The following is a 254,695-nucleotide window of genomic DNA, read 5'->3' on the forward strand; positions in this document are numbered from 1 at the left end:
AATATTAGGTAACAAGGCAGCACAGAGATAGATAAAGATTAAACTGATAGCAAAGAATATTTAAAGCATTAATTAGACACACTAGAGCTTAATGCCCCTTACAAGAGTTTTTAAAAGAAGGCTATATCTTAAAGTTTCATATTCCATTACAGAATCACATCAATCAAATAGCTCATGATAAATGTGATACTGAAAACTATTTTCTTTTAAAAGAATTATAATTTGTTAAACTAAAGTATATACTGCTGTTTGGATTCTGCAAGAGCATGTAATGACTTTTCTTTCCTCCTCTGAAGGTAATGTTGTACTCTCCTGAGGAAAGTTACTCACGTGCCTAAGTAAATAAGTGCCTATATCTATGGCGAAGTAAATGACATCTTCAAATCAGGATTCCAAGGCGGTGCTGTCGCAACATAGTATGAGACCTGCTAATGTAAAAGACCTGAGCAACCAAAAAGGCAAATGACTGCATTTTCTTGTTCAGAAGCACTTGGAATCAGGTATCCATTTTGTTTTTAAGATACACATTTATAGATTAATATATATATGGTATGTCTGTTCCTTGTCATGGCAACTAATTTATTCCTTATTTCAAAGGTTAACAGGAGGGTGTCAGAATAGAAACATATCACAAGACTTAAACCCACAAAACAAACAAACAAAAAATTAAAACCCACAGCAGAGCAAACTATCTCTGTTTGTGGAAGCCAATTAGGTTTTTCCAAACCAGCAGGAACATAGAAAGCATCTATAAAGTGCACACTGTAGAAACTGGGACTAGATTTAAAAAGAGGGAGAAGAGGTAATGGAGTACTCGAGGCTAAGATCTCCAAAGTTTAAAATGTTTCCTAAAATACAGTGGGACAGGTTGACCCTAGGCCTTCATTAAGGCTCTGATTTAGCTTTGACAATGTCAGGCAGCCAATAATTCTAGCCAAAGATAAATCAAAGGTGTATAAAATGTTCTCAATCCAGGGCAAATATAAAAAGGTATTTCTCTGTGCCAGCACATCAGTAAACATACCACTAATTATTCCTCTCAGTTGTGTTATCTAGTGCTCTTCAGTGGAGATGCAGTTTGAAGGACAGAGGACCCTTTGTCACAAGCAAAAATCGCAAGTCAGCATTTCGTCTGGTTTTCTATTAGTTTGTCACGGAAACCGTATAAAACTTTCCTAAGACATGCCTTGAACTAGCAGACTAGGTGCATTAAGTGCTATATTTCACCATACCGAGACAGTAAACAATTGTTCCCTAACCTACACCCACTAACCTCACTTGACAGAGCATTCATTTATCTTTTGGACATACAGAGAAAGAAAAACCTGAGCAAAAAGCACTACATATTCATTCTTTCTCAGAGAGGACTGAAAAGTGATTTATATGGAGTAGAAGTCTGTTAACATGAGCAATAACATTTGTGTGGAAATGAAATAGGCAGTAAGAAAGCTTTCTTATGGCAGTACAGAAAGCCTGAGCTCAAATTTGCTTTTCTGTGTTCCTGAATAGTAGATTATGGTTAGATTATGCTCATTTGGATTAAAGCTTGTCAAAATTTGAATTTTCTTTCTGGTACCAAGTCTCAAAATACAATGCGTGATTTAATTCCTGAACCAGATGGAAAGTAAGGGAATCTGACACTTTCTGAAAAAAAACCCAACAACAAAACAACAAACCAAACCAAACCAAAAAACAATGTGAAGTATTACTTAATTTGTTTCAAAAAATGTTATTATGAAGGGTTTTCAGCATTTCTCAGACTTATTTTCGGAGTATTGGTTCAGACAGTGTACTGGAGATTTGTACTTCTGTTTGTGTCTACAAAAATAGACTTCAGTGATGAAACAGAGGGGAGCTTCCTAGGATAAATGAAATGCCAGCAAAAGGACAAGGAAAGACACATGATAACTGGTGAAATTCACAGTCCCTTGTCAGTTCATAGCATTAAATTCCTGCCACAACTGTCAGCAAGATCATTCTAGGACTGAGTGTGGTAACTCCATGCAGTACCTGTTTCTGAAGGACTTACAGTGATATCCTGGTCACATAAAGACACGTACATGCTCACGGAAGTGCATACACAGTGGTAGGGCAGCCCCTGACCTAGAGTTCAGTTCAGATGCTAGGCTGGGGTTTCACTCCTCACAGTAGTGCTGCAAACCCAAAAAAGTGCTGCAAGATGATCTGCATGTGGTATTCAAGAGCTTAAATTTTCCTTCTGGTGCTGATTTTTAATCCTTTGCCCCTGTGCACAGTACTGCAGGTTTTCCCCTGATGACTGCTGCTGCCCAAGTCTAGTTTTTACCGAGACTGATGGCATCACACACAACCTTGAGTACCCTGAACAGGTTGGATCTCAGTTTGGAAATTTCCTCTCTTATTCTGTGTTACGATCAGATAAGAAACCTTTTAAGAAGTTAGGCCAGATGTTCTGTCAGCATGGTCAGGGAGAGAGGTGGCCAAAGCACAGCAGGGAAGTCTTACTGACGGCGAGTGTGGACAATGCAACTGAAACAGTTCAGAGGATGAAGCAACATTTCCATATTTTATGTGGTTATAACAGTACAGTAACACTGTACACTGGGAGGACCAAAAGTTTTCCCTCCGGTGCACTCATACTTCTGAGTCAGTCTATAGTTTTTGTTCCTGTTTGAGTTGCTTAAAGTGTTTGGAAGACACACAAGAGAGGACTTAGGTCTATGCTGTTCTGAAGTCTCTTGATCTTCATGTCAGTCTAGAACAGCATCAGCTCCTGCTTACCTGAGAAACCAGCATCCAGGGGATGATGGCGCAGACCTGAAGACACAGCCTTGCAGCCAGCCATGAATTAATTGCAACACAGTTTTGCATGGAGAGGTGACCATGGCTGCACTCCCCAGTCCCTTTGTTCCCAATGAGATCACCACAGCCACCTGCAGTGGACACTGGAGTGCCACTATCCCTCCTGGAGGTCACTGCCCTACTACACAGCAAGCCAGGCAGTGCCTGGCCAGTCAAATGCACACCACAGGGAATAACTCTTCCTGTCAGCTTATTCCATATACAGCTTGTGTTACCACACCTCATGCACAGGGTAATAGCCAGGAAAAGAAAGTGCTGGTTTCAGACTTCTTGGATGGGACACATACTTTAGCAGAAACTGTGACAAAACTCTCAAACAGTAACGGACCTAAAAGCTGGGCAGAAAGTGAATGCCTCTGCCTGCTCAGCCAGGGACATCTCAGCCTCTTTAAACTGGAAAGTAAACACACTAGAGATTCAGTTGCTGTGTTTACAAGAACAGGGGGAAAAAACCCTAAACCCTGAAGAACCTGGGAAAGAAAAGAGCTCTTTGGTGGGAACTGGATTCCACAGGAGTTATTTTGAATTTCCCCAGCCAGCTGGAGCCAGGGGGAAAGCCGATTTTCCACTGCCCTGCACCTTGTAGAATCATTTACACTCCTCGAGTGGATGTAAAAACCTTACAGACACTAACAGCACTATTTAACACCCACTTTGCAGAGGTGTTAATGTCTAAACAAAGTATAAGGTCATAGAGAGGAGACCCAGAGACATTCAATTAAGAGTGATTGCTGAGGAAGTGCAGGCTCCTCTCCCTCAGCTTCCCACTGCCCCCCCCAAAGAGAAGCCTTCTCAGGGGGGCACACTGGTTACCACAACACTCCTCAGAGATTACCTTCCAGTGGGTGTCGTGTGCTGCAGAGCCATGTCCCCATGGTGTCCCCTTGAGATGATCTGCAGCTCTCTGCCTGATGCCACCCTGGCCAGCCGTGGGGCACCGCCATGTTGCTGTGCTCCTCTGAACTGAGAGCATGGGATGGAGGTCACAGCAGGTGTGAGTGACCCAACATGGAGCCTGGAAGCTCGAAGGTTCACCTGAGCAAGAGGTGGCACTGGAGCAGCATGCAGAGCTCAGCCAGTGCCAAGCACTGGACTGGCCAGGCTGTGACCTGGTGAAGTGCTCATCTCACCAGCTGGGGACCAGAGATCTGCTGCCTCACCTCAGTGAGCTCTGCCACTTTCTGCCCACCTCCGCCATGCCAGGATGCTCTCCAAAGGAATGGCGGAACAATGAGGGGGGCTGCCTGTGATGGCTGGGCAGCACAGCCACGACATGCTGGATACAGCTCCCTCAGGTAGAGCCAAGATACTGAGGGAGGAGCCGACTGCAAAAGTGGGGTGAAAGCCCAAGAGTGAGGAGGGGCCAGCACAGCCAAGCTGCTGCCATGCCTTGACTGGGACATGGACCCCTCCTGGAGAACACAGACACCACCTAGCTCACTGCAGGGCAGCGCAGCGTGGCCTCGCTGCCTCAGGGGCTCCCTTGTACCAAAGACCAAAGCCTGGCATTCACTGACAAACTCCTTGTCGCATGTCATTTCTTTGTTCTGAATCTCTCCATGAAACCTGCGCATACACCGAGAACAGCACTGATAAATGCTACCAGTTAAAATTAAATCCATGGTGGTACCTGCTCTCTTTGGTGAGGGTGAGAGCCAGCTGAGAACAGGATAGGGAGAGCACAACATTAACAGGAACAAAAGAGAACAGGAAAACTCTCATTGTACCAACAAACATATTTTCCCAAAACACAGCATGAAAGAAAGGATTGAGACAGAAAGAGAAAAGGGGGAAAGGGAAATTGAAAATGTGCCACAGGTGGGGAGAATGCTAAAACCACCACCCGCCCCGGTGCCAGAAATCTCAATTAAAAGGTGACAGGTGTGTAATTTTGTTTTAAAGGCAAAACCGCACCATAAAAGACATGTTGGCAGGGTGTGGAAATAAATCCCAAATGTGCTCGGCCTTGCTTTCGAGCAGTGTTTCTTTTCGGTTGTTTTTTGTCTCTGTAAATTTTATATGGTTTCCTGCAGTTCCCTTGCCAGCTCTGTCAGCACTGGCCATAGATCTGAGGGATGCTGGCCCATCTCTCCTCTAATGGCTGCTCGACCTCTCCGCTTTGCTCAGGGCTGGTTACTTGTTCCCAAGCAAGACAGGCCCTTGTGTGCTTTAATTGCTCTGCAGCCACTCTGGCACCAGCTAAGGTCACTCTGAGTGACTTCGGCAGAGAACCAGCAGTAACTCCAGCCAGCGTTATTGTGATGGCTTTTAAAATGCAAAAGGAGCAGAGACCCAAGAAAGAGCACTGCAGGCACCTTTCCACTTTCAAATAAAGTTAGAGCAAACACAAGTGTAAAACTCGGCCATTGCTTTTTATGGTCTTGTCTTCTTTTAATTTAAACCTCTTCTGGAATGGAACAATGGAACTTAGTGTTTCTGCAGTGGCAAAGAAAGCAAATACACATTTCAAATAGGGAAAAATCCAAACTTACCCCAAATTTATGCTCCCTGCTGCATTTGGCAATCCTCCCTTTCATTCCTTCTCTGGTTCAGGTGCTGTTGTCTCCAGCAGCAGTTAGGCATGGCATGGGGAGTGAGTGACATGGATGCTGGAAGTCATCCTGGAAATGTGCTAGGACACAGGACTTCATGAACTGTCCCACAGAAGAGTACAGGCAACACTCTGACTCTTAATCTGACAGCTTCTCTTTTCCTCTTTAAGGTCTGGAGAAATCCCTGTAAAACCTTGTTCAGTTAATCTGTAGTCATCCCCACAGGATTTTCCTGTGGAACATGGAGCCTTGGAGGAAAGGGAGGAGTCTGCCTTGAAGGACAAGTCACTCTGAACATCCATACCAGGGGCTGGGAGGAAGAAGAGGCATAAAGAGGTGGTGAAGCTTTTCAGCTGTTACATGCGACCTGGCTGAGGAGAGAGAAACTGTGCCTTGAGGAAAGCACAGGGGTAGGGAAGCACTTGGAAAGCACTTTTTGTGTCATCCGCAGCCTGATTCAGACTACCTCCTCCTGAAGAAGACAACCAAAAGATTCCCAGTGGTTCACTTCTGCACACAGATCTATACAAACATGGGTAGTACCATTTTGCTTGTTAGAGGCAGCTTTTTCCACGAAGGGAGAGAAATTTGGTTTCGGTGCTATAGCAAGAACATGTCTGTTTCATACTGGGTTCTTTATTATCTACTTGCTTACCTGCTCTTGGAAACCTTTCTAAGGTACAAAATGTCTTCTTCAAAAAATCAGAGGGAGGATCTCAATCACAGAGCCCGGGCTACAGAACTTCAACAAAAAGCACAACGTGTTTAAAAATTGAGCATGGGAAGATCAGTATCATTTGTAAGGTTGTCCACTTCCTTTTCTTCCCCAACAGCCCCTGTCTTGTCCCCTCGTCCTAGTGTGGAATTCCTATGCAAGGACTGGGTCTGACATCCCAATGGGAGTAGAGCTTCCACCAGGAAACAGGAGGATTATGCTGACTTTCAAGCAATGGTTTTTTAGAGCTTTTTTCCGAGCATGATGGGTCCCTTTCCTGTTTGTGGATGTTCTGCAAACAGAGGTCTCTGCAGGGAGGTCTTCAAAGCGACCACCTTTCATCCCAAACTGTGAAAGGTACTTACAGAAAAATTTCTGTCTGCTCTTTAGAGAAATCTTATCCTAAGGATTTAGTTGAGGATGGCACTCGTGGCATGAGATACAACCAGCCATGACTTGCAAATACTAACCTACCAAAGGAATTAATTCATTTCCTCTCACAAATGATGCGATTAAAAATGTGCCTAGGGAACGTTATAAATATACATCTATGACTCGACTTTTCTTCCCAGAAATCTCTGGCTAATCCCTAGTGAGTAACCTGGCTCTAAACCGAAACCATTAAATGAAAAGGAACAGTCAAATATTTTAAACTATTGCTTTTTATTAGAATTACACTGGAGCACAAATAAATAAGCACTAAATTATTGTAAAATATTGTCAATGCACTAAAGAAAGCAGAATTGATCTTCAAACAACATCTTATTACTTCAGAAGTATCAAAGTACATTTAATTACATCTTACCTAAAAAAATCAAGTACAAAAATGAAAAGAAAATTAATATGTATTTATACTGTGTATATAGAAACGGCTAATAATATATGATTACAGTTAGCCTCTATCTACTCCTTACTCCTACACAATCTCAGGCACATACCTGACAATTTCTAATGAAATATGAAAAAAAGCAACATGACATTCAATTTCAAGATATTGGTAAATGTATTACATTGGAATGAACACAGAATGATTTCATTTTATTTAAAAACCCTGTCATTTAAAAACATAGTGCCATTGTCCACTTAAAAATAAACAACCCAAACCAAAAAACCCCATACCATTTTATACCATTTGCTTTAATTTGTCAAAAGGAGCAATAAAGTAGACATACATTGGCTAATATACGTAAACACATTTTTAGTGCAAGAATAACAAGACCTGTGACTTTACTGTGCTTTCTTGAAATCACAGTGCACTTTACACAAATTGCTACACTATAATGTTTAACTTCAGGAGTTTAAAGCAAAATAAGTGCATACCAAACAATTTCATATATACAGTCTTCGTAAGTGTGTGTATATATGTGATCTGTATGTACATACAGATTGCATATTTATACAGACTACAGCTTTAATGACCGTAACTAAGCACTGTCATTCACCCTGTGACACAGAAACTGCTGAGACAATAGGTGATGTAGAAAACGTTTAACAGCGTTTTGATGGCATGCTCTCGGCAGTTGGATGCACCTTTTACTCGAGCAATGGGGTGGGCCAGCAGTCAGGGGACAGGAGGGTGGCATGGATCTTTCCCTGACCTGTGGAAACTACTCCACCTGAGCCTCACTTCCCTCCTCTGTAAAATGATTCTCGCAAGCGTGAAGTTTAGTTCACATTTCTAAAGTGCTTTGAAGGTAAGTGCTGAGTTTTATTTTTTTCATGTACTGTCACACTTTAAAACAAAAAGCCATTGTTTCCATGGGATACAATGGAGGTCTGGAAGCACACGGGCAGTTATTTAGGAAGGACTACATAAACAGTTTTGAGCACTAAAAGCAAAACAAGGAGTGGTTTTATGGTGGGCAAGGTGTACAAGCAAGTCTGCTTAGGACAAGAATGCTTCAATTCCCTGATCATTATTCCTATTATGTATCGTTATGGGAAGGACACAATATGAACAAACACTAAACCATGTAACGGTTCACACTAACCTTTGCCTTCCCCTGCAGAACCCATGTGTATCCACGGGTCTGGACTGCAAAATCGATGCTTCGGTAGTAGGGTTTCTAAAGTAACTGCTCCAGGAAGAGACCAGTGCAGAGAAGGAGCATCGAGACTGACCGAACACTGGCTTTCATTTTGTCACCAGAGACTTAGTGCAGTTGGGGGAAAGGGTTGAGCTAAGTACTTCACACACAGTTATGAAAAATTCTTCTCTTGCCACATAACAAGGAAGACAAAAGCATAAACACTTTCTGAATAATAAACCTGTTATCTCAAGAGATTTCTCACGACCAACAAGTCGTCTTCTTTCCAGTAGATTCTGGAACTTTGCGAGATCTCTGGAGTTTTTCTTCTGCCATTTTCTTTCTTTAAGGAAAAAAGAGAATAAGCAGAATGTACAGTTGGTGTCTTTTGGATGTAACATGTATTCAAAGATTCCTTCACAGCCTCTGGGTTTTTCATGTCTTCTGTCATTCTGGCTGTGAAGGGCCCTTTAAATCTGCATTTCAATTGCGTACCCATTCCAGCCACTGTATATTCATAACACACACCAATATTTAATGTATGTGGGTATATACGTATGCACACGTCTATGAGTATATATAGAGAGATACATGCATATATATATGTGTGTACACATATGCATATATACATATACAATAATGCTAATATACATACACACATATAAACACACACTTTATCTTTTACAGGAATCTCAGTTTGGACATCAAAATATACATTAGTTAATCACTTATAAAATATTTAAAAAATTTATTTCAGAGGCTGAAAAGAAACTACTACTGATAACGCATTACTCAAACTCAAACTTTAGCAATATAGATTACAAAAACCTTCTAAAATTTGTTATTTTTGGTTTTTTTGATCAGCCATTACAGCTGTGGCAATGCTGTCAATATAATTTCAAAGAAAAGCCAATATAACAAGAAGTTTCAAACAACACACCATTTCTTCTCGGCAAATATAGTACTAATATGATTGTTTTAAAGAGGGACTTTTGTGCTACCGAACTTCAGACACATAGATAAAAATTTAAATATACAAAATATATGACATAGATCTGTTTTCTCCTACTCCACAGAAGTTCAAGTTTTCCTCATTCTCAACAGATCCTTTTGGAAGATATTTCACCACATGGATTTCACCCTCATAATCAGTATAAGCCATCTCTTTCTCCCGTTAAAACCAGGAGGTCATAATTCTTTGGTCATGACATAATATTCTGTTAAAATGGGTATAACATAATACAGGATTGCGAGCCAATTACAGAAGCAGCCAGGAAGAAGAAATGGCATAACCGGGAGAACGTGTTACATGGGCCTCTGCTTCAAAACCACATGAAATCAAGAGGGATTTCCCTACTGGCTTTCAAGGGGTCTGAATTCCAGCCTTTATAAATAACATACGGAAATCTGACACAGCTTAAAGTAAGGATGTGTTGCTGGATTTGAAAATAATACATATGTAAACAGATATTGTCGCCTTTATTTTCTGGACCAAAGACAAATGTGCACAGGAACCGTGGCTGCAGTGCCACTGCCTTAACCTGCCAAGCGACTGGGTCTCTCCGTCACGGGCTGTACGATGCTTAGTCACAGTGAACCATGGTCTCTGCTAGTCAGCTGAATACAACGAAGGAAGAGTTTACGTTGCAGGCTTTTCTGCAGAAAATTTCATTTCTTGGCCAAATAATTTTAGCAACTGATTCACATAAAGCCAAGGGCAATTTATCAGATTAACTTTATGGGAAAACAGATGCAGTATAATTAGCATTTTAAATGCAACTTGGGCATCCACATTAAGCACTTTTATTTGCATTGCTTGCAGTTTTGCTGTTTCCCACCAAAACTCTCTCCTTTGTCCAGCCCTCCCCCCCTAAAGCTAAGGACATCTAACAAGTACGACTCTAGGTAACTTCTACAGCCCTAGCACCGAGTTGTTTTGTACATTGTCCTGTTCAACAAAACGCGCAACCACATGCTTTTGTACAGAGGCCAAATCTAGGCAGGCAAGAGAAATAAAATGGTGGTGGCGGGAGGTGGGAGGACATTAGAATACCACATAGAAAATAGGTAATAAAACAGTATAACAGTAACATTATATAGTAAAATTCTTCATAAATTTTTGAATTTATATATATATATTTAAACAGTGTATCAGTTTGGGTGGCTTCAATATACTGGTGAAATATTTACATTTTGATATCATCTGGATCCAAAAAAATCCCGGATAAATATGTATGCCTTAATCCAGTTGGAAACTTAAATCTCTCTCTTGATTGACAGGTGAGCACTGTATCGGTGCTTTTCCTAGGAAGTTCACCACCTGCAGGTAAGTCTTAGGTTAGAGCCTCTGCCTTATTAAGAAAGCAGGCTACCTGTGCATGGTGCAACACAGTGGAGCGCACATCCTCCACACGCCTGTCAAATTGCAGTGTCCCAGAAAACAGTTTGTTGTTTGGAATAAGGAGGTGGGCTGTATTTCTTGGTCCCAGTATTCTTTTTCCAACTCGGCAAAATAGGCATGCTGTCCTGTTTGCAGAGTCCTTTTTCTGATTTCTGCCGAGCTTTAATTTCTTTGCAGAGGCAACGTTTTTTCTCAATCATATCCAGCATTGTATGGTCCCCTTGCAACCACTGCATACACGTCACCTACAGGGTGGGAGGGAAGGAGTGAGAAAGAAAATAAGGGGGAATAAAAGAAGAAAGAAAGCATACAAATAACTATTTTGGTCATAAACTGAGTATGTTGCTTTTTTGCAAAGTTAACATTACTCTCATTTAAAACACTAATTTGTTTGATGAACAAAAACATCTTTATGCCAACGACAGAAACAAAGTCAGTCTTCATTTCTAACTTCTACTTTATGAAAAAAATGGGTAATAAAAGGTCCCCTTTTTAACTTCTCCAGGGCACTGAAAGCTAACTAGCACTGGGTGGATGTTAAATGATGGAATAGATTTTAAAAAGGCACATGGATCTTAACAACGTCCTTAAGTTGTGGAAATAAAAAATTCTATATGCTGAGACCTGTGTTTTTTATTGCCTTCCAAATCCAATCTGTCACATTAAAAGCATGGTGTTAACACTTCTGAGTATCAAGCTAAATATAACTCTGTGTTTAATTTTTTTAATGATTTAATGAACTCCATGCAAATTATATGGATTAGTCTATCCTATCTTGTGGTAATATTTCATTAACTAGAAGTCACCAAGAGTTTAGAAACACCCTGTTTTCTTGCATCTAGAATACCTGAAAACATGATCCTGATCCAAAAAGAGGAGGTTAGAATACCTTTAGTTGTAAGTACACGTAAGTATTTACATGTAAATACATGTCACAGCCCTGCTGAAGCCTAAGAATGTGGCTTCATTTGAGTTCATTGGGGTGCTCACACGACTGAAAATGTGCGTGCCTTCAAAGGCTTTTGATTGGAACCAAAATTGCTAACACTAAACTATCCTGAAAGGGCTCTTTGTGTTTGGATCCCACACTGTGTACCTGCAAATCAGAAAACTTCCTTTCAACACTTACTTTGCAAATCTGAAGTGATGTCTTGAGTCTCCCAACATTTATTTTCCACATTAGTCATAAATTAAGGATTTATGGGTAAGTAAACGCATGCCATACATTCGCAGGGGCTGTCCAAGTACATCACTGATCTTGTCACGAAAATGCGCATGTAATACTTTGGCAGCATTTTGTGATTCAGGAAGGAAATGTATGTTTATTAAAAGTGTTTGAGTACATTTAATAATTCATATGCCTTTCATTCACAAATCTTAGAATACCAAGCATGGACACACACCAGGTTCCTAGAACTGGGGGCTGGTTTTCTTAGAAGCCAGTATAGAATCTTTCATTGATTTTGGTAGGTTTTGTGGCCAGCTTGAAGCTTATTTAGAATTTATTGATAAATAGAGGACATGTTCAGATTTATAGCAGGAAGCAAAGCAAACGGAATAAACGTGAGCAAGCCCACCAGAAAAAGTGACAATAAATTATGTACTCAAACAGAAAAATAAACAGAATACAGACATAGGCATATTTTTTCAAATACCTCTGTTAAAAACATTTTAAGGGGTGACACAGGATAAATGAATTTCAGATAGAATTACTTTCTTTATACTGAAGCAAAAAAATCTTACCTTATACATGAGTACTTTGAGTAAAACAAGTTTAAATCACAATATGAATTTTGTTCCTGAACACTCTTAGGAATTTAATGGGCTTTAAGCAACCTGCTCTAGTGGAAGGTGTCCCTGCCTATGGCAGTAGGGTTGGAACTAGATGATCTTCAAGGTCCCTTCCAACCCCAGCCATTCTGTGATTCTATGATTCTGTGATTCTGTAATTCTGTGATTTAGAAATACACAGGTAATCTATTGGTAACATGCCCTCATGAAGGCCTGAGCTAAAAGTCTTCTGGAAGCCTGCTGTGCCTGCTCTTCCTAATCACATTTCAGGAGCTATCCAACTTTTACTGTGGTGCAGGCAGGTACGAGGCATGTCATCTGCCATGGCTGTGAGACTTTCTCTCCTTGGGTGCCCAGGCCTGGTCCAAAACTCACCGACTGAACCAGAGATACTCCTCCCCACCCCTGGCTTGACTTCACAGGTCTTAAGACGAGGCTCTGCCTGAAGCAGATTCTCTGCCACTCTACTCATAAGTGACAGGTTAGTACTTACGCAGCAGTGTCTTCATTTTGGCTGGGTCCTCCTATGTGGGGCAGGACAGGGACACAGTCCGCACACGATTCATTACACAAAACATTCACAACACACAGCTGCACACCAGCTTCTGGGCTGGAATTGATGACAATGGTGCTTGAGTAAGGGTTTCTCTTCTAGGCATTGGGAAACACCTTCTCTTTCATAACTCATCATGTAAGTAAACAGACTATGTGCTAATAGCAAATCCTTACAGCACACTTTGTGCTCGTCACCATGCATCACTAGCACCACGCAGCACGTACTACAGTCACCCTGAGGGTGTTACATCCACATCACCCCACTCTTGCTGCTGTACTACACTCAGTGCCATTGCCAACACAGTGTCTTCTGGTAGCTAATCTCCTTAATGGGATTTTGACATGCTAAACTCTAAATACCAGTTGCAAGGTCCCAAAGATAGAAATAGTGTTGCAGAATGTATCAGTTATGCAGACACTCCGCCATCCCCTGCAAAACAGACCCTAAAATAAACCCAAGTGTAGGCAGCTCCAGAAGCCTTATTTTATACTAGCCACCACATTGTGTTGCAGTTAGTGATTCAAGTATTATGGAAAGTTTGAGGGTTTCCACTTTCCCAGGCAATGATTTTCAAGACCACCTGTTATTTTTTTAATGTTATTTTTGGTTTTGGTTAACTCTTTCATATCAGCATCTTCTTAGATGTACTGTCCGCATGGTAACATTCCTCTGCTGTAACTGCATTCAGGTAATGGCATGTGCAGCATGAACGTGCAGAACTGGTACGTGCAAAGTCATTTGCTAAAATAGACTAAGTGAACACACATGATGTTGAAAGGCTTGGGGAAAATTTGCTGAAAAGTGAGAACAAACGTTGAAGGATTTTACTGGATGGTTTTGCCCAGATCCAGTGTTACTGTGCAACAAAATAAAAATACACTGAACAAGGGTGCACGTGTCTTGAAGGTGCAAGACAGGCATAAGAGGAAATCACCAGCTTGTAGATGAACGAACTACAGAGATGACAATAACCATGTTGCTAATACAAAATCCCAAAAAGTGTTAACTAAATTTTCAGTGTGTCCTAGAGAAATTACAGGTGCTAAGGCTCATGAGGCAGCAGTCAACCAGCTGTTTAATCACATCAGTAACCCTCAATGACTTCATTAGTAGGGCTACTGAGGTGTTTAAAGCTAACATGTTTAACACTGTGGATTTAGGCCTAATCCTTCTTGTGACTAAACTGATGGTGCTCACAGTTAATTTCATTGCTATTTTTTTTCATATTCCCTCTCCTTTCTGGCTTCAGCCTGTTCCTCTGGACATGCACGTGGTTGTTAATATCCCTGCTATATCATAACAAGGGATTTGTTCAGTGTGAGAGGCACAAAAAATGATGACTTAATTTACGGAAAAAAAGTAGAGCATTCATAACATTATACAGCTATATAGCTCTTCTGTTCCCGAAAGAAATTCTCACAGAACGTGTGGAACAGTACTGCAGCATTTCAGAGGTTGGCTGCAGATGTGGATGGTAGGCAGACAGGCACAGAATGCACCAGCGCTGGAGGTAACAGCCGAGGAGACACAGTGCAGGAGAAGCAAAGCTGGTTTTGACCAAAGAGTCTTGGCTCAAAGCCTGTTCTTTCTGAAAAGGGAAGAAAGACCCAGCAGCTAATGTTAGGATGGTATGGAGGGATGGCCCGGAGATTCCAGGATGTGTATCAGGTACTGCGTCACATAATCTCCTCTGAATTATAAAAATTGCTGATTGTACATCAATTTTTGTTTTGATGGAATTTTTACTCATTAAATTATCTGGGGCATGAGGAAAATTTTGTTTGGTTTTCCTTCAAAATCAGGCAGAGCAAGCAAGTGAAGGAAAACACCAGACAAAGGCCCGGAAGTTTGGACGTTCACTACGAGGTGCTGGAGGTAAGCTCAAACCTTTGCTCCTAAGCAGGCAGCAAAAGCTATGTGATAACTTGGTGCGTAGAAACCGTACAGGAACGTAGAGTGGTTGGATAAATTCTCTCACCTGAACGGTACTGACCACAAATGTAAATGAGGATGTCTTACGAGGTCCTGGTAAACACATAAACCCTTTGGTTATTCATTATGTTCTAGGGATTGTTTGGGGTTTTTTAAATCTTCTTTAAAGCAAATGCTTGACCCAAACTTAGGAGGTAAGAAACTTCTTCCACTATGCAAAACTGAATTCCCCTATACAGTTTTAATCACCATTCTTGAAGGCCTTAGAAGAAACCAATCTATGTTGCCACCTTATTTTTATTATCTGCCCTTATTTTTCTAGTACTTTTATTCCAAAAACATCAAAAGTGAATTTTCTTAAGATCTGTTACATACTCTCAGGTTCTGTGTTTGCAGTGCTGTGGAACAAGGAGTAATATTACAAAACCATCTTAGAACTAAGAAAAAACAACAACTTCACACTTCCTCAAAACAGTGGAAAACGTTTTGTCTAAGAAAACCTTTCTAAGTAAAGAAAGATCACTTCTGGTGAGTACTTTAATGAATGTGAAGATCTGAGCAACAAACTAGACAAACTATCTCCCTTCTCTGGAAAGTGCAACCAGTATATTTTTGTGTGTAGGTGACTCCAGTAGCTGTGGGCCTGCCTTAATTTCTTCTTACCTAACACAACTTGAGTTATTCCAGAAAGATAAGCAGCAGTCCTGACGGTTTACAAATAGATAACAGGTAGATAATGCCTCTAAGCCAGACCACAGAATTCTCTTGGAGCAGAGGTCTGACAGACAGAACATCTACAGTTCAACTGTTTTTAGAGGTCAGGACATGGATCCAGAGGTCAGTACACACTGTATCCATCTGAATTTACTGGAAAAAAGCTCAGAATCCCAAGGAAAACTCAAAACAGGCTTTGGGGAACAGTCAATGACTCATGCTGCCAGAAACTCCCTGGTGTCAAAGCAGATTACTTCTGTCTTCTCTACAGGCTCTGCCCTGGCCCTGGGCACCCTCAGCACTGGCCGTGGAACAATGCCTGCGCAGCTCCAATCAGCACTGGAGCCATGGCATTCTGCACCAGCTAATTCACATAAGTGCTCAAAATATGGGTGTTTAAAGGAAGCAAAAGGAATGTAAATTAACATAGTTCTTTCCCTGTTCTTCACTAAGCAAGATAGTTTGGTCTGGCAGAGAGTAATAGTTACAGATGGAAAAAGAGACACAAAAATACTCTCCAGTAATACCATTAAGCAGCTACTGACAGATAGAGTTACTCTACACCTGCTAGCTGTGCTCACCAGGGGTAGGAAACAGTATTTTGGGTGGTGAATATTCACAATATGAGGCAAACTTCCTGGCCCTTCAGAAAATGGACTTTCATGATAGCAGCACCAGGCAAAGTGCATCACTAGAGTGCATAAGCAGGTCTGTGTACTGAACACATGTATGCTACTGAAAAACATACGCCAATACCTGTAAGTAATATACAAACCAAATGATCCCACATAGTACAGTCTTTACAAATGAAAAACATGAGGGGTGTGAAAAGAAAAATCTGGGGGCTGGACTGAAAGTGCAGAGTGAAAAATCCTCAGTGCTGGCCTGGGACTCTCTTAGGTGTGCTAAGTTTTACCTGTTTATGTGTGACATAAATATCTACACAAATACATAGATAAATCTCTAGCCTAGATCACATAACTCTCTTGGAGCAGAGGTTTGACAGGCAGAACATCTACAGTTCAATTGTTCTTAAAGGACAGGACATGAGGTCAGATGTATGTGCCACATAAGTCTCACATCCCCTGGTCTCAAACTGAGCCCTGCGAAACCTCAATCATGAGCCCCATGCAGTGGGCAGGCAGGTGCCCCGAGCTTGTGTTTGTGCTGGGATGAGAGAAACACAAATTCTAGGAGTGATTCTGCTCCTCCAAAGTCAGGCCACGAGGGTGAAGCCTAGGTAGGGCAAAGTCATGCTAATTCCCAGTGCTGAGGGGCATTTCAGAAAGCCGATCATTGAAAGGTGCACTGTAATTTTTCACACAAGTGCATGTGAAAATATGTGGGGATAAAAATGCTGTGAAGGAGAACTATTTGAAATATTGTAGGCAGTCCTATTACTAGTCACAAAGCTAAAAAATGCTGCTTATTTTCATTAATTTTTCAGGAAGCTTTTCTAACATTTAAATTGACCACGTGGTGTTTCATTCTCTGGACAATTCTGTGAGGGGGGTTTGTTTGTGCTATATAAACCCTTAATGCCATAAAACAGTATTTTCCACTAAGATTTACATAAGGGCTTCAGACAACACCATAGCCCGTTCACATCTTTCTCCTCATGACATCTCGGCTGGGAAGTTCTTGGTTTGCCTATTTTCAATGCTGCTGATTTGTTTGGGGTGAAATTGGAAGCTCTGGGCAGTAAGAGAGCCCCACAAATCAGTGCTGCTTCCTAATAATATTTTCCTAGTACTATAGGCTCCCACTTACTGTGCTGAAATTGCAGAGGTTATGGCCTGAGGAAAAGGATGTTCTCTTCTGGCCCTTGTGAGCATCTCCCTCTCTTGCTGGATGGGCAGAGGGTCTGACTCTTCATTTACAGGAAAGACAAGGAAAATCACATCACACATATGTGATTGGGGATGTCATCTACAAATACCCTTTTCTTTGTGATAGAATAAAATAGAATGAAAGTCTAACAGGTGATGTGAGGCTATAACAAAGTGATTTGAAATCAACACAAAATACAGTGAAATAAAAAATATCAGCAACATTTGGAGGAAATAATTAGAAATGTCTCCTGGATCTGTAAAGAAAGCGATCTCTAACAGTGCAATCTGTGTGCAGTGCTACACATCATTCAGCAGAGCCAAGCATGCTGGTTTGTTTTGGCAGGCTACAGCGAGTGAAGAAGAAAGGCTTTCTGAAAGCCACTTACCATCCTCTGGGAGGAAAAGGTACTCCCTCCCTCTTGCCTGTTCTCACACAGAAGTTTTCAAACTCTCTTTCTCACTGAAACTCGCGACGGCACTTTTTCTGATGCAGATGGGGTCCCAGCCATCCGGCTGGGTAATTCCACTCAGGAGGGTGGGAAATCCCACTCCTAGAAGGCGGTCATGTGCCAGGGGTGCTAGTGGAGGGCTATGTTAAGTAGCAACAGTTACTTCACGATCTGCTATCTGATACTCTTAGCTTGACGTGGAGGTCCTCCTTAGCACACGTTCCCAAAATGGGAGTTGTCCAAGGCTGGAGTTGAGCCAGAATGAGGTTTCACAAAATCTGAGCAGTGAGATCCTCACCCGTTTGAAGCCAACAGGAACATACCGGCTGACTTCATGGGTCCAGGAATTCGACTACAGTTTGTTCAAACAAACAGTAAAAAAAATATCTCAAATGAATTAAAAACCCATCAGAAGAGCACTTGGAAAATTATGCTGGACAACATTTCTTTTGCTAACGGTCAGCTATAACCATTGCACTGCAGTTGAATGTTGTTACCTTAATGGCTGCAAAAGTCGGTGACGGTAGAACTACAGGCTAAATCTGCAGTCGTTTCTTGCTCTGTGACAGAGGTACTCTGGAATAATATTGACATGAAAGAGCGCAATTTGGCTCACGACAAATGTGACAGTCATTCATGTTGCTTTGTACTGCTAACCCGTTTTCCTGTTACTGGTAAATTCAAAACAACAATTGATTATTAATACAAAAGTGATTAACAGGAACTGTGTGTTCAGGAACACGCGGGATGTGCAACGTGAGCTGTGAAAGCAGACACCGTCTGTGCAATTCGCAGTGCATGGTAATGCTCCCTGGGGACACTGGATAACGCAACTGCAAATTATTCCCTAGAAGTGCCTGAGGTGCTCTCTAGAAGGTGTCCCATGGTGCCAGCAACCGCATTAGAATGATCTTGTGCATTCACATACTTGCATCACAAGCACACGCAAGGTGCTAAGCGCTCACAAACTACCCTTTCTGGCCTTTCACAAATTCTTCATTGCAAAGGACAAGAGTGACATCTCGTTTTCCCTTTAAGCACTCAGGAGAGAATTCCTCCAGCACATTGTTCATAATTTTGACAAAATAGCTGAGTGGGAAGGAGCAATTTATAATCTTATCCTGTATGTTTAACATTAAAAAAATTCACTGACACCTGCTATTCCAACTTCTGAACCTGTATATGCATTGCATTTTAGGGCTATTGTGACGTCTGAAATGCTGTGTTTAATGTTTCAATTTACATTATTCTAAATTTCTAAACTTCTGGAAATATGTTTTCTTACATACTATAGGAAAAAATGAAAAAGAGTCCCTGTAAAAGCTGCTCTACCACTTAACGTAGTAACATGATGCAGCACTGTAAGAAAACTCTGGACACCTTTTTCAAACACAGGCCTCACTAGAGGACTTACTACATTGTCTTGTGCTCTATGGCCTGACTAATCCACCGCTTACAAACAGCTGACAGGAATCTTTGCAGTTCCAGGAATTCTTGAAGATTCAAGATTATGAGCAATTAATACTTCTCCTAAAATTATATTAGCAAATTGTTAGTAAACCTTCAGCACCTCTGATTCCAGACCTGTAGTTTCATGATTCATTGCTTCCAATTACTAAATGTCACAGTTACTTTACACAGAACCAACCCTGTACGTGCTCCTATGCCTGAGTTTTCCAGTAACCCCTGGACTATTGCTGGTGCTATCAATAATGCAAACTTTATATGATAAATTCACCATCCCAATTTCCACTTTCACACTGGCAATCAGTCTAGCTATAGATCTTCCTGACCTTGCATTATTATCTTCTTTGGAAACATATATTTTTCTCATCTAAGTGTTTCTTTTTTTAACACCAACTTGTCTGAAATGTACCGCTTGATCTACTGTTAGTTAACACGTCCTGTAAGTGCTAGCACACTTGAAATAAGAGCCTGTAAAGTAACTCATATTAGGAACATGGTGTAAAGTTGCCTCATGCATCTCATTTACACAGTGGATCATCACAAAGTGCATTCCTCGTGAGATCACTCATGAAAAATCAAAGCTTAATCTATGCCTTTGCTAAGCAATAAATGCAGAACTCAGGCAACCCGCCATGATACATCCTGTCATTTACTGTAAAATAGAATGGAAAATTCAATATTACATTAGGTCAATCACAGGAGGGACAAAGGACAGAATACTCTGCTGGAGTTCAGTGACGCAGAGATCTCCTGCAAACTGTATTTTGCAGTACAGCACCTGCAGGGCAATGCTCTAATGTCCTAGATTTCCTTGAGAGGTTACTAACCCTTTCTCTCCACCTCTTCTGCTTGCTGGAGGTTCTGCTCTGTTGCTTGTGCGCCTTAACCGCTCATGAACCAGGTTTAAAACAGCAGGACAGTTTGTGGCAGTGACCTCAATGACCACTACAGCTGGCCCTGCCTATGACAGAGTAACCACATTCACAGTACAACACACCTGTGATTAGTGCTTTTTACTCCAAATCATGGTAGGTTTGAAAACCTGCCAGATCTCAAATCCTATACTGAGATGAACAGCCTGTCCCCCTTTAAGTTAAGAGATGCATGGAACACTAAGAGCTGCTGGTGGGCAAGATCCTTTCCTCCTCTGAATCCAGCCCCTGCAGACTGCAAAAGCTCACATGTACAAGGCAGCTGAGGGCAGCAGGATGCATGGTCTTGATATTGCTTGTGGTCACCCACCAGAGGCCAGGAAGGACCCAGAAAGTGAATATACAAGAATGAAAATGAGTGGAACCAAGGCCAAGACTTTGGAAGAACTAAGAACTGTGAGAAAGTGGGCATTGAGGCCAATCCTAAAATCACAAAAATGTGATATGGGGACACCACAAATTCCATGTTTTCCGATTTTATTGGACCTCATTTTTCCCAAGCTAAACACACACGCATGAGCTTCAGCACCCTTTCTATTGAAGTTAGTATTAGAACTCAAGATTTAACTAACCTTTATTGCTGGGATGGCTGAAGAACCTCACCACACTAGTTTGCCACCAAAGCCCCTGAGTCTGTATTTCTCTAGCATTTTCAATAAAACGGTCACAAAAATAATTTTAAAATTAAAAAAAGATAAAATGATCAACTTCATCACTGAAACGACCAATGCCTGCATTTCCACTTGTTTTCTGTTAGGTGATCTAAATACATAAATATCACCGGTACAGACTGTGAAGTTGCTTTGAGAAATTTTGAAATATATTCTTACATTTCTCCTTTTCTGATGGTAAAATTCAGTCAATGAGAACTTGCTTAGATTTAATTAATTATTCTATTGATTATGTGGGGGGACATTTAGCAAAACACGACTGAAAACAACACTGAATGTACAGAGATGATCATATTATTGTAGGTGGTCACAACTTTCTTTTTAAGGATGCATAAACCCACGACTGACAGAGATCTCCATTTATGATTAATATCTAACTCCAAATTAAAATGCCGCTTAATGAACAGTTACTAGAGGTAGAAACTGCACTGAGAGTTTTTACATAATCCAAACCTGTAAGATCCTGCCTTAGTATGAGATACCACATCTGCTCTACCCTCACAGCAACATCACGCAATTTCATTTATATCAGGAATTGCTAAACAATATAGTATCCAAATCTAACAGAGACACTGAATTTCCTGACATGCTGAATAGCTGAGATACGGGAATGAAACTGACACTGGCATCTGCATGTTTGGGAAAATGGCATTCACTGGGTGCAGCGGCTCCCTGCACCTTGTTTCTGCTTTTTTGATTAGAAGGCAACTCCAAAATGATGGCATTGGTTGATACAGTCTGTGACGCTGAATTGGCATTAACCCATTGAGAAGACTGCAACACACTAAACCACAAGCACAGGTCTGCTGAAACAGCGCTTCGCTTGAAGGCTCCCCCACAGGGAGTGAGTAGGCAAACTCGACTTAGATCTCTAGAGCAAGGAGGAAATTTAACTACCCATATTAAAAGGAACAGCTAATGACAATACATAGTGAACAAAGTGTTAAGCTCTGTGCTAACCTATATACACACATCACCTTAATGTAAGCAAATTGTCAACCAGCAAAAGGGCGCTGTTTGATTACATTTGTGTTTTAACATTTGGCACAAAAATCAGGCAAGAGCCATGATCTGACCAATATTAAATTAAAAAATGCATATTGCTGTGTCTTTTCTCATTTTTATTCTCTCCCACTGTGAATTACACAATTGTGATTATAAACCTCAGATAGTACATGTGTTTTTGCAGACTTTAAAAAAAGAGATGGGCCAACAAAACCCAAGTGTCCACTCATTGCCACTGACTTGCAAAGGCTTGAGATCAGGCCCATAAACACTGAGGTGCATTAGTGGAATGTGTCCTTTCCCCATCCTATGTTTTGTTGAGGAAAAGCATTCCTTGGACATTCCAGTTATAGCTTATGTGTGAACTGGGAATTTGCCGTTGACGGGAGTGAGGTTAGAATTTAACCCTGTATCTTTAAGTTAAACACTGAAGAGGATTTTCTATTATGTGATTTTAGCTGGGGTGAAGGCTCTTCCTAGCAGCAGGTCTGTCATCCTACAAGTTCCTTAGTGTTTCCTGCATGAAGAGCTGTCTTCTGAGATTTTCCTGAGTAGCTGCTGCCACTCTGCTGCAGTAACTTACTACACACTGACACCGATCCAGCTGGACAAGTTAGCACGATGATAATACTAACTGTAAAGGAAGCAAATTTGTCACTCACAGGTCTCATAGAGAAATACACATGATTATTATCGAAGCTCCAACCCACTGAATAACAAACGTGCTCAACTGAAAAAATCAGTCATCCCCTTGATTTACAGGGATATTTTGCTATTTAAGATAAGCCAGTGCTTTGCTGCCTCAAGGCCTACATACAAGTTGCGTGCTGATTAAGAATAATTTTACAGAGGACTAATAAATGACTGTTTTAATAAATGCCAAACCAATTGGCAATTATATGTTCCTGTGGAATGCAAAGCATAAGAGTTCTGACAAACAGTGTCCACAGTGTTCCCATAAAATTGACGTACGAAATATGATATTTCCACCCTTTCCTAAGGCTCACCTGCACTGGAGAAACTTTTCTTTCCAGCCTAAGGCCCTTCTAATTCCAGTATTTATACACACAAGACATTATAGACATATCTCACCCTTGATTTATTGCAAGTCCCACATGTGAACAGTCAGGATTTGCAGCATGGGAGTCCAGCTGGTTAAGGGTGTTTCTACACCTAGGAGCTTGACCAGCATAAGACATAGAACCAAAACTATGGACTGAGGGCTGCTCCCAAACATTTTTCAACCTTTCAACCACAGAAAACTGCCGCGAGAAACACGAGAATCTTTGCAATTTTGGATCTGTTCAAATCATCATTCTGAAGAACTGGAAACCTTAACATTAGTAAAAATAATAACCTTTTAAAGTTCTCATTTAAAATACATGACATTTTTATTTTCATTGTTTAACAAGACAAAATGGGAATAAAAGTAGGTTATCAAAAGTGGGTGCTGGCATTCATACCTTTTTATAATTGGCATACACATAATGTTTATGAATAGCCACACATTTCTAGTGAGAGACTATGAACAAACACACGTACATATACAGAGATATATAAACATACTATACATACATACATGGGTGAATATACATATTTATGTGCATACAGTATACAGACAAGATACTATACAGGTACAGTAAGTGCAATATACTGTATAAGGCTATACAAACACCGAAACAGTCTGGTGGAATGGTGACAACCATGAGAACAAAGCTTGAATGGTTTGTAACATAATGCAGATGGTGGGGAAAACCTTGCTGTTCCGTGCCATGTTTTATGCATCAGGCACACACAGTTCCAACAGAAACCTGGTACGATACATTCAGTTCATATACAAAAGAGGTAAGACAAGTGGGGGCACATGGAGGGGACAGAAATGCATATGAGCAGACTAGAAAGGTTGTTCTACCTAGAGTACAGAATGTTTGGTTCATTTACAGAGAATGCCTATATATAAACCCATGCTTCCATGAATTCATGCCATTTTTATTTCTATTTTTTTCCTTTAAATATTATAAAATTCTTGCCCTGAGTTAAACATAAATACACACAGAAGGGGGGGGAGGGAGGGGGAAGGAGGAAATTGCATGCTTGTGGGTTACGTTTTTTTAAGGATTTTTTTAACAAAGGCACAATGTCTTCAATAGTGGTTGCAAGACCATTTGAAATAAACTTAGCAATCGCTGTTGTTCTGGTACTGCATCCTTCTTAACATGACTAAACTAACCGCACACAATAGTCTCAGAACAAGTTTTGAAGTGAATTTACAAGTTTTGGAAGAGAATAAGTAAATTTATGACAAACACCTTAAAGAGAGATTCCCTGAAGAGGAAGGAATGCTACCAAATCAAATTCCTCTGTAGGCAACTTACTGATGTTTGGAATTAAACCTTCTCGCATAAATTACACTATATGTTTGTTTATTATTACTGCAAGTTGTTACTTATTTTTAGTATAAACATGGTCAATGCTGTAAGAGCAGCTAATAATGAGTTGAAGAACATCCATATCATTTTTAGTTTCTTGTTGTAGGCAGGACAGGACAGTGATCTCACTGATTCAGTGTTTTATGAGCTGCAAGAGTTACAGCTTAGGAACACTTGTTCAGTGATGCCGTAAGACTTCCAAGGCATGTACCTTCCCGTCTCATCAACTTGCAAAAATTTTTCACTGGAAATATTAGTTATTAGTCTCTGTGTATGCCCTGTTACATCCTACATACCTGTGCGTGACTCTCAAAAGAAAGGTCTGGTCAAAGGCCAAGTTTGGCTGCTGCCGCATATCTGAACCCTTGGGCTCCAGAGGCACACAGTTCTCACCGTCTTCTGAACAACTTCCAGGGCTGTGGGGGCACCTCACCTTCCAGGGAGCAACCACCTGCATTGTGCTGCATCAGCTATGGCACCTTTCCCCATAAACTTCTCTTTTGAGGTAAGACTGCTTTCTCAGTACTTTGTCCCAACACTATCCAAACCAGGTACAACATAACAACAGCCTGCAACCGCAGACCCCGCAGATGAGATCTTCTCATGCCTGTCCTATGCCTTCTAAAGAAATTGTCACTCACAATCTGAGAAACAACTAGGTAAAGACAGTAAAAAAAATGTTGAGTGGCAAGTAAAACCCCTCATAAATGATGCACTTCAGTCTTTATCTAAATATTGCTGCATTTGAAAGGTTTCAACATCTTCTCTGAGGAAACTGGTCTCTTTCTGTACTCTGCTGGCCAGCTTACAAAGCCCATGCAAGAACAAGAAGAGATCAGAGTAAGGTAATGGAATATTCTTCCTCCCACTCTGTTCCAGCACAGCTGAAATAGTGGCAGCCAGCCCAGCACTTGAGGGTGAGGAAAGGTATGAGGACAGACTCTAGATCTGGTGCTCAGAGACAGGTCACTCTGTTCCTATGTCTGATACCCTCTCTGTAGCATTACTTTTCCTGCGGCTCACCTGCTTTCACCTGTCACTGCTTCTCCCTGACATGTCTTTTTTGTGCCTAAACACCATGCTATTGAGCAGTATGGAGAAAGAAAGTCACCAGAGCCATGCTTGGGACTTGGGACCTACCGCAATAGTAGCGCATGCTCAGATCCACCTCTGCATAGCTTCCCCATGTGATGGATCAGAGGCCACTTTGGTGGTGTGAGGGCTGCCAAGCATGCACTCTCTCATGCTCTTAAATCAGAGTGCTGGCAGTGTGGGACTCAGCAATGCAGTGACCTGCTTCTGCTGCATGACCAGCCCAGCTGAATGATGAAGAAAAGATGTTGGGACAGCAACAGAAGGGCTGTCTGCCAACAGAAGACAGCTTTGACACATTTGCTTCTCATGCCGATCAGTCAGGCGTGCCTTGGAGGTGAGGGATGACGGATGTAGCAATTCCATCCACTTCAAGGTTTGCATTTCCTTTTCTTCCTTTCTTTTTTAAGGAGCAATCTCTATTTGCAGCTTGCGTATCTAGAAACAATTTGCACTGCTCTGGACCCATGCACTGATTATGTAAGACCAGATACAAGCTGAAACTCAACACAGTGCAGTGTGGAGCCTTCCCTAAAGCATTAAAATTCTTGCTGTTGCTCTCATCCAAATTGTTGACAGCATATTTAGCTGGGCTGACGACAGCAGAATTTTGCCTTCGCGTGTGCAAGAGATTTGTCCTTGCTGGATAAAAAACAACCCTGTGTAAAGTAATCCAACCACTCCCTCTCGTGGGCATGGGGCTCTGCTGCACTTCATAAAGGCACAAAAGCGTACTTTGAAATCCATCTCAGATCTTCAGCACTGCAAACTCCCCAGGAGGTTGTGCGGCACCTCAGGGCACAGGTCGCACCCCAGCACCTCCTTCTCGGTGGTGGCAGTCAGTGCGATGACTCACCCGTGACTTTCGTGAGCATTCAGCCTGAACAAGAAGGCAAAATCCTATGGCTTTTCAAATGCACTCGGGCCACATGCTCATCATGTGGCCCAGACATCATCTCAAGGTAAATGCTGGCCCATGTCTCATCACTGAAGTGATTGTGCTGGGGGTTTCTCTCTGTACCCCATAGCCTTTCCTTCCAGGTAGGACTCAGAGGAGTTTCCTCCTCCCAGCTGTTTGCAAAACCACAAAATCCAGTCTATGTCTACATTCACTTGTTTTTACCTACACAGACACTAAAGCCTTCTCCACATGAGAGCTGTCTGTGAGAGACATCACTTGTAAAATGCTCCTAGTAAAATTTCCCTGGCTTTCCTGTTTTAGACATTCAAATACATTTCACTGTAGTAGTGGCATATAAACCTGATTAAAATCCCTGTCAAAGATACAGTAGATTGCACCCCAAATAGTTTCTGCCCTTTCTAATTTCACACAAACCGAAGCCTAAGCAATATCTGACAGTCACATACTTACCAATCTACTCCCATCTGTGACTGCTTACTTTCTCATCTATTACACTGAGCTTACAAATCCTTGGGGTAAGGACAGTCTTTGGACACACATTGTCTACCAATACAGGACCTTATACATGACTCCAACTCTTAGACTCCATCACAAACATTATTGCAGTAGATCCTAGTGGCCAACATCAAGAAGGTTTTGTATCCAGTGACCATCCCAGGCCTTATTAAAGGTGATGGTTAAACATAAGGAGTAATTAAGTCCTTTTAAGTGAATAGCTTCACAGGCAAAAATAGAAGCCACTAAGAGGGGGTGGCATGGCACTGTTCCCCCACTGTGGACATACATTTTGAATGAAGAAAAAGATCAAGTATCAAAAAGGAACAACCATAATCTTGGCTCCAGGAGCACAGAAATCTCAGAGGCACTGCAGCTGAAGGAGAACACTTGGCATTTACACACAGAGAAAAGAAAATGATTGCCATCGAGCCATGAATTGTTTCATATGTTTTGCTATTCTACATTAAAAATACACAATAGACTTCCAAAACTTTTTAGAGGAAAAAAGAGGGACAGAGAAAGCCATACCCGAGTGTCATTAGCTATGCCTCTTGAATAGGAATTTGTAACTGCATCCCCCCTGAGGTTTTTAACCAGCAGCACAGGGGGATCTTTTCTTGCCTTTGGCCCATAGGGCAAGTATGACAGAGATTGTTTTTTTTCATTGCAAATCCTTCTGCATTACTAGAACCACAAAAGCACAGCCACTGAAGTTTGATGCTAGTTTCCAGCTGTGATTTGTCAAGCAGAGCATCTGGCAAAGATTAACAGTACTGAGTGATGACACAGGTTTATGCCATGTAGCAGATACGGACTCTCTTAGTAGCACCCTTTTTTTGTCGTTGTTACCATTTCCCTCGTATTCCAACAGGATGAAAGAGTACATCAGTCTACAGAATTCTCCATCTACCTGCAATGACTGTGTTTCTTCCACATAACGGATATTTGAAAGAGGCTGCTGTGATCAGGTATGGAACATTAAATGCAGCCACCAGGAGCCCAGCCCTGCTATGATGCCCAGCAACTGCAGGGTGTTTACTGGCTGCTTTGAACTCTGGTACACTACTGCTGGGGAGAACGGCAACTTTAAGCTGAAAAGAACAGAAGAGCACAAATGCTTTGTTTATGCTCACAGAACAGCATAGTGCCCATACGCTTCTGGAGGCACATTTGCCAATTAAAGCATGAAGATGCCAGTTCATTGGGGTAGTACTTTGTCTATGTGCCTTCAAAAATAATTATAGCCACAATAGTAACAATGTACCCTTCTTGCATTCAGTAATTACAGAGCAAACACAATGCTTATAAGGACTATAATATTCTCTGTATACACACGTAAGGCCAGAGGCACCAAGAGCCAGACTTAGGATATTTAGTTGACCCAGAACAGAGTTATTTGTGAACTTAGGCATGAGACAAATACTCAGCTGCGTTGCTGCAGAGTACTCAGTACTAGTCAAAATTCAAGTCTAAATTATTCCTCTGAAGTGTTATAAGTTCCCCAATGCACTTAAACTACACGGTATTGCCCTAGGAATGCATGTGGAGAGCGGCTAAATATAGCTCAGCTTTTTCTTTGTTGTATTTCCCTTCCATCATTCTTTTGTTTCAAAATAGAACAATTGGAATGTGTTCAGGATTTTTCAGCTGGAGCACAAAATTAAATAACAGCTGCCCTGAAGATAAGGTCTCACATCAGTTTTAATTCTAGATTCTTTTTTTTTCCCCACGATAAAACGTGTGTTTTAACTGCATATCAGCACCTAAACATCGAGTCTTAAACAAAACATTCTCTAAGCTGTTCTGTGGAAGGATTTGGGAGTTAGCAGGTAGGGCTGGTGCAGGGCTCCTCCTTCCCTCCCTCCTGATGTCAAGTGCCAGGCTGTACTGCGTGTGGGGCTGGAGTGGCAGCATGCGAGTACCAGCTTCCAACGATTCCTGCACACTTATTTGATGCAACAGTTAAGATTCCAGCCATCAGGGAAAGGAAAAAAATAAACAGCACAGGCAGGGGGGTCGGAAATAGATGATTTTGAGGTCTTTTCTGAGCCATTCTATGAGTATGCGATCCTGAAAATGAATAAATTACCTTCTAGAAAAATCGGGTGCAGTTCCTACGGGGTCTGAAGGGGCTTAGCCCTTCCCTTTGTCACTGCCAGTGCAAAGCCGGGCAGGGAGCCAGCGCCCTCTCTGTGGAAACCCTCCCGCTCCGCTCGGCGGGGGCCGCTTCCCCACCAGCGGATGGCGCAGTGCGGGATGAGGCCGCCAGGCGGCGCCGTGGGCTCGCAGAACGGAGCGGAGCGGGGCGGAGCGGGATCTCTCCAACCCAGGGCTGCAGCCGGCCGCCCGGAGCAGCGAGGTGGGGCGCACCGCACGCAGAACCGAGCTGCCCGAGGCGCCCCACCGCTTCCCCGCCTCCGCTGCCCCGGGCGGGCACCCTGCCTCGAGTTCCGAGCGCTGAGGAAAATAAAGCTCTTCTGTCCAGGACTTCTCCGGCACAGACCCAAACGATGAAGAGGGCATTTTCTCATGTTTCTGCAGAACACAATCCAGTGCACATTACACCTATCTCAGATCAACTGGAAATAAATACAGTGACAAAACCCCTTGCAGCTGCATATTTAAAGTAGAAAGCGTGTCTTCTACTTCTTTACCTATGTTAATACATGCTGGAAAAATCCTGGTGTTCTGCTTTCAGGACTGCAACCTGGTCTAGTGGAAGGTGTCCCCACCTGTGGCAGGGAGGTGGAACCAGATGATCCTTAAGGTCCCTCCCAACCCAAACCAATTGATGATCCTATGATTCTGTGACTCTGCAAAGCCTGGATTTCCATTCCCCTAAACCAGCTCCCTTACTGTGGTCAAACAGCAAACACAAGCACCAGCCCATCCACCCCAGCACCACTTCAGGTGCCTGCTCTCCCCTGGGCACTGCTCACAAGTCAGACTACAAAGCCTGGAATGAAGATGCCAAAAGCAAGTCATTTCAAAGACTAACTGCCAGGAGGACCCAGCCGTGCCATCGGTATAGCTGCTTCCTACCAGCGCTCCCGCTCAGCGCTCGTGGATGAAGTCTGAAAAGCTATAAATGTCTATCCCTAGCAATAGAAATTTTAACGACTGTTATCTGTTCAGTGGTAAATGTCCAGGAGCCTCTAGCACGCACAGAGCAGGAATGATCCCTGCTAGCTTCCCACGACTGACAGAGCTGGTTAAATTAGGAGGATAAATTACCAGGTTATCTGAGGTAACAGACAGGCAGCAGCTGTATGTGGAAGCTGAGGGCTCAGCTCAGTGAATCCCCTCTGCAAGCACCTCTCTTCATACAACCCACAGAGAACCTGTATTATACCCGTGATTTAGACATCTCAGAGGTAGGTAGGATAGATCTCTGCTGAAAAATACAGTTGCTCCTTCTATGACTCCATTCCATTATTTTGCTACCTAAACACAAACTTAAAGAGCCAGCTTGTATCTATAATTCTTGCCTATCAAGGTACATACTCAAATGCATTCAAATGCATTCGCTTCATCTGGTACAAGAAAACAAGCACATGGTCAAATCCATTGCTGAATGGGAGGCCTTTCCCCTTTGCTATATTATATTCAGATAAATCATAAGGTAAATGAAAGCTCTCCTCAATTTTGGAAGGTAATAGTTCATCCACAATTGGGCCTTCTGTGTCGTTCACTGATGGGGTTGGATGGGAGCATTCAAATGCCATCTCAGCTTGCTGGGGTCTCACCAGGCAAGTAACGAACTAAAAAACTAAGCCACAAAACCAATCGGTGCCGATTCTGATGTATTTTCTAGCTGCTTCTTAATTTCTTCAGTGCAAGTTGAAAATCCTTATTTCATAGCTGTACATGTATCTTCATTACCTTCTTTGAGTTATTCCTTCTAATCTCAGCATGGCTTCTGGATTTCACTTTGATCATCACTGTAAAGTTGAAATCTTCTTTCCTTACTAAAATCAGACCTAGATATTCCTGCCTGGTCCTCCCCGTAAGAAGACACCAGACCTTAAGAGGCATGCAACCTTCAGAATTAAGATAGCATACCTTAAGGAGAAGTGAAGGACAGTGCTGTCTTCCCACTGAAAAGGCAGTAACTAACAGGCAGCATGAAGAGAGGCTGCACATTTGCAGATAAAGTACTCAGTTTCGTGGAAATCTGATTGAAAATAGTCTCTGCTTTGCAGAAAAGCTTAAATATCACACTGTAACTATCAGGAGGTTTGTTTCCAAAGCATGTATTTCCTGTCAGATCGTGGATCTTCATTATAAACATGCACTGCTGCGCTGCTATGCAGCTTAATACACGTTTTTCCAGCAGCTACCTGCTTCTTCATGAAAACAAAGTTCACTTTGCAAAATTCATTTGCAGCAAAAAATCTGTAGTTATATTGGCTCCTTTATGTTAAAATGGAAACCTGGCAAACCCAGGACAAGGCTGTTTTGGAGAAGCCTGGCAGTGACCTAGGGGTGATGTCATGTACCTTAAAACCACGGATGTGAGATGCTCTGCTCTCCAGCAGTGGTACTTCCACCGTGCAGGCTGCTTGATAAGTTTTCTTCTTTTGTGACAGACATGCTCAGTGCCCACGTACCCTTTATGCGACAGGGGGTTTTGAGTCCACTGATAGAGCATAATCCTTACCCTGAGGTGAAGACGTGGAGAATGCCAGGGTGCAGGTAAAGATCACTGGATCACAGTCGTACCTGTGACTTCAGATCCTGCTTGCTTTACGTAAGTGAACAATCTTGCTCTCTGTCGCCTGTTACGACTGAGCCTTGGCCACTGCAGGGTGGAACACCTGACAATGCCTGCTGCAGAAGCCTCAGGTGCCAGCACAGTGGCCCCAGAAGCATGGGTGACGAGATATTTATTGGGCCATCCTTGGACCATATTTAGTCTACTTTATAAACCTCCTATGGTGGTTAATTTCTACTGTTCTCTGTCCACCTGGATGCCTACAAATGACCGGTACTTGTTTTTATTTCCATATAAGACTGCACTTTCACTATTTCTAATGTTATTCACACATTTCTTACCTCTAACTTTCTAGAACATTTTTCCATTCCCTGCAAGCTCTCTGCTAATACTGGAGAATGTTTACAGAATCACAGAACCATAGACTCATTTAGATTGGAAAAGACCCTTAAGATCATCAAGTCCAACCTAGCACTGCCAACTCCACTACTAAACTATGTCAAGCACCACACTGACAGGGGAATACCACTTGTGACTGGCCACCAACTGGATTTAACTGCATTCCCCATCACTCTTTGGGCTCAGCCATCCAGCCAGTTTTTTTACCCAGTGTGTTCCCATCCAAGCCATGACAGCAGCCAGTTTCTCCAGGAAAATGCTGTAGGAAACGTGTAAAAGGCTTCACTAAATCTAGGTAGACAACATCCACAGCCTTCCCCTCATCCACTAAGCAGGTCTCCTTGTCATAGAAGGATATCAGGTTAGTCAAGCAGTGCCTGCCTTTCATAAATCCATGCTGACTGGGCCTGATCACCTGGTTGTCCTGTATGTGACACGTGACAGCACTCCAGATGATCTGCTCCATAACATTCCCCAGCACTAAGGTCTGTAGCTCCCTAGATCCTTCTGCTGGCCCTTCCTGTAGATGGGTATCACATTTCCTAACTTCCAATCAACTGGGATCTCTCCGGTTAGCCAGAACTGCCAGTAAATGATGGAAAGTGGCTCAGTGAGCACTTCCACCAGGTCCCTCAGTATCTTTGGGTGGATCTCATCCAGCCTCATAGACTTGTGTGTGCCCAAGTGATGCAGCAGGCCACTGACCATTTCCCTTTGGATTACAGGTGCTTCAATCTGCCCCCATCATCCAGCTCAGGGGGCTAGGTACCCAGAGAATAACTGCTCGTACCATTAAAGACTGAGGTAAAGAAAACTTTTTCCTCATCCTGTGTCACTGTGTTCCCCCCCACATCCAATACAGGATGGAGATTCTCCTTAACCCCCCCTTTAGTTGCTAATGTATTTATAGAAACATTTTTTATTCTCCTTTACAGCAGTAGCTGGATTACTTTCTAATTGGGCTTTAGTCCTAATTTTCTCCCTGCATAAGATCATGACATCCTTGTAGTCCTCCTGAGCTGCCTGCCCCTTCTTCCAAAGGTCATAAACTCTCCTTTCCCCTGAGTTCCAGCCAAAGCTGTCTCTGTTTAGCCAGGCCTGTCTTCCCTGCTTGCTCATCTTTTGGCACATAGGGATAGCCTGCTCCTTACCTTTTAAAGTTTCTTTTTTTTCCTTCTTCCTTCCTGTCTTTACAAGGCATTTCATTCTGTGATACCTTAAAAACTTCTCTGCTACTTACACTCCTCTCTTTAGGACATTTGTATTAAGATACGTATTTAGGGAATACTTCTGTAGCTCAAACATATCCTATGCATCTGCTGTATCACATTTCCAAGCTCCACACTTGACTTCCTCTGCTAGTTTCTTCATTTCTTAAACTTTGTACTTACACAATCAATAACTTCAGTTCCAAGATAAACTTCTGTTTACCTTTCAGTTTAAATTGAGTCAATTCACAGCTTTATCCAAGGTCACTTCCTGCAACCAGCTCTTTCAAAATACTCTCACCATTTACCAGAACTAAGCACAGATTGGCACGCTCTCTGTCTGGCTCAGCCTCTTGGTAACTGCTGGCTGCTGCTACACTTCAGAACTTTAAAGTGTTCTCTATCAGAGACCAGACACATAACTAACCTCTGCTTGTAAGCTCTTTCTTCTTATTTATAGGTGACCACTATAAAGCTTACCATCAACACACCACTAGCATGTTCTGTGAGTATTAACCCGTTAATCCTCACAATTCCTACACCAATAAACAAACAAGAAAATAAGGCATAGAGGAGTTAAATGTCAATAGATACATAATTAGCTGATATTTGATTGGAATTACAATATACATTTCCTTAGATCAGACCTATTTTTAAATGCCAAGCATCCTCACCACTTCCTTGAATGATTCTGTACCAAAAAACAATGGGCCTTGAGAGCTCAGTTGTAAATATGATTTCTTTTCCACCAGTTAAACATTTTGAAAAACATCAGTTTGGGATCCATGAGGATTTGAGAAACTGATTAACAGTAATTTGCCTTTTCCCAGCTCTTGTATCCCTGTATGAATGTTAGCTGTGCCCAGCTCATAATCAAACAGGAAGACAACAGGATGTGTCCTCTCAATCTTTTGCAAAGTCTAACTGCTGATTATGATGTGGTTAAGGAAACCAGTATCAATACAATCAATAGCCACAGCATGTGGAAATAAATACCCTGTATGCCCCAGTCTGTCAGATTCAGACTGGCTAACAACCTAGCCATTTCCAAACACATTTCACCTGTCATAGATTATTTGCACGTTAGGACAGAAGAGGTGTAAAAAGAACATTTTCAAAGTAATGTTTGTATCTGCCATGGAGATAATAAGATTTTTGCCATTTCACTGGAATTGGGGTCAAATCCACACCTTTAAAAATTATGCTATCATAATAAATGACAACTAAATAGATGGACAGTAAGAGATTGACAGCTTGAAGGGAAGACTTACAGGGAGAAAAAGCTTTTACCAGTTTTTCTTGTTTTTCATGAAGCCATGTCCATACCATACATTATTCAATTAACAAGATCACCCTCTACAGTCACTTGAAAATTCCTCTTATCTTTGTTCCTTTCTTCTGTATGAAGTGAGGTGGATTTTTTTCCTCCACAGTTTCAGTGAACCCTGGCTGCAGCTTCTAAAAGCCTCATTATCTCTTCTATCACATCAGCTTCTGCTTTCAAGGCTTATTGTTTAGTTCTTAATATGAACTGAGGGACTGAAATCCCTTCAAAACACCCTACGTGCCTTTGCCACTAAGTAACCAGCAAAGCATCATGTCTGCTGTAAGACCCATTTAATCAAAAATCATATACCACATGAATACTGGGATACTCAAAACCTTTGCCAAGTACAATTACCCGAATTTCTTCCTTAAAAGGAACACCTGACATGGTGTTTAAATAGGCTGTCATTGTGAATCTCCGTGATGGATTTGATTTTCTTCTGTAAAATATGCTTTAAAAACATGCAAGGTTCTGTTAGGCATTGTGTCCAGCAGGGCTCAGAAGTAATACAATAGCATCAGTTTTGCAGGTGAAAGAATTTTAATGTGTATGGACTAGGCTACCCTCGGTTGCCCAGGGAGGTTGTGAGTGCTCCATCCCTGGCGGTGTTCAAGGCCAGGTTGGATGAAGCCTTGTGTGGGATGGTTTAGTGTGAGGTGTCCCTGCCCATGGCAGGGGGGTTGGAACTAGATGATCTTGAGGTCCTTTCCAACCCTAACTATTCTATGATTCTATATAACCTTCCTAACAGTAGTTGGCTGTCTGGGTTGAGTAAATCAGCCTTACTCTTCTGGTCTCCACTTTGGTCAAGACCTCCTAGAAGCAACTCACCAAGCTACAAACAACTTAAGTATGTGATTATTGCAAAGCAAGCCTCAAGAAGTTTTACACTCAAATCTCACTGAAATTCAATAGGATTTTAGGATCTAATTTCCTGAAAGCCAATCGAAAATTTTCCATCTAAATAAGGGTGTTTGTGTGTATGCAATGCATACATATATGTATGCATACATATATACATATATGTCTGTCTCTGTGCATACACATACACAGTGATGTGTAGGCCCGTACTTGTACATGTACACAGAAGTGACACAATACTGGAGTGCTTTGAGCTTGACAGAAGGCATTCACATTATGTTCAAGTGAAACCTCTTCTCTCAATTGCTACTCTCAGCAGTTAGTTCTGTCAAACTAATAATACAGGTCTGTGCAGCAAAATGATACAATATCAGTATTAGCATATAAAATAAAGGTAAGTATAGGTTTCCCATGTCTTTATTTCTTTTCCATTTTCTCACTATTGGAGAAATTTGCCAAACCCAAACACTTTCATTTCTTTCCCAAAGGGTCTCTGTGGCATTTTTGGTTTTGATGAGGGAAAAAAAAGTACCTCTGTTTAAGATAAAAGGAGACATTACTCCTTTGATTTGGTTTTTGATTCCTAACAATACACAATAAATATAACTACAGTGGACTATTTAATAGTCCTATAAAAGCATTACATGGCCTATAGATGGAGGGAGTCTAGCTGCCATAACTAAACAAAATAACTTGCTGTAAGAGCAGTTTTCAGGACAGTGATAAATCACAGTGTAATACAATTCATGCATTAAGCTCAAAACAAATGTGAGACTGGCACAAATATTAAAGTACAACTGGGCAGAAGTCAGGTATGTACAAGTCATTGACAAACATTGGTGCAAGTGCTTTAGACATTTAAAAGAAATTTACATAAAATCAGATTAAATTTATCAAAGTTTGATAAATTTTAAAGACGGTAAAAAAGTACAGAAAACATGAAAAAATTAAAACCCCAGCCAGTTCATACAGTACAGTTTTACTATAATTATATTACAGAATGAAGACAGAAAAGGATACAGAGAATTAAGAGCAAAGAAACTTCGACTGGCTGTGGCCAGTGGAATTTCATTGCCAATGAGAGATGCGCACACACAGATGCACGCACACGCACAGAAAACAAAGACAAAACCTCAAAAAAAATCATTTACTGTAACAAATGACAAACACAGAGGTGAGAAACATTTGGCATGTTGCAGCACATGAAGTCATTCACGATTGGCTAACGATGGTACCTGGCTCTGCTGAAGATCACTGGATTGCCTGAGCGGAGTAACGGATGGAGGAGGTACACCTGATGTGGATGCAGATCGACCTAATCTGCAACTTGCTTTCGGCTCTGCGAAGGAAGAGAGAAGAAAATACACCGGTGAACAGGAGGTGGGTTACTGCTGCAGTAAACTGAAACAGGGTGGGCCCAGGCTCCCCTTGGAACAGAGACTCCAGGTTTGGCTTCTAGTTAAAGTCTTGGTTATTCGGCTGAATCATGAACAGTTTTTGAGATCAGAAAGAAGAGGGTTAAGACAAACCCATTCCATGTCCTGGCCTCTTTTTCTCTCTTCTACTATCTCTGAAGCTTAAATAAAGCACCAGACAGAGAGGGAGAATGTAAAGGAGTCTTCTTGTTGCTTTCCCCCCACTCCTCCTTTTTCTAGTCCTCATAAAATAAAGCAGTGATTAAAGGAATTACAGCAACTTTTGGTCTCATCTCCCCATCCCAGAGCTGAGGGAGATGGTAGCCTGAAGACTGATTATGCTGAGGGAAAGCATGAAATGCCAGAAGATGAAGGAGGGAATGTATAAAAGTGGTGAGGATACCGTTGCACTTGGGGGTTTGGAAAGACTCAAATAATACTTGGAAATCTAATGGTAATGGCAGTGAATTGAAAGACATAAAGTAGGGAGAAAGGAGAGAAATAAGAACATCAACAGCGGCAAATTCTGAAGTCAGTTCCTCAGAATCAAGGTGATTACAAAAGTGGAGGTTGTCTTGAGAGAAAGCTCCATTCCAGAGAGAAATTACATAGTTATTTCATTTTCCTTCTGCCATTGTACATGGACCCACTTCTCAGAAGGCTCTCAGGGCAGGTTCCTGCTGTTAAGGTGATCATACAGCTCGGGAGTCCCGGATGAAGGTTTTTGTATCTGGCTCATGCTGACACCAGTGTGCTACTCCACTGTTCAACACCCCACATCTAGTCTAGAAGAAACTGTTTCCCCCTGAGAAATAGGTTTGCCTGTTTCTGCTCGAGAAAAAGATCTGTCCCCACATTTCGTGTTAGTGGCCAAGGGAACATGTCTCAACCCGTGACTTCTGGCTCAGATGAATGTGTTCATTCTCCACGTGTTTTATAAGCCTCCCAACCCTGCCTGTCTTTTCTATTTAGTGGGCAAACACCGAGAACAAGGACATTTGCACTCAGCAGACATAATTTGTATAATAATAATAGGCTCTCAATTTTATCACTGATAGTACTGCCTTACCATGAAGAACAAGTAAATATAATAATACCATGCCTCCTTGCAGTGGGTTTAAAGAATTCCTCCTACGCAATCTTATGTTTTCAAGACACGAGGAAGGACCTATGCCTTGTGCAATCTTGATTCAGTAAGTTTGCTTTTGAAGCACGTTTTCTCACATAATTTTTGCTCGTGTCTCCAAAATGTGTTTTTTGCATGACCCAATTACACTGCTGCTTAGTCTGTGTTTGTTTTATACTAATATCTGTATTTCCTACGTGGCTTTCTAGTATCATCATTAGCCACTGGTTGGGCCATTGTTTGAAAGGAATAAGATGTCCATCACTAACACGTACTTAAGGTCATTTGGCACATCTTGGAAACCTGAGGGCAGCTGGCACGTTACACCACCTACCAGCAACATGCTGAAATATATTCTTCCAATCTCACTGATCTTTTTTCATTGTCACTTTATATGTTTGTTTTCCCAGGGTGTTTCAGAACTCAATAGGACATGGAGAAGAGCTATCCACTTAAGCTGGAGCGCTTAGACCAATGAAAGCATCTGTATGGGTGAATATTCATCAACTAAATATTAATAGGTTGGTTAACATCCAGCTGGCTGAGCAGCAAAAATATTTATGCTGTTTGACGAATGCATTATTCAATTCACTCATTCCTAGTCAGTCTGTAAACACACCATGAGTCAACACGGCAATAAGCAGGCAGAAAGGAGCAGACTGATCTCCCCCATAACCTTGCATTTTGTACATAATCTGTTGCTTTGCTTTTTTTTTTTTTGGACTTGGGCAGTTATTCTGAAGGTTTGATTAGACTTGGTTTTGTTCTGATTTTACGCTGTCTGTGTGCCAGATCTCTGACTGTTTCTTTCAGTAATATAGATATAATACTGGACCTCATGTCTGTTCCTTCCTGGAATTTTGCTGGAGTTGTAGAGAGGATAAGAATTTGGGTTTTTTTTCGTTGTTTTTCCCTACTGCTAAATAGAGACTCTGTTATTGCTGTGACAAGCAAACTATGACACCAAGCATGTAAAATACTCCAAGACAGTGTCTGCCATTGCTTCTGAATTGTTTTCTTTGCTTTGGGAAAGCAGAGAGAAGTGTCATAATTTCCAATTTGGATATATGTGCAACAACAAGAGATTACCATTTCCTTGCCAAAGAGACTCTTTTCATCAGGCATCAAAGAAATAGAACCTATCACACACAGAAGAAGTATTAGTTCCTTTATCTCCCTGTAATATATGTTACAGTATTAAGCAAACTATTGTGATTTCCATGGTGATCCTCACCAAAAGAGGCTCTAGAGACAGCTCCATGCAGCTTTTTTCAAGTTTAGGTGGGTTATGCAGTGAAAGGGAGATATGTGGGTTTTTTTTTTTTTTTTTTTTTTTAATAGCCATTCCATTAATCCCAGTGGGAATAATTTTAGACCAAATAAATACTCTGTTCTACTGTAACTAATGCTTTGAGTAACACATTCATGCTGCATACTACTGTGGGGAAAAAAATACACATAAATAGTCTGCTGCATAAGTGATGCCCAGCTTACTGCTGTGCATTCTGCAGCATGTTATTTTTCAGCTGTGGACATCTTACTCACTGTACTGAGGCTAACTGGATTTTGATCACTTCAAAATAATAATGCTCACTGCAAATAATAACTTCTGCTTTGGGCTATCTAAAAAGTAGTAAGAGGTCTTTTGTGTCCACCAACCAGTCATTTTCAGTATCTTTATCTCTGGATTTTCATGCTTTAAATGGTCATTTCAGCTTGTCTGCAAGGCCTGCATATTGACATCAGTTCTGCTTCTGGAATGAAAATGGGTTTTCCTATTTACCACTGAGAATCTTGGAGAAACAACAACTGCCAGTGAATCTCAGGGATGGTTTCTAGTGTTTAATTCACGTTTATCTCATGTGGATGACATTGAGACAGCTCAGTCTTAACATCTGAAATGAGTAGTCTTGAGACTTCTTGCTAAGTTCCATTTGTGACAGTAATACATGGTATGGAGCTGTGTTTTATCAGCCAGCTTCATAAGCACATAGGGGAGGCTCTGTAGAATCTGTCCTCTGAGGAGGACCCATCAGCTCAGAGCCCATGACAGTGCAAGCTAAAATACATCTAGCTGCATACTGACAGTTAGCACAGCAACCCATCATTTCACTGTGCAGGTGGATCCTCTGGTTCTAAATCAAACCTGCATAAAAAGGGTTCCAGAGACTCCACTCCAAACAGAGGCCCTGCCTGCATCCACAGCTAGGGGCCTTTTGACACTGCCATAAGCCACTCAAAGGCTGACAAGGGCTAACAGCCTGCTGCCAAGCGAGGGAACTCATAGGCATATGTCTAAGTGCTTTACTGGACTGGGGCCAGGGGATGCAGTGCACTTGAGTAGCCATTAGAGATGCCTGTTGCAATCAATGGACAGCATGAGGTTTAAATTCAGCAGATTGTTCAGGGTAGCTAGAAAGCTGCATAACATATTTAGTTCTGTTCTGCACAAAAATGTTCATAAGATTCAGTGGCTGTATCTAACTGATGAAACTTCTGGGGTATTATTTTGCACAGCTTCAAATGACTCATCCCTCACCAAGTGCTCAAACCACCTACAGGAGCCAGGTGCAGATGCAGTGTAATGTTAGTAGGGGATAGCAGTTATATCACCCACCACAGCCACAACACTCCCAACAATGCTAGTGCTTGGGGCCACAGCCACCTCAGTATGAAGTAAACCCACATATGTGGTCACCTGCAATGGGACCAGCTATACTAGACTCCCAGGTTCAAGCTGAGTCCTAACAATGCCGGCAGGATTACGCACAGACATAAGCAAGCAAACAGCCTTGAAGGAAAGCATTAGGGATGAGAATTTTAGGAGAGACTATCAAACACAGAAATACAGGCTTTCCAATCACAAATAGGATTGCCTTAAAATTGTGTACTTAATTATGTATTTAAGAACTCACATAAATGACCCTGTCTTCTCAAAGTGCAAGTGCTGTCATTGTAACTAAGGATGTACAGGCTTGGCTGGTCGTGTTTGGGGCAGGGGTATTGTTGGATTTTCCTCAATAAAGCACAGTGCTGAAACGCAACAAGATTTTATGGAAATATTTCTGATCAGTTTTATATCAATGTGTTATGGGTTTCTATATTCTCCGGAAATACAACAGCTCTGCATGATTTTTATTTTTGGATCTTAACAGGAAGAGTTCTTTTATTCATCCAAGGAAGCCTTCATTCTGCCTATCCTAATCTTAATTCAAAAAAATACTCTGGCTGTCACTTACATTGGAGAAGCTTCTTATCCTGTCACAGTCTCTTCTTTGCACATGAAAAGAGAAATGTTGCTTATTTGCTACAGCTGCCAAGAAGCACATTTTGAATTAAACAAGGCAATGTGACAGGCTGAGAGTAATCACATGCAAAAAGAAAGGAAAAACAAAAAGAAGAAAAAGAAAACATGCATACTGGGAAAAAATAATCACACTTATTCTCAGCATGCTGGCCTAGCCATGCTGGTTTCCTAAAGAGAGATGAGTAAGCTGAAATGTAACTTGGAATTCTGAAACCTTAAGGTGGAATAAACTACATAGTAGCCAGTCTCTTAAAAGTATTTAGGACTTCACCTGCAGAAGCCATGGAGCATGACATAGCACAGGAGCATGTCAAACAGAACTGTTTCCACAAAGGGAGTACTGAACCTGTAGAACTCTATATTGACAGATATCCATAGGTCAAAAGCTAGCAGGTCTCAAAGCCAAGTCAGTTAGTGATAAAAAATCACTTCCGTATTAGATGGGGTATGTTTTAAATTAAGATTTGATGTGAATTGTCATATCTCAGGTCTATGTCAATGACTGAGGCAATGAGGTAAGGAATAACAATGTCCTACTGGCAGTGTTTTTTCCTTAAAATTTATTGCTATTTTTCTCTGAAGGTTCTGGCATGGACTACTATCAGTCTCGGCGCTCTGGATCAATAGGACAATTGTGTATTATTCCAATTAGCTGTAATGCCACTGCTGCAGAGAGCAGTGTGCACTTCTATAGTCAGGCTCTGTGACTGTGTGATCCTACACCCTGGAGATCATACACTTGGCTAACACTGCACTGGCTTGATGCCCTTAGTGTACAGCTCCCAGTACTACTCGGTTTATGTTAGGTGACAGGAGCTGCTTGTGTGCAGAGAACATGAGTGACCAACACAGGCAAGGTCTGGAAGCATTGCATCCTGGGATGGACCTTGTGGGGCAGGCTGCCCAGGAACATGTACGTTCAAGCATTAAGTTGCCTTCACTTGGAGAATCCTTGAAGATTCAGTAGCACAGTGATACTCTGATATTGCCTGTGAGGAGAAAATTTAGGGGTTCATAGGAGTACTCAGTCCTCTTCAAGTGAAGCAGCCCTAGTTAGCAAGAACTAGTGCTTCAATGCTACTCCCTTTTTGTACCAATGTATGCCTCCTGCAGCTTGGGCTTTGCATTGCTCCATTCCCAAAGAGCTTGAACTTAACTATCCATTACTTTTGCAAATCCATAATGCCACCCAGTAATTCCAGTGTAGGGTGAGCATTTACTCCCTTCCTGATTATGTACAATGTTTTCAGCTAGAATACTAATGGGCTGGCTGAGTGACAAGCTGATGGTGACTCAAAAGCAGGACGCAAGAGTAGAGATTTAAAAGGCAGCGCAGTGCTCGTCTCTAGCAGCAGGTGGCAATGCAAAATGCTTCATGGCTGCGGTTAGCAAAAAAAGCAGCAACATTCCAGAAAATACTCTTCGAAGCTCCTGGAGCGAAGTTATCGCAGCCTTCTGTTTCACAGATCTCGTCTGCCTGTTTTCTGCATTTGCACTGACTTTCCTAAATGCCAGAATGCCCCCAAACCACTTACACTGCTTTCCATAAGAAGTGATAGTATGCCAGGAAACAGAAAGTGACCTTGGCAAATTATATGACAGATGAGAGAACAATCAGGCACTAGTGATACCCATGTGCACCTGACAGGCCAGGCTCATATGAACAAAATAACCAGAGAGCTCAAGATTCTGTTTGGAGATGGCTCATTTCCCATCTGATCTTACCAGCAGGTGCAGAGCCCACAAAAAGATCAGTAATCTCAGTCAGGTATTCACTCAGACCATTCCACTTCCTAGTTAATCTGTGCTGCAGAAGAGCTGCCTGTTGTGCACACATGAGAAGTCATTCCACATCCCTTCAGTTTTACAGCACAGCAATTTAACCCTATTTTCTTTAAATTACTCCAACACTGCCCTAATAAATGCCTGTACCAGCGTGAACTAGGAGGTAGGCAGCAAACTGCTGTTTCAAGGCATGACCACACAAGAAATGTGGCTTTTTTTTCTCTTATCTATGATGTTAGAAAGAGCAACAGCAATGACAACTGTACTGGGGATTGCCCTGATTTTATTTAGTCCTGTGGTAAACCTAAGTTCTAAATTCCTAGCATAGAATTACTTCATCCCCTTGACTCCAGAAAGCATTTGTATCCATACAGATGTATTAAATTTCTTTTCTTGCATTCTGTTACAGTTCTAATTTAATTGAGAAGAATGAACTGTTGCAGTTCATGTACAAGTTCGTTGAGAGGAACTGTGTACAGAATTTTGAACGCAGCATCCCACTGATTAAAGGTAAAACGTTGCTCAGGCAACAGCTAGAGACATAGGGGGACAAATATTCATGACAGATGAGATGCAACATTCATCAAATGAAATGTCATCAAAACTGTGGGGAAAGAGAAATCAAAATCAGCTTTCAGATTTTAATCATAAAAAGGAGTCAAAATTCAGCCAATAAAATATTTCCATGATTTTTCTTTGACAGTCCTAGCTATGTAAGACAAAGTCACAGTTAACTAAATCAAGGCATGCTTCAACAACTATTACAGTCTGCTGATGCCAAATGAAGACTGAGGCCAACATGCTTTGTCTGCTTTTGGAGATCAACCAACTCTTTGAAATAAAACTGATGCAGGAAGGTTGGACAGAAGTACTACATTTTGCTAAGAACTTACTCTTTAATTTTCATTCTCTTCTACTCTGTTCCATACTGTCATTTTGCAGAACTGAAAACACCGGTACACACCTTTGGTCTAATTATCAGACGTCTCGGTACTTTGATGTGGTACCTTTAAACCCGCCCTTTTATCTGCATTAGCACAGACGATGCTCTAATACACTGGGAACAGATTTTTTTAACAAAGCTATGAGTTAATCTGGAAAATTCCTACCTACTAGGACGCTTTGTGAGAACAGAGAGGCAAGTGAAAGGCAGTAATACCCAAATAATTTGTGCTAGAGTCGAGATCTGCAGAAAAGTAACTTCTGCTGCCCCAGGAAGAACTGTCTGGGGGATTTGGAGCAAGAATAACTGGACTATCCAATTACTGCAAATGATACATCACACCAGCAATGAGTTTCAGGTGTCATTCCCAGCAATGCAGAGAAAATATGAGTCCCACTGTCATACAGGAAAGCATTTTCCTGCATGAGGGGCGAGCATGTCTGATAGCTCAGCACTGTGAAGACTCATCTCTGCTGCTGACTGCCCAGCAGACCTCTCGTGCAGGAATAATTTCTTGTTTGAGTGGCTCATTCATGGTCTTATGCTTACTGAACATTGACCATAATAAGGCTTCAGTACAATGTATGCCAACTGTTTCTAAAATGGCTATTTTTCAGAATCTAAACAATAAACAATGAAGTTACTTCTTTAAGAGAACTGTCAAATCTCAAAAAGCCCCAATGCAATACTTATGCTAGAGCTATGCGTATCTGATCTGTATCATTCATGTATGTGTTTGTCTTAGTCTATTTATAAACAAGGCTGCACTATTTTTCCGGGTTTACAGCAATTCATGATTTTATATATATAAAATTTGATTAATAAAATGGATGAATTCATATGATTTCTGAAGGTATGGATTTGAGACTTCTGAAATCCATAGTCACTTTTCTAGAAATTGTTTACAAACATAAAGGAAAGGTTGCCTGTATCCACTCACTGCAAATATCAGTAAGACAGCCTTGTTTCTGCAGTGTGGTTTTCTTACTGGATGTGATATCTGAATTTATGAACTTCCAAGATGCCATCCTGGGGGTGTCTTTGCCATAGAGCCCCTTTTCAATGTCAACTGGAATTCCTTACTTCTTTTAAAGCGATGAGCGGCAAGTTAACAAGCTTGTATTACCTGCCACCATCCCAATCTTGTTCCAGTCAGAGCAGAAGCAAACAGCACAATACTTATTAGTGCAGCAGACAATTGGCAGGGCAGATTCTGGAATATTCTTGGAAGTCTAAGGAATTTGCATGCTTACTTACTTCAGTGTATATCTAGAGACTCTTCAGCTCACAAGTAGATTCATGAGATCTTCCCTGCTCTGCTACTTGACGTACCTGAGCTGTTGCTTCCAGCCAACATGGTTGGGCTGACAGAGGATCTCCCAAGCCTGCTGGACACTACAGGCGGGCCTGGCGTTCCATCCCATTCCTGAGCTTTCCCTGGCTCCCTAGAGGAAGCTGTCCCATGATGGCCTCCCCTCTCTTTGTTTTCCAGCTTTGGTAGTGGTTCAGTGCTGTGACTTCTGATCTTCAGCTCATCTAGCGGTTCTACAAAATACACAAGTGCACATTTGGTTATAGAGTGTCTGTTAATTACACCATGTAACTATCTTTTGCTCAATATTCCATATATACCAATTACAAATCTTTTAAAGGCAATTTATAACACAATTTCACTGCCTAGGTGTAAACCCTATAGTTTATGTTGGTTTTAAGATACTTTTTAGTTATCAAAAACATAATGCAGCAAATGGCTAAAACAGTATTTTTCTGTTACAACTTCTATATGTCAGGAAAACACTTTAAAAAATGGTATCCTACCAAAATATGCTTATATTAACAATTTATGGAAACTACTGACTTCTTTTCAGCTGTCATTTTACTGGGAACAAGTTCTTCTTCAGGAGCTTTTTAAGGAAGCTCTCTCCTAAAGCAGTACTGTGCAAGCAACATAGCTGTATTCCTCATAAGCTCTAATAAGAAGCACACAATCCACAGAACTGTCCAGTGTTAATATTTTGGGTGTGCCCAGCACCATAACCTGCAGAATAAAATTTCATTTGGTTGGAAAATCCTCGGAGTCAGAAAATGACTTTCTGCTTGCAACACCATGTGCCAATATAAGAAGGAGAAATTGAAACCACAATTGAATGATTTTTCAAGTGAAGTAGTGATGGCTGCTTTCTTCATGGCTGGTGATCTGTTCTTGAGACCCTAGTTTCTCTTCTTGCAGGTTGAGCAATGCATGGAGAAACAATTCATTCCTGATCTTTTCCTTCTGTAGCTCTTAAAAATTCACATGAAAAACTAGATACAGAAGAAACATTAGATTGCTTTCAGTTGTAACAGCTAATTACTGTGCTAGTCAGTTATGCAAAGCTTGTCAAACTGTCTGCCTCCTTTTAGCAAAAAAAGCCCCAAAAGTCCCTCTGAGTTTGGAATTTTAGGTCTCCTATTTAAGCCCAAAGACACCCTTAGGTAATACTCTCAGTTCCCTCCATTCAAGTTTATAAATCAACCCCCTGATGTACTTAATTTCTGTATGTCTCTACAGTCCTGGAATTCACTTGATAGAAATGGACAATCTTCCCTTGGGACCTATCTTTTTGTGGCTACAGAGGTGACTAGAAGATTTGAGAGATCCAAGCAAAGGAAAATCACCAGAAGCAGGAGATGTCAAACACTTCCCAGGGAACTTACGTAGAACGGCAGTGGCCTGGCTCTGTAGGACTGCCGGAGATGGAATACAAAACTTGCCCTAGCAGCCGCTTCCTTTCCCAGTTATCCCCATGGCCAGGAACTGGGACTATTGGTTGCTCCTCAGATGATACAGTCCCAGAAAAAGAATCACATTTAAACCACTTTAATTTGTCTGTGGCTCAAAACCCCCCACACTGTTCACCCTTCCTACAGCAGAGGAAGACACCATATTAGGTGTTTATCTACATGGTAGGGTAGAGATCCCACCTGTGCCCAACTGTAACAAAATCTCATGTTGTTTTGAGTTCTTCGACATTCCAGTTTGCAGATGAGCTTCATGAGCAACAGCACAGGCAGCTTGAAGTTTCCTTAATGAAACATCATACAGGAAACATGTAAAAATATCCAACTGGATATGCAGTGCAGTATGTAACCATTAGTGTATTTCATGAACTGCTATCAACTAATAGTAAAAATTAATGTTGAGAATATCATACCTGTCAGGATTTATTTTTTTAATAGACATAGTAGTATCACTCAACAGAAAACAGTGAAACAACCCCAGTTTAGCATGTCTCGTAAACAGGATTCAGTGACACTTTTTGTGACACAGGCCTTCAAAAATCAAACCTCTTCCTTCAGCTTCTAGGTCACTTACCTACTGTAATGTGTGCAAAAAGACACTGCAATGAAAATCCAAACTGTCTTTTCTAGTTGGTAACCCCAGCAGGGTCCAAGGTTGAGTTAACAGTCTGTGCCCATATAACGCATGTAAAGAGATGTAGAGCCCAAATTATAACCACATTTGAATTGTTTTAGTTATCAACAAAAAATCTCTTACATTTTTTCTTAGCACTGATCTATCAAAAATAATAATGTACTTTTTCCCGTAACAGCTACATACAAATATATCTGTTTTTGCTTTACACCAGTAACATTCACTTCTTTAAGATAATACTTATCTGGGAAAGGGAAAGATATGAACAAAGTTTCAAAATTCTTTGGAAATGCACACAATCCTCTTTCTCACCAATACAGGATGCTGTCTAGATCACAGCTTTTCCCCTCTGGCAAAACAAGAGAAAGCCAAAATAATAGAACATGCTTTAAACCAGTCAGAATCGGGCCCTGTAAGTGACCCACCAACTTAATGCATCATTCAATAGATTTAATTTGCTCTGTCATTCAGATGCTACTGGAAACACTGTGATTACCTCAGTGAAACCCTTCTCTGTGTGAGCCTCATTGACACTACTTGAACACCACCCCTTGAAATTTCACACACTCATGCAGCCAGCCCTTCGCTGCAGTGGAAACACTCTGCTTGAGTATGGAGTTAAAGATTTATCCACTTCAGTTTACTTAACAGAGAAGCATTTGTACTTGTTGCCTGATAAAAATGATTTGTGCATCCTTAGTTCTATTATCAGCTGAATCGAAGTACAGCAGTTCTCTGCAACCAGCTGGAAACTATGGAAATATTCAGACTAAATAAAGATTTGGCTTATAGTCTACTTCTTTATAAGGTGTAGAAAATCAGTTTTCAGCTGGATGTCTAGACTTCGTAAATTTACATTCCACTATCCTTTCTTGGGGGATTTTCAGTTCTCAGTTTATCTGAAAAGTAATATATCTTAAAAATGAAAAGCAGATTGGATCAGATTACAATGTCATGCAACCATCACAGAGCCTGAATCATTATTATTTGGTGATCACTATCAGCAACATTGATACACAGTCAGAAAAACAACATGTTAGTGTTCTGGATAGTTTTCTGTCATTACTTTCCTGGTCACTTGTGAATACATAAAAAAGGAAAACCAAAAAAGCCTCACTTTTTTGGGGGGAAGACTTTAGAAGAATTTCAGTTTCCTCAATAAATGACAATGGGAATCATACTTGAATTTAATTAAAAATAATAAATCACTGTGCTAGTTGTTGCTTGACTGAAAAAGTAGCTCAGTTCTAAGGTGTCCATGACACCTCCAGAAATTCAGAATGCTCCTTTCCCAGGTCACAGCACATTACTGGGACCTTTTGCTGACCATCCCAGTCACTTGCATATTTTCATACTGTCAACTACTCCCCGCAGCAAACGCAGCTCCAAGGAACAAGCTCAGTGGCACCAATTATTGTGTCTCGTCAAAGCACGTTCATTGCTCCAGATTTTTGCTCCTGCAGTCAGGCACGAAGCGTTGGCAGAAAGCAGAACATGCTTTCTGTATCTGCCAGCTATGGTTACCTATGGGGTGGTGACCGCCTCATTGACTGAAAATCAAACCACTATATTTTAAACAGGGTAACCTTTTCTACAAGCTGCAGGAGGATTTAAATGGCCGCTTTACCCACACTGATCCCATACTGATACATGCACTCTAACCAGCCATATATTTATTCTGCTGAAAGGTAGCAGTAGCTGCTGCACAGCTTTTTTATTTATTTTTTATTTGAGAAGTGTAGAAACACAGATGGCATCTAAGTTACCTCATGCTGTTCAAAACCTTAATTTGGAGTTAGGAGATACTGAAGCTCAGTGTTATGCTGGGAGCAGCCTCAATCATATGATGGCCACAGGCAAATCTTTTCCCAGTCAAGTGCTGTATTTTGAAAGCTGAAATTATTATGGAAAACATCTTTATTGTTCAATACTCTGTAAGCCAAAACAGTACATAAAAATGTAAATTTCAAGAAATAATTCACTGCTTTAAATATTTATGGATACAGATGATTGAACTGCCATAAAAGCGTTCAAATGTTTCAAGCACTTCCAGGTGTCATTGTATTTCAATATTCAAAGATACGCATTTTTCTTATTTATTTCACCTGAACCTCAGGTTTTCCATTTCAAGAATGAGGTGGTGGTTAAATTCTCTTAGACTGAACATATTTTACAAATAATTGACATGTACAATTTCCCCTCTATGGAAGGTTCCCCTAATAGCTGCATACTGGGCAAGGCTGGCACGTGAGTTGTGGTAGGGGAAAAATCATACATACTAAAGAAAGTGGGAAGCAGACTGAGTCTGCAGCTATAACTTGGACCAAAGCAAACTGAAAAATACAGCTATGGAAAACGTTGTACCTAAAAAGCTATGGTCTGCCACTCCGCTCTTAAGCACAAATGAATTTCAGGTCCTGGTGGCTTCTTAGTGTAATGCTAAAGTGATGAACAGCAGAACCTTTGTTACAGCTTGAGGTTTTTGGGGGCAGAAAGGAAAGCAATTGTCTTAGGGAACTTAAAATGAGGGTCGCTCTCTGCCATCTCTCTCAGCTGTGAGCCGAAATGTATAAGCTAATCATCCATGCATTATTCATTTACTCTTTTTTCTCTGTGTTTGTAATAAACCTAAATAAATAATACATCACTCTAGCAGAACTTGCATACTGTGGGAATTAAATGGTTCTACTCACAGGGTCTAAAATTCAGCATATGCATACAGGTGTAAAGCAAAGTAATTCACTTGGGACGGGGTACAGGTGGGAATCAGGACTCCTGATCTCCTCCAGTCCTGACATGTCAGACCTCACCTTGTATGGCTGCAAGGGGCCACGGACCTGGCTGAAGAAGCAGGAGCATAGAGCATCCCCAATGGCACACTTGGCCATCAGGAAGGGTGGAGACATGGGATTAGACTGCAGCCAGCATGTGTGTGTGTGAAGATCACAGCTACCAGAGGCAGCCTTCACCTCCTAGTCTCTTACATGGGGGAGACTGCCGGGCTGGCAGCAGCTCTGCCCAGTGAGCTAGGTCAAAACCTGGTCTAATCGTGGGCCAGGCACAGTTCCATCAGTTTCCCCTATAATACTGCCAGCATGACAGCAGCATGTGCCCATCTGCTGCAGACTGACCACTTCCATGGCCATTGGATGTAGAGCAACACTAAGCTCTTGAGGGAATCCCACAGTTTCTTCTTTCTGCACATCCGGGCTTTTTATTTACCTTTATTACACATTTAAATATCAGAGTTGCCTTTTAATGGTTTTCTTGTTGTATGGTGGTTTGTCTGATCAGCACAGCTGTAAATTTATCCCAAGCTCTCCCAAACAAAACTACTAGTCATTAATACTACATGCCAGAAACATGGATAACGCTCAGTACTTATCCCATTTTTCCCAGAAAATAGAAGTTTATTTTACTGCCGGTGTAAGCTGTTTCCTCATCTTTATTAACTATGGTGGTTTGTCTATTCTGAGTTCATCTGCTTGCTAATTAAGCAGAAGTTTGCTTTGCATATCAATTTTTAATACCCCTTTTTTACAGTTAAGTGAGAGTTGCAGCAGCCAGCTTGTTCAATTAAGAGCAGCTCTGACCTAGTTCCATGCAAAATCAATAGAAAACCCGAAAGAATCTCACAAACCATCTAACATTTAAGGAGACATGGCTGAAATGCTTCTCAGTGTTCACTGAGCACATGTTTCAGTGTGCAGTGTAGGGTTTGTTTTGCTTTACATGGTGAAATTCAGTGGAGATCACATCTGTCTGCTACAGACAGCAAAGGGAGGGAAAAGAGGGACTGCTGAAGAAATGCGTTTGGTTGGTTTCCTGTGACTATCCCAAAGCTGCTAAGGCAGCAATCCTGATTAGGAAAACAAGATAGGAAAAGAAAAAGTTCACAATGCAACCAATTGAAGACTAACAAAAGAAGGTATAGATTTTTACCAGAAGATCATCCAGAGCTTTAGAATGAAGATATTTGATTAAAATTATGAGTGCTATAATCTGGTTGGAAGAAAAAAGACTAGTCTAGACTAAAGCAGACTTCTTTAAGTTTCAGTAAACTTCAGCTGGCATTATCAGTCACTTAAAAGATGAAGATTTAAAAATTCTGCATGGTAAGATGCAGTTAACATTGTTTGATGTCCTAGAGTAAGAGGAAAAATTCTCTTGTATATTGACATAAACAAAGGAAAACCTAGTTTTAGTCTTACATAAGGAGATCCATTTGATCCAAGAAAATTATATTTTGGCATATATTATAGAAGGGATGACAATATAATACATCCTGTTTCCAACAGGGCCATCATTACTTCTTAATGATTTTTTCCAGTCCTGTGCTTGATCTTTCAAGTGTGCCTATTCTGCTGCAGATCACCTCACAGCCCAATCCTTTGACTGAAAAGGCCAAATCTGAAAGATACACATTGTACAGATGTACTACCAAAGCAAATAAAAAGCAATGTCCTGGGACTCTTACCATCAAATCAAACAGCATTCTTGGAAGGGATGTTCTTTTGGCACTCTATTAATAGGTGTGCTATTTACCTCCGACCAGTCACAACTACATAATTAAGCAGAACGCTTTATTCTCTGATATTCACTGCATATTTTTCTTTTCCTTTCAGAGCTGGCAATGTTGCAAATTGGTGATTTCTGCTTAGGAGAACCTCAGTAGAAGCCGTCTGTGTTCCCTCTGTGCACCACTGATTTGAAGAGATGATGGTGCCCACTCTTATTTAGCTGCTTTCTTTCCCAACCCTGTTCATTTCACTGGACGCTCATTCTGTTATTAGGGTTCTTAAATATACAGCCTTCATGTCTGCATGAGGAAACGATGGTTTTAAGGGGCACTGTGCTTGTCCTAGCACAGTATGGCAAGAAATCAGAAGGCAAGGGTGAGCCAAAAAAGCTAAAATATACAGACACTTTCAGAAAAATGTTTTTGTAGAAAGTTCATGATCTTAAGTTTCAAAGCTTCACTTCAAAAACACCAATCTTTCATACAAGTGCTGACTACATTAAACTTGTCAACATTTTTTTTGGTCAAAAAACCCCAACCCAGCCTTTGAACTATATCAGCAGTTTGAGTGCAGCGGTTTTCCATTGTTTTACCATTTTCATTTCTTCTAAAGCGTGTGCCTTCATCCAGATTCAGTGGTAGATGAGAATCTGTGGCTACTCAGAAAAATGCAGAGACATAAGGGACACTGGTTGTGAAAACTGGGGAGAGAAACCCTCACTTTCCTATTTTCGTATTAAAAAATCAATTAGAAAGTTGGAGTGAAATTAAATTGTTTACTACTTTAACTACCTTTATGAAAAACATTTCAACTAATGCTTTTCTCTTTACTGACTCCATTAATAAATGAGAAAATGCGCCCTTCATTATTAGAACAAGTGTTCCATCTGTACAGCTGTCCTTCTACCACAATACCTTACCAGTAAAAGGGAATCCTGAAGTCTTCTTAACATTGGCCCTACCTCAATTTTGTTCTCAGTGTTACAAAGCCAGGCACAAGCCTACAGGCCTTTCTATGCAGCCTCTGTGCCAAGCTGGGACAAGTTAATGTTTAAGGTTTCTCCCGATTACAGAGTGAAACCTGGTTGTCAAACTGTCTTCCTATGCCTTTTAGCAGAGTCAATCATTTTAGGCCTTCCCCACTTTCTTATTACAGGTTTCATTTTGTGAACTGGTTTTCCTCGTGATAGCTAAGCAACTGTTAAGCCATGACAGCACAGACTTCAGATCCAGAGGAAATAAGTAGAATTGCAGATGGCCTCATACAGCTCTGGCCAAGGCCTGTGCCTGTAAGACATTAGTCTGCTTTCAAAAGCATGCAGAGCAGCTAGCATGGCTGGCACAAGTGTCTCTGTATGTGTTACAGCACATATAAATTAAACATATATTACGCAAACATTGCCCAAGCAGTAAAATAGCTATATATTTCCTGGAAGAAGGCACTTTTTGAGTTATGAATTGAAGTCACACACAAAAATACTGTAATTTCCATCTCCAGCAAAATTAAACTCACAGCTTCTCTTTTTTAGGTGAGTAGTTAGAACAATAGTTCCCCTTACTCATTCTTAAATGCCAGATAAAGTACTAATTGCATGTTACTGTTTTAACAATAAAATAGTTATTAGGGATGGATAATTCTGTTCAGAGGAGTAAAAGTAACCTGAACCTTCACATCAAATTGAATGTAAATGAACCTGATTTTTTAATATGCATTATTACCCTGACAATTATTTCCTCAATGTTCCTGTACTTCTCACCTTACCTATACCTGGATGTTTGTTCACCCCTACAATTGGATGGTTCAATATTTGAAACAATATTGCATATATAACAGAAATACAGCTACTTCTTACTCTGATTTCTCTTGTTACTGATAGACTTCTGAAAGGTCCAGAGAAAACTTAAGGAGCCGCATATCTACCTTTTCCGAGTTGAGAGTCCAAACCTTTTTGTCAGAATATAATGGAGAGGTTAGATAACACAATGACAGAAGTGTATAGTATATTATACATCCATCCATTACTTTTTCCTAGTCTTCATATTATTCACAGCTACATTCTGGATACATAAGTGCCTTGGTTTGCAGAGCTGTTTTGCAAGGAACAGCAACCTAAGACAAGAAGACCCCTCTTGCCAACATTTATAGTGCAATCCTCTGAACTATACCTTATCTTATACTTCAAGGACCTTTGGATTGGGCCTTTAATGACAGGGTTTAAGAACTGAGTTCACTCTGCCAGGAATCAAGTCAGACATGCCAAAAAACATATATTTCTTAAAAATGGATATATAAACCACTCAGCCCAAAAAATTGTCAGTCATTTTTTACACAGATCAGTAAGGTAAAGGTATTTTAAGAAATATTAAGAGTAGAAACAGAAGTTTGAAGTATTGCAGGATTTTAGAACTGAAGGAAGAAACCTTGCTCTTTCCTTTATTTCCCCCCAAATTGCCACCATCTTCTCTTAAAATCACACAGCTTCTACAGCTAGAGCTGTGTCACTGTAAGTACAGATAAGGTATTTAATAAAACTCCATCTTCTGTTAAGATGCAATAACAGCAACTCGAAAGATCGTAAAACCAGGTTTCAGATCATAAGCTGGCATGCAAAAGACTTGAGCAGCTCCTCTGGCTGTGATGTAGATATTCCAGTTTCTGGGGGAAAAAATAGCAGATTTTTGTTTGCAAAACTGTTTTTTCACTCATCACAAATTTCAGGCAAACTGTTACGTTCTGCTCTCTTTGAAACATGCACAGTATTTTACCTTCCTAAAGTGCACAGTCCTTGTCTTGGTTGTGGTGGTGCAGTCTCAAGGACTTTGGTTATTCTTTCTAAGCAACAGTGTGATCTCCTTCCTTGTGATTTACTTTAAGCAAATAGACTTAAGTATATTCCTACTTGTGGAACATATCAGATCTGGTTCAAAGTGCTTTATGAACATCGTGCTCCTTAAAAACAAACAACACATGTAGGCATTGCCACTAATGGTCTTCAGTTTTACTTTTAGGATTTAACAAAAAATGCACTTGAATCCTAATGCAAAGGAAATCTGAATTCTTCATTTTGAAAAAATGCAATTCACGGTCCAGTCTTTGGTTATCAAAACAAGTTCTGAAAGATCTAACAGCTGCCTTGAAAAAGGAGCCCTGTTCAAAAGCCAAAGGCAGGGGAATAACCTGGTCCCACCCTGAAAGTCATTGCTTCAGGCAGCTAGCCAATGAGACTCACCAAAAGATGCACCCCAGCCACAGGTTTGATCTGAACTCTCATGAGCATGCTTCCTTTCATAAAGCTAACATGCATGGGTATCTTTCATATCTGAAATGCAATTCCTGCTTAAAACTGCTAACTCTCCAATTGTTGCAGCACGATACGATTTCAGAAAATACTCTACAAAAGTCCTGTAAACCAAAGGTGATGCCTCACATTTCCTCCAGGAAGAGGCTCTATATTACTTCCAAATAATGAAAATTATGAAATCATTATTGAAATAATGAAAATAATGCTCCAACTTTCTGCGTAGAGGCTACATAAATAAAATTGCACCATTCCTTTAAGTCAAAGTAGTTTGATTCCTTTCCTCTATCTTTTTTTTTTTCCTTAGTTCTTTCACGAAAGGAGGACCCTGATGCCCTACACTGATATCACCTTCCCTGAGAGTTAGAAATTGTATTTACCAGTTTCGTGGAAGGTAATATATACTTATGGAAAACGTCACCACATTAAGTATTTCTTACCATTATTACTGAGCACCCATAAATTGGTCATAAATTGTGTGGTCCTGTTTGAAACAAAAAGACAATAAACTCTCTGATTTACCATCCTGATGTATGACTACACCATTTTGAATACAAGCTGTTCTAGTCACAAAGGACACATTTATTTTCTTGAAGCCAGAGACACAGATGGTGTAAACTGGAGTAGCTCTCCCGCTTTCAAATAAAAAGCAGTGATTTATAAGTACTGAGGATTTGGCCTAAAGGTCAAGATATTTCTCTGGCTTAGAAAGCTTTTTTGGGGGTAGGAAAAAAAATCAATGCCACTTAAAACTCAGAACCTATTATCATTATCCAAGTCCTTAAGTGCAGCACGTGTTACATATTCACGACACACTGAAATAGGTAAATCAATCTAAGGCATTTTTTTCCTATTAGTTTTAACAACTTTCAGTCAACTCACATCTTCCTGTACATTAAACCTAAAGAGAAAAATGTTTTTTTAATCCTTTACCTGAAACAGTCTTATACTTGAAATCTAACAAAAAGCAAATACTTTTTGTTTCTATTAATTTCTCTTTTTTACCCATTATAAGTTTATTTTTTCTTCAAAAGAGAAACATTTATTAAATTGCTAACCAGAAATTCTATCAAGCAGTCAAGTAATATAAACAGAAGGCATAAATAAATCCATATACATCAATCTGAAACAGCAGCTGTTTCCAGAAAAACCTGAGCAATTATTTATGAAATTATGTCTTCTTCAATGCTTCTGTATACAGTCACAGTCCCAGGAGGAACTGATTTTCTGATGAGCTTAAATTGCCAAATTAGAAGAGGAGACAATGTCATGGTACCAATTAGCAAAACCACTGCAAATCATCTCAATATGCATGTTTTCTATTTTAATAGAAACGTAACAAAGGCATTTCTTCATCTTAAAAATGGCGGGAACATCCCACCCATTAGTAACTTGAACAACTAAATGCCCTTAAAATAGGCATATTTGCTTTTGTGTGAAAGCAGCAAGACAACAAATGACATAGCGTGTGTTTCAATAAGGAACAAGTACCTACTGATTTACCCATTCGAAACAAGTTCTCAAACCTGGCATTATCTCTGGTGCTGAGAAAGAACTGTATTACTGGCACGCAATGCAAAATGGGGCAGCGATGGCTTAGCTACAGCAGGGGATTAGCACCCAGGGATGTGCAAGCTGCCATTGAGCTGCTGTGCGTGCTTTCACACATTTCTTCTTTGTATCTTTGCTTCTCAGCTCACTCCTTCCCACTTGGAGGTGAAACGCTGGTTTCCTGCCTTTCGTGTGCTTAGCTGTATGACCTTACTGTCACATTATGACTTTTCTTTCCAGTTATTTGCTGTGATTGTTAATTGTGGAGCACAATTTGTGGATTGTTAATTGTGGAGCCTCATCTTAAGAAAGAGGCTCCATCTGGCCAGACTAGCTGCTCTGGATCAAAATACTTAGCCCAGTGCCCACCTCTTTTCACCAGGGGGTCTAAGGATTACTGGTGAAGGACAACAGGTATGGCTGAAACAGCTCTCAAGATCACTCAGCTGCAAAATGAATCTTGTTTTCTCCCAAAAGCTTGGTTCCTTAAGGATGCTGACCACATCTGGTCATCCCCATGTTTACACTTCAGTCATTTTCAGTTCTGTCTCTCAACATCACACACTCACCCCAACAGGCACACCCCTTAGTGAAGGGCAGAGTTTGAGAGCCCTAACTGACACCAGCAGACCAGACAGCCCATGACCTTTGTGCATGCAGGTGTACTCAGCTCTTGCCCTGAATATGCACTCACAAGTGAACACTTGAAGAAAGTGCTCCTGATGCTGCAACTCCTCAGCTTGCTTCTATCTCGACAGATAGCAATTGACAGGCAAATGCAGAGTCTTCAGGCTTTAACGAAATGCAGTGAACTGTGGTAAGACCATATCCTCCCAGTAACGAACAAGTGTAATTATTTTCAAAGCTGGTGTTCTCTTACCCTCTATGATTCCATGATTCTATGCCTTTTGCTCTGGCACTTCCCCCTGCTCCCTCCTCTAAGTCTTTCCTTTCAGATCTACTTTCAGGTCTGTCAAACAAGATGTGACTGCTGTGATCGCCTCGTCTGATCTCATACATATCATGGGTCATCAGACTAGAAAAGCTAACTTCTAGTGAAACAGCTGCTTCACCTGTGGCAAAGAAGCCAATACACCTCTGGCTCAAAGGTTCAGGAGTAACTTCAGTAAGGGAGTACTGTTTCTGTAACACTGTAACTGTCTCATTAGACTGAACGTAGCAGTGATACTGCACACAATCAATTGCTACACTGGAGAAAAGGGATGGAAAATTAGAAGCTGACATTGCTTTATATAAAAATACAGAAAATATACTTACCTAGATGTTAGAAATTACATAGGCTTTCAGATTTCAGTCTCTGATACTGACTCACAGCTATGCAGTAGTTGAGCAATGGTACGTAGAGAGTAGCCGTAATACTTTCTATGGCTGGCCTAGTCTTGCCAAGAAACCCTTTCTCTTCAGAATACCAAAGACTGAGCAGGTATCCAAAGGAGGAGGTATGCACAGTTCAACGGCATACCAAGTCCACCTTCCTTAGGCCAGCATGTTTTATCCTAACTCCATGAGAAATACATACACTGAAACCCTGCCCTATGTCCCTCATTCTGCATTTAATGCACAGAGGTGGAGGTTAAACAACTGAACAGACCTATGTGGGGTGAATGTGCATTTGACTCATTTCTCAAACTCTCTTTTCCAACATACAGTCCTATCTAACGGGGAATGCAAAGCTGCCTTCTAGCTCCCTGGAAAGCAACAGCATTATAAAAAAGGGTAAAAATTTCCACTCTTAACTCCACAATTTCTTCATAGGAGGGTCTCAGCTGCCTGAAATCAGCAAGAGCTCCTTTTTAACAAGTTGAGCCACTTATGCACTCCTCCCAACACTACATGACAGCTTATAATAACATATTTTAAATTCCTAATGCAGTGGGTGCCAGCCAGGAACAGGAAATGTTAATAATTATCCCAATTTCCAATCACTTTAACTGAATTTTCACAGTAGCACGTTCACAAATTTCCTCCCTACGTGTGAAGAGCGAAACTCTCTTTGGCAAAAGCCAATGCAGCTATGAAGCCCTGCAGAGCAGCCAAGGAAAAGAGCAATGAGCTGCTGTGCGTAGCGTGTTGTGATCTCACACCTCATGCACAGAGTTAGAGCACATAGCACAGGTAACTACTATATGCGGAGTTCATTACTATTTGCAGTACTTGCTCACAACAGGCATGAAATTCCTAGGAAATTATAGGGAAACTGAAGCCTTAACAAATGGAAATAACCAGTACACAAACAGAAAGGGCTGGTCCTGGCAAGGGTTTGCAGGACCATTTCACTCATTAAAAATGTCCTGCCTTCAAGTGAGTGCGGTTCAGATGCACACCAGCAGCTTCTGTTTTGCTTTTTAGGATGTGGGTATGCCCACTGGCACATGACTACAGTTCTGTATTTTCATAGAGTACAACAAGTTTCTATGGTGCAGAAAAGACAGGGAGCAAATTCAGCTCCAGAAAATCTGAAGACCATTTCCTCTCTTCCTCCCTCCATAATTCCCTCTCTAGTGAAGAACATGGGGAACACAGACACTCAGTGCATATGCTAAAAGCAAAGGGAATGTGTCATTCAGCACAGCTGCATTGAGTGGTCATACTTAAACACCTTCCAACTGTGTAAGAAAAGGACACACTGCAGCAGCCCAAGGACACCAGACAGTGTTGGTACCTTTACACAGTTATCCTCTACCCTCTGAGGACTGATGTTGCATTTCACAGGAGCCTACCAGCTGTTAGGGAACACTACCATGTTATCCAACACAAAAGCAGGAAGGGTTAAAGAACAGGCAATGACAATTAAAAACATCTATCTTTCATGTTCTTTTACATTTTTCATGCTCTACATCTTTCTTCAGTTTTCCGTAAGTTTCCCCATCTTTCTCTGTGCTCATTTTCTACCATTATTTTAATTTCTGGTTTGGCCTTGCAATTTATTTTTCTTTGTTCTTTTCTCCCCACCTTCATAATTGTGCTATACTCCATATTTAAGATGCTAACAGCACACAAGAGGATTTTTAGAAGAACCCAGCACAGTGAGATGTTTATAAAATCCAGATACGCACATCACAGCTGCAGCCACAGGATGCTGAGTGCATTCAGCAACATGTCTGGGGCTTCAGCAGAACTCATATCCTCAGAAAATGTGGCCCTGAGGTGACAGTCTCTTTAGTATCACTGATATGTCCCAATTTCCCACTCATGTAATTCCAGTGAACTCTATAGGAATAAAATGGAGGAGGTTTTTTTTTTTAAAAAGGGCGTAAGAATTAAAAAACCAATAAAGGCAGGCTACAAAGGATGGCTTTGCTTGTTGCCTGGAAATCAGGTTTGTGCAGTCCCTCTACTCAAAAAGAAACCTATTCAAATATGCCACAAATTAAAAGACAGCAAATGCATTCTGAGTATGGACTCGGATGCCAAATTTTCACAAAGTCTGTTCAGTAATAACAATAAAGACGAGAGAGGGTTTTTTCTGTAACTGCTGCAATATTTTCTAAATACACTCAGCTGAATATAAAATGCAGTATTGCGCTATTATCTTTCTTTTACTAGCATATGGCAGTGAGAGCTTCAGACAAGTCACAGAGGGCTGCGGCTTGGAGGATTCAATGAGAAAGTTGCTTGAGATGTGCTCAGAATGATTTTATATTTTAGAAGCCAATATTCTTAATTTCCCAGCGTGATTTTGCAAGAGTCATATAACTTTTTTTTTTCTTTTTTTCTTTTATGTTTATTATCCTCTAGATTCTGGAAATCTTTCTGTATGCTGAGAGCAAATTACCCTGAAGTGACAACTATAAAACCATGGCAGTCCCAGTTGGTCCTGTACTAAGCATTTGCTCTCCCATAGCTTAAAAAAAAATAATCAAGAACTGTATGAGTGCCTTAGGCTTCCCACATGATTTGCAGGAGGAAGATTTCTTTAACAGATTGTATGATTATGTCCAGTCTACACTATCTACCACTATGTATTATCAGAGCATGTAAATCTGACAGTCTGGTCAGATTCTACATTCAAATCCCACAATTCAGATGCTTTATGGTGGATCGTTTTAATGTAGAATTGCAAGACATAAAAAGCTAGACCTATGTTTTCTGTAATCTTAGTGTCTTCTTCCCCTGTAATATCTGAACACAAACCTGGTTCTTGCTCTGTGCAGTAGTCCCACAGGATTAAGTCATACTGTAAATACCAGGCAAATTACAATCGGATTAGATGGGTAGTCTGTTCATTTACACAACACAGCTGCACTCCAGAGTCTTTTCACCACTGGGGTCTATTTATAACATGAATGTTTTGTCCTTAAAGTAAATTAATGCAGTTTCTATTTCATATCTCTTATTTTATCATTTGTGACCAATAAGGAGCACATTTCTAATTCCTAAGGAGCCAGCAGAATGCTCCTCGAGAGGCCAAGCAGAAAGCTGTTCTTGGTATGGATCTGCAGGGCAAGATTTATTTTAACTTTATCAGTGAAAAGTCCCTTGGAAGGTCTGCATTCAATTTTAGTCAAGTGGAATACAGAGAATATTTTTCTGGAGGTAGGTATGAGACAGCTGCAGAATCTGATGAAATTTCACAGGACTCGCCACATTCGCTTCAGGAATTTCTGTAAATTCCAAACTTAGTACTTCTGCCTACACTGGTGAGCATAAAACAGTCCCATTTATGAAGCTCACGAGGTAGATCTGGTGTAACATGGGGTTTACAAGACAGCTCTGCTCACTTATAAGAAGTATGTTTAATAATGTTCAATAAGTTTGCACTTTGCCAAAATCTCCCCCTGCCACTTCACTGCAATTATTTATAAATGTCACATCATATCCCTCATAACTGTTCGAATTACAAGAATCATCTTGCCTTTTAGGTACAAACTTGATTCCATCCAGCACACAAATCTGGCATTATTGCATTTGTATTACTGTAAAAGCCCCCACAGGTGTGCCCCAAAGTGATGTGACCACACTGCAATGAGCAGTATAATAGAGCAGAACAAACACAATCAGAAATGCAGTGCAGAATTCACTTCCGTGCTGTAGCAATACAGTAGCCTGGAAACCAGAAAGTCTTCCTTTATCAGGTATAAACCAGTGTAGTTTATCACCTTGTACTTAACATGTTACAGCTGCCAAATAGGTATAATATAGCACTTACACTAATGTAAGTTCAGCTGTTCTCCAAAGAGAGCTTTTCCATTACACAGGTGTCAAGAATTCAAAGTCATAAACTGACTTTACTGAAGTTGGAGACAAAGTGTCCTGAGCCCACTTTGCACTCCGACAAAAGGTGTTACAGCTGGCTTCCACTGCAAGACTTGTCTTTGGCACCACCAAATGGGAAGGTTTTCGCAACAGAAATACTGGTGCCAGGTTCTGCTTTCACTCACACCTGTGACTCCTGTCGATTTCATTAGGAGTTTCCACAGTTCACTAGCTCAGAAATAGGTGTACGTTGTGTAAACCTGAATGCAAGTGAGACAATGGTTTTATGATACAGCATATGAAAAGTCAATATTGGCTTACGGATTTCCTGCACAACTTCCTGCCGTGCTTTTCTCTGAGTGTGTGTAATGTGTTATAGGTCATGTTGGTTTTCAGATCAATTCAGAGTATGGCCTTCCAAGGAGTCACTCTATCACAGCTGGAAGCAATACTCTATTACACAGTATGGAAGGAGGCAGTGGGAAAGAGAGAAATGGTTTAAGCTGGTACCTCTAGTTGCCATCATACACACTGTGATCACTGGCCAAGTTAAGAGCAATCAATGGATTTTTGCCAAAATCCAACTACTGTTTGGTTATTTTGCTATAAGCTGCTTGGACAATTACTGTGTCTTAGCATCCATCTGGAAAGGAAGGACCTGTGACATGGCTGGAAGATCCCAACTCACATAGGACCCTTAAAACTGTGGAAAAGGTAATGAAAACTGACTCTTTGTGTAAGACCAAGCCATCAATTATACTTCCGTAGTGCAGTATGCACACTCAAAAGTCTTAAAAATATAACAATGTAAAACTAACACAGTTTTATCAATAATCACTTTTCTTCCTGTTACAAGAAATTTATACAAGGAGTTCAGACTTCCAAGGTATTTTATTTTTGCAAGGGTTTGATTTAGTAAAATATTGTGAAAGTGATTATTATACAAGGAAGAAAAAGGAAAAATTCCATCAAGAACTTACTTTCTGCAGGTTCCTTAGATCTTCTGCCACTGGACGATTTCCTCAGGAGACTTCGTCCTGAGGTAAAGAGGCTGGTTAGTTCCTCCAGAGGACTGGTGGGTGTCCGAGAACGAGAACCACTCTGAGATGATGACCCGTAGGTACTGACCGAGGCATTTACCATCTTTCCCCCTTCTTGCAATGTGTTTCTGGCTGTAGAATGAGGCACTGATGGAGAGCTTCTTGAGAGACTTCCTGAATGTACAGAGTCATAAGGTGGAGGTCTTTTGAGGCTTAAGGGGGTAAGAGATCTACCCATGCTGACAGGAGAAGGTGAGGCAGAGTGACTTTTAGGATAACCATGTGGAGACTGTGTTCTGTATAAGGTAGAAGGATGTGGAGGTGAGGAGGAGTGCCCAGGGGTGCTAGTTCCATGAGATACTGTCTGGTCTTTCTCCAGTTTTTGATGGCCTGCTGTATGAGATGGCAGTGAAGACGGAGAAGCTCCAGCTTGTTGTTTGATGTAAGACACATTTTCTAAAACAGGAAGCTTTGTGACCTCTAGTGGAGTTAGAGGAGACTCGTCAGAATTTGGGGAACACTGCACTGGTGCTGGTGGGAACACCAGCAGTGGAGGTCTGTGAGAAAGCAGATTTGGAAATGGTGGGGGTATATCACAAAGCAAGCCCTTGGGAGTGGATGGCACTGAAGACTTGGTGAAATCTAGGTCAGGCACTGTGGGAGTAGCACACTGAGAAGAACAAGTGTGATGATCATATTCACATTGACATTTTGAATCTTGGCCTACATCATCAAATATAGGGTATTTCATTTCCTCATAGACTGCTTCGCTTTGGTCGTCCTCGTCTTTTTTGAAGTCTCTGAGAATATTCCCAACCATTTCAATATAAACAGGCTCTTCTTCCTCAGTGTCTGGGGCAGGACTGCTGACCTGTGACAAAGAGGCATCCCTAGTAAGTGTCTTCATAGGGCCATGCTTTTTGATATACGTTTCATCAAAAGATGTGCTTAACTGAGTATTTGGATTTCGTTTCGGCTTAGGAGGTGGAATCTTCTTTGTGTATTCATCACTGTGAGGTCTTGGTTTGGCTGATACTGAAAACAGAGCACAATACAAATTTTTCAGAAGTATGTAACACGCTTTGTCAACCACAGGATCTTTATTACAGTGTCATAATTCTAGGGCAGATTTCCCGGGACCAGCCCGTTGCCAGTTTCCTCTGGTATGATACCAACAGAACACTATAAAAATAACACCCTATTCAAAACGCTCCCCATCTTCCCCCAGAGTGCTCTGATGCTCCAGTAGTAAGTAGCTAGTGAGCACTTCCCTTCTTCAGAGACATCTGTTCTCTCCCAATCTCTTTGGACAAGGGAATTTTCATGTTTAAACATTAGGCTTTTCAAATATCACTGTGGGATTTTGAAGTCCCATACTGTTGCCAAAGACATAAAACTAAGTATTTAAATGAACTCCTTATGGCTGCAAGGGAACAGTTAAGATCCTGGACATTCATACTGGAATCACGCTGCAGTGACACAGTGATGAATCAAGACTTTTTTATTTATAGTAACTTCTAGCATAAAGCACAATTCTCTCAGCACTGGCTGAGAAGGAACACATACAAATATTGCAGAATTTGCTGCTGGGGTAATTCTGCTCATTTATCTGGACTCTATCCTATGAATTAATGAGACTTCAGTGAAGTCAAGGCGGAACATAGTATCTCACAGATTCAGATCCTTCCCAAGCAGGTTACTTCCAGAAGCAATAGACCATTTTGTCTTTGAAATTATAAATCAAAACACTGTGCTGAAATTCATTCGAAATGAGAGGTCAAAGGTTTCTTATAAATTATGCCCCAATGAAAAATGCCTCATTAAATGTTTGGGTAAAGTCAGTTTTTATTCTAAGCAGACTCAACAAACTTAGAAACAGAATTTACCACGTACACTAAACCTAATTTATATTCCTATAGGGTAAACAGTCCTTGCGTTGAAACCCCTGATACCTCATTGGTGAGTTTTCTGATTTAAAAAAATAATCCATAACTAGAATGTCAGCTTTCCTGTCCTTCAAAACATTGCTGCTCCTTGCAATTCACTGCTACAGATCTGTCACTGCAAACTCAGTGCTCAGAAAAATTTCCAGACACCTTCTGCTGACCCATCAGAAAACAGCAGCAAATTTCTAATGTTAAGCCAAGCAGGCAGTGCTCGTGGAGTTAAAACCTCTCTTCTCGAGACAGGCTCAAACATATTACTAAAGCCAGCAGCTCTGCCAGCTGAAAGACACTCTTTTGACAGTCTGCAAGGACGCTGGCTCAGGGCTGTAAGATGCCTGCATTACAGCATCTTACTAATGTGATTTGGTCAGTATCAGAGGAGGATTCAAACCCAGCGTTATCACTTTGTCATACTTCTGCTTTGATTTGCTAAACAACCTCTCTTCAGTTCTTACAAGGAACAGCAGTAAAGGCAGATGTTAAACAAGATTCCAGTTTTGTTTAGGAATAAGGCACTGTGAATGTATGCACGTACATGAAGTAATGAGACCACTCTTTGTCAACAGCATTTAAGCTTAACATACAACTAAGGTACAACAAAGCAAAATGAAAAAGAAACCTTGTCAGATTTCAAAACAAAACCCAACCTCAAAAAATGATATTAGGCTTTCACAGTGGTTCCAATTAATGTGTTCCACTTTGCAGCAGGCTAGGGACATGCAAAAGCTACCACAGATAAGAGTGTTTGGTAGCTTGATAGTTTTTCTCTATGTGGATATATCCTAATGCACTTTAAATTTGTCTTTTTAATTAACCCAAATTAATTTTCTTGAATGCATTAGGATAGACTTTTGGGAATGAGATGTAGGCTACCAGAATCATTTGGGCTTTGCAAAAAATATTACTCCTGATGTATTTCAAAATACTAGCAGATTTTTCCTGCCAAGCTTCCAGCTAAATCACTATTTTCTTTCTGTTTAGTCTGTTATTCATATATTATGTTCATATATGTTCTACTGACATAAACTTGATCTCAATCCTCTCTCCACACCTCTGTTTATCTGATTTACAACCCTGGCAAAAGCAATCTTCTTCAGATTGGTGTCATTAAAATGAAGAGACAGTCAATGAGACTGGCACAAACTGCTTGATCATTTCTGAACATGTTTCCCAGGACCTGAACTCTACTTTACACCGGTTAAAGGATTACAGACTCTGCTGCATTTCAAAATTGTGTACTTTGTACGCAGATGGTTCTCACAGTCTTCAGTTCCCTGTGCACCTTAATGGTCACCTGAGATACAAATGTTTCCTGCTCCTCAGCCATCCTCAGAAGCCTGTTTCTTACACTGTCTTCTACATCTCTGTGCTACATTTGTCACATTGAAAATATGCTCTGTCTCACAGCCATATCCCCATTCTTACATCTGGAGAGATGTTAGTGACGGACAAAGTAAACCAAAAGATGCTCTTGCGCTGGAGGTCATCCAAGGCTAGTGTTAACTGATATTTTTTATCTAAAAATAGCTAGAAGTGGTTAAGAGCATTGTGTTTTCAAACAAATACCTGAAATTCATCATATGTTCTTCTTCCCTCCTTCCATTTTCACAGTTTTTATCCAACTAATGAGGTTCTGCCACATGGTCTAGATCCGTCCTTAGGTGGACGGATCCCGCCCTTGGGGTTTGCATACACAGCATTCACAAGTTACTACATACAGAAAAGGAAATGAGAAATGTAATAGAAAAATGATTGACATTCTGTCATCTAGTTTTGTATAGTATTTTTGCATGGGTTGAAATTGAGTACTGTGGTGACACATGCAGCATTCTCATCTGCCACTGCATGATCTGCAGCATTAGCCTAAAATATCTTGGTGACATTATCAACAAAAAGGTCAAATGACCCAGTCTAGCTGTATGATACATTGGTAAAACATGACAAGGTGAAAGACTTACTTTCCATTTTCTATTAAAAGCATTTTTTCCTCTGCCACAGTTTATTTTATTAAAGCATTTATTTCCAGGCGGTGGAACATTACTGAGATCTTTCTTCATCCTTGACAAACCGGACTATTGAGACTAAAATTAAAAAGTAAATGTTTTAAATATTTTAAAAACCTTTAAAAGGTATAGAGGTACCTTTATATGCTACACAGAGCAAGAATATTTCATCCTGTAAGACTTCCTAGAGAAAATACACAGGTAAATAGATAGGGTAAATAACAAAGGGATCTTTTTATTGTGACTGGGAACAGAGGAATTGCTCAACACCTACTGGGACATCCACTCAGCTCCAGTGGGGCATTGAGGAGGCAAACTGAATTGGCTTTAAGAAGGCTATGATGCAAGGCACTGATCATGTTTATTTAACACAGATTTCTACTCTGTAACACAGCTCCATAGCAAGGGCTGAACTCTATGGCACACCTGATAATGGAATATGGACCATGAACTACTGCTTCAGCCCTGAATAAAAGAGAAAAAAATCCCAGGAATCCTGCAAACAGACAGAGCTGTGCAAAGCTAATGAAAGGAGCAGGGAGTATTTGTACAGTTCCTGTGTTACCAACATTTGGCAGGAATAAATGTGCATGAATGCAGAAGCTCTGGCAAGATCCCATAGCCAATGAAAGGAGATTATTTGGCAATCTCCAGAGAGGAACAGGCAAGCTTGCTTTAAGCACTTGACATTTATAAGGCAGAAAAAGCAATTGGTGCCTGCTGGGAACATAAACTCCTATGAAAAGCAAACCATGCTGACATATTGGTGATACACATACTGCCGTACTGTCTGCCCTAAACGTGGAGTAATTAAGCACTTTTCATCACGGATTACTATGTCCTTGCTGCAACTGTCACCAGTAACTTGCCCTAAGACTATGCCACTCATCAGAGCACATGGGGCCTCATCCAAAGCTGAAGTGAAGAAATCAAAGCGAGGACTATTTCTCTCCCTGCCAGATGGAAGTTCCCTTTAGCAGCCATGTTAAAATGCACCACAAAGCTTTGTGAGTGCTTCTATTACAGACACACACAAACGCAAGAGACTGCCAGGTCTCTGAGGAGCTTGAGCAGACTGGAGGTGACCAGAGGAAGACAGCTCAGCAACTGCCACATATGCCCCTGCCCTCACAGGGGCTGCCAGAGGTTGGGGTGTTATGCTAGTGGCTCCTTTTTTGCATAAGAACCTAACAAACAACTACAGCTGATAAACTGGAGGCACGATGATCCTTGCAAACAAAACTGAACTTCATGGAGTTTACGCTGGAACTCTCCATGTTTAATAGCATCTAATAAACTGTAAGTGAAACAAAACATGAAGGCTGCAATAACTTCAGTTCTCATCTAGAAGCAAGAAGCACAGTGCTTAAAATAGCCTTATGAAAGCCCAACTGAACAAGCAGAAGATGACATTTTTGAAATAAGATATTTGTAGCGCAAAGGTTATGCATAGCTTTCAGACATGCCCAGATAATCCGCCTTTCATAGTTAATTTTGGAAGTACAGAAAGCTTCTGGTCATCTTATCCTTTTGAAGTATTTTCTTGCTCTTTGAGGAGAGATGGAAATACGGAAATGTGTTATCAGATTGGTTTTTATTATTTCACTCTATAAGGAACGAGTGAAAACGTCTAAAACCTAAAATTAATTTCATCATTTTCTATTGTCCTCTGGGTGTTTACCAGCTTTTGCAGCTCAGAGACCAAGCCGATTTCTTATGCTGTTCGCTGTAACAAACAGAATAAAAGCACACGTAACAGGAAAATTCCTCCCTTTCAATTTCTACAAGAGGCTATGCACACCATTGCTTTCTAAATGATGAACTGATTTGGGGCCTAAAAATTGTTGAAATTCTACTTTAAATGCAGAAGGAATTAATCTTGCTGTATTTTGAGGGATACCTCTATCAAAAAGAGCCTCCAGGAGTGAAAGGAAATAGAATTTCTTTAATTAAACTGTGAACATGCTGGATACTGAATCAAATACGCACAGATTCTGATTTACATCACATAATTCAACAGAGAAAATCCAGTTGTTGTAGGGTAGCACAGAACCTATATGTGTATGTGTAAGTTCAAGACTATGAGTAATCCCACTAGCTTTAATGAAATTAACTGCTTGTTCCAAGTTACACATGATTTTAAGTGCATTTGTGCACTAGTGCTTATATTGGGTTGGATTTCATTATCTCTGTGGATGAAGTTTGCAAATTCCTACTGAAACTGAATTTAAAAAGGCACAGTCCTCTGAACTGTGCAAAAGATCATCACTCGGGAGACCTGAGTTTAATTCATCTCTTTGTTACAGGCCACAGGGCCTCACCTGTCATTTCACCCCTTAATGCCACTTTTCACCATCTACCTTTTGTCATTTTAGGCTCTAATGTATTTTCTGCAAGGCTTTATTTTAATTTATTTGTTTCTATCAATCCGTACACAGTGGTTCCCATCCCTGGAAAGCAACAGTAGAAAAAGCAGATTTAAATGTATCTTTTGGATACATGCAATGTTGAACGTGCATCGCTTCTCCCCTAAGGAATTTTTTTGAAGGGAAATGTTCCTACTCTGTGAACAGCCACAAAATACACAGACGCACACAAAGATACATCTTGGCAAATGACTACAGAAATATCACCACTATGTTGAAGTAACATCAGAGAACTCTGATGTTACATCTCTGTCACAGAAAAAAAATGGGTTCCAAAATAGCATTATCCTCACAGACACAAGTCCCTTCTCTGCAAGTTACCTCTTCCTTTTCTGAAAGATGCTAGTAGAAAAAAAAACAGAGGGAAAGAACATGGAAGGTATAAAAGAACCATCTGATTCATTCAAAGAGCTTTGCAAGCAATAGGTGGTTTCAGCACAATGATTTCATGCAGTACATATTTCTTCCCCCTCCTGGATTTATTAGGTTTTATTGGAAATTATTTAGACATTTAAAGAGGACAAAACTATACTGAAAATGAAAGGACTAAAAGACAGTGTCATACAATAATACTGCTGTGTTACTTGGATGTCTCAAGGCTATGATTAAGGAGACTTCTTCAAAAGTATTCAGGTCCCTTTATTTTGGCTTACAACTTCTTTCAGCTTTTAAAATGACTGATTTCTGATTTAATTCAAAGTGGTGGAAACCTAGTGGTTTCAGTAGTGATATTCCAGATTTAAACACCAGCATAACAGAGAGCAGAACTGGGCCCTGCAGTTCAGTTCTGTGTAGGGCTGTGTATATAGGCCACAACACCGAATTCTCAGCCACAACACCATGGCTCCTTACACGATGCATATGCCAAGGAAGCCATACCTGCCTGGGACTCACAAAAGCCAGCTTACTGCACTGACTGCCCTGCTGCCAGAGGCCCACTCCAGTATGGCAAGAGATGCGGGTCCTTTTACCTGCATTAGCAGGATGAGGGCAGACCCAGAGATTCCAGGGCATTTCAAACACTTTGAAGTATCAGCATGCTGGAGAGAGTCCCTCCCCACACTTCCACACTCCAGAGCAGACTGACTTCCAGCTTTTCTCTTCCACAGCCCTCCACTTCCCTGTGCATCCACCTGACACACTGAGCTCTGCTTATTATCCTTTCCCGCAGTGAAAAGGTCTCCAGAAGCTTCCAGAAAATTACAAAGTGACTGAGTGTCCTTCCAAATGCCCAGCTTCATGCTTTCATGTAGCTTAAATTTCGCATCCTAGTTCTTTTGAAGAATGAGTAATTGATGTCCCTGATTTTTCCAGATAAAATTGAATAGGCAAGAAAAAGACTGTTTGAGAAATAATTACAAATTATTTGCAATCAAGCCTTTCTGTACTATTCACTGAAGCTAAAAGTTATTGTCAATTGGCAATTGGCAGAGCCCTGGAAAGGCAGAAAAAGCAAGATTTTGGATAAGTAACAAAAGAAAAATCAATTTGAATCATCCTCCTTTTACTGGAAAACTGATGAACTGGGTGCAAATGGAGGCAAACAAAAAAACCTCGCAGTAACTTCTTTTAGGTTTCAATGGTTTCTGAGTATCCATTTTGAAAAACATCTTTGAACTAATATTCCTATATGCAAGGGGCCAGGCTCTATGGTATTACATGGGTGTAAGTCACAGCAGTTCCAGTGGAGGGAGGCTCTGAGGAGGAAGAAGTGGGAGGATGACAGGGGAAGTGGGAATCTGAGTAAAGGATCCTCACACTGCCCACTCATGCAACCAGTATTGCTGAAGTACTGGTTTGTTCTGTTTCAGATGGCCTGCAGTCTGCATACGTACAACAGATTTTGCAGCCAGTGCAATAGCAGCAATAAAAAATTCTGTAACTGTAGCTAATCTGAAGGAATTCTAGAAATAGAAAGGCAATTGGCACAGGAATTTATCAACTGCAAGCATCATTAGATGAATTACATGAAGAGTGTGCAAATCAAACTACTGAATCATGATTGTAAAGAAATTAACTTGCAAAGCGTATGTGCTTGTTTGTTGGTGGCTCTAGTGGAGAACCTATACAGAATCGAAGCACGGAAGAGTTAAACATGGGCACAACAGAGTACAGAAAAACAGCCACAGATCAGCACCGTGAGTAAAGCCCTTCAGTTTGAAAGCAACATTTATGGCATCTTGTTTCTCACCCTGGAGATGAAACCTGACCAGATTTCACTGTTTTACTGTAAATTAACTGTTACTGCTCTATTCTTTCAGCTGCCCATGAACTGACTGCATTTCACACTGAGAACGATGGACAACATCAGCCCCCGCCACCCCCCATCTTGGCTGTGATACAGCTACTATAGCTCAGTTCTCCTATAGCTGTCATCCTGTGCTATCTGACCCCTCTCTGTGGCTACCCAAACATCATGCAGAAGATGGTGAGGCTCTGCATTTTGTCTGACAGTTTCTACAGGCTGTGCCACATGACGACCGCAAGTGCAGCAGCATTTTTGTTGACCTGCAGAAAGAAAAGACCTCTTTTCTGCTCAGAAAGAGATGCTTCTAGGCATGTGTGAAGAGCTAAGTCCCACTGACACACACCTTAGACATCTAGGCCATATGAGCTTGGTATGTAGTGGACACCACTGTGGTACCAACAAGCCTTTGAGGGCTGAGCCGCTTACTCATATATTATCTGCTGCCCAAAGGACACTGACGACCTCTGTAGTATGCTTTGGCAATACTCACATAAACAAAGGCATACTCCAGTTTGAATGCAATTCCTGTCTTCGCAGGAGCAACATTACAACTGATTACTAGCTATCATGGCTGAGGGAGATGATGAGGGAAATAATTAGCTGGATTTCCATAAACTTCCTGCAGAAGGTATGGTAAAGAGACTTCCTGACCCAGTGCTCACAGAGACAGTGAATGAAACTGATCTCTGCAAGAGTTCCTGACTCTGGGTGATTTCTAAGTCCAGTATCTGCACCCAGATTGTGGAGTCTGAAATGATTTACAGGGAAAATGGAAACAAAGGAAATAAAGGTAGACAAAGAGCAAATGCTTAACAAAACCGTAACTTTAGCTCACCTACTTCACTTGTCTAGAAAAATAGTCCGTATTTGCTCACTTGATTTAATTGTTGCTTTGGTTCATGAATATCTTGTCCAAAACACTAGGAATGACTATATGCAAAGACTTGAATAATTTGTCCAAAGATATGAGACTCTTCATTTTTCAGCTCCAGAGTAACGCCTATCATCTACTTACAAAAAGTAGGTCAAATCCATTCTTTGCTTACATAAATAGCTATTTGTTTGCCAAGCTTCTAAAATAATTGCAGCCCATTAAATCACGCTGGCAGACCTACTGAGGTGGTATTGTGCAGAATACTGACTGTCTGGTGACTCCAACATGGAATGTAGTGTCCAAGTATCCCACAAGCACAGCAGCCCCACAAATGCTGCTGCACTTCCTCAGCATCTCCCACTAGTGACAAGGAACCAACTCACTAACATCCTCTCCCCCAGAAGTTCTGTGGGCTTTGTGTAATTCTTTTCCTTGAGGCTGTATAAAAAGCCTCTTGCTGCATCTGAATGACACATGGTCCTTCCACCATGGAGCTCACATTTCAAAACAAAGCACAAGCTTGATGGAAGGGGTCAAATGAGTCACCACAGTAGGAGCATCGAGAAAGCAAATGAGCTCAATGAACAAGAGTTCATCTAAAGGGGCAGTCTTGCCTCTACAGTAAGGACACAAGGTGACCCTGGCAGAAGCAGCTCCTGATGGTTATCACTGAGCTTCTTTTCAGTGATTATGATGACAGCAAAAGTAGACAGCATTGTCAGAGCAGCTCGCACACAGGCAGCAGTGCCGGGAGATGTAACAGCTCTGTGGTCAGAGGCTGAGCTTTACCAAAACACTCAGTGCAACTGGCTGTAAGAAGAGAGCCTCACGGCTAGTCATTTTACTACCATCTCTATAGGGGTGACTCCTCCCTATAACTCAACTCTAAATAAAATGTTGACAAAATTTCAGACAAGCCACACTTCATCAGCGGCCTCCCACTCAGAGCTTCTCTGTGCGCCTAGCATCTATCATTGCATCTTGCATTTGTTTGCAGAGTGGTCTAGTGAAACTAGTAGAGACTGTAATGGTGTTGATCTACAAGGGTCCTGCAGCTATGCCTAATCAGCATGAATTCACCTGGCACAGCTGCAGTGTACAGTACCACTTTGAAAGTGCTGTACGTAGGTCCAGAAAAGCTTCAGGAGGGCCCTCTCCTGTTTCAAATTCCAGGCTTAACCTCGTTGCGCCACCTGAGAGATGAGATGGAGAATGAAAAGACAAAGATAGGGCACAGAAATGAACACAGACATTGCTGCCAGAAGCTGTTCCTACCTCACCCATGACTGCAGAACCTGTTCAGTTCAACTTATAGGTAGAACTAGTGGGAACAACAAAGAGAACTAATCAAAAATTAGCACACTGTAAAAAAGGGAAAAAGAAGACCAGGAAGCAGAAGACAGAAGATGGAGCAATGACAAGATGTGGAGCTCTCTAGCAAAAATGTTTGGAAAGCTGAGGTAAATGAAAGGCAATTAAAGCAAAAACAGTATCACAGGCTAAAAGATCTTAGCAAATATCTAACAGAAGAAGCAGGCATCAAACACCTGAGTATGAGCGGAGAAAGAGGCAAGACCACCATTTGCTTCCAAAAGCTCTTTACATGCATGAACTTTGTTATTATTTCTCCCTGTGTCTCTCCCACTGTGTTTGCAGTGAGCACACACACAGCACTCCTCTTCCCCCTATTCTCCTTCCCATCTACTTATAATTTGGACCCATCCAACCTTACAGCACAGCCCCTAAACCAGCCTTAATGGTTCAGCTAAGTGCAGAATGGAATGGCATGGGTGTAGGGACAAGCCAGTGCTGGTTTTGCCACTGAAAAGACAGTGATTGCTGAAAATGTTATCCCAGTTAGCTTTGTCAGATAACGTATCTTATCAATTCCTTGGCCAAGCAACTTTTCACTGCAAGAAATGTTCCTTTTTATCCTGTCTTGCAGCTGTTGAAGTTTCCCATAATGACTGAACTAGCATCTACTCCTACTGTCACTAGGGCATATGGATGCACTCATGCTTTGACCAGTTGCACAACCATACGAAACCAGAAGCTATTGCTATAACCCAGTGTTTATAGCTTGCTTCATTCTGCTGTTTCTCAGAAGCAAAGCTCTTTGCAGGAATTCATAATACTGAGGCATAGCCTCTGGCAGAGGACAGCACAGAACAGACTAAGCTCTGATGGGTGGTTGTTACCTACCACCTCCTGGGACAGTCTGTGCTGTAAACCGATGGCATTCAGCATTTCGTAGAGCCGGACCATAACCATAGTCTAGATTCTGCCACCCTTATTTGTGTACTGCAGCATTAGTGATACCAACAGGAGGCTGAGAAAAGAAAACTGACCAGTTCCTATGTTAAGAAGCTGTTCGATGTCCTCGTTTTTACAGTGACTGCCCTGAGTTCACAAATGAAACACTGCCAGATGTGTGGAATTTCACATTAAGCAAGGACAGTCTTTCATGTATTCTCTTCTCTGCTCAAAAGCCTCTTTCTATAGCACTGTTCACGAAAGTGCTCACATGTGTCCCATCAGCCCAAGTTTTCACTGTGAGCAGAAATACTCTGATCACAAGTTGGCTGCAAACTGCGTCACAAAACAAAGCCTTTGTCACTATCTCTATTTTACAGATGAGGAATCTGGGACTCCAAGAACCAGGTGAAATACTCAAGGCCATTCAAGCCAGTGGCAGAGCTGTGAAGAGCCTTGTTCCTCCATTTACACCACACAAGTCTCCTCCATTTGGCATAACATTTACTGACATGCAAGCACGTGTTTGCATATAGTCGCTACAGATATTTATCCACGACAGCTGTAAAAATTATCTCATCCTTAACAGAAAATACCAAATAATTCAGAACCACAGAAAACCTGGAGCTTCCATGCTTTTGTTTGCAAAATCTCACGCGTAAGAAACAAGCTAGACATATTATCAAGGTTTTTAACCCACAGCAGTGGTAAAACTTCAAATTCGTGCTTGGTGCACATTCGTATGTTTGCTTTCTTCGGGTTTGTTGCATTTGTTTGTTTGATCAAAGGGCTACTTACTGTCTCATTCAGCAAAGTGCAAGTAGTAACAGACTTCCATTGTCATAAGCAGAAACACACCCCCATTAAAACTTTTCCCAGTTGAGGAGACATTTTGGCACCACCACATTGATCCTAAGGCAAGATTTCTAGCTACCCACTGGTATTCTACCAAAAGAAAACGGGAGACAGCTCCCCTTGCAGTCATGCATGGAGAGGAAAATGCCAGGAATCTTCTTCATTCCAGGAAGTGCCGCCAACCCAAAGGTTATACTGTTCCCTCTGTGCTCAGAGAGGGCTGTACTTGTGCTACCACTTTTTTTTACTACTAAGCATAAGAGAAGCTAGAGTTATTCAACTTTTACGTACAAGCTGGTTGTGAACTTGAAGGCAGAGTATTCATTTTTATCTTGGAGAAATGATGGAACCGCTGGCAAATATTATACCACTGCACTGGGAATGGATAGTAAGCTATGCCTCTTGATGATGTCAAGTACACCAAGCTTCAGCTTTTTACTTCCCACTGCAAAGCCTCCCACTGAACCAGCAGTCAGCTGCAAACCAGTCTGGACTATGGGGGATGTGCTTCTTGTTTGACATGCCAGCAGTTCAAAGTTATGGCCGCTAAAATTAGCACAAAAAATTGCATGTGCTTGGTTTTTCTTTTCCCTTGTGCATCTATGAAGAGCCCGGGCTGGTACACCGTGACCTCCAGGCAAGCTGACGGTGTTGCAAAAAGGAAGTTGTGCTCTGTTGAGCTGTCACTGCTGCGCACGTTATCCTAACACAGCACTGTTTGAACACGTACGGATTGGAAAGCGTGAAGTGCCAAACACAATTGCAGCATGTCAGGCATATGTTGCTTGATGTCATCCAGCATTAAGCCAAGTGGAAGAGATGCAAGCAGCAAACCAGTGCACCAACTAAGACCACTATATTCAAACAGTCATCAGAAAGAAACTACCAATGAAACAGAGGATAGCCATGACAGCATCTCAGCTGGAGCTAGACTTAAATCTCTTCGGACATGATTCTGCTAAGCACCATGCGTTCCCAGTAAAGCCAATGTGAGTGCAGGGTGATTCCCCTCCCACCCTCCCAGTATCAATGCTTGGCAGGAAATGCTTTCAGAGCTCAGTTGTGCTTCCCTCCATAAGGATTTGGCTCATTTGGCTGTTTAAGTGAGAACGAAATTAGGACATCAGTTAAAAATAAGGTAAGATAAAGAGGTGGAAATCCAATGTATTTGTTGTAGAATTAAAAGTGCAGCTGTTTTGTGGGTTTTTTTTTTCTTTAATTCCAAATTAGTTTTGCCAGACATCTCTATTATCATATACTAGCTCTGAGAATAAACAGCGACTTTAGGATTCCTGTCTGATCCCTCAAGGCCTTGCTCATTTGTCTGCAATGTCTTCAACAGACAATGACAAAGACAGTATGGAAAATAGAAGTGTAGTACAAGTGTTCTAAAACTGATATTTTTTCAGTTTCATGGGCATTTCTTTTACTTAACAGGTTCTGAAGGGCTGTCAAAATGAGGCAAGTGAATTACCCAGATTTCTCCTCCCCTCTTCTCCTGGCCCTGATTTCAGAGCCATTCAGCAATGCAAAGTAATGCAAGAATCTAGTGTTTCATAGTATTTCAGCTCACAGGTGGAAATGCTGAGAAGGCCGCGTATTATGGTTCCCTGAGGTATAAACAAAATAAAAAATGAAATAGTCACAAATACGATGACTTACAGACTTTTTCTCGCAGTATTCCAGGCTTAACATAGAGTGATTTGATGATAATGGGTGGATTTATTAACACTATAACCTTCCAGTTACAAAGGGGTTGTCTACTGAGGCTGCAAATTAACCATGCAGTGGACAAAAGCACTCACATGATAGCTTTCTTCAGAAACTCACTTTTCATTGTGGTCATTCTGGTAAAGATTATGGATTCAGGCACCTCAAGAGCACAGCTGAAGTACTTCCAGGGCTGGGTTGGTTATAAAAACATCCTCGTGATTTTCATACAATGTGAAACCTTTGCTAATACCCTGTCCTAGATCCCAGTTGACTGCATGAGTAAGTGGCTCGCCTTTCCTTGCCTTGTTGGTGTTTCCAGAGATTACAGTGACTCTGCACAGTCAGCAGACCTCAGGGTGGCAACAGCCTGGGGAATGACTCCCATTCAGCATGTCTGCATTATACCCAACACTGTTCTGACCTCCTAGGTGGTTTGCTAATTCCAGGGCAGAATGGTGTGAATTCACAAGCACAGTCTGGGCCTGCAGTTGGAACCATGCTTGTAAATTCTCCTGAGCCCTAGAACACCAAGGTACCCAGTGCAGAAAAGCCCACACACTCGGCAGGAATCAAGCGTTTAGCAGGGTTTACTAGCCTTAGTTTAGGGTGGGCAGCCTCCTCCTGGACTGGATGTATTTGCAGTCAATCTGGTAAATTGGCACAACACTCCCTGAACTCACATTATTGAGGCTTTTCCATTATCAAGAACATCCCAGCTTCCACCACTTTGCGAGCAGAGAGATATCTGTACTGCAGGGGGGCTGCACATTTAATTTTGTGCTGGTTTAGATAGGTGCAGCATCTCTAAGCAAATGAGCAACATTGTAATGTGAAAAGAGAGATGAGGAATATATAAAGCAAAATTGTTAAATTAAAAAGAAAGAAACAAAAAGACACTAAGTACACAGGATAAACTAGCACAACATAGCTAAAGTACCAACTGCCAAGTCTTGGGCACAACACAATTCCCAGGTGGGTAACTAGATCTTCATGTCTTTTACCACTGCATGGTCTATTTTCTGTTCAGTGCTTGCAGCTTCCATTAACGTTAATGAGTATGCATATGTGCCTTGAGGGTAAGAACATACTCCCTGTGTGACTTCAAAACTTGTTTATAAATCCCTCCAAAAATCACACTGTGCTCATTGCTCTGCACAGAAAGCTATTGTAACATCTATAAGAACTGCTCCTTTCATTCATTCCTTCCCCCTTGTCCTGCCTTATCTGAGGGACCAGAAAACAGACCTGAAAAGATGAAGGAGGTGGTATGCACAGGAAAGCAACCAGCTCTGGGAGCTGCAATCTGAAAATTGACTTGCTGCAGGGAGGGGCAAACTGAAATCTCAGCAAAAGCAAAGAAAACAAAACCCCCAAACACTGAAAAACTACTCCCCCTTCCCTCCAAAAAGCAAAGCCTTTGAAAAATCTCTAAGCTATTAAATGCTGGAGAATAGATTTAAATCTTTGTCGTGTCCTTCCTGCTAGAGTGCGGGTCAGTGGAAATAAGCTGCTTCAGCAACCAAATGGGCCAAACACAGAGAGAGCCATTGCTGGGCACAGTCCCACAGCGAAGTCAGGCCAGCACTGCCCTCCAGTCTTTTAACCACTTTGGCAGCAAGGAGGCTGCTGAGATGCAGGGCTGAACAAAAGGAAGTGCTAGGTGTCTAGTAGAGACTGCAGTGCTCTAGTGCTGCTGAAGCACCATATATATCCATCTCTGTGACACCTGGCCACACAGGGCTGTCCTTTGAAGAGTAGTTAAGAGCCAATTCCACCTCACTCTACTGACAACAGGGTATTGTGTTTTCTGATGCTGGCTTTGACTTTTCCCTCCATCATTGCCAGCTGCCTTCTACCAGTGTGCAGTTTCAAGTTAAGCCCTCTCAAGCCTTGCAGTCTGCAAGAGTTACATTACAGTGTACAAAAAATAATGGATAAATCAGATTAAGGTATATAAATGAAAACAGACACTGCTTTATGTATTGCTGAATACCAGCCTGCATTATACCTACATAGATAACGTGAACACTAGCTGCAGCTTTTCATGGGTCAAAATGTTGTGCTTAAAATACAGAGCAGACTGCAGGAAAGAGGAAAAATGAGCTAAAAACCATACAGAGCACAATATCCAAGCACTCAGGCCTCTTTTACTCCCCCCTCACAGGGGACATTCTGTTCTGCCACGCTGCCTGCCCTTCTCTGTCCTTAGACCCATACCCTGGCACTGCAACAGCATCACAGGCCACAGTGATGACTGACCCTCACGAAGAGGAAGCATGTTCCAAGAGCATCTGCCTAAGTCTCATGCTTGCTCTGCAGGCCTCTGACTAAACCTACTGAAAGATGCTTCTTACCAGACCTTCCTGCCCCACTCCCATGCCACAGCTCCTGCCTAGCAGTAGGGTTGTGCAGGAGCATCCATGTCTCAGAGACATTCCTAAAATACTGCATTCTGCTACATCACCACTGGGTTGTCACGCCTGGCAGGAGGCCAAGCAGATGGCCCAGAAGCAGCAGCATCTAAAACTGCCCATAGCTATACCCACCATAGCTCATCTTTCAGTTGCTTTACACTTCTAAGGTCTGAATAGGGCTCATCAGTGATATTTCTTCCTTTAGCAGGCATGGATGAAAAGATGAGGGAATTAGATCTGGCTACAAGGAAGGACACGACATAGTTACTTCAGAGGACACTATTTTAACATTCAGGTTAAATACACTATTCAGTAAGGCAGGAAATAAAAGGAAACCAGCATCATGCAAAAACAGCAAGTTGTGTTCAATGCCAGTATCGAAGTTCAAGTTTACAATGCAGACTCTCCAGTTAGGTGACAGAAAAATAGATTTATGAGACCAGCTGGACTACAACCCCAGTTACACCTACTGTAATTGCTCTTCTCCAGAGGAATATTTTCCTTACAAGTTTCCCACCTTTAGAGACTGCTAAGCAAGAGAGAAAGGCTTCCACTGCATGGGCTTAGAAAGAGACAAGAAGGGTAGCTTCTTCCACACATGGCACTTGGAAGAAAAGCACTGAACAAACTGAGTGGGTTTCAAGAGCTGGGGATCTCTGTGAGCATTTTCATGTCTTAGACCTAAACTTTCTGTGAGCTCTGGCAGGAGCAGAACAACCCTGTGCAACATCTCGAAAATGGTACTTCGAGTCGTAATTTGCATTTGTATGCACATATTTGCATATACCTGCATGCACACAAAACTTGCATTTTCATTATTTATATGTATTATATGCTTGTATAATGTAGTCATCACCCATTTTACTAAGTAGAATTTTAACAAAAAGTTAGCTTTCACAACGCAATTCACTGATACCTCTTCATTTATGATCGCACGGCAGCAGATCTGTAAACCTTTCTGGTGGATAAACAGGGTTCATATAAAACCCGCTGCTTGAGGCTGGTTACATTCACCAGTTACACTGTTTTATTAATGCTTTTTGGTTTTTGTAAGATTGGGCACTGAAAGCACATAGATAAAACTCCTGCATTTCCTCAATAAAAGCCCTTTTGGGATCAAGATTAGACAGGCCTTCCATGCTGAAATGTTATTTAAAATGACCCTTTCAGTTCACTTCTCACTTCCAATGTGTGATATATGGGGCACAGCTCCATTTGGTTGCTGTTCCTATCAGAGTCTGAAAACTCTGCAGAAAAGACAACCCACATTTTTAAAAACAACTTTCTAGAAATCTGTCACTGGGGAGAAATGCACTGGGGGGAAGGTGTTCAGTGGGTGCATATGAGAGGTAGCCAGAAGAGTCAAAAGGAATACTGAAGCATAAGAAGGGACATGAAAGTGTGAAAACACAGCAATAAAATTAAACTCAAGTTAAGGAGAGCTCCTCCAGGCTGTAGAGTGCTCTTTCAGGCAAAGCCAAGGTAGACTGGGGTGGAATACACTAACAGAAGTGTTACCACACTGCTGCACAACGTGACAGGGTTAATGCATGTCATCATGACTTGAAAGAAGATTCTCACACTCCCACACATTTGGAAGCAAGTGGACTTATAGGGAAAGTGTACAGGACCACTGTGGCTGCTACTGATGCTATTTGTGCTTCGGGAGGAAAAGGTCTTTCAAGCTCATGACCAAATTTCTTTCGCCACTTACTTCAGTAAAGTCAGGCTCGCATTCAAAGCATATTCTAATGTTAACGGTGAGATGTCTATGATGGTGTTAATGTCTATGATGAGATGGATTCAATATTTGGACTTCACCATGAATGAAAAAGAATGAAAGTTACCATCAGTAATTGGTTTTGTTTGTATAAACTGGATAGTTATCAAAAAGCAAAAAGGAAACATGTTTAATGAAAATGAGTGGTGAGGCTGTCCCTGGTTGCCTAGGAAATGTAGCAAATTCCTTTTCAAAGTAGCCACAGGGTCAGACAATAGAAATCATAGTCTGAATTACTCTGCATTGCCATAAAAAATATGATCTGGGAACAGTTCTGTGACAACTCCTTTGTAAAGATTCCACAATAGTTGGTGGAGAAACAATAGGGGTTTTTATCATTGTTTTCCATAGCTACTGGAAAAAGCTGTAGCCATTCAGCTTAAAAATACCACAAATACATACAAATGTATGAGATGCAAGCATATACAAATATTTGGGTACAATATCAACAATAACAACCAAGTTAAGCCTCTGTGTTCTTGGACTTGACATTCCAAAGACCTTCCTAGGAGAACACGAGTATTGTATCCTACAGACTATTTTACCTGAAACTGGCAAGATACAGGTTTACAACCTCTTGAATTCAAAGACTGCTACTAGAATGAGAACTACTAGACATGGGAAAACTTCAGCACTTGCACAGATAAAATATAAGATTTGCAGAATCGGACCTTCACAGGTTTCTTCGAGCTACACACAATTTCAGATACTTTATTTGCTGGGATTAACTGTAAAGCAACAGTAATAATTTCCTATTCTGGGACAAAGCTGGTTTAATATTTGTATCAGATAAATACTGCAGATAATTGACTTTCATCTGGTTCTGCTCATCTTTAGATGCCCTCATCAATGTATGACCACAGGTTTTATACAAACTTTCCTATGCTAGCCAGATGATGACTGAAAACTCTTTCATCACAAAAAACTTGTTACCTCAGAGGGCACAGGCAATAACAAAGCCTTTCCTGGTGACAGGAAAGCGTTTTAGTTTGTTCATCCAAACACCACCTTGAATATACCTCAGACTTTAAAATGTGACTGCTTAGTTAACCCCCCTACAATCTGATCTTACCTTCTATGTATCAGACTCTGGTGAAACTCCTGTAAGTCTGGCATATAAAAAACCAGACACATACAAACAGGGCAGGCATTCTGAACACATGAAAATAACAGTTAATGGGTTATGTAACTTCAAAATCTCCAGGAACTTCTTCATGATAGCTTAAAAGTACCCATTGCAGTACTACATGTAAACCTGCAGAATGATTATAATACATGGCATATATTAAGTACCATAGAGATTCTCAATATTCCATGAAGGCATTTAGTCACACTCAAAGGCAACACTTAGGTACTACATTTTATGCTAGTGATGGAGTATTAACCGTTAACCAGCTCTTTCCAGAGATCGTGCTATGAATATTCAGACCTTGATTACAGTAACAAAGATGAGGTGCTCTGCAATACTTAGTATTATGTTGTAGTAATGCCATTGTCATAGAGATTATACAAAGTGAACCTGCTACAGCACCATGCATGCCACTCGTAACCATCTTGCGATGCAATAGATCAAGCTCAACCTGTACAGAGTGGAAGCAGGCAAACAGAAAGCAGGCCTTGGAAACAGAAAGGTCAATCAATTACAGATTTTGGAATCTGTCAGAAGGGACATGACTACATACTATGTCCTTAGTGTCAAATTTCAGATGGCAGGAGAAGATGAGGGAAAGGAAGCAAAATCTTCACAATCTTCCATAATAATAGTGCTGAAGTTCCAGTTTCATAAGGACCATGGCTCTACCTAACTACATGACTACTTAAGGAGTCTGCCATAATTTCTGCGAGATCTGTGGAATACTTGAATGTATTTCAATTATCGCTATCATTATTATTATTGCTACTTTAAGGCTTTCAAAGACTCTTGCTCCTCAGTAAATGAGGAAAAGGGCTAGGGGGATGGATATAAAACAGACCTCATTCCTAATTATCCTACAGATAATGTGAAGGTCGGCTATACCAAACAGCAAAATATACTCTGCGACTCAATGCACACTTGCAGGAATATTCATTAAACAAGTCAGAAAATGTTAGAGCCTATTTTACTGCCCTGTCTGCAAGACAAACTTCATTTAGCCTTTGTAATTCTGGTTGTGCAGACTCAGGAAGAAAGAGTGCTAATATATTAAAGAATTATAAAACCATTTTGAAATATAATATTTGTCAAAAGAACTTTTGAGAAATTTAAAAGCTCCTATTTCAGAGCAGAGCACATCAGACCAAGAAGTTTGTGCCATGTAATTCCCCTTCTATATTAAATGAAGGACTTGAAACTTTCTGATACGAAATTTTAAATCTGTCTGTGGCACAAATCTGAATGGCTGCTGTGGAGCCATTGGTCCAGTAAAATTGTGGTAAGCTGCTTTTATTAAGGGCAGTTACTCACTTCTTGGATTTGTCATGTGAGTCTGTTCAGTGGAGTTGATGTAATGGTCATGGTGGAGGACAAACTATGGAAGTAATGGTAAATGTCATATGCAAAATAACCACCACCAACAGCATAAATATATCTACAGTTTGTTCAGTGTTTGTGCTCAACCTTGCAGTCATAGACATATGTGCCATCACTTGAATTACGCATTGCTTTGCATCTTTGTTATCACCGATGACTTTTTAAAATCAGATTTGCTTAACAGGGGTTGTAACATGAATGCAGCTAACAAGCATTTCTGGCCACAAGAAGAAGCAAAAGGGACACACACTAAGAGCACAACATAATGCATAGGATGTCAAAACTGATATGTAACACAGCAGTACGAAAGACCAGCACTGATCAAAACCATTTGTCCATAAGGGTTCCTTCTTACAGTTCACACTGTGAATCACAGTCATCCTGATCTCTCCTAGCAGGGAGTACAGCTGGTCCTACTGCTGCACAAAATGGACTTCCAGCATGGAAGAAAGGAAGAAGAAGATCCCTACAGTGTTAGCTCTTCTTTAGTAGTTCAGAGTAAGGAAGTTGTATCCTTAATCAACACATTTGTTTATTTTCTTCTGAATGTTGCACTGGCTGCAATGGAACTAGGAGGAATGAGAATGTAACTGGGCTGCAATGTAACTGTGAAGAGAAAATGTAGACCTACATGCAAACAGAAGCTTAGGCAATACGTTATATCACCTCAGGTACAATTTTTACTGTCGGATAACTCCTTGCTGTAGAGTTTCAGGGCTATGCAGCTTTCAGTATTTTATCATTTCTGTCCTTCACTTCTTTGTTGAGGAGGAGCCTGTCCAGGACTGTGGTTTGCACAGTGCTAGTGATATGGTGAGTGGTCCTTAGCTGGTGTGCAGGTAACATTGCTACCTGATAGCAATCTCTTTTGCCTTTCATTTTGAATAAATTCAACTCATTTGCCAGTATATAACCAGGAAATATAAGTGGTACAGTTCTGTGAGAAATGTCAATGGTTGGCAATTACCCATGGGTCCAAAATGTAGAGCACAGTGATCTGGGATATCTGTGCTGGAATTGTTACACAGAGGGAAACTACAGTTAATCCTTAAATACAAGATTATCAACCGGATAATCTTAACACTGTGTCACCATAAACCATTTTTCCAAAGAATTACAGCATTTACCTTCAGTCCTGTCCGGTAGTTTCCCACTTTTACTTGTTGTTCCAGTGTTGACTGTTTCAGATGAGGTGCTCAGTTTGGTGTTGGGGTCTCGCTTAGGTTTTGGAGGTGGTTGCTTACGAGAGCTGCTACTTTCATCATCAGTTCCTCCAACAGAATGAAGAGACTGGGATCTCACTGTAAAGCCACTGGAGCAAGGATGTGGCAGTCTGTCCTGAGGAGCAGGCATTGTCATAAATCCCATGCGGAAATGTTTTCCCACGTAGCTTCCTTCATTTCCTCTTGCTACTTCTCCACCTATGCTGTAAGAGAAAATACACACATAAGTAAATGATCCACCTCTGCCTGAACTGTACCTGGAACCACAGTCTCAGTTCTGCTTCTGAGGAGCAGATTGTACTTTTGAATTTGGAAACCAGCAATGCTCTTTTCTTTTCTTGAAAGAAGATGACTACTAGAATAAAGCACTCTATTTCTCAACGTTGGTTGCCAAGAATTGAAATGTACATATACTGCTATGCACTCACTCAGAGTTTTACAAGAAAAAAATGAGAAAAGCTTTTGTTCAGGTTTCATAGCATTATGACTAGAAATTGTCTACAGAAAAAAATTCAAACATCAGAAGTCAGAACTCAGTTTTCAGGAAGACAAGAGACCTCAAGTAGGGCAAAGAATAATACTGCTTTAGAAATGCAACATCGTGTATTGATCCACACTCCCTTGCACTCATCTTTAACTACAGACATTCATGCACTTTGGAAACAAGGCTCTTGGGGCTCAGTCAATCATTTCCCTTCAGATTAAAGAATGATAAGAGAAAGAAATGCTCAAAAAATTATCTGTATATAGGAAACTGAGTATTTTCATCTCATCAAATCCACTTGAAGCTGCAACATGAGCAGCATGAGACTAGTAAGATGTAAGTATAGGAGATGCAAAGGCAATGGGCTGTGGGACACCAGGAAGAAAATAACCTCCAAACATTCAGTAACATAAAGAAGGAAAGCTCAGCTGAAAAAAGTGCTATCATACCAAGTACTATTTGGTACCATGGAAGGCAGGACTGAGAATAAGGTATTATCCCTGCTATAGTCATGCATGCTTATCAGTTCTGAATCACAGCTTTTACTGATGTTTTTACTGCAAACCCACAGCACAGTTTAACTAATGAAATTCACTGACTACACAAAAAAACTAGGAAACACACACAGGTCAACACAGGCCTGTTTGCATGGAGGTTTGAAACGGTATGTGCACTGCGAGCATGTAGAAATGTCAGTATGAGAACTGCAAAGTCCTGGAAAGCCCTAATTACCTCCTGTTTCTCCTTCACATAGACTGAAGCTCTAAGTAGGGTCAGTCTGCTCATCTGTAAGTTTCCTATTCAGTGTTGCCTTGGGCTTGTGCAGTTTATTTGCTTCTGGAACACATTTCCTTCTTTAAAAGACAAGAACATTTCTCAGTGGCTCATGTGAAAATTATGGTCACTTCATTCCCTGATACTGTCCCCTGTCTTCACTGTAGGTAATACACAAGCTGTATCTAATTGTCCTAAAAGCACCAGACTGGCACCATGCAAAGCACAACTGCATAATAAAGCAGAATCTTTTTTGCCTTACTACTGTCCTTGCATTTTTATTTATTTTCCATGAGTGGAGAGATCCACTTTCCAAATCAGTAACAAGTGAACAGGTCTAACTGAATATGTGCCACTCTCCACCTGCACATGTACACACCACATACCTGCACACACACACTCCACACACATGCACATACTGATCCATGTTCCTAAGCACATACTGATCCATGTTCATAACCAAGTTATTACTGAATCCTAATTGGCATCAATTCCGGAGGGATTTGCAGACATAAGGATCAAAAGGTAGAACTCATTATTTTGAAGATTAATAAAAAACCTGTAGCTAATTTAAATGATTAACTATGTCTCCACTAATCTTGCATAAATTGCTCTGAAAATAATATAATCCTCTGATGCTGGACTACAAAAAGGGCCTGTCACATTATTTAGATTACTATCCAAACATGCTGAAGAACGCAGGTGGGGAGTCTGCTTCCTTCCTTAAGTCCATTGGGCAAATCACATTTAGCAAGCAGAATTTCAGTTTGCCATGTCTCTGACATTAAAGTTCTCATCAAGTTATACTATTTAATTAGTGCATTTACTTCACTACTGCATGAAGGTGTTGAAACCACACACTGTAAGGCAGATTCCATTATGGATGGACTTGCACAAAATCCACTGAGATGATAGGTTTCACCCTTTTCCTAAGAATACACAGAACTGCATTTATATGAAGCGTGTTTTTTTGCCAAACCGCTGCATCCTGTACTCCGGGAATAAGAGCTTTCAAAATATAAATTCAGTGTCTAAACACATATCTCATTAAACAACTCAACCGTGTCCTTTTTCCTCCCCTTCCCATATTTTTTTCATTCTGTACTGAATTCCTTTCAACATCACAGATGAAAACCTATCTCACCTGCTTCCTATGCATCCTCCAGAACAAACAGCCTATAGCCAGGTCAAAGAGAGGTTGCAGGTACACATGGGAACAGAACTGCTTCGTGCTGAAGTAGATCTGGTCTTGCTTTTCTATATTCTCTGCTCAGCTACTAGCCAATCAGCAGGGCACCATTTCCTTCTTTTCAGCCATGTGTAAAAGACAGTCCATTTCTCTTTGAGTGTAGAAGCCAACCTTCAGCTGATGGTTAGGCACTGTAAACCCCAAGGTGAAGAAGCCTAACCTCTAATTCTTGGTCTTGGGCCAAGGTCATCAGTCAGGGTCACAAAAAAGCGTATGTTTGGGACTTATGCTGTTAGTGATTCCTGAGTGTTGGGCAGCGGGTGTTTCCCACCAGAGCTTGACTAGCAAGTGCAAGCATAACATCAGGTGGAGTGCCAAGTTCACATCTCGGTAACAGTGACTGAAATCCACCGTGGCACACAGAGAAAGGAGTCATTCCAGACTCATACCCAGAGAACAAATACAAAAGCTGGATGGCAGATTTCAAACATGGCATCCCCTACCCTCAGGCAGCAGCATGCCAATGCTCCATTGAGACCTGTGGAACACAACTTTGCAATGCACGGTACTGCTGATGTTACACCATGAAACTAGACAGAAATGATTTGTTTATATACTCTTCCTGCTTGCAACTACAGGAGTTGGATGGGGCCTGTATATGTCCCACTACAGCACAACAGGCAGAGAAAGATTTACGCGCACCTTGCTGCATAAATGACTCCAGAAGCAGCGAGGGAAAATAATTGTGTAGCTCTCACTCCATTATTTCTGACAGGAAAGAGCCTGTGCTCCTCATTGTACTGATAATGAGTTCTATCTCATTTCAAAACTGTATTATGTGAGTTGCTGCAAGTATTACACAGTTTATTAATATATATGGAAATTCAGATTTGGATTATTCCTCTGGGAAGTTTCAATTTGAACTTGGCCAGGTTCAACTGCTTCTCTGACAAAGAATTATGTACAGCGTTCAAATAACCGTTAAAAAGGCAAGTCATTTGTCTGCAACAAGAGACATGAATTATATAGTAACAAAATTAATCATACAATCACTTGCGTTACACACTTACAGCAAACCCAACTTTGTGCTGAAAATGCACTTTGGCATTTGCTTAGGTCTAGTGACTGATGCTGCAGTGGATGGAAGAAAGGGCAGTGCAGTGAGGTTAGCTCCAGACACCCTTTAGAAGAGTGTTCTGAAGCAGCTCTTCTTTCAAGAACAAGTTATGGGACTTCTCCAAAACCTACTTAACAAGTCCGATGGAGACCTCCAAGTGCTGCCAGATTACATTATCCCTCCTCGGGTCCACTGTTCTCATCCCTCTCCCCCCTCCACACAGTACTGGAACTGAATCATTATAGCAAACACCAAAGCAGTTGGATCTGCCCCAAAACAGTAATAACAGATTTCAGCTTTCATTTCTAAAATAGGTAGAAGAGCTCCAAATGATGGACCTGACAAGTCTTGTTATACCTCCTATACAGGTATTACCTGTCAGCTGAGATTTCTGAGGTCAGAATTCAGCTAACTAAACCATTCCAACCTTGCTGTCCCATACTGTGGAATAAGACTGCCTGCAAATAAGCTGTGATCATCGTGGTCCTGGACACATTACAGCTCAGTTTATTGTGCTCTGCCTGCTCTTGTTCTAGCAAGCAGATACTGGAGCACTGACCAAACTAAAGCATGGAATAACTGAAATGTTTATGTGTTTGAAGAACTACAAAGAGCAATGTCTTGTGTGTTATTCATTTTATTACTCATCACAAGAAAGGAAGTTATAGGAGAGGACAGAAAATACTGTAAATGGACAAAGCACACGGGCCAGGTCATTTTCACCTTGCTTTGCCGTGACTCATAATGTTCCTTTTGACTAGGAATGTATTTTCAAGTTGTCAAGTTAGAAAACTAAGAACAAGAAGTTCTCATCACACTGCTGAAGAACACATGGCAAAGAAAAAGTATCTAGAGGCTGCCTGCGTCAATCAGTGTGGTCTTTTTAGTTTGCACTGTTACTACTTTGCACAGCAAGTAACAGTTTTAATTTTCTGTGAGGTTTCATTCCTTGGACCAGGGAGAAATTAAAGTAATTCCTAGAAAAAAAAAAAAAATCATCATAGTTGTGTGAAAACTTTTGTTTTACTTGGTGTTACTGCTTTAACTACAAACAATGTGGAATATTAAATCCCTCACTGTAGTTCTAAGGAGTAGGAGAATTCTTAGGAATATCTAAGCTCCATAAAGTCAGAACACCCTAGAGCTACGTTTTCTTCCCAGCTATCTATCCACCCTTGGTTCTTGGTATTCATCCGGAAATTCTCTTATCAGTTCAGACTTAAAACGGATTAGTTTCGTGCCTCAGGCACCAAGAACCACTTGTGAGCTCTCCTCATCTTTGTATAGCTTCTATTTTTCTTCCAGTGTTCCTTTACATGAGATTTTTTGACTTTTTATCCACAAGTTCAAAAGGGGAACTACACCTGATTATAAGACTTGATCTCCTAAAGCAGGAGAAAAGGGGATTTACTCTGCTGGTGACAAATGTACTCTCAGGGGTGACACTCCAGACAACCAAGAGAAGCCATTTCAATAGCAGATGCTCACTCTCCTTGTGAGGAAGACTCAGTCACAGATACTGGTTTGTTAGCTGGCAAAAACTGAGCAGAGAGTCTCTGCAAGCTCCTCTGCAGAACAGGGGAGAACTGAGTTACAAGGCAAACAATGCACACAGATGGCCAGGCCTCTTCCCTCTGAGGAGCTGCAAGCCCATGCAGTGCTACCCTACCATGACATGCATTTAATCCATCAGAGAAGCTGTCTGAGTCAGAGACTGAAGTCACAAAAAATTAACTGCAATGCTGTAGCAAGATTTTTATAAGCCCATCATAAAAATGACTAATCATCCGCAAAAATACAAAAGGAATAAAAATACTTCACTCAGGAATTGTCTATGAGCTGGCTTGATTGAGCGAAGAGCAGTGCATCCCTTGGTGCATCTACCTTTTTTGGGTTACAAGAATAGCTACTGTTATTTTAACCACTTCCTTACTCATACATCAATGAACACCCCACTCTTCCCCTCATATCAAATGTTCTGAGTATAAAGGGCTGAAATGGCTTTGAAATGTCTATTCCCCATCAGAATAAATTATACACACATATACTAAGGATGACACATTTTACTTTGTATTTGAGAAGCACTTTCAAGATTAGCATAAATTATATTTGTAAATTAGAGGTTGGATGCCAAAAAACAGAAGATACACTATTTTTATCCCCCTAAACATGATTTCAGCAGACCATGAAATGTAATACTGAAGAAAGAAGGGCAGGATCACAATCGTGGATTCAGAAACTGCACTGTAAGTATGGTTTTACAAAAATCCACGCCATTTTCATTATAGAAATTAAACATAAAACCAAATTACTTTTTTGTTTCCTTTTCTTTTCCTTTATTTCAATCACACTTCAGAGGTCTCTCTCCTTATTCTGACAGACTCCAAATGACTTACAATCTTACATCAAGATCCAGAGTATCATACTACCATCCTTTTAGATACAGGCTCAAGTGTAAATGAATCATGACAAAGGTTAAATTTAGAGTCATTTTGTGCACCTGGAGGACTATCTAAAGTGAGCAACTGGCATGCCTCTGCACATCAAACATCTTACATCTGTAATATGCCTCTGCTTTTGACAGGAGATCAGGTGCTGCTTAAGTCACCCAGGCCTCTCAGGACACAGAATAACATCAGTGCTATAAAATAATATTTATTCTTTTACCACCCCTGTCAAACCCCCAGGCCCAGGGTTTTATCCTACAAACATGCGATGAGCTGACACCCCCTCTTTGTGTACCTGCATTGTTGTACTGGAATAACTAGGAAGCCTTGCAGAAATTGCCTGTCGGTTGTGCCTCTGTTCTAAGCAATGCCACTTGATGGGGTGTGCCCACATAGTCTGGCACTAGATTGTTACTAGGAAATAATTTCTTCGAGCCAACTTGTATGTGGAACAGACCCCTAACAGCACTGTGCTGCTGTCAAGAGTCTGGCTCTTGCCATCCACAAAAGGATTGAATCTTGCATGCAGGTGATTTTCCAGATAAAACTGAACCACCACGTACGGTGGCTGCACTGGAACACTGAGTCCCTGGTGAACAACCAAAAACACAGCTGCAATTCCTATGCAGTACACAATGCATGATAAAAGCAAGACTAACCAAGACTGTCCACAGCAGGTTTTCCATAAGATGCCAGATAGCCTAATCTCAAATTATGATCTGTGATGCTCCACAGTGAACAATTTTCATAATGCAAAAGACTGAAAAGGCTAACAGTAGCTGAGGCTTGGGGGAAAAAACAGCAAAATCAAACCGAACCAAACCCAAAACTTTATGAGAAACACCAATAAACTATGTATGCTCTTTTTATAACAAACCTAACAAGCTAGACAGCTTGTTAGGAGTAACGGAGGAGTAAGGACCTTCTGATCCACTGAGAGCTGAACAAAGCTGTATTTCATGAGCTGAACAGAAGCGCAGGTACTATTTCTTATCTCCAGTGTCATTCCTTCTGTCTTTAGTAGGCTGCCTCCTTAACCAGGGACTAAGAATGGGCATGTTGGGCCGAACAGCCACAATGGCCTGACGTTGCTTTCCTCAGAGGACCAACCATTGCTACTGTATATGGGGCAGCAGGTCTCCAGTGCTCCAGCCCTGTGTATGACTGGTGGCTAACGGGCGCATATGGAAAGGTTTGTAAGTTGTGAATATAGAAGACGCTTAACAGGCAGGAGTGAAAAGTGCTCTGGTTTTATATGACTACAGATATTTTTAATTTTGCATGGGAGATGCACAGCTAAAAGCCAGTAAATGAAAGCTCATATGTTCAGAGTCACCTAGAATTAGACATCAACCATATGCAAAGTTCAAACTGAGTGCAAATGCATGTTCGTGTTAATGGAGTGGGGGGCTGCATCCTGTCAAAAACAGGAGGAGCCAGAACAAGGCTGTGTTTTTGTCACATTCAGCATAAAGCCACATGGCGCAGACTCCACTCTGCCTGAGCAACTGTGGCGAAGTAAATATTTCAATGAGGTATGGGAATAAATTAACATACAAAATCAGTTTGGTGGGGTTTTGTAAGAAAATGTTTCTTTGGCTTTGAGTCGAAGAGTTGTAATGGGAGGAAAATACCTTAAAAAAAACCTTTCTGTGGATCAGATGCTGGGAAAAGTTTAAACCTGGACAAATTGATGAAATGTGCCAACACTCTAAGAACAGTGATTTGTAAACCAAGTACACTGAGCCTGCAGAGATATTACAGTGTCTAACCTTTCCAGATTCAGGCTTACTTCAAACAGTGATTGTACAGATGCTCCTCTGAGTCCCTTGAGCAAACATGACTCTAGTTTCCATTTAAAATCCCAGCTCAAATATACGGAAATTAAGGTTTTAAATAAATGCTTCCTATGGCCTCCAGTCTAGAAAGGAGTTTGATCCTGACCTGGCAGTGAACAGGAAGAACAACATTTTGTTTGGGAGGAAAAATCCTTAAAAATTTCACTTTGGCATGGCAAAACATACAGATTTCTTTTGTTCAACTAGCCCTGAAACTCCAGACATTGACATAATTCTTCCGATACTCCTGTCATTCATAACTCCATTCAAAATATAGTCCCTAGCCTGGCTTGGCTCTCTGTTTTCTTTTATAAATGCTATGTGAGTTGGTAAGAAAGGGAGAGGCACTGCCTGGTGTACAGAGCAGGAGAGGAGGTCTCCATACCACAGCCACAGTAGGGATGCAATATGGACACAGGTTCCACTGACAGGACAGTGTTGTGCAAAGATTTGTCTTTTGGCAGATCAACATCCAGATCTGTTAGGGCAATTTTGCTTCCAGACATCTCAGCACAAGGCAAAACTCATAGAATCACTCACAGAATCACAGAATAGCTTGTGTTGGAAGGAACCTTCAAAGGTCATCAGGTTGGTGGAATGTACAGCGCAATTTCCTAAAGAACAGCACAAGGCTAACTTGGGTATTTTTCCCCACTTACAATGTCTCTGTGTGCTGAATTGGTCTTTGCACAGGAAACAAAAACATTTAACTTCGAGCAACTTACCCACCCTAACTACATAAATACTCTGCTGGATACATCACCTTGCTGTTACAGGTGTTGAAACCCATAGAAAGCTTCATGAGAGGATCCTTTTTTTTGCACTGGAAGAGCCCTGCTCCAGCCCATTGCCTCAACTTTACAGCTAGCATTACCAACCTTCTGCTAGTAAGTATCCACGTTACCATTGATTTGGTATCAACTACCAAATTACCAATTCGGTATCAATTACTGAATCAATCAATTACCATTGATTCGGATTACCATCTCTGTTTTTTCCGATTTCTGAAGGGAAAGTTTCAGCTCATTTGTCGATCACCGCTTGGTGATTTAACTGGACAGCACGAATATCTGCCTGTGCCTTGCAACATGAACAAAGACTCCAAAAACTAAGTGAAACATTTTTCACTGGTGTCATTAACCCAGAAACAGGAAAGAGAATCACTCCATACGGACGCATGCAATGGTCTCTCTCTTTCCTTCTTCTCTGAACAGTCTCAATCTGGTAAATAAAACTACATGAAATCCTGTACATCAGTATCGACAGCTCTGTGACAAAGCCTGGAAAGGCTTGTTCACTAAGATAAAAAGTCACCTGGAAAATCTCTCTGTTTATATCACTTTTTTATCCATAGCAAAGTGACCATTATTGCCACATCAGAATATTAATGAGCTTCACACCTAAATTTAGAAATGATACAAACCAACCCTTTCCTGTCTTGATGGATGTCAGTTCCTTAGCCAGGGCTGTCAGAAGCTTCTTATTTCTTCAGAGAAATAAATAAAAAAAGACATTATATTTTCAGAAACACAGTTGATTTAATATTGCATGTCAGAGTGTGTGAAAAGCAAGTGTAATGGGCATATAAAAGGTGTGTTTCCCAGGTGGGGGTCGGGGGCGCGGGCTCCCCGGCCTTGCCGTTCGGAGTAGGTTGTTTTTTATCCCTCCTCCCCGTCCACCCCTTTTGTTCGTGTGTTGCTCGTACGGTCAGCCGAGCGAGGCTCCCGTCGTGCCGGTGTCCCGTTCACCCGGCGTCGGGCAGGCGGGGGTGGGCGTGCGGCGGGGGCTGTCCTCAGAGAAAAAGGGGGGGCCGCTTTTGGCGAGCGGTCCCGGCCCTCCCGTGCGCGCGGTGCGGTGCCGAAAGGCAGACAACTCTTAGCGGTGGATCACTCGGCTCGTGCATCGATGAAGAACGCAGCTAGCTGCGAGAATTAATGTGAATTGCAGAAAGCCAACCGTATCCTGGGCTGCATCAAAAGGAGCGTGGCCAGCAGGTCAAAGGAGGTGATCCTGCCCCTCTACTCTGCTCTTGTGAGACCTCACCTGGAGTATTGTGTGCAGTTCTGGTGTCCTCAACATAAAAAGGACATGGAACTGCTGGAACAAGTCCAGAGGAGGGCCACGAGGATGATCAGGGGACTGGAGCACCTCCCGTACAAAGATAGGCTGAGAAAGTTGGGGCTGTTCAGCCTGGAGAAGAGAAGGCTGCGTGGAGACCTCAGAGCACCTTTCAGTATCTGAAGGGTCCTATAAGGATGCTGGAGAGGGAGTCTTCATTAGGGACTGTACTGACAGGATAAGGGGCAACGGGTTAAAACTTAGACAGGGGAAGTTTAGATTGGATATAAGGAAGAAATGCTTTACTGTTAGGGTGGTGAGGCACTGGAACGGGTTGCCCAGGGAGGTTGTGAATGCTCCACCCCTGGCGGTGTTCAAGGCCAGGTTGGATGAAGCCTTGGGTGGGATGGTATAGTGTGAGGTGTCCCTGCCCATGGCAGGGGGGTTGGAACTAGATGATCTTGAGGTCCTTTCCAACCCTAACTATTCTATGATTCTATGATTCTATATAGGTGGTTAAGACTTAGTGATTTCAGTCAGGACACTAAAAGACGCTACCTGCAAACGTATAGCTTGTCCCATGCATGCATGCACCCAGAGTGCCTTTGAACCAATTCCATCCCTAGGGTCTTCAAATATATTCAGTGCATGTCTAAGCATTCTCTTTAGAAATTGAGGTGAACTGTCTGAATGCAAAAGAATTCTTTTCCTCCTGCGTATCCATGCACAGAGCTAATGGACCAGATACACTAACTCTTGCAGCCCACTAAGAGGTCTCTCTATATATATGAGAATTTAACACCAGAGACAACTGGCTGCAATAAGAGCTGCCAATAAACTGCTAAAGCTGCCTAAAATCAGCACATGCTGATTTTCATCACTCTCGGAGTTACTTTTGCAAAAATGGGGATGTGCAGCTAATTATTATTTTTTGGTCACTGCTGTGTTGAGATTTTTATTTTTTTTTTTCTTGCAGAGGTAGCTTTTCTCCAAATAGTCGAATGAAAAATATATCCAACAAGCTCTGATACTGAAGGAAGGTAGTACTTAAATGCTTCTTTAGTGAGATACACTTACACTGCCCAAAGGATTATCACTACTAGGCTATGAAGCTTCAGTGAAACGAATTCTTTCTAAAGCAACAGTATGTATTCCAAGCTGTGAAAATCTGTGCGAGGATTATTTTAGGGACTCGAAACATTGAAACAAAGAGCAAACACTCCTGTAACCTGCATTCAATGGTATAAAGGTAAATTACATGGGGAACATACTGGTTCAGTTCCCTCCATGAGAGGGAAAAGCCCCTTTGAAAAGTCTTCTATCTAGAAACCATAATCCTAACATAATAATAACTGGTTTTCCATCTCCCAATGCCACATTGCAGGCAGCAGTCTAAAACAGCTTAAGCCAGCAGAGACACCTTGCATGCATGTATGCATGTATGCACCAAGGATTTTAGCCCCAGTCAGCTGTTTTGCAAACTCGGCAGCACAAAGGGATACCTGTGTGTCTTTAGTAAGGGCTATTCAACTTTGCTCTTCTTTAATTTGATATAGTGTTTTTTCTGCTCCAGAATACTCGATACTCCTTTCCCTGCTCTGCTGCCTAGTGCCCACACAGGACACAGAAGCCTGCTGCTGTGTGCTCATTGGAGTGGTTATGCCAAGCTTTCAAGTTTTGTAATGCTAAACCAAAATAAAAATTCCTTCAAGATAGTCTCATGATAAAAACCTTAAACCAGAGCAACCCTGACTCAAACATTTGGGGCCATTATGCAGAGTACTGGATCAGGCAGGCTTTCAAGTCCTACAGAGAACTCATGGCAACATTATCTTTAAATAGGCACTGTCACTCACTTACTAAATGCAGCAAAAGGCTATGGAGTTCTGAGAAGGATGAACCACCCTGGACTTCACACAAACACTTCTCTGAATTTGCTTGGGAAATGGTTTTCTAGGCTCCTAGAATAGCATGCAGAAATGTTAACGTTTCTGGTGATGACTAACTCATTATTCCAGTCTCTAGAATCATCTTGTACCTTATTTTTTACTCAGTAAGAAGTAAAAAATAACAATTGTTAAATAAAGCCTATCAGCACCTAGTTATTTAGCCAGTGAATGCATTGCTTTAGAACAAAAGCAGATGATTAGAGGTAAGAAAAGATAGAAGCAGCCCGATTACATTATTGCAGCTCTAACAAGTGCCTTCTAGAAATGCGAAGATAAGGGTAAAACCCGCATATTTTCCATTCAGGGTTTTGAGTTATATGGCTACCTGTCGTCACGTTTTCAAGTTCTGCTTTATATCACACTCTTAAAATGAGAGGCAAGGCTCTTCTGTAATCCTGCTGACTGATTGTGACTAGAGAAAAAACTTGGGGAATCAAAACTATGGAGTTTTGCAGATGTTTCTGAGCGATCTAAGGTGAAGTTTTAATCCACCCTCAGATATTAAAAGGGAGTTTATGCTTCACAGGAATATTCACTAAAATCTTTAGGATCGCTTCGATTCAAGACCCAGATCCACTTCAAGAGGGCTCACAAAAGAATGGTGTCAAGGAAAATTAAATATCTACCAGGGAGAGAGTCCCTACCATGAAAGTGACAAAACTGGGTTGTCTAATAAACAACAGCATCTATAATTCTTGAAATGCAGATAAAAATAAATGCAAATTATAGTCTTCATAATACATATGAGTTATTTCTGCATATGCTTATTAATCTGTGTTTATCGCCCTCCAAGCTGAATAAAGAAACAACTAGATCCTTTTAGCAGTGGTAACATGAGGCATGTAGATATATAACTTTGATTTACAGAGTATGACAGGCAATCAGTGCACGTCAGAGAAAGCCCACATCAGCAAAGAGACATGTTAAAGCCGCATTTGAATTTTCCTTTTTTAGGACTGAACAGATGAATGTTTCCTTCACATTGTGAACACAATGGGACTGGGAAACAACCTGAATTTCAGACTAAGACAAAACAGGATTGCTTCAAATTATAGGAAAATGAACAGCACTAATTTTATTCCTCACTTTGAGCAGAACTGAGTAGTGCATACCAGAAAAAGCAAAGCCAGACATATCCCTAAGTCTGCTAGTAGACAGTTCCACTTGCACACACAAGTAATACAGGAACAACAGTTAGAAATCAACTGTTTCCCTATATTTTTCACTCTTATAACATATACATTAAATTTGGCTTATGAACTGAAAAGAAAAAAAGAAAGTCTATGATTTTTTTCTTAAACAAAATAGGAATACAGCCAGGAAATGAAACACTGGATTCCTGTATTAATAATGATGTACAATGAGAGCAGTTAAAGATCCCATTTTAAAGACATCAATATTACCTTCACAAAAGGTTTACACTGGTTGTCAGAATATGAACCAATTACCTATTTCAGCTGGGAAGCGTCTGATTGTAAATCATGAAGCTTTCAAAAAAGCCACCTTGCAAGAAAAAAACATCCAAGCCAACCAAATCCGTGGCACCCTGCTTTTGAAACAAGAGGGTCAAATTCAATATAATGTCTCAAGTTGGAAAACCCACTGCAAAACTCAGAAACCTGAGCAGGACTTCACTCCCCAGCGCCCTCTGTGCCATTATCACAGACAGTCTCATCACACCCTTTGTCAAAGTCAGGCTTGGATCCTTCCCACTAATCCTTTATAGGCTTTGTTAGGTTAACCCAGGGTTAGCGCTGGGTACCAACAAACAGTTAATTTTTCTATGGAAATTGGCAAATGTTGACTTTTTTTTCCTACAAGCCAAGTCACTCAGTGTGACTACGGTGCATACGAATGGCTGGACAAATGGCTAAGGTTATCTCTGGAGAGGAGCAGTCCATGCTCTGTGGCACCTTGTGCTTGCTGTGGCTCACCAGAAGAGTGCGAACCAGACCAGTCTCCCCAGTCACTTGGTCACCTCAGGGCTGCTCCTCTGTCCTGCCTTTTAACTGCAAAGTGCAAGATGAAACTGGGACTAAATCATCCACAAAATAAAGTTCAAGCTCCCCAAAATTTTATTTAGAAACAGAGCTGTACACACTCTTATACCTCCCATACATACTATTTACACCTTATGCAGAAAGCTTTAGTCTTGGCAAGTGCCGCTTTCCAATGACAATGCTCCAATATGTAATTTAATAATTCCATTGGTATTCTTGGGGAATAATGACCACTATTGAGCCTTCTTGTTTGGCTGCATTTTCTCTTTTTTTTCCTTTATATTTTTTTTTTTGTTAGCTTCCATTTCTAATGTGTTTTATTAGTATTCTGCTCTTTGCCAAGTCTGTCCATTACCTGCTCATTAGAACTTCTGTGGCAGAAAATATTTCTGCAAGAAACTAATTCTAGTACCTTTCAATTTATTTTCGGGCTGAGTGAGTCTATAAACTCAGATTATTATTAAGATGAGCTGGCAGTGATGTGTTCAATAGACTCTGAATCTTGTTCTATTAAGGCAAAGGGAAATTCATCTATACAGTTTCAACTTTATACTTGGAAAGCTAAACAAAAAATAAGCAATTCTAGATCCTCAAAGAAGCTCGCCTCCACTGGGTTTGGAAGTGACTAGCAGGTCAATGGGCAAAACAACTCTGAGAGTTTCTCTTGTAGCAGGGATATACAGCAACTAGCGATACAAGCTTGTTCTGACGACTCTTTTGCAATGGAAACCCACTTCAGAATTCTCCAAAGCAACGTTAACATTTTCTAAGAGTAGGCTTACATGTGCTCTTAGTTAATATTGCTAGTAAACTCTACTGAGTAGCTCAGTGAGTTAAACCTACAGTAAGCTTCAGCAACACAAGAGTTTTTATGTGCAATTTGAGGGGTGAGCTCCGTACAGAATGATAGTAGAGTTCTTATCCATTGCAGTTACTATAAGATAGCAATGTTAAGTAAATTACAATGGATTACATGAGAAAGGCCTTTCATCAATTAATAGCTGGGCCTCCAAGCTATCCAAAACAGGCCTTATTACTTGTCTCCACTTTCTTTAAAAGTCATATTAAAGTTATTTACTAACACTTAAGAGAAAAAAAAAAAGAATAAAGAAACAAAACCTCAGAGTTCAGATAATCCTAGCTAAAAGGTTTACAGCACGCATGTTTTCCCCAATTTATTATTAAAAACAGCAGAAAATTAAGCAATGTCTCATCTATGACTTCCAATTAAATTTTAAGCACTCTGGGGCTTTTAATATAAATGGCAATTTTATTGCTGGCATTAGAGCTGTAGTCATCCCGATCTTCAAAAATGCCTACCACTTTCTGGGCAGTTCTGTGAAATATGTGCACATTATTAACCACAGGACAAGTCATCTCAGACACAGAGCAATTAACAGACTGTTGCTGAACCACGTGTTCTCTTTGGGTACCAAACTTTAAAGCCACAGGCCAGCAGAGCCTTAGGATTTAGAGAAGCAGGCTAAGGTGCTGGCCATCTACCCCCACCATAGCAAGGTGACCTCAACTCCCTCCTTCTCCTGCATTTATTCTACCTACACCGTCTCCTGAGGCAGGAATAGTCAGTTGGCGTGCAGCAGGCAGTACCATCACAGTCAGCCTTGGCCCCCAGGAGGTTCTTGTCTCCTCAAAAGCCGCAACAGCTCAGAAGCATCTTGTCAGACCAGCAAGGCAGTACAGAGGGAGCTTGGCTCCACCCTAGTCATGCCTTAATAAGAAGATCATCTGCCTTATTACAAAAACCACCAAATAAAACCAGGTGTTTAGGACTCATACTGTCTTGAGAGAGAAAACTGCTACTAAGCATTAGCTTATCACTAGGTATTAAACCAATTTCACAGAAGACTAGCAGCATCTTGTTAGGTTTAGGAATATAAACTGTCGTCTGTTCAGTCCATTTATAAAATGTGGGAAGGCAGCAGGAAACCTAAAGATTCATGAGGACTTCCTGGAGAGAAACATCCACTGCTCTCTTTCTCATTTCCTTCAGCCTTTGATTTTAGTCTCATCTTTTCAGTCCTTTCTCCTCCTTTCTGTATGCCCCCTGTACTGCAGGACCATCAATCACCCTGTGCACTCCATGTTACACACTGAGGGAACTTCTGTGCCAATGTCCAGCAGCGCCACAACTGTATGCCTGTTCTGACGTTTTACAATTGATCTAATCTAGGAACAAGAGGAAAGGAGAACATGAGGGGCACTGAGGAAAGCAGGGGCCATCATTGACTCTAAACATCTATAATCAGTTTAGTTTGACAAAATGGTGTTAGGCCTACAGATGGAGCTGCATGGCAGGAGGATGGCAAGGATTTCAGAAGACCCACTGAGAAAATGGGGTCCAGTCTGTACAAATGTCTTTTATATAGTCTCATAGGCCTATAGTGCTTGAGCATCTCCTAATCATTTATGTATCTCTGTGGGATAACTGCTATTGCCCCATTTCAAAGGTTGGCAGATGAGGCAGAACATACAGCTGAGCAAAACACAAGTCCATGTCCCATAATTCCCATGCTGCAATCTCAAACCCAGAACCACACCTGGGTCATGCTTCTGCTTTTCCCTATGGAGGTAGAATTGCACCTCTGAATTACACACAAATACTGGTCTGAATGTAGTGCAGCATGCCATAAGGCATCTCCAGAGCCTTCAGAGGGGAATGCATCACAAGCCATCATGGATCACTAATTCAAGAAGAAGCATTTGGTACTACGAAGATCCCTCAGCTCACTCTCTGACACCATCCACAATGGCATTCTCTCAGAAGAAGGCCAAGCCCTTGGCCTGAGAGCACAAGAAGGCCTTTCCAGTGTGCCTTCAGATTTGGGAAGCAGGGACAGAGTGTGCTTTTACTGCATCTACAGCTGTCATCTCATTCTTTCCCACCCTGGTTTCCAAAGTTCTCCAGCACACTGGCAGGAGAAACAAAAGTCTGATGATATGTAAACTACAAGATATATACAAAAAGGATAGAATAAAATACCTCATGTTGTCAATATGATACAGCCCTTGGCCAGCAACCTGTCAATGGATTTGACTATTTGAGAAACTTGCTCATAACAAATGAAATGACAGGCAGAAATGCCAGAGTGGGTCCAGTAAACATGGTGAAGGGCCAAGGCTGAGGGGACCAGTAACAACTGGAGAAAAATAGAGGCAAATTATTTTGCCTTTCAGAAGGCAGATAAGCAGGAAAAAGAGGAAGATGAGAAAGAAAGGGGGAAGTCCTGTCCTGCCCTGAGCATGCTAAGATGCTTCATGAATGGATGCATATTTGCTGCACTGCAGATACACTTACACATAATAAACCTGAATTCATTAATACTAAATATTTACGCTCAGCTTGTAACTGGTCCAAAAAAGCAATTATGATACATCATATTGACGGAGAGTAAAGCCATTAAAACTTGGATCACTCACACAATATACTGTGTCAGTGCACAGTTAACAATAACATCCCTAGTACAGTATGTTTAAATAGGGCCAGTCCAATGCTTTCTAATAAAGCAATGCAAAACCTATGCTTTGCTGTGACATCTATCCTTTCAATGGGATCCCTTTAACTGAAAATATGCTACAGTGAAAGCCATGAGTAAGATTTCAGTTGCCCATTAAATTTAGCACAGTTTATCTGGTAAACTCGGAGGAAGCTCTTGGGACTGTACTTTGGTTGCAATATTTTCCCAGCAGCCTAACATGTTATAGGTATCATTCATGGAGGACTTAAAACATAGAGATAGCAAGATAGGTGGCAAGAGCACCTTTAACCTCATAATGGCCAGCGAAGAAAAGCCATACAAGGAAAGACTCTGCAGTGTCCATCCTCAGCCTGTTTCCAGTCCACTTGAACCTCTTTGAGAAAGAAACAAACAGTAACTCCTTGGTTGGAAATGATAAGCAGAGCTGTCAAAAGTCAGACCTCAAGATGTGACAGTCATATTCAGATCTCTTCTATCTTTCACAAATAACAGTCTTAAGAGGTTAACCAAGTGGTCTTTTAAAAGGCAACATGTTTCCTGAGGAAGACGTTGCACATAGAAGTGCTACTGGATATGGCTTTCAGCTCTTATAATACACCAGCCTTGGAATTAAAGTCTGGTGAAGGGGGGACAGTAAAAGGCTTTGAAATTACCAATCACTACTTACAAAATATGTGGCCTAAAACACAGTCCAAATACACTGCAGGGAAATAGAAATAAAAGCTGATGACAGATGGGTTTTAGGGGAAGTAGCTGTCCAGTTTGGCACTGGGAATACATTACAAAAACATGACCTATACAAGTCATAGGCATCCCCTCATTCCATTTACTCTTCTCTTTGGATAATCCTGTATATTAACACATGGTGCCACTGGTAAAACATCAGCTGCCAAGATAAATGGTTAAAGATATAGTATTAAATCAGCCATTTCCAGGGCGCAGATCTAAAGGCATTAATGCTTTCATCAGGATTCAAACTGGCAATATTCCATATAGGAGGACATTTGTTCTCTCTCTGGACTGGATATAAAACCCATCTGTTGAAGACAGCAACTACTTCTACCCTTAACTCCACTTCTGAATAAAGGCATAAGGCCCCATTTGCCTTCTGTGTATCTCCAGCATCAAGTACAACAAAATTCCAATGACACTATATGGGTAGATGTCATAATGCTCAGGTCCAACTCTCACACAAGAATTTTGTAAAGCCCACTGATAGTACAGGAGCATGCAACACATTTCATTTATGCCAGGATCAAATATGCATTTTGATCAGGCCCACCTTTGCACATAACTTGATCAAAGTATTGAGTTCACAAACAGACCCAAAATTTGGATCTAGATCTGCTGATGTGGCTCTCATTGGTGGCACAGCAAAGGTGTATGTCAAAATTTTCCTTTGTTTGGAGTAGGGAAATCATGTAGTGTATTAGAAACCTTATCATGCAACTGCTGACTTGTGGTGACTTTCATTCCCTCACAAAACTCTCATTTACAGCAAGGAGCTTTCCAAAACAAAACCTGCTACTCTAATACAGAAAGATGATCTGATTATTTAAGTAAAACAACATGCAAAAGGAGTTGAAACTACTTCAGAAGACTCAGTCTATGATCATTTCCTTGAATTTCAGTTTTGCCATTTTGTTTGTTCTTGAGGCTGAGCCTGAGAACTTGCATCCATGCTTAGATGAAATTGTATGTTGCTACTTTGGGCAACCACACACTGTAAATGTCATTGTGTGCATAAATCAATAAAGATGTCTTTGGCATTTGTCTGCTTGATTCCTGTGCACTAGGATGTTTACAAGGTGGCCAAAGTCAAACAAATCATTATCTTCTGTGGTAGGAATAAAAGTCTGATCATTGAAATGGATGTTCTATTTCACTCTAAAAACAGGGGACAGGAGTGTGATGCTGCTACTGAGAATAAACACAAAATAGGAGTATTTCAATGATACAAACAAAAATCCAAATCCTAGTTCACTTAAATATAGAAGGCTCAGGGAAGTATTAAACAAAATGTTAAAATTAACATCTACATTCTCTCCCAGCTAATTTGTTTAATCACTATAAAGAAATTCCTCTAATTCTGTGTTGGTCATCTTATGTAATAAAAGAAGAAGCTTACCCTTTAGATTCCTGTATGTATAAACAGATTATTTGTAAAGCCAAGACTTCTACTAGTATGTGTTTATGCCTCTTATAATGTGTGAAAGATGGTTCAGGAAATTCAGTCTTAAAAGCAATTCATTTTTGCTATACATACTTGCCATGTTGAGAGGGAAAGTTTTTGGATAACAACCATGTTTTAAACATAGCTTTCTATAGCTTAAAAATAGAACTAAGGCTTGATAAGCTGTGTTTTAGTAACTTCTAAAGAAAAAACTACTTTCTAGAAACATGATATAAAATATTACTTAGTAGAAACCATCAAGCAACTGTCTATTTTCCCAACCTTTTATAAAATACTTTTGTGCACAATACATAAAAAGAAGCACCTGGTATTAACATTGTGCATTGGTAGAATTGATGGTCCTAGGATACGGTATAAGAAGTATCAAAATCAACAGCCCTTATAACCTTTTATTCATCAGTTTCATCTCAGAGAAGAGCCATGGAAATATGTTAGAAAAATATTCTTCACTCTTTTTTCTAAGGCAGGTAATCCTCATCTTTTCAGTTTTTCCTCATGTTGTTTAACAGGTTACCTCGTCAACAACGTGTCATAATATTTCTTCAATGTACTTAAAGATACTTTCTGGATGTGTTATTTTTTTGGATAGATTAAAGCACAACAAGCCATTCCAGTGCCTTGGAAAAACTGTAAGTAGCTTAAACCTGCCTAAATATTGATTTAACTGCTGGAGTAAAATAACTCTTTTTCTTAACGCTAATGAAGGATTTACAATACTTACTAAACACGTATGATCTACTCGATAAAAATTACTGTGAAGAAACACTTTACATGTTTTATAACTTTACAGGAAAAACTTTTGAAAAGTTTGGTAGTTTATTACATGTTTATAACTGAACTACACCTAGAGACCCAATTTAAATTTACATCATGTGAGAAGGAATTAAGACTACTGTTCTTTCCCAAGTCTGTACTGTACCTTTAGATCTATGAACAGCCACCATTTTTCTTGGGTACAGCAATACATGCTTTGAGCTTGTCTTCTGCCCAGCCTAAAGTCCTCATGCAGCCCAGCTGCTTTGTGGGAAAGTCCCAGGGGTGGAGAGATGACTCACTTTAAGGGATGGCTCATCTCATGAAATAGGAGTTTCCTGCTAAGAGATCAGGACTTCTCCTCAAACCAGTCTCGTGGGGAATGATGTGCCTAATTATTGACTTTTCAAACACTAGAACAATTTCCCTGTCCTTCATAAAGTATCTCTTGCCGACCGGTGTATAACCTCAGGTAATTAGGTAGATTCCTAGATGGCAAATACCCAAGATTAGTCTTTAATCTCAAGGGAAAGAACAGCGACAGAGCCTTTAAAAGATTTTCAGGTAATTCACAGAGACATTACATTCCTCATTACAGTCATCTTAAATCCAGCAGAATTGAGTGAGTTGGAGTTTCTGGAATGAGATAACGTACAACCTAAAGTACGCTGAACAGCCCTTTCCCAGGCATCTCCCCTGTTTCCTATTCAGCCTCCTCAGGTGATAAGTGCAATCTCTCCATTTATTGGATCATATTTCATCAAGCACCAATGTATGTGTCACTATACATCTATGCACTTCCTAGATGGCCTCTCCAGATTGTGCTAATGGGCCTGCAGCAGGACAGAACCAGGCTTAAGTCCCCATAAAGCTCCCTCAGGACAGCAAGGGAGGCTGGCGTCACAGGAAAACAGTTTCATCTAGGTATCATTCACGACTTACATGGAAAAGAAATTATCCATTTCTGCAGAAGACCTTTCTAATTTAATCTTCAGCTAAACAGCAAAGCAGTTTCTATTCTTACCTGACCTAAGAGATACTGGGGCAAGCAAATCCCTATGTAAATGTCTGAGGTAGTTCACCCTGATCTGGGATCAGTTCAGACCTGCCTCAATTTAGAGCTAAACATTAGAGAATACTCCCAGACAGCAAGATACTAAGTGGCATGCTCATACCAGAAACCTAATATGCTACAGTGCTAAATCAGCCCCGTTAAAGTCACTATTATTTCTGTTCCACTGCAATTGCCCTTTAAAGGTCCCAAATGGGGATCCAACACTCATCCTATAGACCATGAAAAAGCAAGAACCCAGAGCTAGTAATGAACCAAAGAAAGCAGCTACTGATAACCCCAAATTCTGAATTAAAAAATCCTCAAAATAATTTGTTTATGAACTATTTAACAGCTCAAGAATTAGGTACAGAATTATCCAGTTATTACAAATTTATAAAATATGAATGAAATCATAAGCTCCCTTAAGCAATTTATAAAGGAGAAAAATAACAAGTCAATTATTTGCTGAAAAAAAGTCTTCTACTCTAGCTTCTACATGAGTAGCTGCAAAAATAAACAGTTTGCAACCATGTTGTTTTGACATAACTCCAATTGAATTTAACTCTTAACAAAAAGCAGTTATGATTTTTGAAGTACACATTCATTTCAGAAAAATGAAGAATACATACTTTTTTTGTCTTTATGTTTACAAAGCACAGAGCATGGGCCTTAGGGAGAATAGCCTACAGCATACAAAATCTGGACTGAGAGAATTGCACAAGTGCCTCTGGAGGTCCCAGTCAGATCACCAGGAGCCTGTAAGAGACAACTCAGGATTCAAAAGTTCCTGCTTATAGAGGATGACATCCTACAAGTTCACTAAATGTGACCTATTTCAAAGATCAATGAGGACTGGATACAAATCTAAACTTCATCTCAACTGTGAAGACACGGAGTAAAACAAACCCATTTCACATCTGGTTAAATGTAGAATTCGGGCCTAACCATCAAAACTCTTGGGACAGAAGTACGAAGCTGACGCAATATTACAGGATTGAGTGTTTTGATGAACATGGAGATTGGGAAAATGGATGAGGAACAGCTGAGGAATTACATCAAGAAGTAGCTGAGCTTCACTTAAAAAGATAGACAGGCAGTTGATTTCAAAGGGAAAAAGAATGGTAAAATGAACTATGTGGGGAAACCTCAGGGGATCTGAATAACTTTTAACGGGCGCGACTCAGTACCGCTCATTGTGCATATCAGCTCTAATGCTTTAGCCATATGAATTGAACAATTCCAGCCAATGTGAAGAGGAATCAGCCAATTATCTACCCGTTTGTATGTAAAATAGATAAGCGTATGTAGTTATTTTTCAGACCTATACTTGCTAAATTCCATAGCTGCTAAAATTTCTATGCTTTAGATATGCAATAGCAAACATGTGGACTGTTTTTACTTAATCAAACAATTTAAAGTTTGAACAGCTTTCTTATTTAGCTAATAGCATAAAATAACCATTAAGAACAAGCCATAAAGTTATCATCTTATTTGCTTGAATACTGTACTAGAGTCAATGAAAGCATCCCATATTTACACAGTCACTGGGAGGAAGATCAAATCCACAGTGTATAAACATTAAGAAGACCCTAATTAGAATCAAATATTTTTGACAATTTTATTTCCAGCTAATTAGCACTGATGTTTTAGTACTAGGACCTGACTGCACTGTATTCCACAATAAAGAATGATTCATATCTACATTCAAATAAATAATTCAGCAAAGAAAGATGCAGAGAAGTCCTTTTGTTTATAGTGCTGTCAAAAGAAATACTTGGGGAAAAAAAGTTAATCGCCATACAATTTTAGCAGGTTGAGACTGGACTAAGTGCTATTTACAGGGAATCAGCAAGCCACCCTGCAGACTCAGGGTAATTAGTCACCAGAGCAGGTTTCTTGCAATCGGACACGCAAGGGCCAATTTCTGGTGTGCTTACACATTCCCACGACGGTAAGAAGAGGGATGGCTCTCCATGTACACCTGGGAGACTGCAGCTACAAGAGCATCATTAAGTGATATCTTGTGTGGCTTCCTTTCTCTAGACCTTAAAGGGACTACAAAGGCTGGGCGGCTGTTGTCAGTAAGGGGGAGAGCCCTTCCCTATATCCTGTGGAGGAGCATGGCTATGCACTTGCAAGCCCCAGCATCCAAAACCAGAGCCAGGTTCCAGGACTGTGCTCCACTCTGGGGCTCCTGCCACGCTCCTGTGCATGGTAAATAGCTATCAGAATATCACATACCTGCTGCATGAATGCAAATGTACACCAAATCTGCAGGTACTAACCCAAGAAAATGGGATCACTGCACTTGAAAATATGCATTGCCATGTATAAAATCTGTACACATGCAAAACTGAAAAGGTTGCACGCACAAGCCTCAATATTTAATGCAGAATCTGTAGATGAAGCGACCTGGAAATACATTAACCAAGAGAGAGGCTTCACATCCAAAACCCAGAAATATATTGACAGTAGTAAGCAGAGAAACCTGAAGCACTTCTATGAGTCTTGTGCACAAAACAATTACTTTATCCAAGGTGATTTTAAGAAAGAAATGATCCATAGGTACAAATGCTATCAGAAATGCATAGAGAATAAGAACAGAACATCCAGTCTAAGGTGGCTGTGAAGGAGAGTACACTCATGAAGTCACAGGCCATTCAAAATTTGGAATACCTCCATTCATCTGTGTGCTTCATCACATAATGCCTGAACAGCCCACCTCTATCATTTATATTATCATTTACAAAAGTCTTCTCCCTTTGGAGGCTCTTGTCATCCCACAGCAAGTGGCAGTTCAAACACATAGCTCTGGTGATTCAAGTGATGGGACTAAAATGGGATAAATCTAGGTTTTAGCCCCATTTTACAGCCACGCTGTTGATATTGGGTACAAATAGCAGAGATGCTACAGCAACAAGCAACAGACAGGTACTTAAGACATACTGAGGGGAAGTGGTGCATTACACCTATCATGTATTCAGTATGTTAATAAAAATCAGCTTAATATGTAACTAGCAGCAACTGCAAAACAAAACCATATTTTTTACCCCAAATTTCTATCACTGTGTATAAAACATCTCAATGAGTATAAATAATTTTAATGCCCTATTTTGCTCCTCTGTAAGAGGCAAAGCATTGATTTCAGCCCGTGACAATCCTATACACACATACCTTGTAGACAAGTGTTTCTCTGCCCTTGGCTCAGCACTGCTTTGAGCCAGGTTCTCAGCTGGAGTCAGGTAGCAAAACTTCACAAGACTAAAGGAATGACTCTGACTTATGGCAACTAAGGATCTCTGCTTTGTTAAGTAAGAGGAGGAGGGAGAAGGAAAATTTATCAGTTACCTTAAACAGCTAATTATAATTTTATTAGAGGAAAAGCTTCGGCAGTTTCAGTTATTTACACTTCATCAACCATGCCATGAATTAAATTTATACAGATTTTTTTCCCCAAAATAATTAATGCTATAAATAATAAAAATGAATTGAGTGTTATTTATTTATAAATAATAAAATTGAATTGAGCGCTGAAGACAGTCTGGAGTAGACTTCTGGCATTTTCCATTTGGTGAAGCCTTTATTATTACCACCTTGATGACCTGAGCTTAGATACTCTGCTTCCTTTTACCATATGTCACTTCTATTCTGCCCTTCCAGATACATGTGTGGGAAGGAGTGGGATTGATGTGTATTGGAAAAGTTAACTCAGTCAATTAATTAAAGCCTTTATTTTTACATAGCTAACATTCATGAAGTGGGAAATAAGAAATTAATTCTAAATCAATAATAAAGAATCAACACCATTAATTAGACCTTTAATAATGAGCGACAGTAATAACCCCAGAGAATAAACTCCATTTTAACTGTGGTAAATAAAACCTGATGCAAGACTTGTGGTTTTGGTTCACTAGCAGAGATTCATGTACCTCACCCTGTACCCCATCTGAGAACAGCAAAGTCCTTGCTGAAGCCTCAAAGCACTGGATTTGCACGCAGTGACAGATACTGTTGGATCGAAGCATTCAGCACCTTCCTTACTCCCAGGGAGTTGACATGAGTAGCGAGACTCTGATTTCACACCAGTTTAACACATCAGTAACATTTCAGTAGTATAATTCAGTCTCTGAAACTATGCCTTGACTTACACTGATAGCTGGACAAGGTGAAATAACAGCCCAAAAGAACAACTCCAAAAGCAAGGCAGCTATTGCCTGGAGACAGAAACACATACCTCCTATATACCCATTCTCCACAGAAAGAATCATTTCAGTCCATTCATCCAGAACAAGCAAACCCACAAATAGAAGAAATGAAGCATTCTCCTTTGTGCTTGGATCCACAGTATAATGAGCTAAGATCCATCCTTCCTGCCACAGGGATATTAGCAAGCAGATCCTATTGCCTCAAGAGAAGAAGGAAAGGGGGGATAAGACAACTCTATCACACCCACACCTACCCAATGCACAACAGCAGAATAGGAACGGCTGGGGCACAGCAGGACTGGAGCCAAGAAATGAACTGGTTCTCCACTACCCAGCAGCTACAACTAGTTCTCCTCCCTCCTTTCCTTCCTTATTTCTGTAGCTGTTATCCTAAAGCTGCTAGCCTGGACTTGTGCTTTTGATAAATACATCATGGGCTGGGAGTGAAGGAAGGGCACCTCTGCCCTGTGGCTGCAGTTCCTCCCTCAAGCACAGCCTTTCCCCAAGCTTCTCTCGGCCTACAGCAGCCTTCTCCCCTGGCAGTGTTGCCATAAAGCAGTCTAATCCCTGAAGGGAAGTAGAGCTTGCAAGCCCCAGTTCTGAAGAGAAGACATTTATTTGAAGCAGGCTCCAAATGCAGCAGAGCTTCATCCTTTTTCACAAGAACCAGTCAGTCAGTCATTAAAACTGACTGGGGCTGACCTCCAGATTCTGCTTGCTTGCAATTTTACAAAGCAGCCATGGCAACTCCTCATTTGTGAACGTTAGCCATTACATCTCACACAGACGTGAAACGTAGGTATCTGGGCTTAACTAGACCTGAAAACATTTAATGACAAATATTTTCCTTAGAGAAAACTCATACTCTAAAACCAGGCTTTAGACACTTGCTTGGACAGGTTCTTTGTGCTAAAAAGTTATCCAGATTGCACTGTGTTGAAAAGCTTTAAGGAGAGCAAAGGTATCAAGCGGGCAAGTTTTAATTCCAAATGCACCACTGATGTCTATATTTCTGTGATCCCTCGACACATTTCTTTAACCAGCCAGCTGGGATTGCAGCCAGGCCAGTTAACATTTAGTTCCAGACTAGAAGAAAAGCTATGTGCACATTTAGCCCTCTACCGTAGATCAGCAACACTAATAGTTATCTTTATGTTTTATATAAAAATGAATTAGAGCTCAAACATAAACTACCTTTTACAAGATGCTTTCATTAAACAATACTGCAGTGAGTCTGAAACCAAGTAAAACGCTGTCAACCTGTCTCATTTGAGTTGCCTTTTATAGTTCTATACTGTCAGTCTACCGTCATTTGCAGCAATAGGAAAGATATTTTTAAACACCTTTGATCAGGCTTTCTTTATGGAAAAAGCTGAAAATAAGGAGTGTCTGATGCAATGTCATCTTGTCCCCTCTCCTACCATTCACACTGATTCCAGAGAAGCAAATTCCTCTGCTGATGGCAGAAATCCTGTAGCTTCAAAGTGTGTGGCACTACGCAAGTTTGCATGCTTGAAAATTTGGCTCAGTAAAGATTTATCTACCATACCAAAATGTGGTCCTAGATAGCAATTTGCTTCCTCCAGCTAAATTAAAAATCCAAAGTTAAATGTGTTTAAAACAGTAAAACAGAAAATCTATTTTCTTCTTGAACAGACCCCATGTGGAAACATTAGAAGTCTGAATCTTCATAAGCAGATTAACTTTGGCATCTCCCACCATGAAGCAGGAATATTTAAATCTAAAAATAGCATGCTAAAGCTGTTTTAAGTTGGATAATTCAGCTGGAGGTGGCTCTCATTTCATCTAGCTCTACCTAATTTGCTGCAGCTAAAACCTATTTGAGACATGCTGAGCAAAAGGGACAAGCAAAGCATCCCCCTTGTCTGTAGCTTAAAACTCCACATTAAATCTTGCAAGTCATTGCACACAACCTGTCCGATATTTAAAAGGTCACATTTGACCAAGCTATCATTAATCACACATCTGTACAATTTAATCAATTCATAGAGAGATTATATTTAGTAGCTTCCTACAGCAGCATGCAAAAATCTTTTTGCCCTAATTCAGTTTCTTTCCAGCAAAGCCAAGGCAGTTTACAGCAGAAAGGCGAAAAGCTAATGCTCATCTCTTAGATGCAACAAACATAAGAGATGCCTTTTCTTTTTGTTTTCCTACTTAAAGATCAAGAAGAATGTACATCAGTATGGCGAGGTCGTTGTTTAATTATACAACAGCTATGGAGAGATAACAATCTCTTTGAAGTGCTTTAACTTCTGTGCCACTTTCTCAAGTGAAAAAGGAAGAAAGATACTCATCACTTTGAATGCTGCCAGCTTACATCTGGGGGAGGAGACAAGGGGGAAGAATGTCACATTGAGGAGGATATATATTCAAATTGATTAATAAATGTAAACACATCATTAGATTAAATAGCAGGTTAGTCTCTTGACAGCTAGGTTGTCAGGAGTAAAGAAAGGAAGATCACAAACCCCCAAACAAACAGCAGCTAAAATGCTAGAGTTAGCTGGAGCTTGATGCTGTTTCTGAGCAGGTAAGAATCCTTCCGTCAACTGGATGCAGCAGGAGCTAGCCCTGGGTTGTTTTCTGCAATTCTTTGTGCCAGTGTCAATTAACCAATTCTTACTTTATTCAGCTTATGCACAATTAGAATCCACTATTTAGCCACATGGTGATTCCTTCTTCCATCTCCAGGATCAGGACCCAAGGGATTTATTGTTTTACAGAGGGTATTCTGGCCTGGGTAGGTAGGTAGGTACACCCTTCTGCTAGCTACAGAACGATTATCTTTTCAGTTATGGAAATACTTAGTAATCAGGGGGAGGAGAATTCTGCAAGTGTCTTGAACTGATCGAATCTGGCAAAAGAAAAAAGGGTACATTTCTTGAACAGGGAAAGCAAAGTACACTGATGGCATTAAATCCTTTAAAAATGTGTATTCTGAATAGGCAAAGAAAAACATTAAAACAAGCTAAAAACTTTAAAGCAAACTTTTAGAAAAGAAAGAAAATGTAGAGCAAGAACATGAAGAAGTTAATTCCATTGTCTCTGCTATTTATTAGGGATCAAAAATCTCCAGCACAATCTGTGACAGGACATAAAAAATGATACTTTTTCTTGAGGTCTCCAGATCTGATCAAGTAATCTTTAGCTACTGCTTACAGAATTTTTCTCCCTTCCTATACATTTATATCTTAAATATTTACTTAATTTTACATACAGAATAAATGCCCATACATGTTTTTAGATGAAATTTTGCTTAATTAAAGAAATCAAGATTTTTTATTAAATAGTATATCATTTCTATGTGCCATATGACACACATGGTTTGATTATCACAGCAATAACTTACATTTATCTCTGTGTACTTGCAAATGCTCCCTAGATACCAATAAAAGGGCATATGGCATAATGGTATCTCTTCAACTGTAATCATTACTAGTGGTACATATTAAAGTATTGAAAGTGAACTAAGGGCTTGTAAAAGATAAACCTTTTAATACAGATGCTTGGTTTTGTGGTTTTTTTTTTTTGTTTGTTTGTTTGTTTGTTTGTTTGTTTCAAACACGAGTACTACAAAAGATGGTACCTTATTCATCATCTTACAGTGAGGGTGTAGCAAATCTGGCCTAAGAAGTTCTGCCTCCCCTTTTCTTTCACAGCTCAGAAGTCCTTCAGCCATGCTAATTCAGTTTGGGTTAAACACAACATGTAAGCATGACACAAATTTCTTCTCAGTAAACATACTGCTCCAGGCGTGCTCTGTTCCTACCTTGGAAGGCTTAATTTTAGATGTGAGCAAATTTTGCTTGTAACTATCTGACCCAACTGGTTGCATCATATTTGGAAAACAGCTTTGTTTCTGTGGTTCAGAGACTAGCAAAGCTTAAGACAGCACCTAATAGGCAGTGAAATTTGAATCCAGAACTAGATCTTCAATTAAATTTTCCCAAATTTTGAGAGCTGGCTGGACCCAGGGAATTACGAATTAAGGCCAAACACCAGGATTTAGTGACTAAACTCACATATTGGATTATGTTTTTAATTTGGAAACTGGGCTAATGTCCAATGATGGCAATGGGGATGCTCATTTCCACTCTCCGTCCTAGTGAAGAACCAGTGGGTGTAAATAAGGAAACTATTTCTAAACAAACCTAAAAAACTTGCTGTCTGATGCAACGGTAACAGGTCAATATGTTGTGCCTGACATCAAGTAGGCATTATCATCACAAAATTACACCTTCACAGGGTAGCTGAAAGTCTCCAAACTCCATCCTAATAGGTCAGAGGCATCCATAGGTCAGATAACCCTGAACTAGTTATCCAGACTCTCCTCTCCACATTACAAATACTACATAGAAAGAGGGACATTGGCTGAGGAATGCAACTTGAACAACATCACACACCTCATGGGAATTCTGGGCTGTATCCTTTCTCTCTGATGTAATTCTAGCGTTCAAATACAATCACAAATAGTCAGCACCTCAGATTTTCTCGCAAGCTGTACTCAGTGCCCAGGCCTTCAGAAATGCCATTTTAGTATGATGTATGAGGCTTTTTTAATCTTCCTTAGCCCTTCTGGATGGTGCAGTTGTACAAATATTAGATAATCTTAATCCTTACAGCTTTCCAAACAGGAATAATTAGGAGATGCGTGACTTTTTCAATAAAGATGATGTATATTAGAAACTCCTGGACTCTACCATGTGTACCTATGCGTATAAACAAAAAAGATGGGGTTTGCTTATCACTTAGCATTGCACAAGACATGTAATGCCCGCAATAACAAAAAAACCTGGGACATTAAACATACAGGTGTAACTAGCAGTTTTATACCACATTGTACTTCCTCTGTCAATAAAACAGCTAAAACAGCTCACTTTGAAACATATCAGACTGTTAACCCAAACTACTGATAAAAAGGTCTGTTGCCTCAAAACTTGCATCTCAGCAGCTGCTTAAGGAGTACTTTATGAAATCCTTTTTGTAAGTCTTCTACTTTCTCTAATGAAAAACTGAAAACTTCTTTCCAGTTGTTTTCCTACAGGCTAATAGAATTAAATGGCTTCTGAACTTCAGTCTGTCTCAGATTCCTCAATTAAGGAATGGTATCTCCATTTTATTTTGAGGTTTTCCATTATTAAAAACAAGCATGGCAAAACATAAAGGGAAGAAAACAGAGACTCCTAAAATGATCAATGGCCTCTGACCCAGCAGCTTTCAGCTTAAGATGAAGAAAGAAGCCTAAAGGAGCATTACTCAGGAGGTACAGAGGACACATCACACCACTGCTGAAGATGTTGAAAGGATCTGAAAATAGGCCGGGCATTCCAGTGCTGCTGACTCCAGAATCCCTCACATGCCACCATGGCCCCATATATGTACAGCATGGCCACAATTAGACATTAGTCCCTTCTGTAAGTAGCACATAATCTGAATATAGGAAGCAAGCAAAGGAGGGAGAAATAAAGGAAAACAGGTTTAACGACTTTTTTAAGGTTGTATTTCTTAACAGTGGCAGAGACGGAAGAAAACCCTTCTCTTCAAAGCCCTGCTTTGCCTGACAGAATGCTGCTTACAGCAGAGGAGATCAAACAACAGTCTCTCCAACAGGATAATCCCCCCACTTTAACCTCTTGTCTTATTTAAAAGAAGCTGAGGATTCCTTTACATCAGCTCAAGCCCTCTTCCAGGAGAGGTTTGATGGGGCTTTGAGCAGCCTGGTCTAGTGGAAGGTGTCCCTGCCCCAGGGGGGATGCAACTAGATGATTTTTAAGGTCTCTTCCACCACAAACCACTCTATGATTCTATAATAATTTCCAGGAGATCTTTTTTATTATTATTTATCTCCCTGTTACCATCTCCTACTTCTCATCTCTTCTCCCTTCCCCAGTACTCCCCTGCAAAAAATTCTGTTGGGAGATGGTGGTGGAGCAGGACAGGGCCAGTTTGGCATAAAAACATTTCCTGAGAAAAATCTGTGCAGAGCTGGGTGACACTGGGAGTTTGGACTTACAATTCTTTAGCAGAATAGACACAACTGAACCATGATTTTGTAGGTTTCTGCTTGACAATATAAGCAGCTACAGACCCACCAATGTTTGTGTTTTAAGAGCAGCAATGGCAAAGCATAGCATAAATATCATTTGTTTCATACAGAAAAGGTATTCCATTTGCTTTGGGAATGTTATCTACTAGCCTCTGACTTAAAAGTTTGTACAGGAAGAAAACCAAACACCATGATCACACACCAAGAAAAACAAAACAACTCATGGGTACTCTATAGGCTGAAATTTGTTTGCACAAATTATTCAGTGAGCACTTATGAATAATGAATGCATTGTGGAAGTCACGATCAGCTAATGAATGATTTATGAACTGAAATATGGGCTGAATTTGTCAGATAACCTTATTTTCCACAAATCACTCAACCATCTCTTACATTAAATGGTACCAACTGGTTTCCAAATAGCTCTACCTGCAAAATATGATCTCTGCTTTCTGTGGCAGAAGAGCTTTTTAAACAAAATTCCTGGAGATCTTCCATAATATTGTCTGTCAAAACTTTGCTCAAAACCCAAGTAATTATCCAGAACCAATACTAATGCCATCCTATATTTTAATTACTAAAGGCTATAACATGACAGTTTGGCACCTACCCTATCAATCCCCAATCTGCAAAGAGAATATGGGTGGAAATTACCTATCACATGATACTTTATCAACTAGGAATAGTCTTGTCAATCACAGTGCCTTTAAAAGAAGTCATGATTTTTGAGTGAGTTTTCTGCAAATCTGGGAGAGAAAGAATAACTAAAACCACCACAGCAAGTGAACTGACATGACCAGAAATTTAAAACATTTAATTCTGAAGTATTTTTAAATGCTTTGGAAATTAACACGAAGTTGACAGTTTACAACGCAGCCTCATTTCTTGAAGATTTTGCTCTACAGCCAGTGTAACCAAGGAATCTGAAAGTGATTTCACAAAATACAAAAGACTTCCACATGGTTGTAGCACTGGTACACAGAAACTGTCCTACTGGATTGGACCCAAAGTCCAGTTAGCCTGTTCTCTTTGATGGCACCCAAGGTTCACACAAAGCTGTAAAACTCCTCCTATAAGAAGCAAGATCTCCATCATGTTCATAAACATCAGAAGAACAAGCTGCTCCTCTTGGCCCAGGGGCACATGGAAGGTGCTATCACTGAATGCCTCCAGATCTCAGATGCTGCTTATCTCTGGCCCTTTCATAGCAGTCACTAGGCAGAATGAGACTCCTCTGTGTCCTCTCTTCCCAAGCATCCCTACAGAGCCAGGAAAAGCTTGGCTGAGGGTGAATCAGGGAACATCCTTTCAAAAAGCATTGTGATCTTATGAGCAAACCCTCTAACGTACAGACAGCAGTAGGTTTAACACACCATTACTGTCAAATTGTATGCAGGGCCTACAGCCTTAATTTAATGCTCTGGATCTGCTGAGTGAACACTAGGATGCAGAGAGCCTGCTAGCCATTGCACACAATGCCAGCAGCCACCTCGGTTGTTCCTTCACAATCTGTCACGCCATCAAAGAAAGGAGACATGAAACAGCTGGCATATGCATCAGTTTAAGAAGAAACAACTTCTCAGGTGGGATTTCATCTCCCTTGGGGTGGAACAACTCCACATGGAGTGGAAAACCACTAATGATCACGCACTGCTAAGATGAGAAAGACAACTTGATCATACTGTGTTTGTTGCTTGCTTATGCAATTGTAAGGAAGGATTGCTGCAGTATTACTAAAAGACCTGGAGTGCTCATGACCTTTTGTTTTGCTTACTGCAGTCTGACAGTTTCAGCAGCCTGATGGCTCATAGTAAGCAGCAAGTACTGAACTACTTATTTGAAGTACAAATGAATAATGAATAGGAGCTGAATCAGGACCCCTACATCAGCATTCTTACTCTAATAGTACCAAAACGCAACAGGCTTACAAATAAACCACACAGAGGTGAAAAAAATAGCATTTCCCCAATGATTTATTTCAAATGAAGTTCAGGAATGAGTTAATCCCGAATGCTAATCCAGTCAATAAAGGCAGCTGTATTACATCTGACGCTAGCCTTTACTGCTTCAAGACAAATTGTGGGTTTGGGAAAAGTCGGAGAAGGTATCAATTAAAGAGTTTTGGAAACAATTGATTTCTGGCTTCTTATCTGGACAAATATCATGAATTCAAAGTGGAAGCAAATCTAACATATTCTGCAGAGGTGCTTCATTCTCTTTGTTTACAACTACCATCCTGAGTCAACAAGTATTCTAACATGGTTAAAACATGGTTATTGTAATAGGATGTATTATTAGCATGGTCAGGAAATGGTTCACTTGAGGCTATTAGGAGAGCAGACATACAAGCTTTCATTACAATTACAAAGTTGTGAGGGTTTTTGACCACCCAGCGTTTTTTTCCAGTGTGGGTATCATATGGCCTGACCATAAAGCCATCACACATTCACATTAAAAAGCAACAAAAAACATATCAAAAGCATCAGTCTGCAAGGAAGAGGATAAGGACTAAACTGTCTTAACTGTTTCCTCCATGAGTAGGCATAAAGGACCAAAATGAATAGCAACACAGCTGTTACAAGTGGAAACTCCATCTTATGAGAAATGGTCACAGATCATACCTCGTTGAGCAGATGACTTTCCTTCCTTTGCTTCAAGGCACTTCATAAAAACACACGCACATAAAAACAGATATGCCAGAGACTAGGGATCTCTACTTCTGACAGCTACTTGCTTTAAGGTGAAAACTAAATTTTTAATCATCTATGCAATGAGGTTCTAACACTCCAGTGGGAGAAAACTGGCTACTTTTAAGGTTAATGTCGATCTGCTCCTGAATGCTTCATCAGCTTACAAGAGCCATTTTCTTGAAAGAATGCACAACTGATCTTGTGTTCCCTTTCTGTGTTCAATGAGTGGGCTGAGAGTGGGGTCTGAGTGCCTACTGTAAAACCCTTAGCCACCACGGGCTCAAAAATGCTCCAATTAGAGTATGTTTCACTGTTTCCCATGGACACAGAGGAAGAAGCAGTGGAAAAAAGTTATTAGCATCATTTTCAGCAGAAACTATTGCAGAGAGACAAACGAGGACATAGCAGTGAAAGCAAAGCAACTTCAAAGCTTTAGGTGAGGCAATCTGAGAGTATGAATCATTGAATGAACTCTGCCACTGCTTGTCAAAGAAATTATTCATCAAATTGCTTCTACTGGTCCTTGACTGGTTCTGATAAATATCCCAAGGTTTAAAAAAACACACTGGTAAAATAGCAAGATTTAGGTATCTTTATATCCTGTGGTCTCCTAACCACAGTGAAGAAACTGAAAACTCTTGCATATTGGAGACACCACAGAGGAGACAAACGACCTAAAATATGTTCTAGTTCAAACTGATGATTAACGTTTTTGACTTCATGGAGACGGAAAGAAAAATAGCAGGCAGTATATTTCTTTCTCAAGCTGGCATTTTGTGCTCACCCTTCTGAACAAGTTCCACTCACTTTAGCTACCATAAAGCTACTGCAACCTTTTAAACCAAAAGCTTTTGCAAGCCTGCACTGCACCGAGTCTGGCATCCACTTGCAAATTCCAACAGTATGTTACAGCCATACAGTAAACATTCATGCAATTCTGCTCATCCAGACACCTTCTGTTACAACTTCAAACAGCTGGGTCATATAGGTGGAGGCATTTACATTGGGATATAGTGCAAAATTAAGCCTGAAAATGCCTGAATCCAAGCACTGTCTGCTCATGAGCACAGCTGTGGTTTGCAAAGCCAAGAGATACCCAACTTCACAAACCAAAAAGCGACTCTTGTGTACTCTAAAACCTTATACATGGCTATGATTAGCAAACAAGCACTTCAGTTTTCTTCATGTGGTATATCTGCTCTCCTGGTTTGATCTACATGACCAAAAAAATGTGAAAAATTAACAGCCAAGTATGCAAATAACAACCGTAATATTACCAGTCTTGGTCTTCAATGAGGATAAAAGGCAAACCACCGAAAATTAAATGTTTCGAGTGAAATAAAGTTCAATCTGTTCTCCAGATGAAATTGAAAGGCCCTCTTCAATGCACAGACTAGCACTGCAATTTGCTAGAGAAAGATTACATTGAAGAATACACCTAAATTAATCTTTACATGTAACCCTTCTGTGGTCATTTTGTAGAGCCCTTAACTTCTCATCTTTGCTAAAAGCTGACAGAAGGTTTCCATATGCTACAGAGTATAGGAGAAAGGACTTCCAATTCCCAAACTGAGAAACAGAAAGGGTGGGTTGTGGGGCTGCAAATCACCAACAGCACATTTATATCTGACCACCCTGTTCCTTCTGTTTTCAGTGGAAAACAGCTGAGAATTCCAGTTCCTCTGCTGGCTTTCTTTGTTCTCCTGTTCCTGCTTCACTGACTCTGATAGTGGAGGTTCTTCCACAAGGCGGACAACAAGTGCTGTGAAACAAGTGGCATCTTGGATCGCTGTCAGTTCATAAAGCACATTGAAATAAACATGGATGTGACCTTAGTCTACTAGGTGTATACTAATTCAGGACCCCTTTTACTGCCCCTAGACTTTTGTACTGGATTAATCTAAGAAATACTGCTTGCTGGCTGCTTATGCACTTCACTGAAAGCCTGCAGTCACATTTTCTTGCTGTCACCAGCATAGGAACCACAGCAAAGCCACTGGACAAAACAAGCATCAAAAGGATCTGACAGATTAACAACTGTGCCACCTTGCAGGGAGAACAGATACAGGTGATTGTTTTAAGCAAGCAAAATGAATGCTTTCAGTACTTTTTGATTTATTTTTTATCTCCTAAGTATAACTCACATTTATACCAGAGCTTATCTGGGATCTTCTGACAGGATATTTTATGTGAGAAAATTATGAAGTATTTTGCTGCAAGCAGACTTTCTGCAGCCTATGCCAATTTTGATAGTGTTTTATGTTGAAAAAACAACTTAAAAGTGAGCATATCCACTGAATGAGTATTCAGCAGTGACATTTGAAGTTTTTAACATGTAGAAGTTTCAACATGAAGTGACCTTTAATTCCAGTATTTTAAAATCACATATAGCAAAAGAAAAAGGCATGGACCTTGCCTTTTAAATTCATTTCACAGGGAAAACCAAAGCAAAACCAAACAAGTCTGATTTTGGTTTCAGTTGGAAAGAAAAAAAATTGTAAGATGCAGAATTTCCTACAAAACAGATTTTCTAAAGTCTACATAACGCTTTTTCAATTGATCACAATTCTTCTGTAGGAGGAAAAGATGACTGTGGAGTTGAGAAAAGATTTCTCATAGAAGACTTAATTATTACCTAATGATCTCTAGAGTGAGAAAACACAGAAAGACAACAGATGCTGGATTATTTGCTACATTTGCTGATATTAGACCAGGAGAATTCTGAACTCTTGAAACGTTTTTACTTTCACTTGATTTATCCTATGTGTTTCTTTGCCTTGCTTTAATCACATCTTTTTCAAACCAACCTTTTTTCAGCATTCTTGAGCTCTGTTCAATAAGAAGGGAAAATTGTGGGAATCTCCACCTGCAGCTTTCAAAGCATGCAGCTCCTATCAGCATGTTCTTGCTGTGCTGTTCAAATTAGAAATGGAAAAAGCACCATTATGCAACATTTCTACCACAGTTGACAAGAACATGCATGGGCCTAATCCACTTCTCAGGCCTAATAAACGAGCAGCAGATAGGCTAACACAAGCTTCTGATGGAGATGATTTTTCAGGCAAAAAAGAAACTAAGAGGAAAGGAACAATTAGGCCAGCCTTCACAACCCTGTGCTTCCACTGCAACATACAGGCATACATCAGTTACCGCTAACCTGATCTTTCCCTCCTCTATCACCAGGAGGATAGCAAATGATCTTCAGATCCTAACTTGGGCAAAGGGCTGGTCTAGCCATCTGTAACAATGCAGGCATGCAGCTGGCGAGTTTGGGCAAGTTTTAAGGCCTGCTAGTGAAGCAGGGTGGGTATGTTAATAGGAATGCTTCCTGACATTGTCTTCAGAAGGGACTGTGACAAAACAGCAGAGCTCAATCTGAGAATCTGCTATTTTACTCAGCCTTTTTTTTAAGTATTGGCATCAAAATGGAATTGCCTTCACCTGCAATTTCCTGCTCCAGTATTTGGCTCTGCTTATGACTTGTGAAGTCAGTGGACTAATTCAGATCCTATAATAAGCGTTTCAAGTGTTTTGAAGAACTAAAATACTGTGTCCTTCTTGTACTGCAGTAGTGGAAAACAACCACCTTCCCCAAGTTGTCTGATTACTTTTGGGAAACACTATTGTTACTGCAAAAATCAAGGCCATGAATCCATTACTTTGAAATCTACACCAGCCAGAAAATCCAAATGGATTTGATGGAAAGAAAGCGGCACTTGCATTTTTGCTCATCACCACTATTAGGTGAGCACTCTCTTAGGTGAGCGTATGAGGCATTTACCTGCCCCCAGCTGGATTCCCTAATGTTCTCATGTTCAGCCTTCCATGAGGCATCAAAGCATAAAAAAGCAGAATCAGAACAAATGTAAAGTTCTTTGAATACCAGTCCTTTATAAGAACAATAAGCACATCTGAGTTTCTTTTTCTGAATAGCTGAATTCTGCAGTATATTCAAAGGCTAATACACTGAGAGCCATCATGTTAAACAAAGTAAAGATGACTGTGCACAGCCTGTGTACCAACACTAAAGTAAGTGCTCAGAGCTATGTTCCAGCCACCAGAAAAGACTCCAAAAGAAAACCCAAAACCCCCAAACAACTCCTATAGCTAATATTTTTACTTAGTTAAATAAAGTAGAACCTAGTAGCCTCCGACAGACACCTCAACTTATTCACAATGCTTGTTCTGAACACAGTTAATAAGCATTCAAAAAAAGCTCCGGAAGTTATATTCCTATATATATTTGTACAAATCCCCTTCCTCAGGGGCTGCAGACCGATGTCAGGTGACAGCAGCTCTCTTCCGGAGCTACAAGCAGTTGCACAGAGGTGCAAAAGGTTGGCTATATAGCACTGAAAAAAACAGCTCTATCTTGTGCACTGGGTTCGTGCTCAGATGGGACTTGCAGCTGGCACAGAGGAGATGAGCTGCAGAGCTTGCCACCCAAGCCACCCCCCTGTAATGTTTTCCCTCAGCCTTCTGCAGTCCCTTGGCCTCCCTCCTTGCTGGCTAAGGGAGCAGGAGGCACCACAACACTATTTATATACAAACTAGCTGCTGCATAAGCAGCAAATCCAAGTACTGAGCAGCCAGTGGTTGCTTTGCCCAGCAAAATTTCATGTACTCAGAAGAAAGAGTGTCAGATTGAGTGTGCATGAAGGCTTATGCTCAGGAAAGCTCCTCTGCAGATCACACACAACCACAAGCCATAGAAATGCTCAAGACAGGTTAGTGCAACTTTGTGAAATCAGATACAATTAAGTACCAAAAAAGTACAATAAATGTGCTGAGCATGTTAAAGGCCATCAGAAATGCTGACAGCTTTTTTTTCCACCAATTTCCCACCATTGCCTTAATACAAAATATCATAGTATGAATGAATATATGGAAGGATAAAAGTGTGGGTTTTTTTAAATTATACCAACAAATAATAACAAAATATTGTTTAACTAAGCCAGATGTACTATATGCCATTTAAACATGGAATTGACGTTGCAGTAGGAGTTCTAGCATGGCTGTGCACAGCACTAGGGGACATGCTAGAAGAAAACACTATATTATGCATTAACTCTTAAACTAGACTACTGTAGTTAACGCAAATATCTGTAAACTAACTGTTAATGTGCATGGAACAATTATTTACATTCCTTAATTAAATAAAACCAGCTATATATTCCATAAAGTAGTTAAGGTCTCTTTTGCAAATAAGTATGAACTAAAATGGCTGGACTTCGTAATAAAGTTAGAACAGGCAGGATAATTACCAGTATCTCAAAACAGAAAACATGCAAGGGAAAGACCCTTCTGCGACAGTGATTGCAAGAATTTCAGTGTCAAAGACATTTAGCTCCTTTTTTAGATTTGACTTATACTATCTCCATATTGAAACATGAAGGTGGAGAGTTGGCGATTACACACAGTAAAATTGGAAATTGTGTAGGAAAAGCTGTATGCCAAAGAAACAGCAAGGTACGCATAGCATCGCCTTATTCAGAGCATCAACATCCCAGCTGCAGTATTTATCTCAGTCTTTTACAAAGCACTTCATAAAATGAGGTCTACAATAAATTTGCAGTTCTGATGACCTTGGTATTAAAGAAAAAGAGCCCCCTAAAAAAGCTTTTTCCTCCCTCTATTTCCATAAAAGGGCAAAAAAAGGTTGAAAATAGCCAACCTCCCTTTCTGCTTTTTTGTCACTGCATTTCATTTGCTCTCAAAGAACACCCCAAAGTGATTCTGAAAAATGAAAAAGAGAAAAAAGCCAGGAAATTCAGGCTGCTACACAAAGGGGTAAAGCTTCAGATTTGATTCCTTTTCATTTTGACAATTGTGCATCTAGAAGCTCAAATGTGTAAATAAATATTATTTAAATGACAATTTTTTCCCTGACTACCTGTTTGGGGTGGAGTAGAAAACAATTCATCACACACACATGCAAAAAACATGCTTTCTGCATTGAGACACAGCATGTAGTGTCTCAGTGGGTAGTGGTGTTGCAGTTAAAACAGATCACCCAGCAACAGAGCTTTGCCCTTCTAGACTTCACTGGTGGAGACTCAACTCCTTTTCTTAAGGCAGCATGCAGTTTTGTCTACGTGACACATTGGAGACAGTGGATCACCGAGACCCCAAAAGGAAAAGAAGCAGCCAACAGAAAGCCCTTGATGAGCTATGGCCTAGGAGACAGCTTTCCAGTGCAATCAGCACATGTCAAGAGGACAACTGGAACTTAATCCTTTGCTACCCAATGACAACTTCCACTGTTCAACTGCTGCCAGTGCAAGTTAAAAGAATGATCATCTGTGAGAGGCCAATGTGTTTGCGGCTAGGTTGCTTCTGATAAAGTCTTCAAGCAATGTGTTTCATTAAAACTTAACCAAGACTCCTTTTCTAGCCACAAGGATCAGAGAGTGAGCTACAGTGATGCTGAGGGGCTGATACCATCTCCCTAAAACTCGGTCATGTTTCCCTAAAGAGGAGGCAAGAGGTTACCTGCATCTACAAAAACAGGGCTTGGCAGTTGTTGTCCCAGAGCAATTTTTCTAGGGAAGTGGCCTGCAGCCTGGCTATGCTGAAGCTTGGTAAAAACATCTACTTTTGTCTGTTCTGCTGAACTTCTGTGAATGGAAGCTTCACCACCCTCACTGGGGCAAGGCGCAGAGGCCAAAGATCACACTCCAGGACAACCCTCCACCCCAGCCTTCCCAAGGCAATATCCCACAAAAGAGTAACACACCTGTATGGACATACTTTAACACTACCACATGAGAGCTACTAATTGAACACCAATGCAGATTTGAGCTTATTATTAGGTTGGTCAGAAGTGCATATTCCTTCAGTATTGTGGCGAGTTCTTCAATTTTACAGGCAGTGTTTCACATTAGCTAAAAGTGAATCTCTGTTAAAGAAAAAGCACTGGAAGGTGTTAGCATTCTTCTTACTTCCTGTTCTAAATTTACTAGATGCCTGCCCTTAAAACTAAGAAAATGGACAGCTTAGTATGGCATAAATCTTATACATAATAGCTATGGTGACACAAAGAAACTTCATTGTAAACTTCATTGTGGCACAAACTTAGTTTACACCCAAATAAATTGCAGTACTTATCTCAAAGTGCAAGCACAACACAAAACATTTGAGAAAAAGAAACATAAAATGAGTCAATGACTCATGCCAGTCAAGTTTAAATTAACATCAGCATACATCAATAATGGAATCATGATACAGGAGCACTGAACACTGCTACTATTCAAGCAAGAATGTATCATTTCCAGGGAAGCGTAACTGTCTTTTCCTAAAAAACTGGATGTCTATACATTCAATTTTTTTCACATTTTCTGTGTTATCTGTTGAAATACACGCAATACATGTAAGGTTTCAGGAGTGAGAGGGAAATGAAAATAACTGACATTATACATTTAGAAAAAAAACCACAGGTCAGACTCACAGGTCTTGTGTCATTTTCATATGCCCTTCTTAAAACTGCATGTGACAACAAAATGCATTCAGTTTATTTTGCACATAGCACAGAATTCAGGGCAGTCCACAGCTCTTGCCCTTCTGAGTGTTTGGGAATGGTAAACAAATTGGCAGATAATTATATTCTGTCTCTTAGCAACCTTAACTGTCTCGCAACGAAGTTATTGGGCGCTTTTTTTTTCTGATGTATTCTGGTAACAGCATTTTTTCCACAAATTTTAGACAAACCCCTTTTGTGCAGAACCTCTTGGATCAGCCCATCATTAAATGACAGCAAAGATCAACTGGTGAGAGCTACCATCTTGTTTATAGTCTTTTGGGAAGACAATACACAATAAACATATATTGAGGACAAACAAATGACCAACTAGGAAGAAGCTAGTCAAAATATTTTGTCATGAGCCTAAATAGCCTTTTTCCACAGCCACAACTACAAATAAACACAATCTAGAAGCCTGTGGTTTAAATACAAACTTTTAGATAGGAAAACTCCCAATGTTTAAGTGAAGAAATGAAAATTTAAATTCTGGAACAGAAGAGAGGTTTGGGCCAGGGGTTTTCAAAAAATATTTGATTTTGGTAATTGTTTTTGAAAATGCAATCCCACTTGTAGGCATGAAGAAATTCCGGAAAGCTGGTTCTTTGCCTCTACACGAAAAGGGAAATATTGCTGCCACTGCTCCACTCCTGCAGACCGAGCACAAGGCAGCAGCAGCAGACTGCCAGGAGCAGTTGTCAAAATCTTCACCACATTTCAGTGGAGTGGGCAGGGTCTTTGTTTCGTGCCTTCCTAGGAAAGAAATGATGTCTAAGGTCTCTTTCCCTCTTAATAGTATCAGAGAAGGTATTAAGAACAAAGTAGTTAAATATACTGATCAGTATTGTCATAAAAGTACAATTAAAACAGGAACTTAAAATACCTTATTCTGCCAAAAGATTTTTTTTAGCACACACCATCTTAAAATGTCTCTTACTCAAATGCCGATTTTGCATTAGAATCTTTGTACAATTGCTAGCAGAGCTGCAGGGATGCACACTTCAGAAGACAGCACGTTTTTTATCTGTGCCTCTAATAAACATAATTCTGCTACTCTGTTTAATGGTCCATTTATGTACAAGTACCTCTCCAAATTAAATCCCAAAGCAGGTTATTGTTCCCTTACTGTGGATCATCTCCAAAATAGTAACCAAACAATAAAATCATTTGAAACAGAACACAAGGAACCAGCAGTCTGTTAGCTGAATAGTGTTAATTTTAAGTATTCACACCTTGACTGATTACTTGAGGAATGAAGATGAAAACAACAGGCTAGAAATGGACATTGAAGACAGGTTTTCCTTAAGTTCAAAAACAACACTATAAATCCCTATTCACTTCAAGACAGGGACCTGGGATTTGGTTTCTCCGTAACTCTTGGTATATTGTATCTAAACAGCAGACATAGGAGACTAAATAACTTCTGGGCTTTTGGGGGCAATTACTAATTAAGACTACTACAGTCTTTCCAAAATGTATTGTTGCTGTGCAGAGTGCTGTTCTCTATTTCAGTCTGGCACCTGGCGATGTATCTGGGCTCAAAAGATGTGCTTGCCGCAAAAACCTCAGGTTCCAACTAGATGCTATAGAAAACCCATGACACTTCAGTCAGGCATTCAACAGAGGAAATGCAAACAGAATACGAAAAGGATTCTCTTCCACTATGCGATGTTTTGGTAAGGAATCAGTTTTCCAGCAGCTCCTCTCTGAGCATGGAACAGTGCCAGTGGGCAGCAGAGATGACAACAAGAGGCAACATACACTGCACCTGTGCTTCCACAATGGAATTGGGGCGAGACCGCATTTCTGCTTTTCCCCTTCCCTTTGGGGACAGTAAGGTGCAGACAAACATACTTGCTCAACTCCAAACCTACCTCTTAGCTTCTCTTCAGTCATCACTGCCCGTTCTGCTCAGGTTGCAGCCCCTCAGATTTGCCAATCAAGTGCCATAAATTACCTCTCTTAAACAAACCAAGTTAGGAAGAACTTGTATCAGGCTACATTTTGTTGGGTGAGGAGCTAGAGATCATTGTCATCATCATCATCAGGTCTAAGAGGAAGTGTGTTAAGCAGCAAGGAGCAAACATGTTTTCAGGCAAATGTTTTGGGAATGCTTTGTCAATACTGGAATGAACCAGGGTTGTGTTTGGGTTGGGGTTTTTTGTTGGTTTTTTGCTGTTGTTGTTATTTTGTTGTGGGTTTTTTTGTTGTTGTTGTTGTTTTTGTTGTTGGTGGTTTTGGGATTTTGTTTGTCTGCTTGGCTTTTTTTTGGTTGTGGGATTTGGTTTTTATTTGTGTTTTTTTTTTTGTTTTGGTTTTGTTTTTTGTTTTGGTTTTGTCTTTTTTACTCTCCCAAAATCTAGTAAAAGCCCACAGGAGGTGAGAGCAGAAAATGTGCCCAGAAAAGCAGATACAATATTTAGTAGATATCAATATTTAGTGCTCAACTGCACTAAAAAAACCCTTAATGTCTAATTAAAAAAAAACCAAAATACCCAAACCCACTACTTTGTCTTTCCACATAGAGTTTTTCTAAATGACAGAAAAAAAAAAAAAAACACTTCCAAGCAGGGTTTTGTCAACATTAATCCATGATTCTATGATTTTTTACAATTTCAGCACAGCACCTAAGGGGAGAGGAAGGAACTCGGGCAAGTTGATGCTGATGAAAACACTACGATGCTCAAATACAGCTCCCCTTTAAAAAGCTGCCAGGGTCAGAGCAGTCACATGGCACAATGGTGTGTCTGGGTCTGTGCGGGCCTGTTTAATAAGCCATGAAGCTCCTTGGCTCAACTAGCTCGTGTGTCATGTGACACAGGGGTTGCCATGGCAAGAACATATGCAGTTCTTGATCTGCTTCATCACAGACATAGCCGAACTCAGATTAACAATGCAGGAATATGACTGCTTAGGAAAAAAAGCTGCACTTTGCTTAGCCTAACAGTTTGGATGTAAAGCTGACATATTCTAAATTATCTCTCAAATGGTATTTGTGATATGCTGACTGATTTTTTTTTTAATCTCAAAACAATAGCCACGCAACACAAACATGATCAGTTCAGCCTTTGAAAGCAGCTGCATATTTGGCATGTTTCAGCACATGAATTTCAGTAACCTTTTCCATTTAAATACACAGAAAATCATATTTCTGCTTCAGCTCTCTAAACAGAGATATTACTGGTAGAATGAGGAAAGGGGGACAACCGCTTCAGTGAAATAACAAAACCCATGTCAAACCAACTCTAAAATTCAGTAATTGGTTTTATTTAACGTGGTCACCCACAGGCTGATAGTCAACACTCAAGATTCCTGTGGAAGATGTTCCTGACGCTGAGGTAGAAAACCCATCAGAGTTTTAACGCCTGGTACCAAAATGAAGTGACTTGCTAATTTAACAAGCTGATGAAAACCTGCATCATATAGGTTGTCATTCCTAACTCAGTGATGGAATATGGCTGGACCTACTTGCAACCCCAAAGCCAGGTTTATGGAGATGATTCTGTTTCTGTAGAGACAGCCATAGGACTGTTTTACCTGGCTGAGGTCAGTTCCAGCATGGCACCAACGTTCCTGTGCTTTTAGGAACCTCCCCCATGGTGCCAGGATCTAACATTAAATGCCCAAAGACCTTTGGCATACCTTGACCTTTAGCATTTACTACACATTCAGGTGATTTTCACATGCGCTACTGCTCCAAGGGAAAAGACATCCAAGTCCTGAAATAATTTCAGATACTGCTCAACAAGCAACCTTTGAGCAAAAATTTACCAGGCTCCTAACCATGCAAAGTGAGCACGCAAGCCTCTGAGCAGTTACCTGAATGCAGCCAGTTTCATTCAATTCAACGCACCTGGGATTTTTAATGAAAGCTAGACTTTTGTCTCCATGCGTTTTGCACAAATGCTTGAAAAGGGGTAACCTCTACTGAAAAGACAGTTTGTTCTCTCAGTGCTTCCTTTCAGCAAGAAAACCAAATAAAAATTAAATTTGAGCTAAAGCCAAATGGATTTCCCTACCCTTACAACTGCTTCCAAACTCTTCAATCACTTACAAGGCACTGGTCTTAAAACCTATGGCACCATTCATGCCTGTAATTCCTACCAACTCCAGGCATCTGGAAGCGTGGAGCTCTCCCAGCACGTAAAGAACAAGAGGTTGCTTTTGTTCTTTCCCTTTATTAGAAGGTACTGTGCTGGAGCTTCATGGGTTAATTTTAGATCTTTCTCCTTTTTAACCTTATGCTTCTTACTCCACTTAAATTCTTCATGTCCCCATACATATCTCACTTCTACTGTGTATCATAGGTTTTTCTCCAATAGCAATAAAAGGTAAAGTCTCCATTGCAAATCTCTTGCTGATTTAAAGGAATCAGAATACTAAAACACAAAGTGATGCTCCAGGATTTCCTCTCCATTAGAACACATTTAATGTTGATTGTTATTATTTTTAATCAGATGCCCATAAAATTGAAGACCCGCATCACTACTGATGTTTCTCCCATAACAAAATTGCATAACGGATTATATGGATTTTTTAGTGAAACTGCCTTGAATCTCTCTGCTTATGGAAGATGAATATCAAAAATCAAACCACAAAAATCATGGCTGCAGCTTCAAGATGCAAACAACCGATTTTGTTGTGCTACTTGGTTTTGTTTATGACAAAATTGCTGACATCTCTCTCAAGTTCATCTCATTACCAAAAATTAGAAAAATGAGGTCACTACTCAAGAGCTCCTACTAATGTGATTTTGGTGTTAGCAGACTAATTTTTTAATTAGCCTTTCTTTGTTTACTCATTCAGACTTGCACGATGTGGAGGGCTGCAGGACTGCCTCATGTCAGACTTACAAAGCTGAGCATAAGATAAATAACTTCTCACGTGCCTCAATACCTCTCTTTCAGCCCTGAACTTTCTGCAGACAGCAGGCATTTGCTTCTCCATAGCTGCATGCAGAGAAGAAAAACAAACTTTATGTTTAATTATGGCAGACTATTCTCTAGATGGGCTACATTTTTAAACAATCTCTTTTGCAATACTAAAGGACTCAGCAGCTTCCTTTTGTCTTTAAAGATTCAATTAAAAGTATGTTTCAGAAATTAAATTACAGCATGAAATTAGCTAAGGGTATGAAATACTGCATTTGCCCTGGCATTCAGGGAAAGGCTGTACAAAGCAATTCACTTAATGGCTCCTAACATGTGATCTCAACTAATAACTAAAGTGCCCTCAGCTAGCAGAGGATCTACTGGTGAGATACACCCTATATAATCCACAAAAAGGAGAAATAGATTAAACTCCAGTAAATCTTATTAATTTATGGTAAACCCTACAGTTACTCTCATTTTTGATCTTTTAAAATGTTACAATTTTGTCAAGTAACATGTTTGTTGGCAGGGATTTAGCTGGCTGGGGCCTTCTCAATCTTGACACGTTCCAGAAGCATCTGCCAGAGTCTATTGGAAGCGTTTGTTTCTCTCTAGCTTTCAGAGAGTACTGCTGGATGTAATTCATCTCAACCACTGGGGATACACTTCAGCTTACTCTTTGCCATACTAATATAGGGAAGGAAATGAGCAGTCCCCTAACTCTTCAGCTGTCCCTTTAATCACCTGTTGGGTACAATTTCAACTCACACTGTGAGCTCTCTTTGTGCTGTGTGCGTGCACTGGGTTAGTGTTTCGCAGGAATCTAATTTCCATTTAGGGTCCTTGGGTACTGTGCAATAAAAAATAAAATCAAAAGCAATTCCACTTATGACTGCTTTCTGTGGGACCAAACCAGCTCCCTTTGCTCATTCACAGGCTCCCATCAGCTCGTATGGGGAGCTGCAGCATCAGCACTGCTAACCCCCAGCAGCACAGTGCTCCCTGAGGCCTGAGTAGTGTCACTCCCACACCACCTCCACCACAGCCTCTCAGGACAGTAGATGGCTGCTGGCTCTGTGCTGTTGATGAAGACCCTTTGCAGAGAACACACACTACATGGTGGGGGCTTTTTTGCTTGTTTTGTTGGGGGTTTGTTTGGGTTTATATATATATATATATATTTAACTGACTTCACTTAGGATTGCAAGTCAAATTAGAGTGGAAAGCCAGGAGCAAAAATAAAAGGAATCTCAAATTAACTACAAAATCTACAGCTAGTAATGTCTCTGCAATCCATTTCTTCTCTAATCTCTCCTTACTCCCCATCTTAATCCAATCGCATAAAAATCTAATCAGTGCACATGCACATTCCTGTTTCCATACAAATTTTAGCCACTGATGTAGCGTAACTCGGCAACAAGATGCCCATCACCAGATGCTTCTGCTGCAGAGGTGGTCTGTACTGAGGCTCTCTGATTTCAGTGATATAGCCAGGAGCAGACTCTCTTCTTTAAGAAAATAAACATCCCAATTAAATAATCAAGCACCACACTATATTTGTGCTTTCCTGTGGAGGAAAATAAAAATAGAGAAGCACGAGCAGCCTGCCAGAAGGATGCTGAGAAGGAGAACATGCAAAGGGAACAAATGCCTGCCACCTGGGTGGGGCATAAAGTAATCTTTACTATTATTAAAACCAGCCAAAGCAGCTATGATTTATGCCCCCAGAAAGAACAATGCACCGAGCTGTTTCGCTCAAAGAACACCTTTGTTTTTCTTCAGCTTTATGAACAGGTATTGTTAAACAATGGCTTTTCCTGAAGGCTCAGAAAGATTCACTCATACTATTCTAATGCTAGCACAGGCCTTTAGTTCTGCTGGCTTCTCAGACTGCTGCTGCTTGTTCCCAGTGTTTATTACTTGGGCAGAATTTCCAAAGTGCATGTGGCTGAACATGCATGTGTGCACATCTAGGAGTGTGGCTAGCTGCAATTTTGCTACTTATGGGCGATGAGACTGCTTTCAGCATACCTTGTGTACAGGTATCTGTCTTTCAGGCTGTAACATGAATTCTTAATTCAGGTCACAGGCAGTTACAACATTTGTCAGGTGCCAGTGAACTTCAGCAGGGAGTGCTTTTTGGTTACTGGAAGCCTTGAACCAGAACAGACCAATTTTGCCAGCAGTCCTGGGCTAGACTTAACATTACATGGCATATTAATTGTGCTGTTTTAATGAATATATTTCTCCATTAATGAAGTCCATCCTAGATGAGTTATAAATACTCAATCTGGGCATGCTTGAGAAAAGAGTCCTCCTTTTTTTTTTACCCAGTCCCTTTTTTCTTTTATTCAGCCCTCACAATAACAGTCTATTTATTTCTGCTTTACTCTATGCAATTTCATAATATACTTTCCAATCAAATACAAACCTTTAACTAGGAACAGCAGCTCCATCAGAAACCTAGAGGGTTGTGCAAAATATCTACTTCCCCACAGCAATACATGCATCTCTGTCTTCACAAGAGGGGCTTTCTGGTTACAATCCCACATCCTATGGTTAAAGAGTAATAGAGTGAGAAAAAAACATCAAAAAAATATAGAAAAACAACTGGAATCACAGAATGGTTTGGGACGGAAGGGACCTTAAAGATCATCTAGTTCCAACCCCTCTGCCACAGGCACTGGACCAGGTTGCTCAAGGCCTCATCCAACCTGGTCTTGAACACTTCTAGGGATGGGGCATCCAAAAATTCTCTGGGCAACCCGTTCCAGTGTCTCACCACCCTCATATTGAAGAATGATATGATTTTCCTAATGTTTAATCTAAATCTGCCCTCTGGGAATGAATTATTAAAAGTCGGATGTTAAGATCCATACACCCCCCATCTTTCAGCACTGGTATGCCACGGACTGTCTCCCAGTGGTACAACAGACCTCCTCCGGAATGACTCAGTCTGCCAAGGAGGCACCAGCCTGTAGGAATGGAATTGGAGCAAGGCCAGTTCCATTTACACAGGTGGTCACACAGCCTGTGAATACCAATAGCATGGAGCCACTCACACTAGATTTTAACAAGTAGAAGAAAAGGGGTCTGTAACCCCTTTAGAAGTCCTTTGGGCTCTCTATGACCCCACACTTCTGATTATGCTTTTAAATATAGCAAAGGAATCCTGAGGAAAAAATGCACCCATTTACATAGTGGGCTAGTATACATCTAAGAAATCTGTGGAATGATGAAGTGGAGGGGATCATATAACATATAATTTTCCCTCAAAAAAGTAGAAAGTGTAGTCAGGAGCCCTAAGAACCTGGAAGACTTATTGAAAATAACATCAAGACTTAGATACCAAAATAACAAACTGATAATGATTTCTGCTTTATTTCCTTGGATTCCAGGATTACCAAGCAGGCTATCAGCCCCTATGGTTAAATTTTAAATGACATTTGTTGCATGACTGTCCAAAAATAAAACTTCTCAGAATAACAGCAACAGCAATATAATATAGCTTGCATTGTGTCTGTTGTTTACTTTGTGTGGCAATAATACAGGCGGCCATATGGATACGAGCATTTGGAAGGGAGGATTTGTTGGCTAGATCATCACATCTGTTTACTTATAAATGCAACAAAAATACATTTGGAGGTCACTGACTGCACAACCATTTTACTCATTCTTGATGAAAAAAAGCCATCAACGCTACTCTTTCTACATCAACACAACTTCAAAAGAGACCCTATGATATTTTCACAAGAAAAAGGTTTTGAAATCATACTAAGATTAGTCTCTGTCATACCTCACCAGCCACTTCTACTAAAAAGATGGTATCACAGCAATAATTTAATCTAGGATGAAATGAGTATGCAACATGTCCAGGAGGAAGATAAAGAAAACAACCACTGCCACTGTTAAACTTCTCTGTAACAAATACCCTTTGATTAAAGGAGCACATACCACTGACCTCGTATCCAAAAATCACATTCACTGAGTGAACTCAGATTTGAAAAAAAACAAAATCACAAAAACACCCCAATGAAAAGCCCACAGTGACATGCTGAGCCAATAACAATAGGTTCACAAGCTTGCATCTTGTAACATCTCGATACTGTGCTTGCAGGTATTTCAACTGAGCCTCTTGCCATGATCCAAAATATTTATTGCACTTCCTTCACCTTTTTCTTGAGGTCTGGCTGTAAGCATATTATAATCTCGCAAGCACAAATATTCCTGCAAATTTAGAAATCTGTAGCTCCCTACGCAAAATTTCAACCACAGACAAATGTTCAGAAAAAGAAGAAACAGTACTTGAAACATTCTTTCCCCTATTTTTCCGATCTAGAGACGTTATCATAAACAGTAAGTTCATAATGAAATTATTTTACTTAGGTTGAAATCTCTTGGTAGAAACTGCTCAGCATGTCCATATACTCTAACATTAAACACATATTCTCAGCTAAACAGAGATTTTACCAGTGAACAATTCCATGCCTAGAAATCTTTTTATATTTGCTTGCTGTCAGCCAAACCTGATAACACTTAACTGTTAGCTGATGTACATATAACTTTTGTCTTGTTCGTGAAGGAACCTAAAGACAGGAATTACAGAAAACTACAGACAGCTAAAATCTGATTTAGATTACTTTCACAACCTTAAAAATTAAATAAACAAAAGGGAAAGAGAAAAATAGGATCTTACATTTGCCGATGGGTTAGTCTTCAATATTTGATTTTCCAAAGAAAGGAGAGGTTAGGATGACAGCTGTTCATTACAATTCCTTCTTTATTACAAGAGCTTAACTCTCCCACTGACTGGCTGGCCCATTTCTGCTAGCTTTAGCTCAGGAGAGTGCTCCTAAAAGCTCCTCCTCTTGACAGCATCTGTCTGGATACTTCCTTCAACAAGTAGAAACAAGGCTTTCCACAGAGCCATTTCAGTACTGAGAATGAGCTACAAGTAAGGGAAATCATTAGAAGTAGAAATAAATATTTTGATGGCCAAGTCCACAATCTGGCAGAAGAAAATTCATGCCCACTAACACCATCGGCTTTACACCAGAGCAGTCACATCTTCATAGCGTTTCAAATCAAAATGACAACTTCCCTGACAGAAACAGCAGCTTGAATGACACCTAAAGACTAGAAGCCAGAACTCTGAAAGCATACATCTCCTAACCAAAGTGTACAACCCCAGCCACTCCCTATGATTAATGCAACATCTCAGCCTTCAGAGGAGGTGGAGGGTTCATTAGTTGTTTCTTACCAAGATTTTGTATTTATACAATTAAAAAAAGCACTGGTGAAGTATCCACACAAGACCATGTATAACAGATTAAAAGTATCTAAATATATACATTTCAATTAAGGATGAGTCAGAAAGCAACTGCTCATTCTAACAGCTGCCTGATGTAAACTCAAAATACTCACCTTTTCCTTGGCACCTGTAACAGCTGAGGCAAATCTACCTTCTGTTCCCAGAAACGCTGCCTACGGCAGATACTGTGTCATAGCAAATGTACATCTCACAGTACTGCAACTCTATTGTGAGTGAAAATGATACTGCTTCATAACTGTATTTGCAATTTATAAGCTCTGTGGGCAATATGCCAGTATGTTCTCTTGGTCTGGACATAGCGCCCTAAACAGACAATGATCAAGTAGTGAGACAAGACAAATAAAAGATGGAAGTAAAAAGGTCTAAAAATTAGGTCCAAAATACATACACTAACATACTTTTTGTGGCTTACTCTCAGCTACTGATCAGCACATTAACCTTATTTTCTCCGCATGATCGCTAAGTACCACGCTAAAATTAGGTCAGAAATTCAGATCAGATCAGCTGACTCAGCCCAGCAAGATCAGACAAAGACTAGTTGCCTTTCCCCCCCGCCTCTATCCAATATGATGTGTTTATCCCCTGCAATGTACAATAGATCCATACATTTTTTCCCCACAATTAACCTATCAGAACCACACATGATGAGGCAGCAATCACATGGAAGGTACCTCAGTGCTGCTGAAGGAACACACGCAACTTATCCTTAGGAAGGCAAAATGTACAATCAAACAGCTTTTCTTTTTAGGTCATTTGTCAGATCTTGTTTCCAAACTGCTCAGACTAATGCATTTCAATGAACTTTTAAGTCATTCAGCATGGTTATGAGATGATTTAGGTAAATAACAGCTGCTTCCAAATAGTGTTGTCTGTGAATACCACCGCTTTATTAGATAATAAATTACTCATTATTATGTTGTTAATATACCCGATCAGCCTTCTTCTAAAGGAGACCATCTGAACACTGAAATTGAATAGCTTCTTGAAAAATTAAATAGACTATTAGGTAATTTTCAGTAGGTGCCAAAGACTTATAGCTGCCGTATTTTGATTCCCATAAGCAGAAGGAGAGTGTTCGCTGAAACCCCCTCTCCTGCTCAAAATCTACCTGCAGTTAATCACAGGGGATGATTCCCTTGTTGCTAAGGAGATTGTTTTCAGCTGTCAGTATTCTCCAGACTGGTAGCACTGTTACCACTGCACATGTGCACCACTTGCTATCTAGGCCACGCTATCAGGAATCACGCGTAATACAAATACCCACCAAGATAGGGTAAAGACGTAAGGAATATTGTACAGAACAAAGAAGGAATCAATAATCCTGCTTTACCTTTCCTGACTGCTATGTTTCAATAGACTCCATGGTATTGGATGAATCTCTAGGGGTTACTACAGGGAGCAGATTCAACTGCCATCAGCCTGACTTCAGACATCATGGTTTCTTTAGTTGAATCAATGCTCTCCCTTGGTCTGCCACTGCTTTTAGTTTCCCTTACAAAGTATGGATCACAAATAGCTCATTTTCCCTCTCCAAGTTTACACAGCAAACAGATGGGAAAAGAAACTTGAAGACAGCATTTTCCAGGATTTCCTAAGGTGGTTTTCCCACTTTGTTTTATCAGACAGATACGATTTACTCCCTCAATGTTACTGAGATAAGCCAAGTGGGGAGAGAGTAAAAGGGATCACCATAAACATGGTTTTCCACAGAAGAGCACTATATTCAAGAAATGTTGATGCCTCCAATCCACACACATACACAGGCTGTTTCTCTGACAGACTCACTATATTGCTGCTAATCTTCCTTGTGTCTTCTGACTGAATGTGAGCACCAGAGTTCTGTTTTCAGTGATCTCAGTTTAGCATGAGCAACAGTTACATGGTTTGGCTCAGCCCTAAATCATCTGCACTTATTCAGAGCTCTTCATCAAATCATTTTACCAAGATCAATAAATAAAACCATACAAACCAACCACAAGGAAGGAAATACTGTTACCGCCATTCAAATTAGGTAGAGAAGCTTCAGGAACCAGACAGGCACACAACTTACTCTCTTTTGCCCAAGAAACCTGTTCTGCCACTTAGTGACCTTTATGGTCACACATAGGAAAGTGCATGCAAACAGGTCAGCCAGAGCACAGCCTAATTAGCTGTCAACTCTGAAGGCTGTATTCCAAATACATCTGTATACATTGACAGTTTAACACAGCTTATTATCGAAGGAAGAAATTACTACAAGGACTGGGGAATGTATTTTTTCATCCAGTTGTAAATTAATGAAATAGTTAAGTTTCAATAAATACAAAATATTTGCAACTTTTTTTCCTTAGAAAGAGCCAGCAATGTAAGATGAGAAAGTACTCTTCATCTCACTACTTTAAAACAGCAATTTATTGACTAGCGCTTTTGTATGCTCTCACTTAACACGTGACACAGATTCACGTGCTCGCTCTGCTTAATACAACTAGAACTTCCCTCTCTCTTGCATTAAGAAATATTTTGAGGTAGGTCTTCCTATCTTTTTCTTCCCAGAAATGTTGCAGTTTATGTTGCTATTCACTAATCAAAAGAAATAGATGACCACTAAATAAAGATGGCAAGAATGAAAACTAATGCGTATTCAGCACAGATAAATAAAAAGCAAACCCCAAGCCCTCTTGCATTAATCTGCTGCAAGGAAAAACATTTTCTCTCATGAAGCTATGCATAGTATAGCTTCTGCTACAAGCAGCCTATGCCTTTGACACCCCAATAGTTTGAATCCCCCTAAAGATCACTCGAAAGCTGACAAGAGAATAAATAGTCCAGAAGGTACCACAATACATATTGCATGGGTTCTCACTATTCACCTGAATTTCACATTATTCTTACATACATACACACACACACAGCCCAATTAATGACAATCCAAAAAGATCTACTTCCTGCAACATAAAGCAGCCATAATTTTGTTTTACGTTGCTGCTTTTCCCTCCTGTGACAAACTATGTTCTGTTCTTTTTCCTTTTCACATTCCATCAAAATCACCAGAGTATAGAGCTGCTGCTGGAACATTTTCAGCAGAACATGTCTGTTATACCTAGATGTACAGTAGCCAAGCCAAAACATTAAATTTAATCCCTTAAACTGAAATACAGAAGATTCGTGCTGGGGTCAAACAAATCAAAGGACCTCTCAACAGTTTGTGCTCAAGCCAGCCATGTATAAACATATAAAAATTTAGCATTCAGATGGAAGATTAACCTGTATTACACAATTTGTACCTCTCCTCAAGAAAATGCATTTTAACATATGCAAATGTGTGTAGAATAAATATTTATATCTATCCCATTCAACCTTCTTTTCTCCTCTGAGAGGCTGCGGAGATTTCATTGCTATCCATTGGCACAAGAAGCCGGTCATGTGAGTGCTCCTCTCACTAACTGCCAATTAAAATCAATGGAATTGTTCAAGAAGAACCATTATAGGGTTCTGCCCATCAGGGGCTTGATCCATTTTCCTTTAAATGGTTGAAGTATTTTTACTGACTTCAGAGCATGCAGAATGGTGAGGAAAACACAAATAACAGATATTTATTTTTTAAATATCAGACAGCAATTTAAAAATTTATTAAATTCAAAGCATTAACCCAAGGAGAGTCTATTTTGACCTATGAGGCTGTCCCTGCCTTGCAAGAGCTCATCTTGGCACACAGCACCCAACTGCCCATCTGAAAGCTTCTAAAAGCACTGAGTGGATGAGGACCTGTTTTTCACTAGATTTACACATCCTGTTCCAAACACCAGAACTTTTTGTTATGAACCACAGCTCCTGAAGATGCCGTACATGCTCTAACTGAATATATTTGGATGGAAACACTCTCCTCCACTAAGAGAGGCAGAACCATTCAGTATCATGTAAAGCACATGCAATTAGTAGCCTAACATGAGCCAATGCTCTGTGCTGCTTTTACCAGCAAGCTGATTTGACATCAACAGGTCTACACATATTTACCATATCTGAGAGCAAGCCCTTCACCGTGCATTCACTCTGCCAGACCACTCATCTTTTTATCAAAATATTTACCGTTTTATTGCTTCTTCTTGTTTTCGGCGTTTTTCACTCTTTTCTTTCAAGTAAGCCAGGTTTGTCTCATTCCTCATGCGATCATTCTCTCGAGCAATGTCTGATGCATTCTGTATAACCAAGCCATCATAGGCCTTCATCCCCATATCTTCAATATACTGGAGAAAAGCTCCCAAAGTGACCTCCTCCTGATTAGAACTCATCATCTTGCAGGAGATAATGAACAAAGGAAAGCAACGTTTCCTGCAGGTTGAAAAACACAGAATACCTTAATCAGTAGGAAAATAGCTTATGGTTTATGACAGCGAGATTGTATAAATTGCAATTAACATCTCTATAAGAGACAATTTCTTAGACTTTCTCCTGGCTAAAGGTAATAAAGCAATTCAGAACACAGAACAACATTACTCGAGACAAAAGGAGATAAGACCCAAAAGTCCCTTTTTGCAAGCGATGAAGATCCATCCATATACATTGCTCAAATTCCAAACAAAAGGACTTTCTCCCACCCCTTGCCTTTTCTTAATACCCTTCAGTTACAACACCTATCTCCCTGGATCTTAGTTTGAATTGGACTAAAAAGGCTTACATCCCAGGACAGCAAGTCCTTTTTTGCAGTTTAGATAAAGCTGCACCAGAACACATCACTAGACAAAACCCCTATTATCCAGGATGTTCTAAAGTTCAGGTGGAAAATACTGTTCCACGGTTTGGAACAAAGAAGTCCAAATTTTTTTTCAGGTTCAAAATCTAGAAAGAAATATTGTGAAATAGTTTCCTGTGCTTCTTAGTAATATAGATAGGAACCCATATGTCCTCGTCATGTGTTGCCCAATACAGTTGTTGAAGCTCAAAGAACAGGTGAGAATTCTAACGGTCCCGAATTCTCCAACCTTCTGTATTTCTTCCACAGGTATGACAGACACTTGGGCACAGACACACTTAGATCCCTTGGTCACTCCTGGCTCCATGGCAGGCAGCCTAAAAGCTCTCAGAAAGGCCCCAAAGGTTTTCCACTCAGCAGCAGACACCCTGGGAATTGAACTCTGGTGTCTACACAGGGGTAAATATGACAGGTGACTAAATGTGAGGTATAATTTCAAGAAACATAGGTAGCGAAATTCTGTACAACTGCATTGACTACTTATTAAACAAATAAAATAGAACGTTAGGAAAACAGAATTGTACCATCTCCTTATTTTAAATACTGATTACTGTAAGGTCCTGAGACATATGATCCTAAGTGACATTATCCTCACACAGGCCTGTGAGTGTGGTCCTCATCTTACAAATGAAGAGTCAATGCAGAGAGTAGCTGAGTGACCTGGCAGCTGAGCTCAGCTCTCAAAGGTAGGTTTAGCTTCTTCAGTACTAGAGCATCCTTCCTTTCCCTGAAGAAGGATGGTGTGACTTCTCAGAATTTGCCTGAGAACCATGCCAGCACTGCAACTAGAAGTGATCTTATTGAATAGGCAATAAGTATCCTGTCTGCACACAGATTTTAGGGCAGAGTCCCTGCGTAATCAGCAAGAAAAAAAATCTTTCTTTCCTAGTATACTGCCACATTTCTAATCTTTATTACACTGTTAGACAAGCAAAATTCTAATCAGGCCAGGCAATGATTAAAATAAAAATAATTAAAATCTCTTACAGACTCTATCAATCCACCCTGGGCCTTCAGACACAGCCCTGAACATGAGAACAAAATGCCTTTACGTCCATCCACAAGGAGGAAAAGGAGAGAAATATTTTTCCACCTTTTAAATTTTTCTTCCCCATTGATTACCTGAATCAAGAATGGCAACAAGCATGTGGTTTCAGGCAGTTAATACTTAAAAAGCACATCAATATTTTTTCCCTTGCTCTCCATATCAAAATTATTTCTATGCAGTGGTAACCTGAGTGTTAAAATGATGAAGATTCAGAGGATGCAAAAGGTCTGCTCCCATCACCTCTTCTACCTTCCAAGACATCCTTTTCTACCAACTAAGCCTGAATATGAGTGTAAGGCTGATGATCAGGGTCACTAAATTGATCTAAAAGGTACTTTCAAGCATGGGTATAGGTATTTCCTACTAATTCCTGAAGTGCAAAACCAGTGAGTGAGGTCTTAGAGCAGCCCAGTGTGTGTGCATGCATGCAATTTCACACAGCTTTCATGTTGGAAGTAGCTAAAACTTCACTGGCTTGCAATATGTATTGAGCCATTCTATATATTTCCATAAGTGGCACCATATCTGCAAACAAGTGAATTGTGAAGCTGAAAATGAGCTAAACAGACACTATCAATGTTACTGATGTTTCAGTAGACATCGTTTCAGACCAATTCCTAACCTCTCTGATTAAGAAAGGTAAGTCCAGATACCATAGTCCTTTCCTGGAAGTCTCTGTCTACAGCACAAAGCCTACCTGATCAAAACCAATGCTAACAGCATCGACAGCTCTAACTTCACTGTCTCCAAACTCTTCATACGGCATTTATATATGTTTTTTGATGTTAAAGTCTGGGCCACTTTCCCATTAGATGGCTATTTCACTATATTTTCCATTTTGGACTTCTAGTAAAGCCTAGTTGAATTAAATTAAATTAAAGCATGTTGAATTAAATTCAGATAAACCTGGACAACAAAGATACCCCGCCCTAGCGACCTTCGTGGCAGTTTTGCCATTATTTCTCCAGGGACCAGAGTTTACTTCTGAAATGTAATATGAAATTTTATACTGAAGAAAACTTCAGCAGGCTTTCAATAAATGCAGTTCAGATTCATTTTTCCCCAAGACATATAGAACTTTATCTGCTGCACACTCTCTTTCATGATAATACTGCATATTTTTTCTCATTTTTTCCCTTTCTGAGGTCAAAAATAAGCTGATACTCACAGATATGCTGCATCTCCTTTCATTATGATAGTTATTTCTCATATGAGAGGATAAAGTCATTCTAATTGCAAAAAGACTGAATAAAATGCCTTTATTCTGCTGCATTCACTGAACAGATACTTTATATGCTGGTTTATCACTGATGTTTTCTCTTACTGAAGTCATGCAGAATGGCAACAATTGACACAACATTTAGTAAACAGAAATATATTTTCTTTGTCCTAACAGGGATCCAATCCTGCAATAGAACTGAGCAACTGTAGCTACTTAGCTCCTGTGACTACGGAGGCTCGTGACACCAAATTCAGTTTGGAGTACCCCCGGGGGGGGGGGGGGGGGGGGGGGGGTTGGAGGCCTGTCAGACATTTCAAAACCTTGAATCAGCATTTATGGCACTAACTAACTTTGAAAAGCCTCTAAACCAGTAGCAAGCATTTTCTAGTTAAAACCTCATGTATTTCCTGCCTGCATGGTATTTTACAGCCTCATTGCATTTACTAACATTGTAGAGTTGTGGATGCTACACTTAAATAGGGAATAAAAATGCAAACACCTGGGGCAAAAAGCCTAATTACTGTAAACATTTATTCAGTATTAGTATTCCTTGTACAGCACACTATGACCTATTTTATTTAAAGGTATTAAGGCCACTTCAGAGAAACTATGTTACCTTAGTAAACGTGCTTTGTGACTGCAATAGGCCGTAACCAATCCATGTGCTCCATTGAGCTGCACCCATTGCTTGCTGGCCACCCTCCTTGGAAACACATGTGGACAGTACTGATCAACTTTTGATCAAAGGTTCTGCTGACTGGTAAACTCAGGCAGCGAGCAATTCCTAACCATCTGCCAGGGCAGAAACAAGCACAAGCTTCTGTTTGAGTACATTTATATTTGATTAAAAATATGCAAATGCAAGTTGATAAATAAGTAATATAAAGTGTAGGTGAGTCACCACCATTTTGGCCCCCCTAACATGCACATTGCCGCCAGATATTTTGTTAGCTGGTAGCAAAGACCATACAGAGTCATCAGTGTATTTGCAATCACGTTGTTTTCAGTGCATTTTGTTCTCCGAAACCAAGCTGTCCTAGAAAACTGTACCTGGGAGTTGCTCTGTTTGGGAAATTCTTCTGACAACTCCTTTCTCTTCCCCTCCTCAACATGAAGGAACAGTAGGAGACAGCAGGAAGGAAGAAAAGCCCTGGATTTCAGCTACTGAAGCCAACACACTGAGAAATCACCAGAAACTGGTGGGAGGAACTTTGTTGCAAGTGTTCACTGAATGTGAACTGTTTTGGAAATTCACCTGAGTACAAGGACACAAAGGAGTTCTCCAACATGTCTGGGTTGCTTTTAAAGGTCAAACACTGTGTGAAACCTCACAGAGGAGAGAAAAAAACACAACACAAAACAACCAATCCTGCTCACTTGCCCCTCCATGTACCCCCAGATCAGAGGGACACTGGCAAAGGAGCACAGAGCAGCTCACATTGTTGTGGCCATGCAGTCAGCTGTCAGCAATGAGGAGTAAAGCAAGATTTTTCTTTTCTTCCCTGCCAATGCATCTGGTTTACTGGCAAGGGCAAGCAGTCCCCTTACTGGTTTGCCTAGAAATATTTACATAACTAAATACAAGATCTTTGTATTGATTCAGACACAATTTCTATGGGGAGTGACACATTGTGCTTCACAAGACTGTTGCATACCTTACTTCTAATTTAACTGTTTGCTTTGATGTCAAACATACAGCATTCTTGGTCAAACCCAAACCCACCTCTTTTTCATATGATCAGTGTGCAAAAATATTGAATTCAGAATATGAGGCGTAATCGACCCAGTATCACAGTATCAAAGCAGTGCTATACATTAATATTCAGACACGCAGTTCCCCCTCTTATTCACATGAGGATCCCCAAAATATCAGTTGCTTTACAGCATGCTTGACAGCCATAAGCTGCAGCTGTGCTGCATTGAAAATTGGCAATGCTGACGTTAAACTGAAGGAGCTTTTTGAAGTAATGACAAAGGCACTGATTGCCTTCTTCCAAAGAGAGGGATAAAATTTAAAAAGGAAAAAAAGTATCATAGGAGAATGGAGCCTGGAAACACACAAGTGGGGTTGCCCAAAGTCCTGAGTCCAACCCCTAATTTATAAAGGTCTACACACCTCTCGAGTCCTGCCCATCTCCCTTCCAAATACTGCCTCCTCTCTTTGAGACACATCTGCTTTCACATCACCTGTCAACTCCCTCCACAAAATTCAGTGGATTCTGCACAACCCTCGAGTTTGAGCTGTTGCATTTTAGTTGCTTGTAAGGCAATAAGAGCAAAGTAGACAGACCAGCCATATCCAGTTTTCACAAACTGCTGACCACAGCAGCACTAATAAGGATCTAATGGCATTGGGTGTACAAAGAATACTTTCACTGCAAAAAAAAAAAAAAAATCAGTGATGGAAAAATATACTACAGACTACATGGCAAAACTCTGTCTCTTATCATAACTGTGCTTTATATCAGCTGAGCTTTGAAATACCTGAACAGTTGAGTGTGATGAGACAAATTTCTAGGACATGCTTTTTGGAGTTGCATTCCCTGCTCATTCTTAACAATGAGCTGGCATTACTGCATTCACACACAGCGATGCATTCAATCCTAATGTCAAAGAGGAAAGACCTTCTGAAATAGCCTGCAAGTTTCCTACTATAGATCATTTGGCAACTTTTTATGCAGATATTTAAAGAAAATCAACCACTACACTCATTTGGAAGTACAAAATATACTTCGCATTTTGACTGGGATTACAGATTATATACCTTGTCCTCATTATACTGCACAGCATGAGCTCTGGCACCTGGGTGAAATCACTGAAGCTAAGTAGTGCTAAGCCCTTTACTTAAAGAGGTTAAAAGTGGCTCCTTCAAGGAGAATGCTACTGCATGGGTTTAAAGAAATAGTCCATTTCTACAGATGTCCCACCCTTCATAGGGCACAGTTATGCTCAACGTAGTTTTAAGAACTGCAAAAAATACCCTGAGCCTTAAATTTTGGCTCCCTTGCTAGTGCCTTCTGAAAAGGGAAAGGTCTTTGCTAACAATGACTCCTCTATGACTCCAGAATGTAAAGAGCCGTTGTTTACTTTGCAACACAGTAACACTTTTATCACTTCTATCCCCTGAGGAAAATAATGCTTCTTCCTAACTACACAACGCTGGACAATTACAAATCTAAATTCTAAATGGCCAGCACTTAAGTGCAATTATGACATTTTATCACCCCAATATTATGCAGAAGACTTATGAACAACAAGAATAAAACCACACACCACACACAGACATATACAGACACATTATGTATGCAAACAGGAGTGCATTTGAACTCAGAAGAAAGAATAAGCTTCTTTCTGATGTATTTTTCTTCCTCCTCCTTAAGAAAATGAAATGGAGATTTCACTGCCACCAGCATCACATTAAGAGGCTGTAAAATATTAATTGTGCAGTGTGTCTAAGTAACTAACATAGATGTTAGAAATTAGGGCAATTAATTCATCAGAAAATAGCAAAGAATGTTTTTAATTATTTAGCCGTGCTTTTTACAAACAAAAAAATTCAGATGCAAAATGTCTCTATTACACGCACAATCAACACGTGAAGTACACAAAACCAGTCAAATGGACTTCATCTTTTAGTTTAGCAATGGCTTGATTAATACCTCCTAAAAATACATGCAACTTCATCATTATCTATTCTGACTACTCATTATTTCATTTTGTAATTTCTTCTCTTTCTAATTAGCACCGTATTTTATTAGCATGCTTATATAATGTATTAAAATATGTACGTACCAAAATTTAAGTCCACGGGGACTGCTAAGTGCAACAATCAAAGGTGACTTTTGCCTGTAAAAGCCCTTTCCTGTGGTTATCTCAGTGCAGTCGGAAGGGATATTTCAGCACCATAAGAAACAGATTTGCAGTTAGGCTCAGTTTTTTCTTCAGTTAAAGTGCATTAAATCTTGTTGGCAAAATTGCCCAGATCGTAGAATTCGACATCACTGTAAGTCAGTGTGTTACATTACAGATCTTCTTAACATATGATTAAAATGGCATGGAAAGTTTGGCTTAAAAAAAAAAAAATGCAGTGGCAAGAGAAGACAGGTGCTTGCTTCTTTAAATCCACATTCAGAGAAGAGAGGGTACAGATAATGGGAGGGTATAAACAACACCCTGCTTTGAGGTCCAGCAGAGGAGAAACGGGATGATTTTTACCCACTTTACAACATAGAAGATTACAGCACCATCATATGCACTAACACTGAGATTTCTAAGGTGCCTCATTTGAATATGTTCTGTGGAGACAAAAAGAAAGGAATATAAGGAATGGAAAGCATCCTATCCAAATGGCTTCTTGCAGCAGGAAAGACGCTCTCTCATTGCCACTTAGATACAGAAGGTCTGAGGCAGTCTAGCTCGTGGCATAGTCTCTCTCTCTCCCCCCTCCCCGTGACTACAGGCAGGCTTGCTCTCTCCAGCTGCCTTAGTCAGTTGATGCTGCTTTTGATTAATCAGGGATTCTCAAACAAAGAGCAAGCCTACCTTCGCGTGCCAGCAGGGCTGTGGGGCTCCTCTCCCGCCGCAACAGTCGGGCTGCCCCGGCCCCCCGCGCAGCCAGCATCCTAGCACCTCGGACAGCGGCCGCTCCCCCGCGCCAGGCCCATCGGGCGGGCGGGGCGGCGGCGGCGGGGCCGCGCCGGGAGCCGGAGCGCGGCAGCGGCGTCGGTCCTCGGCTCCGGGGGCTCGGGCGCTCACAGAGCCGCCCAGCTGGAGCTAGGCAACAGTCCCTCTTTTAGCTCCACTGCACTGAAGACTGATTAGCACGTAATCCAGGGGGGGGAGAAAAATAAATAAATCTGCATGAACAGCACTGCACATCACATTTAGTCTATAGGTAGGAAAGAATATGAAACAACGCCCTTCCCCCCTCCTTCTCCCTTCCCAAAAAAGAAACTGTTCTTCCAAGAAGAATGTGTAAGTTAACCTTTAGCCCATGTTATGGCTCAAGGAAATCAGCGGCCACTTAAAAGGAACGTATAAAGCTCTGTTTGATACCTCATATTGATGTATCTTTTGCACTCACCCTCACTGAAAAGCAGTGCAAGGCACACAATTACTGCTGACGCAGGGTAGCTGCTGCTTGGGGAAAGAGGGGAGGAGCTTTCCAACCTCATCAAAACAACCTCCCACCACCTGCTCCCAGTGCTGGGGAACAAAACTGTGCTACTTGGACAGAGCCGCATTTACACTGGTTTTTTACTTAGATCGATGCACGCACTCTGGAAAGAAGCATTTGGCCGAAAAACATTCAGGGTGCAACTACACAGTCTTGTGCTGATCCAGAATTTGTGAATGTAATGGTTTGGAAGAAAACATTCCCTTCCTTCTGAACTGGATCAATCTGTGGTGTTGTTCCTCCTCACAGAACATGTGCAGTTTTGCTTTCTCTCCCCTAAACCTGCAGTCTGGACACAAAGCAAAAGCATTTGCTCCCTGCGCAGAAGCCAGTCAGCAGGGAGAGGTCTGAGTGTGAACAGAATGCATTACCCCATTGTTCACTGCCATTTCATACTTCCTCCTTTCTTAACTTACAGGTATATTTTTCTCTTGCATAAAATACTGGTTTTGATGTTACAGTAAGAGTTGAATTTATTTCTAAAAGTAATAACATAAATTAGAATAAAACACTTCCAAAGTAATGCAAGTACACATGCAAAGCAGTGCTAGTACAGAAATAATGCAGGAGAACTTCCTGCAGATTTATTACCCCTGACTGTAATATCCCAATTACCTTCCATTCAAGAGCCACCTAGACACACTGGAAAACATGGTGACCTCCAGTGGTGACCAATACTAACACTGGAACCATAGCCTGAAAAAAAACCTGCTCCTAAAAGTCTCTCTCAAATTCACTAGCAACTCACTCACTCATTGTAGTAGTGCACATCCCAGCACACTTCTTGCAACCCTATGAAGGTTTGTGAAGGGCAGTGAAACTTCCACGTAACATCTCCAAGAGACCATTTCAAAAGGATGCTTTAAGAGCTACAAAGAGAGCCCAGAGGCTAGCCCACAGCTCTGCTTCTGATTAACTTCCTTGAAGGATACCTTAAGAGCAGCTGTGACTGTGCAGTAATTGAGGAATTAGATTTTCATCAGATGGAGATTCCTGTCACATAACACCCTCTTCTTTCCAATACTCTTCCAGAATTAAAGACCTTCCTTATCTCTGCCCCAAGCCATGCACCAGAACCAGACAAATTGCCAAGTCAGATTCTTTTCTGTGTTACTTTCAAAAGATATCATTGTAAAGTCATTACAGAGTAACTCAAAGGCCTACTAATTTTAAATCCACGAGCGTGAAATACTTGGCTGTGTCTTCACCACATGGTTTATCTCAGTAATAGAGCTCACTCCAATGCAATCATCTTCCAGACTACTTATGTTATTGTACCTTTTGGCAGATTCTTGCACCAAGGTTCCTAGGGACCTATCCCTATCTCCATCAGCTCTGGAAAGAAATGTCCACTTTTCCTTCCAGTAGCACTGTGGGAAGGGCACATGGGAATATCATGACCTCTACAAGGCTAGCAGTTCCATTCTTGGTTGAAGCACACACATCTCTCATCTGCCTCCACAGCAGATATCATCAACTCAAGAAAAAGCACCTGCGGAATCAATCATGGGACTTTCTGCATGGATGGCAGAAAACCTGGATCAAAACTCAGAAAGCCTGCATTATGGTTCTCCCCCCGCCTCCTAGTTTCTTACAGAACAGGGCTATGATCATCTTTAAACATGTCTAATGACAACCATAACGAAGCCATGACTGGCTTTTACTCCTTAATTTTACAAGACCTAACTGGTACAAATGCATGCACCTCCACAAATTTACTACCTATGTTCTGCTGTGGCAGAGGTCTAGATTTGGCTTCCTGGTTTCCAGACAGCTAGCAGTGGAGAAGCATTTATTTCTTACAGTAGCTGCCAATCTCCAGTCCCCATCTCCTTTGCTCCATATCCTTCCCAGAGGTTACAACCACCCAGAAGTTTAGCAGATGTACTTGTACTATGTACAAACCTACGCATACATATATAATATAAATACACATAAAGACAGGAAGAGATGTCACTTGACCTGTGGTTGACATTTGCACAACGGGAAAAGAAGATGAACAATCTGCTGTGGAAAGGCACACTGGCAACTACTCAGAATAGTTGCGGGATACCACAACCTCCGCCTAGCCATGCTGTAAGTAGGCTGGAAGAATACACTATATAATGGGGAGAAGGCAGACCTCTGCAGGAGGCTGCTTTGCCAAGGGGATGTCAAGCCCCTTCAGGCTCAGAGACAAGTGGATTTGCAAGGCCTGAAGACTGCAGGCAGCAGAGAGACATAGGGCTTTCAAGAGGAAGGGACTATTCATTTAAGATGCTAACTGAGCACTTAGTGATTCACAAAGACTGTCTGCCAGTCCCTTAAGTAAGGGAAGCTTGAGGACAAATGGATTAGAGTTCAGTGCTGTTGACTTAGTTTCTGCTTAGCTGGTGAACAGCAGAAGGCTCTCCAGGAAAACAAAATCTACTGTTTCCAGATCTGAAACTGGTAACACCTGACTCGATGCAGGGACCTTTATGTAATTACTGGAAACTACTGATAATACAGGGAATGTTTCAGTTATTGCAGAGCAACCTTTTCTCCTCCTCGTACCATTCCACCAGTGAGAAGACTTGGGGTGCACAGTAAGTTGGGAGGGGATATAGCTGGGACAGCTGATGTCATGTTCAGCTGTCATGTTCAGCAATAAAAGCAGGCAGAAGAAGGAAGGGCAATGTTGGGAGTTATGACATTGTGCCTTCCCAAGTTACTGTTACTGTCTCCTGTTTTCCTGGAGATGGCTGAATGCCTGCCTGCCAATGGGAAGTGGTGCATGAATTCCTTGTTTTGTGTTGCTTGTGTGCATGGCTTTTGCTTTACTTATTAAAGTGTCTTTGTCTCAACTAGGAGTTTTCTTTTACTCTTCCAATTCTCTCCACCATCCCCTTTGAGGGGAGTGAGTGAGCAGCTGCATGGGGCTTCACTGCAAGCTGGGGTTAAACCATGACAACTTTAAATGTACCACCCATCAGCTTCTCCTGAAAATGAAGTCCCTTGGCAAATTTTTATATCTGACCTCCATGCCATAGGTGAAGAGTTCCATGAATGGAGACTCCATAAGAGCTAAACCTCCTGAAATTGAAACCAGAAACAAGGGACTTAAACCTGAAAAGTCCTAACACCTAACCAAGGGGAGTGTGGTTTGAACCTGTACCCAAACTCTGCCTCTCAGTGAATGGGAAGAGAAAAGCTGCTAAGACCTGTCAGTCAGATTTTGCCAAAACCGAAGACTTACCAAGCCAGTCTCATCACCGGGGTAAAGCTAGGGGTTGGCAGTTTACTTGCACTTCCAAATACAAGGCCATCAAGATGCTGATTTTGGCTCATTAGCATGCTCATTGGCTAAGCTAAATTAAACTCGGTTTGCTTATTTCTCCTTTACCCTGCCTCTTTAGCTTCAATTACTTTTTTCCTGCCTCCTGTGTGCTCAGTCCAATCTCTGGCCCCATCTCTTAGTCTAGGCCTTGCTACTAGCCCTTGACCTTTCCAGCAGCTGCATTTGGCTTTTTCTCACTCCAAAAGCTGGTATCTGGTTATAATCAGTCCCAACTGTTAGGACCAAGCTAACTCTTAATTTAATGATAAATCAGTCGTTTATTCATAGACACTATATTCTCATATGAGCAAGGCAAGTGAAATTTTCTATGTCAATCTTACCTGTGCTGCACCCTAAGTCTTAGCAATCACTGTGCCATGCCTTTAGTACCAAATTGTTCATGTGTGAAAGAAGCTAGTTTTTTTATTTGTATTTAAAGCTGACTTAATAAATATTTTAAAACAGCAGTAAGTTAACTCAAAATAAATGGATAGAAAGCAGACTACATCCAAAACCAAGCACAATGCTCACCATAACCTTGACCTTAAGCAACTTTTTTCAGATTTGGTTTGTTCATGCTCTTAGTATCCACCTATGATTATGGTAGGTAAAGTGAAAACCTAAGGATCTATTTCAACATGATATGCTGAAATACTAAATTGAGCCTTAGAGGCCGCTTTTCCTAAATTATTTCCTTCCATGCTCCAGATAAGGGAAAAGACACCCATATTAAAGCTTAAGTGTTGTTAAAATCATGGAAGTTGTGCAGTCGCTCCTCCTCTCAGCCACATTTGGCTCCTTTTGCCCCCGGCCTCTCCCTCCTCACACACACAGTGCTGCCATGACAAGTAAAACTTTACTCCTCCTGTTACAGGAAGAGTAAAGGAAGCTCTCATAGCTTCACCTTGGCATTTCTTTCTGTTATTTCACATCCCTCTGTAGTACCCTTTCACTTCCCTGCAGTACACAATCTCTATCCCTCCCAGCAACTATCCACAGCCGTCACACAGACTCCTCAGAGGGCTGAGGAGGATTCTTCTAAAGGTACAACAGTAGAGGGGTCCCCAATCACATAAAAAGCCAATTAAAGTTAAACATTTAACTGCCACCTGTGCCTTTTAAGAAAAATCTCTTTATTTTCCCCAGTGATCAATTTTTTTCACATGGGACCAATTTTGCTGTTATTGCTTAGGCAAAATTCCCATTGAAGTCCACAGGGAACTTTGCCCGAATACAGAATGTGAAGCTAAACCCTGCGCTTATTTGCATAGACCACAAATCACAAAGATCATGTCCTGATGCAAGTGATTTATCCTACATGACAGCTGGTGCAAGCGGGCTATTTTTAACCATGATTTGTTGCAAAATATTTCGTGATATTTACCATTCAAAAAAGAGCCAATTGATTCTCTTTTCTTAAACTGGATTAAATTGAAAGATTCTGGCTGCTTTCCAAAGCCATTAATTACTAAATGGTACATTTTCAACAGAAATGTTAAGCTATATGTAGTTCTTCTGAAGCCAGTTAGCTCCTAGCTAAAATCAATTAAAGCTGGTAAAGATACATTTCTATGGTCAGGTCCCAAATATAGACATCTGTATTTATAGCATAGTGGATGCTGGCAAAATCCTCCAACATAGATGCAGTTATATGAGTAAAACTGTGCTTTTACTGTTTAGCTCATACAGGGGCAGCAGGTAGATTTATTATTCCAGGATAAACCCAGCTGTGTCAGTATGGTTGCACTCATACTATGCTCTGTTTCTGCTATAGTAGCCTCAATTTCCTAGCCCCAAAGCAGCACGCTTTATCCTATGGAGCATAAAGGCAAGTCCAGTTTAAGCTTGCTTGTCACCCCCCCGCCCTGCTCTCCCTTCCCATTTGTGTGGCCTTACAGGGAACTGGGTCATGGAAATGATCCAGAAAAGAAATAATTTTGGGTGGGAATGAGGGAGAATCCAACAAAGACAAAGAAGAGGGTGTTCTTTTCAACCAAATCACTTCCTTGGATGAGACAATGCAGAGGGCACTTCACAGCGTGAGAACAGTACCCCTGCCAAAGTGGTCAGTGACTTCTACAGTGAAAAGTCCTTATGCTACAGACACTACTGGTGTGCTTAAGCTTCTATCTGAATGACTTCAGTGCCTAAGCAGCACACATGCCAAAGCTGTTGCACTGAGACTTGGCCTGCTGAAGCCCGCAGAAGCAACGAAAATCCCGCAGGCAGTTGGAAGCTGACAAGCAGTCCTCCCTGCCCTAGAAACTCCACAACTACTCTGGCAAGCACATGCAACCACTCCACAGTACTTGAAGACAGGCAGAGAAGTGTATGTACACAGTATGCAAATGTGACCAAGCATGTAAGTTGCAAAGTGCTTTACCAGAGTACTTGATGATCTCCAAGCATTTCAAATTGTGTAAGCCAGCACTGCAGCTTAAAAAAAGAAACCCAGAATCAAGAATGCAGCTCTGCTTTCTTTCCACCCTCAGCTATTCCTCTGGCCCTGTGCTGGCACAAATGCCTCTTGGCCGTGTGGCGAAACAGATTGGGAAACCGATCAAGCTGAGAACTAGCCTGGGATTTTGGCACCACGTGGATGTTATTATTTGTGAGAGGACCACCCTGCCTATGCAATCAGTGGGCAGCAGAGACCCAGCACAGCCCAGCAGATGGAAGGCAGGCCAGTTGGGTCTCATTCAGGAGCAGCCAAGTTCTTGCTTTCATCTGAGCTACTCAGACTCAGCTGTGAACAAGGACCTCCAGTGAGCCCCACGGCATTTCTGACCTCTGAAAAAAATTGCCTGGAAGCCCACAGAGCACAAGATCTCTAAAAGCAGACCATGATGAGGTCTAGAGCAAGAGGTGTGGGAATGGGAGTTGAGAAACTTTCTTGAAACTTGAAGTGTCCTATCTGCACTCATTAATATAATCTGTTTAGGGTTTTTTTTCCAGCACTACAGGTCAGTCAGTCCCATCTAGTCAGGAAATGGGCAAAGAAGGGAAAAGTCAGAGTTGCTCACTTTCACCCAAAAAAGCATCTAGACCACTAAAAAGCATGGGAAATACAGAAAGACCGGAAAGACTCGAAGAAGAAATTTTAATTTGTACTTAAGGACTAAAAAATTCCTCTATTAAATAAAGTGGTTGTACTTACATTAAGATAGCATTTAAGAGTAAACTGTGGTTGTTGCCTAAATTCTTTGAGGCGTTAACTTTATAAAGAAACTAAAGGGATGCTATTTGTTCAGTAAAATACACTTAAGCTTTATAAACAACACAACTATATCATGCATTTTTCAAATATGCTTGTTTTCAATATTTAATAAAAGTCCACATGATTTATTCGTTGCTACACACTTCAGGACAGAAGGGCAAATGAGGTTTGGACAAAAAGCTCTTAGACCCCTAGAAAGAGAATGCACAGCTCGGTGCAGGCAAGGGAAAAAAATGCAAAGAAGGCTACCTCAAGCCAAAGAATAGATGGCCACAGCAGAAAAGAAGAAAATAAGGGCATGCATGTGTATTTACTTCTTCATTTGCTGTTCTTAATGAAACAAGGATTGTATCATTAACTCTAGAGTTGAAGAAACAGTGACCTTTGGTGGAAGAGGAAGGCTTCACATGGGAGATTTAAGCCGTGAGGGAGCCTAGTTACATTGTCCTGTTCATACCATCTAAATCGGCAAGTCACACCTAGGGGGGCAGTAACTATGTAAGGTACTGGCTACACTCTAAGCTTCCTTATGGTCCATAGGAAGCCAGCGTTAGGAGGTCACCAGCCCCTGAGCTCAATCCAAGCGTGGAGAGCTGTGGGCAGAGACAATGGAGACTAGCTGTCATGCAGTCAAAGTCACTGCCAGCAGCTTGCCATGGCAGCATGTGGCCAGGCTCCCCCACTCCTCATTAGCTGCTCTTGGCTTAAACCATATGCAATGATCCAAGATTAAAAAGCATGAGCGGAAGACCTTATTGACAGGCTGGTGACAAGGCAAGAGGTAATGTGGTATCCTTGGTTGACATCAGCTAACCAGTTCCTCTGGTCATACACCATCTAGGCTCCCATGAGGATGACAGGGAACAAAAGTCAAATTTGTTCCCATCAATTTAGGGACACATTTTAGGTACGTGGGTATAGGCAAAAAGAAAGAGCAGTAACTTCTCTCTTACATTCAGAAAATCCTCATCTCTACAGAAAAGAGTTGACAACAACACTTAAGTTGTGGTAAACACCTTGACCAATGTGAGCTATTTTTCCCATTCTCAGTATAAAGCAATTAGAAAAAAAAAATCCTTGTAATTACTATGGAAACAATAATTTCCTGCAGGCACTCCCCTAAATAAACTCTCAGGAAAACCCATTTTCCCCACAGCTGTAGCTGGCTAATCATCATACATCAGTTAACATCTTTCTGGCTTTCCCTCCTGCTTATTGTCTTGGAGAAAATATTGTGATCCTTTATATTCTTTCAATATAATAGTCTTTCCTATCAGTGGATGAGCTCAAATTGCCACCACTCAGGAAGAAAGGAATGCAAATGAGGAATACCAATTAACCCCTTTACAATTAAAAATATCTCTATCTATTATAGCACCCATTAGTGATACTCTAGTTAATGGTCTGTCAACATTTCCATTAGACCTTTTCCCCCTGCTCCCACACAGAACTAAATCCTAGCTAATCACCTTGAATATACCTCTATGGATTTACACAATACATATACACAGCTCAAATGAGGCAAAATATAGATTTCTCTGTTATCTGGAACCATTACATTCACCTAAGTGCCTCTTTTCTAATGTATCATTCTAATTACTCTATGCTCCAAATATGCTGAATAATTTTTCAGGCTATTTTTTTTTTCAGTGTTACAAATACTTCATGTACCAAAACCCCACAAGTACTTGCAAAGACCTGTCCTGAATATACACTATGAAAACTGCAGAGTAAAGCTTAGTTCACAGCAGATTCCTTTTGCCTGATAGACTTCACATAATCCCACCCTCTTTTTTTCACACTAGACATGAGACAGTGGGTTACATTTGGTGCCATGTACTGTAATACCTAGAAATGACAGGGTGAAGTAGGGACAAAGCTTCAGCCTTAATAGCTTAACCCTGGCTTCCTTATGGTCAAACCACGTTCTCCACACTACTGTAATGTTCTTTTTTGTATGTCGAATTCATTGCAAATACACCACAATCATATATATTGCATATGTTGGTCCTTTCAACTCTCAAAATACACTTAAGCATTTTATAGTATGTTCATCACCAACCATCCTCAGTTAAAGTGCTGGCATACCAGAGAGAATAACAAGTTTGCAACCGATACCCAGATGGAAAAAGGGAAAGGTGTACAACATAGAATGACAGAATGGTTAGTGTTGGAAAGGAACATAAAATCATCTAGTTCCAACCCCCTGCCATGAAAAGGGACACCTTCCACTAGACCAGGTTGCTCAAGGCCACATCCAACCTGGTGTTGAACACTGCCAGGAATGAAGCATCCACGATTTCTTTGTGCAGCCTGTTCCAGTGCCTCACCACCCGCACAGTAAAGAACTTCTTCCTTATACCTAACTTAACTTCCCCTGTTTAAGTTGAAACCCATTACCCCTTGTCCTATCACTACAGTTCCTGATGAAGAATCCCTCTCCAGCATCCTTGTAGGTCCCCTTCAGATACTCAAAGGCTGCTCTGAGGTCTCCATTCAGCCTTTTCCGCTCCAGGCAGAATCCTAAACTATAGTTTAACCCTTATTTTCACTGCAAGATTTCTCAGTAAACTTACAACTATATTGTTGGGTATATACACACACCTAGGCACCATTCTGAACACTGAGCTTGCACGCAGCAATTCAGCTATGCCACGTTTCCCTGGCTTGTTTATAACCATCAAACAGAGGATCTGTTGCTCTAATGGAAACTAATTAAATACATCTTCTACACCTACCCTTCAGAAACAAAACCTGCACTCTGCTCACCAGAGGTGTTTAACACAGTATGACTGGCTTTTGTTTGCAATTACTGTTTCTAAACTCTTCTTAGACCAACTGAAAATGACTTGCATATTATGTAATACAGCTGATAAAATACTGGTTGGAAAAACTATGCTTTTTATACTTCATCTATAGTCATACAAACCAATGCCCCCACATACATAAGTGCTAGAAATACTGCTTTTTAGCAGCCCTGCAAGCATGTCTTTAGTTTTGGAGACTGGTTGAATTTACAGTACCCTGAATTCATGAGGCTACTCCAGTTCATGAAGTCAGAAACAGACAGAATAGCTTATAAGATCAGGTCTTTTGTACATTGTAATATCAATTTTGCTCACTCTGTATTTAAGACTTCCATTATCTGTGGCATATCTTCAACATTAAAGTGTTTTTCTGTATCATCTGAACTGCACCAAACATGTAGTAAACTAATCCCACCCAAGAAATTATAAGCAACAGTGCAATGGAAGTTACAGTTCACTTTTTCCAATATGAAACTCCTGTAAAACTGAATATCCTCAGTTTCCTGGAAAATAGGTGTGAGACCACTGAAGGAAAACCAGAGTCACATCTTTGCGTAAAACAGTTATCTGCCTGTGAACAGCCCTGAAACACCAACTACCTTTTTCCCAGCTATACCAATAAAAGAAAAAAAAAAATCAAAAATCATAAATACTCAACATTACACATAGTATCAATAATTAATGTTTCAGGGTAAGTATGAGAAATACACTGAACAATCTTCTCTACCTTGAGTTTACACATTAAAGGTCAGTTACTCTTTATTTTCTGTAACTATTTCAAAGTAAAAAAAGACCAAAAAAAATAAGACCCAGGCTGGGGAAGGAGGACAGCTGGGCAGGAAAAACAGAAAAGTAAAAAGAAGTGCACAGACCCAACAATAGACTCTGAATGAGATGGAGCCTTTTCTCCCTCTGCTATCAGAGGCATTTTGTTGCAAGTGTGGGATGCATAAAACGCAGGTGGAATTAAAAGTAAAAATTTGATGCAACTGCTTTACATATCCAGCTATGAAGAAACTGCAACACAACCTTATTATGAGAACAAGTCAAAGGACAATAGATAGGGCTTCGAGCAGCCTAGGCTAGTGGAAAGTGACCCTGACCATGGCAGGGAGTTTGGAACAAGATGAGCTTTAACGTCCCTTCCAAAACAAACCATTCTCTATGAGAAGTGGAGGTTAAGGGGGCACCAAACACAATCAGATCAATGAGATAAGATTCTCTTTTCTACTTTTTAGGTAGGAAACGGCAGCCAACATTCCCAGAAGGAGCATGCTAGGAGGCAGGAAATGGAATGCAGCGTTTATAATACTGCATGCTTGACTCAGTTTTCCCACTTTTCTTGATACGCAACTTGTAAAAGGGATGAATAGATTCAGGAGAGGAGGCTGGGAAAGCACAAGTTAGACTATTTATTGACTTGAGACAGAATGGATGACCCCACAGCAAAATAGATCCTGTCATCTAAACACAGCAACAAGACATTTCAAAGACTAAATATTAACCTTAAATAATTAAGCCTTTCTGTAATCCGTGGGGAAGAGGATCAAAAAGAGCCATATGAAGCACACTTGTGGTTTGTCTGAACTTATTTCTGGTTTCTAAGATCCAAAATAGAATCTTTTTTGAAAGCCAGACAGTCACCCTCATGAAAGAAATTACAGATCAGCACATTTCCTCAAAATGTTTTGGCTTCCATGAATTAACATTTTCCAAATGAAAAAGCATTTAATTAAAATCGCAATCAGATCCAACTTAAGCAATGCACAGGAAGCCAGGAAAATCTCTTGAGCAGCAGAAAGCCACGTCCAAGGGGCAGCTTTCACTTAAAATAAAGAAGGTGACAGTGGAACAGTGGCAGAAATTACAGGCATCTCTGAGCTTTCTTCTTTTCTCAGGTGCCATTAACCATATCGGCCTAATAAGAGATCAAAAGCAATGATTAACTAGGCAGCACAGCCCCAAAATTAGTGATATTTAGTCCTTTTATTATCTAAACATTCAAAGCCTTTCAAAATAGATGGCATTGCAGGCCTCTAACTACAGATCTACACAGATCAGTTCTGGTTCAGCACTCAGACCATGCTTTACATAATGGAAATTTCAGCCTTACACATTTTGCAGGAATATAATGACTGTTTTTTCCTCCATTATCAGAAGAACCTCAGTACTATTTCAAGGCTTTCTAGTGAACAAAGGGAAATTTAAGCAAAATGATGTTTTGCTAGAATTCTCTGCCAAAGAAATAAAAAAAATAGGTTGATGCTGTAGATTTTACCTCTATTCTAACCCAAGAAAAGCAGCAATGGCATAGCTCTAAAAAATGTTCCATTACACAGGTCTCTTATATTCAAACTATATTCAAACTATAACATGCAGCCAGAATAAGAAAAGCCTTCCTGGGCACAGAAAATTCAAACGCCACTGCTGTACTGTAAGCTATGCAAACAAGGGGGCAGTGGGCACTGAACTTGATATTTTCCTTTGGCTTTATTTATAAAAGCAGAAAATGTTAACAGCACAACCACTCTCTCCTTCAAAACCTCCTTGAGCAATGTCATTCCTCCCTACCTTGTGTATCTGCTCTCAGATATTCACCATTTGCCTCTCTTTTTAGGGAAGCGGAAAGGATCTTCTTTAGAGTTATTAGAAAAATGAGTAATTTGGACAAATAGAACTTGGTCCAGGGTATATTGAATTTGAAGTACTGTCACTGGCATAGCTTTACTGAGAACTGGATTAAACAGTTTTATCTAGGTGTGTGAGAGGGGCAGCACTGCAAGCAGTTTTCCTTTACGTCTTCATAGTATATTACTGCAGGCAGTTAAGGTCATGGGTCAGAAGAAAGATCTATGTTACCTAATGCTACCTACATTATCCATCCAAATAGATAGATCTCTCCAGGAAACCAACACTACATGCTCTTCAAGGATGAAGTTACCACTAACAAACCCGTTTCCCAAGGAATTAAGGCTGTTTTCCATGAGGTCTGCTGTAGTCCCTCTAGAATAGGCTTGTAGATGTTGTTTTTTTTGGTTTTTTTTTCTAGTTACTTGTAGGTCTCCAGTATAACACAGAGGGAGCCAGCTTTCCCTAGTGGAGTATAGAGAAATGTGAAGAGCTGGCATTGTTTACAGGCTCCATAGCACAGAAATTAATTACACACACCAAAAAAAAAAGAAAGACTGAATGAAAAGCAACTGCAGATTCATTTTATTATCTGAGTTCCTTTTCGATTTTGAATACCTTAGTCGTTTACTTAGCTCACTGAAAGTCCTTTGGCAGGCTGCTGTTGTGAATACTTCTGAGGAGTTGCTTAGAGATGTCAGAACACCTCTTTTTCTGACAAAGTATTCTTTTAACCAGAAAATACCAGTTTGATAAGCAGAAGAGTTTTTGAGGCAGTAGGAAACTGCAGGAGAAACCTGTCAGGATAGCTGCAAGCTATAGGGAACTCAGATCCTTGAAAACCTAGATTTAGTGTGCATTAACAGATTACCATGCATACTACCACACAATTTAAGGAAATGTTTCAGGGCTCCCATCTCCTCTATTACACAGACCACCAGAAAACTTCTCTGCTATATAGCCATACACAGCAAACACAGCATTTGGATCAGACTAAGTGCTGATTATCTCCTCAATCCCACAGCATGCTGTCAAGAATAAAGTCCCCCTGCTAATCCCATGCCATGTTTAACTCCTAGGCAAGAGGATGACACTGAGTTGCAGCACTTTGTACACTTGATCAGCACTGTGCTACATCGTTCAAACACCCTGAGGAACTTTCACATTCTTCTCTGCATAATACAACCCTCTCCCTTTTGGTCCTTCACATTCTACCTTTAGATTCTTTTTCCTCCAGAAAGTTTTGCTGAATATCCCAACTGGCCATAGTGTAGAGACATTAGATCTAATGCCTTCGCATTTCTCTCTTGAAGCTTCTCTGCCCACACTGACTTATTCAAACTTGCCCCTTCAGCAATATTTAATAGGATTTTTATTCCTGCTTTCCATATTGTTAAAAACAAGGGTAAATAAATAGCATAAAATTAGTAACACCACATATCCATGTATAGAAGCACCCCCAAAATAGCAGTTAGGATCATTGTCCAGACAAAACAGAGGAAAATTTGTAAGCTTTTATAAGTTGGCAAACAACACAGGACTCAAATTTCTCACAGTAGATAGAATTATCAGCAAATTTCACTGAAAGCAGAGACATGCCTATAAAACTCATATGAACAAGAAGAGAGACAGGTATACCAAGTTTTATAACATGTTTTTCTCACATAGAAAAATAATACAAGAGCTAAGAAAGCTGCATGGGAAGTCTTCAGATGTTTGTGATCTCATGCTCATTGCTCACTGAGCTTTGCTTTTATATTTACCACAAACGGACATTATTCATGAACACAGATTTGTCCCAGGCCAGTATCTGGGAAGTCCTAAAAAAAAAAAAAAAAGCAGCTTATGATGTTGCGTCAGCTACGCTCATACACAGCTCAAAATGTGCATATCCAAGAAAAATACGTAAGAGTCCTCCTCTCCTTCCCTTACCCCCACACATCTCTTAAGTGCACTAGCAATCTGATAGATACTTCATCTTTAGCAAAAGAGGCTTTGAAGTTCCTCGTTTCCATAATTTAAACAAATCTGAGGACTGTTCTTCAGTTGATTTTTTTTTCTTATTCATTCCCGTGTCTCATAAATAGGATATGAAATAGTAAAAGGTGATGTGAACTCTGCCAGAATAGGCATTCCAGAATCAAAGTGGCATTACTCCTTCTTAGGTTTGGCTTCTCATTATTTCATGCCTCTTCATTGCCAAGATAGTTGTTCCAATGCTTCATATTTTATGGAGGTTTAATTGCAAATAGCTTCAAGGGAGGAAAAAAAAAGGCAATAAAGACAGACATGGGCTAAGGGCTTTCTGTTTAAACAGTAAATGTTGAAGCTGTACAACTAAAAACAAATTAGCAGGGAAGCTGACACAAAGGATTGAAAACAGACTTGACTATTTCCTGATCTCTAGTTGATGAAGGTCAGCATGACAAAGGCTAACATAACCAGTGCAGATTTTGTGTGCGGCTCCCAATTTTTATGGTTCCAAAGATCTCATTCCAAATAATAAGGGATACATGCTTTGAAATAGACTGACTTTCACATTTAATAAGATAGAGTCACTGAATATATTTCCATCTGCTAAAGTAGAAGGGTTTTACAAATACAAATGAGAATATAAGAGGATTGCTTGACAGTGATCTGAAAAAATGGAGGAATACAGCAATAACCCCCAATCCTGTGCATCTAGATTAAACATGAGCAGTGGGAATTAACTGAAAATTACATGATGGACTCATGTAGAAATACTAACAGTCAACTCAAGAAAGACCCTTTTTTTCTACCACTGGTTACTACAGCGTACTCAAGTACTACTATTACCCAGCTAAAAAGCAATACATGGGATGATATACAGACATGGGCGTTTGATGCGGAGTTAATACCATACCTGCCCCATAAGTGCAGTAAGCAGTGTAAAGTCACTGGCCCAAATCAACTAGTCTGGATCATGATAGCATTGACTCACCTGAAGAGCACAGAAATCCTTTTCCTGCTATGGATTTCCCACTAAGCTTGCTTTCCTCTGAACAGTAATGTATGATTTCAAGATCCACTATAACATGTTTGACTCCCTTGTAGGCATTCAGGCATATGAAAATTGGCTTGCAAGCATCCTAGTAGGAGTAAGACACGTCCCTCTGTATTCTCACATGAAGAAAGTATTTTCTATCATGTACAAAATTCTGGGGTCTCCATGTTAAGAGTTTTGTTCCTGATTAGCTTTGATCACCTTGCCAAGGCATCAGAGACCTACCCATTGCCTTAACTGCATATTCCATGAGGAGCAGAAGTGTGTGGATTGGAGTACAACTATGTGACTCTCTACTGCTGATTCTGTAGATAACCTGTACAGGTTCTCCTTTACCCGTACAATAAACCAAAACTGAAGGAGCAACGAGGCAACATCCTAACAGCCACCAGTTTCCTGAAGATTTCTCACTCTTCTGTGGAACAAATTACAGAGGCTTGTAAGAAAGAAAGGCTATCGGTAAGAAAGTGAAGGGGTCTGTCTGCTGGTTTTGATCAGGTTTTTTTGTGACCCACTAGGTAGGAATAAATACTCTTCTAGGAGATCTCTTGGGGAAGCAGTCACATCAAAAGGGATAGATTAAAGAATTAGACTATTAGCATAGACACTGTGCTCCAAGTCACGCAGAGTACAAGCACTCATGATGAAGGGCAGTATGATCACTGCTAACATCTGGACTAGAAAGATTCCTACAGAAATTAATCTACTCTGAGTCCATCTTTCCTCAAGTTTGTCTCAGATCAGACAGCTGCTTTTACTGGATTCAAGAGAAGCTCTTCAGAACTGTAACTTGCCATGCCAGAACAATGACCTTAGCTGTGGGGCAGAAAACCTCAAATAACTGCCTTCACCCAAAGGGCTTCAAATTACTTGAACAAACAAGAGTTATTATTTGGAGTAGCGTTGCTTAGAGGGCACCTAATCTAATTGCCTACAGAACTTCAAGTATGTATAGTAGTTTCCCTAACCTTTAGTAACATCTGTAACAATAGCTTTTGCTTAGGTTATCTTTTGCCATCCAAGAAGCAGAATCCAGCCTTTTTATTTTTGTATGTAGATGGTTTCTGCAGCTGCAGGTTATGAGTAACTTGTATAGATTAAAATGACCAGTGGCTGAATTAAGTCACAGCTATTAAGGATACTAATTTTTGAACACCCCTTAAATATTTTGTGTCTATTTATCTACAACTCTGCCATTAATATTTCAACTTGACTTGGGTTTTCTGTAGGTTTGATGTCTGACCTTGTGCTAGGTGTTTCTGTCACTCACGTGTCAGACACGAACTTAAACACTGACCTTCCCATGCATTTCCTGGGCAAGTGGTGCTCGCAACTACAGAACACTTCAGGAAATCTCTGCCGGCTACTGCTGCTGGGTGAGAGAACTAGTAGCAGGTTAAAAACGAGGAGCTAGAGAATACTCTTTTTCTGCTGATTTAAAATTAATTTCGAAACAGAACAATTTTTAATAACCCTTTATTTGAAGCATATATTTAAAGCTGTTAGATGGGCCTCTTTCGTAATATTTTCTCAGAGTTGTGAATCATCCCTTTACTGAAGAACAAGAACCAGATCTTGCATGTCTTCACACAGATTTAGCAATTCTACAATAAACCTTGATCTGTTTTTCACTCTCCCAATCTTCCTTCAGACCCAAAGCAGCATCTGGCATTGCTATAATAAATAACTGCTCTAAAAATACAGTGCTGTAGGCAGTAACTCTGACAGTGAAGACCTGATGGAAGCCACCAGTCCAGCCCCCGCCACATCTCATTTCTGTTCATGCCTTCTTTGCTCTCTGCACCAACAGGAACAAGGTATATAGAGCTGCACCCACTCACAGCCTTCCTTAGGTACACAGTGACTTGCCAAAATGCTATTTACACTGTCTCACATGCCACAAAAGTTCACAGCAGCCTTGAGCAGATGGGCCAAAAGATGAGGATGGCAAAAAGCCTGAAAGAGACTCTGCAGAGGGACACACAACAGTAACCCATGCCAGTTTGAATTTATACTGTATAGTTTTCTTCCTACATTTTGAATCTCAAGTGCCAACAATTTGGTACTTTAACTCACTTATTAGTCTCAAGGCACAAAGGACCAACAAGTTTCTGACAGTGGCAAACTGACTCAGAAAGAAAGTCCGGGCTAGGATGACACAAAGAACAGGGCTCTCAACTTCATCTCCAAACTGAGACAGGGAGAGGAAAAAAGTAGACAGGTCTGACTGGGACAAACTGTAGTCTCTTCAGCTTTCCCACCCAACTTGGAGAAACATACACCATGCACATTCCCAACAAAGGCCTCCTGAACCAAGACAGTACAAAGGAAATGACAGGCTCTGTTTTGGCACCATTCACATTGGATATCTGATGAACACATTTTCAAAAACGGCATTTTTGGTGGCAGTAACTGATGCAACCCTAATCTTCAATCACTGCCTTCAACGTGCGTCCTGACTATTAAAACAAGAAAGTACAGGAAATAGTAAGAGGAAAGTTTTCCACCAAAGCAGAAGGTTGGCAATGCAGTAAGAATACATCAGTTGTCCTTTGATATATCAGATAAAAAGTGCTAGATACCTGCAGGGAATTCCGTAGATTGATCCAGGAGTTGGCTGTGCTCATGTAGAAAAACTGAGTTTTCACGTCTCCACTGTGTTTTTCAGTTGTTGTTGGTGTCTGCTTATCTACACGCATGCTTTCCTGAACTGCTGCTCATTTTGCATAACATGGTTTCAGGCAATAAGGACACCATCACTACAGCTGAAGTGTAGTCCATCATACTGACGGATTTTCAGTGTGAGCAAAAGTATATGCAACAGCAGTGTTACCAGGAAATGCTGCAACATGATCAAAAAGTTGCTAACAATATCCTTGTCCACATTCACAGCTGCCAGACTGAGGTACCAATACAGAAACAAATTCATTTCTTCTCCTGACCAAAATAACCTCCACTACTTCAGGGTACAATATCTTGCCAAAATCTGACCATGTATCTTTGATTTGGGGCTAGAACCAATAAGCACTAAAATTTCCTTGACTGCATTTCTGCTCAACTTTGATCTACTAAAACATATGCAAAACAAGTTCAAAGTTACCAATGCAAAAGCAATAGAGAAGAGAGTCTGGCTCACAAACAAAGGACTACAGCTAAGTGTATTTAAGGCACATATGTATGGCTGAATATTTTATTTTCATTTCAGATGCCAATATTCAGCCATCTGGCTTTCCTTGAGGCATTTCTTTTGTGGCTTTTTTTTCTTTTTTTTTTTTTTTCCTAAATAGACATTCTTCAATAGCAAGGCATAAAAAATATAAAAGAAAAGAAAACCAAGTTCTTTAGTGTAACCACTGCAGGCTACCAACCACCATTGTTAAACCTACATGAAACATAGCATCAAGCAAGTTTCTATTTGTACAACAGCTCTTTATTATCTAAAATACTCATTTTCTCTTTATCCTCCTAAATGTTAGTCTTAATGGCCATATGGCTGGACATTTATAATTAACAGCTTTTATCTAAATAAATACACTGCTTTGAATTTTTAATAGGTTTGCCCATTAAGAACCTTCAATGAAATGTGAAAAAGAGCTCCTTCTAAAATAAGAACAGAGGGATGTGAACTTCACGAGATGCCTGCAGGCCTGACACAGTAGGTTGTATGTGATACTGACCATTCACACTGAACAAGCACTGCATATCTGCATGGAAACTTCAGTGTAAAGCAGATAAAATGCCAGATGAATTAAAAGGAGTCTCAGTCAATGAATAAACCACAGACCTACTGCTTGTAGGTGCTGGGGATCTGCTAGCTTGAATTAGCTTTGGATAGATCTCTACCCAAACATTAGTCTACAGCATAGCACCAAGAGATCTCAGTTTTCATGTGACTTTACAATCTAACCATACATAAAAAATAGAAAGCACATATAATCAGTATGTGTGAAAGGCAGAGAAGTGCAGTAATTCATCCAGCCTTCTCACACTGGCACAGCGTTGTGACCATCTCCAGTGGGGCACTGCACATTAGCACTGCCTCATCCTGGCAGGGGCTCTCAATTTTCCCTCTGTCTATTGCCACCATGTTTTGTGCTGCATTGCAACCAAACTCTTGTTAGATTTCCATATCCACTCATTATTTCTTTTCCTTGTTTATATAAATTACCATGGCTTGTTATTTGTCAGGATTCATATCTGTGAATTTAATGGAACTGCACTTCTCAAAATCACCCACACTGTCAACAGCTCTAATTTGTTTATGTCAAATCAGCCTTTTCTTTTTTCTTTTTTTTTCTCTTCCCCATTTACCCTTCTGTTTCATACCATTTATATTAGCCTGTCAGCTGGGATTTTATTTATTTGCTTTGGAAGGTTTGCTTCTGTGAAACCCTGATGGCAGAAGAACTGCACAGCTCAAGGGACGAGTAATAAGATAGAAATGCTTTCAAACCCAAGCTGTTACTTCCAATTCAGTCCTGGTCAAGAGCAAAAGAAGCTCTGGACAGTGTTCCCATTTACTAGAAAACCAGATATGAGGTGGTGGTTTGGGGGTTGTCTTTTTTTTTTTTTTTTTTTTTACCTCTGCAGATTGCTCTTTCTTACTATTTTACTAGCCACCACCCTAGAAAATGCGTAGGAAACACCACCATAGAAAAATGCATAGGAAGCGTGTAAGTGGAACTGTCAAAACCTAGAGATTTCATGAACTCTTACTAATTCCACCAGTGTAAGAACCTGGAAGGCTTGTTAGCACCTGATCTCCCATACCAATCTAAGCCCTAGGACTGTACTTCTCTCAAATAGGTATCAGGTGAGAGACAAATAGAAATATTCTTTCAGTAAGTACTTCCATATAGAACTTTGCAAAGAGGTTACTAATAAGCTATCAAAGCATGTATGAAATTTAGTATGAAGAAATTAAAACTACTGCTTACAAACATGCATAGTACTTGCTTTCCAGTACCACCCCAGGTATGATAATGTATACAGTGCCTGCACTGTGCTTGATGCTGCAGAAACACAAAGCAAAGAGACAGTCACACCTTACACAGATTGTTTAGGAAGGACTGAAATTAGCTACAGTGCAGCAAAGCAAAAACAGATGACTACTATTTTTGTCTGGTTTAACGTGAGTTTCAGAAAACATTTAAGGCTCTAATGATTTACAAGGGATTGGAAGGCAAGGGAAAATATCCAGTATTTTGCTCGGTTGGATCCCTGGTTCGTAAAAGACTGAATTATTGACCCAGAAGGTTGTGCAGTGCACAGTATTTCAAAGGAGTGAAAATATCCAACTCAGCCATGGTTGTGAAGGGCCTTAGTCCATAGCACCTCCTTCTACTCCATGGAGTGGCAGAAGCTGCGTCGCTCCTCTCAGGCACTTCCTATTCTCTTACATGACCCTCCCCAGTTCCATCACCATCCTGTACAAAAAGCATGTTAACAGCCCCGTGCAACAAAGGATGTGAACATCCAGGCTCTGCAGACAGACAAAAACCTGCTCTTTCTGTACTCCACCCAGTTTTGTGCTGCACCAATTTAATCAAGCAGCAAGCTACTTTTGTCAGTGCTCTTAGGCGGCAGCCTGGCACACCAGCTCATTTGCTGGCAACCTGCTTTTTAGACCTTTGACAATAGCTCAGCATTTTGAATGCTCAACACATCATCTCTTGCTATTGCAGTGCTTCTGATTTCCATTTCATTTTGGGTACTGATTTTTTTCCAGTTGTGGCAAGAATTACATGCTGGCAAAGCCCTAACTAAAATTATTACTGGAAATTATTTCTGGGTATTATGGGAGAATTCTGTTTAGAAAGAGAACAAAAGTCCTATATGTCAATTATCATGCTGAAATCAGCAAACTCTTATTTCTATTAAAACACTTCCTAGAATTCATTTTTCCTTTCTGTAACTTTTCTCCTAATAAATAAATCTTATACTTCACAGCAACAGTATTGCTGCAACTACTGTGACATAAGTACCAAAAAAACTTGCTAATTTATTTATTTGTCCCAGCTTAAAAAAAAAAGAACAAAAGATTGTCCTGGCTTAAAAAAAACAAACAAAACCCAACCGACCAAATAAAAACAAACCCCAAAACCACAAGCCAAAGAAAACCATACCAACAATGCCTTGGCCTAAATTAAACTCTTGAGATTTTAGCATTAAAGTAAGGGAGGAAGGAACTTTGGAATCCTGGTACATCTGAAGTCAGTGCATGTACTTTCCAGATTTTAACAGGACAGGATTTATTCTGTTCATACTTGCTGAGTTGAGGAAAAAAAAAACACAACAAAACCAAACCCATAACAACAACAAACACGTAGGATCAAATCTTCTTGATCATTCAAACAACATGCCTTCAGCTGCACATAAGCATAACATGCACTAACTTTACAAACAATTTAAACTAATTTAAGCTATGAATGAGAAATATTCTGAGTGCCTCAACAGAGAGTCGCAATCATCATTATTCTCCTTGCAGCATGCCGAGATGGGACTGATCCCATCTGCTCAGTCAATGGAGCCAGAAATCAAAGTTGAGATAATGCAAAATCTGGACTGTTTTCTTTCTGCTTTTGTCAAAGAGATCTACTCTTAGAGACAAATCCCAGGGCAGTTCTTAATCTTGAAATCTACTTCAGTAAAGTTATAGCTAAGATTTAATAACCTGCACCAACAATTCAGCTAAACATTGAGATCCCTTTAAAAGATTCCACATGCTACAGGATTCACACAAAATATGTCTAGAAAAGCCATGTCATCCATTGCCCTACTCCAGGTCAAGAGAGCAGTACATAATCCAACCCACACAGGTGCTTTTAACATACCATTACAGGCTTCCAAATGATGTCGAACAGACTATCTCCTTGTGAAGCCTACTCCAGACTGAAAATGCAACTAACAACTTCTTATTCAGCTAACAGTGGGAGACACAGAATAATGGAGGTCATCTTTCTGTTTAAAACAAGCTTTCACATGCTATAAATTAATCACCTCAACTTCTCCTCATAGCTTGTGTTATCCGAAAGAGAATAACAATGAAATGAAGAGATGGAGTTTTTGTCTGTATCTTTCTCAAAATACCCCTCCCAAAAGAGAACTAACTTCCAAGACTGCAATAATGTCTTGCATATGATTATCCTATTCATTCACCCACGAGCAATTTGTTTGCCTTTTTCAAGCAGCGGCATGGTACTGAAGCTTTATGTTCAGCTTGTGGTCTGCTAATGTGTATTTCTGGTAGCACTGATTTTCCCTCATTCTGTATCTGATCATTAATCTGCCTTTTTCTTCCTATATGAAACATCACCTGGGTGAGCTTGAGTGAATCTAGCAGATGTGTCATGATTGCTCACTGTTTTCCTTTTAATGTTGTGTGGGAAATGACCATTCTTGTAAATAGATCTTTTATACAAATAGCCCACTTTATATAAGAAGCCAATGGTCCAGACAACCAAGTAAACAACAATAATAGCTGTTGCCACAATAGCTTTACTACTAATTCACATCAGCCTTAGTAATGACTTCTCCTTCCTTATTACTATTCGATTGATATTAAGCATCAATTAGTCTCAGTTCTTTACCAACAGAACCTTAAGCAGCGGGGACACATGAAATGATAAGGCCAGAACTTTATATCCAGAATATAAACCATATTCTTGGATAATCACAGAAAGGAAATACTGCATTTATTTTCTATCACTTTAAGTCTTCAGAAGGGAGCGACTCTGGATATATACTGTTTGAATTAAGAAGCCTCAAACATAAAAAAGGCATTGCTTTTTCCATTCATTGAGAAGCAGAACCATTGTACAAGATCAAGAGAACAAACCTGGCTCATTCACACTACCTAGTCATTTGATACTGTTGCTGTGGAGGCTGGAAGACCATGAACTGCAGTGGGGTGAAAGTATTATAGAAGGGAGATGCGAGCTCAAACCTTACACTGAAAACCTTCCCTTTTCAACTTGGTTACTAGAGGTCTTTCAAGACAGAAAATCAAAAGTGACAGATTTAACCAAGAAAAGGCATGGGACCCCACCTGGCTGGCGCACAACATCAGCTTCTTTTGACCAAACCCACAAAGCAGTGTGGCTTTCTCCTCCTCCTTTCCCTCCTCAAGTACAGAAAAATACGTCACTGTCCTGGAGTCACATTTAGGTCTCAAGCAAATTGAGCCTGACTGCTGACACAGGTGTTGAAATTTGGAAGATTCATGGAGTCTTTTTTAAAAAAGGACACTGCGAGGGATCTCAAGCATATTCAAATCAGGGAATGTGATTTAGACATATACGAACAGAACAGGAAAGGATGTATTTTACACTTCGCTGTAGCTACTGTTATACATCCCTGCAGCATCATTACAGATTTGGAGAAGACCCAGTCTATTACATTTCTGATGATATCGTTAGCTTGCATGGGGTCAAATAGGACCATAAAACAGGATGATCTGGCTCCTCACTGCAGAAAGGACACAGCAGAGTTCCAAATATTTGCTTTGCTGCCTGTAATATGGCACTTCAATGAACAACTGAAAGTATGTAGCACAGTTGGCAGTAGACATTTGTGCCCAATAGCCCATGCTGGTTATATATCCCTTTATCCATAGGAAAGGCTGCTTCTGAACTCTGGGGTGGGGAGCAGGATTATTTTACAAGAATATATTCACCCACAACACCTCTGTTCATTTATATTCTTACAAGCACCATGAGAATAGCAGCCTGGTTATCTCGTTCACAGAGCCTTGCTGCCCTGTGAACATTTGTATCTAGATCTATGCTCATACTGTAGATCCAAACATCCCCCACAATTATCTCAAGACCTTTGCCAGTCTGTGGGGTAGGCAAACTGAGAGGAAGGAGGGTATTTCAGATAATCTAGCAATTAAAAAAAAAAGAAAAAAAAACAGGCAGAACAGTACTTGAGTATTTATCATGTAAACTAAAAAAAAATGCAAACACTAACTAGTAGTATACTTTGTAGTGCTCTTTTTTAGTGGCTTCATTTAACAGGCAAAGCACTCACCTGAAACATCTAAGAGTTACATCTTGGTCCCAGCTGAGATCACTGCCTTCACTTACCAAATGTATGCAATATATTCCATTAAGCAATTGCTTGCCTATCAGTGCATGATCTGGGCTAATACTTGGCCCCTTGAAAACATTATATTTGAAAACAATGATAAGGATTGATTAAGTTGCCTGAGATAAGAGTATCTGCTCAATTGGGTTAGCTAGTTATGCTAACACCATGTGGCAGCAGTTACGACGCAGATGAATTTGTGAAGATTCCTACAGGAATGTTGAGGCTATAGTGGCAATCTCATTTGGACTCTTGAGATTAACACACTTTCTTCCCTTGCTGCAAAGCACAGAAGTATAAATACATTAAAGCTAATGATTTCTAGCTTCTCTTTTTATTTAAAGCTTGCTTAATTAAGGCATTTATATTTCTGCAAATTACTGCAAAGTGACTGACCTAGAGGTTACTCTGAACCTTACAGATGAAAGAATTTACATGAACTTCTCTCAGAGCTTTTTTCCAAGTTCATTTGGTTTTAAAATCTTTTTAAATTGCTTTGATTAGTATTGCCAAATGGAACTTCTTTAGTTAGTCAGAACAGGAAAATATTTGACTATCTCACCATGCATCTGTTCCTTAAAGCTGATTAGCTCATATTTCATAACAGCTCTAAGCATTCCATTATCACCAGTGACTCCCAAATAATCACATTGGACACTTACAATGAAGCAAAATTTACTTTAAAGCAAACAATTGCAAATGCAGCATGCTTCAGATTTCCTAATGCCATTTTAAGTATTATTGCCTATTAGGAACAACAGCACAGCTGAAGCGGTTAATAGAAATTAACACAAGTCACAGTTTTAATTGCAGCCTTAAAGCCATATTCATTAGAAATGAACATATTCCCTTCACACTGCAAGTAGGAGGCCTGCATACGTGGTTTCAAAAGTGATACATCTATGCTATGCAGAATATGACTGCTGTCTTCCCACACCTACCTGATGTCTCTGATGAGGACAAAAATGCTTCCCCCCTAAGTTTACCAGCTGTGTAATGCAAAACAGTGCATACTTAACAAAAATCCAAACAAGCAAACAAAAAGAAAACTTAACAGGAAAAAAAAAAAACAACAAAAAATCACATTGATATTACTTTAAACAGGGCTTTTGAACAAGATGTAATTTAAAGTAACATACACAGGTATGTAGAAATGTACTGACTTGCTATTCTTGCTATATCTGTTCCATTGTAAGAAACCGTATATTTCCAGTGCCAGATTTAAGAAAATTATACCTGCCAAACAAACTCTCAGTACTGTAACTTGGAAACACAAAAAGACATTACACAATGCTATTTCCTGTGCTCCTAGAGGTTAACAAGTGCACAGGGGTCTCTTACATCTCTGAAGGAAAATCAGTGCTTATAGAACTCACACCACCACCCTGTTTCCTATCAGTTCATGCAGCCTTCAAGGATACGACATCTTGTATGTTTCCTCAGAAGTCCCAAAGCAGAGTTCTGGAACTACAGCTGGTAACAAAGAGGCTAACTGGGAAGCAAAAAACCAGGGAAGACTGTATAAGCCTGAAAAGGTTCCAGTAAAGGATGAGAGTAAATGAAGTGGGAAATGAATATTTGGCTGTTCTAAAACTAAATATGTCAGTCCATGACATCTGTCTAAAAATGAAAAAGTTCAAAATGCAGATCTGGAATGCAGCACTTTTTACTGTGAGCTGCTAGGTGTCTGTTAGCAATTCTGAACTTTCCAGGCATCGGACTTTGGGGAGGATAATTCACAATGGATGAAGGAAAAATAACAGACTGGCAAGCTCTTCAAACAGTATGAGATGAAAACATTGAGGATGCCCACTCACAAGCAGAATGAAAGAATGACAACAGCACAGGGCAAAGATACATTCTACCCCTCCAGGCTTTAAAAAGCCAGGAAGAAAGTCCAGTGACCAAGGGATTCCCGAGTTTCATTTCGCTGTTTATCTGACAGTTGGAAAAGCTTAAGTGTGTAACTACAAAGGTCAAGTATTTGACATACTCAGAGAGCTACAAGAGTCCAACAGAAAACATTTACATTGCATGTGTTAATGATGTTATATTCCTGTATTCCTGAAACTTGTTTAAAAGAAGTATTATATAAACAAAGAAAAAACAATCAAAATAAGGCATTTTTATAAATATATAGAATAATTTAGGTTAGAAAAGACCCTTAAGAGCATCAAGTCCAGCTGTTAACCTAACACTGCCAAGGCCACCACTGAACTGTGTCCTTAAGTGGCAAATCGACCCATCTCTTAAATACCTCCAGGGCCGATGACTCAACCACTTCCCTGGGCAGCCTGGTCCAATGCTTGATAACCCTTTCAGTGAAGAAATTTTTCCTAATACCTAATCTAAACCTCCCCTGGCACAACTATATATCTTTATAGTATATTCTGCACTTGAACTCTGAGAATGGGTTCCTTTTACATGATTTATTATTCATTTTCTACTGATAGACATGGCTATAGCTTGTAAGGGTCCGTGTGGTCTGATGAATCTATGTATTACCAATTTACAGTACACTGCATTAGGATGACACCCATATAACGTATTATTTAAGGTTAATATTCATTTATTAATTAGAAGATATGTTGAATGAGTTTGTTCCTACAGAATGAACACTAGTTTTCTCATTTGCATTCAGTACAAACATGAAGGGAAAATACAAACTGCAGAAGAAATATGCAACATATGCTGAAAATAAAATTGGCTGTACTACCAAAGCATTTGAATGACTTGCAATTTACTGGAGAGAACAACCACCAATTCCACCTCGTGAAATTAATTCGCTTAACTGTTACTACTTCACTTGACAGCTGTATTGGCTTCACAGGTTCTGCCCATGTCCTGCCTTCATCTCCAACCTCGTCAGCCTCTAAAGGGAGGTCTCTGAGGAAACAAAGGTGTTTTCAGTTCTTAACTCCAGCTCTTCATCTTTATCCATAATGCATCTCGACCTGAGCTATGGAACAAGGAAATTACACCAACGGTAACAGCACCACACACAAAATGACAGAAACAGACTGCAGCCTCCCAAACTAAAGGTTTGCTCCTAAGCCACTGTGTTGCAGCTCCTCAATAAAAAAAAAGAAGTTGAACTCTGACTACCAAGACTGGCCTTGACACTCCAATCTGAATTTCAGGCTCTCTTCAGAGCCCATTCAAACTCAACATTTGCATCTTTGTAACTCCAGTTTCAGTGCATACATTTCCATTTTTTCCATTTATGATGTATACAGACAGTTTACACTTTTCATTTGAGAACTCGCACATCTGACCCTGTCCTTCCCTAATTCCTGTCCCCATTCCTCCTGAATTAAGGGGAGGAAAAAAATAATTAAAAAAACTAATTCTGAAGAATTTTCCCCAGATGGCATGGACTGTACCCTGAAATCACAAATCCATGTATCTTCTTTAATGAAATTTAATATTCAGGAAAGCCATGGAACAATACTGCCAAACAGTCTCTTTTTCTCATCATATTCTTCCACTAATGAAAAGTTCCCAGCTTATCCATTTTACATTATTTTTGAGGCATAATTACGACTGATTCAAGAGCAACAATAATTGAGACAGTTCCTGGTGCTTGGCTCCAGAAAGTATATCATAGACATTAAGTTTTCACAGCAAAAGTTTTGAAACTGCCTCTTCTGAGAAGTCAGATTTCCTCTTTTTCACTGCAAAATTTAAGTCCCTCTGGCTTCCACATAAAAATTGTCCACCTCCTGCTACAGATTTAAAGAAACAGCATGGGTGTGTTCAGAAATACAAAGACAACACAGCTGAAACACAGAAAGCACCTCTGATATTCACACCTTCCCCAGCTTTTCACCTTTTTTTCACACCTGTTTTTTATGGTAGACTTCCAAGACTGAGCATTTGGCCTTGACATGAAACATCAGACACTAAGTCTATGACACAGCATGAAAAGCACCAACAGACATTTCCAAATAGTAAAATCAGAGAAAAGGCAGAAAAAAGGAATTCACACAGTCAGGATCCGCTCTCCAAGATGCTCCCTCAACAAATTCCAGTGGGATCTCCACATCTAGAGAGGTGGGAGGACTGAGCCCCCTGCTGCTCCCCGGATAGTTCATTTTGGCATTTCCCTCCTGCTCCTATCTAAATGTAATGCACAAATGCATGCTCACCAGCATGTCACCCTCCAGATGGTACACTTCTGCTCTATCTTTTTGTATTGGAGGGACAATTTTCTCATTAAACTTACATGACCTACATCAAACTGATTTGGTGTTTTACTCCAATCTGGACTTCTGGTCCCTTTTCAGGAATGTTTACCTGATATTCCAGCCAGCAGACATGCAATAGCACACAGCAGCACAGTCTTTAAGAAATATTGGAAAGAAGGAGAGCAGGGCACCAAAGAGAGAAAAAATTGACATAAAATCAGTGTTTACAGTGAGTACTTCACAGACCTGAGGCAAGAAACACACAACGTGATGTTCAGAAATACTGAAAAAGAAACATAGTGTAGAAAACTGGCAGTGTTTTCACTAAGCATCCCCATGAAGGCTTCAAGTCAATATGATAAATATACGACTAGAAACAGTTTAAGTGCTTAGCTGAATTAGAGCAGAGGAATAGCTAACCTGGATCCTACCCAGGCAAGCCATAGTCAGGGATACGGACACAGTGCGAAAGTTTGGCTTGTAAGAGGCTCGGGAGACATGCTACCTTGTACAAACCTTTACACAGGGAAATTACTTCCAGTGCAGGAAATGTAGTGCTGTGATTTTCCTTTAGGTTTCCTCAAAGAAGGTAGAATCCCTAATTCTAGTCCAAACTCACCTTTAAGCTTGATTATCTGGTTTCATCCGAAGGATGAAGAAATTCCACTTGCAGACAATAGAAAACCATTTTCCTGCCCATCACAGTAAGAGAAGAGGAGGAACAACCCCCAAAACCCTAGACATAACCCTTACAAGATATTTAATTTTTTATTATTTTTTTCTTTGTTTTAATCAGGTATCATGTCTTTCCTGGCAAAAACAGAGATGTGTGTATCAAGGACACATGAAGAACAAGCTGAAAGGACAATAACATCACAGACTTTCTACCTGTACTCAAGACACTGGAGGGAGAACACTAAATAGTGAGGATGCCCAGGCTCCTCTTCTGCAATCTCACAAGGAAAGTTCACGAATTGGAAACTAGCAAATTGCAAAAGCCACAGCTGAAGTCTTTAGAAAAGTTCTTTCACAAGCTGTCGACACCTTATTCCAGGGCCTGCTGCTGGTCAAGGAGAAGTGGCTACTCCCCAGAGCAAAGCTCCAGCTGTGGGTACCATGCCTCAGCCTTCACCTTCTGCCCACCCTTCAGCACTTGCCACTCATGGAACATACTGAAAGGCAGAGGAAACAACAATGTGCTGTGGCAAAAAAGGGTAAAGGGCAGCACACAGTGAAAAGAACTAATAATGTTGAAAGTATAAAGACAGCACCTCCCTAAATGCTCGTATAGCACAAAATCTTTTCTCTTGGAAGAGAATGGAGTTGTTCTCAAAGAAATTACTAATGCCTAAACCCATGTTTTTGATCCTAAAAGCTATGAAAAACCACATTCCAGAAAAGCAGGTTGGAGTTTGGACCAGCAAAAGTGTTTCCTGTAGTGCAGCAACCACTAGCACTTCCATGCAGGAAGCTCTCTCACTCAGCACCAGGGCTGTTCCGCTGTGCTGGGCGCAGGGATTTTTAATTGTGAGGCTCTCCTGCTCCCCTGCCCTAAACACACTGCTTTCCTCAACACATCGAACAGGGCAGAGTACGCTGAGAAGCACAAGCTAAGCTACCATGCAGCAGAGCTAGCGCACAACACGCCAGCTGTAACACACGCTGCAGAACACCCAGCTACACACCCACATCCCTTCAGCGCCCACTCCGTGTCGGGTCTGCCCTCGACGCCTCCAAGTAACGCTGAGCGGCAATGCTCTGTTCTCATAGGCCGTCCCTCTTCCACCATACCTCCTCAGGTTTTGAGCAGGACAAACCTTTCCAACCACCCCTAGGCCCTACCGGTACCCCAGCCCAGCGTCCCAGCCTACCAGCTAGGCACCGGTCCCCTCCAGCAACCATCTTCTCAGCTACCACAACAGCTGTGACCCCAGTAGGAGGCGCCTTTGCCCCTTCCGTCCTGCGGGTGAGGCTGCGCCGGGCAGGCCAGAGGTGGTAAAAAGCGATCCGGACCCACACGAGATAGTGGGACTCGAGGTGCCGGCGCCACCGCCTTTCCCCAGGAGACGGGGCTCGCCATCCCCCAGGAATCCTTTTGGGTGATTCTCATTTAGGAAAAACGGGGTAAGGAGCCGCTGCCATCTGCAGGAGCGCTAGTCAGGTGTGCACCGAGTCCTGCCTTGGCCTGGCGGTTCCGCTCCTGCCGAGAGCCTTGGCTGGCCAGAGAGTGTAGCTAAGGGTAGCAGGCGGGGCACGGTTGGCATGGAAGGCGCCCTGTGTGGCCTGGTAAGTGTTGCTGTGTGTTCGTTTGCAAGCAGCTCCACATCCAGCCGGAGCCATCACTGGGAAGTGGGAAGTGTGTGTGGGAATCAGAGAGACAGGCTTTGCAGAGAGGTCGTGTCTATTATTGAGCTGAATGACTTGAGGGAAATAGAGAAGCTTTCAAGCATGTATACAGTTCTTCCCAATTCAGTGTGCCTACGGCTGTGCTGTGTGTGAGGAGCAACATGGGACAATGGAAGCAGGGGATTTATCAGTGCAGAGCAGGTCCTGGGAAGTAAGGAAATCAGTCGGTAGAAGACACATGGAAGCAGTTCTTCAGCGGTGTGCAGCAGGTAGCCGAGTCATTGTGGTGTTTTCCCTCTGGGAAACACCATGGAATAGCCAGGTCCTGTTTGTGGGGAGTCTGTGCATTGGTGTGGGCCCATTAGCCATGGCTTCTCATGCACATTTCATAATGGCTGCACAAGACAGATACCAATGATGCCTTGGTACTGGGTGGTAATGTCTGCTGTTGGTGCAGTTGGGAGCATTCATGGGTACCCAGACCCAAGGCCTGGCTGTTATGTACCTCTTCTGCAGTGCCTGAATTGAATTGAGAGCAGGTCGTGCATGGAGTGCTGCTTAGTGCGGTGGGGACACTTCCCTTACTGTGGCCTGCCCATGTAGTGACTCAGCCTCATCCTTCTGCAGCTTGAGGGGTCACAGCTTGAGGCTGTATGGCTGCAGGCTGTGATACCACTAGGCTGCTGTTTTTATAGTGACTCCAAGCTTTCATCTGGCTTAAAGGAGGAGGAAATGAACAGGTGGCGAGTTTTGCAAGAGTGAATACAAAGAGCAATTCACTTGTGACAGCCCTTCACTCACTAATGAAAGTGGAGTTGCTTAATGAGTGTTATATTCCCTTAAGGGTTTTTCCTGTTTCATTTTTTGGGACCATTTGAGGATAGTCATTGACAAAAGAACACAGGCTAGGGCTGTGCAATTGTTTTCGTGGTTCCCTCTGCCTGGTGTTACAGTGACTGTTCTTTTTTGTATTTTTATACTGTGTTTTTCTGGTGGCATAATGGGTGATTCTGACCTCCTTCTCGAGACCTCTACTTGCCTCTGGCCTCTCCACAGAGGTTAAGGTGGCAATTAGCCTTGTTTTCTGCTTCAGATGTAACACTACTTTCCTGTAAGTAATTGTGGGCTGGACTGTGGACTCAGTATTTCACTGTGTTTAAAAATGCAGAAGCTGCAATAAAGGCAATTGAAAGGTTTGGTAATCATGGATGAAAGGGAACAAGCTTGTTACTAAAAGTCCTGCTTCCTCAGGGAAATTGAAAATGTGGAGCAGTAGTTTAATTTAAGGGGGGGGGGGGTTGGCTCTCTAGCACATATATTTTTTTAGGCAGCTGTAACAGAAATGGTTAGGTATAAATGACAATTATAGCCTAACAGCAACCCCAAGAATAGTTTATGTGATACCCCCCCAAAAAAACCCCAAACCCAACCAACAACAAAAAAACCAAACAACCCCCCCCCAAAAAAAAAAAAAAACAACCCACAAAACAAACAAAAAACCCACACAAAACAAACCAAAAAACAACCCAAAACCTGCCAAGAAAACAAAAAAACAACCCCCCACCCCCTACAACAACAGACTGCTCCCAACCTATTATTGTGGACTACAGGAGTTACAGCTAATCCAAAGGAGTTTGGACAGCCTGAGATGCAGTGGTCAGGGCTCTCACTTGAGGTTTGAAATGGGGAAGTCCATTTCCTTTCTATTGATAAAGTGTGAGTTTCTCTGAATGGAGTTATAAAGAGTGTAAATTTACTGTTCCTCTGACAACAAGAGCAATAGGCTTGTCAAAGCATTTGACACATAGTAAGTTACCTGAAGATTCTGGATATTCATGTAACTTTCTTTTACAAGCATATAAACACAATGCGCTTAAGGGGAATGTTTCAAGTTGTTATTTATTTATACAGCAAGGCCTGTTAGAGGAAATATTGCTAAAGTGAATCCCTTCATGTTCCATACAGACAGAAGAAATTGTTGTATTAGACTTGGAATTAATTTTCTTAAACTGTAACTTTATTTTTTTGGGGGGAAAAAGAAACCCAAAAATATCATGGTCATCGTAATGTGCAAGATACCTTCCTCTGAATCCTATTCAGTGTTCTTGCTGTAAGGCAGCTTCTCAGAAAAATACTTTTTTCTTTGTGAAAAGGTCTTGGGGGTAAGGAGTTTGTATCTGAAAGAGATGTGGAACTGCAGTAGAATATTTTAATCAGGCATTTTGGCTCATGCCTGTCCATGCTGCCTAAAAGTTGGCTGATCAGTTTTTATGACATGTGGGACATATTGCTGCCTGTCTTGTGACAGCATTCTTTATAATTATTTATTTTTAAAGTGAATTTGGTGCTTATGAAAGGTGACAGATTTATAGTTGTAAACAGAGTAGTATTTTCAAGCCACTCGGGGGGGAATCAAGCACCCAAAAAATCATGAAGGAGGTCTGAAGATCTTAGTTTTCTAAAGGACTAAGGATAACAATTATGTTTTCTTTAGAGTACTTTTCACTTTTTTCAAAGTCAATTTCTTTTTCTTTGAAATGAGAACAGAAACTGTCAAATATTGTTTTGAATGGTATGGTTTCAAAAAATCTGTTTAGCCAAGACCTTTTTTGACTTGTAGGTACATAGAAGATTGAGCACTGTGTGTTTCATAATGAATCAGGCCAAAAAGCAACTTAAAAACCTACTTCTAGCCTCCAAAAGGCTGTCATGTGAAAATTTTTCTCTTTCACAACAGCCTTCTGAACAGCATGGCTTGAAAAGAACAATGTGTTCTGACCTGCTCTAGTCTGCAGCAACTTAACCATACTTTCTCCCTCTATGCTTTCCTTACAGTTGACAACGATAACTTTCATTCCCTTCGTCTCTGGCTTTTTTTCTGTGGTTAACAGTAGGAGCACAGCTTGTGCATAGTGCATCTTTGTTTGACTACAGGCCTGGTCAAATACTTTCAGGAATCCACTTTACACCTTTAGCTCTGTTTCCTGCTCTGCAAAAGAGCAAAAGTGGCATTGTGAAAACTTGTGAGGTCTACTTATAAGAAGCAAGTATTATGAAATGCCCTTTGATTTCTGAAATATCACCACTGTGACACCACCAACTTGCTTTGTGTGTTGAGGGTCACCAGTTCCTCTATTGGTAAACTTACTGTTGATTGGAGTTCTTGAAGATTTTCACAATACATAGTATTTTTCACAATATAATTAACACTGTGTGCTTATATGTGGTACATAATATATAGGCATATAGAGAGATTTAATTTCTTAAAAGAAAATTAGACACACTATTCTTCATTATCCTATAGGGTGTATTTAGTAGCTGCACCTCTTTGCTGTTATGATCTGATACTGTATTGAAAAAGAGCACTCGCAAATACTCTTTTGGTGCCTGGGTACATAAGAAATGATTGAATTTTTAGTCCAGCTTCATTCGTATCTATTTTTCATTGTAGTCTTAGGAGTACCTTTTTTATACCACATACTTATGAAATGGCATTGCTAAAAGAAACATAAAATCAAGTTTCTTTTTAAACCACACAAACTTATGTGCCAAGAATTAAAGTCCAATTTTAAAGTGATTCTTTTTCTTCTCTAGTTCATGCATGTGTTCTGGGTTTTGAGGTTTGGAGGTTTTATACTTTTTTGTGAATGTGACTAGGCACAGGCTGTGGGGTGTTTAAAGGTAGGAAGATCTCCTGGAATATTCGGTGAGAGAATTACATTATAGTATATGATTCCAAGTCTTTGTCTAGTTCAGTCCCTTCAGGCTGCTTCTCAGCTGCTTCCCCAGAAAATGGGTTTTTATAGCTTTGTCCTGGGTTCAGCAGTAGCAGTCATTTTTCTCCTTCTTAGTAGCTAGTGCAATGCTATGTTTTCATTTTTTGGCCTGGGAACAGTGCTGATAACGCTGATGGTTTTTAGTTGCTGCTCAAATGTTTGGTCTGGCCAAGGACTTTCTGAGCCTCATGCTCTGCCAGGGAGGAGGAGAGGCCGGGAGGAAGCAGAGACAGGACACCTGACCCAAACTGACCAAAGAGGTATTCCATACCAGAGCACGTCATGCCCAGGATGGAACTGGGGGTTCCCCGGAAGGGCTGGGACTGCAGGTTTGGACGAGGTATCAGTTGGTACTCGGCTGTGGGGAGTGGGGCGAGTTATCTGTTGGCTGGTGCTGAGGTGTTGTATTCTCTTCCCTTGTTATTTCCTTTAGCATTATTATTATTGGTGGTAGCAGTAATGGTTTGTATTATACCTTAGTTAGTAAACTGTTCTTATCTCAACCCGTGGGAGTTGCATTCTTTTTGATTCTCTTCTCCATCCCTCCAGGAGCAGGGGGAGGGCAAGAAGAGGGGGGAGTGAGTGAACGAGGTTTGTGGTTGGGTTTAAACCATGACAAGCTTTCAAAATTTTGCCTTATATTTCAGTTATGTATTCATTCTCATTCTGTTAGTGCTATTTATGTATTTATTTTTTTTCCTCTCCTTGGTGGTGTTTATTTTAAATAATTCATTTATGCAGTCTTATTGCCTTTTAGCCTTCATTTGGTCAAGCTGTATATATTTAGTGCACTTAATCTTTCTTCATTTCAATTGAGGTATGAGATTCTACACAATGAAATATATGTCTTCCAGTTGCCTGTGAATGTTCTTCTAGCACAGAATAAACTGGCCAAGTTCTTTGAGAGACTGAACCTGTAAGTTTAGCATAACTGAGCTACATTATGCCTATAAGGACCATTTTGTAGCTGCTTAATGTATTTATTTGGTCAGTGTTAGTTCCTGATGTCCCATGCAAAAAGAAATTAACCTCTCACTCATTTCTGTTGTTAATTTTAGGAAACCTTTCTCTGTCTCAGTGTTGTGTTGGGGAAGTGGTGACTGATGATATGATATTGTCAGTTTTGTCAGATCTGGGTCATGTGGAGCAGGATTCATGTGCCATCTGAGCGGCAGTGGGTTTTGCCTGTGCAGCCCGGAATCATGGCTCTTTGCTTGTGGGAATGTTGCTGCATACTTTTGATTAGCTTATGGTCTGTGTTCACCCTCAGCACTTTTTCAGTTTTATTATCAATAAATACCCTAAATCCTTGTCCAGCTTACATACTGACAGGCAGCTTTTCCAGTTTAATAGTTGGGTTTTGTCTCAGTAAGTCCATACATAGCATTTTTCTGCCTGCTTGACCTTTACCTTTGTACCTCTTGAAGCTTCCCTTTACTCCACAGAGGAGTGATTTTCAGCTATTCTGCATTCTCTAAGTCCAACTTTTCATTATTTTTTCAAAGTGTCTCAGTGGCTGAAAAAAGAACAATGAGTTATTTACAGATCTGTATTATTCCCAGCACATATTCTTTAAACAGTGAATTCAGAATAAACCAGTAACTGTTGTAGCTGTAGACTAGAATGAGCAATTTAGATAGGTATTGTCATGTTAGGCAGAAATAAATGAGGGAGGAGGAAGTGCCCCCCAACCACTTTTTGTTATAACAGCTTGTTTTCATGACCAGTGTTCAGCAAGAACTGCAGTTCTTCCATATTTTTTTACAATTCTTCTATTTTTTTCTTTTGCTCTTAGGTTTGTGTCTATTTGGTTACTGTGTAATAAGCTATTAAGGAAGGCATCAAGAATTTACCTGTCAAACAAGTAAGTCTGCAGAAAGATGTGGGCATAATAGCTCCGCTGCAGCTTATTAAAACTGTCTTCTCTTAGTATCATCTTCTGTTCTTCTTAGGATCTTAGAAGCTTTTGATTTTGGAAAAGCTGCCCAGATTATGGAGCTAAAGGAACTGTATATTTCATAGCATTTTTTAGTTCATTATTTCCACAACTCTGATCTTTCCAGTAACTGGAGCATAAAGAATCATACTCTACCTTAATGCATCAGAGGGAATGCTTTTAATTTACCTTTAGTTTGTCAAAAGCCAGCAATGAAAAATTGAAAGGCATGACTTTTTCTGGGGAATAAATCCTCAAAAAATATTGTGAACAACTCATTTGGGGTTTAGCTAGTAAAATATATTCTTGAATGAAGGCAGAACATCCTTCATCCAGAAACTTATTTCTGCATGAGAAATGTGTGCTCCCTTTGCTTCATGTATTTTTTAAGATTCTTAACCAGCTTGTACTCAGGAGTCCTCATGATCACAAAGTCTGTTACTATACAACTGTGAATGAAATGTCACAGCTACTCATGTTGTAGTAACAGCAAAATGTGATCAATAGAATTTTTTCTCCAGATACTGATGAGTAACACATTGTAAGTAATATTTTTCTTTAGTTTTTGCTCTTCAGACAGCAGAAAAACCACAGTAGAGCATTGATAAATGAGACATTAAGTGACTTTTAGAAATATTTAAAATTCAGGACAGAGCTACAGTTTAATTAAAAGATCTTGGGACTTTCAAATCATTTTGATCTTTGTCCTGTGGTGGTAGAGTATGTGTATGAGTCATAATTACTGCTGTTAGAGGCACACAGTTTCCTAGAAGCCATGGCAAAAAGATACAAGAAATTCTTCTCCAGTTTCAGTATCATCACAGCAATCCCTCATATGGCAGATATTCATGTCATAAGGATTTGGGATGTACTTTTCTTTGGATCTCAATGTACCCTGCTGAATTTAGGCTTTATAGCATCTTTCACATAATATGTTCCTGGTGAACAGAGGCTTCTGTCCAGCTGAAATTAGTCCACTGGAAGGCAGAACCAGGTATAATTCAAAGCATTCAAAAATGCTGGCATTTTGTAAGAAGAGCAGACCTGAACTGTTCAGTCAAGAATAATATTTTTTAATTTGAAGACTCATTTTTTGGAAAAATTTCTCTTGTTCAAGGTAATATATTTGTGATTGACAAAACTGGAAATCTCCCTTCCTTATTTGCACTATTTCTGTCCCAGTAGAACGTTTATATGTCTTTTGAGCCTCTCTGTAAATTGGTGTTTGAGCAGTTAAAATTCATAAAGCAATAACTGGTAAAATATCTAATTCATCTGCTCCCATTTTTATCTGTTTACAATTATAAAGCAGCTAAAGAGTTTCATGAAGCACTACATGTAATTGCAGAGCTCCTTCCCTGGTTGCTCATGACAGAGAAGGGATAGGGCCCACTCAGTTCGCCCCAAGAGTTGGAACTAGTTTATTGTGGAAAAGCAGGAAAGTAAAAAGAATGAACTCTCCTCTGCCAAACTTGAAACCATATGAAACAAAGAGTGGTATCAACAGATAGAGGAAAGGTAATTTCTTTTGTTTCCTTAGTGTGACAGTGTCCAGATAAAAGCATACGTTTCCTGACTTCCCCACCATCTGTTCTAACCTTCATGTGTACTTCTTGTGTCTGTAGGGAATAAAAGTGCTAACTTCCAATCTAGGTACCTAGCAGCTTTGCATATGGTGTCAAACTGACACCTTTTAACTTGAAACCTCGTTAGAGGAAATGAGGAGCTTTGGTGACAAATGTTTCACTGTATTATAAGGGAAATGCTTTTGTTTTCTCAGCTTGGAATTTTTCCAGGCCTTCACCGTGAGCTTTTGGCAGAATAGACCATGAGTAATTACTTACCGGGCATGAACTGCTGAGTTCATGAAAATAATACAGGTTTGAGAGTTTAAAAGAAGGGACATTGCACTGCAGTGTGACAGTTGGGACATCGGGTTGTATTCTGTAACAGTGATCCTGAAAGATCCGAGACCAGGGACTAAATTTCCTGGATTAGCAAAGCTGTCACAAATGAGAAAGTTCTTTCAGGCCAGAAAGAGAGAGCATATTGAATTGTTATGTTTTGATTCAGTGACTGCTGATAAGCTCCAAAGAGCTGATGTTTTTGAAACTGAAGAATAAGAGGGGAAAATGGGTAAATTTTAAGTTACTAAGACTAACTCAAGGTCAGAGTAAAGTGTTCAGAGAATTTAAATGGTCCAAAATCTAATCTAGTTCTGTTATCTCAAAGGCAGAACGCAACATTTTTCCAGCTGGGTTGGTGCATTGGGGTCTTGAAGATCTGTTTTGTTTTGCAGAAAGTAGAAAATACCTTATTTAATCATGAAGGATTTATTGCTTTGCGTGAGACATCAGACATGATGGATAGTGAGTCCAACCTGACATAGTGGTCTTTGCTTCCACCCCCTTCAGTGATCTGATTATTTGATCCCTTTTACAAATACAAGAAAGCCTAAATGCAGTGTATCAATAGTTTTTATAAAAAGATTATATTTTTTCATTATTCAGAGAAATTACGATCTTTTCCTCTGTTTCCATATGGGCACCACTGGAATGCTGAATCTAGATGCTCAAAATAATTTTTCTATATTTTATAGAAACAAATAATTTGTAAATGAAATCATGACTATCTGTCTCCTGTGACAACTGATTCATTTGCATCTGTGCAAAATGAGAATTGACACTAACAGCTGGGGATGATTTAAGGAAAATTAGCAACTCACACTCTTGTAATAGTAAAGTAACTTGTATTTTAAGACAGGGGGACCTAGATAAGTGCATAGCTGCCCATTCCTAATTTATCATGAGGAACTTAAAAGTATCTGTATAAGTCATATGTACCTGAAAGAACAGTAACTGAAAATAGATGGGGTTTTTTATATTTAGAATGTGAACAGCTCTCATTATTGCACTCCATATAAATATTAATGTTTTGTATGAATATGAAATATCCATAATCCATATAGAAATTTGTGAACACACAACAGCAGAGTAAATGAGTCTGAGAATGGAGTGTGAGTCCAGGAGTGCTGGTCCTGTGCCTGCAGAACACACAGGGATGGGAAGGAAGGTGTCAGACTCTGAGGACTCAGGCTACTTGGTCTCCAAGAGAACAGAACATGTAACTTTATTGTATAAGTAAGCAATGAATTGGGATTGTTTACCTCAGTATTTTTTAAGGATGTTTATTTTTTAGAGCTTGTCATCTGTTTATCAGGTGAATTCAGGTATTCATTTGGGTTCCTAGCACTTTGGTCCTGCATTATCTTGTCGGGTTGGCTACATCATTTCCTCTGAAGTAGGCTCAAGCTTCAAGTGGGAGCGTAGCCTCTTTGCTAGCTTTTCCTTTTTTTTTTTCTTCTCCTTTTCTTCTCTACCTTTGCAGTCTTTGTGTATTAAAAGCAGCACAGTTGGTGTTCCTCATCGGGTTGCTTGGATACTGAATATAGAAAATACTGTTGCTTCTGAGCACCTCATCTATCTTTGCTTGTTGAAACTTGGCAGTGCTAAAGGATCTAATTCTTTTTTGCACAAGTGTAAGTCGAGGGTAACTCCTCTGAGGACAGGGGTGTTACCTGATAAGAAAATCAAGTCCAAGGTGCTGTGCTGCGTTCACAGCTCCCCTCTGTCTTTTTTTCAGCTTCTCCACCCACTGGCCAGCCACCTTCTCTGTAACCTATTACTGTCTGTAATTTCAGGGCCTGACTCTCTCTCAGAGCAAGGTACTTTTTTGTTGTGAACTCAGTCCTGATTTTTTTAGTTTGCTCTGAAGTTGTCACTTATTTGTGTACTGCTTAGGGAGTAAGATCTGACCTTGAGAAATGAGAGAGAAGGGACAGCAATAGGGATCAAAGAGCCTTATAGGACAGGGACTAAAGTAAGCTCTGCTACCTAATTACTTCAGTAAGAGATTTGGGGGACCAAGAAATGCTGAGGAAAGAGGTGGTTTCTCAGGAGTCTGCTTTGTAACTCACAAGAGATTGAAGTTATGGATAAAATCCAGTCTTTGAGCCTGAAAACAGAGAAGCCAAGGGTAGATTCACCTTGTATTTCCCTGTAGTTTATAGAGTGAGAATGCCTGCAGGCTGTGGGCCACAGTTGGCCACCAGCCCATTTAATATGGCTGAATTTTTTGCCAACCTCTTTCCCATAGGCTTTCTAGATGTGAATATGGTATAAATCAGATAAATCATTTCAGGAGATTGATTCCTGCTGCCTTCTATCTTGAGCCTTTCTCATCCCTTCCTTAGTGCTGGAATCCAAGACCTTTTGGGATGACTTGACCACTAATCTCTATTTTTCTTTTACAGGTTTTTCCAGGCTTGATCCCTGGAAAAAGTGCATTTCTGGAGTACTACTCTAGTTTTTCTTCCTTTGTTTTTGATATAGGTGATAACATTTTGACAAATTACCTGTACTATTAAAATTGCTATTTGTTAAGCAAAGATTATACCCATAGGTGGCATTTGTTTGAATTCTCCTTTTATTTCTGGTTATAATGTTCATGTCAGTCCAATTAAATGCTGTTTTTCTGCTGGAATGTTACACTGTCACAGCCAAATCGTTAGATAGGATGATGATCTGTGACATACAATTTTTTGTCTTTGCATTTGTAGCTTCCTTTCGGGGAGCACAGATTTGTTTCAGGTTTGTCAGCAGATGAAAACTTGAGTGCAGACAGTGGCAAATACTGCACGTCTGTGGGAGATGGTGGGCATTTGGAGCTCCTGGTGGGATTGGGCTTTAAAAAACATTCAGCTGCTATTGTGTGTTTGACTTTACCTTTGTGAAAACAGTGTTGTTCCTTTCCTCCCATCTTTCTTTTCTTTCCCTTTCAAAATCAAGCCCTAAATGTTTTATTAAATGAAATTTAATTACTCTGGCTGAATGCATGTCCTCTATTTTATTGAAAAGAAGAAAACCTATGAAAGAAAAGTAATTATGTGAGGAAAATATGCTGTACCTTTTGAGTAGTGTTGCTTCTTTCAAAGCATGGGTGTTCTTTCTATTGTATTTCTTCACCCTAATTCTGCTTTCTGTCTGAGCTGGACTTGAGAGAGGGCTGAAGGTACTGGGAAAAGTGTGTGCATTATCTGGGCCTTGGTTCTCAAGATACATAATAACCATCATATCTCAAAACTTCCTGTAAAACAGAGGAAGCCTGAAGAGATAGAGTGCACTGAACTTAAGCTGTAGTCTATGTATACTGCAAAGCAGATGCTCTGGCCCATCTGCTGTCCTTTTCTAGTGGCATAATGTATTTGGCATGGGTTACCTTGCACCATGTGAAATGCTTTCTCCTGTCCAGTCTGGTGGTGAACCAGCTGCAGTGTAGGGAGGAAATCATTGATCACTATGCCATGTAGTGCCGAGTGTGTATGCCGTGGTGGGCAGTGCTAACAGGAGGGAAAGTAGGTTAGTCTCCTGTCCTCCCAGAAGATTTGGTGTGAGCCAGATGCTGATATTTCTTTCAACCTTCTGTTTTCTCCATTAGCTGGCTCCTGGGTGTTGCTATCCTATGGACAAGGACCCGGGTTTTCTCACCTGGTGCAAGCTCCAGAGGTTCTAGGCAGGTTTTATGCATGGTGGGCTTTGCTATTTCCTTGCTTGTTCAATCTGTAGAAGGATAGACTGAAGGAAAGCCAGGTTCTCCTAACTGAATGTGTGCCTACATACATTCTGAAGAGTGGTTGTTGGCAAACAATTTTGGCAACATGTTTTACTTTTCATTTCATCTTAATATACAGTATTGCTAAGTCATGTTTTTTACTGTTCAAATTCCTTTTCAAACTGGGAGAAGGGCTGCACCAATGGTTTTAGTGAGGCATTTTGCAGCAGAAAGACGTGGTTTCTGGGATATCCTACTTGTGGGAGCTTCAGTCTGACAAGTGCTTGGGCATTGTTTTCAGTATACAAGTTTATTTTATTATATGCTTCTATTTTTAAATTAGGCTGTCTTGCATAAAAATGGATGTGTCTCATATATAGGCTTTACCCGTGCTCTTTTCAGTAGCATTAGAATGATTCAAGTTGATAAGTTAGCTTGTGCAGAAATACTGTTCAGCAGGAGAATTATTACTCGTGTTTGGTGCTGGCACCAACATCTCAGTATGTGTACCAGTGACAGGATTTTTACTTGTCTTATAAAGTATTCTTATCCTGACAGATAAATGATACTGAACTGGAAGGACCCAGTCTTTAAATTATTAACATTGATCAATATTTTCACTGGTTTTGTAAGAGATTCAGATTAGAACCTAGTTCCTTGGCTGCAGATGCAATACCTTTAACACTGGGGAAGGGGAAATCAGTTTACAGTCCGTCAGTTTATACCTTAGAATTGAAAATGGAACAAAGGAAATGTCTCGTCTTACAGTGCATGAGGAACAGTCCTATACAGCTGCATAATTTACTAACTCTTTTATATAATGTGGTGTAACTAAGAAAGTCGAGAGTATACAAGAGAAAAAAGGTCTGTCAGCTTCACTCAGATTTTGTTTTTGTTTTGGTTTTATTCCATTTGTCTCTATTACCAAAACCAACATGCAGCTATATTATTTTTAAGGATATTCATTTTGGAAAACTTGGCAATGCTGATTTGAATTTTTATTCTACCTAATGTTATTTGTAGACCTTAGATAAGCTTTATCCAAACTTTTCATGGGGTAGGTAAGAGGTCACATGAGAAAGAAATGGATTAGTTTGGGAAGTTTTTTCTTAACATACCATTTAGAAAAAAATACATAGTCAAAAGCTTTCTAAGAATCATTAAATATTTAAAGTTAGTTCATTAGGGGTAAAAAAAAAAAAAAATTAAGAATGTAAGCGTTTAAATCCTTTCATCTGCTCTGATGTGAACTTGAGTGTTTAATCACAGGAATCCTTGGATGCTTGCTGATGATGCACCTGTCAGCTTGCCTTACCAGTGCAGAAAGCACAGTAAGTAAGGCTAATTTTTCATACTGACAGTCACTTCTGAAATCCATTCTAGTGTGCTGGAATTGATCTACAAAATGTTAAGAATGTTATTTTAGAGAAATATGTTAAAAAAAATAATCACCTGGTTGGTGTTAAGAGGGCAATTTGACAAGGAAAATTTATTAAGCATATAATTTCTGACATTCTTGCTACAGAAGAGTGGAGTACAGGAAAGGAGGGGAGAGCCAGCTTCATAAAGAACATAAAAGTCTTGTAAAGTGGAGGGCTTGAAAATGGCAAGAAGTGATAATTTGCCATATCTGTTGTGCACAAGCTAGACAAATGGAAGTCAAATGCTCAACGGTGTTTCAATATGACACTCCTAAAGGGTGCAAGTCTTTGTTGTAGTAAAGCTCAAATTGTTTTAAAGGCCTGCTGAGCTGTAATCCTTACACAGAGACAACTCCCACTGACTGCAACAAGTCAAAGACGCTGGCAGTTCCACACTCTGGCTGCAGTGGCCTAGAAATCCTCCTTCGATGTCTGGGTGTGCCTCTCACTCCTCCGCTTTCTTTGTGTTTCAGATTTGCAGCTCTCCTTCTCAGTGGGACCTGCTTTATGCTGTACTGCGCTGTTTTGCGCTAGTGTGGTGCTTAACTTGCTTACCTCACCGCTTCGCAGTATAGAGTTTTCCAATTAAGAGCTGACTGTTAAACCCTAAGTTAAATTGCTTCTCTGACCTTGCTGTGAAAAGCCACAGGGAAGCCCTGGCACAGCCTTGCTTGTCAGGATTTGTGTTTTTGTAATGAAAGCTGAGGTAGCAAAGCAAGACAGTCTGTCAGAAGGGTGGAAACTGGGACCAGCTATGCAGAATCCTTTTATCTTTTTTCTGGTTTCTCCCCAACAGGATGGGTAGGGGAAGGAAATTTAGCAGACAAGAGAAACAATTGGTATCCTGGATAGCTCTTTTCTCCTTCACCCTACTGGAAACACCTGAACAGACTGTGCGAGTATCTGCTTTGAAGCCTTCTCAGAAGTACATGTATGTATTTTCTTCAGCCTTATATATTCTGGGGTTAGTAATCTTTAACAGGGCTGACAGGCTGTTTGGGCTAAGTAGCTTAGTGATTATCTATCTCAGCTAAGGAAACCCACTTCTGAATGTGAGACAAGGCTTTCCTAAGGCTTGGGACTATTTTACAGCCCATCTATATTGAGCCAAATGTAACTGTGAAGCAGCACTATGTAAAGATCACCTGTGGTCAATAAAGGGGAAATGTGTATGAAGTGATAAAAGAATCAGAATGCACTGAAAGCATACCTCTTTATTTTTTGATTCTTAAGTACCATGAATAAACCAAAACATAAGGTAGAATACTCCATAGCCCATGAATCTACAACTCCCATCTGTATAGAGCAAGCTCTTACAGAAATACCTCCCTCATTCTCTCCCTTCCAGTACTAACTTGAAAGCAGAGGTTGCCAAGATCCACATTATAAACTCAAATACTTTCAGCTCTACTTTTTTTGAAGATTGCTTTTTAAAGTTTCCCGAATTTGTTTCTTTTATACAAGTGGATTCCATTTTGTCAGCTTTTTATGATAAAGAAAAAAGTTTAATGGGAAAGTTTTGGCAAATTAATCCATCTAATAAAGAGAATTTGGGTATACAGTCCCCCACTGGTCTCAGAAAGAAATTAGACCTGCAAGTCTCATGTAGTGGTCAGAATTCTTTATCTTAGTAAGGAGTAAATACAAACTATTTCTTCACGCATATTCCATGTTTAACATCCCTGTGATGGTCAGACTTGGCACATCATCTCAACTGCATTTTTTACTCATGTGTCTGCTCCTTGTCAAGTTTGGTTTATGTGTCTGTTAATTATAACTGAAGATTTCATGTCAGCCTTCTACTGTACTTGTTTGGATTAGGTTCTTGAACATGCTTTGTCCAGAGACCTCTGTGGTCCTGGAGATCTCTGAATTTGTCCTTAGCAAGCAGTGCTGGGCTGTAATTTTCACTGGTGCTGTTTAATTTTTACTGCATCCTGAAAAACTGGGAGGTCTCTCAGATCTCTTTGATCTAATATATAGATTATTTCCAATGGCTCTGGTTAGGTCAAATGGAAATTCTTCTAATGATTTTGCTCTGGCTTTCTAATTTCTACATAAGCCATGATTAGTAGCAAAATCTGTTAAGATCAATGAGAACTTTTAAAGGCCAAATTTTAATTTATTTCCCCTCAAATCATTCCTGTCACAAACTTAAGTATTGCACAAGATACAGTTCTGGAGCCGCATGGCTCAGATGTTAACCTGTTGTCCTAGTAGGACCATGACACCTACCTAAACAAAGATCTTTTTAAGTTTTGTTTTTAACTACAGAATCATTTCATGTCATTTAAAAATAGTGCTGAGATAACCTCCTATGGCACATGTGCAAAGGGTCACTGTCTGATCTGGAAAAGGAGTTAAATTCAGCAAATGAATGTTTCATCAGAAGTATTTCTCTTCCAGTTTTGGATAATACTCTGTTATATATAGCGTTATATATAGTATATATAGCTATATACATTGTGTGTATATATGTAGCTATATATAGCTATATACATTGTATATATATAGTTATGTGATGTTTAAAATGCAGTCAAATTATAATGACAGCTGAGAAAAATGGTATCCTAGAAGTTTTTTCTAGGTGCTGAGCCACAAGCAGGATGAAAGCATATAGTGGGTGAGCCTTCGGGTGAAGGCAAGCATAGGAAATGCAGTAAGAAAACAAAATATTTTGATTCAGAAAATTTTCCTTTGGAGATTTTTACAATTTTCAAATGTTTCAAATAGAGAAAGCTTATGTCTGTATGGGTTCCTGCAGCAGAGCCACAGGCCAGTGGATAGGCAGATGTGTTATCTACAGAGAAATCTATTTGATAATTCTGCCAGTCAGACAACCTGACTTCTATAGAGACTTCCAGGAATCCTACGTACAATTACCTTTCATTTTCAGCAGATAACACTTTTCACACTGGTCCTTGGAGCAGTCATTTCAGGCTGAGTCCTGCCAAACTTAATACACACAGTTGGCTTTCCTGATACACAAGTGTACAGGAATGCATCTTTAAACTTCATTGCTCAGAGCACGTTGCTGTGTGTGGTACAGGATGGGGGAAGGGCAATAAATAACAGCAGACAACGGAGAAAACAGACCTAAAAATGTCTTTGACTACAGAAACTGCAGGAGGAAGGCTGGCATGTGAAAATATTTCCCCATTACTGCTTGCTGAAGTAAACAAGACCACTGGTGACAGAAATGGTATAGATTAGTGTTCTTTCCTCATTATCTGCTCCTATTTCTGACGAGAACATCCCCAAACTGCATAGTAGGCAAAACCCCTGTTGTGTGCCAGGCACTTGGAGCCGCTAATGAATGCTGATATAGGCGAAGTGCTCCAGTAGTTTTTTCATGTAAATGGGATCGACAGTAGGTCAGAGACAAACATGAAAAGGAAAGCAGACGTTTAAAGAGAATGATTTAGTGAGATAATTTGTCTGATATTTTATTCCTCTCATACACTAAAAGAAAAGCCTCTGAAAAATATATGAGAGGAGACTGCAACAGTCTGTGTCTGGGAAGCTAGAAGACTGTATAGGAAGGTGACTTTTGAATCAATTAGATAACCATCACATGATACAGCTAGCCTTTCAGCTGAGTTTCAGTGGGCAAGAGCATGCTTCCCTCCCCCCTATCCCCCCTTTCCTTCCCCTGCTTTCCGATCTAATATACGAAAGAGGGAGAAATAAGGTTCTAGCTATGTCACTGTCCCTCAAGCATGCCACAGTAGAGTGATGTGAATTGCATAGTATGACACCTGTCTTAAGTCAATAGCTAGTCAGATCCTCATCTGGTACGGATTACTTAACCCTGTGGAGGTCATCATTACAGGACATTGCCATGAGTGGGCAGCTTTGTCTTGCATTATGTCCCGTGATGGGCAGAACAGATTTTTAACCTCTGATTTATCATTCAGTAGGTACTTGGTCTAGAGCGACCCAAAAGCAGATTGCAGTACCAAAGGAAGGATGTAGTTGGGTAAATCAGTCATAATTAAATATATTTATAAAAGGCCACCTGAAAAGAGGTATGTTTAAAGCCAAGATTCTAATTTTCCTTCCTCTCTAATTAATACTATTTATGCTGAAAGTGGTTGGCTTTTTTTATAAGAAATTGCTTCCCTATCCTTACAGAGAAGGAAATGTCACTGCAATACTGCTTTAACATTTTGCAAGATTTCCTGTTTGTATGTGTAATCAAACCATTTTTTTTCTGTGTGCTTTAAGCATTGCACAAAGTAGCTGAAGGGTAGTACTTAGTGCTTCAGAATATACAGGTCTCCTTGGAAATGGGAAGGTGACTAGTTCTGTGATTGTGTCTTGTATCTGTAGCATAATACTAAATTCAAAGTTATTCTGATTAGAATTTTTAATGATCAGAATAATTACCTTTAGCTGCCTTATACTTAATGTCTATGTTCTGCATCAATATGCAGGTGAGGTAAGTACATAACTCCCTTATGCTCTGAAATTATTGCAGCCCTTAAAGTATAAGAGACTGTTCCTGGGAGATACTGAGTGCCTTTTCTTTTGTTGACTGCAGTGCATGTTCAAAGAGCTTAGAGCTTCTCAAGGAACTAGCTCAGAATCTCACTGGATCAGGACCTGAAAATGTTCAGAAAAAGCAGAAAAAGAAAGCAGACTTAGGATGTGACCTGTGTGAGTCCTATGGGGTCAGTTCATTTTAGATTCTATTAAATTAAGTGCCTGGACAGAAAGTTGAAATCAAGTCAATCTGGAGTTTGAAATCAAAAGTTCACAGTGCCCCCAAGGAATGCAGCATTTCCTGTAGGAGAAGGCTTTTTCCTCCCTTCTTCACAAATTTCCTATCTCACCAAGTATTTTCTGATTCCAGTTCCTTTTTATCCTTATCCTCCCTCAGTTTCTAGGGAGACAGCCCTGAGAGACAGGTCAGACCCTTGGGATCACAGAGGCTGCACTCCATACCTGCCTGGTTTGCACTGACAGTAGCCAGACTCCAAGATGAGTGCTGTGTTCCTAAGGCTGTGTCAGCTATCCTTGTTGAGTTTCCTAGTGGGTAGAAATGAGCATTGAGTATGGAGCTGAATCTCAGTGTCCCATCTTCAACTGCATCTGGAGCTGTACCCTCTTTTTCTCTGTGTTACTACTGTTTATTTGTATAAAGTATTAGAGTTCTGATGGAAGAGAGAAAGAGCATGCAAGAGTAGTTAACAGGATGACTGGATAATTTCTGGGATATGCAGAAGAGGCCTACTTTTCCAGTCAGACTCAGCTAGAGCAACATGGGTTAAGTAGAAACTAAATGAAGCTCAGAAGTATTGGAAGTCCTGCAGTTAACATCCCAACAGGGCTAAGGACCTATTTATCCTAAAATAACAAATAAAAAATCAATACTACCATGAAATGTTTTCAATACAGCTCATCATTTTTTTTCTGATGGGGGGAAAAATGCTTTGTCAGAATATTCACCATTAGTTCTGTTCATCAAGCTGAATCTGTAAGTCTTGTTCAGCGTTTGGAGCTTGATGAAGGTGATGGTTAGGTTGCTTAGGTTTTCATGAGGCCAGCAGATCTTTTTCTCATACTGATGGCTCTGATGCTGAAACTGTCAGGGCCTTTAATAAATCAATGCTTTTTGTTTTTCATTAAGTGCAACTTGTGCTTCCTTCCCCTTATCCAAATAAAAAACTTAGGTCTTTTTATAGGTCCTATTGTGTGATCAGTTAAAGTAGTATTTATAATGGAGTGTGAATCCTATTCTCTTATCTGTATCAGTAAAAAAACCTTCATTGTGCTTGTATAAATGTGTGCAGGCTGAATAGCTTCATTGACCACGAGTCTTCAAGGCTATGTCTGATCTCAGAAAGTCTGATGAGTCTCAAAATAGTTGGAAGTTGGAAGAATGCTTCTGGTAAACATTCCACATATATTTGCTGTTTGTATTGTGTTCACTTTTGGCCCCTTTAGCAAGACAGGGCTTTGCTCTAGATGAACAGATGTGGGCAGTCTTGCATTCTTACAGTATGTGAGTGACCACATCAGTCAGTTCTTTGGAACAAAGGGAAGTCATCTGTGGGGTAGACATCTGTTGAGATGCTGAAAACAGAAATTCATTGTGTCTATGGAGACATAGCTATTGCAGGCTCCCTTTTGTGGTATGAACATATTGTCTAACCACATAGTTCTTAATTCCTCAACATTCATGCTGGAAAGGACTTAAAATCAGCCATCTTCATTACAATGTCACCTGTCTTTTGAGCATCTTTTAAAGATCCTGTAAATCCAAAATTTTCCAGGTTATAAAAGGGCATGGCTTTGGTGATACTGAGATCTCTAGTGATTTATATGAACTGCGAGTTTGGTATTACCTTAAAAATAAAATAAAAATCATTCTTCTATGGCAGATAGTAGCTTTTTCGATCCTCTAATGAATTAATTGCACAGTGTGCAAGACTGAGATGAATTGCTGACACTTAGGTATTGTTGAAATGACAATTGTTAGAACTGGTATGAGTGCTAACAGGAGTCTTACCTAATTTTTTCCTGATCTTGGATCTAAAGCAGAATAAAACCAAAACTGAGACCACAAACACCTTTACATGTTTGCAGTTATCAAAAGTAACATTTTCCAAAGAGTATTAAAGTTTTTGAACACAAATCTGATAGTATAATTCTTGTAGTTGTTGTTTGGTTGGGTTTTTTTGCTGTTGTTGGTTTGGTTTTTGCATGTGCAGAAGTGAATAGGAAACTTATAAATAACTGAGTTCTATCTGTTAATAATGAATGAGAGCTGAAACTAGGCTGTATCTGTGTTATGCAGATGGAAGGCTTAGCCATTTTTATTAAAAGTCAAAAAGTGTGAATTACAAATATATGCAGAGACAATCTTGCAAAGGATATTAAAAATCCTTGTGAATGTTTCTGGCATGAGAAAACTTGAAAAAACAGTGCTTTCAGCCTGAGCAGTAATGATAGTTTAACTTTAAAGTGAGGGATATCTGAGTGAATTATCTGGTACTGCATTCAGAGAAAGTGAATAGGAGAATAAGAGGTGAATAGGAGAATAAGAGGTGAATAGGAGATGATGGTTATTTACTATTTCTCTCAATATCAAGGACAAAGAAATGAACAATGATATGATCGGGTATCAGATTAAACTACTGAAAGAAAGTACTTCTTATGCACACCAGGTAATTAAATCTTGGAGCTCATCACCATTGTGGAGACAAGATGTAATGAGTTAAAAAAGATTAAGTTAGCAAATGGTAGCCTTCAGTCATCATAGTGCAGTGCAGCAATGGCAAAACCTACCTAGCAAGGGAAGGATCTTTCACTCTGCAGTCTCTACAGCTTGTGGCTGTTGGAGGTAGAATGTTGGATTTGAAGGACCTTTGGTCCTATAATCCATAAACACTTGTTTACAGTATCCTGGGGACCTGGGTATGACAGTAAATTTTTTGGTCTCTGTTTAAGAATGGTGCTCTATTTCCCTGTATGATGTGTGGGAGGGATACAGCATTCCCAGGAGTAGGTGTGGAGTCTATAGATAAGCAAAAAGGTATTCCAGTGGTTGCACCTTATCCTGTCACTGAGGGCACCTTAGCTGTGTCTCAGCTTTGTGGTAGCAGCAGAGCAAGTGATGGTGTGTACTTCTGTGCACCTTGATTTTCCTCTGTAGAAGACCTGGGTACATGGGCAGAGAATTAGTGCTGGTGTACTCTGTTAGTTTCCAAATAGGTTCCTTTGGAGGACAAGGGTACCTTTGCTGCAGTCCAAGACACAGACAGTTCATATGTCTAGGAAGCAGGACTGTTAAGCTGTTGTGAAGTGCTTCTCCTCAGTGTTTATTTAGTCTCACTATATAGCAGTGGCTGCTTGGGCACTGTGGGAAGACATCAAAGATTGGCTCTTTGTGACTGCTACGGACTTGCTGAATGAATTGAAGTAACTCGACTTGGCACTTCCATTTTTTTTGCCATGCTTTTCCTCCTTTGGCTCTTCAGGGTAAACAAGATTTGTCAATTCCCTGTCTGGATGACACAAGCTTGAATTAAGGGGGTTTTATTTTAACCTTCAGCAGAGGTCATTAGCTTGGGTTTGGTACAATCGCCAGTTTGAAGAGTGGTGTGTATTCACTAGCATCCATCTGAAAAATACCACCTTTCTATGCACTTACACAGGAGGTTTTTTAGGACAGAGTTCCTTTTGCACTACATGTTAGTAAACTGCCTCATACACTGGGCCTTACTGTGGTTGCAGCCTGCATGAGCTACTAATACATAATAAATAATAATTAATATTTTTAGAGGGAAAGCCAGTGTCTCTTTTTACCAGCCATTCCTTTTATTTCCCAGCCCAGGCAGCAGCTGCACTACGATACACTAATTTCAACATCTTTTTCTATTAGGCTTTGTGAAAGCCTTACTAAATTTCCATTCCAAGAATTGAACTAAATGCAACTGTAGAGCTCTCCAAGGAATTATAATAATACTATAAGCTAATGAAAAAGATAGCAATGCCATTGATGCTATACTTTTAGAATATTAGGCCGTGTCCCTATTTTTAGGGGTACAGGCTAATACTCTATAAATTTTTAGAGACATTATAAAAGATTGGAGGGATTTTAAAATTCCAGGGATTTGAAAGGAAAACTTTTTTCTGCTTTCTGCTTTGGTTCTGTGAGTGTAGTGATTTTCTTTAGAAGCAATGTCTTTGCTGCACCTTGGCCATGCTCTAAGGGCTCAGCCTGCAACCAGCATAACTATTTCATTCTCCTGACTAGTGCTGATCCCAGATTTATATATTTAAAATGCAAAAAGCTCTAGGCAACTTCAGAAATTACCCAAGTAGTATTTTATGATGAATGTTTGGATGTTTGTTTTGGTTAGAGTAGGCTAATAGGAAGAAGCAATTAGATTTTTATTGAGTGTAAAAAGTGTATTTATAACTGAGGTAAGTGAGAAGCAGTTTGGACACTGAGGTAAGTGTTCAACAGGAGGTCAGAGAGAGATGTGGAAACAGCAACAAGTACATGTTGAAGATGCTGAGCCTAGATGTTCCAAAAGACCCACATTCTGGTATCACTGTAGCTGGATTGAAAGGCAGCTGGCTCTTCCACTTGGTCTTTGGTTAGAATCAGTAGAGTAGAGCCTAGAAAAGGAAGGTCTACTGGGGGGAAATAAGGTGTTCCAGAGAGTTATATGTTACATGTTATTTATATTTTGGATCTCAGTTATTTCCAGGTATGTGTACATCATAAATGCTTCATACACATCCTAATTTGCAATAGAAAAGCTTGCATATTGCTAATACTTAGTGCTTATGGTAACTGAAATTCTTACTGCCCAATGTTAAAGGTATCTTATTAATCCTATATTCTTGGCAATTATACTGTTTATGCTTATATGCAAAGTTCTGTCTGGTGTCTTATTCTCCTACTATTCCTGACAAACTGCTCTTACAGTGATAATACTAAATGCCTTATAGGTAAATTGGTCATTTGCAGATGGTAGATTGCTACTATGGAAGAGTTCATGGTTATAAAGGAAGTATGCACTCTGAAGGAAGAAAGGATTTGCATAAAGAGTTGAATTCCTGAAGATTCTGAATTTAGATCAATGTTCAGATCTAAAGCTAAGCTTTTTTTTTTTTTTTATAAACCCAGCTATTACTAAGATCCATTTCTGTTCTCTTACAGGAAGTCAGATCTAGAATGCCATTTGCATAAAAATCTAGCTCATATTCTTGAAAATGACCTATGCATTTAAGGGCTTAATTTGCACAGAAGCAGTTTTGAAATTGTGTCAGTTGTTCCCTTTAAAGCACTAAATCAGTATTCTTATTGATGATATGCAAGCCAAGACCCAGAAGGTTTTACTTGCATAGTGTGGTATCTTTGCTGATAGAAATGGGGATGAAAATGAGCACTGACTTTCTCCAGGAAAGGATTGGTTTTGATGCTTCTTCTGTATATGGATTTGTTGTGATGGGCCATTAAGGATTAGAAGAATCAGAGTATAGTTGTTACTGTTAGGTTTTCATTGAAAACAGTGAGGAGTATTAAAGTATTGCTTTTTTTTTTTTAATGTGGTATCTTCAAATATAGTAAGCTTTTTCTTGTCTGAAAGCTAAATCTACAATTAGCCTTACTAATGAATATGACAAACTAGCCAGAGGAGTTTCTTTTCCAAAATGTGCAGCTAATACAGAATCTCCTTTGAAGAGCTGTTACATAGACCACTAGGGTAAACATGGCTATGTATGTCTAAAACTGCTATCCTTTGTCCAGCCTGGTAAGACTAGGAAATATTTTTTATGATGTACGGTATTATGTATTGTAGTATAATGTTCTCGGTGCTTGTGCATAGCTGCTGCCCACTGTCGTAGCCAGTACAGTAGACTAGATCCACAGGGGATGATTCCATGTGCGTGCATGTGTAAGCACACATATATTCAGTTAGTTTGCATATGCCTCTGTGTATGTGTATATGTGTATGTATACATACAGATACAAACTGTGGTGTTTGTCGGTGTGAAGTATTTTGTAACACATGAAAGCAAAGTGAAATTGTAATTGCCATAAATCTGTTGTATCAAGCTGTACTATTACCATTTATTGCTATAAATCTACATTAACGATGTTTTTATTATAAATCTTTTTGTGGTGTTTTTTTTTTTTTCAAGTGTTTACATTGTATATTTGAAGAGATAATAATGTAATGTTCACACCACGCTAAACTTTCCCTGGATATTGCTTCCGAAGAAGCTGTTATCAGAGGACTTTGAAGTTTTTAATTTCTATTCTGCTTCAAAAAAATCTGCCAGTTCAAAATAGCAATCAAGAACTTCAGACTACGACTCATGAGTCATGGTCAAATCCTATTAGTTTCCCTAATATGATTTTGATTTACTGATTGAAAATCAGTTTCTTGACTTCTTCATTCAGTATATTGAAAATCAGTTTCTTGACTTCTTCATTCAGTATGAATGGTATGAGATGCCAGAAACTTCTGTTGTGAAGAAACCTGTAACTTCAAGCTGCTTTCAATAGAAAACACAGTCCACCTGCTGCAAAAATCTCATAGATTTGAATTCATCTCAGGGGTTGCAGCTAAATGATCTTTAGTGTCTCTTCCAACCCAAACCATTTTGTGAAATGAAACATGGGAAATCTTCTTAGATAATTTTGAATATTAGCAGTTAATAAATTCTGTAAAAATTCTTTTGAGGTAAGTATTTGGTGGAAGTCACTTTAGCAGTTAACAGATAAAATTGGAGATATTATTACAGAACATAACTGCTGGACAGCTTAATATTTCTTTTTCTGTGTGGAAACCCTTCTACTCTTTTGTCACCATAAAAAAAAACCCTCTGTTCTGAGGTATCCTATAGACTGATAGTGGTATAAGACTATAAAAGAACCTCTTGCCCATGCCCCAGTTGACTGGCATTTCACCTGTCCTGTTAGGGGTCAGGACTTTAAGGTATGTCACAGAATCAAAGCAAAATGATATGAGAAACACTTTCCAAAATGTTTGCTTAGCTTGTTTGTTGCAGGTTTGTGGGTGGGAACAAGCAGTTAGAAGTGGGGAACTTCCCGTGGTGGCTTTTCAGTTGAATAAAGACAACTTGGGACTGTATCTACATTCTGATAGTCACCAAATGATTGAGGCTGGTGCTGGAAACCCACAGTTAACTTTCATGTCTGCCTTCAAAGCAAAGGGAAATAGATGAGTTTTGTTTGGGAGTCTGATTTGACAAGCTTTAGAGTCTGAACCTTTGTCCCTGGCTACATTTTTGTGCCTCCATTTTGAGCAAAATGCTTTTTGCACTAGAAAGCATTATTGATGTCAGCGGATTTGATCTCGGTTTATTTTCTGAATGGTAATAAAAAGTTCCTGCCATATGAGATGACTGTAGCATTATGTAAACTAGATATGTACAGGGTCATAAATTTCTGATGACTATTTAAGGACACAAAACCCAAGGAGCAGCATGTATACTGTGTAAATACAACACACAGAAAATTAAAAGGCTAGTATTTCCAAAGTCATAATTGGTTTAGGCTGTAAGGAAGCCATCTCCCTTCTTTAGGGCTTCAGTATATTTAGACATAGCGGTACATACTTCATGTTGCTAGATTTTGCACAGTCTTCCATTAGTATTTTTGCAACACTCCATCATTTGGATGACATACGAACATGTGTGCATGTAACTTCATTCTGTACTTTATTGTTTGCTTGTAGAGAACGTCAAATTGATTTACGCTGCTTTTTAACAAAAAGGAAAATTACAGGTATTATAACTATCTTCTTTCAACTTCTGCATAACACATTTTGCTCCATTATCTAGATTGTTATTGTTTTTGTAAGTGCAGCATGCATTTTAGAAATAGTTAAAGATCTTAAGTGATGGGAAATAACAATTCATCCCTAGATAAGCTATCCATAAGCTTAGCCTACCTCACTGTCACACTCTGAAATGGATTCTTGTTTGTTCTGGGATTAACTTTGTTAGCTCACATGATAAATGTGGCAGAGTTTTGATTGGTTTTTGTTTGTTTGTGGTTGTGTTGTTGGGGTTTTTTGTTTTGGTTTCCAGTTTTACAGCATTTTCAGTAAATCCAGTTCAGATTCAAACATTTTCAAATGTAAACCAAGAAAAAACAGAAAGGCAAAAACTCTTCTTCAACAAGTGTTTGTTTAACCCTGGGGATTGTTTCAAATTACAGCAAAATGGAGAATTGCTGTCAATGCCCAAACCTCCCATAATTTGTTTTCATTTCATGATTCTCTTACATGGCAATATTCATGGTAGCTGTCAGATATCAGTAACTCAGTTAAAATGAGATTTTTCATGTTTCTCTGGTGACAACTGATTTATGCTTGGGACCATTAAAATATCCCTTATAAAGTCATAGATAGATCAGACATATGGCATTGGTAACTAATTGCAGCCAGGGTTGCAAGAGATTGTTGGGATTTTCCTATCTTCCACAGGAAAAGCTACTTTATTCAAACAATGGATGAGGAACCATATGAAATAAGGGTATGAGCAAATTTCTGTATTTTGTGTTCAGTCTTTGCTAACCGATCTTATCTTGCTCCCTACCACTGATTTACTAGAAGATGCATGCAGTGTGTTTGAGATACTGATCCTACTAAGGATTTTACCATTTACTTAATGAAATTTCCATGTGTAGACCCAAAGTAGTAATACAAAGTATATGCACGGCCAGAATCAGGGTATCTATGTCATGGTCGCATACCAGAGGCAAGCAATCATTCACTGCTGGTCAGCGCAATTCATGCATGTATTCGCTTTTTGTTCAAGCTCTGAATTGGTGCACTTTGGGGTCTGCTGGCAAATATAACTGTGGTTAAGTTCCTCGATGGTTAAAGCGATCACCTCTAAAAGCTAGGGTCACTTTTGCCAACTTAGATCATCAAACAAGCATTTGGAGGAGGAAAAAAAAAAAGAGAAAGAAGTTGTGGTTGCTTTGAAAAGTCTCAAAACAGAAAATGTCAAAACAGGATGGTTGAAGTGCACTTTAATGAATGTGAATAATACAAAATCTATTTTGTAGGCAGGCTTCTCAGCTGAATAGTGTCTTCAGTATTCATTTCATTTTGCATTTCATTTTGTTAGCTTATCACTGACATTATAACCAATTCTTCCTGGAGTTCATCTGGTGGTCCATCTGTTTTCAGCATCTACAGTTCACCATGTGACAAATGACATATAGACTATTAAATAATAACAATTAGTTACAACATTAAACATAAAGGTTACAGAAACAGCTTCTTCCGTTAAGAAAACCGTGTCATGCTTAGGCAAGAAGAATTTGGCAAGTCAGATAAAGTGGCAGTAAAAGCGTACTTTGTATCATGGAGCAAAACATATTTAGGTCATATGATTTACTCTGGGGGAGAGGGGGTTCATACCCCTGAGGTCTTTTGAATAACAGATGTTGGCTGTGCAGTGTTTTGGTTATGCAGAACCTTTTTAAGTACAGCAGTGTTCATTATAAAAATCAGATTTACATGCAAAGGAAAATACTCAAATTATTCGTCAGCCAAATTTGTCATTCACCATACATTACTTTAGGATAATCACCTTGAAATACGGAAATTATGGGACCCTTCTCATTTAAAACAGAATAGCAAATTTCCTATACAGCTGCAATGTGCATTCAACACTTGTTCCACTTCTTCTGGTTCAAAGTAATCTCTCCTCTGATGTAGGGAGGATGTAATGGTCTGTGTCAAGTTGCCTGAGACTGAAAAAGGAGAGAGTTAATAACTGAACTTTGCTCCTTTGACTCCTGAATCTCTCTGCAAGAAAACATGGAAGAAGGCCACAGCACTCCATGTATCAGACAAGTGGTGGAGAAATTACCCAGGGTAGGCTCTCAGCAAAAGGTAGTACAAGAACAATGGTGACATAAGGCTGAAAAGGATGAAAAAGACAACCAGGGAAAGCAGCAGAAGGACGACCTTTTCACATGACTCTGACTCTGCATCAGCAGGGTTTAGTTGCTCAGCAGATCTCTTTCAGTTGTGCCAAAAAGTGGCATCCATCCAAGTTCCTTACATGCTATTGGTATGTTCTGGTAGGTGTAGCTTTCCCACCTGTTGGCTCCCTATAGAGGAATATGAAATGCTTACTGAGTACTTATAACCTGGTAAAATGTGACTGGACTTTGCAAGTACAGCCCTGCTGGCATAGATCTTGGAAAACAGATGGAAGGGACAAATCCATACACTTGCAGAGTGTTGTGTCTGGATTTTTTTTTATGTTTTTGTTTGGTGGGTTTTGTGTTTGTGTTTGTTTGGGGTTTTTTTGGTGGATTTTTTGGAATTTTTTTTCATATTTTTCAAAACCTCATCTGCCAATAACAGGGACTTTTTCTGCTCTGCTAAATGCATGATGTGAAAATGGTTGCACATACAGACTGTATATTACCAGTGTATTATACAAGTTTTTTGACACTTTTAGGGTTTGTCAAACCATGCTGGAATACATGGCTGTTGCTTAACCCAGATTGTTGTGGTGGATTAATATGCCCTAGGGGAAGCACAGCTATGGCTGTAAAGGTATATGGAGCATATACAAAGTTGCAGTGATGTGTTAAGAAGCATAAAGGAGTAGTGATCTGAGACCAGGTTCACACATATTAGGAAAAGGCTGTGAGGTGCAGAACTAATGAAGAATGTGCAGGATGATTATAAGCCGTCACAAAACTGTCATTTTCATTTCTTCTTTGCTGTCAGGTAGAAATGAAAAGCTGGGGAGAAGCCACAAGTGGTTTTATTTTCCTATGAGGAAAGAGGGGGTCAGATGACAAGGATGGCAGCAGGAGAAGTAGACATGAGCACCTTCTTGGAATGTAAGTAGAGCCCTGAAGAGTGGGAGTCATTGTGGCCCTGGGTGAAAGTCAGAGCTGTCTGGGGAACAGAGGAGAAGAGTTTCTGTCACACTGTTGTCACTGTTCTATTTTTGAATGACATCTGAAGGTTAACCCTTTCTCAGATCTAATAATGAGAACATTGACTTTGTAAGTAAGCTAGTAGCTCTTAGCATATGGAAACAGCCCTCTAAAAGCCTCTGATTGTCTTGGAATACATTCCTCTCAAAATTTATCATTATTATATATTGTGCTAGCACACATGGTTCATGGTCAGCTAGGATGTTTCAGTTATCTGTTGGTTTTGTTTAAGATATTCAGTGTTATATGTCTCATCTGTGTTGTCAAAAAGGCTTGAATATGGAAATCAACATGCTCCTTGCATGCCTATTGCTGGGGTCAGTTTTGATACAGGACTTTATATTGTGTCTGTGAATAAAGGCACATAGTATGTACTAGGTATGCTGCAAATACCGTACTTCTACTTCAATCCTGAACTAGTCTACTAAACCTTTGAGTTATGGTAAAAGATGACAAAAAAATGAAAATACTAATTTCGAAAATGAAAACATGATTGAAAATTGCTTCCATAGTGACCCGTGCAAATATTTAGGCCATGGCTGAGTGGTACCAGCCCCCACTGTGTTGGAGGAAGTCAGCTTGGCTGCAGCTCACTTGTGGACCACAGGTTTAGATAGGAGTCAAATAATGAAGGTAAGAGGAGGAGGTCGTAATCTCTAGAATAGCTGGTCAGTTTTCAAGAGCAGGAATCAGCTGTAGGGGCCAACTATAATTTGGGGGGGGGGAGGGTGTGTGACGTGACATGTAATGTTTTGATTGGTAGTCAGGTAAAAAAGGATGAGTGGAAAGGAGGCAAAATTTTCTAATGAGGCAATATTAAATTAATCCAGGGTAGGGATTGAGGGTATTTTAAAGAACGTTGGTGGCGCTGGTAAAGTGATAGTGACTGAAAATCATTACCGAGGGTGTATGTGAATTATGAGTAAATTGCACCCTGGTTTTCATGGTAGAAGTTTACCAAACCAGCAGCAATACCTTTTGTTCATGGGGTACAAATGACAAGGAATATGTGCTCTGTAGTAGATGTTGGTAAGGCTTGTGCCGAGTGACAGATATCCCAGCAGCAAACATCATTGTTTTAGAATCTTCCCATCCCCTTTCCTGTCCTAAAGTACCAGAGGAAAGTAAAATAGACACTTTCCACTGTGAGATGGCCTCGTTCTGCTAGTACATGAAATGATCTGCCTTGGTCCGCTTTGTGCATTTGTAATACGCTTAAGCATTCTTGAACCCTTTAGGATGAAAGACATTCTTGAAAGGCAAGGTAAAGCAGTAATAAAGTCTACCAGACTGTAGCAAAAGTCATGTCTAACAATTCTCAATAGTAATAATAATGCTATTGCTGTTTTTAAATGCCAATTTGAAATATTAAAAGGATGTATGTAGCTTTTAGGATTTACCGAGGCCACATATTTCTATCCAAAACATGTAAAGTTGATTGCTGTTTCCAATAAAAAACTATTAAAAGCCTTCACAGTTTTAAGTACCTTGTGAAGTGCAGGGCTGTATAAGTACTGGTGAAATTACTCATTTAGTCAGTTTCTACAGTCAATAGCTGACATAACATTTGTTTTCCCTTTGTTGATTTTTTTCCCAACAACCCAATACGGAGTGCCTAAATGTTGCACTTAATTTATTTTTCTGCTTGAATGATGAATGCCAATTTGTCTTGAGGCAACAATTTTGCTGCACTCTCAGCTAGTATTCCTTTCTCAGCAACAAAGGCAGAATATTTTTGAAAGAAAATACACAGTAATATTAAGAAAAAATAGCCACTCTTTTAAGAAAAGTTGTAGAATAAAACCTGAAAGTGTCAAAATTGCTGTAATAGCTTCTGTATTTAAAAAAAAAAAATCAGACATTAGGTTTTATGAATGAGTTGGGTTTTTTCTGTTATGATCTTTGAGAATAGTGAGCGCAACCTCCAGCATTGTTCTCAGCCTTCAGTACTAAAGCAAAACGAATTAATGCTAATTGTATACCCTGCAATGATTCCTGTGCTGTCATGGCCAGTGTAGCTCACTTCAGATCCGGTTCCAGGAGAGGTTTAGGCAGCAAGCTGGCCTGAGCAGGGTTGGATGTAATCCTTCTCTTCAGCTGCTCATAGACCTGTGTTGTACCCAGGATACCAGATTATCTATCTCGTGTCCCCTGTCTGAAATGTGCATTGCTGTGGCTGTGATGCTGTTGGTAAGGAAGCTAACTACATGTTTACACCCCCTGCAGTCATCCTGCTCAATTGCAGTATAGACATGGGTTAGCCTTGTTTGTTAGAGTCTAATGAACTTCCATGTATTTCAGCAAATGCAAGAAACAAGTGTCACTGTGACTAGATGTCAACTCTATCAATTGCAAATAAAATCTACATCAAGTCTGATTGTCTGTGTCTGCACAAGGAATTTGAATGCTGTATGGTTATGAATACTGCACTGTGTGGTCTATGGACAGGGCTAGGGCAGAGCAGTGTCAGTTGCTCCTCCCTAGTCCCACTGCTTTCAGGTACTCCAAAATATGTTCATAATTTCCATAAGGATCCCTATAAGTCAGGGTCTAAGTTACCTGTGCCTAGTCCAAAACTAACTACTGCAGAGCTGCTAGGCTTCTGGTCTACTTCATCAGTGCCCTTGGTAAGAAGGTTAGGATGTATTAGTTGTTTTGTTATCTTTGTTGCCTGTAAAGGTGCCCAACTGATAGTCTTAGGGAATAAAATCCTCTTTTCAATCACAAAGCAGATGACTGCCTGTGAAATGGCAGTGCAGGTCTCAGTCTTGACCTTCAAAGCAGTGGAGTACCAAAGACTGTGATGTTTTCAGATTATACGTAGACTGCCATCCAAGACACATCCAAGTGCATCTGTCAGTGACAAACTGCCCTCCCTGAGGTAGCCTGAAGTACATTTTTGGCAGCTGACAGAATGTCTCTGGGATATTCTCAATGCTTTAAATTTACACTTGGTTTTGATTTGAAACAAAGGGCTTTCTTTTCTATGGGAAGAATAAGAGTATCCCATTCCCAAAAATACTATTTTAGAGCAATGAAATACTTTTTTTTTTTTATTTTTTTTTTTTTTATAACTTGAAATGTATCTCTGTAAGGATGAATGGTTCAAATTAAGAATGTTAGAATATGGAGTGGTAGAACTTTCAACAAAACGATTTTCTGAGGAGGAAGATAGAAGTGCTTATGGTTTGTGGGTTGTTTTTTTTCCCAACACCGTTTACTCTAGAAGACCCTTCAGCAGTTAGTAGTGTTCAACAGGATGAGTATTTTGGTTCTGAGAAGAAAGGGAAGTCCAGTCTTATATTGAAGCATCAGTTATTCCTGGTCACCACTGATCTGAGGTAGATTCAAACTGATGAAATAAAGATGAAATGACATGGGCTGTCATATCACCTGGTATTGTCCACTGAATGACAAGCTGGGTAACAGTGTGCCAGTTTTCCTGGTGATTTGCAGTGATTTCTGGTCGCTTCTGTCCCAATGCTCTGCTCTGTCCTGATGACATCAGTTCCTCTAACTTAGGGGTTCCTTTAATGGCTTAAAACAGATTCTGTACCAGCTGGGTTAAACCAACTATATCACCACAGTGTGCCCTGTGTTTTCCCTGTATTGTACATAGAATCATAGAATCAGCTAGGTTGGAAAAGACCTTTAAGGTCATCAGGTCCAAACATTACCCAAGGACTGCCATGTACAAACATGGTACATGGTACATGGTTTGTATTGATTTAATAGACTCAGGTGTTTGCTGCAGAATACATACTCCATTTTCACAGAGCTTGTTGCCACAGAACCTCTTCTTTCAGGCAACTTCATATACTGTAATCAGGTGGAAATATTGCTGTTTTTGCAGCAAAGACCATGGGTAACACACAGGAGTGGAACATCAAATGTAATTGATAACCCTATTTAAATAAAAACGTATCTCCCAGTGAAAGGCTTTGTCTATTGTAAAGGTATTTGTATCAGTCTAGGTACAAGTATTACTGTATAAAACACTCCCAAAGACAGATCATTTATTTTATTCCTAAATGCTTTCAGTCATTTGAAAGCTTTTTCCTTGCTGTCAGTTGATCTTGCTACTTAGCCAACTTCAGGAGTGCTTGAGACAGATTTTTCCTGGATCAGTTTTGACAGCATGTCCAAGCAATCTTCTAAAGTAACAATACTAAATAAATAGCAAGGGGTTTGGTAGCTCTTTCAGCCTCAGCTCTATTTGCATCTTCTTTCTAGTTGCAGCAAAAGGCCTTCTAGGTGTCTTGCTTCAAAATACTGTAAATGGTAAAGTTCAGATTCAAGAAGTGAATAGGAGCCTCATGTGAGGGATGTACATGGTGTTGCGTTTGGTATTGCTGACTGACTGCAGTGTGCAGTGATTCATGAACAAAGCTGCCTGGTCACATTATTTGTTTCCTGCAAGCATTTGGCACTATCTTGATCCTTGTGGAAGTGCTCAGAAATCCCTTACAATTCATAAGCAGGAAAGTCATCATCTATTCTTGTTTTCTTTTTGTCTTTGACCTTACTACACAGTCGATTTGCTCCTTTTCTTAGTAAAAGCAGCTACAGCATCTGACCTCAAATTCTCAGGATTCTGTCAGCAGGGAGAGACTATCAATGGTAAGAGAGGAAAATCTGTGTTTCTCTGTCAGTTTGCTTCAAGCTCAATAGTAAGGCTCCATTGCTACAAGGACTGGTCTTTTTGCTGTGTGTTCGTCCACTGAGTAATGGTGAGGTCCATGTCAGAGGCTGGAGCTCTTAGGTGTTACTGTAACAGAAATAATGTGAGAAATAATAACTGTGTTGGCAGGGAGCCAAACAGGAGCGCAGCAGGGAGTCTCTCCTCAGCCCAGGTCCCATATTAAATGTGGGGTTAAGTTAGCTGTGCAAATTAGCTTGGCCAGCTGCTGCTACAGAGGGGACAAAATGGGGATTTATCTATGGCTTGCAGTTGCATTTGGAACTGAGTGCTGAATGAAGTTGTTTTTCAAGGGCTTTACAAATCTGTCCTGCTGATGTCGAGTGTTGCTGTATCGAGAATGCCCTCCTAGGTGAATTATTTGTTATTTTAGTTAGAAATGGCTGTGTAACTTAAAGGTTTGGGAGGGGTAATACTGCACATTTGAGAAAAAAAAAAGCATGAGTGGAAAGATATTCTGCTGAAAGACTAATATGTGAGAAGTGGCCTCTCTTTAAAGAGGTAAAGGTAGGTCAAACAGATCCTGCAGACCAGAGATGCTCTGAGATGCCTGGAGAAGAGAAGGCTCAAGGGAGACTTTATGATAGTCTTCCAATACCTAAAGGGTGCCTACAAGAAAGGGGCTTTTTACAAGAGCATTTAGTGACAGGACAAGGGGGAATGGCTTTAAACTGATCAGACATCAGGAAAACATCCTTCCCTATGAGGGTAGTAAGACACTGGAGTAGGTTGCCCAGAGAAGTTGTGGATGCCCTACCCCTGGAAGTGTCCAAGGCCAGGCTGGATAGGGCTTTGAACAACCTGGTTTAGTGGAAGGTGCTCCTGCCTGTGGCAGTGGGGGTTGGAACTGAATGATCTTTAAGGTCCCTTCCAACCCAACCCATCCTATGATTCTATGATTTTCTGCCCTGACAGAAGGAAAGGGTGATTGCAGAGCACAGGCTGTACTTACAGACTTCCCCAACAAATGGTCTGCTCTTGCCTACTTTCTGGCTGAGTAGATTGCTAGAAGATCACCTTTTCATGCCTTTATGTGCTTATTTATATGGTGAAAGATCTTTGTGTTGAGTTTTCCATGTAAAAGAGAAAAACAAAACAAAATCTTCCTGCACTGGAGTGAAATTTACTATTACTCAGTTTCCTGGAAACAAAAGTTCTTGTCTAAGAGTAGAATGGAAGTGTCTAAAAACAACTGAAAGGCTTCCCTTTGCAGCTCAGAGCTTTGTTTGGTGAGCTGATAAGAAGCTCAGAGTTCAAATGATTTTGATGGGAATGATTCAGCCACAGCTTCCAAGGCCTTGGCACTTCTCAGCCTGTGAGGAGCTGAACTGGCAAGAATCTGAGGTTTGAAGAGTCAACAAAATTGCCTCTGCTCCTCAAACTTTTCTGTTTTGACAAACCTTCATTTTTCAAAAGCAAAATGTTCCATCAAAGTTCACAAGTATGCTTGGGGGAGGAGAAGAGGTTTACTTTTTAACTTCTGCCTTCAAAAGCAACAGGCCAGAAAGATGTTGTCATTGTGTGAGCAGGGACTGAGTTATGGGGAACTGGATTAAGGAAATTATTAAAAGAGGGAGCGGTGAAGGTTGTCCGTGTGGTGTACCCTATACAGATGTGATTTGTCTGTTATGTGTTGGCTGCTTACTTCTGGGTTAAGATGGAAAGCTCTCTGGACGAGGCTTCCTTTCTGTGCATATCCAGCCCCTTGTACAGGAGAGCCCCGTGTTGATGGGATGCTCTGGGCACGCTCTGCCATAGTGCACTGTACCCTTGCCTGGGCTCTGCTAGCGCCCGGCTGAACCCCCATAAGCAGCCTGAAGATGACTGCCCCATTAACAGTCCTGGTGGAAGTGGGTTTAGGATGCAAACTCTACCAGCTACAATCCTGGTAGTGGCCACAGATATTTAATATTTAACTACATGGAAACAGTTTTAATGAATTGGCTGTTTAAGAGGCCCGGTGATTTAACAGTTACAATTATAACCCATGCAGTGTAATGCACAGGGCTCTAAATCCAACAAATTACAGTTGCTGCTGGCAAGTTGATACAAATAGAAGGAAGATGGGACCACCGCCTTATCCAGCTCCCTAAAGAGAGCAGGCCAGTCAGGAAGAACCAGGAGCCTCATAAGGCAACTCTAAATAAGGTGCATAATTTTCAACACATGGTGAGGCTGAAATTAAACGTGAAATCTTACCAAACTTTCACTTATGTGTACATTCAATTTTCTATACTATTAACCATGGAATTTATACATTTATAAATACAAAATGATCAGTGAAATTGAAGGCAGCAATAAACAGTATGATGCACAGAAAAATACCACCACTACCAAATACTTACTGAAAGAACCGGAACTGGTTTGTGATAGAGGAAAAATGTTCTGCCTCTTGTGTGACTCTGCAAATCTCAGCATTCACTTTAGCTTAAATTTTCAGGAGCTTGGGGTTATTACAGCTGCATTGTAACAAAGCAGATTATAAACCCTGCACTGAATTTAAACTGAATTTGTAAAAGCATATGGTTAATACGGGGTTCAGGCGTAGTGGGTGTGAAAGAGAAGTGAGTTTCAGCTAGCAGGTGTTTCTCTAGCGTTTTCATTGCCAGCTCTTTGAAATTCGCTTTTTGCCATTTGGAAATGTTAACATCGTAATTCCGATGTTTTTCCAGACACAAGGAGCAAACAGATGCTTTCTATGTGAATTAGATTTATTTGATTAAGAGAACAACAAACCAAACAAAAGAAGTCCCCTTGAAAGCTTGCCCTGGCGTGGTTTTCTCCGCATGGGCTGCACTGCGCTCTGCTCTGCCCCACAAACGGCGGCTGTTGCGAAGTGGGAAGCTGCGGGGCGCAGGGAGATGCACTTCCGTGCCGCGTTGCCGCCCGCCACACTGCGGCCCGACCCGAGGAACCGCCGTAGGCCCAGGCAGCGCCAGTGAACGGGGCTCGTTCGGGTGCGCGCTCCGCCGGGCCGGGGGGCAGAGCCCACCGTGCGGGGCCGTGCCTGGGGCGGGGCACTGGGAAACCGTGCCCCAAAACCACAACAAAACGCTAAATATTAGTGCAGCAGGAGTCGAGTTCTGCGTATTTACATAACAAAACATCATCGGCTTTCGTATTTCAGCCGGAAAAAAGGTGATGCATCTCATTTCCCGGACCGCAGACCAAATTCCTACTTCGTTTTCCTGAATGTTGTTTACATTGAAACTTTCTCTGGGAAGAACATTGTATAATTTTAATTATTATACATAATTACTGTAAAAAAATGTTCGGGTTTGTGTTTTGTAAACCGTGGCTGCTTAAACGTAAAGCTGCAGCCCCGGGGCTTTGCTGACTCCTGGAACGAGTGGCCGCGGGGCTTCCAGGGACATGAGACAGACCGAAGGGGGAGCCGAGACGGGCGCGGGGGAATGGGGACGGGACTAAACATGTCTCTCCTCTGGTTGGGAAGGCAGATTTAGAGGAGCTGCTCTTCACACCAAGCCAGCTAAGGTGGTGTCCTACATCTCTGTAAAATTAAGATCCGCTTACTTTTCGACAGGACAAGTAATGGCTTTAAACTGAAAGAAGGTAGATTTAGATTACATATTAGGCATGAATTCTTCACTGTGAGGGTGCTGAGACATTGGTACAGGTTGCCTAAAGAAGTTGTGAGTGCTCCCTCCCTGGAAGTGTTCAAGGTCAGGTTGGATGGGGCTTGGGGCAGCCTGGTCTAGTGGAAGGTGTCCCTGCCCATGGCATGGGTTTTGGAACTAGATAATCTTTAAGGTTCCTTCCAACCCAAACCACTCTATTATTCTCTTCCAATAAAAAGGGTGAAATTGTTCACTGTCTGACCAGCAATTCAGCCAGAAACAAAAATGCAAGGTGAATGGGGAGCGTTTGATCTTGGTGTGGCCTTTAGTGAGACTTGGAGTAATCCTTCTCCTAATTTGTTTATCAAATTTCTATCCACTTATAAGTTTAAAGGAAAAAAAGGAAAAAAAAAAAAAAACAAACTACCAACATCAACAAACAAACCTCGAAATAGAACTGACACTGAAAACAAAGAGGTCTGTGGAAAAAGCTCACTGATTTACATCTGTTTGGGTTTATTTTTAGATCTGTAAAGTATTTGTTGTCTTTCTGCCTTATGTCAATGTCAGCAAACCTCCATGAGATGTCCCAGCTCTAGTTCCTGTTAGTTATTAACATTGAGATAGGAGCATTAGGAAGAATTTGGGTTAGGATGCTGTGTTGTGTCATGCTGTCATTTCAGAAGTCTGAGGGGGTCAGAAATCCAGGAAATGGATCTTCTATTAGCCTTACAAAACTAATTTCATGTGCCAGGCAGGTTAATCCTAATACTTGTGCAATGAAAAAGCTAAGACTCTTGAGACCACACGTCAGTTTCTAAGATTTCTGCAGGTTCTTATTACGCCTTGTTATGTTAAGTCCAAGAACTTCCCAGCTTCACATGGAAGTAGTAAGATATCTGGAGAGCATCCTGGAGGTGAAGAAGTTCCACTCCCAGTCAGTGCAGGCTCCAGTCACTGCTTTCTAGGAACTCAGCAACCTTTTAATACTGGCGAGTTTGGATCCGCTGTGCCCACAGGAAGACCGTTCCTTGTAGAATGTCAATCCTCCTGTTAAAAACCTTCTGTTGACATCCAATTTTCAGTTTATTCACGGAAAGCTCACACTGCTTTATTCTTGTGCCAGCATCTTCTGTTTTCACACAATGAGATCTTTCCCCTTCCTGGCACTTATCCCTGTGATGTATTTATAGACACTAATGGGCTTCTATCCATTCTCAGCTTTCATTTGTTAGCAGAAGCAAGTCAAGCTTCACCAGTTCTCTTCATTTGAGCAAAATTTTAGGCAGTATTGGAGTCAAAGCTGTTCAATACTGTGCATTCTTCCCCCTAGCATTACCTGCGTGCTTTTAACAAAGTAGATGATGTCTCTTGTTACTTTCACAGGTATCACTGTGCAGCTTGTTTGTCATCTTACATTCAGATTGTATGCTCGTGTTCTGAGCCACTTCTACCCTGATGAGCTCCTGTTTTATATCCTTTTTTTTTTTCCTTATTAGGCCATTTTGATGTGTTTTATGATACTGAATTTCATTCTGTTTCTATTACTCTAATTCTTATTGTCTAACCTTCCAGTCTTCTGTTGCTGATACAGCCTAAATTTATATCACTGGCAAATTTCATTAGTATGCTTTTTGTGGTAAGGTCATTGAAAATGTTAAATACAATTTTGGCATAGCTCGTTGTCACCCTTATTTATCTATTTCCCTTGCCCTCTTACAATTAGTTTTTCAGTCCTCACCTTCTTCACTTCAGCTAATGAACTCCTACTTACTGAACTCCAGGTAGTCTTGATCCTTTTTTGAGTCAGAAAATCAGTTATCAAAGAAACCTAGATGAAACAGAAGTAATCTGATATGGCCTGTCATTTCTTGTCCAATCCACTCAGAATTTGGGGCTGGAAATAACTCAGTTCTGCTTGTTTAATTTTCTCAATGCAATATGTTTCTTTCAGTTGCATTTCCATGCAACTCCTCTTTATTTCTATACCCTAGTTTCTTAGACAATTTGTTTTAACTCCTATATGCTTTTCTATGTGGGCCATGCTCTATTTTCTTTTCTTTCTATACTGTGTGATATCTGGGGTTTGGTTGTTTTTTTTTGGTGTGGTTTGTTTTGTTGGTTTTTTTTAAATTAGCTAAATACCAAACTGTTGTTGTTGTGAGTAGTTAGTATGGTATAGTCAATGCACTGATTTATATAGTCCAGGATAATGCTTCTTCCTAGTCCTCATCATGTGTGACTGTGGATAACAGCCAGGGCAGGATAAACTCCATGTTCCGGCCATATGTAAGGATACTGATGATAACAGGTCACTGCAGTAGCAGTTGTGTACCATCAAAGAATACAGATACTTTAATTTTCAGATGAAGATCAAAGTCAAAGGTTAAGGTACAGTCAAATGCCCTGTTAGAAAGGTGAAGGCAAGATAAACCATTTGCTGTGATTTATGGAGCACAAGATGACAGGCATGGTAGCATCCAGGCACCTCTCCCCCTTCAGCCTTGCTCACTATAGGTTCTTTCATCTGTTATAGCTTTGGGTCCATAGTAGGAAGCTTCTGTTGGTGTCGTACTCCTCAGCATAAACAGCGGACTCTCTCAGTGGACAGAGCAAGATTTAGAAGAAGAAAAAAATCAAGAAAAAACATCTGGATTTTATTCCTCTTCCACCTCAAAAAAAACCCCACAGCAAACAGATGTAATAATAAAAAAGGCAGAGGGGATTATGGAGATAGCCATGAATTTATCTACTAACAGTGAGAGTTCGGGGAGTTACAAAGGAATCAGGCATTCAGTGTGGTAAAGGTAATAAACTAGTGGGTGCCTGCTCACTTCTTGTAAAGAGAACATCTCTAGTAGACCTGATTGATGAGCTCTGCAGTGAGCCCTTAGTGCGGCAGAGAATACCCAATCCTGGTATTCCTGGCACAGTTTGGTTGTTCACTATGCCTTCCACAATTGTTCTTGAATGTGCCCAACAGCTTTTTTAAGTCTCTTTTTCTCACCTTTAATTTTTACTTTTGTAGAAGGAAGAAAGAGGAGAGGCTATGCAGTTGTGATGTGCCTCAAGACCCTCCATAAAAAGCAGTGAAAATGGAAAGAAAGCGATTGATATGGATTGCATCACAGCCTTCAATTCGTCATCATGTCTACAGCAAGTTTTACAGCATTACCAGTGTAAACAAAGAGCTCAATGAGTCCCTCAGAAAGAGAAATTTACATGGAATAACTTTATCACTAATGATTTTGGAGAAGTCTGTTTTATCTGGAATGAATTTGACCCAATGACTTTGAATCTTTTGAATAGTAAATGCAAATTTCTCTTCTATCTATTAAGTCTTATATAAAATGTTTATGATAGACTGTCTTTGTGACATTGCTATTGTCTCAAAAGAGAATAGTTCAGTAGTTGCTACAGAACAACCATTTATATTCTCAGAACAACCGTTTATATTCTTACCTTAACAGCCATTACAGTTTTGGTGTAAAATTCCTGTTTTCATTAATTTATCATTTGGCCGTAAAGTCTTCCAGGCTGAAGTATGGCATAAGAGCTCAACTAGGGTTTGTACTTGTTCGATTAATCTGTTATTTCAGAACTGCCATATAAAATTATAATAATATAAATAATGTACTATTTTAAATAAGCTTTTTTCTTTGTTCCTAATATGAATTAATGCCACTTGGTGTATAAAATTTCAGATGCAGATTGTACCGCACCAATATAATGGTGCATTATTGTATTTTCAGGACATACTTTGGGACAGAAATGCATGTAGTATGGGACCAAAATAGTCTGGGGCCACTTCTGTTGATGTTAGGGTAACTTTGCTTGTGTTTTGTGGCAGGGACTTCAAGAAGCTTGCACACTAACTTGATAGCTTTAAGACTGTGGCCGGAATCAGGGTTTGTGTTGCTAACCTCACATTTCTGTAGATACCTGCAGCCACAAGTCTGTGTCATCCACTCAATATAGCTGCTCCACTGCTGAGAAGTGGCTTAAAACTTGTCAGTGTGCAAAAGCAGATTAGAATTGTTCTTAATTTACCTTTTTTTTTTCTTTCCATCTTCTCTGAGTTTCCCTTCTTGCTTTTTAACAGGAACAGAAGACTGGAAACAATATCTGGAGTGCAGAAAATAGTTTGCAAATCCAAAACATTTGGATCGTAGACTTGTAAGCTTAAAAACAAAAAAACCCTCACAAGATACCAAAACCTTACTCCTGTTGAAATAGTTCTTTCTTAGCCTATATTTCATTCTAAACATGATGTCAACAATGTATGCTTGTCATGGAAGGCTATAGTCTGGACTTCTGGCTCTGGGACTGACAGGATCCATCGGAACAGTGTGTGCCCAGGCTCTTGTGGTATATGTGATGTACAGTACTTAAGCTGCTTACAAACCCAGCACAGCACAGGGACAGCAGCCTGTCACCTTCTCTTTTTTGTCCTTGGGCTATTGCAGTATTAGAGCAAAGGAGATGTTGTTTTTCTCTGTATCTCTAAAGATAATTACAAATCTAAACTATATATGTTAATGCTTCACATACTTAAGTAGTTGTTTATGAATATGGATTAGCCCAGCCAGTGCATACTAACAATGACAAATACCTTGTGTTGTTCAGCATCATTCATCAACAGGTATTCCAAAATTCATTGCAGTTTTAACCTTATGATTTATACAAACTATGATATGCACAGAAGTCACTCTGTAACAAATTGCAGCCAAAACAAAGCAGCAAATGAAGTGCAGAAATTAATGTATTCAAGCACAATAACAAGGTCATCTTGAAAGCAATACAGTTCAGGGAGAAGACTTAGAATTCGGCATCTCTGGACTCTCATCTTTCCATAGCAAGTTAACAATAGTAATAATGCTCTGAGGTTTTAATGGCTACAAACATTCCAACAATGTTAGTTTCCAGTCCCATGGGAGCGTTGCATTCCATCTATGGTAATATGGTACACTGGCATGAACTTGGCCTTGCTACTCTGCTAGAGTTTGGCCAGCTTTGTATGACCGGTGTTCTTTTCAGGGCATGCTCTGTCTGCTGAGCTGTGTAACCAAATTTAACCTATTGAATGCAATTGGTCTGCAAGAGGTGTGCAACAGAGGATAGTGTATCCCTCTAACAAGAGTCACCCATTGCTTTACCAGTATAACTTTCACGTGTACTTCCGTTAGAGGCCTGCCACTCATGTACAGACCCACTTACAAGTCCTGACATGATCACAGCTGGAGATAGTATAGCTGCAGGCATTATGCATTTTCATGTGCTCTGAGTACTGTTTCAGGATGAGAGTGATTACAATTTTTGACAAATGGAGGACAAAATGAGGAAGTCACATAGACTGCAATTTAAAAATACAAATTAATAGCAAATAATAATAGATGTGAGTGTAAAATATTTTTTTGACAGACACCAACACTTTCAGACTTTGAAACTCTTTTATTAAATGTAGTAATTGTGCTTCTATGTGAAGCATCACAATTATTCTGCATTTTTCCAAGCTTCTTGATCTGAGAAATATCAAAAGTGTCTTGTCAGATTGATTTGTGCATTCCAGAACAGCAGATACTTAGCAATCAGGAGATAGACTGTGTATGTTATAATAATGACGAACTCTATCCTTAATAGTTTTCATTAATATCTCTCAAGTACATATGCAAGAGGTATAAAGCACAGCAACAACAGAACAAATAAATGGACCTAAAGAATGCATGACAATGTCTGACTCATGGTTGATTGTATAGTTATAGGATTGGGTAAGAGAAGACCACACTGTGCTCATGTTCATCTCAGAAACAGAAGGAAACATGGGGCAAAGATATGTAAAGGGCCTGGACACAAGTCAGGTTGGGTTTGTGTGTCATTCATTGTATTTGCATAAACCTAATAAGCCATTCTAAGACATTCTTGACAAAAGTCAATAAATCCATTTAGCACTGGCCTGCATAGACATACTGGCTCTGGTCTGAAGACTTAGTTCTGGATTTTCTAAAGTACATTCTGTTTCCTTAATACAGGCATGTTTTAAAATGATTTCTTGGCCAGGTCTTCTATCAGCTGTGAGCAGCAAGGGATTGAGGGGGAAGGAGGCTTAGTCATGTTGTGTCACATGGAGCATGTTGCAGTTACTGTGTGGTATTATATGAAACATGAAAGTTTAGCAGGGTGAGGGTTACAACTAGGGAAGACAAAATAGATTATTTTGCTTTACATGCAGAAGAAGAAAAAAATCTTCAGGCATGTTGATATTTTAAGATTCAGATAGCAAGTGTGGTTACTGCACATTAAGTGTAATATAATCTGGAGAGTTGGGACTAGGAGGTTCTATAAAGTGGTATAAGTTTCTGTCGAAGAACAAATGAGGTCATAAATTAGTGGCAAGTGGCAGAATTTAGTTAATTAGAATTTATGATGGTATAGGAGATGCTTTGTGCTACTAAAAAGTACCAAACTAACTTGTGTTAAATACAAACTGTATTTGATAACGATTCAGGATTTTGACCCAGTAGTTTGTCCTTGGTGCAGTGTTACAAGACTGTGCTATTACAAATTTCTCTATATTCCTATAATGCCAGCTGATGTTTTTCTACTCTCTCATGTTCTGCTCAGTAATACCATCACAGGGAGAGGTGGGCTTGCAAGCGTCTGATTTCTTGTTCTGAGCACAACCTGTGATAAGAACAGTCTGTGCTTCTGTTTCTGGTTAAATGTTTGTGTGAAGCTGCATAATGGGGGAGATTGGTTTTCTAAGAGATATTCAAAGCCTTTTGCCCTCTCCTTTTCTTGTTAGAATATACTGAAGGTGAAGCTTTTTCCTCCAGAGCAGTGCTTTAAAAGATCGTATTATATAGGAAATGGAAGTTTGTGCCAAATTCTGAATGTTTCCCAGTGCCTGGATACTTATGCCTCAGTTTATTCCCTGGTGCCAGCTCCGTGATTCAGTGCTGTTCTGAGCAGTTCTTGTTAGTTTTTTCCATTCCTTCCATTGAGGTTATTTATGTTTGGGCTCCTTGGTTTTACAGGGAGATGCAGCCTTCTTTTCTGCATTGGGTTAACAAGTATGCAAGGAATACAGCAGTACGGCTATTGTCTCTACTTTGCCATTGCTCTGAGGATGACATTAAGAAGCAGTGATGAAAACCTGAATACTGGAAAAACACTTGTAATTAGAGAAAAATTAAGGCCTTTTACCTGACATGAGAAATTTTGAAACTGTCTTCCAGGTATGGACATTAGAGAGCTGGTGATATTTTTTTAAGTGGAACCAAGTCAATATATCTGGAAAAGTAATCAGCTGCAGTAGTATTATGTGTCCTTTCCAGAAAAGCAAATGTATACTGGCTGCAGCCAAGGACTGTAAGGTACCTTTGTGGAAAATAATTTCCTAAAGGTTTGGGTTTTTTCTTCCCTTGTTACATCCTAGCAACTTGCTATTGAAATTCTGAACAGAGCATTTGCCCTTGCAAGTGATTCTTTTTTTTCCCTTGTATGTGTCCAATGCAAAAGAAAATTGTATCAGCAATAGTTGAAATACTTGATTTATAAGTGAAAGGTTAATTATTACTTGCAACTCAGTAGGAGTAGGTTGCCACTATGAGCTTGTGCTCTGTGTCTTAACAAAGTCACATTCTCATTATCAACGTTTGCAGGTCCAAGTCGTTGTTAGTCGTTGCTGCTTCTTCCACTTGAGTCTGTTCCAGATCTGTCTGTGTGAGGTATATTGGTATGAATACTGGCTGGTCCTGTGTGAACACTGTTCCTGCACAGTCAGAACATGATTCCACTACCAGTCCCCTAGTTGGTTAGTAACTGGATTGAGTCAGGTGTTTTGATAGAAACACCAGCTTTGGTTTAATTTTGTCAAGTTTTGGTGCATCTGCTCCAGATCCACTTTCAATGATTGCAATAATTGAGCCAACCTTGGTAAAAGAATTTCCCAAGTTTAATTGTCCTGTGAGTGAATCTTGGAATTTTTGGTAAGGCAAATGATTTACCTGAGACTGCTCTCATTATCATAAAAAAGTATTGTCCATCTGTTGAAGGTCACAAAAGCCTCAGGCAGTAGAGGCTGGAGCCTTAAACTCTTTATGAAAACTTCCCAGTGTCAAGCTTACTCAATTTGTGTGCTGAACTGGTAGAGGCACAAATTTTGATCCAGAAGCTGTGATGCTTGAGATCTGCCTCTTTTCAAGCAAGGTTGAAGCATAAGCAGAGAAAACTCAGGACAATCTTTAAAAGCCTGTTTGTATTATTCTGGAAAGGTTTTGTTACTAGAACAATGCTGAGTGGAAACTGGCTGAAGAATGAATGCAGAAAAGATAGTGGATTTTTCAGTTGTTTTAAATATCAATAATTTTTTTATCTTTGGAAGGAAGGACCTTATTTTACCATTGCTGATGTACACTGATACCTGAAAGAGAAGTAGAAAGACAAGAAAGCTGAGATGAATGAATTGGTGCCTGTCCAGATAAAAGCCCATCATAAATCGTAAAACATACGTAGTATGTATCGTATTTCAGTCATTTTTCATGATTAAAGAATTTAGTATCACCATTACTATCTTCCTAGAAATAAAGCACTGCTGTCGTTTGCTTTCGTGGTGGAAGCTAATTCTCCTGCAGTCAGTGAATAGAAAGAAACGGAAATCGTGAAATGTGGTTTTCAAGTGAACTGGATGCTTTCCAGGTTTCTTTAATACAGCTGAAGTGAAGACTCTGTAGGACACCACTAAGTCTCTCGGCAAGAGAATTCTAATGGAGCCTGAGATTGTGAGCTTTCTGTTCAGGCAGAACAGAGCAACTTTTCAAAGGTTGTCAAGGATGAAACTTAATTGGGTACTGCAAGAGACCAGGAAATAATCATTCAAACTGCCTGACATCTAGCTCCTAGAAATATAAAGGCATTAAAGGCTGGATGTCATGCATATAATCATAGAGTACTGAGGAAACTTGTATGAAGTCTAGACCAAGAAGAAAATCTAGATATCACTACATTTCTTGCCTATATGGTTCTACAGATACTGGATGTGAATGACACTGTGGTAAGAGCTAGAAAAGTCGAAACGGAAAAAATCAAATCCTGAAAAGTTATAAGACAGCCAGATACCGTTCTGGACATGCGAGAACATACTATGAGTTTTCAAAGAGCTAACATTTACACCATAGCAGTTACTGTCAGATAAACAAGCAAGTAATGCTGGTACTGCAAGATGGTTTAATGTACAGAAATACAGAACACTGCTACAACTTCTGCAGAAGCAGGTGTCTCTTGCCATTATAAACATTGGCCAGATTTTCTTCCAAAAAAAAACCACCAAAACCACACCAAAACTGAATGAAAAAGCTAAAATACAGACCAATTTCCCAATATCAAATGGAACTTTCTCATCTGTGAAAAATGCAACCACCAAATTATTCTTGCTCGCTTACTGATCCAGCTGGTTTCCTCCCACACATCGTCAAATCCTTTTATAGATTTCATTAGCCCAGTGTCTCCTTCTTTAACAATGTCAGACTCGTTTTCTGTGCTAAGAAAATACAAATGAATATTAATACATTCTTTTGTTTGACTCTTCTAACTTAGAGCTGCAGCTGATGCAAATTTTGTTCACTGTGCTTGTATTCTATTGGAAGCTGAAGGACAACAGTTTTTCCATAGACTTTAATAACAGTAATTTAAAAGCAAAGATAAGGTAGGTTCTGCATGTACATGTGGAACAGCTCTGTGTCTGCAAACAGAAGATGATCCTAAATAAAAACTTGTTTCAAAATATATACAAAATTGTGATTCTTTTATACACCAGAAGTTAAATCTGCAAGGAATCCTGTTGATAGATAACTGGATGGCATCCTAGTTCTTTTCCCATACAGGAAACGAGAAGAAAATCTTCAGCCAACACTAGGTAATGCTATCCCTTAAAGCTTTCTTTTGTCATAGCAGTATGCAAAATATTTCAATGCATCACACATGCAATTTTGCCACAGTTAAGGCAGAAAAAAAGTCAATCAAACAAGAGCCAACTGCTCCCAGCAAGAAATATATCTTACTCATTTTCCATACAGGTGGTTTCTGTGTTCTTCAGTAACTTCTGATTCATTTTTGTTACAAAGAAAGAACCCCATTCATCTGTGTCACATTTTTGGTATCATATGTGCTGTTGATATATGACTTACAGCTGAACCCAGGACAGTATGGTTTCAAGTAGGAAGGCAGCTTATATTATGTGTCCTTTTGTAACAACTGAAGTGAAATAAAGTTGCTGTGCTCTGATATACTATTTTATCCAGCCTTGCCAATTTACCTAAAGAACCTGAGTTAGTAGGTCACTTAAAGTGCTTGGGAGAAGCGAGGGACACAGGAGAACGGAGCATGTTGTAATTTAGTCATGGAGAAAAGGATTTGTTAAACTTATGGTTCATTCATTTTCATATTTTGATCAAAGGAGGGAAACATTGCTGGACTGAATTGCACTTCATTTCTCCCCTCGAACCCATCCTAGAAGACATGCTTGCCTGTTCTATTTCTGTGTGGTTTGTGCCATGTTAATTTGGAGTCCTCTGCTTCTGCCCTGTCCTTTTCAATTCTGCTAGATAATCTTTTCTGTCTAGAGTAACCAGATACTTCATTCCCATGCTTCAAACTTAATATGGCTGTTCACAATCTGATTTATTCTCAAAGCACCAATTAATTCTTTAATGGAGGTGTACCCCAAAGTAATGTATCTAGAAAATTAACTTTATGGTGGGAAAGTTCTGCCCACAGATATAGAAAGCTTATGTGAGGATTAGTTCTCAATTATTAACAATGATGTAAATTTGGAAAGATTATACTGAAGCTTTCTCCATTCAGGGTGGTTTTAAGTATCAGGTAGCATCTGTCATAAATTTATGCCACAAGTTCACTTCATTTGGTTTAAATGAATTTCGCTTTGGTTAGGCTTAAATTAATTAGGGACAGCATTAAGCTGTGGATACAAAAAAACTTAGTAAACAGCTCCAGCATTTCAAGATAGTATTTCTTCTTACGCAGTGCTGAATGTTCAGTCCACAGCTCTACCAGCAGACCAGAATATGTGAGCATTTACTAATCCACTTCAGCATGAAGCACAGAGGCTTAGCTCAGGATCTGCACAGATCTACTACAGGGCTTTCTTTTGTCTCACATTACGTATTTACTGAAGTTAGACTGAATGACAAGTTATTCTGTCTTCACTAAGAATATGAAGATAGCTGAAAGAAGAATTTGACTCAGTTCTTTTTATTTGCTCTTGAATCCAGCCTGAAGTTCACACTCCTGGCTTAAAATGAGAACTTTTTTCTTTTTTGAAAACACATATATTGGCTCCACAGAGTGCATATTGAGTGGCATATTTGGCAGGTTTGAGATCCATCTTGTTCAGGAAAGCTGTATTATTTTACACTATTAGATTATTTTAAAAGCATCCTGCCAAGAGAGTATGTAGCAAGAAGATCATTCAGTTATCCTGATGAAAAACATTTGCAGATGTCATTTGAAACCTGTATGCAAAAGCCATTTCCTTTGTTTCCATTTCTGTAGTTGGCGTTTTCCTTCTCCATATACATGCGCTTCCACAGAAAACTGAAGAACTACAACCAGACCATGTTTTCCCAATTGGGTTGGAGTCAGAGCAGAGCCCTTGCTTCAGCTCAGCACCCTGCTGTGGTGTGCTAGGATCACATCAGCAGCCTGGGGGCAATCTGATGGTGCCTCAGCAAGCTCAGTTACCATTGTTCCTGGACCTGCATTGTTGAGGTGGTTGCTGCCTAATTTCTCCTGCCTGGCTCAGTCTCCAGGTGAAGCATGTAGGTGCATTCACATGATGGCTGGGACCATTAGCTTTTAGATGTCATGCCCTGTAACTTCTAGTAAAGTCAGAGCTGATTTCAAGAATATCTGTGTGTAAATGATAGTAGCAGACCATCTGCCTCACCAAGAAAACTGCAATCAAACAAGCTGTAAAGATTTTTCTTTTGAAAGATTTAAAGAATTCTTTCCACCAGGTAAGAAACTGATACAGTGCTTCATCTTTTATAACAATATACCTTAGCAATGGGATCACAGTGAAAATGAGGGACCTAGGCCTTACTACAGAACATGCTTTATTAAAAAAAAAAACAACACCAAACTTGCCTGGAATCCAGGATACAGGAAACTGCTCTCAAATATATAAGCCCTTTCTCTCTGTTTAGAGGGAGGTAAGCCTGGCCTTAGATATGGATCACATATAATTTCTTTTACATTGATTTAGGATTACTAGTGATTCCAGCATGCTTTCATATTCTTCAAGGCCATTTGTTTCTGCCAGCTCATTTGAAACTGTTAAGTTCCACCATGAGAGGGTTGACAGAGATGTATCACTGTGTTCCAGGGATGAATGACTTTTTCTTTTGCATCATTTAAGATGCAGTAAATCATTCATTTTGCTCAGAGAATTGATACTTATTTCCTTTAGATTTGGTTGAAGACCTAGATACATGCAGGAATTTTAAGAACTATAACGTAAATACTGGTTAAGAGTCTTGGTTATTCAGATACCAGGGTCTTGCCAGAGCTCTGATTTTCAGCAGACAGGAATACTGGTGTTAGAATTCTCCTTTTAAAGATCTGAAAATGGTTGAGGTTTCTGCAGTACCCTGAACTTCTGGAAGTGTACAGAACTTTTAAATTTGTGAATCTAAATTTAGCAACAGTAGATTCCATTGAGATCCATAAATTACTGATCCTTGGAACATTCCACCTGTTCAAATGATCCGAAAGTTTAAATACAGAATGAATAATTAACTTTGTCATCAGTTTTTGAAAACTTGCTGTGCATAATTTGTTGTAATACTATTTTTTTAATGCTCTGTACGCTTTCTCCTAGTGGTTGTTCATTATGCCATCAGATTTTTTTAAGAAAGAAAAAAAAAAAAATAAAAGAGAAGTTTAGCATAAAATAGTCCTCTCTTCCCTGGAATGTCTCTGGATGTACTGCTGTGTTGCATTTTAACTCTAAAATGAATTTGTTAAAAAGGAAAGAAAGTACTGCGTAGATGCATTTCATTAAATGTCCAATTATATTCATAGCTGGAGCTGCAGTGATTCCTCCCTGACCTTTAATAGAGAAGTTGCTCTCCCAATAATTATAATTGCTTGTTAAACTAACCTAATAGTGCAGTACTAGAATATAAAGAGCTGTTTAAACTTGAGATTCAGGTAGCTCTTTCTAATTCTAGGTACCTCTTTTGTTAAGGCTAATTGAATCATAGAGGTTATTCTGCTGTCCTCTAACAGGAAGCATTCTTGCTTTACCATTCACACAAAACCTTGCCAGATGGTAATGCAACAGCATCTTTAGCTGAACTGTTGTTTTACAAATTTGTAACAAATGCCACTAATCTAGGGGCTGAAATCATATGATAAATAACAAAAATCCCTTAAAATATAACACTTAGAATTGTTTAGGAATGCTTCTGTTCTTTCTGTGAACATTTTTTTCAGACTATACTGAGTCTTTCTGGTTGCCTCAATGTGAATATCCCATCTTCTCTGAGAGTGCATTCAGGTCATAAGGAAAAAAGAAAGAAGCTCAATAGTAAGATTGCTACAATAGATTAAAAAAAGAAAAAAGAGGAAAACATAATGCTGGGGAGGAATGCAGAGTAGTGTTAAGCTTGGAAATTTCAGAACAAAGTACTTCTCTTTAGTTAAAACAACAATAATGAAGGCTTTGCAGAGCTGTACTAAGTTGTAAACTTTCAGTTTGTGGATTAAACTGGGGAAAAAAATCCAGATTAAATTTAGAAAATGAAACCAAACAGAGGAAAACCAAAACAAACAAAACCCCCCAAATGAAACAAACAAAAAATCCCCACTTGGAAAAGTGTTTATTTTGGGTTTACGTATCAAGTTGTTTCCTTTTGAAATGAAAACTGTCCCCATTTTATTTCCTAAATGTTCTTAGTCCTCCTTCTCCCCTCCCCGCCCCCTTTCTTTTCCACAAACCATCTGAATAAATTCAAATTCCCAGTCACTTTGGCTGACCTGAATTTGTATCTTTCAGCAAATTCATAATTCTCTTAAAGGACTTCCTTGACTGAAAACCCAATGAAAAACTGATTCTCATGTTGTAACCTGAATGAAAACCTGCAGCCATACTTGTACTGAACTCATAGTTAAGAGTAAGTAACTTCAAAAAGGGCTAGTTATAAACAAAACCCTAAGAGGATGTACTGAGTTAGATGAGGGGTAAACTTGCGTAAACTATTCAACAATTCAGGGGTATTCAGCTGGAAAGCTCTACAAAGCCCTTGCTTCTGTGTATGACCCCATTTGTACCTGTAAATTAAAAGGAAAGCAAGAATATGTTCAGAAGCTGATGTTCACACAGGGAATGGTGAAATGAGCATCCTGTTTGAGGGAAGATGTGGTTTGCAGGTGGCAAAGAGGAGCTGGAGATCTGCCAGTGTGAATACCAGCATGGCATTCAAGTTAACTCCTCCATCAACCTCCCAGCCAACTCAAAGTAGCACATACTGCATGCTAATAAACATCATATGGCTTTTCAGTCTGTGGTGGGAAGGGCCAAAGCTGCAATTTTTTCAGATAGGTACTGCTGTGGTATCAGAAGGATGATGTAATTAACAGGATTTATTTTAAAGGCAGAGTGTGGACAAAGGAAAAGATTTTGGAACTGGAGCCATGTCAGAAGTTAAAGTTTGGGTTGGAGGCGGGTGGGGGATTGGGGAGTGGAAGCTCAACAGAACGATCCTGGAATGTCTAGATGCATCTTCTGCAGTTGACACTTGACCACAATGTAGTAGTGAAATGCAGGAAGAAGTTAAAATACCTCGTCAGTAAGACACAGCATGAAATTTTCTTGGTTGGGGTCATTTTATGTCATTTCTTATTTTGATACACAGCAATCACAAGGCCACATGAAATTCCTAAAATAAGATTATAAACTATGTAATTTTACTGTGCTATCATGTCTTTCAGCTTCACTTGGTGGTGTCAGTAGAGGAGCCATCAAAGGAGATGCGTGTCTAGAGGAGTTTGGTTCTGGTTGTCAGTAAGTCCTTTCCTCTTTCAGAATTTAATGGTCTGATCAGAATGTGTTTTCTACTATAAATATTAGCCAGATTCTTGGAAATTTAAATGTTTGCCAGGAGGCTTAACAGTGGGACCCCATTACAGTAAAAATGGTATTCAAGTTCAAATGGTATTCAAGTATTCAAGATGCAATTATCACGAGTCTTCATTACCAATCTCTGCAATTATCATGTTTTTTAGCCTCTGTAATGCAATTATATATAATCCAGGTGAATCAAGAGATGTGTAGGAAATTAAAGTAGAATCTTATTGTTAGAAGGGAGTGTGTCAATGTGGATTGTAAATGTCTGATACAAAAATCAAGGGGACAATAGTAGGAATATAGCAGTCCTTCTGCAGAACCTTTTCTGATAACTATTAATTAGAGAAGGAAACCTTTGGTTGGATTCTTAGGCAGCCTACATTGAATTGTCTGGTTTAGTGTGAACAGAAGGCAATTATACCAGCTGAGATCTCATTCCACATTTAATTTTATAGCATGTCAGAAAGCCTTCATTATTCTTTTCTGAAAGTTCTTCTGATTGTATCTGCAGAAAATCAAGCTTGTCTGAGGTTATCAACTGCTTTTACCACTTTTTAGAACGAAAAGTTCTTACAGTTGAGTGTGTCTTTAGAGGTACACATCTAGGATGCAGTGTGGTTATCAAGCATCCAGCCATGGTTAGTAGCTGTAGAAATACTTGTGGAAAAATTTAGAGGAATTCAAAGAAAAGGAATATATATACTTTAGTTATGTGGGGGAATTGTGAAACTTCCAGATCTGAAATCATAGCATATACAGTACAGGAAGAGTGCTCAGAGTTGAGGCAAATAGGATGAGAGGATAATGAAAGTACAGGGTGATGTGATCATAAAGCAAGCTGTGCTCAGTGCACCGCCAGATCACAACTGCATCAGTCTAGATTTTAATATCTTTGGGCAAGTTGTTCAGGAATTACCCACTAGAAATAATTAAATAATACATTATTTCATCTAATAGCAGTTCTTATGCTAAACTTTCTAGGCCTTTGTCATCAATAATTATCCTGGAGGAAGGAAGTTATACAGAAGCTAATGCTTTATACTATTCCAGTTTGGAAGGGTTTAGTACATACAAACCTTATTTTCCTTCTAAAGGGAGTAAAAGGAATCTAGCAGCCCCTGTAGAACTGGACTGTTCCAACACACATGACTTATGTTTTCTTAGTAATGTTAATACACTAAAGCATGTCAGTCCAGGTAAAAAAGTCTGCTTTCTGATAAAAGTCTATTTAGGTCAGTGGGTCAAAGAAATTAAATTATTTGAAGTTGCAATTAGTTTTGGTGAAGAACTGTTCACAGTGAAAAAACTTCAAATTGTCAGCATTGAGCAGTGTGTTTGTTTGAATCTGTTCTACTGCAATGGCTTTTATTGTTATGAAGAAAATGCTGAAAACTTTTCAAATCGACTGTTTTGTGGAGGGTATAAACATGGCTGTAGGGAAATTCGGTGTGGTGGTTCCCACAGCAACTGTAATTTCACCATAGAACACAAGACAGTATTCTTACATTTTCTTCTAAACCGAAGAATCTACCTTTGTAAAAATCTGAGCTATTTCACATGCACAGGGAGAGTTACCTATTTTTGAAGAAACAGCACTATTGAATTTTGAGCTTCAATAGCCTTTCACTTCTCATCTATAATTTCCCATTGCGATAGGGGGTTTGTACCACTGTATTTCTATAGAACATGACAACAATTTCTTTTACAGCCACTTATTTTTGTAGTATTTCAAATGTGAAGATCAGAGTGATTAATGGATTCCATTTCACTGCAGAAGTACTAAAGAGAATGCTTCCTTAGATGACATCTGTAATCAGGTTTAATTAAAACAATTTTTTGTACTTCACAAAATGAGATTCAGATATTTATTTGAATGTAACTATATTCATTTAATTAAATCATTAGCAATCACAGAAATGACATTATTAGTTCAAGCTCACTTAGCGTGTATTTTGCTTGAGACAAAGCCATGGGCTAAACTCAAGACAGGCACATCATTTTTCTCCATTTAATCAACATAAAGTCTTGTGACTGTGGCATACTGTTATTGTAGTCTGAGTTGTAGCAAGTTCTAGAAAATTTACCCAAGTCTGGAATCCGATGTGCTGTTCCTAAGAGGTGCTTGCAAAGAGAGCTGTTAGGTGCAGTTTGTAGATTAAGAAGACAATACAAATTAAGAGTATGAAGGAGAACAGGCAGATGTTGCTCCCAGACCTGCTGCTGGTCACAGCATATCTTCAGATGATGCAGTAGCCAACGTAATCTATGCCACCTCCAAGGCATTTGTGAACCCACCCTCTTAAGGATAAATTATAAGCTTGGTAGCCATTTGCTGTTTCTCTGCCTGTGTTTTAACTCAGAAGTTTGTCATTACTACTAATGTGAAAAGCTTGAGAGTGAGTGTCTGTTAGTGTAGGTTTGTTGCTTTTTCATCTTCCTTCTATTCTGTATCCTTATGCCACTGAAATATTCACCTGATTCTACTGACGTTTCCCTTGTTGGTTTTGGTGCAATGGGACATAAAAATCTGCAGGTGAATTGGACAGAAGTAGTACTTATAATGAAGAGCAGAAACCTTTATTCCATTACATGAGTGTAAAAAATGTGAGAGAAAAATCTCTTAGTGGGAGACACTCTAGAGATACAGCTTAACAAAATTGTCTCCAGCAGGGCTTTCCAAGACTGTATTGTACTAAGAGTTGCCTCGTGGTGTTCTAGTGCACAGCCCCAACCCCTAAAAAGGCCACGTGTTCCTGCTGCACAATCAAAATCTACACATTTAGAAATGAAGCAAACATGGTTATTAGGGTATAGGAGGGTTCCGAAAGGAAATGCAACTTTTGGTATTGCCACAGTCCAACCCTATAGTGTTATAAAATGCTGCCTTTGAGCTGGGCAAGCAGGCAAAGGTGTTTGAGAGATGGGGATGGGAGTCAGAAGGCAAATTGCTAAGTATTAATATGCTAGCATAGGGATGATATTAAGAACTGAACAGACCTGTAAGGAGAAATGGGATACTTGGCTGTGGAGGTCTTGGGCATGAGTGTGAGATGCTAGCAGTGTATTCCAGTTCTCTCATTTGCAATTTATGAATAGATTAAAAGCGCAACTAAAACCAAACTAAAAGTGCAGTTGCCTTTTTTATTCTTCATTAGCATTCTTCTCTTGAACAGATGGAGCATCACTGGTTATTCTGACGGTAAATTTTGCTCTGTTCTGGGCAATATGATGTTATTCAATTATTTAATAGACTAATTCATAGACAGAGTCTGAATTGTCGTGAACAAAAATCTTAGAACTAGGAGAAAAACATCTTTTGTATTTCAACCTGAAATACACCTGAAATTTACCAGGTTTCTGATTTTTCTTATCCTGAAACCAAGGCCATATTTAGAAAATTATTTATTGTCATTTACAGAGCACATCTGCTTTGAGACTATTATCCCTCTTAATCTTTGTTAGGAGTTCAAAATTCAACTTGTTTTCTAAAGTGGTTGCTGAGATTTACAGATATAAAACATGCCTGCAAACTCTGCACCAGCTTTGTCATCTTCAAGTGCATGTCCTGATGCTCTTTATGTTTTGCTGTTTGACTGATGGGTAAGCAGGAGGAAAACTCAAGGATTGAGATAAGTCTGCAGTAAATTCTAAATCCCCTTTTCCCCCCCCCCCTGCTTTTTTGTTTGGTCTGTTTGCAGTCGTTTGCATTCACATGGCATGATGTCACTAGGTGAAAAATTGTGTTGTCATAACAGGTGTAACTTTTAAATTAATACTTATTCTCAAAGTAGCAGAAAAATTGTGGAAAACCAAAGCTACATTTGCAAAATTTGGTGAGTAAGAAAAGGAATTCTGAATTCTAAAACATTGGACTTAATGCTTCATTCTGGAGCTGACAAAACATTAAATTTTAACATTGGAGATGTCATTTGAAGATGTGATTCAAGTAATAATCTAATATTTAAGTAATAGGAGGTTAACGACACTCTAAAATTATAAGGAAAATACATAATTTTGAGTAAAATTAATTGTTTAAGCTTTCTTTTACTGTTTAATGTTGAATCTGAGGTTTGGGTTTTTTTTCTTTCAGCTACCAAGCCGAATCATTCTCTCAGAGAGCGGGTAGATGTGATAACCATAGCCTGTGCTGTTGGGAAGGCAGAATGAGAAAGAGGCAGAAAGAAAAGTATATTTTCCTTCCTTGTTTTTCTTGTTACAATTTAATCTTTGTGCTTGCTGCAGCCCCATTTTGTGAAGCAAGTGTCTATCATTATGAGTTGTGTTCTACCTGTTACACCAAACACTGTCTTGCTTAAAAAAGTCTTGACAGGCATCCATAATTCAACATCCATGTTAAAAAGAAAACAAACTAGTACTCTGCTAGAGGTTTACATAGATACTTTACTTCACTATAAGGGTGGCAAGACGCTGGGACAGGTTACCCAGAGAATGTGGATGCTCCATCCCTGGCAGTGTTCAAGGCCAGGTTGGATGGTGCTTTGAGCAATCTGGTCTAGTGGAAGGTGTCCTTGCCAATGACAGGAGTTTTGGAACTGGGTGATTTTTAAGGTCCCTTCCAACCCCAGCCATTCATGAGTCTGTGATTCTATGAAACTTTCCAAAATAAATGAAGATGGTATGCAGAAGGCAGGATCTGGAGCAAGGTGACCAGTAATCACTGTTTTACTAATGGATGTTTTCTGGAAAACACAGATTTGGGAATTTGGTTAGTCTCTAGAGGGGGAGGAGTAGGAAGCTAGTTTGGAAGGAATTAAAATTACTTCTGTCTTGGGATGAGTAGTTAGAAGATAGGTATTCAGTCTCTTGAGAGAGCACAGAGGCAGTCATACGTGGGAGTTATGTGCAGTGTAGATCTTGTGCTCAGCAAGCTACTCTTGCTATTGCTGATGCCGTTAATTATGGAACCTTTTCTTGCTGTAATCAAGCACGAACCTTCAGTGATGAGAAATATGTACAGAATGTGTAGAGAAATGCTAGGAATTAAAACACTGCAGACCTGGCTGTCTTCTGTGTGCCTTTGTCAAGGAGTGCAGTCAGTGCTGTCTGCTCCTATGAACCTGGATGTTGGTGTGCAAAAGGTGAGAAAGGAGAGCTGGCGACTGAGAATGCTGCCCATACCTGGCTGGAAGAGGAGTCTGAAAAAACCAGCCTGTGTTCGCTGCAGGCAGAAAGCAGCTGGGCTGCCCACAGGCAGGGGGGCAGACAGGACAAGATCCATCTCAGCTCTTTCTAACTGAATACCTTTCATTCTTTAGTTTTAATTCTTTAACATCTAACCTGATGTAGCATTATATTGACTGTTTCATCTCCCTCTCTTCATTCCTTCTGCTGCTTCTGAGTTAACTTTCCCCTAGTCTTCCCTCAAGGTGCTTCCCCTGTATAACTCATTTTCTTGCACTGTTGTTCACCTTTTCGAAACTAACCCAGCATAGTCCCTTGCTCCACTGCTCTCAGAGATAAAGATTTTGCTTTTTAGATATTTATAAGAATGGGAGATGGAGGGAAGGTAAATAACGAGGGGAAAAAAAAAAAAAAGAAAAGAAGACCAAACCAGAGGAAGATGTTATATGGGTAGTTAAAAACCACAGTTGCGAAGTAGCTGGCAGATCTTTAATAAAATCGGGAAAAGACCTGCCTGAAGTGAAATACATGATCTTGCCAGTGTTTACTAAAAATGAGCCCAAGAACAGATACATGGGAGCCAAACCAACTTTCCACCTAGCCCAGACTGCAGCTCAGGAGCTTCCTGAGGCAAAAGTAATTCCTGTATCTTTAGTTAACCCTTGGTGGATTTTTCTGCTCTGAACTTGTCCTGTCTCTCTTCGGATCCAAGCAGGCATTTAGCATCCGTAGCATTCATTGCCTTTTGAACCAAATCAGGATCCTAATGCTTCTCTTTTGTTGTTCTTCCCTGCTCTGCTCTTGATCTTTGCACTGTTTAAAGGCCTTTTTCCCAGCCAGGTGAGAGCCTGCAGCTCTTGGTAACTTTAATGGGAATTTGAGGAGCAGTCAGAAAGCTCAGCAATTCAAAAGAAATTCTAATGGAAGAATAGCTTGAGGAGTTAATGTCCTCTCTGCTATTGCGCAAAATTCTAGGATTTAAAAAAAAAAAAAAAAAACCAAAAAACACCAACCCAGCCCTTTCAAATTCTTTTTTAAAGAAACTTGGAGAATCTGTATCCTCTCTCTGCAGTGACTGAAATGAGAAGTGTCCCAGGCACTTGACATGGGGGCTGCCTCTGCATGATGGTACTTTTTAACTCAGTGTAATCTTCGTATCAACAAACTATCAAAAGATCTAACTGTGAGAAAAGCAAACCTAAGTTCTTTCAGCATTTTAGTCTGGAGCCCATTTTACACACAATTCATATATATATAAATAGCAAGGATAAAACAGTGAAGCTAAAATTACCCCACTATGCATAGATCTTGTATAGAGTAATCCCACCTCTGCCCTCTCACAGCTGCATTTCTGAGGACCAAATTAGGTAAATTCCACTTTGCCTAGGAGCACCTATAAAGATGCTCCCAAGAAGGGGAACTTATGATCCTACAATGTAATTGGGGTTTATTTTCTACAGAGTTTTGAAGTTGTTTTAGTTTTGCTGCTGTTTCTCCCATCATCTTTATTCTTCCCTAATTCACCTTTTTACCATTAGCACTCTGGGTTACAGGACCAGCACCTATGATGACAATAGTGCAAACTGCTCTCTAAATGAGAAGCTAATTCTTATGGATATAATGCATTTCACTACTGCATTTTTCAGTATGTTTTCTTTTTTCCTTTCCCACATTGCTTCTGCAAGTTTCTTAGTTTGAAATCCCTTTCTTTGTCAATCCACCTGTCTAGACATCCCTATAGCACACACTGTCACAGCTGTCTAACTTACCTCCCTACTGTTTAGAACAAGGTATTGGAGTTAGAGTGAATTTGGCCCAATATGTTTAAAATGTGATGTATATTTTATTAGTTATTAGAGCTGAATTGTATGCCAGCTTCCTGTATATACTTAATATGCATGTAACTATTGGAACAAGATCTGTGGCTTTCAGATGCTGCATGTCTAATTTTCTGGACTTACAACTGTGGGTTGCAGATGCTGCCTTATCTGGAACCTACAGCAATCAGTAAGAACAAATATGACACCTTCTCTCTTATACACTACCAAAATACTTAGTAATTGCCCTGCTATTTCTGGAGAAATATATTTCTCCATAAAACTATTTTTTGACAGAGGGTTTTTAGTATGTTTAGAACAGTACCTAACCTGTTGCTATGTCTTTTTTTATTTTGCACCTCTCTGAAAGTAATCATTGCAATGAGAACCTCACTGAGAGAAACTGTTTCAGTACACGAGTAAAAGCTTTCTGTGTCTTAAGACTTATAACATCTTCTTTTGGTTTGTTTTGCTTAAAGGCATTTGTGATTTATTTCAGTGTTCTGCAGTCCAAAGAGTGTAATGTAATGTTTAAATCCTTGTTCTGCTTCTCTTCAAGCTTGGCTTAAAGTATGTATTTGTATGGAGTCCTTAGGCTCACAAGTAGGGAAAAGCGACAGGGAATCCAATATATCCTTTAGCCATCCAGAGACTGGTCTGTGGGATCTGAGCTGTCTGGTTCTTGGGAAGGAACAGCTCCCGCCAGGGAAGCTCAGCACACAGTGGTTTAGATCACACTGATCCTGCCTGGGGCAAGGAGGGGATTAGGTGCTAGGCAAAGGAGCATCTGTCTACCTTTTTGAACCTGGAGATTGCCTATTCCAGTGCATTCTAGTTCAGTGATTGCACACAAATCACATGGATAGAGATGAGGGAGTGAAGCTTAACTCACTGCCAAAGGTTTTTCTTTTTTCTGTACCCACAAAGCAATTCTGCTCACAGAGCATGTAGGCAAAGGAGGAAAGGCTGGGAAAACTTGAATTCCAGCTGTAGTAACTTGCCTGTAAGGCAAAGCATTTCTCTTTCCCAGGCTGTACTTTCCCAGTGTTGAAAGTGATACTAATGTGCACTGTAAAGCACTTGGCACATTGCAACAGTGGGTATCCTAAGCTAGGTGTTGCTATTACTGGGGGCAAGCTGCCAGGGTAAATGGAGTGAACTCCTGTAATTTGAAATGATGACTGGAGGTGAATAACGTGGTTCACTGGTTTTCACTCCCTTTTTCTTATCTGGTATTTTAATGGCAAATGTCTGGTTTCTGGAGCCTCCATTCTGACCTGCACTGTTCTGTATCTGACTCTTCTGTTTCATTTTCCAGTCTGCCAGCATGGAGACTTTCTTCTTGAGCTGCAGCTATGTCTCTCCTGGGAGGCATGTGGCCAGCACAGGTCCCCAAACTTCAGTGACTGTCTTCCTTGTAATGTAGTTATTAAACATGAATGAGCTCAAGTTTCTCAAGGGTCAGCATGGGTACCAAGGAGTCTTTGAAGGATTATCATTGCCTCCATTGGCCACAAATATGTTCTCAGTATGAAGCTATGGGAGAGTTGTTTTAATTTTGGATGGAAGGGCTTTTCTGCTGGAAATCTGGTATTGACTGCCAACAAATAAGACAGAAATTAGGAATTCCCAGACTATTCCTACCATATTACAAATCTGGCCTCTTCAGCTATATTCTCGTCATTCCTCCTTCCCGTAAAAAGTGTATGAAAATCTTGTCATGCTCACTAAACCAGGACTTTGAGAAATATACTGGAATATTCATCACGGGAAACCTTGCAACTTGAAAATACATACATCTTGAATAAATCATTTATTTTTTAAAGATGTGGAAGAAAGCCTTCTTTCCTCTCTTGTAATTATTTTATTAATATTGCTATTTTTTTGCCCTTTGTAATGGAAAGGAGTGGGGTTTTATTGTATTCAGTTTACCCTGTAGACTGGGGACAGGTTTTTATTAGTTTGAAATGTGGTGTCGGGAACATCACAATAGTATCATGTTAATAAGTGTGGCTCTGTTAAAGGTATGTATAAAATTAAAGGGAGGGTAGCTGATCCTCTGTGTCTACTTTAATTCTAAAAAAAAATAGCACAGATACTGCTGTGGTAACCAGAACTGAGCACTCTACCAACACTAAGTCTGAGCTGCGCCTCTTGTTTCTTTACCTTGTTTGTGGCTGTTGAACTTTAAGAATGTAAAGATTTCAGATGAGGGACTCGTGACCAGGCCAGCTGTGTGGTTAAAAAAAATTAGTATTAAAATGTTGTCATGGTTTTGCGTAGGGGTGAATGTGGTTCGTTTACCATGTGTTTTTTGAGAACTGTTTTCCTGCTGTGGCTTTCCTGTTCTCCACTCTTTCTTTGTAGCCCTCTTTGGCTCAGCGAATATTTAATTATCTACACAAAACGGAACTGTTCCAGCAGGAAAGACAAACTCTGTGAAGTCTACTGCTGATATTATAGCTTCCTTTTACAAAAATACATTGAACTTATAATTTTGGTATCAAAATGTACTTGACCATGACTCACAAATATCTGCTGTTTCCCTCTCAAATGCCTGTTTTCTGTCTCCTGCTAGCTTTCAGCAGCTAGAAACCTTAAGCAGAGGAGTCTAGTTTTCACTCCTCTTTCTATATAGAAATCAACCATTTAATCTGCCCTTGAACTTAATCATGTTATGCTACTAAGTGCCATGTCACAGATAAAAGTAAGAGCCTCTATGTGATAAGGAAACTGTGAATTTGTGTTCAGTACACTGACCCAAACAGAAGGAGATCTGAACCATCCTTTTCCATGTTACTCTCCACCAGGCTATTATTGAATTCTAGTTTTGGAGAGCTTGCATTTTCCAGAAGAAAAAAGTTCCATCAGAAATAGAAATGCTGTATTAGTTCTCTTAACAGTTAGTATAGAAGGCCTACTAAAAGTATTTTCTGGGTTTAAAATAAAGTGGTTAGTTAGATATTTACCTCAAAATATATTTGCTTGGTACACTACCTGCATGGGTGGAAACTTTTCCTGCCTTGTGCTTTCTACTCAACCAGTGATCCAAGCCTCTTTGGACATGAGTATTCACCTTCTTGCTATAGAAGCTGATGAAACTTACAGGGACATATGTTTTTTGATTTTATATTCTCTACTGTGTACAGGCTCTTTTCCAATTCTTATGCACAACTGGAATAACTCCAAGCAGAGGACAGTAATACAACCCATACCATCTGAATTTAGCTGCCCTATTTAAGGGGTTTGTTCCTCATGTTCCCCATGTTGCCTCAACATTTAATAGGCCCAGAGTGTCTTGGTGGGCTCCTGGCCAGTGTTGGTCCTCTGCAAAATGCATTTCTAACTAGCAAACAGACTCTTAACTTCCTCATTCAAGAATCCAACTTGAGCAACTAAGGTGTAACTATCCCACAATTATGGACCCCTGTTGCTCCACAAGACAGTCTGTATTCAGCCCCAGAGCGTACGGAAAGAAAATGCACCATCCCCCTAACCAGTTTGGTGGCCCTCTACAGAATTCGCTGTATTTTATCAGTGTGTTTAATTTGCTGTGACAGCACCCTAACCAACCAGCCATCTGCAGATAACAAGTTTAGCTAACTGTGGTGTGTCTACCCTCCATGCTACAATATAAATGTGCCCTAATATTGTCGTATAGTCATAAGTAACAGATGTCTGTATCTGGCAGCTGTTCCTTTGGGTAGTTGGAAGAAGGGCAGCATCAGCTGTGCCTTCATTCCTTTGGTGTACTCTGGTCCCACGCTCTGTCACGAACAGACAATAGTGGTAGTGGACAGGTATAATTCACCTGCTCCTTAGAGGAGCTTGTGTCTTTCTGTGTTTGTTTTGCTTTCAGGCAGGTATTAATGCTGTAACACCACCGTGTAAACTTTTGAATAGCGCTGTGCGCAGCTGCTCTGGATACCATTTGTTTACTGGGACAGGGGATATGCCAAATTTCCTATAAAATTATGTCAGCCAGATGCTCCATATTTTGATAGTAAAGAAGTGTAAGCCACTAAGTCTTGACCTTTTCCCTTGCAACTGGAATTTCTTCTTTCCACTGGCTTTATAGCTAGAGCAGCAGCACAGAAATTGTGACTTTAGAGGAGGCTATGATGCAGGCAGAGAAGAAATTGTGAAAAGGAAGGTGCTGTTATCACTACCAGTATGGTTATGTGTATTTTTTTTTTTTTAGGTAGCCTGCTGGTTGGCTTAAACTGAAAAGACCAGTAAAACTTCTGTCACCTGAAATTTCTTTGTATGGAGAAGTATCTACCTGTCACCTGTTGCACAGGAGCATTTCTTGTGATGGCATTCCTTTCAGATTGCAAGAAATCAGTGCTGCTCATTGAAGCCTGATGTTTTGGAAAAGGAGTAACTTGGTACCTTTAGAGGAAGGGTAACATTCTCTTAGGCACTGAGTATTCCTGTTGTGGAATACAAATGAAGGTTTACAGCTGGTCATTCAGTAAAGCTTATTAGAGTGAGCTTCATTAGCTCTTTTGTATGATTTTGCTAAAGGCTAAGCAGTATTCTTTATGTCTTTGTTACTTTTTGCGCATGCTTGTATGCAATCTAAATATAGGAACCTATAGAGATGCAATTGGTTACAGAAGACACAGCTGTGGAGTTATTATTTACAATCAAATTAGAGGAAAACAACAATTGAAAAGAACAGAGACCCAACTAATAACTGCTGGGAGCTTTGAATGAAATACGTTTTTTCTTATATCAAATATATCATCAAGATAGAAACAATACTGTATGGTGGGTTTATTATTGGAGTGCTAGATTATGTTGTTTTTTCATTGCCAAAATTTACTTTTTACTTTTGTTCACCATTTTATACAACTACTGTCTCAGAGGAATCTGTTGCTTTTAACTTTTTTGTTTTCTTTCTCTCATAAATCGCTGGATTCCACTGTGGTACTGTAATGAGAAAAGAATCCAAACCCAGCATCTCTCTCCCCTAATCAAAACCAAACCACAGAGCTGGTACTACATTAATGAAAGAGAAGATCACTTTCCCAGACCAGTGATGTCATTCCATCATGTCACTGGGTGGTGAAGAGGCTCAAAGACTAACGTTGGCATCCTAAGAAGAAACAAACTGTGTATGTGTGGTTATCTTAAGCCCACCTTCTTATTGTTCAAGGCTGTTCAGCAAAATTCTCTCAGATACCTCTATATCGCCATGTTGACTTCATGTACATATTGTCACAACAATATCCTGTGGTGCTCCTGTCCTTTAACACCCTCATTTCAGGTTGAATTTAACGCTCTGCTGCAACCTACTGATGCTCTGAGGAACTACATACTTAGGCAAATCCTGAGCGTCTTCCCTCCTCAGCCACACCCAAGCATAAGGTTTAAAATAATTTAAACTCTCCATTTTCAGCACTTGTGGCGTGATTGTTTGGAGGGGAATGCACTTCTATTTTGGCATTTCTATATTTGAAAGCTTCCTATACTGCAAACTCAAAATGAGTTACAGGTTCCGAAAAGGGTTGTCAAGTTAGATGAGCGCAGCAGGGTGAACAGATTGTACAGTCACTAACATGCCGAATTGTTTCTTTCACTGTTACGTTCTTTTCAGAGCTTCAGTAAGTTATCTAAGTTTATGCAGAATGATTAATAAAATCAGCTTTTATAATGGTTAGTAAGCACTCACTGTTCAGGAGCAACTTGATCTATTAAGCTACTGATCATGATAAGGTGCATAGAAGGCAGCAATGCTTTTCTCTGATGAGATGCCTTAATACCAAGGTGCTGGGATTTTCACTTGTTCTAGCAAGGCAATGGCTGGCTACGTGCCCCTGTTAGCAGTTTTTCTTCAAAACCCCGTGCAAAGATAAGCTGGAATTCTCAATGGGCACACAGCTGGTAAGTCTTGTTAATTTTTAGTAGAAATAGGAATCCCAGTGCTGAGCTGGCTGGGGAGGCAAGAAGGTATCTGTTATAGCTGTACAGCTGAAATGGTGTCTGCTTAAGAATATGACTGGTAAATGTTAGCAAGACTAACAAGCAGGATGTCGAGCAAAGAACTACCAAAGACACCTTACAAAGATGATAGGTACATAACATCCAAATTCAACTCTCAAAATTTTACTGTATGCACTGATATGTCCAGGTGATGATGGGAGCTGAAGTGTATGATTATAAGGAAAATGTGTAGAAGGATAACTAAATAAGTGGACTTGGCATTTTGGATCTACACCCCCAAAGCATTTGTAGTTTATATGGTGTGCTTCTGGAATTACTAGATCAACAGTCCTGTGCATCTTTCTTTATATTCTGTCTGCACATGACACCTGGCTGGAGTCCATCCCTGAATCAAGACTCTCCCTAGTAGGGAGAGAAGCAATTGATGAGAGGACAGACTCTGGAGATGTAGTTGTTAAGTGGTCATGGGCTGTGGGTTATAGCCACACTTGGAAAGTCCTTGGGACCATACTCATGTGGTCCCACTGGAGAAGCAGGCCCTGGCAGGGAGTGGTGACACATGGCCAGTATTTCTGCAAACGTTGTTGGATGCCAGTCTGCAGGTCACCAGGTTTGGTCTTCATCCTCATAGCTAATGGAGGGTAACCACACATTCCAAGGATCAGCCTAGAACACCAGTTACTGTTCACAGTTAAATCAGTATTAGTCAAAGGAACCGGGGAGGTACACAGTCTCCCAGAAGCTGTCCAAGTTGGATACTTTGAGGTTTTTAGTATTTAGAAGAGTTCCCAGATGACAGAATAAGAAACTTATTCCAGAGAGTGCTATGCTTTTTAGGTCAGTGTAATTGAGCAGGAGCTGAGGCAGAAAACTTCAGTATAAAACCAGGAAATGTAAGCCTTGCTCTCATGTTGACATTCTGACTTCACCAGCCTACTGAACTGGTTCGAGCCTCGAACCTCAAGAGGGAGCTCATCAGTGCTCGACTAGCTTTGTTATTATGTCCTTTACATTTGAACGGAAAGAACTCCTTATTTTAAGGGTACATAGATCATTAATCTGAACTTTAGGTCTTTGCCTTATGTCTAATTTTTACACGTTAAATCCACCACAGTGCTGTTGAGTAATAATGCCTGTCTTTGTGTGAAGACCTTTGGAACAGCAGAGCCATATTTGAAGCTGATTTCCTACATACTCAGCATTAGTCGGAGAATGAGTACATGCTTCTCTGTTTCTCATAACAGACATCAGAAGAGAAACAGGCAAGGAATATTTTGAGGCTTAGCCTGAAAGGAAATTTAGTAATCTGCTTCCTCACCTGAGAGGAGACACAGGCACTTCCCTCCACTGATCTTTACCTGCCCTAATTTTCTCTGATCATTTAGTCTGTCAGAGATGGTGTTCAGCATTTCATAAAAGCCCAGCTCACCATCTCAATACCTAGAGCTCACACTGTGTGACTTACCAGTCACCTCGGACCAATCAGACCTCGCTGCCAGTCTAGCAGTGATTTCCCAGTGGGAGCCCTGTATAATAGGTGTCCTATTAACTGGTGTTTGGTTCAGCCCACACACTGACCCCACTCAAAATGCAGCATATAACCTTTTTCCTTTTCTGAAGATTGCTTTCAAGTATCTGAAGCCAGCATCCTGTACCTATCTAGGAATTTATATTAACTTCAAAGTTGTCTGTCTGGCATTGTGGTAAGTAGGGAAATTAGTAAGTTGCAAGGTGACACAAAGAAAGTGCTTCATGGACGTGTGCTTCAAGGGGACACCTCATGTCATGTAGTTGCAGAATCACTATGGGTCTGTAAAGCAGCTAGGGGGTAGCAGGACATGCTCTAAATGTCATGTTCTTCTCAGAGTACTTCCATTCCCTGCCACCTGCTTCCATGTACAAGCCTGAGATGTTCTGTTAGTTTTGGTACCCATAACTGAACCAGAGTGAACAAGTAATTTTCCTGTTATTACCTCTAAGTGTCTGTTCTGCACAGAATTGTCTAGAGGGTTAAAACCTTCTGAAGTGGAATGATCTGGGAGTAGAAGTTCATTAGGCTGTGGATGGCTCGTGTGAGGACAGCTAGGAGACAGAGGTATGAAATATCGTATTAGTTCTGGGGAGTGGGAACCTCTTCATGGTACTCTCTAAAGGGAAGATGATGTTTTTATATAACATTGGCAGTGAAAGATGGATTATCTGAATACTTGGAGGAAATTGTGTGAGGAGATGAGTTAAGAGCTATTAATCAACAGAACTGCTAAATTGAAACAAATGCAATCCAATATACTTCAGACTGTCCTGGGCACTAGAACACTTACACAGATTGGGATCGCAAGAAAATAATTTATGCTGGAGAAGTTTCAACCCAGGAAGAAATTATAAGCATCTGTTTTGGAGCAGCTGTAACCTAGAGCATTGTGGAATATGATTCTTACCAATTAATATTGCAAAAGCAAAGACACCAGCATCTGCAGTGCTACCTTTGGTATATTAGCAAATTACTCTGGGTAATAGGAGTACTCCTAGATAACAGAGGACTTTGAGCCTGATGCCGGCAAATTAATTACTGGATCAGAGAGAGTGTTCTGCTGATTAGACAAAATGGCTGAATAGAAATAGGATAGACAATGTATTCTATAGACGGAAAATATATTAGAAGAATGTAAAACATATGGAAAGCATTTTCAAGACTTCAAGAAGGGGGAAAAGTAGCTGGATCAAACTTGCAGAATCTGGAGTACAAAATATACTCTGTGAGGCATGAAAGTTTGGAAGCTAAAGAGACTGTAATGTTTTATGCCTTCGTTCTTCCTTTCTTCACTTCCTTATAAAATAACTGTAATGGGAACCCGCAGGTCACAACCAGACACGGAGCAGTGCCAGCCCACAGCTGCAGCTGTGCCGAGTGTCACTCCCTTCCTACTTCTGAAGGCAGTAGGACTTCTCTTCCCCACTCTCTGGCAGCCCTGCACTCAGCCCGGCTTTCCCAACCAGTGTGATCTGTGTGTTGTGCTGGCAAAATTAAATATTCCTTTGACTTCTGCTGAAGAGCTGAGAGAAGAATAGAGTTTATATTTGGAAATATGTAAAAATTAAAAGTCTGTAAAAGAAAAGAATATCTGCAAATGGTGCATAGGAGGCAAACGTCCTATAAATGCAAAGCTTGTGGGTAGATTCATAATGTCTTACATCTTCCCTAAGAATATGTACAAATCTGGCACAGGAGTTGATGTATGCATTTTCTAGGCCACTGACTAGATAAATGTTTGCCGTTCTGAAAAGGCAGTTGTGATACTAGAGACCGTTGTTTCTTTCCCATCTTTCTTCTCTTGAAGTGTGCCTATTAGTTTAAAATTTCTGGCTGTTTGGGGGGTACTAAGGGTTAAGAGGAGGTGGCACCACTGTGCCTGTTAAAACCCAAGCTGGTGTGCTCTTGCCTGGAGGGGCTGCAAACCGTCATCTGTGTTTAAATACAGTGGGGATTTAATACTGGTTCCCAAAAATGGATTTGCTACCCCACATGCAACCAGGTGGAGCTCACATGCTTTAAGTAAGCTTGTGATCCTGCCAAACTGCTGCCTAAGCATCCAAGCAACATAGCCCTGCTCAATTTGATAATGCTCCATGTGCCTAATAGTATGTTTCTCAAAGCACACATAGTGTGCATTGGCAGGAGTAGGCTCAGTTGTGGTTAAGTATTTCATGACACATTTCTTAAGCAAAAGGTGTGCAGAAATTCCTTAATTCCTAAACTGTCCTTCTCAAACCAGTTTGCCTTTTGGTATTTTGCAGTTGGGCTGGTTGTGTAGAAAATAGTAGATTGGAACATTTTTTTCCCTTTCTTGAGGTGTTTCAAACCCTTGTTTCCCATTGCTTTGGCTGTATGGAAAGCAGCAGGAACTCCTCTGTGTGTCAGTTAAGCCCCAACACTGTAGAAAAATAATTGAGATCTCTGTGGAAAACCAGAAAAACAACACACACGCGCAAAAATGCTGGCAGGTTCTATGTCGAGTAGTACAGCAATGATTTTAACTGGATTTTTGATCTGGTCCAAATTCATTTGCTGAAATTTGCAATAAAAATCCGTGTCAAGGCTGGAACCCCCAACCAAATTTCCTGCCTTCATGTCTTCCTTTCATACCTGAAAGTACTGAATTCTGATACTGACCATTTGGGAAAGTAATTTCCTGCTTATTTTTTTTTCATATAAATCCATGTTAAGAGGAGATGCCCCACTGAAGAATGAGATGCACTGGTTTTTCACCTTGTTAATGTTATTTTCTGACTCAGATAGTGATGTTTCTGTTGCGTGTGTGTCCCTGTGGTATTTGTGTTTATGTAGCTTCAGAACTTTTGAGAAAATCTGAAATCAGCTGAAAAGCTGAGAAGGCAATTTGTTATATCCTTACAGTGGACAACCAGATTAAGCACTATAATAAACAATATAGAGGGTTAAATATACACTAAATGTAGTCAGTTATGTTTGTAAGCAAGCAAAGACTAGGAAAAAGTGGAGTAACATATCCAGTATGTGGTATCTAGTATGAAATTAAACATGAAACATGAAATGCTTTCACTGGTAAAAGCTCTTAAACTTTTATTTATTTCCAGCCTATTTTATATTACTTTGCAATGTTTGTGTTGCCTGCAGGACAACTCTTGCATGTTACTGTTCTATAGATAGATACATTGTGTGTGGGAGGGGAGTATACTTTCTAGGCTCTTGATCTTCCAAACATAGGCTACTCCTCATGTACATGAATAGTTGAATGTTACAGGATTGGAACATACTAGCTAGATGCTATAGTGCTATAACACATGTGTAAAGACTGTTCTCTACCATACCTCTCTAAACTGCACGTAATTCTCTGGCAAGGTAACTGCACAGATACATAAATCATATGGTAGAAAATTTGGGGGAAGCAGACCACATTTTCTTGGTGGTGCAGTAGAGGATCCCACCCCTGATTTTAAGCATGCAAGAGTTCTGTAGCTGATATCTTAGCATCATAATTCTGAATTTTCCATTGTTGTTAGAAGCTGGCTCACTCCAGGCCTTTTGTTGTCCTATTGCCCTCCTCTGTCAATAGAACTCTCTTTTTTATTACAGAAATCCTCAACCAGCATTTTAAATCCCAGTGTTTTCCAGAAACAGAAGTATAGTGTCTCTAGGAATTTGAATGCCTGTTATCTTGAAGCATTGTTATGATCAGTGCTTTAGGTCTTGAGTAGCAGCTGAGCTGTACTTTCAGCCTCTCTGTCTGAGCTGTTTCCACTCTTGGGCAAATCCAGTGCAAGCCACACTAAAGAGAGTATGCAGTGGTCTCGATAGGAAACATGCTCAGTTTTCATTATAAAATAGACTTTGACTGTAACAAGAACATAACGAGCATGTATTGTTTATTCCTTGATGCTATTCCTTAAAACAGTTCTACAGGAATTGTTTGGTCTATTGCTGTATCTCCTTCATTAGCTACTTTGGATGGGTACATCACTGATCAGATGCTTCTGCCCATTTTACTACTTCAGACTTGTGCCTAACTCACTTTCCCTCTCCAGGCCTCTGCTTGCACTCTGAACCTTTACATTGTGTTCGGAAGGGTATAGATCTGACTGGCTTTTATTGTTATTTGAAATTCCTCACTCTGTTTCAAATTGCTGATTTATTGAAGTAGCCACCAAAAGCTCCTGTGTGCCCCCACCAAATGAGACAAGGCACGGCAAAAGAACCTCACTGACCAACTCTGGGATTTAACACCATTTAAAGTTGAAGTACCTGGATGCTACTTCCCTACAAAATTAAAATTCAGAAGACTTTGATTCTGCTAGTCTCATGCTGCTGTCTAAACTTATACAGTGCCCTAAGTCATCACATTTGGCTTCTTGAGATGCTTCAGAGTATCTCATTCTAGGCAGTATTAAGTAGCAGTGCACAAAAGTAATGCCTAAAGCTTTTCAGGATTCACAGTCTGAATCCTACTGACTTTTTCACCTCTTTGCAGAGCATAGTCTGATACTTTCAGAGTCTGCCTGACAGATTGAGGCAGGGTTGTTGTGGAGAACATCCCTCAGCAGTGAACGAAAATAGCATGCATGCATCATCCGACAGCTCAGTGGTTGGGGTACTCATCTGAAATGCTGGAATTCTCAGATCAGGTGAGCTCATCTGCATCCCTTTCTCCCAGGTCTTAATCTCTGGCTACAAGGTTGAGGTCCCCAGCCTAGAGAGTGGAGTTTCTGTAATGCACCAAAACATTGCAGCCAATCTGCAGCACCTTTCCACTTTTCCTGATTCTTTAGTCCCTTATTACTACATGGCTGTGTGTCTGTCACTTAAAAGCAGGGGCTTCTGAAGATGCACTTGTGAATGGGCGGTAAGGCTGGCATAGGACATGGGAAAGGCTGGAGTGTATGACCTCAAGTCTCTATTTCTCTGCTGCAGTAGAAAGCTGGAATACTATTGCCTTTTGGGTGTGTGTAGCAATCAAATAAGGATTGAGACAGAGAGAACATGAAGAACTAGAGATACTGGCAATTACTCAGAAGAAGAGAGGCATATAAATCTGTGGGGGGTTTTGCATATAGTTTCTTCTGTGTGCACTGTGTAGCCGAGATTGTCTAATCAACCAACTTGTCAAAACATTTGCATTCAGACAAAGTTTCTTCTTCGATAGACCTACTGGCCTTCTACAGCCGGGTTGTGCTGTATCTGATATGAGTCATACTCATAATACATTCCTGCATGACATTCTCATAAATGGACTAAGGCAGCACTGTATGGATGAAATCATCATTAACTGAGTACACAACCAGTTGAAAACTGTCAAAGGTTAGGTATCAGTTGGTTTGCTAAAACAGGAGGAAATTTCAAGAGAGCTGTCTTCAGACTAACTCTAAGTAATATTTTCCCTAGTGACATAAGAAAAGAACAAAGATTATCTGTTAACATTTCTGGATGATGCTTTGCAGGGAAGGGTTGCAAGTGCTTTGATGCAGAAGATGACAGTATTCAGAAATTAAAGAAATGATCTGAAACTCACCACATGACATTTAGTCCAGGTCCAAAGCATTGCATTTCAGAAAAATCAGATGGCATGGGTATGAAATGGGAGAGTGACGACCCAAGCAGCAGAAATATACAGGAGTGTCTGGCACCCAGATAGGAGCACCAAGAAGATGATGTTACTGTAAAGGCACATCTCTTACTGATGAGAAAAAACAAGAGAGCGTGCTCCAGGAAGAAAAGAAGGCAAGCGTGTACGTGGAGGGAAGGGACACAATGCCAAGCCTTGGAGATATCCTTTACCCCTACCTCTGAAAGGAAGGTAAACTAGATAAACTCTTACAGCCCCTGTAACTATAGGTGTCTTTCCAACATAAAGACTACTTCAGCTACTCTGAAGCACATTGAGGGAGAAAGAGAGAACATAAAATGGAATAAATAATGACAAGTGAATTGGGTTTTTAGTATTAATGGATTATTAATAGTCTTTCTGGTTTAATCATCTAATTGTGACTTAGCACTATAGGTGGGAAACCATTTACAGGGGCAGAGCTTATCTCCCACCTGCGACTAATCAGCTGGCAAAAACTCAAGTGTCACCACCCCAAGTGAAATCTGGGGAGGGATAGAGCTTTAAAGAGGGACTTTGCAGTGTGAGCCTACAGAGAAGGGAGAGACTGGTAATATCCCTGTTTTCTTTATGGCATGTGTTATGCCTAATTAGCATGCATTATTCCACTTCAATGTAATTGTAATGTGATAAGAAATTGGGGCTAGAAGCTTTAAGCTGTTGGGGTCCATGTGAAAACATTATTTAAGAACACAGTCAGAGATCCTGTGTATTAAACAGAGAATTCAGATAACTAATTATTAATGTGCCATTAGTGATAAATAATTACATTGTATTCATAAAAGTAATCTTGATGTCTAGCCCCTGATGCTTTTGCTTTTAACTCTCAAAGGAGCTATTAAATGTTACAGAGCTGTGTCATCTTATGGCTGCATAAGGAGAAAATGTCTTATTCCAAAGAAAAGCTGAAAAAAATGGCCTTAAGGAAGGACAAGCAGCTCAGAAAACAGAGGAACAGTCTACTTGTGATGGGCCCAGAGGCACAGCCAAAGCCACATGGGCAGCTTACCATTCCAGGCACTACACTAATGGGTGCTGTAGTACTTGTGTTTTCTGATAGTTTTAGTGCTTTTTAAGTGTTACAAGTTTAAAGTTGCATCTTTTTTCAGCTTTCCAAAGGTAGTCATCTTTTAGGAACAATTGTTATGAAAATGACACCACCTCAGCATCTAGATCTGATTTTTACACTTCTGTGCAGTGCCAAAGCATTTCCAGTGTCCTAGTCCCATCAGCACTCTGGGTATGGGTAGGAGGGAAGCATCCTATTTCTATTCTTTTCTCTTTGATCCACCCATGAGTTATTCCCAATTCCCTGCCCATGGCAGGAGGGGTTGGAACTAGATGATCTTAAGGTCCTTTCCAACCTTATTCTATGACTGTTGCCTTACAAAGTGCTGAGAGACAGTGAGCCTGTAGCAGAACCTCACGTGAACCTGGATGCCACAGTGATTTCACCTGCTGGGAATATCTATCACAGTTGATATAAATGTTTCAGTAAGTAAATGTAAAAAACCAGGTGGCTTATTATAATGTGCTGAGGGCAAAAGCTGGCCCAAGAACATTCTACATGCCTGTTTTCACTGTAGGAGATAACAGTGAAGGCCGTCTTTTAAACTTACTTTGTTTTCTGCACATGGGGAAATGAGGGGTCCTGTGTTTCACTGCACAGGTGGTAAAGTCAAAGGTAGCACAGAGATAAAAAGAAGTGGTAATTATTGTAAAAATCTTCTCTTAAATGTTATGGCTGTATCTTTTCCCCCTCCCACACTGATTTAACTTCTGTGGAAGATGAATTAGAATACATGTGTAAATACCAGGAGAGAGTTTGTTCCTCACATCAAAAATGTACTTCACTTGTAAGTTGGAATCTTTTTGCTTATGCAGGGGAGAATGCCAAAGCCCAGTGAAATTAGTGGGGTTAGTCCCTTTAACATTAATGAGATTTGATCACTGTCAATAATGTGATGTATCATTACTATCTACTGGAATCAAGAATCTGATAACAGCTTCAGGCTACAGTTGCAAGACAGGTTTTTAGCACCCTTCTCTAGTTACGTTAAGTATATAGATACCCAAAGCAGAGTACTTCTTAATCCATCTTGTTGAATGTTTTTTATTTATGAGTACAGAAAAGGGAGAGAGATGCTGGCACCTGCCATTGTTACAGCCAGTGGGGCAGGATTATCTTATGTTGACTGATGCTGGCAAAAGTTCCTGTTTGGATTTTCAGTTGGTCTCCTTTGGTAGCTGTCTCTGTAAGAAGTTACGCAGGTATCATGCCCATCTGTGCTCTCATTTTGAAACAAATCACTTCCTAATATTATTAGTATTTTTGTACTCTGTTACTATATTAGTACTTCTATTTATAGATGTTATCATGTGCCCCTAAAAATTCAAGAAACCCATCAGAAAGAAGACATTTGATTCTCCAATGTGGAATATGTTTACACCGCTTGCTACTTTCATTTATATCCTGTGAGCTACAATCTGAGCTTGACCTCAAATTGACCCTGTGGCCGGAGAGGTGGAAAGGATTTTTGTTTAAAATACAATCAATCATTTTAAATTTTTATGTATCTACATTTAAAAGTAAGCCCATTGCCATTCTCGTGTTGCTGTTTGTAAATAGCAAGGGGTTGCTCAAAGGCATGCAGATTTGAAATATTTATATGGTGAAAGTAGATTGGACACAGAGGCAGCTTCTAAACTCACACAAATTAGATTAAATTCCAGATTTTCACTTACATAAATCAGTTATAATCTGAGGCAAAAAGTTTATGCCTCAGTGTGGACCTTTCCCATCTTTCTTCTGCCGGTGCATCCTCGAGAGTTGTTAAGATGTTGGTATTTTTTATTTTGACCTGTTTGTGACTGGATAGGAGGGAGACAGGGAAGATAATTTGATTATTTCCCTTTTTATTCCACAAACCCCCTGTCAGGAGAGAATAAAGAGCAGCCTTTGGCAAAATAAACCTCTAGGAAGTAAATTGCAGGATGCCTGTTAATGTTTTTT

The 254,695-nt window shown here is 40.1% G+C and overlaps 1 protein-coding gene and 1 long non-coding RNA gene across 2 annotated transcripts; one reads left to right on the plus strand and one right to left on the minus strand.

Moving 5' to 3' along the window:
- Positions 1 to 10,553: 10,553 nt before the first annotated feature.
- Positions 10,554 to 179,615, minus strand: NYAP2 (neuronal tyrosine-phosphorylated phosphoinositide-3-kinase adaptor 2). Its single transcript, XM_065672667.1, has 7 exons — positions 179,530 to 179,615; positions 141,300 to 141,542; positions 85,101 to 85,399; positions 62,893 to 63,987; positions 45,244 to 45,456; positions 36,571 to 36,674; positions 10,554 to 10,781 (listed from the first exon to the last, which is right to left on the minus strand). Exons 2-7 carry the CDS (start codon positions 141,503 to 141,505, stop codon positions 10,554 to 10,556), a joined length of 2,145 nt encoding a protein of 714 aa, XP_065528739.1. The 5' UTR covers positions 141,506 to 141,542; positions 179,530 to 179,615.
- Positions 179,616 to 179,851: 236 nt separating this feature from the next.
- LOC136010967 (uncharacterized) lies at positions 179,852 to 219,934 on the plus strand. Its single transcript, XR_010611115.1, has 5 exons — positions 179,852 to 179,944; positions 192,596 to 192,657; positions 193,544 to 193,678; positions 208,002 to 208,117; positions 219,522 to 219,934. It is a non-coding gene; the product is annotated as an uncharacterized LOC136010967 (long non-coding RNA).
- The last annotated feature ends 34,761 nt before the right edge of the window (positions 219,935 to 254,695 follow it).

The sequence above is a fragment of the Lathamus discolor genome, chromosome 3, assembly GCF_037157495.1.
Source record: "Lathamus discolor isolate bLatDis1 chromosome 3, bLatDis1.hap1, whole genome shotgun sequence".
Taxonomy (NCBI): Eukaryota; Metazoa; Chordata; class Aves; order Psittaciformes; family Psittacidae; genus Lathamus; species Lathamus discolor.

Coding starts and splice junctions, on each gene's coding strand:
- NYAP2 (XM_065672667.1), bottom strand. CDS start 141,505: ATGATGAGTTCTAATCAGGAGGAGGTCACTTTGGGAGCTTTTCTCCAG. Junction 85,400..141,299: donor CAAGAAGAAGCAATAAAACG/GTAAATATTTTG, acceptor TTTCTCTTACAG/CATAGGTGGAGAAGTAGCAA. Junction 63,988..85,100: donor ACTACCGGACAGGACTGAAG/GTAAATGCTGTA, acceptor CTCTGTTTTCAG/TATCAGCCAAACCAAGACCT.